Source organism: Phyllopteryx taeniolatus, chromosome 11, assembly GCF_024500385.1.
Source record: "Phyllopteryx taeniolatus isolate TA_2022b chromosome 11, UOR_Ptae_1.2, whole genome shotgun sequence".
NCBI lineage: Eukaryota > Metazoa > Chordata > Actinopteri > Syngnathiformes > Syngnathidae > Phyllopteryx > Phyllopteryx taeniolatus.
The window spans coordinates 12,982,944-13,234,971 of record NC_084512.1 but is presented as its reverse complement, the minus strand read 5'-3'; the positions used below and the strand labels follow the sequence as shown (position 1 = coordinate 13,234,971).

At 41.5% G+C, this 252,028-nt stretch overlaps 11 protein-coding genes and 2 long non-coding RNA genes across 25 annotated transcripts in view; 8 read left to right on the top strand and 5 right to left on the bottom strand.

Moving 5' to 3' along the window:
* The first annotated feature begins 19,473 nt into the window (after positions 1–19,473).
* Positions 19,474–60,665, top strand: golga4 (golgin A4). Its single transcript, XM_061788900.1, has 25 exons — positions 19,474–19,694; positions 20,447–20,524; positions 25,774–25,875; positions 33,100–33,168; positions 33,279–33,605; positions 33,681–33,728; positions 33,806–33,862; positions 33,980–34,078; positions 37,688–37,832; positions 37,928–38,118; positions 41,381–41,464; positions 42,105–42,252; positions 42,340–42,518; positions 42,658–42,756; positions 42,843–42,998; positions 43,723–47,411; positions 47,590–47,711; positions 48,046–48,176; positions 48,469–48,555; positions 53,977–53,997; positions 54,691–54,759; positions 55,092–55,167; positions 57,635–57,732; positions 58,989–59,075; positions 60,066–60,665. Exons 1-25 carry the CDS (start codon positions 19,617–19,619, stop codon positions 60,081–60,083), a joined length of 6,258 nt encoding a protein of 2,085 aa, XP_061644884.1. The 5' UTR covers positions 19,474–19,616; the 3' UTR covers positions 60,084–60,665.
* An 837-nt stretch (positions 60,666–61,502) lies between these two features.
* Positions 61,503–123,950, top strand: itga9 (integrin, alpha 9). Its single transcript, XM_061789995.1, has 28 exons — positions 61,503–61,955; positions 62,120–62,247; positions 63,923–64,029; positions 69,889–70,012; positions 75,292–75,359; positions 77,948–78,077; positions 78,158–78,243; positions 78,329–78,391; positions 78,774–78,911; positions 79,221–79,326; positions 80,535–80,629; positions 81,782–81,872; positions 82,200–82,245; positions 82,335–82,486; positions 84,484–84,644; positions 106,832–106,984; positions 108,080–108,156; positions 109,139–109,286; positions 113,907–113,993; positions 115,058–115,137; positions 115,541–115,624; positions 115,990–116,098; positions 116,188–116,295; positions 117,621–117,746; positions 117,840–117,959; positions 118,051–118,146; positions 120,716–120,835; positions 121,695–123,950. Exons 1-28 carry the CDS (start codon positions 61,768–61,770, stop codon positions 121,791–121,793), a joined length of 3,090 nt encoding a protein of 1,029 aa, XP_061645979.1. The 5' UTR covers positions 61,503–61,767; the 3' UTR covers positions 121,794–123,950.
* On the bottom strand, positions 72,425–75,790 carry LOC133485757 (uncharacterized). The gene is made up of 3 exons (XR_009790796.1): positions 75,652–75,790; positions 75,051–75,198; positions 72,425–72,740 (listed from the first exon to the last, which is right to left on the bottom strand). It is a non-coding gene; the product is annotated as an uncharacterized LOC133485757 (long non-coding RNA).
* A 1,816-nt stretch (positions 123,951–125,766) lies between the features above and the next one.
* Positions 125,767–134,096, top strand: LOC133485695 (catenin alpha). Of its 4 annotated transcripts, XM_061789854.1 has the most exons (8): positions 125,767–126,378; positions 126,816–126,999; positions 128,456–128,785; positions 131,627–131,698; positions 132,973–133,143; positions 133,267–133,439; positions 133,515–133,632; positions 133,713–134,096. In XM_061789854.1, exons 1-8 carry the CDS (start codon positions 126,185–126,187, stop codon positions 133,890–133,892), a joined length of 1,422 nt encoding a protein of 473 aa, XP_061645838.1. In that variant the 5' UTR covers positions 125,767–126,184; the 3' UTR covers positions 133,893–134,096. The 4 variants fall into 4 exon arrangements, with proteins under 4 accessions (XP_061645838.1, XP_061645839.1, XP_061645836.1 ...); XM_061789855.1 differs by lacking the exon at positions 131,627–131,698; XM_061789852.1 differs by lacking the exons at positions 125,767–126,378; positions 126,816–126,999; positions 128,456–128,785 and having other exon boundaries at positions 129,995–131,698.
* A 51-nt stretch (positions 134,097–134,147) lies between these two features.
* On the bottom strand, positions 134,148–147,738 carry LOC133485694 (zinc finger CCCH domain-containing protein 6). 2 transcript variants are annotated; one of them, XM_061789851.1, is made up of 12 exons: positions 147,426–147,729; positions 142,723–142,948; positions 142,520–142,642; positions 142,221–142,455; positions 141,995–142,140; positions 141,798–141,923; positions 139,466–139,579; positions 139,272–139,382; positions 138,959–139,185; positions 138,485–138,888; positions 138,223–138,411; positions 134,148–138,142 (listed from the first exon to the last, which is right to left on the bottom strand). In XM_061789851.1, exons 1-12 carry the CDS (start codon positions 147,473–147,475, stop codon positions 136,707–136,709), a joined length of 3,387 nt encoding a protein of 1,128 aa, XP_061645835.1. In that variant the 5' UTR covers positions 147,476–147,729; the 3' UTR covers positions 134,148–136,706. The 2 variants fall into 2 exon arrangements, with proteins under 2 accessions (XP_061645835.1, XP_061645834.1); XM_061789850.1 differs by having other exon boundaries at positions 134,529–138,142; positions 147,216–147,738.
* LOC133485696 (fibulin-7) lies at positions 145,354–162,737 on the top strand. 2 transcript variants are annotated; one of them, XM_061789857.1, is made up of 8 exons: positions 145,354–145,471; positions 149,484–149,646; positions 151,388–151,564; positions 154,559–154,684; positions 154,762–154,899; positions 158,551–158,688; positions 159,041–159,179; positions 161,326–162,737. In XM_061789857.1, the coding sequence occupies exons 2-8, from the start codon at positions 149,526–149,528 to the stop codon at positions 161,696–161,698; spliced, it is 1,212 nt and encodes a 403-aa protein (XP_061645841.1). In that variant the 5' UTR covers positions 145,354–145,471; positions 149,484–149,525; the 3' UTR covers positions 161,699–162,737. The 2 variants fall into 2 exon arrangements, with proteins under 2 accessions (XP_061645841.1, XP_061645840.1); XM_061789856.1 differs by lacking the exon at positions 145,354–145,471 and adding an exon at positions 148,139–148,677.
* LOC133485697 (uncharacterized) lies at positions 157,228–161,230 on the bottom strand. 2 transcript variants are annotated; one of them, XR_009790761.1, is made up of 6 exons: positions 160,271–161,230; positions 160,126–160,189; positions 159,847–159,923; positions 159,016–159,071; positions 158,781–158,898; positions 157,228–158,680 (listed from the first exon to the last, which is right to left on the bottom strand). It is a non-coding gene; the product is annotated as an uncharacterized LOC133485697 (long non-coding RNA). The 2 variants fall into 2 exon arrangements; XR_009790760.1 differs by having other exon boundaries at positions 160,126–161,230.
* Positions 162,738–169,671: 6,934 nt separating the features above from the next.
* On the bottom strand, positions 169,672–183,539 carry tmem87b (transmembrane protein 87B). Of its 3 annotated transcripts, none has more exons than XM_061790249.1 (19): positions 183,360–183,539; positions 178,606–178,669; positions 178,426–178,517; positions 177,968–178,102; positions 177,821–177,874; positions 177,566–177,734; positions 177,186–177,247; positions 176,904–177,087; positions 176,721–176,820; positions 176,525–176,618; positions 176,013–176,084; positions 172,648–172,756; positions 172,509–172,567; positions 172,323–172,426; positions 172,171–172,244; positions 172,018–172,088; positions 171,645–171,697; positions 171,509–171,539; positions 169,672–171,413 (listed from the first exon to the last, which is right to left on the bottom strand). In XM_061790249.1, exons 1-19 carry the CDS (start codon positions 183,504–183,506, stop codon positions 171,372–171,374), a joined length of 1,716 nt encoding a protein of 571 aa, XP_061646233.1. In that variant the 5' UTR covers positions 183,507–183,539; the 3' UTR covers positions 169,672–171,371. The 3 variants fall into 3 exon arrangements, with proteins under 3 accessions (XP_061646233.1, XP_061646234.1, XP_061646235.1); XM_061790250.1 differs by having other exon boundaries at positions 178,606–178,666; XM_061790251.1 differs by lacking the exon at positions 178,606–178,669 and having other exon boundaries at positions 183,360–183,514.
* Positions 183,540–185,707: 2,168 nt separating this feature from the next.
* On the bottom strand, positions 185,708–203,913 carry mertka (c-mer proto-oncogene tyrosine kinase a). Of its 2 annotated transcripts, XM_061790187.1 has the most exons (20): positions 203,646–203,913; positions 202,145–202,457; positions 201,087–201,187; positions 200,843–201,013; positions 195,950–196,036; positions 195,332–195,447; positions 195,067–195,256; positions 193,159–193,304; positions 191,741–191,876; positions 190,610–190,760; positions 189,984–190,072; positions 189,650–189,745; positions 189,482–189,562; positions 189,314–189,406; positions 189,098–189,216; positions 188,901–189,010; positions 187,431–187,590; positions 186,575–186,711; positions 186,254–186,485; positions 185,708–186,177 (listed from the first exon to the last, which is right to left on the bottom strand). In XM_061790187.1, the coding sequence occupies exons 1-20, from the start codon at positions 203,731–203,733 to the stop codon at positions 186,166–186,168; spliced, it is 2,628 nt and encodes an 875-aa protein (XP_061646171.1). In that variant the 5' UTR covers positions 203,734–203,913; the 3' UTR covers positions 185,708–186,165. The 2 variants fall into 2 exon arrangements, with proteins under 2 accessions (XP_061646171.1, XP_061646170.1); XM_061790186.1 differs by having other exon boundaries at positions 185,708–186,485; positions 203,646–203,912.
* A 2,002-nt stretch (positions 203,914–205,915) lies between these two features.
* On the top strand, positions 205,916–223,660 carry sft2d1 (SFT2 domain containing 1). 2 transcript variants are annotated; one of them, XM_061789749.1, is made up of 9 exons: positions 205,916–206,176; positions 207,082–207,168; positions 209,708–209,790; positions 210,831–210,912; positions 213,169–213,204; positions 213,289–213,347; positions 220,510–220,539; positions 222,482–222,568; positions 223,263–223,660. In XM_061789749.1, exons 1-8 carry the CDS (start codon positions 206,111–206,113, stop codon positions 222,519–222,521), a joined length of 483 nt encoding a protein of 160 aa, XP_061645733.1. In that variant the 5' UTR covers positions 205,916–206,110; the 3' UTR covers positions 222,522–222,568; positions 223,263–223,660. The 2 variants fall into 2 exon arrangements, with proteins under 2 accessions (XP_061645733.1, XP_061645732.1); XM_061789748.1 differs by having other exon boundaries at positions 205,917–206,176; positions 222,482–223,660.
* Positions 223,661–225,006: 1,346 nt separating this feature from the next.
* prr18 (proline rich 18) lies at positions 225,007–227,026 on the top strand. Its single transcript, XM_061789747.1, has one exon. It carries the CDS (start codon positions 225,375–225,377, stop codon positions 226,098–226,100), a length of 726 nt encoding a protein of 241 aa, XP_061645731.1. The 5' UTR covers positions 225,007–225,374; the 3' UTR covers positions 226,101–227,026.
* A 13,054-nt stretch (positions 227,027–240,080) lies between these two features.
* tbxtb (T-box transcription factor Tb) lies at positions 240,081–248,180 on the top strand. Of its 2 annotated transcripts, XM_061789089.1 has the most exons (9): positions 240,081–241,000; positions 242,761–243,246; positions 243,309–243,573; positions 243,647–243,781; positions 243,914–243,975; positions 245,237–245,298; positions 245,382–245,567; positions 245,874–246,006; positions 246,934–248,180. In XM_061789089.1, exons 2-9 carry the CDS (start codon positions 243,035–243,037, stop codon positions 247,211–247,213), a joined length of 1,335 nt encoding a protein of 444 aa, XP_061645073.1. In that variant the 5' UTR covers positions 240,081–241,000; positions 242,761–243,034; the 3' UTR covers positions 247,214–248,180. The 2 variants fall into 2 exon arrangements, with proteins under 2 accessions (XP_061645073.1, XP_061645072.1); XM_061789088.1 differs by lacking the exon at positions 240,081–241,000 and having other exon boundaries at positions 242,049–243,246.
* A 3,626-nt stretch (positions 248,181–251,806) lies between these two features.
* The window catches only part of pde10a (phosphodiesterase 10A), a 96,990-nt gene continuing 96,768 nt past the window's right edge, over positions 251,807–252,028 (top strand). Inside the window, exon 1 of one of the 2 annotated variants that reach the window (XM_061789076.1) lies at positions 251,807–252,028. This exon is cut by the window's right edge and continues 185 nt beyond it. The gene's annotated coding sequence lies outside the window, so the exon portion shown is untranslated. The other variant, XM_061789077.1, reaches the window with a different exon arrangement.

Genomic DNA, 252,028 nt, shown 5'->3' with positions numbered 1-252,028 from the left:
GTGGGGCTTTATGTGCCCGGGTACAATACAATAAACAATATGATCAAGTATGTAGTATGTTTTGTGTGACTGGGGAGAATTTAGGGAGAAAATCAGAGCCAATTCAAGTACAAAGTCTACTTTTGATGTTACAGGAGTCTCTTTCATAAGGAGAGGACGAGTGCTCAGTCGGGTTGCATATTAGGTGGCTGGATTGATTTAAGTTAATGAATTGGTTTAGAAAAATCAAAACAGATTGTAAAGCAAGAGTGACATACTTGTTTTGGCAGTGCGCGGCCACTTTCTCTATCAATTCAAATCATTGACTTAAAGTACTGATGCTGATGTAGTGAGCCATTTGGTTAGAAAGATATTCCATATCAGCAGAACATTTATCTACTCATTTAAATGCTGCATGACTGTTTATGGATTAACGGAAACACCAAACATTCACAACACAACATTAATGAAAATCGCTTCCCCCTTCATATAAAACGTGAATCTATAAACCCCCAATCCCTACCCTCTCTACCCTCTGTAATTTCTTTTCAGGGTTATGTGGAGGGTCAAACGTGCACTGAGAGGAAGGTCATTCCAGGATTTAATAAATCAACTCAACCCACTCCTTCTAAAATTCAGAAGATGAGCGACAATATAAGTGAGAGAAAAATCAATTACATTTTAAAGTTAAATTGTTCCCTGCGATCACTGACCACTGAAGGGTGTAGCCTGCTTCTCTCCCAAAGTTAGCTGGGATAGGCTCCAGCTCACCCTAGTGAGGATAAGCGGCATCAACTATAGAGGTTAAATTGTTTTAAACCAAACTTGTGAAGTATACTGTACATGTGCACTTTGACACATTATAAGAAACTTTATTGTAATTGCACAACTAATTGACCATTTTTAAAACTCATCTTATTTGTTGCAGCTGTAGTTGTGTTTTTTTAAAGTGCTTTATTTAAAAAAGTTGAGTTAAGAGTTGAGTTGATAAAAAAAATTGTGTAATACCTAAATGTTTTTTTTCCAGTTGTTAAGGTTATGAAGATAAGTTGGCATACTGAGTGTCCCAAAAGTAACTTTTTTTTGTATTGAAAGAGGCTCTAAGCAGATATCCGTGTTTTGTTTCTAAATACATTAAATATGTTTGAAGTGGGCGGCACGGTGGCCGACTGGTTAGAGCGTCAGCCTCACAGTTCTGAGGTGCGGGGTTCAATCCCCGTCCCCGCCTGTGTGGAGTTTGCATGTTCTCCCCGTGCCTGCGTGGGTTTTCTCCGGGCACTCCGGTTTCCTCCCACATCCCAAAAACATGCATTAATTGGAGACTCTAAATTGCCCGTAGGCATGACTGTGAGTGCGAATGGTTGTTGGTTTCTATGTGCCCTGCGATTGGCTGGCAACCAGTTCAGGGTGTACCCCGCCTCCTGCCCGATGACAGCTGGGATAGGCTCCAGCACGCCCGCGACCCTAGTGAGGAGAAGCGGCTCAGAAAATGGATGGATGGATGGATGTTTGAAGTGCTGAAAATATATACAAAGACCTATAAGGTTAGCATTGATGAACTGGAGCTTTCAAACTTATAGTTTACTTTTCTACTAAAACTGTCCCCAAATGCTTGTGACAAAAGGAATTAAAATCTAATAATTTTCAAGTGTCTTTTGACAGGGGCTGCCCTTTCCAAACAGCTCTAAACATTGTCTCTTTTCTACATGATTTTGATGGATCTGGTTATTCGGGTGTTATGTGAAAAAACTATTACTTACGTATTGCTGTTTATTTTTCCAACATATCATAATGTAATCACAGACACCAGAGTGTCTATCAAAGTAACCTGGTATCGAATTAGAATTTTCTTAGCTCAGTAGTTGACTAGTCTCTGCGTCGGGTTTTGACACGTATCAATACTTGCCGAGATGGACCCACTTGCAAGTCGCATCGTTCAGCGAGTGCCGAACACGACAGCTGTTTCAGTGATGTAAGCAGAACCATCACTGCACGCCGTAACCGTCCGATTACAGGAGATACAGAGGACATGTGGGCTAGACAGAGGAGAGGCTCTCCTTCAAAATGCAGCAGCTAGAGCAGCCCCTCCACTGAATAATGATGAGGAGAAAAGGGAGGACACATAATGCTCTTACACTGAGAAATGAAGCAGCCGAATGAGTGAGTGAGTGAGGGATTTCCTTCCACCCTGCTGAGCGAGAGCAGCCTCGCCGTCATTTAGGACATACGCAAGGTGGCACCGATCCTTTGTCATGCTCGAAACACTCGGGGGAGACAGCAACGTTCAATGGTGGAATGGGATCTGGAGAGTTCCATGAAGTTCTCCAATGGAAACGTAGGACAAAACGCTTGCGTCGTCACATTAAACTGAATTAGGGTTTATTGATTTAGATCTGCCTTGACACAGCCAATTTAACCAGAACAGTCCTCTGAGTCTTAGGTAGAACCCTACAAGAAGTAATTTGTCACAGAGGTTTTGAAGTCACTTATGTTAAATAGCGGCGAGTAAAAAGGTTAGAAAATCATGTGCATCGTTATTTTGCTTCATGTGAATTTTCTAACCTGCTAAAAAACATAAAAGTTGCTCTGTAAAAAACTACGTTAAGAAAAGTGGATCTGGTCCAGTGCACATTTGTTACCCCTTCAAAATGCTTTATGACAATAGCTGCAGTTTTAATGTATTCCGGAGGTAATTTATTCAGCTTATATGGGGAACATCTATCTCACAAATCTCAGGTTTGGGTTAAAATCTTGGCTCCAGCCTCCCCGTGCTTGCATGCTTGGTTTTTGTCCGTATAATTCTCCCACATTCCATAAACATGCATCAGAACTGTGGGGCACATTTGTTAACCAGTCGTCCACCGTACCGCTGCAAACAAGGTTGTTATAGTAAACAACAACGGATGAAAAAACAAACTAGAATTGAAAAACATTTTCCTCACCAAAATATAATAAAAAACAGAATGTTTTTAAAAAAATGTTAACTAACTAAAACGACAGTTTATGTTTTCAAAACTAACTATAATTAACTATATTTAAAACGAAAATGTCCTTCATTTACATCTATGTCAGTTCATTTAATACTTTCTGTGTTAGTTTTAAATGTATTTATTTCAGATAAATAAATTGTTACAGAACGGATACAGAAGGAAAGTCGTGCAGTCCTTTGGGAACCGTAGTTCATTTACTGTGTCGCCATCGGGCAGTGCCGTCGTCGTATTGACGGCTCGCCAGACCAAGCACAAGTTTTGCCGCAAAGCTAACTTTTACATCAAAGCTGTTTTTGTTACTACGTGTTGCTAAGATGCACCGATCTGCATGGCGATCTCCCGTTCCATTCTTCCTTCAATTGAGAAAAAGACCCCGAGATACTGGAACTCCTCCTCTTGGGGCAGGATCTCATCTCCGACCTGGAGAGGGCACGCTGCCCATTTTTTGGATGTGGGAGGAAACTGAAGTACCCGGAGAAAAGCCACGCAGGCATGGGAAGAACAACCAAACTCCACACAGGTGATGCCGGACTTGAACCCAGGTCCTCAGAACTATGAGGCAGATGTGCTAACCAGTCGACTACCGTGCCGCCTTGCTTTGGATCTAATGCAGCTAAATTAAGTTGCAGCTCACAGAAGTTCAGCAAAAACTATAACCCATCCATTCATTCTCCTCAATAAGGTCTCGGGCGTGCCGCCTGGTGGAAACCAGATGTCAGTAAATCAAACAAGTTTTTAACATGACAAAAAGATAATTGATCAAGTACATCTTTTGGAATGTGTGAAAAACCTGGGCAGGTAATATGATTTTGGTAAGGAAACCACCCCAGATGGGACTTGAACCCATAATCCCTGGTTAGGGAGACCACTGCCACTGGGGGTTGTTAACCTCTTTTGTCATGAAAGTGTCCGCTTCTAATGCTAAAAGTAACGTGAACCAATCTGCCATGATTGTGATTTGGTACATTTTGAACCAAAGCTACAAATAATTAAGGCACTTTTGATAAATTAGCAAGTGGGTGTCTGTCAAGCATTTTGATTCTCATTGACTGAAGCAAACAACAGTTTTATCGTACAAATTTCCCAATTCTCATGTTTTTTTCTTTTCAGATGGCATATCTGTGAGGAATGACACTTGATCAAAATCCTAATGTTTTGCCTTTTATTTTAATTCTGTCGTTGGAAAAGTGTAGCCATGTTGAGTACTTTTCTAGCTGTTGACCAAATGCAAAGGAACAACAGTATTTTGCATAAGAAAAACACTATTTTTCACTATCACCTCTGTCTCACTTAAAATAAGTGGTGGCACATGCTGCACATTATACTGTAATAATTTCGCCACAGTGATCACTCATAAGCTTGAAGGCCACCAACACACAATATACCTATTCTTTCCACTAAACTTTAAATGTAGAGCTTTTAATGGCAAAAGGAAAAAAGGCCAACAATCTAAGAATCCTGTCCTGTTTTGTGGTGTAGTAACACTTTGTTCCTCAAGTAGCAACAGTGATTCATCAGCGTGAAGGAGCTAAGAATGTGTGACTGCATCACTCATGGTTTGTCATCTCTTCCTGGAGCTTCTCACCTATCAGCGAAAATGAAAGGAATGTTCCACGTGAGCAAAATTTTGCATTTATATAGATTTACTCACTAATCTATGCCTTAATCCAATGTGTATTTTACAGTTTTGTATTAAGCGTTAATGACACACTGTGTGACCACAGTCCAGTGAAAACATGGAGGTGGACATTGGACAGTTTGCTGCAGTGTTACATCTTTCAACCACCCACCTTTTCCACAGCTCCCAAGGGTAGCCAGTGGAGCGGAATTATAGAACTAAACATTTCTTAACTTTCCAGGAAGTGAAGAGAGAAGCATACATAGGTATACAGTATATGTCTAAGGGGAAGTTCAGCATCACTTTCAAAAGTCAGACTGACAAGTGGAGTTGTTGACAATGGATAAGCATAATTTAGAACCTTCTCTATTCAACATACATTTAATTATGTTTCTAGTTTGTATATGCGACACAAAGTCACTTTGATGAGGCAGAGCACTCGAGGTACTCTGCAAATTTAAATAAATGCACAGAAAAGAGGTAAAGAAAGCTTAATATGTACCCTGAGATTCTTTTAATTTTGGGAAAAAAGCTGATGGGACAAGTTTACAATCCCCTGGCTGCAGCAGTGGATGCTATGATTTGCATGAAGCAGCAAAAGTCTCAGTCAAGTGGTTTTAAGTGGCACTTTGCGCAGCCACAACAGTGCAGATCTCCACTGGGTCTTTATTTGCCTACAAATTTAATACTAAGCATCTGTATTATCAACCATTATTGGATGAAGCAGTGGTGTACTGGAAACTGACTGGGTACACCCGCACATCTAGTGGGATCCATTACAAGAGGCATGTAAAAAAAAAATAAAAAAAATAATGCTGAGTTTTGATTGAAACTCTTACAGAGGTCTTAATTTAACTATGTTTATATTTGCACTTGTGGCGGTGTAGAAGTGCATGGCATACTGAAAGCTCTTTCTAATATTTGAGTTACCTTATTTAGCATATGAGCAATATTTCATTGTTAGTTTTCTTATTAATAATATTCCATAGAGTTTTTTAGTAGGTAGATGTAGACTTTTAATAGAGCTCTTATATTGGATCTAATGGTGCTATTGTATCTAGTTGTGAGTTTTGTTTCCCTCTCACTTCTTTTACACAACGGGGAATCGCCCCCGGGAAAACAAAAATCAATAGTGGAACCTATAGATTCTTCATGTTGTGCAAATAGCTCCTATAAGCTTCGACTCACTTAGCCCACTGAGGTTTTCAGTGGTACAGTGAAGGAAAACTACCTTGCTCCGACGCATCCATCATGCTGACAGACTCCAATAGGTTTCCTCCCTTTTCCTTCCATTGGCTCTTATGTCTCTGTGCAAGTTTTCTCATTTAGATTTGCACACGCTGGTATCAGCTATACTCTATTTCATGTATAAAACACATAATTCACTGTATAAAAAGGCAGAATTTATAACAGCAAGTCTCAAACTTGGTACTATACGCATACTATATTTTATCAAGAAATACTATTTTTTTATCTGCTTTGTTTTCTTGCTGTCAATAGAAGATAAGGTTGAAGGGGGTGAATATATATATCTAAGTTGTAAAATATAATAGGATAGAACAGAATAGAATAGAATACTCTATAGCAGTCTTTGTTGCAGATACAATATTGTTGTTTGCAGCATATTATAAACTACAAGTACAGTATATAAAGTTGTAAAAATTCCATACAATTACAAAACAGCAAACATATTTAGGGCAAGGTGTATGAGTTAGCGCTAATGTCAGAGACCTGCTCTGAGCAAGGGATTTTAAATGCAAAATTCCATGTAAGCAGTGAATAATGGTGCAGTGTATACCTGATAAGAAGAAGAAGAATCACTTTTATTGTTATGAGCATGCATGCATGCACACGAAATTTGTTCTCTGCATTTTACCCATCACAGTGAACACATACAGATGTCAGTGGAACACACTGGAGCAGGTGGCAGCTGAAGCAGCCGGGGGGGGATTGGGGGGTATCAGTGTTTTGCTCAAGGACACCCCAGCCGTGAGTCCGGGGGATGTTGGTGGATGGTCCAGTCGGGGTCTTGAACCTAGGTCCCCCACAGTGGCAGGCGATGATCTTAATCATTGGGCAATAGCTGCCCAATGTGTAGCCATAGTGTGAAAGTAATGTTCAAACTATACAGTACCTATTTTGAGCAGCAAATGGGAAACTTTTAACAGTAGTGTACATTGTACACTGTACTGTGAAATACTGGCGTGTTGTTCAGTGTTACAGCGCAGTGATGTTAATGGGTAAAATACAGTATATACTGTATAGTCTGATATGATACAATAATATGACTATAAATATTGAAAAGGCACAGTGGTATGGCCTGGAATGTATCTGATCTCTTATAAGGTAAATATGAATCTGCAAAAATAGCATGACTATCGAAATAGCAGTATTTACATTTTCATTGCAGATTGTGAGTTTCACGGGAGAATGTTGGAAATGTCGTAAAAGCGGATATTGTCATCTAAATTTGGAAAATGACTGCCAGTCAGCGGCCAGAATGGCTCAGAATCACAAAGTGGATGTTCAGCAGATGTGCAGGGTCCTGAGGAAGTTGAACAGTATGTCGTTGTCATGGCATGGACACTGTGTCTTCATCAGGCGGTTGTGAAAGCTCCCTGCCCATGGGAGGAAAAAAGGTTTTGACAAAACCGACAGTGGGATCGATTCACTAAGCAATGAGTTGGCATTTTACACGGATGCTGTGTAACCTGAAAACTCCAAGAGCTCTATTAAGAATTCAGCTTTCACAAAGGTAATAATGTCGGTTGTCTGGTGTCGGAGGCAAGAAGTTGGACGGCTAAATTGCAGAGCAGCAGGGAGGCAAGGCAAGAGTGCAGGAATTGCAAACTTGTATTCAATTTAAAAAAAAAATAAGGCAAACAAGGTGGATGGAATACTCAAAAAACAATTAACAGTTAAACAAACCACGATTCAAAGCAACAAACAAACACTGGGAACACCTCCCCACAAAAGGAAATGAGACATGACCAGGAAACTGACTGAAAACATCAAATGACATATGACAATGAAGCAACAAGGACTGAAAGAAACCAGGGAACTAAATACAAGCAAACCGATAACGAGGAACACGTGGACAAGACATGAGTGGCTGGAGGGAGCTGATAGGTTGACACAAGGTAGAGGGCTGAGGGCTGACGAGAACAGGTGGAGACAATAACCAAATGAGGACACAAGACATGAACAACATGGGACAGAAAAACAAGAAACTACACTAAATATAATCTAAAGTAAAACACAGACCACAACAGTAGGTATTAATTTCACAATGTGTTTATTAGTGTAACTGTAGTTTGCAAAGGCGTAGAACTGTATTTTAGACCGACGGTTTCTTTGTCATCTCATGTAGTGTATAAGGTAACCAAAACAGAAACATATCTCAGATTTGGGCTACACCACTGTAAACTAACATGATGATGACGGTGTCCATCAAAATTGATAATTTCCTTTTGCAGCTTTTTTTTTTTTTTGGATTGGATGTCGTTTGATTGTGCAGGAGTATCTGTTGTCATTGTCAGCAAAAACTGTATGGTCAAAATTCGTGCTATATTAGGTTCCAGTGATGAAACTGTAATAGGAACATGTGTATGAAGAGTTTTACAAAATTTTTATGTTGATGTAATGTAAATAACAGCAAGAAAACTTCCCATAATAATCTCCAAAAATGCCAACTAACAATAACTTGTATTAGTATTGAATTATACACCTCCAGAGAGTTTGTCATTTAATATTAATTTTAACATAGCATCTTCATTTGCACAACTTCTAGAAGGCCATTTACCGTATAAGCTTTTCTGGGACAAAACAAAACAACCCGTTTGTAAACAGACAGGGGAACAATACAGACAAAAAAAAAAACCCCACCAGAAAGAAGTATAGTGGGGTCTTGTGATATGAGTTTAATTCTTTTCGTGACCACGCTAGTAACTTAAAGCATTGTATATCAAACCTTCTCTCCCTATTGAAATGAATGGAAATAACATTAATCGTTTCAGCCTTCCAAAATAGCAAACACTTGTAATGTGATTTTTAATAAGAAAAATAGCATTCAGTAATAGTGTACATAAAAATGTGATCGGACTGGTGCCCCTCTTCCTCTTCAATAGACCCGCTGTCAGTAGAGGGGAGGGGTGGTGATGGTGGTGGTGTGTGGGTGGGTGGGGGGTAGATTCACAATTATCAGCGGTTTTGCTTTTATCCTCCCCCATAAAGAATGACTTTATTACAACTGACATGACAATGAGGGCATAGATAACAACTCTGCACTTCCATTACAAGGCCACATGTGCAGATGTTCTTTCTTTGTTGAAGGTTGTACTGTCACCAACAGACAGAAAAATAGACAGACAGAAAAACAGTAAAGGCATGGAGGAGGTCAGAGTGATGTCTGGCCAACAGACAAGCCTGTATGTTTGGTGGCAGATGCCTTGTCATATCCCCGAACATTGGTGTAAATCTGTTTGGAGATGTGTTCATGTCCTTGTACAAGCTAATTGGAACTCTCATCCTGGGAAATAAGTACAAGCCTGAGGCCAGCAGTCATTGTACTAAGTTTCTCCCTCCTGTCACACAGTCATTACATATTATATCTATGTTGTAAAGCTCTGATGACCCAATCTTTACTTATGGCATCTTTACTTATTTAAGACAACAACTCGCATAGGGGAACTTGGTGTTTTGCGGATCATTAAGTATCATGACACTGTGAACATATCAGCACACTCTTGTTTGCAGACCTGTCACTGACAATTTAAAGACAAATATTGCATCATTCTTCCTGGCCATCCCACAGAGAATTCAATAGTTTCACGACCACAACCATTTACACAGCTGCCCACAGAAAACGAAGTCCAAAAAAAAAAAACTTTCATATTTTGTTTTATAATCTTAAATGTATTTTCTCCTATACTTATTACAAATGGTTTCTCTCCAAGCCTCATAGATCTTATCAAATGATTCAAAATTATCGAAGCAAAATGGTCAAAAAATGCATAGTACTTTGAATCTGTTATGTGAATTGATTGTGACACCTTCCCTTTCAAATGTGTTTGTGGTATTTTTTCTCAATTTCAGCGGAACCACTGAAGACAAATACACTTGAAGTACTACAATTTGCAATTCAAACTAAATTTCAGGAATAATATGCCTCTAATGTCTTACAAAACCTCAAAATGCATGTCATTCAATGCCAATTTTTAATATTCTTCAGAATTAAGTTAATTCCTCTTAAACAGGATGTACTTCAATTATTATGTTCTAATATTATTATTATATCAGCGGCATTAAAAAACAACAACATCAATGATACTTTTGTTTATTGTGATAGTTTCTGGGAAAATATATCGTCCTACAAAATGTGTTATTGTGACAGGCCTTGATGAGTGGGCCGTCAGATATAGTGGAAATAGCCACATATGATAACATGAAAAGAACAATGGACAACTTCTTTGTGAAGATTATTGAGTTAAGCCCTGATTCGTCCTAAAGTCCTAACTAACGGTTTGACACAGAGCACTTTAAGCAGTGATACTTTTCAGTAAATTACCTTCCAACTGTCTTGTAGAATTGTGCTTCAAATAAAGAACTTTATGTTGACCAGATTGTTAGTTAATCATTTACCAGTCAGACGTCGCCTTGACATCTGTGGTCATGAAGTCATTTGAACGTCTCATACTGGACCACCTCAATAGCGTCACAGGTCCCATGCTGGACCCCCTGCAGTTTGTCTACCGAGCAAACAGGTCTGCGGATGATGCAGTCAACATGGGACTGCACTTCGTCCTAGAACACCTCGACAGTGCAGGGACCTATGCGAGGATCCTGTTCGTGGACTTCAGTTCAGCGTTCAACAGCATCATCCCTGAACTCCTTTCCTCCAAGCTTCTCCAGCTCAGCGTCTCACCTGCCATCTGCCAGTGGATTTACAGCTTCCTGACGGGCAGGACACAGCAGGTGAGGCTCGGGGAGGCCACCTCATCCACACGCAGCATCAACACTGGGGCGCCCCAAGGTTGTGTCCTCTCTCCGCTGCTCTTCTCTCTCTACACGAACGACTGCACCTCAACGCACCCGGCTGTCAAACTCCTGAAGTTTGCAGATGACACCACTGTCATCGGCCTCATCAAGGACGGTGACGAGTCTGCATATCGACAGGAAGTGAAGCGACTGGAGCTGTGGAAAGGCCGACACAACCTGGAGCTGAACACGCTCAAGACTGTAGAGATGATCGTGGACTTCAGGCATCCTTCGCCACAGCTGCCCCTCACGCTGTCCAGCTGCCTTGTGTCAACTGTCGAGACCTTCAAGTTCCTGGGAATTACAGTCTCTCAGGACCTGAAGTGGACGATCAACATCAACTCCGTCTTCAAAAAGGCCCAGCAGAGGATATACTTCCTGCGGCTTCTGAGAAAGCATCGAATCAGTCCTGTGTTCTTCCATCACAGTCTGGTTTGGTGCTGCTACAAAAAAAGACAAACTCCGACTGCAACAGACAATAAAAACTACTGAAAGGATTGCTGGTGCCCCCCTACCCACCCTTGAGGACTTGCACGCTCCCAGAACTAAGACAAGAGCGTGCAAAATCCTCTCGGACCCTCCGCATCCCGGTCACTGGGTCTTCCAGCTCCTTCCCTCAGGTAGGCGCTACCGATCAATGCAAACTAGAACTAGCAGACATTCCAACATCTTCTTCCCTTTTGCAATCAACTTCTTCAACACCTAACCTACATTTGCATTGCAACATGCTAGCAATTTTTACAATTTCTTGAGTTTGCTGTCACATTTCTGTCGGGCCAATTATATATTACTCGTGCACTCACTGTAGTAGTCTCGCCACGCCGCACTATTTGCATATCTGTTGTTGACCAATACTGGTCACTCATGCCAGAGTAGCACCTGGTCCATTTGCACACTGACTGAGGAGTATCTGCAACATTTGCACATTCAACAGATTATCGTACTACTCGCTTGAAGTCTCAGCGCCCTTTGCACAATGGCCATTGCACCGGACTATTGCAATATTAGTCATTCAAACTGCTCTAAGTGCTGGAGGACTCTGCATCTTTTTGCACAATTGTCCAAAAAATAATAATAATAATGTACCGGCTTTACCAGATAACTAGCAAACCTTTATTGCTCAGTGACTGTTTTTTAAAAAAAAAAATTCTCAATGTCTTTATGTCTCAAAAGTGTTCTCTGTCAATTGACTGTCTGTTGTCGTACTAGAGCGGCTCCAACTACCAGAGACAAAATCCTTGTGTGTTTTTTGGACATACTTGGCAAATAAAGATGATTCTGATATTCACTAAAAAGAAGGGCAGCTATCTTTTTTTTTAAGAGTGAACCTGTAAAACTGTGGCGTTGAATGCGATGTAGTCGAAAATTTGCGTGCACCTAACATTTGTACTGGTGCACCCAAGAAAAAAAAACTGGGCGCACCAGTGCAAAACATTAGTCTATGGCCCTGCTCCATGAGGGTACTGTATCGTGGTGCAGAATCTAGTGCTATGCCCCTGCGTGTAACCTCACTCTACTTTCCTTATGGTCAATCCAAGTCCCCATAAAACATTTTCCTGCCCTTCTGAGATCCCCTCTCTTTAATTTGGACACTGATTTTCTCAAATGCTCCCCAGAGCTCAAAAGAGGGGAGTAACAATTTATGATAGCGGGATGCAACCAGCAGAATGTGTGATCTCAGTCTATTTTCCTTATGGTCAATGCCAACACCCAAGAAACTTTATCCTGCCAATCCTACATCCCCTAATCTTCATCTGGACACAAATACTCTCAGATTTTCAGACATGGGCCTTCCATGAAGATGCTGTATGGGGGCCCAGAATCTGGTGCTACGCCCCTGAGTGCATATGTACTATGCTAATGAGTTTGATGGCTGAGAGAGGCGGGGATGAATATGCAGCTTTTATGCACCATGGTTTTCATGCCATCTGGAAATGCCACTGACTCTGTCCACTGAGGAGGATGGCAATCCAACTGCTAGAAATGAGTGTATTACTGTGACTAGTGCAGCCTTGTGAGAAATTGATTCCTTCTTTATAAAACATCTTCATTTACCCTTTTCTTACCAAGAAGCTGAATGTGGTAGGTTCGCAATGCATATGCACTCATTCGCCATCACTCAGAAGCCCAAACAATCACCAGAAAAACTGCATCCTCATATTTTTTCTTTTCTCTTTATAACCCTTTTCTTGCTTTTTTTTCTTTTTATTTTGCCATCCAGTGCAATGCACCGAGACAGCAAATTGCAGCAGCAAAGTCAGCACTGCCTATGGGTTAGAGGCATCCTTTCTAGCTTCCCGCTGGAATTATAAAGAAAGTCATGCTCCTGATTGATGACACAAAAGGTAGAATCTTAAAGGTAATTATTTCCTAAGGGAGAAAGAAACTGAATATTGTGTGAATCCCCACTGTGCAAAATTTGCTATTCCATTCCTGGTAAAAGACTTTGATTTATCAGTTCACCATCATATGCTCCTGATTAGTTTTCATGAGCACTTGAGACTGGCAAGTTATCAAGATCAGCAACCATGTGAAGTATTACCTCATAGTGAATGTTGTTTCTTCCCATACTTTCTCTCCAGAGGGAGATCTGCCTGTGAACATTCATTTGAGTTGTCATCAGATGGTGTTAAAGGAACATTAAAGTGTCCCAGTGGCACATGAAGCATGCTCAACAGGACAGCACCCTGAAGCCCAAACAGTGGAAGTCATTATGGGATATAAGACATATAGTTGTCCATCCATCCATTTTCTGAGCCGCTTCTCCTCACTAGGGTCGCGGGCGTGCTGGAGCCTATCCCAGCTGTCATCGGGCAGGAGGCGGGGTACACCCTGAACTGGTTGCCAGCCAATCGCAGGGCACATAGGAACAAACAACCATTCGCACTCACAGTCATGCCTACGGGCAATTTAGAGTCTCCAATTCATGCATGTTTTTGGGATGTGGGAGGAAACCGGAGTGCCCGGAGAAAACCCACGCAGGCACGGGGAGAACATGCAAACTCCACACAGGTGGGGCCAGGGATTGAACCCGGGTCCTCAGAACTGTGAGGCTGACGCTCTAACCAGTCGGCCACCGTGCCGCCGACATATAGTTGTGTTACTGCAAAATAAAAAAAAATGTTTAAAACATCCATTAATGGAAATTTAAAAACTGAATCATACAGAGTAATTGTTGCCTCCTCATACTTTTAACACTACGGGTGTGTTAGAAAAAAGCTTTTAATATCAGTACAAACTGTTAAGTCTGACCTGGTTTTCTGTTTCACTTCAGGAAAGTTCACATTTCAATTCAGTTAACAGTTCTGATTATGCTTCTTTCTCCCCCTCCTCTCTTCACCTCTATCTCACAGTGGGCATGACATTTTTAGAAAACATGTTTACATGGTGGCGGCACGGTGGATGACTGGTTAGAGCGTCAGCCTCACAGTTCTGAGGTGCGGGGTTCAATCCCCGTCCCCGCCTGTGTGGAGTTTGCATGTTCTCCCCGTGCCTGCATGGGTTTTCTCCGGGCACTACGGTTTCCTCCCACATCCCAAAAACATGCATTAATTGGAGACTCTAAATTGCCCGTAGGCATGACTGTGAGTGCGAATGGTTGTTTGTTTCTATGTGCCCTGCGATTGGCTGGCAACCTATTCAGGGTGTACCCCGCCTCCTGCCCGATGACAGCTGGGATAGGCTCCAGCATGCCCGCGACCCTAGTGAGGAGAAGCGGCTCAGAAAATGGATGGATGGATGGATGTTTACATGGTCTTCGAGACCAGATGCTATTTAGTCCTATAGTTTCAGGACCTGTCTTGTACACCTTAGCTTTTCTACTGTGACTATTGCAAAATGTGCAATCTGCTTCTCTTCCAAACTTCATGGTTTCATGGTGTTGTAAAGGAGCTTTGTTGTTGGTAACATCTGTGATGTCCCAAAATGACAAATTAAAAATAGTTGCAGACGCAGTGGAATTGAGCATGTGTTTTTTGCTGGATAACAATGTTTTTGTGTTTATTTTACAAAACAACAATGGGAGCCAGAACAGTTGTTACACAAATTCCGCTTTACAATGATAATCGTGCCCAATTTTTTTTTATTGTGACAGTGGTTTACAGTGGCATTAAACTGTACTGGATCACACTGAGAGCTGTCTTTGAGTCTATGCTTTGAATCTATCCATCCATCCATCCTCTTTCCTTACCACTTTGCCTCACTAGGGTCGCGCGCATGCTGGATCCGATCCCAGCTATCTACGGACAGGAGGCGGGGTACACCCTGAACTGGTTGCCAGCCAATCGCAGGGCACATATAAACAAACAACCATTCACATTCACACCTCCGGGCAATTTAGAGTCTTCAATTAACCTACCACACATGTTTTTGGGATGTGGAAAACAGAGTACCCGGAGAAAGCCCACGCAGGGACAGGATAACATACAGGCGAGGCCAGATTTGAACCCGGGTCCTCAGAACTGTGAGGCAGCTGTGCTAACCAGTTGACCATGGTGCCGCCTTGCTCTGAATCTAATGCAGCTAAATTAAGTTGCAACTCACAGACGTTCATCAGCAAAAACTATAACCCATCCATCCATTTTCTGTACTGCTTCTCCTCACTAGGGTCGGGGGCGTGCTGGATCCTATCCCAGCTGATTTCAGGTGAGAGCAGAGTACACCCTGAACTGATCGCCAGCCAATCTCAGCCACACAACAAAAAACAATGTTCAGATAATATACCTCTTTGACAGTAACTATCACAACATTATTACATTTGTAAGGGCAGAATATTTAATTTGGCTATTGGTATTGCATAGCATATACATTTTTGAATCTATTTTTATTTGTCAGCTGTGGACATACACTGTAATGGTCTAGCTTTGTACAACCCCAATTCCAATGAAGTTGGGACTTTGTGTTAAACATAAATAAAAACAGAATACAATAATTTGCAAATCATGTTCAACCGATATTTAAATGAATAGACTACAAAGACAAGATATGTAATGTTCAAACTGATAAACTTTATTGTTTTTAGCAAATAATCATTTGCTTAGAATTTTATGGCTGCAACACGTTCCAAAAAAGCTGTGAGTGGTGGCAAAAAAGAATGAGAAAGTTGAGGAATGCTCATCAAACACCTGTTTGGAACATCCCACAGGTGAACAGGCTAATTGGGAATAGGTGGGTTCCATGTTTGGGTATAATAGGAGCTTCCCTGAATTGCTCAAGTCATTCACAAGCAAAGATGGGGCGAGGTTCACCTCTTTGTGAACAAGTGAGTGAGAAAATAGTCAAACAGTTTAAGGGCAATGTTCCTCAACGTACAATTGCAAGGAATTTAGGGATTTCATCATCTACGGTCCATAATATCATCAAAAGGTTCAGAGAATCTGTAGAAATCACTGCATGTAAGCGCCAAGGCCGAAAACCAACATCGAATGCCCGTGACCTTCGATCCCTCAGGCGGCACTGCATCAAAAACCGACATCAATGTGTAAAGGATATCACCACATGGGCTCAGGAACACTTCAGAAAACCAATGTCAGCACTACATCCATAAGTGCAACTGGAAACTCTACTATGCAAAGCAAAAGCCATTTATCAACAACACCCAGAAACGCCATCGGCTTCTCTGGGCCCGAGCTCATCTAAGATGGACTGATACAAAGTGGAAAAGTGTTCTGTGGTCCGACGAGTACACATTTCGAATTGTTTTGGGAAATTGTGGCGGTTGTGTCTTCCGGGCCAGAGGAAAAGAACCATCCGGACTGTTATGGACGCAAAGTTCAAAAGCCAGCATGTGTGATGGTATGGGGCTGTGTTAGTGCCAATGGCATGGGTAACTTACACATCTGTGAAGGCACCATTAATGCTGAAAGGTACAATATGGTAAAATATGATGCCGTCAAAGCAAAGTCTTTTTCATGGACGCCCCTGTTTATTTCAGCAAGACAATGCCAATCTTCAAGCAGAAGATAAACGAGGAGCAGTCGCCGCAGAGAAACGCGCAGACTCCCCAACAGGGCCAGGTTAGTTGTTGTGCCATTGGGAGCTAACTAGTTACAACAGCGTGGCTTCATAATAAAAGAGTATGGGTACTAGACTGACCTGCCTGCAGTCCAGACCCGTGTCCCATTGAAAATGTGTGGCGCATTATGGAGCGTAAAATACGACAACGGAGACCCCGGACTGTTGAACAGCTGAAGCTGTACATCAAGCAAGAATGGGAAAGAATTCCACCTACAAAGCTTCAACAATTAGTGTCCTCAGTTCCCAAGCGTTTATTGAATGTTGTTGAAAGAAAAGGTGATGTAACACAGTGGTAAACATGACCCTGTCCCAGCTTTTTTGGAACGTGTTGCAGCCATAAAATTCTAAGTTAATGATTATTTGCTAAAAACAATAAAGTTTTTCAGTTTGAACATTAAATATCTTGTCTTTGTAGTGTATTCAATTAAATATAGGCTGAACATGATTTGCAAATCATTGTATTCTGTTTTTATTTATGTATAACACAACGTCCCCACTTCATTGGAATTGGGGTTGTAGTTAAAATAACAAATACAAAATCATATGCTCATTATAAAGAAAACTAGAAATAGTCCTTGGATTTAGATTAGCTGGCTAAATGATTCGTCCAGCGGAAAGACTTGGCATCACCCTGGTAACATTTGGCCTCCATCAGTGATTTCCACTTGACAAAGGCCACATGAACGTTTATGCTACCTATCATAATTAGTGTGTGTCCCCATTTTTTTCAACTTCCTTGGCAATGAGGAGCTAATAAGCTGCCTTGTTTTTACAAGTCGGAGAATAACGTCCTTTTGTTGTCACTACATACTGTTGATTTTTAAAAATACTGTACACACAAATAAGTTTTTTTTTCTCACATCCAGCAGGTATGACACATTCAACCTGCCTTTTCTAGAGGTTATGATTTACATGAGGTCATCCATTTATCCATTCTATAGTTCTTTCTATTATCCTCATTAGGGTTGCCGGTGAACTGGAGCCTATCCCAGCTAACTTTGGGTGACAGGCAGGGTGCACCCAGACTGGTCGCTTGCCAATCACAGAGCACATATAGACAAAACAAACAAACAAACAAACAAAATACATTAATAAAAATACAACAACAACAACAAAAAACATTCTTAAGCCTGGATTCTAATGCCCGTCCTCAGACGTATGAGGCAGATGTGATAACCAAAAGGTCACAGTGCTGCCTTACATGAGGTCATAATTTATGACAATGAACCCCAAAAGATGGTCCAAAAGGCACTGTCTTTATTTGTACTAAATATTGTTGAAGCCCATAGAAATATTGCGCATAAAACAATCAATCACTCTGTGTATGTTGGGCATGCTAAATGTAATTTTACCCAACACCCTGTACATCATACAGTTCCTTAAATTTCTTTAAGATAAAATAATAAGAAATGCTATAGCGTATTAGCCAAGCATGATACCGCCATCTAGTGGACAGCACCCCCCACCCCTCAACAACCAAGTTGCAATATATTTATTGTTGTGATTAAAAACTTGTTGATACAGCTCTTGTATTGGATCTCATCCAGATGTTGTTTTCATGCTAGAAACTAACATATGGGACGAATGAACAATTGATGAAACCCTCAGCGTTGGCCTGGATCACAGTAAACAGAAGGCGTTGGCACTTACCGATGATGACGCCATATGAGATATTAAAGAGTTGGTCAGTGTATCAGCCCTTAATCACTAAAATAACTTCCAAAACAGTTGGTGTGTAAACCTGAGCAACAGATGTTTGCAATTTATTCCAACCACAAAGAAAAGCATAACACTCCCATAAATCTCTGACTAGCCTTCTGGCTAATTCTGGCTTTTTTAACCATGTGTACTTCATGTGTTTTATGAAATTGCATTGTCCCCTTTCAAAAATAAACTGAAACTGAAACTGCCACATTTGAAAAAAAAAGGAGTTGTTTGTATTTTAACTGCTTGATTGTGTTTTGAGTACACAGATGTTTTGAAATTATATATTTATATATCGATCTCAGCTCAGGCGTTCCTGTGTGAATCAGTTTGCATGTTCTCTCCGAGCTTGCTTGGGTTTTCTCCAGCTACTCCAGATTCCTCCCACATTTAAAAAAAAAACATGCATATTAGGCTAATTGAAAACTCTAAATTGTCCATCGATTGACTGGTGTAGCTGGGATAGGCTCTAGCACCGTGACCCTAATAAGGACAACAGGCATAAATGGATGGATATAAAATTTTACACAATAATCAACATTACATCTTGATAAAACACTCCAACTGCTTATCATTCGGCAAAAGTAGAAAACAAAAGTCATAAATCAGACATGAAGCAGATGCATTTTGTATACTTGAGCACGGCACATTAACTGCAGCATGGTGCAGGAGAGCTCATTCACTCAGCCATTAACCACCCATTGTTCATACCCACTGTGCCAAGATCTCATACATCAAAGTCTTATGTATAGGCACAATGTAAGAGTTAAAGGCTTAATGTAATTCCTATAGGGGCCCAAAAATGACTTGGAGTGTCATGTTTTTTCAACACAAAGAAGTCAGACAGGGACACAAAGAAGTCAGACAGGGACATGTTCAAATAAAATCATTTTCTTTTGCACTAACATCTTGGGCCGATTTATTAATATCCAAGGACATGATGACTCAGATGAAGAGGAAAAGTACAAACGTTGTTAAATCTCCGCCCAGGGCGTTTTCTTTTCTTTTCTTTTTTTTCTTTTCTTTTTTTTTCCAGTTTTGCTGGGTGGCGCTGTGGCTCACAAGACAGCCGGGACTTGTCCTTTAAATCTCTGACGTAACAGTTTTCCTCCACGTTGGCCGCGCATGCGCAGAATGCCTTGTCACCTGCGCGAACAGGGAAGTCAACAAGAAGCACTGGATGTGACATCAAAACACTTCTCCGAACAATATTCGTCCTCTACTCGTCAACTTTTTTTTTTTTTTTTTTTTTATAGCAACCACGACGAGACAAGATGTTCAAAAAACTCAAGCAGAAGATAAACGAGGAGCAGTCGCCGCAGAGAAACGCGCAGACTCCTCAACAGGGCCAGGTTAGTTGTTGTGCCGTTGGGAGCTAACTAGCTAGGCTAACATCTGTTCACTGTGTGGACTTCCGGCCTTTGCTAGCTATCGAAGGGCAAAGTGTTCGTGGCAGAGGGATTTTTATTTTGGTTATCTCCCTTACTAAGCTCATTAAGACGTAAATGTTTCATCACAAGCAGCATTTTTAGATGCCCTGCTGCTCGTAAGCGTTAGCAGCATGCTAACAACTCTCAAGCTGACTTAGAAGCAGCTCTGAAAGTTATTTTCTAGTTTGGATTGCACCAGGAAAAACCTGCAACTGTTCAGTTTTGCTGTTTTTAAGTCCCTGGCAGTGACTGACGATCGAGAGGATACGGGGCTGGGGATTATGCGTACATGGGCGTGACTGTGCTGCTGTCAGTGAGCTGCAAGTGGATTTCAGATGGCAGCTTTATTTGGCACATTCAAATCCAGTCGGTGCACGACAGATGTCTGCATAAAAGTATGCAATAAGACAAGCGCAAAAACCTCAGTGCATAATATTGACACTATCAAGGGCGTTGGCAGATGATAATATAAAGTGATATGTAAACACAGCTACAGAGCTTCTGTTCGTCGTAGGAAACAGGTTTCTTCCAATTGGTTGAACTGTTCATATGTTTCTTCAATTAGTTTGAAAAAGAACAAATCAATTAATTGATTATTAAGTGCAAAGCTGAAGAGACGGAACAACCTGTTTTTTTTTTCTTTCATTATTATTATTATTATTTTTTAATACCAGATGGGCTCCAGAGAACGTCGGAGCAGCGAAACCCACCCATTTTACCATGACGGTGTTCCCTCTCCCGGTGACAGAGAGGTGAGCATGATGATGATATCTGATAGATGGAAAAAGCTATTTATAATATCTCTCCCGTTTTCTGTGTAAGATCCAATCTGTGTAATGCTCCAATCCCCCTTAATGACAAACCCCCCAGCTAATAAATGTAACCCGGCGCCTCTGCAGTGCTTAAACCTTTCACTGATGCAGCCATTGAATCGTTTCACTACTTATCCTCAATCATTGAAATAGCGCCACAGTATGTTCCAAATGTATCACATTTTGCTCAGTTAACAGCTTTCATTATTTTATGTATCACGGCTCTTCATTATTTTAACCTTGATGACAATATTCATAATGACTTCCCGCTGCTGCAGAGCAGGATTTATTGTAATCAAAAGCCAAATGGTTAATAGAGACTCTTATGTTTGACTTTATAAAATGAGACCAATCATAAAAAATATTATTTAACAAAGCTTGCTAATATCAGTGGATGTGCAACATTTTTTTCATTTGTACCATAACCACCCAGAAGGTTTCTGAATTGGCAGCAGTGCAAAGGATGGTTAAATGATGCAGAACAGACCACCTTTTAGTGTATATTTTTATATTAATAATTAATGCAACCTCAAGTGATTTCTTTCCCTGTTGAGTTGTTGTATTTTCTTTTCTTCCTAGCAGTCTCAGTTTGAGGATACGGACAAGACTGAGGTAGATGATGGTAGAATGTTGCAGCTTCCAGCTAATAAGACCTTTAGCTGTAGAACGTTTGCATTAGTCCTGTTTTCATAATAGGTAATCTACACCAAACATTAGATAAGCAACAGTCCCCCTAATAATGATCCGATTCTATTTTCATATATCCTGGGGAAGACAATTGTAGTTTAGGTCCTCCAGCCATCCATTTTAAAGTGTCTCATAATGGCAGCTTAATTTTCACCTTACAAATCTCAAAGTTTGACTTCTTTGTGAGTGTGTTTTCATCTTTATCTCTGAAGGAAGAATTGGTTGATTCTTGTACTTTTCCTAGAATATTTGCCTATTTGCAGCTCAAGTATGACAACGATCAATATTGTCTTTCCTGCGGCATGGTAGACGACTGGTTAGAGGGTCTGCCTCACAGTTCTGCGGACCGGGGTTCAAATCCCGGCCACGCCTGTGTGGAGTTTGCATGTTCTCCCCGTGCCTGCGTGGGTTTTCTCCGGGCACTCCGGTTTCCTCCCACATCCGAAAAACATGCATGGAAGGTTAATTGAAGACTCTAAATTGCCCGTAGGTGTGAATGGGTGTCCGAATGGTTGTTTGTTTATATGCGATTGGCTGGCAACCAGTTCAGGGTGTACCCCGCCTCCTGCCCGTAGATAGCTGGGATAGGCTCCAACACTCCCGCAATCCTTGTGAGGATAAGCGGCTCAGAAAATGGATGGATGGAATATTGTCTTTCCTGCCCAGACTTCAAATGTTTTACTCTAGGCCAAATTAAATAAGGAATTTAAGCAGCTGATTTTTATCCATCTTGAAGACCACACACTTGGATGTTAAACTGTTACTCGTTGCATTAACATTTACAAGTTCATATTCCTGCTTCAGTTTTTTTTTCTTGCTCTTTCATTCTTGCTTACCGTCCCCTCCAAAAGTATTTGAACGGCGATGTCAATTCCTTTGGTTTTTTTTTTCTATACTGAAGACATTTGAGTTTCAGATAAAAAAAATGAATATGAGACAAAAGTTCAGCATTCTAGCTTTCACTTCATGGTATATACATCTAGATGTGTTAAACAACTCAGGACAGAGCACCTTTTGTTTGAAGCCACCCACTTTTCAAGTGAGCAAAAGTATTGGAACAGACTATTAAATTAACTTAAACATTTAATATTTGGTGACATAACCCTTACTTGCAATAACTGCATCAAGCCTCTTTTACCCCTGATGAAGTCCTTTGGTGTGTTGGCAGTGTGTTTTGGGTCTTTGCCTTGTTGCATGATGAAGCTTCTCACGATTATTTTGGATGCATTTTCTGTAAACTGCCAGAGAAAATTGTTTTGTAGACTTCAGAATTCATTCTCCTGCTACCATCATGAGTTACATAATCAATAAAGACTAGTGAACCCGTTCCAGAAGCATCCATGCAAGCCATGACATTACCTCCAGCATCCTTCACAGATGAGCTTGTGTGTTTTGGATCATAAGCAGATCCTTTCTTTCTCCATACTTTGGCCTTTCCATCACTTTGGTAGAGGTTAACCTTGGTCTCATCAGTCCAGAAAACCTTGTGTACTTCTTTGCAAAATCCAATCTGCCCTTCTGATTCTTTTTTCTTATGAGTGGTTTGCATCTTGTGGTATTGCCTCTATATTTCTTCTCTTCTTCGAACAGTGGATTGTGATACCTTCACCTCTGCCCAGTGGGGGTTGGCAAACCATTTTGTCTGGCAATTTAAAGAAAAATGCATCCAAACTAATCATCATGCAACAAGACAATGACTCAAAACACACTGCTAACACAACAAAGGACTTCATCAAGGGTCAAAAGGGGATGGTCTTAGACTGGCCAAGTCCATCACCTGACCTTAACCCAATAGAGCATGTATTTTACCTCGTGAAGAGGAGACTGAAGGGAGAAACCCCCAGAAACAAACAAGAAATGAAAGAGGCTGCACTGAAGTCCTGGAAAGGCATTTCAAATGAAGAATGCAACAGTCTGGTGAAGTCAGTTGGTCGCAAGCTTGATGCAGTTCTTGAAAGTAAGGGTTATGCAACCAAATATTAAATGTTATTCACTTTGTTAATTTAATCATGTCTGTTCCAATACTTTTGCTCATTTGAAAAGTGGGTGGCTTCAAACAAAAGGTGCTCTGTCCTGAGTTGTTAAACACATCTCTATGTAAATACCATGAAATAAAAGCTGGAATTCTGAACGTTTGTCTCATATTCATCTTTTGATCTGAAACCCAAATGTCTTCAGTATATAACAAAAACAAAGGAATTCACCTTGCCGTTCCAATACTTTTGGAGCGGAATGTATATAGTGGAGCTTCTACGGTCGAACACTGTCCTTTACAAAATGCTGGATGGCTTCCAATTAGTTTCTTTCAAAACAGTTTTTTCTCAGAGGAATAAACAAAACAGAAAATAAATCGGTTCCAGTGTCAAACTGTGACCATCACTATCAGTGTAAAATTAACCATACCATAGGCAAGTTCTAAGTGACAATGTGTGTGTGTGTGTGTGTGGGGGGGGGGGTTAAGCCTTAAAGGTCCCATGCCATCCGATTTTTAAAATTATTTTTGATACATTTTGATCTCTTTTTATCGGGTTTGCAACATACACTATATTGCCAAACGTATTCACTCACCTGCCTTGACTCACATGATTTTAAGTGATAACCCATTCTTAAGCCACATGTGATCGAATACTTTTGACAATATCGTGTTAATTTAGGTTGGAAATGCCCAAATTCCCTTTTTCAGCTATTCAAGTTGGTCTTCTCTGCCTGGCTGTTGAAACAGCTGGATTTCTCATTAATATGCGACATGTAAATGAGCTGTGCTCTGATTGGATCTTCCCTAATTTAAATAGGGAAAATAGCTTGGCTCTGATTGGTCCATATCACGGCGTCTGCTATTGTCGAGAAGACACCTTGGGGCGGCCATACATTTATAGTGATCTCGCATCCTTCGATGCAGCCTCGCGTCCCTCACAAGATGTTTGATCGCGGGGTTATTTATACATACTGAACGTGCATTCGCTTCATTTGCGCCACATTGATATGCTCCTCCCACCTCGGTCCTTTTCAGCAGGTTGAAGGTGTGCTGCGAGCGGGCAGCACGACAAAGTCACCCTGGCTGGTTCCTTTTGATGTTTTTTTTTTTTTTTTTTTTCCATTTCTACTCTCCATTCCAGCCCCCCTGCCTCGCAACCCTCGCAGTCAGAGACGAGCCACCACAGCAGCCAGCGGGACGCCCGTCCCCGTTACTATCATTGTGAAGCACAATTCACCATGCGTTGGATTGTTGGCCCACTAATAAGGGATGTGACGTGAAAGGGGACCTGGATGAAAATAAAAAGGTGGGGGGGGATATTTTGAGGTTATGCTTGTCACAACATTCATTGGAATTGAACTTGCCGTGATGATCATCACTGATGACAATGAATGCAAGCTTCGCTGTTTCATATGAGTGGGTGGGTACCAACCACGAAGTGGGCAAGTACTTGAATAACGAGTTAACTTTTAACGTCACAAATACATGAAAATCTGTTCTGGTCATTTCCCAAGCCTTATGTGTTTATCATCTTTGGCATTCTATCGACAAACCGCGTAGATGGCAAACTTAAACCATGTCACAGACTAATTTTGACCTATATTATGCATAAAACAGGATTGGATGGGTTCTGATGGCATGATACCTTTAAAAAGAATAAAATGGTCTTAATTTTATAAATAAAAAAAATAATTAAATTATAAAAAAACGAATAATTTTTTCAAGAATGCTTAGCACATTTGCCTTTGTTACAGTCACACAAGTTTAAAAGTAAATTTCTGTAAAATGTAAACTGAATAAGAAAAGCAATTTTCTCAGGCTATTCCATCATTTGAAATAAAGAAAGGCAAAGAAGAATTAAATCCCACGCTTGATAATTGCTCAACTGACATCTCATGAGGTTCACTGATGCGCAATATGCTGACATTTCACATGATGGCTGTTTACGCTAAGGCTTGGGTGGGCAAACGATGCAGTCCGCTCAGTTCTTTAATCTAGCCCACCAAGCAAGCATTTACATGATCAAGAGTCCTGTAGTATGTGTATTATGTAATTTAGCTATTTTTTTCTGAAAATGTGTTAATCTGTATTTATGAATTTATTTTTTATCATTAAATAAAGGGTTAATTGATTTATTATAAACAATTAACGGAAATAAATTTGGAAAATAAATTACTAATTTATTTTTCAAAACCTTGGATAATTAATTATGATTACAAAATTTAGATATTATTCCAATTGAGCCCTGGCCCTTCTATCTGTTTTCAAAATCAAATTTGAGCAAGAATGCTTCTGCACCCCTCCTGTAAAGACAAAAAAAAGTAAAATTATTAATTGCACAACTTCAGAGGCATTCGACTGTCGAGGTTTCGCTGTAGCTGTAACCAAATTCCCACTCTCTATCGCTGTCTTTCTCTCACACTCCGCTCAGCGCTGTTCCACTCTCATGGTGTTGTTTTCTCTCATTGCTCTCTGTGTTCCTCTCCTCCCCCCACCTTTCGGCCCATAACCGCACTGACGGAGTCAGGTGCTGGCCGGGATGATAGCAGAGCCCGCTTTTCTCTCTGAGTATACTATCTTTGCTCTGGACCATTCAAAACGACCCAAAACGGCCCAGGTAGCCAGTGTGGTGAGTTTGTCCTCACGTCCTGCCTCTTCTTCCTCCGCATCGCTCCTCCTCCTCCTCCTCCTCCTCCTGCTCTGGTCCTTCCTCCTGATTCTGTCCCTGTTGGGGAAACTGGTACTGGGTTACCGGCCCATTTAGGGAGGTCTTGTTCCTTGCTGTTCTTTTACCCGTTTCCTTTTGGATTTAGCAACAAGAAGGCATCTCCTGTCAATGCTACCTCTGCATCTGATGAAAGTTATGGTTTATATTGTGGTATAGAAGCCTGTCTGCTTTCTGTTTTATGCCCTTCTGTTACTACCTGTCACAAAATGTGCCCTTTGTCTTTTACACTTTGTTGCCTGCCTTCTTTAGACCCCATTACAGCATCCTCTTTGGTTGCCTGATAGACCTTGACCCCTTCTCATTGCAACTCTGTTTATTGAGAATGGAGAGTTTATATATCATGAGCTTTGCTGTCTGGCTTTTTAAGCAGTTAAATTCTTATTTTCTGTCCATTTTGAAAGTAAATTTTTAGAAGTTAATAAATACAGCAGAGCTTTCTAAATTTTGTTTGTTATTGTTGTTTTACTTTGCTGGAGGTGTTTGTAATATTTTGCCCCTCTCTAGTGGCTAAACAGGCCAACCAAAATAATAAGTCATTACTTAAATTACAAAGTATTCGTGTCTCTAGAAGGTCATTCTGTTGAAATTATGTTCAGACACTGCGGCATTCATAACATTTGTAAGCTATTTTCTTTGCAAACTATTTTCGGATTATAAATATCCAATTAATTTAAAGTTGCTTACCCATTGTCAGGTGTGAATGACTATTTGGAAACTTAACTATTGTTTATCCTACAAACAGCAACCACAATCAGTTACCTGGCCCTGTGTGAAAAAGTAATTATCCCCCTTGTTAAATGGTGAATTAATTGTCGCTAATCACAATTTTTGGTTAATTTTCACTTATCACACCAAGCCTGATTACCTCCAGACCTGTTCAATCAAGAAATCACTGAAACATAATCTGTCCTGACAAAATCAAGTCGGACAAAAGATCCTTAAAAAGCTGCAACAAAATGACACAGTCGAGAAATAAAATAATTGACATCTATCCGTGTGGAAAGGGTTACAAAAGCCATTTTCAAAGCTTTAGGATTCCAATGAACCATAGGGAGAGACATTATCCTCACATGGAGAAAACATAGAACGGTGGCGAACCTTCCAAGGAGTGACCAGCCTACAAAGATTAACCCAAGAGAACAGCAGTGACTCATCCAGGAGGTCACATAGGAACGCAGGACAGCTTCTTAAGAGCTGCAGGCCTCCCTTGCCTCAGTTTAGGCCAGTGTTCTTGACACAACAATAAGGAAGAGACTGGGCAAAATTTGGATCCATGGCACCATTCCAAAGCAAAAACCACTACTGACCAAAAGGAACATAAAGGCTCGTCTTACTTTTGCAAAAAAAAAACAACAACAAAAAAACCTGAATGATTCCCAAGACTTTTGAGAGAATATTATATGGACTGACGACATGAAAGTTGAGCTTCTTTGAAGGTGTGTGTCTCATTACGTCTGGCGTAAATGTAGCACAGCATTTCAGAAAAAGAACATCATACCAACAGTCAAACATGGTGGTGGTAGTGTCATAGTCTTGGGTTTCTTTGCTCCTTCAAGACCTGGACAACTTGCTGTGATTAATGGAACCATGAATTCTGCTCTTTATCAGAAAATCTTGAAGGAGAATGTTCAGCCATCAGTTTGTGACCTCAGGCTGAAGCACACTTGGGTTCTGCAGCTGGATAATGATCCAAAATACACCAGCAAGTCAACTTCTGAATAGCTTAAAAAAAAACAATGAACGTTTTGGAGTGGCCTGGTCAAAGTCCAGACTTGAATCCAATTGAAATGCTGTGGCATAAACTTGAAAATGCCGTTCATGCTCAGAAACCCTTAACTTTTGCTGAATTCAAACAATTCTGCACGGCAGAGTGTGCCATAATATCTCCACAGAGATGTGAAAGACTCATTTCCAGTTATAGGAAACCCTTGATTTCAGTTGCTGCTCAGCATGGCCCAACCAGTTATCAGGTTTAGGGGGCCATTATTTTTGCACACAGGGTTAGGTAACTTTGGATCATTTTTTTTCCTTAATAAATGAACTCACCATTTAAAAAAAATAATAATAATAAAAAAAAATAAAATAAAAGCATTTTAAGTTCACCTGGGTTTTATTCGTCTTATTTATAAAAATATAAGAATTTGAGAAGGGGGGCCAATACTTTTCACGGCACTATATACAAACCCCAATTGCAATGAAGTTGGGATGTTGTGTAAAACGTAAATACAAATAGAATACAATCGTTTGCAAATTATTTTCAACTTATCTTCAGTTGAATACAAGATATTTAATGTTCAAACTTTGTTTTTTTTTGCAAATATTCACTCATTTTGAATTTGATGCCTGCACATTCCCAAAAAGTTGGGACAGAGGCATGTTTACAGTTGTGTTCCATCGCCTTTCCTTTTCACAACAATCAGTAAGCATTTGGGAACTGAGGACACTAATTGTTGATTTGTCGGTGGAGGTCTTTCTCATTCTTTGTTTGATGTACAACTTTAGATGCTCAACAGTCTGGGGTCTCCATTGTCATATATTGCACTTCATAATGTGCAACACATTTTTTAATGGGAGACAGGTCTGGACTGCTGGCTGGCCAGTCTATTACTCAAACTCTTTTACCACAAAGCCACATGTTTATAACACGTGCAAAATGTGGCTTGGCATTGTCTTGCTGAAATAAGCAGGGTCATCCCTGAAAAGTATGTTGCTTGGCAGGCAGCATACAGGTATGTTGCTCCAAAACTTGTATGTACCTTTCAGCATTAATGTTGCCTTCACAGGTTTGCAATTTACCTATGCCATGGTCGCTAACACACCTCCATACCATCACAGATGTTGGCTTTTGAACTTTGCACTGATAATTCAGATTATCCTTTTCGTCTTTGGCCCAAAGTCAAAGATTTCCAGAAACAATTTGAAATGTAGTCTCGTCAGACTGAGTTAGAGCCCAGAGAAACCCGCGGTGTTTCTGGGCTTTATTGATATATGGCTTTGCTTCACATGGTAGATTTTTAACTTGCATTTGTAGATGTAGCGATGAACTGTGTTAATTAACAATGACTGAAGTATTCCTGGCAATTTCCTTTACACAATGATGCCGGTTTTTAATGCAGTGCTGCCTGAGGAATTGAAGGTCACGAGCGTTCACCGTTGTTTTTTGGCCGTGCCGCTTACCTGCAGAGATTTCACCAGATTGTTTGAAGCCTTTGAAGAGCTCATGGACCATAGATGATGAAATCCCTAAATCCCTTGCAATTGTACGCTCCTAAATGTTGAGACATAATTGTGGCAAGGCACAGATCTGGCCAAGGTTACAAAAAAGATTCTGCTGCACTTAAGGTTCCTAAGAGCACAATGGAAGACATTTGGGACGACCAGAACCCTCCCTCGAGCTGGCCGTCCCGCCACACTGAGGAATCGGGGGAGAAGAGCCTTGGTGAGAGAGGTATAGAAGAACCCAAATATCTCTGTGGCTGAGCTCCAGAGATGCAGTCGGGAGATGGGAGAAAGTTGTAGAAAGTTAACCATCACTGCTGCCCTCCACCAGTCGGGGCTTTATGGCAGAGTGGCCCGACGGAAGTCTCTCCTCAGTGCAAGACACAGGAAAGCCCGCATGGAGTTTGCTAAAAAACACCTGAAGGACTCCAAGATTGTGATAAATAAGATTCTCTGGTCTAATGAGACCAAGATAGAACTTTTTGGCCTTAATTCTAACTGGTATGTGTGGAGAAAACCAGGCACTGCTCTTCACCTGTCCAATACAGTCCCAACAGTGACAGTGAATGGTGTTGGCAGCATCATGCTCTGGGGGTGTTTTTCAGCTGTAGGGACAGGACGACTGGTTACAATCGAAGGAACGGTGAATGCGGCCAAGTACAGGGATATCCTGGACGAAAACCTTCTCCAGAGTGCTCAGGACATCAGACTGGGCCGAAGGTTCACCTTCCAACAAGACAATGACCCTAAGCACACAGGTAAAATAACGGCGTGGCTTCAGAACAACTCCATACCTGTTCTTGAATGGCCCGGCCAGAGCCCTGACTTAAACCCACTTGAGCATCTCGGGAGAGACCTGAAAATGGCAGGTCCAGCAACGTTCACCATCCAACCTGGCAGAACTGCACAGGATCTGCAAGAAGGAATTGCAGAGGATTCCCAAATCCAGGTGATAAACTTGTTGCATCATTCCCAAAAAGACTCATGGCTGTATTAGCCCAAAAGGGTGCTTCTACTAAATACTGAGCAAAGGGTCTGAATACTTACAGCTGTGATATTTCAGTTTTTCTTTTTTTTAAATCTGCAAAAATGTCAACAATTCAGTTTTTTTCTGTCCATACGGGGTGCTGTGTGTACATTAATGAGGGGGGAAAAAAGAACTTAAATGATTTTAGCAAATGGCTGAGATATAACAAAGAGTGAAAAATTTAAGGGGGTCTGAATATTTTCCGTGCCCACTGTATAAATACACTCAGGCTCTGTTCCAAAAATTGCACTTCTACAAATATTAAAATTTGGCACAGAGGTATAAACAGCCATTAATGCCTTAACAGGCAATATACTGCCAATCAAGTTTTCAGTTGGTTAAGAAAAAGTGCCACGTAGCAGCATTAATGACAACATAAGTACGGTAGATCAAGGCAACCTGTTTTGAATCAAGATGTGTACTGCTTTTTAAAAGTCTACAGCCTTTCTTTCAATGAGGCATGCTGAATGCTGCTTTGTCAACATGTTCAGTAGCAACATCGCTTTACAATAGTAATGCTATACTGTAAGTTGTGTGAGCATATGTGCACCATATTCATGTTTGTATTTGCATTGATGGGCAAAGGGCTCCACAATTGCAAGCTGACAGGAAACGAGATGTCTCACTGTGGTTTTTATTCCAGCTGAAGCAATTCGGTCAGATGGTTGTGTTTAAAATTGATTTTGTCACTTTGAGGTTTTAAGTTGTGTTCTCTTTGTTGCGACTTCAAACAAATTCGACATACCGGCTCGTTGGCAATAGTGTGATACCCGTTTTCATCTGGCTTGAATCAAAAATGTTCCCAGATCGTCACAGCGGCGTTGTTAGGCTTTGGAACTAATTCCCTTAATTCCATTAACTTTGCAGCTACTGGCTCGCTGTCAGAAAAATGTACTGAGCGCCCGCATTGTCAAATGGACGCAGACACGCACACGGCCAATCAAACGGAAGGTCCCCACTCTTTACTATCTCTGATTGGTTTAGAGACCATGATAAAACCCATCGGGTCTGCTTTCAAGCTTTTATTTTTTTTGTTGCTGCACCATTCAGTAATTTGGGCACATATGTGACCAAATTAGTCGTACTCCAGAGTCCTGTCTCGTCCCCCCAAAAACTTCAACATCATCATCATCAAAACATCATACATCAACATCATCGTACTTTAACATCAACATCATCGTACTTTGGGCGTCCCTGGAAATTTTTGTGCGTCTGAGATGCGGGACGCACATCAAACGAGATCCCTGGGACTATTTGCTCACGAAGTGGTGTGAACAACTGAGCCTTTCAGGGATGCTGCTTCTATCCCCAGTCATGACACTCACCTGTTTTCAATTAACCTGTTCACCAGTGTAACGTTTAAACTTATTTTTTGACCATTCCTCAAATTTCCCAGTCTTTTGTTGTCCCTGTCCCAGCTTTTTTGGAACGTGTTGCAGGCATCAAATTCAAAATGAAAGAATATTTGGGGAAAAAAACAATAACCTTCATCAATTTGAACATTTTAATATGTTGTTGTATTCAATTGAATATATGTTGAAAATAATTTGAAAATCATTGTATTCTCTTTTGTTTTACACAACCTCACAACTTCATTGGAATTTGGGTTTGTATATGTTTATGATTTAGTTTTTTATTGGGAGAATGGTTTTGCTTGCATTGTGGGTAAGTGGGAATTTTATTAGGAAGGCTATTGTAGCAGTGGCGTTCAGTGTTTGGCAGGTAATGATAAACCTATTCCCTACAGAGATCCTGCAAAATTGACACACCAAAGCCATAACATCCTCCTGTGCCATTCATACAGGACAGTGAAGTGGAATATTTCCACAACTGTGTGCTCTTTTTACACAGCGAGACAGAGAAAGGTGGAAAAATGCCGACTTTTCCAGGTGGTGTTAAAGGGGCTAAAGGTTGCAATGGTCGTGGCAATGCTGTGACTTGTTTCTTCATCCATCCATATCTATCGTGTTCCATCGCCATCTTATCAAAATGTTTTCATTAGCACCACTCAAACTCTGCAACTGTGTTTGTATTTTTTTTTTTATTACCTGATCAAAATGTTCTGGATTATGAATACCAATAGGTTTGAATTCCAAAACATAGAGAGGGCCACTCAGATGGAGACTGTAGTTGTTGACACGTTAGAACACACACAGTGAAGTAGTGAGTGCAGCTATACATATTGAATAAATTAAGTTTCTTTGTTCAGTTTATTATTGTAAAAATAGCAAAACTTGCGTTGCAAATTAAATTCACAAAACTTCCTGTTAGCAAATCATCTATTCAAGTTAAAAACCTTTGCACATCGTCAGAAAATTGCTGTTCTTGCAGACCTCTGTATCTAGCACAAAAATATCTACTGCACCAAATATGTGAAATAGGATTCTAAAATGTGTCCTGAGGCAAGGAAAGCTTGGAGCTGGACAAGTGAGGAGAGATTAGTTTCCTTTGCTAAATCTGCTTCTAACCAGTTGACTAAACCTGTTTAGCTGCTTAATGTTTAACTTGGCCCAGTTATTATCTTGTGCTCTTTTAATACAATTTCGCTCACAACTACCAAGCATCATTAATTCAAAGGCTGACTCTCCGACTTGAATGTAACGTGTCTGTCTGTTCTTACCTCGTGGCTGTTCAGTTGAGTTTTAACCCTTTTGTTTTGTAGAGATGCCTTCGTTTTGTATCTTTAAACTCCTCAATTCCCCCTGCCCGAGTTGCATGAGGGTGCCCAATGCCCCTGCATTGCTCCTAGCAATACTAATATTGCTCCTTCCAGAGTAATCAGGGAGTCATGCGGGATGTGGATGACTAACTGACCCAGGACACCAGTTCACCCGATATACGCTTACCCACCCTCTTTCTAATACACTTTATCTCTGCAGAGTGCATCTAAAGGGCCAACAAGGTCTTCCAGAGGAGGTATCAATGGGGATGAAAGTGTCTCTCCTCATGTGCGTTAACACACTCTTGCCTATCTTCATATACATATTTCCTTTGAATACACTTGCTTGTGTCTTCTTGTCTTTAAAAATATTTGTAATTTGGACCAACTGTCCTACAGAGAGAAGAACCACAGTCCTTTGCCCAAAAACTACAGCTAAAAGTTCCCTCAATGGAGTCCATAATTCGGGGTGGTGCCAGTCGGGCTGAACATCTCTTCCGCTCTCCCTCTAAAGAAAGCTTGGTCCAGAGCTCATCGCATGAGTCCTTGACACATTTAGGGGAAAACGAAGTCGCTGGTGCCCCTACATACGACCCACCTTCAGATATTGAGAGCGAGGCTGAGGAGGCACCAGGGAATGCTGAGTCTCTCCCCAAAGAGCAGCTGCTGCACCGTTTGGTCAGAGTGGAGGCAAGTCTGGGGAAGTATCGTGGGAAATACTCAGAGGTGAGGCACCTTAAGGTAATTCCATTGTCAACCAGTTGACTGGTTTATTTTTTAACTCCATTATTTACCCTGCAGCTCGTTACTGCATATCGTACAGTGCAACGAGATAAAGATAAAACACAGGTAACATCTTGTAAAATCTGTTATGTTTTTCCTTGAGTAAACCTATGATATATACGTGTCTGTTTTCCTTGCCCAAGGCCATCCTCAGCCAGTGTCAAGATAAATCTCTGCGCAGAATAGGAGAACTACGAGAGGTTAGGCTGTATTAAAACATTGTCCATATGAGCAATAGGTTTTTTTATTTTACATTTGGTTGTTTTGTGATGAGTTTTGTCTGGTTCTGTGAAGTTAAACCATAGAATGATTTTTAGGAGTTACAAATGGACCAGCAGGCAAAGAAACACCTTCAGGAGGAGTTTGATGCAGCACTGGAGGAGAAAGACCAGATGATTACTGTCCTGCAAACTCAGGTAACTGCCTAACCATGTGGGTTGTTGGTCTATTAAAAGGGTAAGGGCAGGGGCACAATTAGTTGTTAAATGTCCTTCTTATGCCAAAGTGGGTCTACATTTCCTTGTTTTGTATTTTGTTAATGGTAGTTAGGGATGTCCCAATCCAACTTGTTCATTTCCAATCCGATACCGATATTGCAGCCTTGAGTTTTGGCCGATACTGATAATCGGTCCGATCCGATTTCAGCAATAATCATACATAATTATTTTGTAGTATGGAGTGTTAGAAAAGGCTTGGTCAAGTAATATTACTCAAACAGAGAACAATAATCAGCAACAGTAGGTATGAGGAAAAACTGACCCTTTTTATTATTAACCAATGGCTTATATGAAGTAACTGCTTGACCTCTGAGGGGCAGTGTGGTGCACGCAATGAGATAACACACTTGCAGTGACAAAGAAAGTAGACGTCACAATCGAATGTTGTTATTACAAGTCGTTTTTCACAGTTTGAAGAATATATGCCAGAGAGTATTGTGTGACTTGTGTGATTTATTATGACTGTTTGATTGTGTTTATACAGCGTTTGTGTACCAATATTCATTATTTTGATAAATATAAGTGCAGTGAGTTCGATGCTAATTTTTGTTAGCCCGTTGTGTTTTTTATTCATTGTGTGTTAGCTTTGAGCCAGCGATTTTTGTGAACAAAAATGAAGGAAGAAACTAAATCTGTGATTTATTTGAACAGTCAATAGGTGTAATTATTTCGTTATGTCTGTTTAGTTGTACAATGAACTTCAACTGGAGTGTCATTAAATGATTTTAAGCAAGCAATATTCACTCTTACTTACTCCTAAGTTGGCACCCTAGCAACTTGTTGTGATCATGTGGGCTCTGCATGCCATCCAGACACTGCTTTATCGAAGTGCTGGAGTGGCGCATGGAATGGACTGCTTGCTGTTAGTAAATACCTGGAGTCACTCTCTTTAAAAACCAAAGACCAAGTCCGAAACCTCGGTGTTCTGATAGATTCCGACCTGACTTTCAACAGTCATATCAAATCAATTACTAAAACAGCCTTCTACCATCTGTAGAACATATCCAGAGTGAATGATTGCATGTGTCAAGCAGACCAGGAGAAGCTCATCCATGCTTTTTTACCTCAAGTAGACTTGACTATTGTAAAGGTCTTCTGACTGGACTCTCTAAAAAGAGCATTAAACAGCTGCAGCTCATTCAGAATGCTGCAACTCGGGTTCTGACCAGAACAAAGAGGTCAGAGCATATTACTCCAATTCTAAAGTCTTTACACTGGCTTCCAGTCAGCTTTAGAATAGATTTTAAAGTTCTCCTACTGGTCTATAAATCACTAAATGGTTTAGGTCCTGAATACATGAAAGAAATGCTAATGGCATATAAACCCAGTAGGGCTCTGAGATCGACAGACTCAGGTCAAATAGTGGAGCACAGAGTCCAAAGTAAACATGGTGAAGCAGCATTTAGCTATTATGCTGCACACAAATGGAATAAGTTGCCAACAGAAGTGACGTCAGCCCCAAGTGTGCATGTTTTTAAGTCCAGGTTAAAAACTCTTCTTTTTTCCCATGCTTTTTAGAGCATTTCCACTTTTAAATGATACTTGTTGCACTGTATGCTGTTTTAATTGTATTTTAATTTTTTCCTTTTTTTTAAAAAATGTTTATAAGCTGTTTTTTTCTTTCTTTTGAAATGTTTTTTTTTTTAAACAAATTTATTGAATCAATGTTAATTTGAGTTTACATATTCCAGAACATGTAATAGAATAAAAACAAAACAAAAATGGCAACTTGGCAGTACTCACAAATACCGTATAAATTATACATATACATACTTTATATACTTTTTTCATTTTTTTGTCTTTCCTTTTTTTCCTTTTCTTTTTTTCCTTTTCCTTTTTTTTAGTCAGCTAATATTGATGTTAAAATTATTATTTTTTTTCCTTTTCCTTTTTTTTTTTAGTCGGCTAATATCGATGTTAAAATTTTCATGACGCAACACAATAAACATATCGGTCTGTATGAGGAACAATTTACAGAATCTTTGCCCTCTTTGTGGATCACAGATATGATCGCTTGGGACCAAGATTTAGGTGGATCATTTTCAGAGAGAGCATGATTAAATACTGTTAGTAATAAAGGGGTGATTTCGTCTTTGAAGTATTCATAAAACTCACCCGGATAGCCATCCACCCCCGGGGGACTTATTTTTTAAATTTTTAATAGACTCCTCAATTTCCTTTTTTGAAATTGGTTTTATTAATGCTTTTATGGTGTTCCTTGTCATCAAGGTGGGTCTCTTGGAGTAAAGCAATTGAACAATTAAGTTTTTTCAATTGGGACAAACATTTTTTCCTTTTTATGGGATGATTAAGACCATTTATATTATAACTAACCACCTTGAGTACCGTAAACTTAAGTTCACCAAAAACAGACAAGACACATATTCCGAGAGCTACACAACACTAAAAATTAACAAGAGTGCATACAACACTATAGAACCTAACATGTCCTTATGAGCTTCCATTTAACCAGTGGTTAGCCCTTGCAACAAGAACGATTGAAAACAAGTTAAGTGCGTTCCACCCCCGATGTCTTTTGGGCAAAGTGGAAATGCTCTCCGGGTGAGGTGCACTTTGTGCAGTGGAGACGATCTCGCAGTAAGACCTGTGGTTGTGTTCAGATCGTCCAAAACCGAGCTCTTGTTAAACAAACAGTGGTACATTCCACACTCCCCGACAGACTTCAGGTAATAAATCTTAATATTTTACTTGTAAGCCTCAAACCAAAATGTACAAATCGTATCTTCTGATAAACAGAAGGCCTTCCTGTGTGGAGTTTTCATGTTCTCCCCTTGCTTTTCTCCAGGTACTCTGGCTTCCTCCCACATTCAGAAAACATGCATGTTAGATTTATTTAAGATTAAATTGCCCATAGGTTTGAATGTGAGTGTGAATGGTTGTTTATCTGTGCTCTGGGCTGTGTGATTGACTGGAAACCAGTCCAGGGTGTATCGCGACTCTCACCCCAAATTCATATAGGCACCACCTCTTCCGCGACCCTAATGAGGACACGTGATAGAGAAAACGGGTGGATGGTTGGCATGATAACTGATTGTTGTGATCAACAAATTAATCCTCCATCCAACTTCCGAACTGCTTATCCTCACTAAGGTTGCAGGCATGGTGAAGCCTATCCTAGCTATCTTTGGTCGAGAGGCAGAGTACACCCTGAACTGGTTGCCAGCCAATCGCAGAGCGCATATAAACAAGCAACCATTCACACTCACATGCATACCTACGAGCAATTTAGTCTTCAATTAACCTAGCATGGATTGTTTTGGGATGTGGGAGGAAACCAGAGTACCCGGAGAAAACCCACCCAGGCACAGGGAGAACATGCAAACTCCACACAGGGGAGGCCAAATCTGAACCGGATCCTTAGAACTGTGAGGCAGATGTGCTAACCAGTCCTCCACCCTCAACAAATTAATATTTTAAACCATCCATCCAGAGACAACATTGGGCCAACTTAATTTATTAAAACAAGTACAACTTTTAGTAACAAATTAATGAGTCTCTTTGAAACAGGTTGCTCTGCTAAGGAAACGAGTTCAAGGAGTTTCTGACGGTGCTTTGCTCGCTGAGGGTGAGCTGCCCATTTCTTCAAATGCAGCACAGACCGAATCCACAAGCCCTTCAAAGGACCATGAAGTGGAGCCTGAAATACCTGAGGGTGTGCATTCCTTTTATCTTTGTAAAATAAATGAACAGTATTCAGTTTGTGTTTAAATATAAACCTTTTAATTGGGGCATTCTATTTTTTGACAGAAGAGGGGGTCAGTGATCCAGCTAAACTAATGGAGGCTTTGCAGAAGAGAGTGAAGAGGCAAGAAAACTTACTGCACAAGTGCAAAGAAATGATACGTATACACAAGGAGCGCAGCGCCCACATTAGTAGTGAGAACGAAACTCTGCAAGAGCAGCTGCAGGAGAGACTGCAAGAACTGGAAAAGATGAAGGTGGTTTACTTGTTTTCGCTTTTCATGAAACGCAGACACGTGTACAGTGTCGTGAAAAAGTATCTCAAATTCTTATATTTGATCATAAAAAAATATAAATATCAGACAAATATAACCCAAGTGAACTTAAAAGGCTGTTTTTAAATGGTGATTTAATTTATGTGTGTCCCAATGATCCTAGGAGCTAAGTTGTCGAGGGGTTTATGCCCCTGGCACGGTCACCCATAGCAAACAGGTCCTCGGTGAGGGACCAGACAAAGCACAGCTCCAAAGACCCCGATGACGATTGAAAACAGGAAAATGTTGCCCGGACGCGGGTCAACGGGGCAAGGTAGCCTCCCTCCCCCTTCGGGTGGGGGGGATGGGTCCCGACTGTTGTTTGTGCCTATGCACCAAACAGCAGTTCACCTGGTGGTGAGTTGGCTCCGATGGTGGGGGAAGATGCTGGTCCGACCTGGCAGGCCCAAACTTATTGTAACGAACCCGTTGGTGGACACCAATGGTGAGGGATGCCGTCAAGCTGAAGAAGGAGTCCTATGTTTTTGCCTGAAAGAACAAGATCCCGGGATACAAGCGGCCGAAATGAGTTTCCTCCGCAGGGTGTCCGAGCTCTCCCTTAGAGAGAGAGAGTAAGAAGCTCGGTCATCCGCGAGTGACTCAAGAGTAGAGCCGCTGCGCCTCCACATTGAGAGGAGCCAGATGAGGTGGCTAGGGCATCTGATTAGGATGCCTCCTGGACGCCTCCCTGGTGAGATGTTCCGGGCATGTCCCTCCGGGAGGAGACGCCGGGGACGACCCAGGACACGCTGGAGAGACTATGTCTCCCAGCTGGCCCGGGAACGCCTCGGGATCCCCCCCGGAAGAACTGGATGAAGTGGCTAGGGAGAGGGAAGTCTGGGCTTCCCTGCTAAAGCTACTGCCCCCGTGAGACGACCTTGGATAAGCGGAAGAAAATTGATTAATGGATGGATTTCATTTATTAAGGAAAAAAATCAAAATATTCAAAGTTACCTTGCCCTGTGGGAAAAAGTAATAGCCCTAAACCTAATAACGGGTTGGGCCATCCTCAGCAGCAACAACTGAAATAAGCGTTTTCTGTAAATGGCAATGAGGCTTTCATATCTCTGTGGAGATATTTTGCTGCACTCTTCCTTGCAGAATTGTTTGAATTCAGCAAAAATGAAGGGTTTTCGAGCATGAACGGCCTTTTCAAGGTCATGCCACTGCATTTCAATTGGATTCCAGTCTGGATTTTAACCAGACCACTCCAAAACCTTCATTTTGTTGTTTTGTAAGCCATTAAGAAGTTGACTTGCTGGTGTATTTTGGATCGTTATCCTGCTGCAGAACCCAAGTGCACTTCAGCTTGAGGTCACAAACTGATGGCTGAACATTCGCCTTCAGGATTTTCTGTTAAAAAGCAGAATTCCTGGTTCCATCAATCACAGCAAGTTATCCAGGTCCTGAAGGAGCTAAGAAGCCCAAGACCATCACATTACCACCACTATGTCCAACTGTTGGTATGATTTTCTTCTTCTGAAATGCTGTGCTACATTTACATCTGATGTAACGAGACACACACCTTCCAAAAAGCTCAACTTTCGTCTAGTCAGTCCATATAATATTCTCCCAAAGGTCTTGGGAATCATTCAGATGTTTTTTTGCAAAAGTAAGACAATGAGCCTTTATGTTCTTTTTGGTCAGCAGTGGTTTTTGACTTGGAACTCTGCCATGGATGCCATTTTTGGCCAGTCTCTTCCTTATTGTTGTGTCAGGAACACTGACCTCAACTGAGGCAAGGGAGGCCTGCAGTTCTTTAGAAGTTGTCCTGAGTTCCTTTGTGGCCTCCTGGATGAGTCATTGTTATTTTCTTGGGGAAATCTTTGTGAGGATAATGTCTCTCCCTATGGTTCGCTGGAATCCTAAAGCTTTAGAAATGGCTTTTTTAACCCTTTGCAGACTGATAGATATCAATTACTTTATTTCTGGACTGTTCTGGAATTTCTTTGGATTGTGTCATTTTGTTGCAGCATTTTCAGATCTGTTGTCCGACTTGATTTTGTCCGGACAGATTCTGTTTAAGTGATTTCTTGATTGAACAGGTCTGGAGATAATCAGGCTTAGTTATGATCAATGAAAATGAACCAAATATTGTGATTGGCCACAATTAATTCATGATTTAACAAGGACGTAATTACTTTTTTACACAGGTTACGTTGAATATTATTTTTTCTTAATAAATGAAATCACCATTAAAAAACAGCATTTGAAGTTCACTTGGGTTACATTTGTCTGATATTTGTTTGATGATCTTAAACAAGTGGGGTAAATATGCAAAAATATAAGAATTTGAGAAGGGGGCTAATACTTTTTCATGACACTTGTATACATGTACGGTATTTCCATTACCTTTAGTGTATAAAATCAAGCACCTCCTATCCACTCTGGCTTTGCAAACATTTTTGAAAGAATGGGTCACTCTGAATAGCTCATATAGCACATGTCACAGTTACAATTTAGTTTGTGAAATTTGTTCATTAGCATCCAAAAATATTTCCCCACATAATATATCTTTCAGGTTTAAATAAAGCCAATCAATCTAGTAATTTATGGTTTCTTGAAAAGGGATCTCCGAGGTGGGTGCCATTATCTCATTGACACAGTGTGTGTATTGCTGTGTTGCTCAGTCTGAACATCTCTGGGTTCAGCTCCAGGAAGTTTGCTAATAGAATGTCACTGTGACATGTCTGCATCATTGTTTTTCTCAATTTCACAACATTTAGCTTCAGTGGAATGACAGGATTGCTTGGCATTTCTCGGATGTTTCCCAGTGTCTCAAAACAAACAGCAGATGATCTTGCAAGAACTGTGACAAAGGGCAGTTTGACTGTATCATTATAGTATTTTAAAAAAAGATTTCTATCAGTACTCTGCACTATTAGTTTAGGTCTCAATGCTCATAAGCTTGAAGTTAGTATCAGTCCTGTCTGCATGTGTGTAGTAGCCACTGGTTATGCAGCAGTGGTAGAAATACATTGCTTCTACAAGCCACTACCACTAAACTGGACTGTAATTTGGGTCAGCTTGTTGGGTTTAACTGGTCTTTAACGGCGGTTTGGCTTGTGCGATAGGCGTTGTGGATGGTGGAGCAAGTGAGGCATATCAGAACAAAATTTATAGTCCAAAGATCAAATGTGAGTGTGAATAATTTGGGTGGCTTTGACAATTAGACTATTTGTTTTTGTACATGATTTTTTTGTAGGAGCTGCACACAACGGAGAAGTCTAAGCTGATCAATCAGTTGCGTGATGTCAAGAACCAAAATGAACAGCTGGAGCAGGACAAGGTGGGTGTGAAGCTTTTTGATTCTTAAAGGTGCCATATTTTACCAAACTAACTTTTTCTAGTATTTGAGATTGAATATTGGCTCTATGGTGCCTCAATAAATGTGAAATATTAACTAACATCGTCCACGCATTCCTGAGTTCCAGACATTTTTCCGCCAAGAGGCCTGAAATCAGGTCATTAAAATTTCTCGCGCTTATGCACGTCACTAGCGAAGATCTCCGCCTACGTCTCTGCTCCCAAGCCAGCGCTGTCAACAAAACAAAGACGTGGGCTCTTCAGGTAGTGAGGGTTGGGTCTTCTACATGGTCGCAATCAATCAGAGCAAAGGGGGTTGTATTAGCCAAATATAGACAAAGCGGATACAATATTGGGTCAAATAGAAGTAGCTGTCAGAGTGGCCTTTTTTGGATACCAAGGTGTTTTAATTCAAATGAAATTGACACTTTTATACTAAGTCCATGTTAGAGAGTCACTCTATGGGGGTCTAAATGGCCAAAATATGGGACCTTTAAAGATTTAAGTTTAATCTCCAAAGTCCAATACTGTTTATTTAATTCCCGTTTTATTTCATATATTTTTCCAAACACTAAATTTGAGACAACTCTCTTCAAAGCATTACTGATGTCAATGACTTTTAGGGTATGGTGATTGCTGAGACAAAGCGGCAGATGCATGAGACTCTGGAAATGAAAGAAGAGGAGATTGCACAGCTCCGGTCCAGGCTCCAGCTGGCTAATACCCAAAATGAAGAGCTACAGGACCAGAAGGAAAAGGCTGAGAAATCAGGTGATACAAATTAGTTCCTGTGTTTGCAAACTGTTGTACTGCACTAATAATCTAATCATGTATTTATTATTCATGCATTTATTGTAGCATTTGAAGAGCTTGAAAGGGCATTGGGTTCAGCACATAGAGCTGAGGAAGCAAGAAAGCAGCTGCAGATTCAGATGGAGGAGCAAATGAGTGAAGCGGAAAGAGTCAATGAAGAAGAGAGGAAGAGTTTGCAGCAGGAGCTCACACGGGTCAAACTGGAGGTTGTCACAATCATGAAGGTCAGAGCATGATATCTGCACAATATTGTTCTATACAGTTCCATTCACCCTTCCAATTTCACCTGACTGCACCTCCCTCCACATTTTGATCAAAGCAATTGTAAAAAATGTGAACAGGCTCTATTTTTCTTAACATTAGAAATCATCTGAAGAAAGGGTGGCCACCATGCAACAATCCCATAGTGAAGCCCTGGCTGCCAAAGAAGAGAAGATAAGTGGCAGAATCAGCAAAGCTGTGGTGGGTGCCAATGTTTGTCATTTGCGCAAAATAAATTCCAATGATAGCATGTCAACATGCCATTGGATTGCTGCTTTGGTTTTCAGGAGCAGTGTAAAGAGGAGTTTGTTCAGCTAATCAAGGAAAAAGAGCAGCAGGCATCTCTGGCTCTGGAGGATGCAGAGTTACAGAAGACAGCTCTTATTGCAGAGGGCGAGAATAGCGTTAAAGAGATGCAGCAAGAGCTGGAAGTCGCAAAAACTGTGAGTTCTGTTTTTTTGATAGCCTATTTTAAATATTGTGACATGTTAACACTGACCCTTTTAAGCGTGACAATGCTCAAGTACTCTATTTGGATTAAAGCACAGAGGCTCAACTTTTGATTCAGATTAAAATTCTTCGGCCCTCTGTATGTTGCACATATATTGAGGACTGACAATAAAATGCTACCATGCCACGCTACCATACCATACATTTTGGTCGTTCTATGCTTCCAATTTTACAGGAACACCAGCACCAGCATGACTGTTCCCAACGGTTCGAAGTGACGTCCATTTCAGTATGGTTAGATGATTTCGGGTGGAGGAACTTGACGGGCCCACAAAGAGCCCTAACCTCAACCAGACATGACCTTTTCTATCTGACTATTAAATGTTTTTTGTGATGAATGTAAAACAATTGCACAGAGATACTACAGAACCTAGCCCAAAGTCTTTCCAGAAGATTGGAATGTGTAGAGTGTAATAGTGAGATGCCCTAATACATTTGTCCACATAGTGCACATATAGCAGCAGATGCATCTTTAGAGATGCAATAGATGAGACTCACACCAGTCTTTTTTTTGTTCTTCCTCATAAGCCTTTGAGGTATAATAAACACAACATGTTGTAAAGCACAGTGATGTCAGCACAATTATGTGTATATTCAGTGTTGTGATTGATTACCTATAATTGTATTGCATTAAATGAAACACCCATATGCTTTCAGAGAATAATGGAGTTAGAGAGTTCCCTGGTGATGATGTCCCAAGAGGAATCAGTGCCGTCCCATGAACAGTCAAGTCTGTTGGACCACCTGAAGAATAACCACAAAGAGCAAATGTTGGCATTACAGAAAGAGCACCAGGCACAGCTGGAAAAGCACAAGGACACCCTATCCCAGCAGCACAGTACTGCTCTGGAAGAGCTCAAGGAAAAACAGAGGGTTGAATCAGAGACACTTCTGAAAGAGAGAAACCTGCAAATTCATATGCACACAGAGGAGATGAATCAGAAATTGGATGCAAAGCAGGCTGAGCATCAAGCACTTGAAGCTGAACTTTCTGAAGTTTTGAAGAGTAAACAGCTTTTGGAACAGAAGTTGGTTGAAGTAAAAGATGCACATTGTTTAGCTCTGCAGGATCAGGTGGCAAAACACAGTGCAGAGATGGAAAATGTTAAGCAAGAGCATGAACAGTCTCTTGGAGGAATGGAGAAAATTCTGAAGGAGGAACTTAATGCTTTGAAAATAATTTTAAGGGAAAAGGAAAATGAAATTAAAGACCTCATTCAAGGAGAAAAAACGCTAAAAGAAAAATCACATTCCGCTCTAGAAGAGCTTGACGTCAGAGCAAAGCAACTGGAGGATTTGAAGCAATCTTTATCACATCTCCAGCTGGAAAATTCCAACTTAAAAGAAGGTAAAGAAGCATCAAATAAAATCTCGAACGATCTTGCTCAGTCTAAGAACAACTTGACAGATTTGCAGCATCTGCTTGAAGTAGCAAAAAATGACTGTCAACACAAAGAGTTATTACTCCAAGAATTACAGCAGCAATTACAGCAGAGCCAAAAGCAACTCTCTGAGCAGGTGAAGTCACACAGTGAAGAGCTTAACACTAAAAAGGAAGAGGAAACACATCTTCAGAAACAGTTGGAGGATGAAAAAGCTGCTTGTGAGAAGAAGCTGTACAACACTATAACTGAGATGGAAGCTAAAATTAAAACACAGGAAACAAAGATGGAAAAGTTCAAACAGAAGGCCAAAGAAATGCAAGATCACTTTAAGAAAAAGATCCAGCAGAAAGAAGAATCCATGAAAATTGCACTTGTAAAGAAAGATGCAGAGCTTCAACAAAAAGAGCAGCAAATTCAAGAGAAAATTTTAGAGATGGCCCAAAAAAATTCCCAAGGCTTGAGTAATACAATGTCAGAGCTGCAGGCTAACCATTTGGGGGAAGTGGAGAAACTACGTGATATCCACAGACATGAAATCTTGGAGCTGGAACGCCATTGGCAGGAGAAGTTAGGACAGCAGGAGGAGGAATTAATGGAAAAACACTCCCACATATTGCAGGAAAAGATACAGGAACTGCAAGAATGTTCTTTGAAACTTAACAGGAGCAAAGAGGATAGTGATCAAGTACTTAATGCAATGAAAGACCTAAAGGAGGAGCTTACAATTAAAGAAACAACTGTGCAAAAGCTGAAAGAAGAACTTCAAGAAGCAGGGGTTAAGCTTGAAGGTTTGTCAACAAGTGACACTTTGCTGAGAGAGCAAATGGAGTCAGTGGAGAGGAACCTCAGCCAGGCTATGAATGAGCGAGACTCCCTGCAGGACAAGCTCAACATGACAGAGGAAGAAAGCAGAGAGAAATTAAAAACTTTGTCAGACAAGTTGGAGGACATGGATGAGCAGCTTCAAGCTGTTGAAGGTTCCAGACAAAAGGAATGCGAGGACTTGCAGAATAAATCTGAGGAAGCTGCCATTCAGAGAAAGGCTTTGGAAGCACAGTTCCATCAGCAAGTCAGTATGATCAGCAACCAAATGCAGCATTACTGTAAGGACGTCCAGTGCAAAATGGTGGACGGAGCCTCTGAACTTTGTCAGAAAGTTGACTTTAGAGTCTCTGATTTAAAAGAGAGAATTCTGTGTAGCCAGAAAAATATTTTGCACCTTAAAAATGTTGTCTCTAGAAAAGTAGATAGACTTTGCACTTTAGAGGAGAATCTCCGCCAGAAGAGTGAGGAGAATAACAATCTATGCATTTCATTAGAACAGTTGACTGCTCAGGTAAATGCTCACATGGAGCAAATCAAAGCCTTAACAAATGAAAATGAGAACAATTCTCTTTCTATCAGTGAAAAAGCTCTCAAGATTGAGGAGCTAAATGAATTAAAAAGAGTTATATCAATGAATTTGAAAGAAAATGAGTTGCAAGTGAATAACTTGGAAAGCATCATCAGTGACTTGAAACATCAACTAGAAGGTAAGGAAGAAGCCATATTTAAGCTGAAGCAGCAGTACGAAGAGGAGAGACAAAAGGCTTTAATTCAAACGGACGAAACCATTCAGAGTTCACAGCAGGAGCGAGATTCACTCTCTAAGCAGGTAAATGCCCTCAGAGCCAGTCTTTCTGAGAATGACAACATTGTAGCGTCTCTGAAGACGAGGCTCGAAGAGCTGGAGCGCGTTGTCTCAGAGAAGAATGAATCTTTGCAAAGGCTGACGGTGAGTTTTGACAATCAGTCCATCAGCAAGTCTGAGCTGGACCAAGTTTTGAGCGAAAAGGAACAGAAGGTGAGCGGGCTGACTGCAGAACTTGAATGCTCAAACCATCGTCTCTGCGAGCTACAGGAGCAGTTGGCCTTAAAGATGAAAGAGTGCGAACAACTTGCATGTGACCTCAAACAGCAGCACAGCATCAGGGAGAATGAGATGGTTGAAAAGCTGCAGCAGAACAGCCACTTGGAGCAAGAGATGGAGGAAAAACTGCACCACCTCGAGGAGGATAACCTAAAGTGCAAAAGCCAACTTCAGATTCAGGAAGACGAATTTGAAAGGCTGAAAGAAGAGATTATGAAAAGAAAAGAGGAGTGTGTGAGGGAAACCGAGGAGAGGTTGACAGCAGAAAGCACTCGGAAAGTTTCAGAGCTAAAGAAGAAAGCAGAGCAGAAAATTGCTCAAATTAAGAAGCAGCTAACTTCACAGCTTGATGAAAAAGATGACCTTATCAAGATGCTTGAGGCTAGCTATGAGGAGCTCAAGAAAAATGAGGCCTCCGGTAAAGAATGCATTGACACATTAGAGGAGAAAAACAAATCTCTCGAGGAGGTTCTTGTCAAGCTCAAAGACGAGCAGGCAAGCCAACTGGAACAGACTCAGGCTGATGAGAGGCAAATGATGCAGAAGTCTTTAGACGAACTGAAGAGCATGTATGAAGAGAAGCTGTCTACACTTCAGCGAGATTCATTACACCAAGCAGAGCTCAAACAAGCAGAAGCACTTGAAATTGAATCTAAGCTTAAAGAGGTAGAGAAGCAGAACGAAGCATTCCTTGAAGAAGTTAGGACTCTGAAAGAAGAAATTAGAAAGAAGATTGTTCAGTGTGATCAACATCAAGTTGCCTTAATGCAGGCTCAAATCTCATTTGAACCTGACAAGAAGATGGAGTGTAGTAGTTTTAAACAAACAAAGAGCATGTTGGAAAATGAGATGAAAAATCACTCTGCCGAACTGGATGAGGATTCTCTTGATTCTCTTAAGAGCAAACTAAATCAGATGAAGAATGAGAAGGAGAAAATCCACAAAGATTTTACCAGGTTACAAAAAGACATCAGACTAATGAGGAAAGAGCATGATCAGGAACTTGAATATGCAAAGAAACAGTTATTGGAGGAGAGTGAAAACAAACTCAAGTAAGTTATGGCTTCAAAATGTCTGTGTGCATTGTAAAACATTTTGTTTTGTGTATATGCATCCACCTTCCATAACATTGTTTTTTTTACACAGTTTATATTGGATCTCAATAGGTTGTGCAGGTGTTCCATGAGTATCTACATTATGTACTCTCTCTGTTCCTTTTTGATCCAACAGATTGGAATTAGAAGACATCGAAATGAAGCACAACTCAGCAATCAAGCAGTTAATGAGGGAGTTCCACACACAAATGGCCGTAAAAGAGAAGGAGATAGACACAGCAGTGAAAGAAACCATTGGTAGGATAATGTTCTTTAATTGCGTTTTACTTTTTTCTTACGACATGTCTTAACTAAAGAACCAATAGAAGAACTTAATTTTATTGACAACTCTCTGAAACGGGGCTCAAACTTGCACTCAAATGTGAATAGAGCAGTTCTTTAATTAAATAATGTATGTACCAAACATGACTGGTGACGTCTGAAAGAATCATGCATTGTTAGTTAATTGTCTAAACTATATTTGCAGTTTTTTGTTGATGTTAATTTCCCCTCCACTGCTAAATAGTGTTGCATAGGGGCTTTAGAGGATGAATGTGGTTGTGACGTGCTGACTCTCCTTTACACATTGCAGGGAAGGCTCAGATTGTGGAGGCAGAGCTTCTCAGTAGTAATCGAGAGGAAACCTTCCAGCTGAAGAAGGTGATTGCCCAGAGGGAAGATGAATTGAACAGAACTGTTGAGAAATATGAGCAGGTCATACAGGTACTGAACCAAATTATTCAGTCAGCCCCTGTGTCCATCAATCACAGCCATCATGTAGAAGCTATCCAAGAATGTCTTTCTAATCAGATTTGTACCCTGCGTAAACTCTTGGTTCACCCCCATCGCGTTCCAAATGTGTTCATTTGAACGGATTTTATGCCAGGCAATATTCATGATCAGACTGTCTTAGAGGGTGGAGTTTTGAAATAAGGCAGTGACATGACCAACATTCTTGACTTATGATGCGCTATTGATATATAGGAAATGACGCAGCCATTGTTGTTTTCTTCAGAGTCGAGAGGAGGAGATGGGGACTCGAGTGTGGCAGGTCCAGAAAGAACTGGAGGAACTCCAAGCTAGGAGCCGCAGCACTACTGAGGTACTAAATGTTTGTGACATACTGCAGCTCTTCCGGGGTTGTAAAACATGCAAACAAAAGGCCATTTAAGTGCTGCGCGTCTGTCTTCAAAACTCTCAAAATGCATTTACTGTATGCTAAAAGTTACCAAATAGTTATGATACATTTTCCCTCAAGTTCAGGGACAATTTGCTCTCATAATTCAGTCCGACCAGTCGAGTGGCTGCTCTCCAAAGTGTACCGGAAGATGTGGAGTTAATTTGAATTGCTCAGGAATGTTCTTTTTGGAAAGCAAGAGATTGCGAGGTCGAGGCCAGCCTCTGTCCCTGCTCTTAATTATTATTCTGTGAGGTGACTCAAGGCCTCATTCAGCAACACTATCATGCAAGAAAATGCACACTGGAAAGCAGCCAGGTAGGACAAAAGCACCCCAGGGAGATGGTTGAACCAGGTGATGTTATAATGTGAGCCAAGTGCTGATTCCTCTATCTTTACCACACATGCTAAAATACACAAGATTTATTCTCTCTATGGCATATTTCCCCAGTGAAGTAATAGCTTTTATAGATGCATTGCATGGGTTTTTGCTCAGGGAGGCCTTCCTCTGCAAAGGGCCTCAAAAACCATTCGTCATCTAAAGAGTTGACTTTACACCGATCTGATCGGTATCGGCCGATAATTAGCATTTTATGCTGATCGCCTTTAATGTCATAATTCGCCGATCCGATCAATGACGTCATTCATTGGCTCCCCAAAAGATATGTACTCCACGTCCCCGTTGTGTACAGTACATTCGAATCCAAAAGCTAGTTTATTTTTAGCCTTGACACATGGCTTTTGACGTGGTACTGTAAATATCTGACAACCAATAAAGTTATTTAAAAAAAAAACATGTCGGCAGTGTGGGAGAGACAACACGTCTGAGACAGACGTGTAATGCCCGGATCAGACTACAAGACAAATTTGGTCTTTCACGATTGCACCGTCAGACTACTGCAATAAAATCTTGTATTCCGATACCACCGCGTCCCGTTTTTTTTACGATCACCGGGCTTCATCTTGTCAACTCAAACGCGACCGGATACACTCGTTACCATGGTGATGACAACAATAATGGATCACGCCGTGTTTATAAGAACAAAATAGGGAAAAACATGTTGGTGGTCACCGTTGCTCGGGAGAGGACGTTCGTTTAAGGCTTGCTTGAGGAATGTTCACATTCCTTGAACGCTGGCAACTCGATCTATTCCACACATCCACCATCCACACACACATGTAATTGGGAATATTACTCCGTGGCGGACTAATATGTGAGCGCATTGACCTGAGTTTCCGCCTGTGCACTCGGGACATGTTTTGGATAAGTCACAGGAGTTGACGAGACCAGAAAAAACACTTCCGCTGCTTCTGCTGTTAAGAAGTAACGGTACTTTTATTCCGTTACAATGATCTAAATGTTGCTCGCTACTTTTATTTATTTATTATTGCTTACTAATGAACTATTTCGTGCATGAGACTACAACTTCCGCATCGGGCCCCGTTTGCGCTAATCCAGTTTAAGCGGTAGTGACGTTTAAGTCTAGCTCACCAATCAAATGGGACAAGAAAGTCACATGATCTCACACATCATCTATTGGGCTTTCCGGGCATAGGTATTAACACCAGATAAGGCAGCCCGTCTGATTGTCGTGCCAACGTGGCCACCATTTTGTGAAGGTCGTCGTTACCATGAAGGCAACGGCGAGCTACTCTTGTTTACATTTTGACAAACAAAAACAACAGCTTTCATGTATTGTAGTATTTGTCTGGGACTGTGCCCAAACGTGGATATATCAGCTCACTTATAACTTTAGAAAACACTGTGCAGTAAATTGCAGTTGTAGTTTTGATTGTGCATACACACACACAGCAATATCAGAATTTGCACATTCACATTTTATTTTTGAATTTTTTTATTGATGTTCATGCTGTGGTTAAAAATAAATAAATCTGACGTTACTATTTACTCAGTACTTGAATAATTATGTCACTGTGTAATTTTTACTCTTAACTACATTTTTGGAGGACTACTTTTTACTTATTGTCACATTATTGTCAAGTAACAGTACCATTACTTAAGTACAATATTTGGCTACTATACCCACCTCTGGAGCATGTTTAAACAACATTTTTGCTCAACAGATCAGCCCGTGTCGTATTTGTTGCACTGGTCTTTTGTATTTTCCTGTTGCGGTGCTGCGGGTCGTGGCCCAACATCGGCGACGAGTTGATCCGCTAGTACATTTTGTATTAATTAGGAAACGCGCGTCCCTAGAGCCAGCTTATGCAGCCGGGAATCGGATCGCCAAGGTCCCTGCCTTCGGCCACCGCCCGGCACACACTGCACCTGACCCCTATGGCCCCTACCACAGGTGGTGGGCGAATGGGAAGGGGGACCCACGTTACCCTTTCAGGCTGTGCCCGGCCACGTGCCCCCCACATGCCCCATGGGTGCAGGCGACCAGGCGCTCGCTTTCGAGCCCCACCTCCATGCCTGGCTCCAGAGGGGGGCCCCTGGTGACCCGCGTCCGGGAAAGGGAAACCTACATCCATTTGTTTTCTTCATCATAGGGATCCTTTAGCAGCGTTTTGTCTGGTCCCTCACCTAGGACCTGGGTGACCCTACCAGGAACGTGAAGCTCCAGACAACTTAGCTCCTAGGATCGGACAGCTTCGAGGAAATTCTGGTGCCCCATCCGGCGTCTCAGGAGGGGGTAGCAGTGCACCATCAACACTGTGTATCGTGGGGATGGGGCGCTGTTGACTTCAACTCGGTGGAGAGAATACTTCGAAGACCTTCTTAATTCCACCGACACGCCTTCTCATGAGGAAGCAGAGCTGGGGTCTATGAGGCGGAATCTCCTATCTCTGGGGTTGAGGTCACCGAGGTGGTTAAAAAGCTCCTCCGTGGCAAGGCCCCAGGGGTGGATGAGATTTGCCCGGAGTTCCTAAAGGCTCTGGATGTTGTGGGGCTGTCCTGATTGACACGCCTCTGGATTGGCAAACTGGGGTGGTGGTCCCTCTTTTTAAGAAGTGGGACCGGAGGGTGAGTTCCAACTACAGGGGGATTACACTCCTCAGCCTCCTCGGTAAGGTCTATTGAGGGGTGCTGGAGAGGAGGGTCCATTGGGAAGTCGAATCTCAGGTTCAGGAGGAGCAGTGTGGTTTTCGTCCTGGCCGTGAAACAGTGGACCAGCTCTACACCCTCAGCAGGGTCCTCGAGGGTGCATGGGAGTTCGCCCAACCAGTCTATATGTGTTTTGTGGACTGAGAGAAGGTGTTCGACCGTGTCCCTTGGGGAGTCCTGTGGGGGTTGCTTCGGGAGCATGGGGTACCGAACCCCCTGATACGGGCTGTTCGGTCCCTGTACGACCGGTGTCAGAGTTTGGTCCGCATTGCTGGCAGTAAGTTGGACTCGTTTCCGGTGAGAGTTGGACTCCGCCAAAGCTGCCCTTTGTCACCAATTCTGTTCATTACTTTTATGGACAGAATTTCTAGGCGCAGCCGAGGTGTAGAGGGAGTCTGGTTTGGTGGTCTCAGTATTGCATCTCTGGTTTTTGCAGATGATGTGGTTCTGTTGGCTTCATCAAGCTGTGTTCTCCAACACTCACTGGAGGGGTTCGCAGCCAAGTGTGAAGCGACTGGGATGAAAATCAGCACCTCCAAATCTGAGACCATGGTTCCCAGTCAGAAAAGGGTGGCGTGCTCTCTTCAGGTCGGGGATGAGATCCTGCCCCAAGTGGAGAAGTTCAGGTATCTTGGGGTCTTGTTCACGAGTGAAGGAAGAATGGAATGGGAGATCGACAGGCAGATGGGTGCAACGTCTGCAGTGATGCAGACTTTATATCGGTCCGTTGTGGTGAAGAAGGAGCTAAGCCGAAGGGCGAAGCTCTCAATTTACCGGTCGATCTATGTTCCTACCCTCACCTATGGTCGGTCACAAGTTGTGGGTCGTGACCAAAGAACAAGATCCCGGATACAAGCGGCTGAAATGAGTTTCCTCCGCAGGGTGTCCGGGCTCTCCCTTAGAGATAGGGTGAGAAGCTCGGTCATCCGGGAGGGCCTCAGAGTAGAGCCGCTGCTCCTCCGCATTGAGAGGAGCCAGATGAGGTGGCTTGGGCATTTGATTAGGATGCCTCCTGGACGCCTCCCCGGTGAGGTGTTCCGGGCACATACCACCGGGAGGAGACCCCGGGGATGTACCAGGACACGCTGGAAAGACTATTATCTCGGCTGGCCTGGGAACGCCTCTGGATCCCCCCGGAAGAGCTGGATGAAGTGGCTGGGGAGAGGGAAGTCTGGGCGTCCCTGCTAATGCTGCTGGCCCTGTGACCCAACCTTGGATAAGCGGTAGAAAATGGATGGATGGATGAATAAGAAACGCGCCTACAATTATCTCCTTAGTTTACGTATGTTAATGTTAAATGTATTACGCGACGGAGCGATGTTAATGATTATGTTACAACACAGAATGAACTAACTTCGAATTCAGAAATGGACAATAAAAACAGTGAAATATTGCACTTTATATTTTCCTGGAGGATGCATTTGGGGCGGCATGGTGGACGACTGGTTAGCACATCTGCCTCACAGTTCTGAGGACCGGGGTTCAAATCCCGTCCCCGCCTGTGTGGAGTTTGCATGTTCTCCCCGTGCCTGCTTGGGTTTTCTCCGGGTACTCCAGTTTCCTCCCACATCCCAAAAACATGCATGGTAGGGTTAATTGACAACTCTAAATTGCCCGTAAGTGTGAATGGTTGTTTGTTTGTATGTGCCCTGCGATTGGCTGGCAACCAGTTCAGGTTGTACACCGCCTCTCGCCCGAAGATAGCTGGGATAGGCTCCAGCACGCCCGCGACCCTAGTGAGGTTAAGCGGAACGGAAGATGAATAAATGAATGATGCATTTGGGATTAGCCTTTGAAGTTGGTAATGGTGAAAAATAAAGTGAAACCAGCAATGATTTGTCAATTATTTTCCAGAATGAGAGTACTTAAAGAGGAGGATGCCATTCATGTGGCACAGGCATCAGGTGCAGGTGGAGATGGGCTGGGCTCAAGTTGGAGGCCAGAACAAAAAAGCAAAGAAATGAGGCAAATTTAAAGCGGTGTCAAGTTTTTCTGCATGAAGAAAATTAGTTTTTTTTTGCCATATTGTACTCTTCAGTCTTCCAGATTGCTTAATTTATGTTAAAATAAAATTTAAAAAAACATTCTCTGCGGTGGTCCAGGGGATCCCCCCCAGACCCCACTTACAATGTTTTCTTTTTGTTTTTGTTTTTTTTTTGGTCACCTTTTTCATGCCTTTGGTGTTTGCATGTCTGAAATATATCTTACAATCAACTTTAGTGTTATCACATACATTGAACAAGCTCAATATTTGCTTTCTTTTGTCTTTGACACAGATGAGCCCTGAGGAACTACAGGTAAGTGTGTGTGTGTGTGTGTGTGTGTGTGTGTGTGTGTGTGTGTGTGTGTGTGCGTGCGTGCGTGCGTGTGTGTGTGCGTGCGTGTGCGCAAGCTTGAGTGTTTCACGGTGTTCACTAACTTTTTAGACCTCAATTACTATTTTACTTATTGCCCAAAAATAAGGAATATCATTATGCCATTCATTGGACACACATTGTAAATGGCAGCTCTATTTGCATCATCAATAAATGATCTTGGTGGTTCCTAATATCTTTTTTTCTTATTTCAACTATTTAACAGATATATTTTTTCCAATTTCCAACTTCATTGGATTTGATGCTAATTGATATTATTTACAGTTTTATATGCATATAAAATATATTGAACTTCTTAACTCCAGCCATTTTAGCAATCTCATTAGTTGTTTTCTTAGCTTAATGCAGGCCCCTAATTGGACCCTTCTGCATTATTTAATATTACCACACGTTGACAGGATTTTTGTCTTGACATGTTTGCTAAGAAAGTGAGAAGCCACTCACTATATTAGTTAGGGTTAAATAGTTTGTTTCCAGGTAGTAGGAGTCTTTTGGCCTTGTAGTGGTTTCCATTGATGAATAAGCATGATTGTAAGAACACACAGTATTGTTTCCTGTTCCAATGTTTCCTTGTAGGTCTCACTGCTTCCCTCCTCTCATTCCTCTGCTCTGCAGGCGCAGCTTGCTGAGAAGACAACATTGCTGAGTGAAGCTCGACTGAAGGAGCAAGGCTTTGTTGAGAGGGTGACTATCTGGTCTGGAGTGTGCACTTTTAGCAGGGACAAGTGAACGGCAAATCTCGTGTAGTGTGTTCCAATGCTTTAGTGGCTTCCAGCAAGCGCTACTGCTCTCCAACTTAATTACTGCACATCTGTTTACATTTGCTGTTAGCCCTATAAACAATCAGAGCAACGCCTCCCACAGTTTTGCTCCCATACGTCATCTTTCTCACAAACATCCCGAGGGATGGTCTACAAAGTGCTTCTCATCTGTACCACATATCAATTAAACTAATGGAGAGACTTAACCTGCTGGGGTCAAATGACTTTTATGATGATTTCTGTGCATGTTTCTAGATTCACTCGCTTGAGGACAAGATTAAATGCTTCCACCGGAACACAGTCATAACTCATCTGGGGAGCACATACAAAGGTAACACTGTGAATCGCTTAGTTCTGCTTCTGGAGTTCATTTCCCCCTTTTTTTGCTCAGTAACACAAAGCTTTCAAAATTGAACTGCCGCACCTAGGCGAGAGCATATGCATATAAGCTTATCTGTTACTGGCCATGTCTCCTCACGCAGCAGCGAGGACAGGATGTTGAAGAGGCAGGATGTGGGGGTGTTGTGGCATATGGCCGTGTGTTCTGGTATAGGTATGCTTTAGAGAACAATATGGCTAAGTCTGATTGAGGCCTCAGATGAGCTCTGTGGTTTCATCTGGCCTTTGGTCAAGGTTAACGTTAGGTATTAGGATTTTACATAAAAAGATCTGTGGCTTAACCCTCTGGTATTGTAAATCAGTGCCACATCTTCATGTATACAGTATTATAAACCTATCATGGGCTCAAGTGAATTATCCTCCCCTTTTTAAACTATTTCTGTTTCTGTAATAAAGTGAAGCCGCTGTTAGAAGGTGAAATGTGGAGGGGGTGTCTGTGAAGCAGCTATACTCAGATATAATGACTTTTGCAGGTTGGGATTGTAAATTATTATACACAGCACTCTGACTCCATTCTGCCAACCGTTATTTCCTCGACACATATTTTATCTTCTCTGTGTTACCTTTTTGATCACATTGTTATTCTCTCACAAGACAATTTTTTTTAGGTACACAAATGTAATTTAATGGCATTTTGATTATTGTATTGTAGTCCTTCCACTACCACAGCTGTTATGAATGCATTTTTGTCGTACATTCAATATAAAGTGCTTAATGTGTAATGTAATATTTTATGTAATGTGTGACAGTAATGCATGTTACGTAACGATGGAACTCTTTGCATATAGAGATCTGCACCAAAACATAATGGTTTCATTACTGACCCATTCAAGAAAAAATGTTTGCATTAGGTAAGGAGTGTGGAACTTTTACACCATTGAAATTTACATTAACTTATTAACATATGTGTAATTGGTACCACTCTGACAATGACCTTATTGTGCAGGTTATCCTAATGTTATGGTCATTGTGTCTGAATACGCCACCAAGTCAGCTGTGTTTTCGGATAGGTTGATAACAAAGTATCGTCTGTTTGGGGCATCGTGGGGTCAGAAGGACAGAGGCAATATGGAATTTATTGGTCAGCCATGACTTCATGCCAGCAGATCAAAGAATTATTTGTTTTATGTTTTCAGTAACATTACTACCAGGTACCATCATTTAGTTTTTCTTCAATAGATTCTGGAACAGTGAATAGTTGCAGATGGAATTTTCATCATATGTGGAGTTGAATATTGTCAGGCTTAACATGTCCATTCTGCCATAGTGAAATATCGGTTGATATAAAAACTTAAGAGACGATCTAAATATATTTGTGAAACAGTGCAGTCAGCTTACTAACTGAATCATGTTGCTACGTGAAGTCCACCTTGTGCTCATTAAATGATAACGTTAGTCAAGAATGTCCGCCCTGTTATCGTCCACCTTGCCAGCAAGCTTACATATTTTACTGCTTGCATGTACATTGTTTGTTTGCAGTGACTTGATTAAAAAAAAGTGTGGGAGCTTGACCAATGCTTTTCTAAGATCATATCTACTTGATACCATAAATATGAAGTGGAAAATCTCAGCTTTTTTCGGGTAAAATGGGGGAGTCCCAAAGGCACATTATGGTGATATTGGCTCCTAAAAGGGCACCATTAGTTACGCAAAGCACACAAGCCTTTATCCAACTCTCCGTCCTTGTCTCCATAAATTTCCTGTGCCGGTGGATGTCTTACATATTTGTAGTTTCACTGAGTCTTCCTATCCAGTTTTTCTTCTTTTTGTTTTCTTTTAGGAGTACTATTTTAGGGGGGTCTACTGAAAGCATTGAACATGTTTCATCAACAGGGCACCTGCAATAGACAAATCCAATGTGGATAAAAACTTTGATAACCACTATTGGCTTAATGGAACAAATCTCACCAACATATTTCATCAATTGCTTTTGTAGTATTTTTTTCCCCCTCCCCCTAATTGTAAAAGAGCCTTTGTGGACACCCTGCATGTTACCGTCTCAGTTATTATTTCAGACGGGCACAGAGAAGCGAGTGGCAACTGAAATGTGCTAATGGTTAAATAGTAGTAAAATCTGTGTATGCCAGTAGTAAGTGTTAGCAGCCCTCGCCAACAATGGGCATTCATTGATTTTGAAAGTGTAATGTTATATACCTTTAGGCAAAGAATTAAAATACTCATTCAGCTTCTTCACGCTGAGCCTGGACTCACTAGCCTGCACTTTTATTTAGTGTTTAATTTGCAGCCATGCCACTGTGCAAAGTGGCCCCATTAATTTGCTAGTACCGGGAGGAAGGGGCAGCTCTAACAAGTAAATTTGTAACAGTTTGGGGCATGTCATTGGATTATTAGTCTTAGTCACGTACTGTATTATTATTCACTTGACTTTCTCTTGACAGATGCTGCACTGAACAAACCCGAGCCCCTCTCAGAAGCCACTGAGATGGAGTACCTGAAGAAAGTGCTGTTTGAGTACATGATGGGGCGAGAAACAAAAGTACAATTTTCTTTTTTCTTACATAATTGTGCACAAACAATGCAAATTAATGCCTTTTTCCATCTCTGGAAATTGTTGTTGGACTGAGCTGTTGGCACTGAGTTATTTCCTTGTTTTCTTATTGCTGAAGTATGGTTTGTTATATTTTATTGATCTATTAAAATATTTCAAATAAACCAAAGCGTTCACAACTGTGGAAGCTATAACATGTGGAGGTTTAAAAAAAAAAAAAAAATGAATGAATGCAAACCCCCTCTTCTGGTTCCAGTATTTTTTTTATTTTTATTTATTGCAGTAAGGAAAACTCACATCTTGGTGAAAACGGGTAATTCAGCTATTAAACATAAACTTAAGATATTTGTCCTTTTACAGGTTTTTTTTATTGACTCAAGCACAAACAAATACATGTATATATTATTATCAAGCAAACAGTTTAAACATTAAACAGCCAAAACATTAGAAGACCAATCAGTCTGCCTTTACAAATCTATACACAACAGCAAAGTAATAGACATAATATATAATACCAAAAACTGAGCATTTGTATCATTGTAAAGAGACAGCTGCTGTACCTTACATAGTGGCCAGTGACCGTAAGTGTTGACCAATCTGTCCTGTTTAGCTAGTTTTGGCTTAATGGGAACATTACCCAATGACACAAGGGTGCCCGATGATGGCCATCTGCAGCATAGAATATGTGTCCACTTCTAATTGACATTGATCTCTCTAATTACCAGTGCTGTTGATAAGGTCCTAAAGTCAGCGGGATTTTCGCAGCAGCTTCCTGAGAGTCCATCTTAACAGCAGCATGGGAGCGTTCCTTGTGCGCAGGATGTCCTGCAGGCAGACTGCGAGCGCATATGTGTGGCATGACGCACACATTTAAAGACACGCTGGTCCTGTTTATTGTTAGCGGAGCCGTTGGGTTTCTCTGTGTAGCAGCCGTGTTCCTGATTATCCCCGTGTTTATGGCTTAGTGCATGCACCCTGGCAGATAGGCCTGGTGTTGATTATGCACATAAGGATTTTTCTCTTATTTAATGCAAATTTTTTTTCTCTTATGTGATCATCTCTGAAATTTCTTTTTTTTTGTTTTTTGATTGGATGAGTGCATCACGTGTGCATTTTAATAATGTGCGTGTGATCTTAAACTACTATTCTACGCTTGATATAAAACAGTTTGATTTGCTGATGACGTCAAACTAAAAATCAATTAAGTTTCAACTTTTATTTTTCTGTTTTGATGTCACTCACAGACGATGGCCAAAGTGATAACGTCCATGCTCAAGTTTCCTCCAGACGAGGCTCAAAAGGTTTTGGACAAAGAGGAGTCCAAAGCAACGGTAGGGCTGTTCTTTTATTTTATGTACTTTATGACCGGTAATCTGTCTAATTTACGTAAAATATAAAAGTCAGCTAGAATGGAAATCAGTAGTGCACAGACTTAAGACTAAAATGTATACTACGTCTTACACGTTTGTATACTTCACCTTGTTGTTGTAGATCTGACGGTGGTGGGAAGTACAAATACTGTACTATATTTCACATATGTGTACTCCCTCATTTAAAAACATATCTATACTTTCTACTCCTTGTTAAAATAGGCTTGTTACTTTTTTCCAACCTCTGTGGGTGAAGACACTGTAAAAAACATGTAAATAGAGAGAGGTAAAGTCAACCACGGTTAGATCTTGATTTATTGTGGTCTTGGAGTCCTATTAGGTGGGAAAAAAACAGGGACAACAGCGAAATTGGGGTTGTTGAACCAAGGAGCATTAGCGACGGTGATGCAACAGATTCAGTGTAGCAAAATATTCCAAATCCCTGGCCTTATTTGAGAGAATTTTGATATTTTCAGCTACAACAATGATTCGTGGGGAATGTGTTGTCTTGTACCAGCCTAAAAATAAAAACCACAAGCTTCTGACATCAAACATTCTCTAATCTCTCTCTAGTCTAATCTGATAGAACACACAGGAGTAATCTGTATTTTTCCAATTATCATTAGCTCATTGAGATTTTTTTTGTTTTTTTGTTACTCAGTTCACAACTTTACCCAAGCTACGAGAAAACGTTTTGATAACAAAGCAGAACCAACGCAAGCTACCTCTTAAACAAGATGTGACACGTAACTTGGGTTTTGTTTGTGTACTTACTCTTTAGGTTACTTTAATTACATATATACACTTAATACTTGAAGTACAGTCTGAGTATCTGATGTGAATTGTGAATGCCCATACATGGCTGTCGACAGAGTATAGCAGATTTAAAGTGCTTTGTTACAGAATACGATACAAACACTGTACAGACGATTTATGTTTGTCTTTCTGCAGCACTGGTTGAGCGTCTGATGCTTTGCGATGAAAATCATGCAGCCGCTGCTGAAGGGGAAGACTGCCAAGGATTTGATCAAACCCTTCTCTGCATTATCTATTTGTGTATGTATGCGTGTATGAATGGCTACTTGGATTTTATTGTGCTCTGTATAGTTTGGAGTGTGTGTGTAACACTACAAGTATGAGGGAATTCAGACACATATCTTCCATAAATCTGCATTTTGTTTGAGATTAATTTATGTTTTCGAAGGTATACTTTTCAATTCTCTAATGTGTCTATACTGATCGGTGTGCAATAAATGGTACTCTTATCACATATCAAGGCCGACGGTCAGTTGATTTATAGGTTTTCTTGTTGTGTTGTTGTCTGGTTCACGTCTTCTGCAAACCTGTAAATGCCCTTAAACTCTGGCCTCACTGCACATTTAAATTAGCCGTCTGTTGACCCTTCCCCCCCATCCCCAAGCTTTATTTTCCAACTCTGACCCCAGAAGACACTGTAATTTGTATTAATAATGGAAACTGTACTAGAGGGCTCTATAGTTATATCTTGCTATACATTTTCTGTATAACAAATTAAATCATATTTACAAAGTATCTTTAATGCCTGGCTCGTTTCTTTTGTTTGGCACTTTTGGAGCAAACTCACAAGAAGCGCCATGTTTTCATGCCGTTAAAAAGGTCACAGATCATCGTTTTCCATCTTAATAGACCTGAATTGAGAGAATTTGGTGCTTATTCTCAGCTGCCTTCAATATACGTACAATATATGTAGTCGCACCAGATTTACAGCACAATATAAATATACCCATTATACCCAAAGCTTTTATAGCAAGTATGCACTGAAAATAATTAGACCCCAAACACCTGTATATAATGCAGGCCTGATTTGACCTTTATGAAACAGGAATGCATGTTTTCCCATGCTTTTTTTGCGCATGTACGCATTCCATAATATTCCGAACGTAAGTTATAATTGTGGCTTATGTAAAAACAATTAAATAAATAAATTGTAGAAATGCATCTATTGTAGTGTCGTTATTGCTCTGTTACATGTAATAGGAGTTAAGGCATAGGTGGGTAAAAGCTACACCTGAGTCAATAAAACTCGAACGTTTTTTTTCCTCAATTGAAGCTTCAATTAGTGAATGTATTAAATTATTCCACCTTCAGTGTATCACCGTTAGAGGGAGGCAGTGTGTTCTCATTGCAGTGCCAAAAAATGTCGCCCCTCCAAAGCTCACGTGTGAGGCTATATGCTTTTGTGCTCGACAAAGTCCAACTTCCTCGCGTTTTTCTTTCACAGTAAAATCTCAGACCGCGACGAGCTACTATCGTCCTTTTCACCAAACGCTTTTGCTTTTACTTTGTTAAAGACTATCACTACTTCCTGTTCCGCCTCTGCTACTGCACGTGAGTTTGATGTTGGCTGACCGCATTAAACTGCGCGTCTTGCTGCCAGAATGCAGCAACTTGATCAGATGGACTGATAATGGAGAGAAGCTGACGCACCGTTATTCTGTCGCCCGTTCACTTTCCTCAGCGAAGCTTTTCCTAATGCCATTACATTTTACATGCTACGATAGAGCGGCAAAAACGCTCTACATTATTTGGGGAACTTTTTGACCGGCGTACAACAGCCTTATCCTTCTTGTTTTCCCCCTCATTTGGACACTTTTACTGCGTAATTACGCACGACATGCAAAAAGGAATGGCTCCTCGTCGAAGACAAAAAGCGGGAGTACAAACTATTTTACACGTGTGCCTCTCTATTTCTGTGGTTTTCTCATACAATATAGACTTGGAACATCCGTTGGTGTTCCGTGGACCTAATTCAAGTTTTTTTGGCTACTCTGTGCTGGAGCATTATCATGACAACACGCGCTGGTAAGTCCCAGTTGATGCCAATGCTGCTGTGACATTAAATTCAATACACCGCCAATGTGAAGACACTTGATTGAAGTGGAAGGGATGCTGAACGAAACATAGATTGTAATGGCAGTGTAATGACCACTCTTCATCCTCTTTCCTCTCTTGATGTGTCCTCTCAGGGTCATAGTAGGGGCGCCCAGGGCCGACTCAATCTACAGTAGTTCTGTGCAAGCTCCTGGTGCTGTGTTCAAGTGCAGAGTCCACAGCAACCCGGAGCGCCGCTGCACAGAGATGGACTTGGGAAGAGGTCAGTAGAGCTTGCAGCATCCACACCGCAGCCATGTGTTCAGTTGAGACAACAAGCTCCCACACAAGAAAAGTGCTAGACACACAGTCTCACCTTCCAAAACCTACATAAACTCTCCAAAACATCTGTTTTGTTTTATCAGACTAATACGGCCTTTTACTAGTCTTTTGTTTTTGGTACATAACCTGCAACATTCACATGAGACAAGAGGCTTCTGTGGGCAGAGGTTTTTCCCGCTAGTTTCTTGGATAAATATGATTTATTCCCTGGCTAATATTTTCAATGTGTACAAGCCAAAATAGCTGAGCTTCCACAACACACCACCCACTGTGCACCCTCATGCTCTGTTCTTGTGGTGAAGAACACCGGGGTGCGTGCATGGCTTTGATATAATCAGTGTGCCACCAAAAACACATGCTGAGTTACAGAAAGTATCTTCTTGATCATTTCAGACACGAAAGTGTTGAAAATTGACTAACCTACGTCCTGAAGTGTAACATTACTCTAACCAAATTTTCAATATCCTGTATTTAAGAGAAAACATGTTGGACAGACAGTAGAACATTGCAATGATGTAGCTTTGTCACTAATTCTGATTTCCATAAACATCCTGTAAGCTATTTTAAAACAAACCTTATACAAACACACATGCCATCATGCTTGAAAAATATCGACTGTCATGCATTCATCTTATCACAACACAATCAAATCTACAAAGTCCAACAGAAGCCGTTCCTGTGATACGGCTTGACTTTCAAGTTGTTCTAATTTCAAAACAATTGTACCCCTCGAAAACCATTACATTCAATTAATTTGCTCGATGCTTAAACTGCTGCCATCATAAAAGCTTAATTAATGCTACAGGAGCTCTTTTAAGTAACATTTTCACATTCTAAACTATCATATAAATGTAAAAAGAAGTTCGCCACTGCGTAAAAAAACTAAAAGTCAAACTTTTTAAAAACTTTCTTTGAAGATGCTTGCAAGACATATGAAGAGTAAAAATGTGTAATTTTTTTGTTCAGCTTCTCTGGTATTGGTAGTCAGTATAAGGCATTATGCTTATCTTGATGCCATTTACTGTATCTTAGCATCTGTTTGTTAAAATTAGCTTGTGAATGTGATATTTAATTAATTGCATTGCTCATATTATACTGAGCAGCCAGACCCTTTCATATATATATATATATATATATATATATATATATATATATATATATATAGACCATCGCACATTTTTTAATCACTGTTAGCCTTCTGTATGATCACAAAAAAAAGAAAGAAAAAGCAAACCACACTCACGGAGTTGAATGCTTTTGAAGATTTGCTGATGTCTTGTGTGACGTCAGACATCACAAGGGTTTGGAATCCTGAGTTTTGAGGCCTATTTGTCTTTAAATCTTTCTTTGAACTCCAAATTGTACCATTTTTGGAGGATTTGCCGTGAGAAATTCCACTGTACATGTAGAGTATGCTCTTGGCTTATGGCTGTGCAGCTACCTAGCGACCACATTTAAACAAACAACGTTCCTGTTTATAAAGCGTCAGGATATTGTTTGCCAAACTGACAGGACAGGACCCAGAAGTATGACAATAGCCGACAAGTTTTTTTTCTGTTAGGGATCCTTTGTCCTGTTGTTGTGACGTCTGCAAACTGCTCTCATTGTCCCATCAGGAAACAAGCCCCGAGAGTCTTGTGGGAAGACATGCCAAGGGGACAGAGCCGATGAGTGGATGGGAGTAAGCCTGGCCCGTCAGAACACAGCCGACGGCAGAGTACTGGTGAGTTGATTAACGAGAACTGGCTTGATTACAACGACATCATTGTTTCAAAAAATAGTCCCAGTATGTGGTTTAACATCACTTCTTGGTATTTTCTCTTTAAGACAACAGTTGCCTTCTGTAAGTTTCTTATGACATGCCTGGGGCAGTTTCATGTCATTTCAGTTTTATTTTACAGCACCGTTATTCCCAGGGACTTTTTATCATATGTTTTAGGATGCTGTTCCTTAGGCACGGAAGAAACCAAACAACACTTTGACATGAGAAAAAAAGAGAATTTTGGTTTAGTCAGTACTTGGTTTCCAAACAGAAGGTGGCAGAAAGTACTGACTAAAAATTGTGGAAATTGGTACTGTGTGTTGAAGAGTTCACTTTTGAGGGGCTCGTGAACAAATCGCTGTGTACAGTCCCTACCACAAGTCCCCCAGTCTGACGTCCCTCAATTTGTGTCATGGCCGTTGCATGCTAAATGTACATTGGCGTTTTCCCCCCCTAATGTTTATGGTGGAGTCTTAGAAGGAGAGTGTTATTTAACATAACGGTCTTTATTTATTCTTTCTTCTTTTGGAGAGAAAAAGCCAAAGAAAAAATAAAACACTATGCCCTCCGAGGTAATCCTATGATGCTCCCTGAGCGCAAGTCAAGTCAAGATGCATTGACATCTTGCATTGTATGACCTCAGTGGCATTCAGCATTTGATTCTACTGTATTTCTTCTCAACATCAAGCCTTTCTAATACACACACTGAAATACATGAAACTTCTAAATTTCAGTCATTGAGTTTATTATGAGATTTTTTCATTACAATTTTACTTATGTAACTTTTAATTTGCATTAGCACAGTGTTATGTACATCTGCCTCATACTCGTGGTTCAAATCTCCATTGGAAAATCTCTGCGTGGAATATAAACATTACACACAATATAGCTGAAAAAGTGTTTGCCCCCTTCCTGATTTCTTTTTTTTTTTTTTTTTTTTTTTTAATGTTTGTCACTTAAATGTTTCCCATCATCAAACAAATTAAAATATTAGTCAAAGACAACACAAGTAAACACAAAATGCACGTTTTAAATGAAGGTTTTTATTGTTAAGGGAGAAAACAAGTCCAAACCTAAATGGTACTGTGTGAAAAAGTGATTGCCCCCTAAACCTAATAACTGGTTGGGCCACCCTTAGCAGCAACAACAGCAATCAAGCGTTTGCGATAACTTGCAATGAGTGTCTTGCAGTTCTGTGGGAGAATTTTGGCCCACTTATCTTTACAGAAGTGTTGTAATTCAGCCACATTGGAGGGGTTTCCAGTATGAGCCGTCATTTTAAGCATCTCAATAGGATTCATGTCAGGAGTTTGACGTGGCCACGCCAGTATCTTCATTTTGCTTTTCTTCAGCCATTCAGAGGTGGACTTGCTGGTGTGTTTTGGATCATTGTCCTGCTGCAGAAGCAAAGTTCTTTTCAGCTTGAGGTCACGAACAGATGGCCGGACATTCTCTTTCAGGATTTTTTTTAGTAGACAGCAAAATTCATGGTTCCATTTGTCACAGCAAGGCTTCCAGGTCCTGAAGGAGCAAAACAGCCCCGGACCATCACACTAAAACCACCATATTTTACTGTTGCTATGATGTTCTTTTTCTGAAATGCGGTGTTATTTTTACGCCAAATGTAATCGGACACACACCTTCCAAAAAGTTCAAACAGTTCACACAGAGCCATGTAGGTTTTGATTTTTTTCCCTCCCTTAATAATAAAAACCTTCATTTAAAAAGTGCATTTTGTGTTTACTTGTGTTGTCTTTGACTAATATTTACATTTATTTGATGATGGAAAACATTTAAGTGAGACAAACGTGCAAAATAATAGGAAATCAGGAAGGGGGCAAACACTTTCACACCACTGGATTTGCTTCATTATTTTTCTACACTCGTTGGCTGGGACAAATTACGCAGTTCAGTTACTAAATGAGCCACTGAGAACTAAAGTGGGCTCACTACCTTTTTTGTCATTTTGCAGGAGAGTGATTTAAAGTGTTGGAAAGCGTTTTCAAATTGGACAGTGCGTGGTCTTGTCTAATGTGCACTGGGAGGTCATCCCATAGTTTGGGACCAGAAATAGAAAAAGCTCTTTTCTCTCGGAGCTTCTGCTTATCTGGAAGATCTGAATATAAATCTGTGAGATTTATACCTTGGTGATTTATATGACAAGGTTACTTCTTCTGGATCCATGTTTTTACTGAAATTATGGTTTTCCTCAGATTGTAGTTTATTTCAAACATAATCAACTACCGTATTTTCACGACCATAAGGCGCACCGCATTAAAAGGCGCAGTCTCAGTTACGGGGTCTATTTCTGTATTTAACACATACATAAGGTATTATTGTGTAAAACATACGCTAGCTTAAAACATGCATGCACGCTAAAACAATGTTTTTAAAAAGGCAGCGGGAGCAAAACTGAGTTTGGTTGTACTTTATTGAAGTATTTAACAATGTACTCATGTTATTTTTTTTATGAATCCTCATTCATAAATCCATCAAAGTCCTCATCTTCTGTATCCGAAATGAACAGCTGGGCAAGTTCTCAATCAAACACGCCAGGTTCCCTCTCGTACTCGTCGGAGTCAGTCTCGTTGCCGTGCGGCTCCTCAGAAATGATGCACGGCTTTTACGAAAGCTCGAACAACAGTGCAAGCAGACACGTTAGCCCAAGCATCCACAATCCATTCACAAATTGTGGCGTAACTCGCACGGCGCTGCCTCCTAGTCTTGGTAAAGCTGTGTTCGCCATCTGTCATCCATCACTCCCACGCCGCTCTCAACTTCACTTTGAACGCCCTGTTTACACCGATGTCCAGCGGTTGGAGTTCCTTCGTCAAGCCTCCCGGAATGATGGCAAGCTCCGAGTTATTGCACTCAGTCGAATGGTGACTCTAGAGACGCTTCTCCCGGCTGTTCTTTGCTCATTAATCCATTTCTTGAGTTGGTCTTCCAACTCGGGCCACCTCGCCTCGTTTCCGCGGAAACTCAGCTTCGTCTTCTTGACTTGGCGAAGCTCGTTTTCCTGCTTCCTCCACTTGCGAACCATGGATTCGTTGATCTTGAATTCTCTCGCAGCTGCTCGATTCCCATGTTCCTCCACGTAACTGATAGCTTGCAGTTTAAACTGTGCTACGTGAGCGTGTCTCTTCGTAGGTACCATTTTCGGGGGTCCTTAGCCAAACCAATGCCCATACCGGAACTATATACCTACTGGGGGCGTGTCTTTAGCCTCCTCTGTCATGCGCACCCTTCCCCCTTTAACGTCCGCATGCTGTCCTCAGTCACGTCCGCCTTTCCTCTATATAAGCAGCGTGTCGGCAGGAAATGTCAGTCAAGCAGAGCGCTCATTAAAGTCACACAACAACATTTACAGATTTTGGAACTTGGTGCACACACACAAGGCGTGCTGCATTATAAGGCACGCCACATTATAAGGCGCCCCGTCCATTTTGGCGAGAATTTAAGACTTTTAAGTGCGCCTTATGGTCGTGCAAATACGGTACTTACTTTCTGAGTGTTCCATCCATTTCTGAATCTCACTTTTTGGGATGTTTTTGCAGAAGGCAAAGCTTGGCTTCATGGGTGCAGCTGTCTTGAAAATGGGAGTCGGTCGAGTTGTAGCACTGATGAATCAGGAAAAGTCCTGGGTGCAATAGTGTACTGCAAGTATATATCAAAATTGGAATGAAACCTTGATTTGGACCAATGTGTTATTTGAAACATATGCATTTCCTCTAAATATTTCTACACTTAACTAAAGCTAAACTAAAGCTTAAAAAGCCTCATCAGCTTGCATGTACAGTTTGTGTCTTACCAGTTGTATAACTACTAAACATTGTGAGGTTTTAATATTCAAAGTAGTTGAGAGAGGACTGTCAAAAGAAAAATAATTTTGCATCTACAACAGGTATGTTCACATGATAGATTAGCAGGTTTGTCTAGGCTTCAACCCCTCTGAGGTGGATCTTTATTAATCTCGAGACACCTCTTACAATGGGTTTGCAAGTCAGTCATGCAAGTTTCAAAATCATTGTGAGTGACTCAGATTTACTGTAAATACTCATTGGCTTGAACACCCTTCCGGCTGACTTCCAGCTCAGGGAGGAAAAATTGGAGGAATCTTTCTCTCTCAGACGATGTCCAGGTCCTTCTTAGGCCTGTTCAACCTGTATGAATATATTTTTGTATACACACTGGTGGAATCTGTTGGAATGACTTTGTATCAAGCTATTACCCCTGGCTCCAGTGTCAGGAATGTGAGTGAGAAGTTACACAACCTTTGGCTGCGATGTGTTGCGGCTGTCTCGATAGGTATATGATAAAAGAGAGGTGTTGACTTTCCATAGCCCATGTGTTGCTAAACTGCTGTAAAGCCCTTTTTAACATTTTTTTTTTCCTCGTCATCTGAATGAGCTCATATTACAACACATCAGGGGAGAACTGGCTGCTTGGCACATCTTTCTTCCAAGCCTCTCACTGAACAAGAACATGACAATAGCTGTGGCGCCACTTAAGATTCTTTCTTTCAGGTCATTCTAGTGCCACTTAAGTTTATGATGGAGTAGTTACAGGTGAGGTGAATTAAGTCTGAATATGAGCGCAAATGGTTATTTCCCTGTATGTGTAAAGCGATTTACTGGGGAACAGTCAGGATTTGCCTAACTTAATCCACCTCTTAAAGGTGCCATATTTTACCATCCCAACTTTTTCTAGTATTTGGGATGTAATATTGGCTCTATGGTGCCTCAGTAAACAGCCATTCATCCATCCATCCATTTTCTATTCCGCTTACCCTCACTAGAGTCCGCTTATCCTCACGAGGGTCGCGGGCGTGCTGGAGCCTAATCCAGCTATCTTCGGGCGAGAGGCGGGATACACCCTGAACTGGTCGCCAGCCAATCGCAGGTCTCTCAGTAAACGTGAAATATCAATTAAAATCGTCCAGGCATTCCTGAATTTCATACGTTTTTCTGCCGAGAGGCCTGAAATCAGGTCATTGGAATTTCTCGAGCTTATCTACGTCACTAGCGAATATCTCTGCCTTCCCTTTCCGCTCCCGAGCCAGTGCTGTCAACATAACAAACACGTGTGCTCTCACAATTGGGTCTTCTACACGGAGGCAACCAATCAGAGGAAAGGGGGCGGTTTTAGCCAAATATGGACAAAGCAGATACAAAATGGGGTCAAACAGAAGTAGCTATCAGAGGGGCCTTTTCTTGACACTGAACACTTGTGAACCCGGGTCCTCAGAACGGTAAGGCAGACATCTTACCGGTGCCGCGAGACTAGAATAAATCAATCCAATTTCATGGACCATATATTACAATCTAGATGGTAAACGTAGGTCCGTGCTTCTGATGGTGTTCAGGCCAGCAGAAAAGGCCTCGCTGGATCTGACTTTCTGCCATTGGCACTAACATGAGTGGTGTCCTGGCGGGTCCACCAATATTATAGACCACTAAAGATGATCCAGGGTCATCATAGCAGTGAACGAGACACTATTCTCCCGATTACAAGCCAGTGTACCATACAAATGATTTCAATGTTATTTTAAGGTCAAATGTTTGTTGCTTTAGGCTTTTGTATTCCTTAAATTAGATACAATTCCTCCTCACTGCATGTTGCATGCTGTGAGGGCTGCATCTGAGCTATGCACCCTGCAGAGTGGAACTTCCGCCTCCATTGAAGATGGTTCCACATCCTCCGAGACCCACTGACTCCAGCCCAGCGCGAGAGTGTCTTGAGCAAATACAATGCGGTCGAGGTCAATCTGCTTTCTGTACCCAGATTAAAAAAGTAAAAGTTGTATTTTATTTCCCGCAGGCCTGCGCCCATCGCTGGAAAAACGTCTACTATGACTCGGAGCATATCCTTCCGCATGGATACTGCTCCATCATCCCATCAAATCTCCAGGGCAGGACGCAGCCGCTCATCCCATGTTATGAAGGTATCGTGGACCACATGACATGTTATAATTTCAGATGTTGTCTCTTTTACATGGCAGAGGCAGCCCACCTCGTTTTATTTAAAACAACAATTCTTCTCATCTTGCAACATGGAAGCGAGCCCATAACATTGCACCATTATTTTACTCATTAAAAGTAAAAGGCATAGCGTTAAATAAAGTGGACCCTCCAAATGCAAACACAATTCTTCCAAGTTGTTCCAATTTAAAAACAGTGTTTACTGCATTAATTCTTCCCAGGTCAAACCGTTGCCATGACCTACACACACAAATGCTGCCCTAAATTAATCCCCTAAACTTAGCCTCACACGAGCCAGCCAATATTTTACAATATGCATAAACATATATATTGATATATAATTATACATAGTGTACAGAACATCAAGACACAAGATAGAGCATTGTTGGAATGTCAGTCCTAAGTAAATATTTTAACATAATTGATTTATTCTTTCAAGAGTTATTATTAATATGTGCAGTTGCAATGCCTTGATTTTAGTGAGGTTAGTACAGAGCCATTGAATGAAATTGTACTAATAATTCCTTAAATTAAAAGGTCTTAAATAATACAGTATAAGATGCTCAATATGAAATAATCACTAAAACTTAACGTATTCTAGCGTGAATATATGGGGCCAGTGCAGGTTCTGACAGGGCCACCGTAACTTGGCTCATGGTGGTCCGATAGGCTTAACGTTGGACCTTGAGCACCGTGATTTTATTGATCACCACAAACACACACACGTTACAACATGTTACATCAAATTAGAATAGTAAAGTCCAGCAGGCCATATCAAATGCTGGGACTATGACAGGAAAAGCTAAGGAGTTGGTTAACATGATAATTAAAAGAAAGTTAGAAATGTTGTGTGTCCTGGAGAGCAGGTGGAAAGGCAGTAAGGCTAGTAGAAGCTTAGGGACAGGGTTCAAATTATGTTACTAATGGGAAGAGAAATTTAGTAGGGGTTATTTTAAAGGAAGAATTAACAAAGAATGTCTTAGAGGTGAAAAGCGTGTCAGATCGAGTGATGAGTCTGAAACTTGAAATTAAGGGTGTTATGTATAATGTAATTAGTGGCTATGCCCCATGTATGTTAGACTCGTACAGGACATGTACGAGGGCAGCAGAACAGTGGTGAGGTGTGCTGTAGGTGTGACAGATGAGTTTAGGGGGGAGGTGGGACTGCATCAGGGATCAACCCTGAGCCCCTTGCTGTTTACAGTGGTGATGGATAGACTGACAGAGGAGGTTAGACTGGAGTCCCCATGGACCATGATGTTCGCAGATGACATTGTGATCTGCAGTAAAAGCAGATAGCAGGTGGAGGAACATTTAGAAAGGTGGATGCATGCACTGGAAAGGAGAGGAATGAAGATTAGCCAAAGTACAGTAAAAGAGAATACAGTATATGTGCATGGATGAGAGGGGTGGAGGGGGAAGAGTGAGGCTACTGGGTAAGCGATAGCGAGGGTGGAGGACTTTAAATACTTGGGGTCAACTGTCCAGAGCAATGGTGAGTGTGGTAAGGAAGTGAAGAAATGTGTCCAACGGGTGGAGGAAGGTATCAAGTGTGTTATGTGACAGAAGAGTCTCTGCTACGATGAAGGGCACTTTTTAAAAGACAGTGGGGAGGCCAGCCATGATGTACGGATTAGAAACAGTTACCCTGAAAAGACAACAGGAAGCAGAGCTGGAAGTGGCAGAAATGAAGATGTTCAGGTCCTCTCTAGGAGTGACCAGGTGGGATAAAATTAGAAATTAGGTCATCAGAGGGACAGCCAAGGTTAGATGTTTTGTAGACAAAGTTAGGGAAAGCAGACTTCGATGGTTTGGCTACGTCCAGATGTGCCATTTGTAAAGCTGCTCACGCCAAAAATAACATCAACATTTAGTCACATTTAGCTTCAAAACATGTTTAAAAAATTGGTGTGAATTTTCCAGAGTTACTTTTCAGCACATTTAGAACAATATTTGTCAATTTATAGTTGAATCCAAATATTAAATGGCACACCGAAATCTCCAATTTAAATGTTAAATATATATCTAAATATAAATCTTCAATCAAAATGTCAAATATATATATATATATATATATATATATATGTAAATGTTAAATATATAGAAAATATTTATATGTAAATTTAAACAATTGTTAAATATATATATATATATATATATATATATATATATATATATATATATATATATATATATATATATATATATAATGTTAAAATCTATTTCTAAATATAAATCTTAAATTTATATATAATTATTAAAACTAAATGTTAAAATATATTTAAATGTTAAATGCTAAATCTAAATGTTTTCCGTCGAACTAAATATTAGGTAATATACAAGTCTACACTGCCAAGAAATGGAAATACCAAAATAAAAGCTGTGTGTTTGTAGTGTCAAATAACAACATAAAAAAATATATATATAAAAAACCCATCTTACACATGGAAAATAGAGAATTGGAAATATATTATCACTCCCTGAAATAACAAACCAGTTATGGAAACTTTATTTGACGAGTACTTTGAGTATTTAGTGTCACTTTTATGAAGAAGTGTCGCGTGGAAGTTGCGGGGCGGGAGCCTGGGAAGCAAAGGGAAGAAAAGAGAACCAGCCAGAGACCGGTGCTTCCCACTGGCCTGCCCGCCTCAGAGTGCTTACTCGCTGTCCGCAAGAGAGCGGACGTCTGCCCTGCAGGTGGATTTGGAAAAGCGGGTGAGGGCAGAAAAAAAGACCTGTTGCTGCTGCTGTGGTTCTTTATATATATATATATATATATATATGTTTTTTTTTAACATTTAAATATACAGTGGGTACGGAAAGTATTCAGACTCCCTTAAAAGTTTCACTTTGTTATATTGCAGCAATTTGCTAAAATCATTTAAGTTAATTTTTTTCCCTCATTAATGTACACACAGCACCCCATATTGACAGGAAAAAAAATTTATTGTTGAAATTTGGGAGATTTATTAAAAAAGAAAAACTGAAATATTACACAGCCATAAGTATTCAGACCCTTTGCTGTGACACTCATATATTTAACTCAGGTGCTGTCCATTTCTTTTGATCATCCTTAAGATGGTTCTGTACCTTCATTGGAGTCTAGCTGTGTTTGATTATACTGATTGGTCTTGATTAGAAAAGCCACACACCTGTCTATATAAGACATTACAGCTCACAGTGTGTGTCAGAGCAAATGAGAATCATGAGGTCAAAGGAACTGCCCGTAAGATCTTAGAGACAGAATTGTGGCAAGGCACAGATCTAGCCAAGGTTACAAAAAAAATTCTGCTCCACTTAAGGTTCCTAAGAGCACAGTGGCTTCCATAATCCTTCAATGGAAGACATTTGGGACGACCAGAACCCTTCCCAGAGCTGGCCGTCCGGCCAAACTGAGCAATCGAGGGAGAAGAGCCTTGGGGAGAGAGGTAAAGAAGAACCCAAAGATCACTGTGGCTCAGCTCCGGAGATGCAGTCGGGAGATGGGAGAAAGTTCTAGAAAGTCAACCATCACTGCAGCCCTCCACCAGTCGGGGCTTTACGGCAGAGTTGCCCGACGGAAGCCTCTACTCAGTGCAAGACACATGAAAGCCCGCATGGAGTTTGCTAAAAAACATCTGAAGGACCCCAATATGGTGAGAAATAAGATTCTCTAGTCTGATGAGACCAAGATAGAACTTTTTGGCCTTAATTCTAAGCGGTATGGGTGGAAAAAAAACAGGAAATGGTCATCTGTCCAATACAGTCCCAACAGTGAAGCATGGTGGTGACAGCATCGTGCTGTGGGGGTGTTTTTCAGCTGCAGGGACAGGGAGACTGGTTGCAATCGAAGAAAAGATGAATGCGGCCAAGTACAGGGATATCCTGGACAAAACCTTCTCCAGAGTGCTCAGGACCTCAGACTGGGCCGAAGGTTCACCTTCCAACATGACAATGACTCGAAGCACTCAGCTAAAACAACAAAGGAGTGGCTTCAGAACAACTCCGTGACTGTTCTTGAGTGGCCCAGCCACAGCCCTGACTTAAACCCAATTGAGCATCTCTGGAGGGACCTGAAAATTGCTGTCTACCAATGTTCACCATCCAACCTGACAGAACTGGAGAGGATCTGCAAGGAGGAATGGCAGAGAATCCAGGTGTGAAAAACTTGTTGCATCATTCCCAAAAAGACTCATGGCTGCATTAGCTCAAAAGGGTGCTTCTACTAAATACTGAACAAAGGGTCTGAATACTTATGGCTGTGTGAAGATGTAGTAGATAGGCTTACATGGAAAAAGATGACACGCTGTGGCGACCCCAAATGGGACAAGCCGAAAGGAAAAGAAGTACTTATTTTATTATTGTTCACTAACTGTTGGTTTATATATTTAAGCACAGTAAGTGAGTTTTGTGTTCTGATTTATGACCTGCCTCATTGTCGCAAAATTGTGAAATCTAGTGCGTAATGCATGTCATTGCTCTTTGAAGTAAAGAATATCATATAAAAGCCACAATGCCTCATCATCGTCGTCTGCCCAAAACATTTTGCCACAATTGACTAAAAACTCAACCTGGCAAAGCGACTAGTGGGAGAGGCAATGTGACTAGCCACTGCTGAAATCCACCAGCGTGCACTAGTGGCCGGTGTTTACGTAAACCCTGATAAGGACCCAAGGGCATTTAGGTTGTGTTTTTTTCTTAAACCCTCAATCGTGTTGGGGACCAGCTTCTTTACGACTTATGAGTGTGCGATAACATTTTTGTCATGTGATCTGCGTGCATTGAGCTGTCACAGAGCCACACGTCTCCTTTTGAGCCTCTGAAAACAGGTAGAGTGAAGTGTGATCTCCCTTCTGCAAGTCCAACAAAAGTACACTTTAATTTGATCCATGCCCGCTATTCCAAAAAGATAGAATGCATTTGTACTGCCAGTGTCGTTTACTGAGTCTCACGTCCTTCCTTAACTTACGATTTGCAGCAGTGGCAAAGCAAGACTTGTGATTTGTGTTATATTCAACTTACTGTGCACTTTCAGCTGATCCATGTTGAGCTTTTTTTGTAACCTGAGAGCGTCCCCCTCAAAGTGAGTGGTCTGGTTGGATGTTGCACTTCTCCTTTCTGCCTACGCTCTGCTCCCCCAGATTCCTCTTGGATGTGACTAGCTCCTTGACTAGCTCCATATGGAATGGCGAGAGAGAAAACTCCAGTAAATGTTGGATCACGCACACAGTGAAATAATTTGTGGTTTGTTTATTGTGTCCAGATTATAAGCAGAAGTATGGGGAAGAGCACGGCTCCTGCCAAGCTGGGATAGCGGGAGTTTTTAGAGAGGTCAGTAACAGTACTTGTTCATCTTCTTAATCTCCCTAACACATACAATGGACAAATGATGTGTATTTAATGTTTTCATAGTGTATACTTAAAATGACTCCTTGCCTAATTGCTCTCCTCAAAGTGTTTTATTTGAACACTGCGAAAGTCAATTTTTGCTCCTTGACTCTTTGGGATCTTGAGAATATTTTTCATGTTTGCTGACTAGGTCTTTTAAGATGTGAAATGAAATGTGGAAATCGAACTTGTAAGATAATAAGGCATTCATGTTGCCTGATCACTGCCAACTTACAGTATCCAGTTTCCATTGGCTGCAGCAGCCTCTATTCACCTATGGGGTACTTCCAGGCGATAAAACGATGAAGAAAACACACGTTTCCCTTTTCCCAATATAGCGGGGTTGCAATACCGACCGATGACATCATCCACTGTCGCACAATAGCTTTTTGTACAGCACTCCATCCTTAAACAGCCGCAGTGAAGCCCAAGTGAGCAGAACAGATGAGGTCAAACTGCTTCTATCTGTGAAATGTACTGTAGTGTGCATATAAGGTATACATTAAAATGTGACCAACAGAGTGACCAACATTAAGTTTTCTATACATTGACAATATAATTCTTTCCTGGTACTTAGAAGCAGTCAGTCTCGAATTGCAATCACATTCAATTTAGGCAGAGGCGATCATTGACGTCTTCGTTTGAAATAAATGTTACTCCCATCGATGATAAAATGTGATGTTTTAAATCATCTTAATTACTGTACATACTTGTTACTGGTTGAAGCGCGGTACTGTTACTTTACAATTCTTAACAGTCATACACGTGTAAAAATAAGTTCACCAGTTAATATTAAGACGCTATGATGAAAACGTAATGCATTGTATGTCATTTAAAAAAATAAAATGGTCAAACAAGTGTAAAAAGAAGCTAACCACTAAAATGTAAACAACAATAATACACTCTGCCTTAGCATTGCTAATTGGCAAAGCATTTTCCCCAAAACTGACGAGATCCAACAATAAATTCGGGAAAGGCTGATTCAGTTCCATAGAACACAATATACAGATTAATCAGTGTACATGCAGCATATAGATCGAAATATTTACTGTAGAATATTACACGCATTTCAATAGAAATAGAAATAGATAGATTTTGGATGTAGATGTTGGTATGCCTGAGCCAGTTGTTCGGAAGATGGGTCAAAATTGTTAATATTAACTTCATGCACACATTTATAAGAAAAGCGTGTTTTTCCAATGAGAAATCTGGAAGCAGTAAAAACACAGCTGCCAGTGGAAAGCTGCTTGAGCATTTTTTCGATATCTCTGATATCCAGCTCAAGGTCTGTATACTAGTATGCTGTTTGTCTTCACTTGTAAGACAATTCAGCGCATTAGTAGAACGACTGTGTCTTAAGAGTAAAGTTTTTTCCATTACTGTATGTCATTTCTGCATACTAGTATGACAACCTCGGCATACTAGTAGGACAACTACATGTTACTACATGAGGCAAAACTACTAGTGGGTATTTTGGTCCTACTCGTAAAGTCCAGGAGGCTACTAATGTGTGACACATGCCTACTAATTGGACGAATAGAATAATAGAAGTGTTACAAATGCAGCACAGTAGTTGACTAGTAAGGTTTTATTGCGTACTCGTAAGCCAAAAGTGGCAGGAATAGTGGGAAAAAAAGTTACTAGTATGTTCGATTAGTGCGCCCTATTCTTTCTACTAGTGTGCTGAATTGTCTTACTTATGAGGTCAAAGAGTGTACTAGTACATGGACCTTTAAGCTGTAAATCAACTAAACGCTCAAACGGCTTTCCATAGCTATCAAATGTTTTGGCCTCAACTGTACAATTTTTGTTTTTATTTTGGGAATGAGTATAGAAAGTGTGGTTTTAAATTATAAAAGCGACATCATCAAACACTTCTATCAACAAAGGATCACTGTTGAGCTGTTAAGGCATTTGAATGACACTCCACCCCCCACCAACAAGCCTTCACTCCTGAAAGAATGTATGGAATTCTTTGAAAAGATGTCCAACTGTTAAATGTTAACCTTGTCTCCACCAAGATCCAGGGGCTCACCGGTCGCCAGATGTTTGGCATCTGTGAATGATTGCTAAGACTGTGTGTGCCTGTGACTGGGCTACCATAACCTGGTGTCATTGGTGACACAATAGAGGAGGATGTTTTTTTTTCTTGTACCTTGTTGAAAGTTTGCGTGGAGCCTAATTTGATAAAAGAAGAGAGACTGTAGAAGCATTTGAAATAAATAATGTGGCCTCTCTTAATTGTCATTTGCCGGTCCCTGCTAGAATGGCATCAAACTATTACAGCGCAAAGCCGTGACTAAAGAAGTCATCCTTACAGCTGTCAATTTTGCACGGGCTCCGCATTCCTAGTCACGCTTCTTGGCCTCTGACTGGGTGGTTTTGCAGCAGATAGCGTACAACCGGCTGTGGCCTTCGGTTAACCAAAATTCCACCCTGCAGGACTTTTCAACTTTCGCTGTGCAGATGGAAGGTAATTCACGGCCACAAACAGAAGTATCTGAATGAACGTGGTGGGGGTTCATTTTCAGGAGCTGGTGGTGATGGGTGCCCCTGGGTCGTACTACTGGACCGGAACAATTAAGGTTTACAACCTGACGTCTGACACCTTCTACAGTCCAAACAAAGATGATGTTGACTCCCACAGATACAGCTACCTTGGTGAGAGGCTGTTAATAAGAATTAGTGTGAATGTAAAAGCCCAACAAACCGAAGACAGCTGACTCTACCTGTGTCTGCAGGCTACGCTGTGACTGCAGGACACTTCTCCTCTCCTAATGTGATTGACATAGCTGCGGGGGCCCCTCAGCACAACGGCAGTGGGAAGGTAGTGACCTCATCTTTCTGCTTTATTTTCAAGCAGGTGCTGTTTGCAACACTGATCATGTTTTTTTTATTTTATTTTTGCTCAGGTTTACATTTTCAAAATTGACGGTGTATCTTTGGTGAAGAGTTTTCAAGCTTCAGGGAAAATGGTATGACTTTAAATGTGGTTTAAATGCACTCACTGGTGTTTTAAATTACTATGCAGAGTCTGCCTTAAGGGACTATGATGCTGTTTAGACAATCTAATACTGCTATGTTTAGATCTAAGTGAACGATAACCATTCACCAAATAACTATTCAGTCAAAATTTGGGGATGAATCATTTTGGGCTCAACTGACGTGACATTTTTAAGGAGTCTTTACCTGGATAGTTTTTTTTTTATACATGTTGAGCTATTCCTTTGATATTGATGCACCTTTACAAGGCAACATATTGTACCATCAGTCAGACTGTCTGCATATGTCAGTGATGAAATAGAAAAGAAATGTCTGTGATCTGACCCAATGCTCTGTGGCTCGGCTTGGTTCCAGATGGGCTCTTACTTTGGCTCCTCATTGTGTGCAGTTGATCTGAATAAGGACGGCCTGTCAGACCTGCTGGTGGGGGCACCCATGCACAGCCAGCTACGGGATGAGGGCCGCGTATCTGTGTACCTCAGCAAGGGCAATGTAAGTGGGGATCTCGTGGGTCAGCACAGTTATAGCATGTACAGTATGAGCTCCAGAGTTATGAAACATTATAAAAAAGTCAAAAGAAATTGGTTCCACATTAGCGGGACTCTTTCTCAGTATTCACATGCAATTTCTGAAGCTATTAATTTCGAGTTATACTGCTGTTATGCGTGCAGGAGTTTTCTTTCACCGCATACAAGTTATTTTGTTTCGGAGCTCTGCATGATTCCATCATGAGCTTCCGTTCAACATCATGCGTTCTGTGTGTCTTTATTCCTCATCACCTGCCTGCTTTTGTTGTTTCAGGGGGTGATGGAGGAGCAGGCTTTTTTGACCGGGGACAATGCTTACAACGCACACTTTGGAGAGTGCATTTCCTCGATTGGAGACATCGATGACGATGGCTATCAAGGTCAGTGTAAAGTAATAGCATCACGCTCCACTTACTCCGTGGCTTTAGGGCCACCATAGGGCAGCACGGCTCAGGTGGTATAGTGGCCATGAAGTAATTGGTACTTGGTACATAGTCCTATTTCTGACTGTGCAGTTAACTATGCTCATTGGACAATAGCAATGTATGCTCAAGATAATGAAGTTATTTTGTAAACAATTATTGCATTCACAAATTGTGCAGCTGGAAAGTACACAGCCCTATCAACGAAAAGTAATCACTTTACAGTGACTAGTCATTTTTTTCGAGTCTCTTGAGTCAGAAGTAAAATATTAAGTGATCTTGTGTGTACTTATATGTGGAATCAAGGAAGTAATTTCATTAACTGTAAATAACTACCATTCTTGGTCACGCTCATGGCACGTGTAGCATTTTTGAAAGAGGAGCAACCGGTAAGAGGTCAGAAAGTTAATAAAATGGTCCTGTTTTGTTGACTTAAAGGCAATGGGAGGCCATAACTGCAGCTCAAACTGTCATTCTGACATTCCATTAAGATGTACAAACTGTGTATTTTTCTGGCTCTTACCTGGCTTTGCTCCCCGGGTTCGACCTGGCACCCTTCTCACGCAACACCATTTCCCTGTTTTGTCCGTCTCTCGGCCTGCAGCCTGGCACAGTGTTTGTGTGTGTGTGAGGGGGAGGGGGAAATGAACGCTAGCAGTTATAAATCATGTTAGAACCTATCATCATTATAAGCCTCATAAATAGAAAAAAAAAAGAGCCAGACTGACTGACTGACAGGGTTACCATTTAATTTCAAGGAACATCTGTAAAAATGAGATTTTTTTTTAATAAATGCCTTGTCTAGTCATAATTAGTTAATTATTGTGTTAGTTACTTAAACGCGCCATCCCCTTTTATGATTTCTGCTTTGGTGCATTTCGCTGCATTGACGCTTATGTGGCTTTTTCTGTGGAAATGAGATACAGTATGGTAATGTTCTTTCACTGCTCTTGCCGAAGCTTTATAGTTTTGTTTCCACTCTCTCAGAGGTCGCACAACGTTTTACAGCCACTAACAACACTTAATTGTCTATTAGGAGTCTATAGCTATCTGTTTTTGGGTCTAGTGTGTACTGTCCAGCAGAAAGTAAACACACACTAAAGCCTCCATGCTTCCCAAACACAGCCTGCCGTTGTTGCACTGCATTGGCATATGTTTCCCTGCAGACGTAGCCATAGGAGCACCGAAAGAGGACGACTATGGAGGAGCTGTTTATATCTATCACGGAGATGCCACGGGAATCATCAGCAAATATTCCATGGTAAGACATTGCCATTAATGTGCACAAATGCATGTATAATGTAGGCTGCATGCTCAAATTTTAGATAAAAAACATATGGTCACCAACCATGCACGTGTGTCGAATAACAACTCGAGGTAATAAAGAATTGAGAGGAGGATGCGGTCTTGGGAATTAATGCGAGTCCTCCAAAGCTTTTAACTGAGCTATGACTATTTTGACCCACAATGTGTTTCCATGCTGAAAATGACGAGCGTAATGTCCAATTTTAGACCATAATGCTTTAATTGTGACTGCTGAATGGTTACAACAATATCTTCACCCACAGATGAGAGTGGTGTAATGTATTACAGTAATCATATTCCATCTGTGGATTAGACTGACATTTTTCATTTTGGTGACAGGAACGTTATGATTTCCTGTTTTGGGGGCTAGCATCCTGACCACGATTAGCTTAGCCTAGTGTTATACTAAAAGCGTAGGCTCGTGATATTGCTTTTGTTAGCATCTGCATTGCACCGAAGGCCTGCTCATTAGGACACATTTGTATTTGTAATTTTCTTTGGACAAGTAACACACTGGAGTGATAGGTTTTGGGATTGTCAAGATGTAGCGAACTGGCATGAAAGGTCAAATTTGTTTCATTGCTAATAGGCCAGACCATGGAAAACAAAAATTCTGATTCAAATGATATTTTAAGAGGATCGTGCAATATGAATAAGCAATAGATGCATGCAGCTGTGATGATCATGTGTTAGCTATCATTACCTGCAACAGTTACATTAGCTATTTAGCCTGTGCCTTGCAAGAATATGAAGCTTTATGTTGAGATTACAGTCAGGAACTAAAATCTATTTGTGTATTATATTGTGTATGTGTGTGTTCTAAGATATGTGTTTAGCTTTCTTTCTTCTCAAAAACACATGTTTACAATAATAGTGGAGCTGAATTTGATCTACCACTTTTTTATGTAAAAGGCAACGTTGGGACCCTCCATTCCATATTTTGACATGTTTTGATAATTACTCTTTATTAATAACTGCTCTTTGACTTGACCTCAAGTGCTTTTAAATCTGTTACTGTGGAAAAACAAACACAAAGCAAAGTGGAAGTCACTCAGTGTTCATGTTAGCTTGAACTGTGTGTTTTATCGGGTGCTATCTTGTGTTACAGAAAATAACTGGGCGCAGTGTCAATCCTGGTCTCCAGATGTTTGGACAGGCAATATCTGGCAGTGTGGACATGGACGGCAATGGATACACAGGTAGGGTCATATCGGTTGGGATTGAGGTTTGATAGATTTTCCCAACCACATCATAAAATTGAAATGAAAACCTCAACAAGCAAAGAAAAAGAACATTAAATATTTGTCTTTTCAAAGTCACAAGTTTTGACTCTCATTCTCCTGCAAGCGCCTCACTATAGACTCGTGACAGATGCATTTTGTTGAGAGCATTCCTCAGACATCATTCAATTTGAACCAGAATGACTCAATGACTCTTTGTTTATCAGTTGCAGGTGTCGCAAATGATGGCATATGTAAATGTCATATGTTGCTATGATCAATTTCTGTGGCGTGTTCTTGTTGCAGATGTCACAATTGGAGCGTTCATGACGGATAGTGTGGTGCTACTGAGGTGAGGAACTGTTACACTTGAGTTTGTCATAGTCAAAGTGGCAATGTCTTTCTTTGACTTACACTTATTGATGATCCATGTGGTGCAAGGTCCCGGCCTGTCATTACAGTGGACGTCTCCATCTTCTTGCCTGTGTCCATCAACATTTCTGTACCTCATTGCCACGAGGGCCAGCACATGAATTGCTTCAATATCACAGTCTGCATGCACTTCCATGGAAGACAACTTCCTGGACAAATAGGTGAGGATGAGAGAACACATCAGTAGGTTTCACGCACATAGTCCATCTCCATCATATTTCCACAAGTGCCTTAACATTTAAAGAAAACTAACTAACTAACTCAGCTACTTGAAACACTTTAGAGTTGTGGCAGCTTGAGATCAACATTTTTGCACCCTGCCCCCTCTCAATTCAGCATGTAATGTGAAAATAATGTTGAAAGCCAAAAATCCCATTGGCGTTTACTGGTGCTGTTGCTCAAGTAAAATTCTTGCTTCTTGACCTTTTGCTGGTAATTTAAACAGAAGGAACCTTTTAAACAAGGATCATGTTGAGCAATTCTGCCTGGACAGGAAGAGAGTCTGTGTGTTTAGCCTTTGCTGAGCGCGTATGGTGGCGTAGAGCGCTGAGGTACTGTCCTGTTTCAGTGTTTGGGTGTGGTCTCTCCCAGTTCCCACCCCAGGGGAGTAAGAGCCGTGTTGCATAATGGCTGCGTCCTAGCTTGCCGGAATAAAGCTTTTCTGTTTGGCCTTCTGGCAAAGCGCATGGAAAGTGCTGCGCCATGTGTATGGTGACGTCCACAATGAAAGTGAGCTAATGGCTCTGCCTCGACTAGATGGAGGAAACAGAGGGGTTCGGTCCTACCTGGGTGTGTTTGCCACCCCTCCCAGTGTTTTACCAGTGTAACACCCTGTGAAGCAATTACTATAGACTGAGGCTGATTCATTCACGGTACTGGAATTTGAATGAGAAGAGGCGTGTATATAGTTTTCTCAGAAACACCAGTAACACTTGACCTTACACTTATGATTCTTCTTCAAAGTACAGTAGTTGTTCATTTTCTCCATCACTAAAGGGGTGGAACCAGCAGGGGTGTAATAAAACATACAGTACACTGCTTGACCAGCTGGAGGATTGGTTTCCTTTTTACAATGTTTTTCATCATCTTCTCACCTTAAGCTCCATTATTACACAAAGTTCTGCTTAAGTCATCTCAGAATCAAAATAACTCCTTTTATAAGCCACCTAGGATTTAGCTCCAGTCTGTGGAGATGAGTAACGATCTCAAATCACCACTACTCCGCCAAGGACTGTTGGTTCTTATTGCTCCGCTTTGTCATTGAGCTAACTTAATTAACTAATTTCCACAAAACATTCTGGAGGGGTGGGCCATGGACCAAGGACGACTCCATCAAATTTGGATAAATTATTTGGTGAATGTTATTTCACATTTGTTCATCTTTACCAGCAAATTTTCAGAATGGTCCTAAATACTATAAGTGCAAAGGCAGATAACATCTGCATTACTCAAATCCTCTCATAATTGTATTCCCTTTTCCCTTTAATGGTCTATGTGCCATCAAGCTATCTTTCTTTTTATTTTCAGATTGTAATCCATCTCTGCTTTACACTGTGGTCAAATTGGTAGATCTTCAACTAATATCTGAATTCTCCATCAAATTTGGATAAATTATTTGGTGAATGTTATTTCACATTTGTTCATCTTTACCAGCAAATTTTCAGAATGGTCCTAAATACTATAAGTGCAAAGGCAGATAACATCTGCATTACTCAAATCCTCTCATAATTGTATTCCCTTTTCCCTTTAATGGTCTATGTGCCATCAAGCTATCTTTCTTTTTATTTTCAGATTGTAATCCATCTCTGCTTTACACTGTGGTCAAATTGGTAGATCTTCAACTAATATCTGAATTCTATTCACATTTGATCATCTAATTGGGATTTGAGGATATCTGATTCTGGTAGGTTTTTAGGGCCAAATGGGAGAAAAATGGAATTGGGTACCTTGAAGTGTAAATACAGCCTTAATGGCAGATTTCAAGTGCAGTATGTACAGAAGGAATCTTTGGTCAGATTTTTCAGCCATCGCAGGGCCCTAGAGATCTGCGCTCTACCGATTGCCATTAAGTTTCCCAAATGGCATTCAAAAGTAAACTAAACCATTCAAAGTGTTGCCCATTGGCATTAATTGACACTGTACATGTGATCTGGTTTAGAGCTGCTCTACAACCTGACGGCTGATGTGGATAAGAGACAAAAGAGCCTGCCTTCACGGGTATACTTCATTCAAAGCGGCTCTCAGATCAGTCAGAAGAGCCAGAAACTCAGCCTGGACGTCAACAAGAACGAGTGCCAGCGCTACACTGCCTATGTCAAAGTAAGTTTGGACGTGTCTGGTCTTCATGTTGGCTTGTTTTCTTTGCTGCTAACTCCCTCAAATAGTCGCTCATTTTGTTTCCCACGACGGAAACACTCATCATGCAATGTGACATTGAAACTGTTTCCCTCAGAAGTTTGTTTTTATCTTCATCTGTTTATTTGAGAGGTCAAGTGCACACTTTTCCAGTTAAAATGTTTACACTGTTTAATACAAACAAGAAAAACTCACAATCAAGTAAGCAACATCACAAAATGTGGAGGCTATGAGAATATCGCCAGCCTCTCCACCACCAGTTGCTGAGGTTAATGTTACAGTCATGCGCTTGATGGCTGGTGAAATCATGCTGTCATAGGGCTGTGTTTTCCTAGCTTCAAATGTACATGTCTCAGAAAGAGACAGAAACAAAGTCCCCTTTGTCATCACAGTCCCTCTATTGTGTTCCGCTGTGATTAAGCTTTGCAACCACAGGGAGGGTCCACGTCCTGAGGGCACTGGCCATGCTACCCTTCCTTAAACACGGAAGCCCATAGTGCATGCTTGTAAATTTCATGACCATTTTTACAGAGCACTTTCTCAGTGGGACGCTTGGCGACCTACCTCTCCTTGGTGACTTACGCTCACAATAATGAGCATCACATGATGGAGCAAACAGGATTTAAATCCATGTTATCGTCACATCTCTTTTATTTTATTAAAAAGTGTATTAAAGGGTCAAATTGTGATAACATTGGAAGTTGGACAGCTATAATATCAATATAAAAAAATAAATATATACAAATTAAAAAGTGTATTAAAGGGTCAAATTGTGATAACATTGGAAGTTGGACAGCTATAATATCAATATAAAAAAATAAATACAAATTAAAAAGTGTATTAAAGGGTCAAATTGTGATAACATTGGAAGTTGGACAGCTATAATATCGATATTTTTAAAAAAGAAGAAAAAAAAGTGGCACATATAATTCCTGGCTATGGTTTTCTGTGGGCAACCACATCAAAAGGAAAAGCAGATATGATTCATAGGTACGTAACATATGATTCAAGGTGATCACAAAAAGGGTGAAAGGTGAAAATCTTCATTGAGGCCTGGATGGCTAGTTTCCTTCAACGAGTGAATCCAAAACGTATCACAATATTGATATTTTGTTCTCCTGCAGTTCTACTAAGTTTTGTATTATTATTATTATTATTTTTTTTATTTTTTTACTAGGATTACGATATATTGATATGTCGAATAGTAAAAGTGAAAAAGTCAACTACAGTATGTGTATCTTGTGTAGACTCGGCTCTCCCAGCTGACATTTGACATTCCACAACATCTCCAACTGGCAAGCACACCCATTGTATGTAATGTGAAAATTAGAAAATCTCTGAAAACTTATTGGTTTGTCACATGTCACTGAGGCTCAAGGATAGGAGACATAGTTGGCTGAAATATAATGTGGTGAAGTGTACAATTTGAAATGACACAGTCTTACCTATAGGTCATCCTGCACGGACAATGCCACCTTTGGTGGTGTCTAATCCAGTGTGTGTTGGCGGTATCGAAAATTACAGCACTAGCACATGCTCAATGTCTTAGAGAAAGGTGAAGGGGGGCACACATCATTACCTGCCATGACTCTTTACTCTTTTCCAGCATGTGTTTGTCCTAAACGTTAAAGAATCAGTATTATCAGAGCGGATCTAGTTGCCCTTTCAAGGAGTCTTCCTGACCATTGGCATCATTTATCTTTCTCAAGTTTTCCCACATCCACCAGCCAGTCCTCCCATTCCCCAGAAGAGGTATGCTAATGGAAAGCATCTGGGTTCCCAGTTGCATCTTTATGGGTAGGTTGTAAGCCTCAGTAGGGAGTCATATTGTATACACTACAGTAGAAACAAAGAATAGGGGTGAGTGCCTCCGTAGGGTGTAAGACTTGTGTTTTTCATATGTCAGCTTCACGTCGAAGTTGATTTCTTGAGCCATGATGTGTGAGAGTTGTTGGACATTGACTTTGAGCTATCAAAAGTAAAAAACACATAATTGCAGCTCCTCAGATTGTCTGTCAGCCCTATTTGTTGACCGAATAGATTGGTTTTAAACGCTATTTAAGCGAAACATAATAATACACTGTTTAAGTTGAATTTGTTTTGGAAATTGCACAGGACTGGAACAGACATGCTCAATTTCTACCGTCTGAGTTCAACTGAAAGTCTAGACCGGCAGCTCAGAAAATCACCAAAGTTTGAGAAAACATATAACATAACAGCAGGTATGCAGAGGCTTATACTTCAGCACATATTCAGTATTACCTCCTGAAATTATGCAAGTCTTTCATGTTGACCATTTTCAACATGTTTTCGTTGGCATAGACTTGCAGCATACCAGCCGTCCAGATGGTCCATGTTTGGTTATTTTTGACTAAATAAACCGCACACTTGCTTTTGCCCCTGTTGGAGAAAAAAATAGTTTTGAACAATTATGAGTAATTAGGATTTAAATGACCAGAGGTGCTGTGTGCCAATGAGCCATGGCAAACCAAATTCTACAGTGTGATTTGGAATAATTGATATCCTTTTATGGTGTAGTGAGGTTTGAGTGTATTGTGCCATTATAAACACTTCTTGAAGTTTCAGCATATCAGGATATACATTTTTAATTAAAGATACCTGACTTTTTAGGTGACAACATACTGAAGTCCAACATGTTCTTGTCGGAACATTTAGTAGGAAACCCCATGGAAAGCTAAACACTATATTTGTTCAAACTGGACTATTTTCCACTGAAACAGCTTTGTTATGCTTAGTTCCGCGTGCATGCACAAAATGTAAATAACAAAAGCCTTCAATTCCAATAACACCTTGGAAACAAATATGATTCCTAATATAAACTGAAAAAAATGTAATTGATTGTAGAATGATTTGCAGGAATTGGCTAGTAGCTGATCAGAGGTATTTCTGTGCAAGCTGGATGAATGGCACTATCACCACAATGATGTGTTGGTTGTACAGTGGTTCACATAGCTGTCTTTAATACAGCTGGCGTGGAATCGATTCCAACTCTATGCGCTCTTCACAATTGCAGAATGTTCAATGGAACAACAGGTGCGGTGTTGCATTACTTTGTGATAAACAGGCTGTCTCACTATAGCATAGTTATTATTCACTATGTCTATGCATAGAGGCTACATGGTTTGCATTGCTTTGATTCAGTTGAGTCATAGCTCGTCCTAGTAAACAAACCCTTTTAACTAATCCCTTTTAAAGGTGCTCTGCACTTCTCCTGAACTTTGCCTCTGGTCATATGTCATGCTTATGACTTATTTACATCTTTTGCAAAATGTCCATCGTCATACGTGTCTTTTTTTTCCCATCAGGCCGTCATCAGGCTTGTGCACGTGTGCCTTGAACTCACAGAAAGAGCGTTTGTGGGCATTGGCTGGTGTTTTGTAGCTCAGTTGAAGCATCTCTGTCTCCAAGGAGGAGCTAAAATAGGCCCCTAAAGCCCTGCCTCCAACAGTTGTCCGTTTAATTTAGCTTGTAAAGTGTCCTGCTTGCTACATCCCAAACATGTGTACTATACTCTGGCCTATATTCCACTGCCCCACTAACATTTGCTTGGCAACAACACAGTAGTTAGAAGAACATCGTCTTTCGCTGCTGGTCACGGGGAGGATACCTCACCACTTCTCATTTTATTTCATAATCAGCTTTTGAGCAGCTGTTTTCAGGGAAAAAAAGCACTGAAAGACATTTCTGCTCAGCACCACTCAACATAAAATTAGCCAGTAACATCTATTATAAATTACCTAACGAAAAAAGTAAAGGTACATGTAGCAGCTAAAGAACTATATTCAGGATCTAGTTATGGCAAAACAGCTAAATGGGAAGTGGCTTTGAACTCGCATTGACCAAGAGAGTTATGATTCTTAACATTGTTTAAATAACTTTTTCATTTAATTGCTCCTACATTCTTTAAAAACGTTTTTTGTTTGTTTAATCTCCCCACCCCCACCGTCCAAAAGGTGAATGCAGGTTTGATTCCTTTTGTAAACAGACTAATGTCTCTCATTTCATTCTCCAAACCAGTAGGCAGCATCATATACTCTAATGTGGTATGAGGTAGTTACTCTTTCTAATGATCTGTGGTCTCCACTACATTTTCTTTCCACAAGCAAGAACATGCTAATTTTCTTCTCCCCCAATCCACTAGTAGATCATATTGCAACAGTCACGTGACAGTGCTGATAAATGAGTTGTCTCCGTAAGGTGACTGGTCTGGTTTACTTCCCATCATGTCCGGCATCTATGGTATGTGACGCACTGGGACTCTCGTATCGTTCAATTTTCCGCACTGCTGATGAATGAGGGCCTTTGGGAACAGGCGAATGATAAACTCCATTAATAAGGACCTAGCCACTTCTTATTCTCATCGCCTTGACTTATTCTTACTTTGTGATTAACAATGCTACATCACAAAAAAAAGACAGGCCATCTTTAGTAAATGATCTCTCAGGTTGAACACAAATCTGCCTCTCATTTGTTTGACTTTTAAACCATTTTCACAAAGGAAAAAGTAAATAATCAATTACCGCGTCAAACTTTTGCCATAATATTAATTAATATTAACTGTAAAAGTTATTTACTGTTAATAGTAGAATGTAACGTAACGTACATATGAGGACGCTGGAGTCGTTGGCCCTTAGTTTAGTTAATTTGTGTATATTTGTCTTTATTTTTATGTTCGTCTTCACTTAAAACTTATTGAGACTGGTCTTGGGAATAGCTGTTATAGAAAAGTCACAAAAATCAAAAGCAATCTCTAGCGGTTTGAACTTCTGTATTCTGAATTGTTTGAGTTTAGGGGTCTACTTCCACTGTATGTGCTTTTAGGGCTTGGTCTTTGTTTAACAAAAGCCCAGTCCAGAAGGCTTTTTATTTTATTTTATTTTTTTATATAAAGTCCAAAGTAATAGAATCAGTGTCACTAACCTAAAGATTTACCAGCTACCTGACTGTATGTGGTTATGTGTGTTATATGTGTTTCTTTTGTTTCTGTTTCTTTCTTGGCCCTTTTTTGTAGTGTGCATTTTTCGTTCAAATCAATCAAATATATTGATGCTTTGAAATCCTCTAATCCACTCCTTTGAGCGAGTTAAAACAAATGTTCCATGTCATTGGCACCTGGCAGCTTTCTCTTGACAGACAAACAGGAAACCCTAGTGAGAGAAAAGCAAACCAGACGTTTCTGTAACAACCTCCCAAAGAGTCCCCCTTGCGGATAAAGTCCCAGAGACGATTGTGTGGCACGTGGAAGCCCAGAGTCGGGGCCGCTGTCACACTGCCTGCTTTGTTTGCTGCTTTACAGACAAAGTACAGACTCGCCCAAAATGTGCAGTTCCCTTGATGCCGCCCCCCTGGTTTCATTTACCAAGAGAGCTGATACAGTTAATGTACATAGCGGGAAGGTAATCATATCCAGCTTTCTTTTGTCACACACGGCTGCACGTCAAGCATCATGTCTAAAGAATATAATTAAAATGTGCTGTAACAATATCTAGAGTGGAAAACGTCAATGGCTAATAGTGCTTTGTCCTGAAATGTCTGCTGTTTATATCACAAGGTAGTAAAGATGAATTATTCCAGTTAAATTTAGCCCGGACGAATATTTTCGTCAGGATTTCCCTACATGGTCGTGCCAGAGCGAAAGTGAGACAGTACTTCTTCAGCCTTGGGAGTACACAGCCAGCACATTCTCTTACATTAAAACAAGTAAAACATTTGAAGTTCTCATAAATGTGCAATCAAGTGATTAGTAGTAAGGTGTTGTTTCTACCATGGATCATTATACCAACTCTGTTCTTGCCATCGTAAATCTATCGTTATGTCTGACTGACCAAAAGTTGCGCTGATTGGATGATTTGTTGACTTTGGCCGCTCAGCACACTGGGCAAAATGGTTCTACAAGATTTTGGCAGTGTCCTTACCACACGATGCCACCACAAGGTATCATTATGGGTGGCCAAGTCTGACCACAATGATGAGAATTCTCTAGCCATGTTTCCCCAGCCTTCACTGTAGAGGAAACACAATTGAGGAAAGGGAGCACAGTGTTGTTATCGTGTAGAGGGGGAAGACAAAAAGCTGCCATTACTTCATCACTTGGCGTCTCCAGGGCACTTCCCTGAGAGACATGGCCGTGACCGTGTTGTCATTTCCCACTTGTCTTTGTTAATGGTTGTTATATTAGATGTCAACATCATCCTCTGCTTCCTGCATTAATAGCCAACGTCTTCAGCAAAGCGAACATAAAAATGTATACGCTAGATATCTGTTTATGTCCAACAGAGAGAGCTCTTGAAGGATGAATTTAGCGCAATTGGGTTTGTGTGTTGCAGCTTTATCGGGGTTGGGCCCATAAATACTGTAATGTCTCCAATGACAACTGTATAGCAGAAGTGGCCAAAGGCGTTTGCGTTGAGTGACGAAATCAGCTGCAGGAAGCATCTGGAGCCTTCTTCCATCACCAGGATGGAACCGTCTCAAACACAAACACTGCACTTTTTAAGCCGCCCCTCCCTGCTGATTTATCTTGCATTTGAGAGCTCTTAGCTGTTATATTAGCGCTTTAAAGCAATTTTCAAATACATTTAACAATTGCAACTGAGTCAGTTTAACAGTATTATGGAACCATCCACATCCGGGCAGCTTTAACTGGTTGCGCGAGTGTGGAGATAATATGCTTCCTGTTTATGGGTGAAAGTTAATCACCATGTTGGAGGAAGTAAATTTCTCAGTCTTCAGAGGGCTCCTTTTGTAAACAACAACAGAATTTTGCCTCACTGAGTGAATTATTTTACAATGAAAGTGCCTGCTTGCATGCAAATGAAAATGTTTATTTGGATAAAATTGTTTAGTTTCCTTTTTTATGAGCTCTATGAGATACTTGCTGCACTGGTGACCTGACTCTGTTTGATTACCCGTCGTTAAGAACACACACTGCTTCCTTAAAAGGATCCCATCTGGACTCTGCTTTTTTTTTTTTTTTTTTTTTTTTTTTTAGTTCAATATGAGGTTTTGTTTAGTTTCTTGCACATGACTCCGCACTCATCAGCCAGGTTACTGTAAAAATAACTGAAGGGCTAAAGGTAGTAAACTGATGATGATAATGATGATTACAATGAAGAAGGGTAAAATGGGTTAAGAATTTAGGGAATTTAGAAGCAGTAAACGTAAATCTTTTGACCAGCCCACCTCTTGGTTCTGCCGCTGTGCTGCGTCATCATTTCCAGAATTAAATCCCGTGATCCTGATTGTTCAATCATAAGGGTGTCCACACATGCACTTGGCACCAGGACACCCTAGGTCGCAGTTCGATGATCGACTTTATGGTCGTGTCATCGGACTTGCGGCCGCATGTCTTGGACACTCGGGTGAAGAGAGGGGCGGGGCTATCAACTGATCACCACCTGGTGGTGAGTTGGCTCCGATGGTGGGGGAAGATGCCGGTCCGACGTGGCAGGCCTAAACGTATTGTGAGGGTCTGCTGGGGACGTCCGGTGGAATCTCCTGTCAGAAGGAGTTTCAACTCCCACCTCCGACAGAACTTTGCTCATGTTTCGGGGGAGGACCGGGGACATCAATTCCGAGTGGACCATGTTCCGCGCCTCCATTGCTGAGGCGGCCGACTGGAGCTGTGGCCATAAGGTGGTTGGTGCTTGTTGTGGCGGCAATCCCCGAACCCGTTGGTGGACACCAACGGTGAGGGATGCCGTCAAGCTGAAGAAGGAGTCCTATCGGGCCTTTTTGCCCTGTGGGACTCCTGAGGCAGCTGATGGGTACCGGCTGGCCAAGCGGAATGCAGCTTTGGTGGTCGCTGAAGCTAAACCTCGGGCATGGGAGGAGTTCGGTGAGGCCATGGAGAAAGACTTCCGGACGGCTTTGAGGAAATCCTGGTCCACCATCTGTTGTCTCAGGAGGGGGAAGCAGTGCACCATCAATAATGTGTATAGTGGGGATGGGGCGCTGCTGACCTCAACTCGGGACATTGTGAGCCGGTGGGCAGAATATTTCGAAGACCTTCTCAATTCCACCGACACGCCTCCCCATGAGGGAGCAGAGTCTGGGTTCTCTGAGGCGGGCTCTCCTATCTCTGGGGTTGCGGTCACCGAGGTCGTTAAAAAGCTCCTCGGTGGCAAGGCCCCGGGGGTGGATGAGATTCGCCCGGAGTTCCTCAAGGCTCTGGATGTTGTAGGGCTGTCCTGGTTAACACGCCTCTGCAACATCGCGTGAACATCGGGGACAGTGCCTCTGGATTAGCAGACTGGGGTGGTGGTCCCCCTTTTTAAGAAGAGGGACCGGAGGGTGTGTTCCAACTTCAGGGGGATCACACTCCTCAGCCTCCCTGGTAAGGTCTATTCAGGGGTGCTGGAGAGGAGGAGCAGTGTGGTTTTCGTCCTGGCCGTGGAACAGTGGACCAGATCTACACCCTTGGCAGGGTCCTCGAGGGTGCATGGGAATTCGCCCAACCAGTCTACATGTCTTTTGTGGACTTGGAGAAGGCGTTCGACCGTGTCCCTCGGGGGGGAAGGGGGGGTCCTGTGAGGGGTGCTCCGGGAGTATGGGGTACCGAACCCCCTGATACGGGCTGTTCGGTCCCTGTACGACCGGAGTCAGAGTTTGGTCCACATATCCGGCAGTAAGTCGGACTCATTTCCGGTGAGGGTTGGAGTCCGCCAAGGCTGCCCTTTGTCACCGATTCTGTTCATAACTTTTATGGACAGAATTTCTAAGCGCAGCCGAGGCGTAGAGGGGGTCCGGTTTGGTGGGCTCAGTATTGCATCTCTGCTTTTTGCAGACGATGTGATTCTGTTGTCTTCATCAAGCCGTGACCTTCAACTCTCACTGGAGCAGTTTGCAGTGACGCGGCTGGGATGAGAATCAGCACCTCCAAATCTGAGACCATGGTCCTCAGTTGGAAAAGGGTGGCGTGCCCTCTCCAGGTCGGGGATGAGATCCTGCCCCAAGTGGAGGAGTTCAAGTAACTTGTTCACGAGTGAGGGAAGAATGGAACGGGAGATCGACAGGCGGATCGGTGCAGCGTCTGCAGTGACTTTGTATCGATCCGTTGTGGTAAAGAAGGAGCTAAGCCGAAAGGCGAAGCTCTCGATTTACCGGTCGATCTACATTCCTACCCTCACCTATGGTCACGAGCTGTGGGACGTGACCGAAAGAACAAGATCCCGGATAGAAGTGGCCGAAATGAGTTTCCTCCGCAGGGTGTCCGGGCTCTACATTAGAGATAGCGTGAGAAGCTCGGTCATCCGGGAGGATCTCAGAGTAGAGCCGCTGCTCCTCCACATCGAGTGGAGCCAGATGAGGTGGCTGGGGCATCTGATTCGGATGCCTCCCGGACGCCTCCCTGGTGAGGTGTTCCAGGCACGTACCACCGGGAGGAGACCCCGGGGACAACCCAGGACACGCTGGAGAGACTACATCCTTCGGCTAGCCTGGGAACGCCTCAGGATCCCCCCGCAAGAGCTGGATGAAGTGGCTGGGGAGAGGGAATCCTGGGTGTCCCTGCTAAAGCTACTACCCCGGCGACCTGTCCTCGGATAAGCAGTAGAAAATGGATTGATGGATGGATGGATGGATGGATGGATGGATGATCCTGAAAATAGAACAGAAGCAAATGCCTGATAAGAAATAAAACAGGCGGCACGGTGGCCGACTGATTAGAGCGTCAGCCTCACAGTTCTGAGGACCCGGGTTCAATCCCCGGCACCGCCTGTGTGGAGTTTGCATGTTCTCCCCGTGCCTGCGTGGGTTTTCTCCGGGTACTCCGGTTTCCTCCCACATCCCAAAAACATGCATGAATTGGAGACTCTAAATTGCCCGTAGGCATGACTGTGAGTGCGAATGGTTGTTTGTTCCTATGTGCCCTGCGATTGGCTGGCAACCAGTTCAGGGTGAACCCCGCCTCCTGCCCGATGACAGCTGGGATAGGCTCCAGCACGCCCGCGACCCTAGTGAGGAGAAGCGGCTCAGAAAATGGATGGATGGATGGAAATAAAACAATGTGGGACGGTTGAGTGAGTGAGAAAGCTGTGTGCTAGCATTTCACATTCAGATACTACAGAACACAACTGTGGTAAGCACTGGCATCGAATCAAGTAGCTGTTGATAGAATGTCGTAAAAATAACAACGCTGATGATTTTGGTATGTTTGAGCATTAAGCCTATTCCATCTGCCTATTTCCAGCAGGCACCTATCTCTCCTCTTTTATGAAACCCAGCTGTGGTTTTCACTATCCAAGGGTCAAATGTTGAATGTCGTCTTGATGCATATGAGGCTATAAAAGTTGAACGTAATTTTTGTTTACGTGAGTGATCTCTTAAGATGTACATTTAATACATTTTGTGTAGATGTATATCTCCTTATCTATACCCCGGGGGACTCTGTTGGCTCAGCTTTGCCAAAACATTGTATGCAAAAGGTGTGTTTCAGTGGTTGCTTGGAAGGTGAAACACTGACATTAAATTGAAAATTGCAAGTACTTTTGTAAATGTAATACTAATGTAATAATGTGCATGCCTGGTATTTCACTTGTAGGTCAGCTTCTTGCATGACAGTGCAGATGGTCTGTTTCCTGTCTGTTAAGTGATGATTGTCTGCTGTGCTAGCTAGGAGGAAATATGTGTTTGCTCGTGGGATGTATTTCAACACAGCCATACAGTATCTACCAGCGCTCTATTTCGCAAAAAGGTTCATTTTTAATTTGCGTTTTCATGGAAAATGGCAGCCAAATAAAGTGCTAAAATTGTTTTGTTCTGTCTAAAATGAACAAAAGCGCAGCTGAACCTTTTTTCTGTTATGTGGTTAGTGCCAAGGAAGCACATATCCACATATCAAACCTTATTTACATGAGACACTAATTATTTAGATCACTGTAATTTAACTGCACAAACATTTCAACTCAAAACAAGACCATTCCGAGAGAATATACCTCCGCTCAGACTTAAACATTTGTCACAGCGATGACTGTGAACTGTCGTAATTTGCGGTTGATACTGTTCCACTACAGTAGTATGAGGCGGTAATTTGCAAACTTCCAACTGCTAAAAGAAAAAGACAGGTCCGTCATATTCAAGGAAATAGAGTTTCTGTTGTAACAAATAACTATAATAACAAAACTAAACAGGAGGAAGTCCATCCATCCATCCATTCTCTACCGCTTATCCGGGTCGGGTCGCGGGGGCAGTAGCTTCAGCAGGGACGCCCAGACTACCCTCTCCCCAGCCACTTCATCCAGCTCTTCCGGGGGGATCCCGAGGCGTTCCCAGGCCAGCCGAAGGATGTAGTCTCTCCAGCGCGTCCTGGGTTGTCCCCGGGGTCTCCTCCCGGTGGGACATGCCCGGAACACCTCACCAGGGAGGCGTCCGGGAGGCATCCGAATCAGATGCCCCAGCCACCTCATCTGGCTCCTCTCAATGCGGAGAAGTAGCGGCTCTACTCTGAGATCCTCCCGGATGACCGAGCTTCTCACCCTATCTCTAAGGGAGAGCCCGGACACCCTGCGGAGGAAACTCATTTCGGCCGCTTGTATCCGGGATCTTGTTCTTTCGGTCACGACCCACAGCTCATGACCATAGGTGAGGGTAGGAACGAAGATCGACCGGTAAATTGAGAGCTTCGCCTTTCGGCTTAGCTCTTTCTTTACCACAACGGACCGATACAAAGTCCGCATCACTGCAGACGCTGCACCGATCCGCCTGTCGATCTCCCGTTCCATTCTTCCCTCACTTGTGAACAAGACCCCAAGATACTTGAATTCCTCCACTTGGGGCAGGATCTCATCCCCGACCTGGAGATGGCATGCCACCCTTTCCCGACTGAGGACCATGGTCTCAGATTTGGAGGCGCTGATTCTCATCCCAGCCGCTTCACACTCGGCTGCGAACTGCTCCAATGAGAGTTGGAGGTCACGGCTTGATGAAGCCAACAGAACCACATCATCTGCAAAAAGCAGAGATGCAATACTGAGGCCACCAAACCGGACCCCCTCTACGCCTCGGCTGCGCCTAGAAATTCTGTCCATAAAAGTTATGAACAGAATCGGCGACAAAGGGCAGCCTTGGCGGAGTCCAACCCTCACCGGGAACGAGTCCGACTTACTGCCGGATATGCGGACCAAACTCTGACTCCGGTCGTACAGGGACCGAACAGCCCGTATCAGGGGGTTCGGTACCCCATACTCCCGAAGCACTCTCCACAGGACTCCCCGAGGGACACGGTCGAACGCCTTCTCCAAGTCCACAAAACACATGTAGACTGGTTGGGCGAACTCCCATGCACCCTCGAGGACCCTGCCGAGGGTGTAGAGCTGGTCCACTGTTCCACGGCCAGGACGAAAACCACACTGCTCCTCCTGAATCTGAGATTCGACTTCCCGACGGACCCTCCTCTCCAGCACCCCTGAATAGACCTTACCAGGGAGGCTGAGCAGTGTGATCCCCCTGTAGTTGGAACACACCCTCCGGTCCCCCTTCTTAAAAAGGGGGACCACCACCCCAGTCTGCCAATCCAGAGGCACTGTCCCCGATGTCCACGCGATGTTGCAGAGGCGTGTCAACCAGGACAGCCCCACAACATCCAGAGCCTTTAGGAACTCCGGGCGAATCTCATCCACCCCCGGGGCCCTGCCACCGAGGAGCTTTTTAACTACCTCGGTGACCTCAAACCCAGAGATAGGAGAGCCCGCCTCAGAGAACCCACACTCTGCTTCCCCATGGGAAGGCGTGTCGGTGGAATTGAGGAGGTCTTCGAAGTATTCTCCCCACCGACTCACAACGTCCCGAGTCGAGGTCAGCAGCGCCCCATCCCCACTATACACAGTGTTGGTGGTGCACTGCTTTCCTCTCCTGAGACGTCGGATGGTGGACCAGAATTTCCTCGAAGCCGTCCGGAAGTCTTTCTCCATGGCCTCACCGAACTCCTCCCATGCCCGGGTTTTTGCTTCAGCGACCACCAGAGCTGCATTCCGCTTGGCCAGCCGGTACCCATCAGCTGCCTCAGGAGTCCCACAGGCCAAAAAGGCCCGATAGGACTCCTTCTTCAGCTTGACGGCATCCCTCACCGTTGGTGTCCACCAACGGGTTCGGGGATTGCCGCCACGACAGGCACCGACCACCTTACGGCCACAGCTCCGGTCGGCCGCCTCAGCAATGGAGGCGCGGAACATGGTCCACTCGGACTCGATGTCCCCCGCCTACCCCGGAACATGAGCAAAGTTCTGTCGGAGGTGGGAGTTGAAACTCCTTCTGACAGGGGATTCTGCCAGACGTTCCCAGCAGACCCTCACAATACGTTTGGGCCTGCCACGTCGGACCGGCATCTTCCCCCACCATCGGAGCCAACTCACCACCAGGTGGTGATCAGTTGACAGCTCCGCCCCTCTCTTCACCCGAGTGTCCAAGACATGCGGCCGCAAGTCCGATGACACGACCACAAAGTCGATCATCGAACTGCGACCTAGGGTGTCCTGGTGCCAAGTGCACGTGTGGACACCCTTATGCTTGAACATGGTGTTCGTTATGGACAATCCGTGACGAGCACAGAAGTCCAATAACAGAACACCGCTTGGGTTCTGATCGGGGGGGCCGTTCCTCCCAATCGCGCCCTTCCAGGTCTCACTGTCATTGCCCACGTGAGCATTGAAGTCCCCCAACAGAAAAATTGAGTCCCCAGCGGGAGCGCTCTCCAGCACCCCCTCCAAGGACTCCAAAAAGGGTGGGTACTCTGAACTGCTGTTTGGTGCATAGGCACAAACAACAGTCAGGACCCGTCCCCCCACCCGAAGGCGGAGGGAGGCTACCCTCTCGTCCACCGGGGTGAACCCCAACGTACAGGTGCCGAGCCGGGGGGCAATAAGTATACCCACACCTGCTCGGCGCCTCTCACCATGGGCAACTCCAGAGTGGAAGAGAGTCCAACCCCTCTCGAGAGGACTGGTACCAGAGCCCCAGGTGTGTGTGGAGGCGAGTCCGACTATATCGAGTCGGAACTTCTCGACCTCACACACCAGCTCGGGCTCCTTCCCTGCCAGAGAGGTGACATTCCACGTCCCTAGAGCCAGCTTCTGTAGCCGGGGATCGGATCGCCAAGGTCCCCGCCTTCGGCCACCGCCCAGCTCACACTGCACCCGACCCCTATGGCCCCTCGAGGCCACAGGTGGTGAGCCCATGGGAAGGGGGACCCACGTTACCCTTTCGGGCTGTGCCCGGCCGGGCCCCATGGGTGCAGGCCCGGCCACCAGGCGCTCGCCTTCGAGCCCCACCACCAGGCCTGGCTCCAGTGGGGGGCCCCGGTGGCCCGCGTCCGGGCAAGGGAAAACGAAGTCCATTGTTTGTCGTCATCATTAGGGGTCTTTGAGCCGTGCTTTGTCTGGTCCCTCACCTAGGACCTGTTTGTCATGGGTGACCCTGCCAGGGGCATAAAGCCCCAGACAACTTAGCTCCTAGGATCACTGGGACACACAAACCCCTCCACCACGACAAGGTGACGGCTCAAGGTGGGGACAGGAGGAAGTTTAAGGCCAATTCATACTTTTCACATTGCGAGTCTGCAGACCTCTTTGAACTGAACGCGGACCACAGTTGCGCACGCAGTTCTATTCATACTACATTTCGGGGTTCACGTCAGTTCGCGGTCCACGCATGCGCGTTGGTTCACGCATCCTCGCTGTCCACATGCACATGAATAATCCAAATGATGGCCTGCAAAAGGCGAAAAGAAACCAACCGCTCATGTGTTTCTTGTAATGTTTGGGAGAGTTCATGTCAGGAGTTTGGAGCCATCTGTCTATCTTTATATTCCTTTAAATTTGAATTTTAAATATGGTGATAACGGCTGATCTCTTCACACAAGCGTGAGGGGAAGCAGGTGCCATTGTTGCTGTTGTTCGTAGCGCTGGGGGGTGCGTGGTCAGTGCACTTCATATGCGTCCAGTCCATGCTGTCACAAAAATTGGGGTGCGGGCGGTCGACCATAGAGGGATCCACGTGGACCCTCGGACAAAGGGGCGGATGACGATATTTATGGACGTCACATTGACCAGGTATGAATTGGTCTTTATGACTATCGCCCACTTAATCACTCACTTACTGTCCTTTCATCTCTTCAAAAGATGCTAAAAATTCAGCCTCCAACAAATACCTGACAAACACAGCCTAATTTGCCCCCGAGGTCGCTCAACAACCATTTTTTACAATTGAATAGAAAATTGACGAGGGAGATTCCACGCTCTGACCACTGTTTGTGGGCAGAGGCCTCTCTGCAAGACATCTTAACGGCTTTCGTTTTGCATCCCAAAACAGTAATACCATTCGGGGTTTGGGGCTTCCCTGTAACTTGGAGGATAAAAACACCCAGGCTAGTGCTGTTCTACCTAGCCTTGTGCACGAATTGAGGAAACCTGCTAGGATGAGAAGCGAAGCGTCTTCTTTAAGACGACCAGAACAGTCCAGTTGCAATCGATTCAATGGCCTGAGAACATAGTAACGAATGTTCTTGGTAATTGTTGCATGAGCTTGCAAACAAATGCAATCAAAACCAACCACTGTGGTTTGTTTTGCCTTTTCAAATTCAGAACTGACCCACGTTAATAAAGCTTGTCCTCTCAAAATAAATTGCCTTGATTAGTTGATTTAATAATACATTGCAGAAGCTCCAACTACTAACAAATTGACTTTTGCAAAAAGGACAATGTGCATTAACCTCTTACATGCTCTGTTTGTTTGGATTGTGTTAGGTTGACTGTGTTGTGATGGACAGCAGGTTGTGGAGGTTATCAGGTCAATGCCTGAAGCTGGACAAACATCTCTGCCTACTTCAGCCGCTAACATCAGACAGACCGAATGTTTGATCGCGTGTTGGATGTTTGTTGAAGTTTTTCAGAGCATACATCTGGTGTGAGCTGTACTTTCAAGCTTTCAAAGTCCAAGTGCATGTTATGCTGGCTTTTAAGCTTTTTTTTTGTAATCAGACTTGCAATTACAAACGAAGTTGTGCGGTTTTGCAGGCATGATTCTTACCCTTGAACCTTGCAAGATGTCATGTGAAAATCGTCTGCATTGTGTTAACAGCTTTTTTGTAGATTAGTGTCACTTTATAAAGCGCTTTTAAAAAGCAAATGCACTGACCAGACAAAATTTTCACACAGAGGAAGTGGGAAGCTGATGTGGTCACAAACTCATACCTATGTTCTGTACATGTAGAATTGGAGCAATAAAGTGACAAACAATAAGCGGAAAAAGGTCATAAACAGCTTACATTAAACATGTACCCACCCAATCGCTCTGTCCTTGACTCTGACAGAACAGGTCAACTGTTGCATGCAGGTGGCTGCTATTTACTTTGAATGTCAATTCATACATACTGTAGTAATGAAACAAAATGAAACAGATCAGCATGAACGTCTGACTTTACTTGCAGGAGATCGATTCTACTCAATGCCCCATTCAGAATTGCCTTGTGATTAACTAGTGACCAGTGCAGGGTGTAGTCTGGCCATTGTCTTAAGTTAGCCCTTGCTCTGACCCTGAACAGGATGGTGTAGATGGATATCGGACATGTTTGTGGAGTGTCTTGGTGCAAGACTCACCACTTTAGAAAGTGCGTCATTCTAGTGTGACACTTGTATTGCTGTAAAATAGTTAACTTTGATCATACATTAGTGCATGACTGTTCGATCCAACCCTTTTCCGTACCGCTTTATCCTCACTAGGGTCGTAGGCTTGCTGAAGCCTCTCCCAGCTATCTTCGGGCGAGAGGCGGGGACACCCCAAACTGGTTGCCAGCAAATCGCATGGCACATACAAACAAACAACCATTCGCACCCACATTCACACCTACGGGCAATTTAAAGTCTTCAATTAACCTACCATGCATGTTTTTTGGGCTGTGGGAGGAAACCGGAGTACCCAGAAAAAACCCGCGCAGGCACGGGGAGAACATGCAAACTCCACACAGGTTGAACCCGAGTCCTCAGAACTGTGAGGCAGATGTGCTAACCAGATCGCCCACCGTGCCATCTGCTCGACTGTTTTCTACTGAATTCGCATAAGAACAACTTGGCCAGTTAGAAACACAGAGCTTCATACGATGAGAATCATTTTCCTAAGACTACTTCCCATTCTTACTTCACTCCAGTCCATATTTCTCACGTCTTCAAACAGGATTGTGGTTCTTGTGGGACACACCACTTCTCTTCACATTTCTGGACATTGTGCCATTGTACAGTATAAGATGGAAGCATTCTTGCAAGTAATACATGTCTCATCATACACACGTCTCACGCTAACGTTCGACAGGCTGGATTCATTCATCACTTAACTCAAAAGGTTTTTCCATTCGGGCTAAGATTCCCTGGCATTCAGCCCTCCAATGAAAGGGCCTCAAGCTGCAAGTCATCCAAACGTCTATTGACCTAATAAGGAGTAGTGTGTGTGTTTCCCTTGCAAGTTAATAAAGACTTCCCATGAACAGACTCCAACCATATGCTTTTGAGGGTTTGGCTGAGAGAGAGGAGCTCTTGTGCATTTCAGGCAAGCATGAGGCGTTTAAAGATCAGAGCCTCTTGCAGCCTGACGTCACTCCCCCCATAGACTCACTGCGGTGGCGCTACACTATTAACCAAAGGGGTCCCGGGTTATGGGGGTCGGGGGGAACGCTTGGGTTGTCACCATTATGTTGATCAGATGAACATGTATCAGAACCTCTAGAGAAATACGAAGGCGGCGTTTTGCAATGATCTTATAAGCCTCATTCAGTGAACTCTTTTGAGTGTAAACATAGATTATGTTTATGCATGGATGTAGAGGGAGCACATACCAAATGCGTTGGCTCTTAGTGTGAACATAAACAATAAGCGTTGGCTTAAATTTTGTTCCATAGTGAGGTGGTGTTGTCGATAAAACTTTGTGCACGAGCTGTTTTCTTTCATAACACATCGGATGGCAGGCATCCCGTGATTTCACGACATGAATACATATATGGAAAGGAAGAGTACTAAAAAGAAAAACACAACTGTAGTAACATGTGCATTTGTCATGTTATATTTGACAATTTACAGTTTCCAAAGGATAGTGTGAAAGAAAATACTTCACGCTGGGCTGCAGTGTGACTGGAAGCATTAATACGTCATTGGTGAGATGGTGACAGGGGATTAAAGTCATCATGCAATAATTTTGCCTTTTTAATGATCTTCTTTTTTTTTTTTATCTCTGTGGCCTGTTTTGGCCTGTTAAAGCCAGGTGTCGATTTTTTTTAGAAACCCCTGGTGATAATATCCACACAGAGACTACACCAGGCGAGAAAATAGTTAAATGCATAACCTTTTTTATTTTATTACAACAGTGAATCAAACAGGATAACATGTCATGATGTCAAGATAAAAGCTGTATAAAAACAGAAAATACAAGGTTAACTTAAGACTAAACTCTATTAAAGAAACAAGTGATATACTATTTGAAACTTTGAATTTCTGATTGACCTAATCGTCAAAATCAGTAAGCATAATGACAGACCAATTAAAATTTGTCTTTAAATAAACAATACAACAATGTAGGGAAGAATGAATTTTCAAATTAATGTTCTTAAAATTCCTCCACATTTGGAGTAATTTATCTCCTTTTTATTTTGTTGTGGTACTCCCTTGAGCAAATGTCAAAAAGTCACCAGTGTTGTGTCACTGCTTCTGCTCAACAAGCAATTCTTCCTCAAGCAATGGCAGTATCTTGCTTCCTCTCTGTTACGTTTGCATGCTGCTGTGTCAGCCAGGGTTAAAATGGTCATCCTATCGACTGAGGTCAAGTACCTTGTCAAAGGAGATGTCAGACGATCCAGCAACAAAATACTCCCTTAAAAATTCCGACACACTACACTTCCTGTGCTAAGATGTTTGAAAATATGTCACATATATTTGTGTCACTACTGAAGCCACAGTAACAGACATTATTAGTAACTGAAGCTCATTTAATTCCCTTTAGATTTGCAAACAAATGCAGTACAATAATCATGTGGAGAGTATTGCTGTGACTTAACATTTAATGGCCAGCAGTAGCTCATCTGTAAGGACTTCGGCTTTGGAACTGGAGAGTCATAGTTAGCGTCCCAAAAAATGAAATGACAACTAATTGCTGAAGAGATGCTGGTCTGCTTCTTAACTACTGCTGAGGTGCCCTTGAGCAAGGCACTAAACCCTCCAGCGAGTTCAGGAGGTGTAGCATTGTTATTAACTCTTACATCTCTTCTTGTTTGCCTTCATGTGTAAGATCTAGTTCTCTGTGTGGTATATAACAAAATAAAATATATTAATTGAATTTCCCCTGGAGGCATTATAATCACTATGATGATAACAATAATAATAATAATAATTTTCAAAAACTACCGTAATAAGTCATGTCAGACCAAGAAGAGTAGCCTTTCAGTCTGTTTTTTTACATAAAACTGACTTGTTTTTTTCCTTCTACATAAATATATTTCATTAATGTAATTTTAAAAGAAGCACATTCCCAGCAATGTTGTCATTTGACCCTTATGGAAGCCTTTGATGCAAGAACCGCCTCTCACAAGCTTTCCCGTTGTCAACTGTTTAGTGTCAAACAGTTGTTCAGTTTATTTCCCTAAACTTAACACTATGCGGGTTGCCTTTTCAGTTGGTGCGCAGGAATTCTTGTGTGTGATGTATTAGGGGGGTGTTGGCGTCAGAGGTGTGGTGGCAATTGGGAGCACTGATCAAGGGATAAGTGAAATACAGAAGACCAGCAGAGTATTAATGAACAGCCTCCAGCACATATGATGTAAGCTTCCTGTAAGCACTGCAAGTTAAGTCAGCCAGCTTGTGTTCCTTATGTCAAAATTTCTCTTTTTGCAAAATAGTGGATGTTCTGTTAAACAGAGATGTGTAAATCCCTACAGAGCACAGGCATTTCATGAAACGATTATGCCTATTTAGTGGTACAACAAAAGTCACTCTTTCAGCATGCAATTTTGCAAAAACACAAGTCATTATGCCCCATTCCCCCCTAAACCCTCAGTTCGCATGTGGCTTGTGAAAACGTGAGCTAAGCAGTGGGACTTTAGGGGCTACAGACCAGAGTAATGAACACCCAGGGGTTTCAGTTCACACAGGGGCCAATGGACAGGGGCCATTTAAAGCATGCCGGTTTAATGGCTACTGAGGTGGAGACTTTTGCCGGCAAGTCCACCGCCACTTCTCATGTGCTGACTCCAACACTGGTCATGTTACCATCCTCCAGCTGAGCAGCAGCACAGCCTGAACAACAACCTCTGTGTGTCCAATGGGGCATGAATCTCAGTCCATTGATGGATAGGAGTCTGACCTCTGTCTCTGACCAGCTGCTTTATTGTTATTGATCAGTACTACTGCGTTAGCGGGCACTGGATAAGTGACATAAAATTAATCGACTTTTGGTCTTTGACTGTCCATCCAAGTAACCAAATGGGACCAAAGCAAATACTGGCAGAAGACAAAAAAAGGCAAAATCCCCTAAGAAAGGTCGGAGCCAGGATTGAAAAACATAACCTTAACCTAATCAACATCAGAGACAACCACGCAAGTTGTTACTTGTATACGTATAAATGTAAGTTAACCACTGTATAATACAAAATAATTCTCACTTTGATGTAGACACATCAAACAGAGGAAGAGGGTAACTTGCTGAAGGCAGTCGACCTCATGAATCCCACTTTTTATTTATTTTTTTACATTCTTAACTGCCATTGTTAGTTGCTGTACGGCAAAACTTCACAAATCGGAATCAGAATCAGCAAATCATGCACCGGTACTCACCTTTAACTTTTTGTGGACACAGAGGGAGATTACTGCATGTGCATGGAAGGTGAGTCCCTTCACATTTGCTGTGTATATTCCATTCCATATTTTTTAATGATGTCAATTTATTGTGCTTTTGCGTTTCCGTGTTACTTTTAAAGGGTAGTTTCACTAAATTGTATGACGATAGAAGCATTTGACTTTGGAGTTTTCCCTGTACATACAGTACCGTATCATAATAATCAAGCATCGATTATTTTATGCAGCCTCTTTTTTTGCACTAGCAACTCAGTGTTGTCGGCAACCAAATAATAAAGTGATATCTCCAAGGCCAGCTCTTTATCTGCGTGCTACACTGCTTCCCTAAGCCAGACCCAAATCTTCTGGTTCTGTCTGTTCATGTCCTGCTCTAATGAGCGCTGTTTCCTGCTATTACGCTCTCACTGGTGATGAGCTGGGTGGGTTCGCCACTCGTGATGCTCAGTGTGTTCAAAGCCCAGACTGGCTGTGTGCCTGTCTGAGTAAAGGGGATGGGTGGGTGGTCAATGGAAAATGTTGTGAAAGTGGTCAAAAGTGAGTATGTGATGCCCGGAAACAAGGAGTGTTTTCATTGTGGATTTTGGCTCACTGTTGTTAGATTACTGATGAAGCTGTGGGTGGTTATACTGTTGACTTTGAGACAGTGTGACCTGACCTACTCTTTATATATAACGGACAAAGGAGATGAAAAAGTGTTTTTTCCGTATCATTCTGTCATCTAATGAAGATGTCAGAGTTGATCAAATGGAGCTCTATTTTCTTTCTCTCAGCATGTTTCCAAAGCCGATGCCAAATCAAACTGTTCTCCCGTGGTCTTTGATTAAGCTGCTGGATACACAAGGATAGTTCTCCGAGGCACCAGCCATCAGGTTAAAAAAATGTTGCAGGTGTTCGGATTACTCAGAACTTCATCATCGGTGGACCCTGCTTGCATTACTTTCAGTAAATGAAGTGTCTTGATGAGTTGTGTAAATCAGACAATACAATCAGTTGAGATGATCTTGTTTTGCAAGAATTCAGTGCAAGCATTGATATGGATTATAATCCAGATTGCATTTTATTCTACTGCCATCAATCTGTTTGTCAGCAAAATTTTTCTTTGCATCTCCTTGTTGTCATAATGTGTTGTAATTGTATGTTTTTATATAACTTGTAAAAATCCAGAACTTTTGGGGAATCCCTTTAACAGTAAACAACACAATTACTCCTTACTCTGCCTTATATTGTATAGGCACACGTGTTTTACGGTTGGGCAGAAGTACACAGCAACTGCCATTGATGCTTTTTTGTTGTTGTTGTTTTTTACAGAAGGATGTGAAAGAGGTGTTCACAGCCATCACGTTTGAGGTGTCGTACAGCCTTGGGAAGCATGTACTAAGTGGAGACCAGGAGCGAGACCTGCCTGCCCTCACCCCAGTGCTACGCTGGAGGAAAGGAAAAAAGATTGCAGTGAGGAATGAGGTATAAGACAAAGAAGAACGTAGGCATTCTGAGTCAAACCTTGTTGTGGGGTGTCCTATCTGATTTACAGTCACGCTAGTGAATTCTCCTTGTAGCTGAAGCTAATTATTATGGTTTCAACTTTAAACTGAATTACAAACAGTTCAAACGTCAAACTTAAACTAATTTAACATCCATTCTAATTTCATGAAGGTGTCAGCAGGTAGCTCATCATTGTCCTATTTTTTCAGTAAGTAAACTGTGTACTCATTATATGGCCCATATGTTTTACATTTTAATTATAGTTGTTTTAAAAAAAGTTTTGAGTGTGTGAAATGGATTAGTGCACTACTTGACTGCAACCAGTAGAGGCATTGTTGCTTCAGCCTCTAAGGAACATCGTGACGCCAGCTCTGAGAAGTAGAGCTAAATCGATGCAGACCTCCACTCTTGCACCTCCTCCGGGCAGCAAAAATCTGATCAATACAACAATGGTATCGGAACAGGTGTTCACAACATTCAGACAGATATGCAACTCGGTCAAAATTAATTTAATTTCTCCGGTAGTCGATCTGGAAAAGTGACAAAGGAAACCCATCCTTCAATTGGGCATATGAGTGTAGCGTAAATACATTGAGTTTGTCGTCATAAAATTGAATTCCACTCTACAAATTGTAAATCTCAGAAGGAATTAAGGAAGGAGCACAAATTAAAATCCCAATGATGTGGTCGTTACCAGTTTATTATTTTCCTTGTTAGATTTCCTTGAGTGGAATCCAAGAGAGAGATTCATTTATTTTCACTGTCACCACCTCTAACCTGGCCCACATGTTTCCAAGATGGGCTGCACTTCTTGCAAAATGGAGGGATTGAAATCTTTCGACAACCACAAATTCCATTTATCTTAAATTCATCAAAAACATCTAGCACAGACTTCTGATCTGCTTGGCTTGAAGCTTCACTGTATAGATTAGCCTGACCATAAAAAGAGTGATGAAAAGGTTTAAGATATGCAGGAAAACCCGTGACCTTCCTATTGATGACAATTCAACATCAACACAACACTGCCCCCTAGACTGAGTAGAAAGTCATTGTGAACTTGTGTTTCTTCCTCAGACTTGGTTTGAGAAGAACTGCCTGTCAGACGACTGTGCTGCGGACCTGCGGCTCCATGGAAAGCTGTTGCTTTCTGGGTAAAAACAAAGTTACTACCTCATTGTTCAGACTCAGTCTCTGTTTTGGACCTTTTCACAGTGAGAAGACATCAGCCCTGTGGGTGTGGGGCCATGACGCATGCTTGGAGGATATCCATATTTTTTTCCATGCACAGGGAGTGCCCTCTCTTTTTATGGATTATTTCTCTTTGAACACTCACTGTAAGGTCTTTTTGGTAGATTTTTTTTTTTTTTTAGTATATTCTACTGCAGTTTAATGAAACAATGCTGCATTAATAGCATACTCTTGTAGATGATTCTGCCTGTCTTCGAGCTCATGCTAACTTCTCTTCAGATGTTCTTTTTTTTTTGGTCATTTATATTATTTATGGAGCTGTGGAAATTGTATTCCAATGCTCAGACAGATGTTTTCTTACTTTCATCCTCCCTCGTTTACATAAGTGGAAACCACCTGTTGGCATGCAAGAAAAAAAAGATTTGACACCTCTGCAAACGTCTTAGTGTTGTGTGATATAGTTCAAGCAACGTGTGTATTATATTTGGTGGTCCAAAACCTGGCATTGTATTTACTCTATTATAATACGACAAACTCTCAATGGACACAACATTAGGTACACATGTACAGTTTAATGATATCCAACACAAAAGGTTCATCAAAAATTCCTTAGAATTGCCTAAAACTGCCTCTCAAAGAGTTTGTTTATTGTAGCGGTGGCATTATTGCAGCATACTGAGCGGTGTTTCCAATATTTCTCAATTACCACAATAAATTAATGTTGAATTATACATAAAACTATTATACCCCTCTGACAGTGCAAATCAGAACTCTTGTACACTCTCACTCTTGTATTGGCTGTCAGTATAGTGCAGGTGTACCTAAAACTGTGGCTTTTGAAGAGTGAAGATCCTTTCACAAATCTTCTCCTGTGACATCGTTCAGAGTGGTTTCAGACAATAGTTTATTCGCTAAGATATATTGTTTACTTATTGTTGCAATCAGGGCACATAGCAAGCCCCATTTGGCCCTGGGAGGAGTAAGGAACGTCTCGTTGAACTTGACCATCTCTAACGCTGGCGACGACGCCTACGACACCAACGTCTATCTCAACTTCTCCCGAGAGGTTTTCTATATCAACTTCTGGCAGAAGGTCAGTTCCTCGCCTGGCACTTATCTGTATCAGTCATATATTGTATGATGTTTCCCCTTATTCCATTTTCCTCAAAGGTAAAAATTAATACAATAAAGGTAGGTTAAGCAGGAGCAGACAAAAGACAGACCTGATGTATGGCAGATGGCTTTACATGTAGAAGATCCCCCATGTGGGGGCACATGCTTCAAACATCTTTAAAACTCATAGCAATATACTGTATCATTGTGTAATATTGATTAGAGCTATTTCTCATTCATCATGATGTCACCTTTACAACAAAATTCAACCCACTGCCCATCTCCTATAATGCCTGGGAGAGAGATTTTCTTAAATGCAAATAGATTTCACAGTGGAAACGTCTGCCTCTGCACACGTCAGTTGGAAGAGGAGCCAAGCAGGTCTACTCCCAGCTCAGAGACGCCCCATCAGTTTGCTTTGTAGATGCTACGCAGGACCACATCCGGTCGGCAGGCTCACATCAGATTCAAGTGATGGATGAAAGCTCACATCCAATGGTGCAAAATAACAATCAAGATGAAATTAAATTGAAATACAACCTGAAGTAAGGGCGGGTTTAATTAGAAAAGCAGATTTGGAGTGCCCTAGTTAATTTGATGTCGCCTGTTGATGTCATTTAACGGGTTGCCAGCACTCACAGAGCCTCATTTGGTGCAGGAACCTGATAGTCCGGGTGAACTGCTGCAGAGAGGAAATAGGAAGCCAACTTCAGTGACAATCAATCCATTCACCAGATTTAATGCTCTTAGAGACATTTCTAATTACTACTGGAGAAGACCAAAGTGATGATATTTGCTCTATTTTTGCTAAGCTAAGGCCAACTTTCAGTCCTCCCCAGAGGCAATTTCCTCCAGTAAACCCAGCATGAACTTTCAGATTTAAGAGTGAGGGGTCTTAGCTGGCTGTTGTTCTTGCAAAGAAAGCTGTCAGAAAGCTGTGGAAGCCAATTGCTTGGACAACGCTGCCGGGACTCCTGTGGGGCTGCAGCAGCTTCAGTATTTCTTTTTTATTAATTCTTATCAGCTGATTATATACAATAAGAAGATTTGGTTTATTGCACCAATAACTCAACGTATTTTTAATCCCTCATCTGCCTTTTTTTTAATGATTACAGGCTTCCATGGTTCACCGTCTATGGTGGATAGGTACATGACGTGACGTCAACTGGAAGAGATGCATTTAAGATTTAAAACTGCCTAGGGAAATGTAGCTTCTGTCGATGCGACCACGTTATGTGATCGCGACAGTAGCTTCTCTACTGAAAAGAGATTGAAGACAGCGGCGTAACAACCACGCGACTGAGAAATGTAGTTTAACTAGTCACACTGATTCCTTCTAACGTTTCTACTGCCCAATACTGGTATATACGTACTTAGAACACTTTTAGACACCTCTGAATTGCTGTGAAGGAGCAAAATATATAATAACTATATCATTAATTGCTTGCAACCCTCTCCAGGTTCTCTGACTTTCTCCCACATTCTAAAAACAAGCATGTTTGGTTCATTGAGGAATTGTCAAAATTGCCCATAGGTGTGAATGATTGTGAATAGTTGTTTGTATGGCATATGCCCTGCGAATGGCTGACGACCAGTCCAGGGTGTACCCTGCCTTTTCCCCAGTCACTGGGATAGGCTGTAGCTCACTGTGTCACTAATGAGGATGAGCAACATTCCATAAAAATGGATGGGTGAAATAATAATTACATTATTGCCTTTTTTCTACTCTTAAATTGAAATAAAAATGAAATCATTATTAATAATTATATTTATGAGTTAACAGAACACAGTCCTGTCTCAACGACTGATACCAGTACATTTTTCTGATTAAGAAACAAGACTCACTCAATTTGGAGGTGCATTTTTTGTTGTGCAGCGTTTTAAAAGCGGCATGTGCTCTTTCATTCAAACATTTCTGCAACTTCTGAATCTGACCTAGTTTTTAAAACAAAAAAATAATATGGCTCAAAAATAATAATAAAACTGACTCCATGCTGGGAACATGAAACAAGTTTAGAAATACAGGAAGAAAGTAAAACCAAATGTATACACATACTGAGGCTGAGGCAATGCCCAAAAAGTTAGCAATGTTACCTTTCTATTGTCATCCTGATGTGCTTCCTCCATTAAGAAGGTTGGGATGACATGTCATTAGTGCACTAAATAACACTAAACAGTTCCAATGACACTTAATGGGCCTGACATTTGTGAGAATCCCTGTCTGTGCATGTGTATGTTTTCATGTGAGACCAGAGAAAGTAAGCGACAGAACGTGGAGAAGTGCTAAACTAACACGCTTGTCGTTGTTTTCCCCATGGAGGCACCCCACGCCATATGTCTGTGCTCTGCTCTTGCTCAAGGCTGGCCAGGTGGGTGATGAGTAAATAGGCTTCCTTCCCCAGCGCATTGCATGCGCAGCCCCACGGGAGAGGCGGTGTTTGCACAGAGGAATACAGGAAATAGAGGAAATTCCATCACTGCCAGTTGTGCTCGGGTCCCCCACCCCCCATGAAGACAGAAGTAGTGCTAGTTTAATTAAGTTGAGTTAATGACGAGGAGGTACACTGCCACACCTTGCTGAATCAGCAGAACCAAAGCAAGATCACACAAATTTGTCACCAGTGTCTGTCCTTGCACCTCATTGCCTTATCATTTTTGGAAGTGTGTGCTACAGGCTTGTTAAAACTTGGCAGTAACCCTTGTATTCACACATTCTCCAAGGCTGACCCCCTGCAGTATGTTCCGGGAGGGCCAGTCTTTTTCAGTTGTGTCTCTCTGCCCTCGTCCATGCTCCCACAACACAGGTTCGGCCAAAATCCTCCCACCGAACCTTTTTTCTAAAAGAATCCTTACTGCCCGCATGGTCAGGGCCTGAATGTTTACACAGTGCAGCCGGTGGAGCTCCATGTTGTTTAGACAAGCTTCCAAACACACAGTCTGGAGCTTGGCCAATTTACCCACCCACCAAGATTATATTGTATGTGTGAGCGTGTGCGCGCCATCACTGCTTTGTACATTCTTTGTACACTATAGAGCTTGTATAAAATAAAACAATCCATAAGACTATACACCCACCAGCCACAACATTATGATCACTTGTTCTACATCTCCAATCTCTCAATCAAAACTGAGCATATTATTTTGTAAAGATAAAATATTCCACACAGCTTTTGTATTGAATATCATTATGCTGTGGAAGAGGTCATACTGTTGTGGTTAGTTGGTAGAGACGGGGGGACTTGAGTCAATTGACTTGACTCGAGTCGACCAGTTTAATGACTTGCGACTGACTTGCCAAATACTTAAAAGAACTGACTTTAGACTTAATTGTCAAGAGACTTGACTTGACTTTGACTTGAACTACATGACTTGACAAGTCATCTCGTTTAGAATAGGAAATCTGCATTTTAAGAAAGACAGTTAGTGTGGCTTTTTTTTCTCGCGCGCCAACCTGGCAACACAGTCTGCATTGTTGTGTACTTGTCAGTGTGAAGTAGCCACCTGCATGAACAATGATGGAAAAAGCTCCAAAGATAATAAAATTTGGATTCAATGATTATGTTGTCGATTAATTTTGCAAAAAGAGGATGGCAACATGCATGGCTTGCAAGTCGCGCATTAAAGACACAACAACAAAGACGTCCAACTTCATCCGTCACTACAAATATCACAACAGGTAGGCTAATTCACCAGTTTAGCTAGCTGGTCAAACATTAAGTTTCATAGACTGGTTTGGGATTAAAAATAAAAATGTGATCGTGAACGTTTTAGTACAGCTAAGTAACCTAACTAGGTGTTTGGAACAGTTTATGATAATTATCCGAACCTTTCGTTTTGGTTCATAGGCACCCAAAAGTATCTGATCTTTTTCTTCGCCTCTCTCTCTCTCCCTCTCATTTACTAATGAGGCGAGAGCAGAGCCGAAAGTAGCGTCTACAATATAATGCATAAGAAGTGAAGCGCCGTTGCTAGCGTTGTGGAGATTTAAAAAAAAATAATAAATAAAGGTGCGGAGACGTTTGTGGTTATGACGAAGGAGTCGGCGCTTACAAGATGCCAGGTGCATTGTAGGTCTGCTGTATAGATTCACTTTGCATTACGATCACGGCGATAACGTTGATGAAAGTGTGTTCCACTATTAGTGAGTGCAGTGCAAATTGTGAGTAGCTATGTGTGAATATGATTTTCGTACTACTGAACGTGTTTATTGAAGTCCATCCATTTTCCGTACCGCTTATCCTCACTAGGGTCGTCACCATTAAAATGTCATCTGTTGTGTCGGTTCTATGATGACGCTGTCTGCATTGTTTTTAAAACGGAGATCACAGCATATGAAACATAACCTTGAATCTAATGACAATTGTCCAGAGTCAGTGCTTCGAAATGAGATGTGGGTGCAATGAGCAGGTGTCCCAACACTATTGTCTTTATAGTGTACACATGCTGCCACTGGCAAACTTCACCAGTCATCAGAAGTGATTGTTCTTTTGATTAAAGTCTTGTCTTTGCAGTGGCTTCCTTTTTACAATTCCCATGTCACCTACTCCGTCTCCACTCCGTCTGGCTCGCCTCCTTACTCCGTCTATCTCTCTTTTTGCAGGAAGAGAAGGGTATTTCCTGTGAACTTGTGGACTTGGACTTCCTCCGATGCAGTGTGGGATTTCCGTTCATGAGAGCACAGACTAAGGTAGCGCTAAGCAAGCTGTGATGAAGTTCTCAGTGTCAGTGATAAAGTTATCAGTGTCAGTCAGAGGTGGGTAGAGAAGCCAAATATTGTACTCAAGTAAGAGTACTGTTACTTTAGAATAATATGAAAGTAATATAAAAGTAAAAAGTAGTCATCCAAATATTTACTTAAGAGAGTAAGAAGTACACAATGAAAAAACTACTCAAGTAAAGAGTAACTTGTAACTTCTGATTTTTAAAAAATAAATAATAATGTGCAAAAAAAATTTATATATGGGAGTCGACACACACCGGCCACCTTTTCCATTTTTAAATGCCCAAAAACCAACCAACCAACATATGCATTGGGCCCTTCAGAAACATTTGCTTTATTCATTTAAATGACTTCATGAAGAAGCTATTTGCTGACCAGACTTAGTGATTGTGTGTGTGACACCATAGGATAGGGCTCATGTTGCCATATCCACTACCAAAACAACAATAGAAACATCTGCAACTTACCGCAAGGTGTTTTGTCAAGTTAGAAGTGGGCTGAAATGTCCAAGTTTGGGCAGTCACAATTTAAGAGCTGCATGACAAAGCTGTTGTTTTTTGGAGTCTGTATAGTATACACTTGCGCGGTTGTTGTTTTTCTTCCCCAAATTGAATCATTTTGATTGGCTCGCGAAGGCTGCGTGCGCGGTCATGTGACTGCCTTGTGCCGTCTGATTGGTGAATTGGAGTCAAATGACATTAGTACTCACGTTTGATTGGCGCAACGGGCATCCTATGTGGAAGTCGAAGGTGGAGTCTAAAAATAGACGCGCACACGCATGTATGGATAAATAAAAGTAATGAACGGCATGTCGATCATTGTAGTGGAGTAAAAGTATTGATCCTTCATCACATAAAATACTCAAGTAAAAGTAGAAAGTATGTTGGATTTAAAGTACTCTGACAAGTACAGTTTATCGAAAATGTTACTTGAGTAAATGTAACAGAGTAACTGTAGCGGGTTACTACCCACTTCTGGTGTCAGTCATTTTAATGGTCTACCACTGTATTTTCTATGCTTGTCTTCTTCAGTATCATTTTGCAGTCCTTTTTGACACAAGTCAGATATCTGGGGAAAATGACACATTGCAGTTCTTGGTGCAAGCAAAGAGGTATGTTCTTCTCAGACATTTCATTTGGTACACCTACACAATCAACCTAATATAAGAGCTATATCAGAATTGTTGCCATTTCAAAGCTAAAAATGATCAGTGTTGAGAGGTATTTATTTAACAATATCTTTATTATAATCATTGCACAGTATCACACTGAAAATAATTTTTGATATAATCCCTTATTTAGCTGCATGAGAGGGTCAAACTAATAGAAACGCCTCTTAGTATGACACAGTGCAGTTCTAAACCACAGCAAACTACACCTCAGATAGAAATGCGCTCCAAATTACACATTTGTTAGATTGTGTTGTTGTGATTGTATCTAATGTTGTGGCTTGTATGCATGTTAGAATGTTTTTTAAAATTATTTAACTGGATAACTCGTTTTTTGTTGTTGTAGCGCCAATCCGGAGCACAAACTCTCCGACAATGTTGTGGATCTGTCCATCCCGCTGATTCATGAGACTGACACAACAATTACTGGGTAAGAACTATAAAACACACACATACTAATACCGTAACCATGCGCGGATTGGACATGTGGCTTGAGTGCCTGCTTGCTGGCTCTCAGGAAATGAGGGAGTACTGTTGTCACACATCAACATGAAAGGCCTTATCTGAGAATGTTTTATCACCGTGCGAATGGGAGAGAGATGTAAAACAGCTCAAATCCACCAGAACTTTGACATCTGATAACGCTGCTGTCTGTAACGCGAAGGGAGGCGTCAGAGCGCATCTGGCTCCTGTCTCAACTAGTACAGTATACAGGGATGCTCATACAGAGCTAATACCGCTATAAATCACAAAAAATAAATAAAATGTTAACATAACTTCTCCTGTGTTCTACAGTGTGGTGACACCGAGCTCCTTTGTGTATGGAAACTCCATCGACGCCTCACGCTTCGTCCACCTCGAAGACATGGAGTGCAACTTCCAGCCTCTCAATGTCACTTTCCAGGTAACACCAGCACAGTGTACACATGCAGTCGTCTGTATTTAGTTAGCTTTGCGTGTGTCTTCATGTCTTTTCTTCTCTATCTGTTCCAGGTGATAAATAACGGGCCCAGCCGGCTGCCAGGCTCCACTGTTGATATCAGGATACCCAACCGGCTGGCTGGCAATGGAGCTGATATGTTCCACATTGTTGAGACACAGGTGGATGGCGACAGTGATTGAATTTCCAGACCAAACCATTGTTTGTTTATTCACCTACAGGCAGCCACATCTTTAGTTCATTCATCCAGCTCATTCTCTGTCTGACTTCTTCTGGTGCCGCAGCTGGGTGTGAGGCGAAAAGTCAAACTGTTAATGTTGCTACTGAAGCTAGCCAATCATTTGGTTTCACAACATTTTGCATTTAGATAAAGGAACACAATATTCCCAGATGGTTTGGATATTTTCTTAACCCTTACATTGGCCCTTTCATTGAGGTAGATCATGGGGAGCTCAAGCTGTTAATTGTATTTACTATGAATGTGTGGGCGGGGTGACTATATCCCACCCTCCTTGAGCCCATCTGGAATCACTTTTAAGGGATCAGACAGCTTGCACGGAATGGGAAAGGGACACCTGTGGGGCAGGCTCCTGTGCTATAGAATCCCGAGCCTGGGACCACATATCAGAATGCCCTGAAATAGTCACCTGAAGGACACCAGACAGTTGCGCACTTGTATTTTATAGCAATATATTCTTTAATTTTATGTCTTCATTCATTTGTTTTGATTACGACATCCACTTCCTTGGCTGCTGCCACATGTGTTCCTAGTTTTCTGTGCAAAATCCCTCAATCTTGCCCATTTGACGTGTGAATACAGTTTTCCGGTGGGAGAATCGAGCAGGTTTAGGGCCGGTGAATCATCACAGCAGCAATGGCAGGATGAAGCCAGCGCATGAGAAAGCCCTGTAGTAAAGTGTGCGGTCAGGCGAACTGGGTGGCAGCAGAGCGCACAGGATGTTTGAAAAACGGCTCATTCATATATGGCTAATTTTCAGTATCCGCTTACAACACACAGTACATTTATTGTGGTGGGGTTTTACCTAATTTAGATATTATTTGAAAGTTGGATTGCGTAAAGCCTTGAGTGTCTGCTAAATTTATTATTAAGTCGCCTTGAGTTTTCTTGATAAATCATTGAATTGTAGCTGTATGACCCCTGATAATGGGAGCATTTCACCTCCACAGAGCTTCAGGTCAGACTGAAGAGGGGGGAAAAGGGGAAGTATTCCCTTGAGGGGGGCTGAGCTGTAAACCAGCTACCTCTAAATCACTCCATATGAGAAACCTTGTGTTTGGGAAAGCTTTCTACCTTCTCCATGGAAACTCATTTATGGGGTCAGATCATTTTAGGTCACAGAAACCTTTGTTGAGTAATTTTTGCACCTATATCATTCATTCTAACTTGTTTCTCTCTAAAATGACGTCAATTTGATGTTCTGATGCTCAATAAGGAAACTTTATCCCCATTAATGTCTTTTTCCAGGTGGCTGACAACCGAGGAAACTGTACCCCACATAGGAACCCGACACCTTGCACGATCCCCCAGGACCGAGAGAGCATCTTCCACACTATATTTGCCTTTTTCACTAAATCAGGCCGCAAAGTCTTGGTAACTATGCACCATGCTCACGTATCCCTGACAGCCAACTGGTTTTTTTCTTCTTCTGTATGTTCAACATGTTTCCTCTGCTATCTGTATCAGGACTGTGACCGGCCGGGAAGAGCTTGTATGACAATCTCCTGCAGTCTGGGGCCGCAGCTAAAAGAAGAAGCTTTGAATATAGATATACAAATTTTACTCAACACTGAAATTCTGAAGAGGGTAAGAGATGTTTGACCACCTGAATAGACAGTCGCTTGCAAGTTTTTGTGACCTTCACCATTGACAAAATGCCATTTTGGATTTTCTTCAGGATACTTCCTCTGTGATTCAATTTGTGACACGTGGCCATGTGCAAGTAAATGACAGGACAGTTGAGGTGTCCAAAGGCCTGCCAGAAGACATCTCTGTGAGTGCATATTTAACAATATAATACACCAATCACTTAGGTCTTCTACAAAGACGTAAATAAAACACTCCAAATGGTTATACAGTATAGCAGTTTTGTTAACTTAATAAGGCTCCTGGATGTAAGATTTTCAGTGTATACATGCACAGTAACATGAGATCCAAAAGATGATTTCTGTAGATTTGAATAATAAAAATGAATAACACTGCCAAAGTAGTTGGTTCTGTGTAAAAGGCAAGTCAGGATATTTTTTGGTGTGCAGTTGTATATCACTGAAATCGACAACCCAAAATAATAAACAATTGTTAAATGAACACCCCTCTGACAATTTTAATCAAAATTGTCATTATTATACTCGGTAACATTTTCATTTAATGAGATTTTTTTTCTGCATAGCCTGCAAAAGAGGCTGCTGTGACAATGTGTTTGTTTGAACTCTAATAAGAAGTGTTCACAGTGAGGTTTGTGGCTTGGCTTTGTACCTCTCGGGAGATGCATGCCTTAAAACCTTCCCGAGAATAAAAATCACTTCATGTTTTGAGTGAATTGTCCTGTTAACTAGCGACCAGTCCAGGGTGCACCCAGCTCACCTGTGACCCCAATGAGGATGAGCGCTATAGAAAATGAATGGCTGGATAGACCTTTTGAATTAATAGCCTTCATATTGTTTGTAATTTGTAAATTAAGAGTTAAAGGGGAGGCTGCTTTATGAGATATTTTTTTTCTTTTTCTGCTGATAAAATCGTCCAAATCTGCATCAAAATGTGAGCTTGCTATCAGCCGATAATGTGTTGAGCCCTGCGGGGAACAGCTGAGGCCCTTGGGTATGCGGTGGCACTTCTACTGTGCCCCTGAGCTGCCTACAAGGGCAGACGCTCCCCCCGCTTGCTGACTAACTGAACGGCTCAGAGGATCAGTCATGATGATTAAATTGAGCACCTAGGATCCTCTAGGTAGCATCTCTCAAATGATTACGTTAGTGACCAAAGAGCAGGCTTTGCTGACCCTGAGCTCCAGACATGCCAACCACCCCCATCCACCACCATTAAGTAGTAAACACGCGCTACAAAGTCTGATTTGTGGTCCCATACTGCATTACTTGCAGCTGACCAACAAGCTGGGTTTCTAATTACTCATTCCATGTAAACACACCAACATAAATCCATGATGTGTGAACTTTACGTTCAACCTCACATTCCCACAATGAGCAGATTGCATGTTGCAAGAAGAGCAATAACCAGGCTATGCTCACCAGTTGCTGAATTCTAGCACAATGAGTGGGGCCAAGGTGTTAATGTGGGGAAACTATCCAACAGGGAGATTATCTTCATTTTGTGTTCTCTCGCCATCTGACGTGTGGGGAAACTATCCAACAGGGAGATTATCTTCATTTTGTGTTCTCTCGCCATCTGACGCCGCATTTGACTTTCAAAGACCAGGCGGCACTTCATAGCCAGGCAGCTGCTCTATGACGTCGGGCCTCTTGTGTAATTGTAGAGCGTCCGTTCATGTCTGGCAAAATTGACGTATTTTGCATTTGTCCAAGATCATTTTTGCATCGATAAATAAATACATCTCATGATTTTCCATTTGATGCCTACATGCCAACATAAACACTGGCTGAGAGCTGCGTTAGAAGAATGCTATTTTTCACTCACACTAATGTAAATACATTAAAGCAATCAAAGTAATTATGTTGCTATGTTTTAGCACAGAAATATCAAAATGACTTCATTCCCAAAGCAAAAATGCTCATCTCATTGTGGTGGAAACGAAAGTAATCTTGAGAAAATCTAACAAAAATCCAAGCATTGGTAAGTGGTAAATACTGCACATGCTAAGAGAAGCTTTTGTAGTGAAGCGTTGCAGTTTGCATTTATTTAAGAAAACTGGACTTGCTGACAAAGATGGATGATCCAGGAGGTCAATGTCGTGGAAAGCAGCCTAAATCTATGAGCTGTAAAGACAAATTTGTTCTGATATATGGAGACTCCATATTTAAAAAGGGAGTGGATGATTTAGAGATATGCTGACCTAATAAGATGAACATTCACTGCCCCTTAACATGTTTGAGCATTATAGATGAAACACAGATAATATGAAGTTACATATTGGAAAACGGTGACCAAAAACATCTTAATTTATCCCCCCAAAAAATGTTATGCAATAGAGCAGCATTTCTAAATGTTTTTCAGCTCAAGACCTGAATTAGAAATATTGTTCCTCCCCAGGACCCAAAGTAATGAAAATACAGCAGCATACTGATGTAATATCAATATTGTACATTAGCTCGTGCACCATTTCCCTTGTCTTCGGCTTCACTTTTAGTACTTTGGTTCAAACTCAAACAATTGAGTGATTCATTCCGTACTGTGTAACGCAATGCAATATTTTGAATGAATTTTCATGTGAATTAGCAACGCTCTGATGTCATATCACTGGTGTTTGAGAAATCTGAAATGAAATGAAATTCCGAGTATTTCACTGAATATCCTAAATGTTATTTAAACGTCGCATCATTGACACACATGACCTTATACAGTACGTACCGTATGCATTTCTGTTACAGCTGACCTTCGAGGCACTGCACAGTCAGGAGCCCCGAGGCTATGTGGTGGGCTGGATCATCGCCATCAGTCTGCTGGTGGGGATCCTCATCTTTTTGCTCCTAGCTGTGCTGCTATGGAAGGTAAAACTACTCCTGACTGTACGTTTCGTCAAAGACTGTTATGTGTGTGTGTGTGTGTTTTGTCACTGGAGTTGTAATTCCAAGTAAGTAAAATCTCAGTCTTGAAAAAAGAAGACATGAAGCTATGAATGGGTGGGATGGGTGTGGTTCGCATGTCTGCCTCACAGTCAAAGGTTTGTGTTTGAATCTCTGCTTGGGCCTTTCTCTGTGGAGTATGCATGTTCTAGCCATGTTTGCGTAGGTTTTATTTGTTTTTTTTTTGTGTTACTCTGGGTTCCGGAGGTATGAATGTGTGAATGGTTGTTTGTCTCTATGCGCCCTGCAATTGACTGGGGATCAGTTCAGTTCAAAGCTCCAGCTCACCCTGCGACTCTGAACAAGGATATAAGCGGTACAAAAAATTAATTGATAGAATCTCTCGTGCTCTATAAATTATATGCACTAGTTTATGATATAAAACGGACCAATATACCTAAGCTAGATGGAGAAAAAAATCCAACTTGTATTTTCTGCTATAGCACAACAGAATTTCGTTTATTTATAGCATCATACTATAATTATTGTCATAAGCTAAATTAATGGTTTTGAGTTGGTATTTATTATAAACCGCGTCCACTGCAAACTACAGTATAACCACTTAAATCACGCCTGAATTTTACCATCTGCTTTTAGAACCACTTATTACAAAGCTTCAAAAGGTCACCTTGTCTATTTAATGCAATGTATTGCATTACTGCATTGTAATGCTCCTTAAAGCTTATTAAGTCAAATATTTTGCTAATGTATTTTGTTAATACGTACTGTATATGTACTGAGAACACTGCAGCAGTCCAAGATTAACAATTGTTATTTTTGACAGATGGGCTTCTTCCGTCGGCGGTACCGCGAGATCATCGAGGCCGAGCGGAACAGGAAGGACAGCGACGATAGTTGGGATTGGATGGAAAAGAACCACTGAGACTTACGGTGGTGGCGGTGGGGGTCCCTGTGGAACCAAAGACCTTTAGGAATTGGTTCGGGACGAATACAATGGCACGGGGCTCCTTTATAGCCTTGCCACCCTGGTGGCACCAGGCCCATCAAGCCTTCCATATGTGGAAGAAGAAGAATATTCTCCATATTTTCTGGAGACTTGATATGTTTCAAGGGTGGGGGTCCGGGAACTTGCGAGGTGACAGCGTGGCCTGCCAGAGGACGAAGAATTCTAATAACTTCCAGCTGCCGGCGTGGAGCTGCCGCTGTAAGGTCCGAATGTGGATACTGGTGGGCAACAAAAACCTCAGGGCTGTGTTACATAGCAACTTTATTTTTATACAATTTAAGCCATATTGTGCAAAATGTGGTCTTGGAGAGGCGTTAGGGCCATTCTAAACATACTGTCTCGAGTATGTTTTCCTAAAAGCACTGATGTCTGATACACCTGAACGCCTCAGTTACAGAAATCCTGCCCAGAACAGATTGAACATGTTCCGTATTTTGAGAATGGACAATTCTATCTTCTCATTGATCTTCCTTGAACGCTAATGTTGTCTTTGAGACACACACACACAGTTTTAAACACTGTAGCCTCTGCTGCTGTTGTAGAGTTGGCCCACAAGTGCAGTGAATGTGCTGGCAGAGGTCATTAGCAATATTAACACATTATGGGTCATGCTTTCTTATCATCTATATCAGTGTTTTCCAACATTTATTGAGCCAAGGCACATTTTTTACATATACATACAAACATACATCACCAATCAAAAAAGTCACAGAAATTGGATATGCAGGTTAATTGCCCTCTAGTGGAAGTGCTTGTAATTGCTCTGCCTGTCACTATATGTCACTGTCATAGCTAGATGAACAAAGATACATTATTTGTAGTAAATACATTTTTTTTACAGACCAATTAAGTGAAAATTGATTATTTCCCTGGAATTGGCTGGCAACCGGTTCAAGCTGTACCCCGCCTCTCGCACCGAGATAGCTGGGATAGACTTCAGCACGCCCGCAACCCTAGTGAGAATAAGCGGTACGGAAAATGGATGGATTATTTCCCGCGGCATATCGGATCTCTCACGGCACACTGGTTGGGAATCACTGATCTATATTAAATGTGAATGTTGAGTCATAAATCTTCCTGCCAGAATCTTGAGATGTGTGGCTTTCCTTACTATTCCTTTACTTGTAGTTTGCCTATTCAGTTTATAATTTCCAAGGGAAAAAACTTCCTGAAATGGCATCAGTGTTGATGACCAAGTAGTTCACGTTCATTTTCTGTGATGTTTCAAAGGAAGGACTATTTTTAAAGCGAAATGTGCTAATTATTCTCAAAATCATTGCTCAATATGTAAATTACTGACCCTGAAAATTTGTAAATAACCTCACCTAACACAACATTAGGTACACCTTTACATTCTCATTTCAGCTACTGCAGTGGAACCTCCAAAGTGGAACACAATGTGTTCCGTGATACTGGTTGTTCTAATTTTAAAACAAAGAAACAAAAATAAAATAAAGTAAATGAATTCTCTCCATGCTCAAACTAGCATCATTATAAAATCTCAATTTACTGTACAAGCGATGTTTTAATTGGGGATGTTCATGAATATTAACTCTTGAGTACTCACTGATACCGAGTACCACTAGTACTTTTGATACATAAAACTTCAATGAACACAATGAAAGATTATTGTGACCAAAGACCTTTCTTTCTTTCTGACACACATGATGATTCGGCGATTGGTCAAACCGCCGCAGTGTAGCACAAACTACTGGTGAGGAGGACGTATCCTCAATGTCAGATTTTTTTTTTTACCTAAGTATTGGTGGCTGGTATCGGCAGCTTTCATGAGTACCCGATACATTGAAATAAGGCTGGTATCAGCCCGAGACTGATCGGTACTCACCCGTCCCTTGTTTTAACACACATTTTAACATTCTTGACTGTCATAAAAATGTAACAAGAAGTTAACCACAAATAAATAAATACAAATGAAATAGTAAAGCTACTCACCTATTGAAGACGCCTGACAGATGGAACGGAGTTGGAACAGGAAGGTGCTGTTCATAGAGCAATACTGTCACCTTGGCTGTTTATAAGGATTGCTGGAATTAATAAATATGTTAATCAGTGCATTATTGTCTGCTACCTTGTGTATGTAAATAATATTTATGGAATAAAATTGCACATACAGTAGTAATTAGCCGCCAAACCCTTTTGCTCTATTTCTGGTCTATGGCTATTATTACACTTTTCCTCTTTTACGATCAGTGGTACCCTGTGTGGTGACATTATAAAAAACACAAATAAAAAGAAAAACACTTTTCAAATTATTAAAATTCTCATTAATTTGAAGTGTTGTGAGATTTGCAAGATCTGTAATTTTTCACAAACTCCAAATTGCATTCAACTTTGAGGGTTCCGCTGTATTAGAAATTCTTGCCTAATACTTGTAAAAATAAAACGTTCCACAGTGATATACTAAGAGGTGTTTCTAATATTATGGATACTTAATTTAGTTAAATAAGGGCCAAAACATCAACAAACAGCTGTCAGTATGATTAAGCGCAAATTGAACCACAATTTATAAACACAGTTCATTTTGTAAAGGCAGCATTTTTTTTTTTAGATGGATAAAATTAAGCTGGTGTGCCTAATGTTGTGTCCTGCACATTCTAATGTCTCATGTTCTAAATTCTCAATATTTTTTGACTGGATGTGATTTACAGTATGTGCGAGCTGATCCTGAATTGACGACAGCTGAGCGTATTAAGTTTCACTATGATGTTGTAGATTACTACTATATACTTCTAGTACAGTGTAGCCTGGAGTAGGAAACCTGAGCTGCATGCATGGGCCTCTCCAGCCAGATGCAAGAGTGTGATTGGACCCCCTCAACGGGTCTGTAGTGTGAGTCATGCAATAATAATAGACGCAAATAGACTACACTCCAATCATTACACATAAACAAGCTTTTCGGGGCCCATTGTAAGCCAATAGCCACGTCAGGGTAATTGCAGAATACAGTGAAAGGAAATGTATTTACATTGTTGCCCAAAATAGAACATTTTAAAGAATTTTAACATTTTAAGAGCTCCAAAGCAAACCTAAAGGTGTTACTTTTTTCCCCCCCCGAATCAATTATGCTATTTTTCATGTTAATCACTCCGTTTTTAATACCAAATCAGTCTAATTTGAATTAAATGATTTAGGGAAATGAAAGTTGCAATGCCAAAGATAAATGTATTATTAAGCTGTAACTCAGACTTTCTCCAACTGCTGTGTTGAGGCTCACTATTGTTTTGTTTTTTTTTAAACTTCCTGTTGTGTTGTATTGATTGGACTTTTCTAGGTTACCAATGAATTCCACTGGCATGACTGCATATACTGTGTACAACTTCCCATCTTCAGTCCACTTCATTGATCGTTTAAACCTGAATGCAGACACAAGCGACACTTGACGTTTTATTGGGGGCTCAATTTGAACTGTGATGGAAATGGAGAGTTTTAGTGGTTTGCTATCACCATTAGTCACAATTTTGGTGGGGTTGATCTGAATATACTACTGTCACTGAATATCGTTTCCATTATAGAATGTTTTTTTAATGGTGTTAAAGTTGTATATTTATCGAATGATAAATCATTTTAGAGTGAAAAAGCTTGGTGCTGAATGTTGTTTATAATGAAGTTGATTGGTGTTTGGCGTCCCCTACTGGTTGTTGTACTCTAAACAACCACGTTGGTCACTCTTGGAAAAAGAACCACTGTGGACCATATCATTTAATATTTTCTGAAAAACTAACTGAGGCTTATTTAAAGAGGAAGTTCCAAACATTTTTTTTTTTCATTAACAGAAAATAGTCTTTGTTGAATTGCTTACTTTTAAAGTTAGGGATTAAAACAACAATATTAAATTGATGAAAAATAGAATATTAACAATATTAACATTATAAAGTGACTTAAATATATACAGTATTTTTTAAAGTAATAAAATGTAAAAAGTAAAGATGTATGTAATAGGCTTTTTTATTATACTACTAAATTGTATATTTAAAAAAAATGGATCAAAAGAAAAAAAAATATCCAGCCAGCTTTGTAAATGAACTTAAAGATCACAAATAGTGTATAGATTTTTGGTACCCCTAAAAAACGAATTGTATCAAAAAAATATTATTTTGCTCAAGAAGCTCACTTTTCAATGAAAATTATAATTATAAAAATATTTTGCGTGTCTGTTTGGTCATGTGACACCCGTTGCTTAGAAACACTGTCATCGAGCACATGTTGCACTAGGCTCCGCTGAATTATTGACAAACTGCAAAGAACATTCCTCTTTGGTTGGACCAGCTCGAAGCACTCTGTAAGCTATGTCTTCATTACTGGACCGCGGCCTAATGAGGACAGCGGTGGCGGAGCAGGTGGTCGCCCCATTTGCATGTCACCTGTGTCACCTGGTGCTGCTGTGTGACAGCGAGGAAGATCCCGAACACTTCGACAAGCTTGAAGAGACAGCTCGGTCTGTGGCTAAAGCTACTAGCAACATGGCGGCAGTGGCCTCCAGGTGTGCATGTACATTATTTACAGCTGAGGGTTGTTCCTAATATTTTGGGTGCATTAATAGGCTTCCAGAGAAGGACAATGTTTCCGAAACAGCTCTCAGTGTGATTCAGCGCAGTCCTAGACCAATACAATAACATTGTTAAATTACTACTTGTTACACTGTCACTCAATACTAAGCATTGTTAACTTTGCGTCCATCAGCCTTTCACAACCTTTATTGAGCCAAGGCACATACAGTATTTGACATCTAAATGTCATGGCACACCACACAAGAAAAATCACAAAAAGTGCATATTGTATGCTGAAATAATGATGATCTTGTTGCAATTTATTCATGTAGCATGTACCACTACACTACCAGTGTGTTGGGAATCACTGGTGGACAGTGTATATTATTACCAATCACCTTAAAATTAACACCTATTTGTCTATTTCCAGGCAAGTCAGTGACACCGATGATGATGTGCTACGTAAGGAGATGGTCTGCCTACTCGAGCCCATCACAGTGTCAGGCCAACATGTGCTGCTGGCGGCCCAGAAGCTCAGCATCCAGCCTGGCTTGACGGCGCACAAAGATGAACTTATCACTGCTGCACAAACCGTTTTCCTGGGAGTAGTCAAAGTAAGAATGAATTTACCAAAGTGTAAAGTACACTCGTATAGAAATGCTACCTTTACAAAGACAATAATAGGAGTTATAATAGTAGTAGTAACGCAGTGGTATAGAACTGCATCGCTGGGAAGACTCAAACAAAACAAAATCAAAAAACGCATGGGAAAATGTGTTCTGGTCCATTAAAACCAAGGTCGAACTTTGTGGCCATAATTCCAAAAGGTTTGTTTGGTGCAACCATAACACTACTCATCACCATAAGAATACCACACATAGTGAAGCATAGCGGTGGCAGCATCATGCTTTGCGGCTATTTTTCTGCAGCTGGAACTGAGACCTCAGACAAAGTGGCAGGAATTCTGAACAGTTTGCAAATAGCAGCAGGTGTTAGGTAGGTGGGGGGATTGGGCGTGGGGGCGGTCGTCCGGCGCCCGTGCCCATCCTTGCGGGACTGGTCGGGGCGCTTTGGTTGGGCTGGAGACTGCCTTGGGTCCTGGGGAGTGGGTGGCATCCCCGAGGTTGGGTCCCCCACTGGCCCACCCATCCTCAATGTGCCGGCTCAGCAACTCCGTACACCAGTTGACTAACATGCATGTGATATGATGTTCATACACTAATAAGTTCAATAGACACGCTATAGGCTTTAATTGCTTGTGCTGGGCCCACTAATAACAACACAGCTTATATTAACATATCAACTCACAGGTTCTTATAGGTGTTTAGACACTAAAAAGAATCCCACCGGACCACCCGTCAGTAGCACTGCCTTGCTCATTTCCCACATCCTGTCATGCCCTTTTCTGTCCTCTCTCTTCTTGTTCTCTTGGCAAGTTATTGCATGTCCTCACCGGGTGCCCATACCCTTCCCCCAGCCCCCTCATCCTCAAATAAGAACACGATTTGACTGTTGTAGTGTTACTTATGGTCAAATATCTAGATTGTCTAACTATTCTTCTACTGTGGTTTGCATCTCTACTCCCCTTGTCCACTCTGTCCCTCTGTTTATCCCCTAAATCCCTTTTCTGTCCGGCTGCATTATCAATACACTTCAGAATAATTAAAACATTTAAAAATATGCAGAGGGAGTCTTTCAAACTTCCCCGTTACACAGCAAAACTGTTCCAGCACAAAGGCATACAGATCCACCATTCTGCAAGGCCATACAGCTGAACAGAACAGGTTAAAAGAAAAAGAAAAGAAAAAATAGATTCAAACTATGCATCCATCCATTTTCTAAACTACATATCCTGCCCAGGGTCACAGGGAGCTGTAGCCTGAAAGCCCTCTCACACTGCATTTCGCGAAGCACAACGTGCCATCAGCCAACCCATTCACCCATTGTGTAAGTGGTACTGTGGCGAAATGCTACCAAGGATATTGGCGGCGTGCGGGACTGGCACATGCTGCAGAGACTTTCTTGTGCATCTATTTTTCTTAGTGACTTATTTTGCTTTTCCTCCCTCAGGTTCTGTTAGTGCATGACAACTCTATGGTGAGAGAAGTCCTTGCAGCTGCTGCTCAAGTGTCCGAGCATCTCTCTGAGCTTGCCTCCTGCTCAGACATCCGGTCCCTGCTCAACGTCTTTCTGGTGTTCTCCGACGCCTTGCTTCTCCTCAGCCGTCTAACTGCAGAGAGAGCTGACTCCTTAAAGGATCCCCGGCAGGCCAAAGAGCTTCGAGACTCTCTGGAGACCCTAAGGATGTGCATCCCCATGATGCACACTGCTACCTGTACCACCATCAAGCATCCGACGAGCAAGGAGGCCCAAGCTGCCAAGAGCTACGTACTTGACAAGGTGAGGAGCACGGTGGAGGACATTATTAGCACCCTGAAAAGTGACTGTCAGAGAGGACCTCTGGGAGCTTGTGGTTTTTATAAAAAGAAGAGGAAAAGTTTGTCACAACTACTTGAAGGTTGGTCCAACTCGTCCGTGCTGCCAGGTAGTGACTTGGACAGCCTGATTCGAGATCTTGTCTTTCATTGTATGGCCGTGGCCAACTGCTCTCGTAGAGAGTTCCAGCAAAGACTGGTGCTCCACTGTCGACACATTCTTCACTTGTGGTCTGATATAAAACTGATCTTAAAGTCCCCAGAGGATCATGAGAGGCATCTTCAGAACATCTGCGCTTCGTTAGAGGGGCTCCTAGAAGGTCTTGACAGAGCATTGATGGCCGCCATTCTTCATCAACTTTTAGACATATTTCTGCTTACAACATCTGCATTTGAGGAACTTTCTAGAGTGGTGAGGCAAACTCTGATTGCAGATTCTTCCACAGAGAATGATCTGAGCTTTCTTCAGTCACCACTGGAAGAGTTCATATCCTACTTGGATAGAACGATCCAAGTTGCCAACTTTTTCTCTGCCGCAGCCGATAATGCAAAGAGCCTGGAGAATGTGGAGAACTCCAGAGTGTGTCTTACCAGGCTCCAAGCCCGGATTTCTCCTCTGTCTCTGGAGCTGGCTGACAACTCCATAAAAACACTTCAAAAGCTTCATGAAATGTTTCCCAAATGGGAAGAAGGGATGAGACAGCTTCAGGATGCACTCAGCGACGTGATGGACATCAGGGAGTTTACGAGTTTAGCCATTAAAGAGATAACGAATGACCGCACTGGTTGTGATGCCGCATACAGACACCAAAGCTACGAGCTCTTTAGTGAACACACGACCAACCTAATGTGTCACATGAGGCTGGTGACGCACACCCTCAGGAGGCACTTGGACTGCAGCGAGGACCCCATCTACAGGAATGGCCTCCTGGTCCTGCTGAAACAAGCCCACCTTTGTCAAAGCGAAATGGACCAATCGGTCAGTGACATGCTTTTAGGTCGTACACTGAATGTGGAGCACTATTCAACCTTTTCCGACAACGCTTCTGCTACTATTCACCATTTTAAGGTCCTCAGGGAGGGACTGGATGGCCACCAGCACCCACATCTACTCAGTCCTCTGCAGCACGGTGCCCATCAGCCTGAATTCTCAGAAGGTAAGTCCAGTGACCTGAATGAGGATCGTGGGCTAAGAAGTTTGGATTCCTCGGTTCTGGAGATGATTGAGACAGACAGAAAATGTGCGGAGGAGGAGTTAGATGGAGAATGTGTGGAATTGGAGCTGTCTCCTAAATATGACGATGATTTAGAAATAAACAATGTCTTAAAGGGGTCTAAAATGATCCAGATGCCTTTTGAATTTGAACTTTTACCCCTCCTACAAGAAGTTGTGACCGTGACTAAAGAAAAAGATGTTGCAGTCCTCAGTCGGTTGTGCACTGGTGTTCTGGAGCTATCAAACTGCTACTCCCAAGCAACGAGGCAAGCTTTAGCCATTGTGCTTGATGTCGACTGTAAGACTTTGGAACGCTTTCGGGCTGAACTGGTGTCACTGGCTCCTCTGCTGGTCCAGACAGCTCAAGAGATGGCCATGAGCTCCTTGCTGGGCACGGAGAACGTCTACAGACTATGTATACAGTTTTCTGACCTCATCAACAACATTCGCAAGGTTCTGCTGCCAGGAAGCGAACCCTGGTTTCACGTCATTTGCGCCGAGCTGCGGCGAGCTCAGTTGACTAAGGCAGATTTGAAACACCAGCTTGGTGAAATGATGAACTGCTGTGCTGACACTGTGCAACTTCTCACGTCATCACATGTGACACCTCAAAGTGACACTCAGGAGACGCTGACTCTTTTGCACAACAAACTGAACAAAGCCCAGAACAACACAAGATATCTGATAGAGTTTAGGGCCTCATCTGATGGTCAGATAGATCAGCTCGAGGGGCTGTGCATCCTTTGGGGTCTATCCATTCAGATTTTGTTCAATTCTCTGGACAGAATTTTGGGAACGTCAGGCACCATGGGCCAAAACTCTCCTCAAAAGCAACTTTCCGCTTTATCTGAGAGCTCGCTGAGAATCCAGGAGGCTGCGAGCCTCACCAGTCTAACTTGTAAAAGTGCTTTTAAATCAAAAGAGTTGACGGCTTACCAGGGGGAACTGAAGACTCTGACTGAGCGCTACCTTCAAGCTGCAGAGGACCTCGATGTAACGCCTAGTATCATGCACCTCGCAAAGCCAGAGCTCCTTCAAAGGAACCTTATAATTAAAATGAAAGAGCTCTCTGGGCTTTTGAGCAAAGCAAATACAAATTATGACACTCCACTCCACAGTATGGTCAACATTGCTCATTTGGCAGCAGCGCAAACTAAGGAGAACAAATCAGAAGAAGCACAGCAAAGACTTGAACATTCCGCTAGTTTATTTCTTGAAAATGTAAACGATGCCACCAAAAAAGCTGAGGAGAGCTTCAACTACATGCGGGATCCCCGTGAACGTGCCGACCTGCGCTCCATCAACACCCATCTGTCTTTTCTGATGTCTGATATAATCAGCCAGGTACGTCTCATGGCACAGACCTGCTCGATTAGTGACACATTCAACCTGGAGGTGAAGATTCAGTGCTGGTCAGCCAAAGCTCACTATGTGGTGGAGGAGATTAGTAAGCAAGATAGGATCCACCAGGAGGTAAAGGAGAACATCAGAGCAGGTCTTCAGGGCACGACAACAGGCGGGTGTATCCAGAATGTCTACATGACATCCAATGAAAAGAGATATAAAGATACAAATAATGCTTCTTGGCAGACACACGAAGATGCTGCAGAATCAAAGATGTCAGCGCGGATTAAACATGGATCCACAAGGACAGCGAAGGATGTAAGTATTTAGTTTTCAGGTTAAATTTGATCTAAACTGTCAATTACCTAACAGCACGGTGGATGGCTCGTTAGGACATCTGCCTCACAGTTCTGAGGACCGGGGTTCAAATCCCGGCCCCGTGTGTCTGGAGTTTGCATGTTCTCCCTGTGCCTGCGTGGGTTTTCTCCAGGTTTCCTCCCACATCCCAAAAACATGCATGGTGGGTTGATTGAAGACTCTAAATTCCCCGTAGGTGTGAATGTGTGCGCGAATGGTTGTTTGTTTCTATGTGCCCTGCGATTGGCTGGCGACCAGTTCAGGGTCTACTCCGTCTCTCGCCCGAAGATAGCTGGGATAGGCTCCAGTACTCCCGCGACCCTAGTGAGGAGAAGCGGCTCGGATAATGGACGGACGGATGGATGGATGTAAATTACCTCAAAAAAGATTGTATTAGTGTTGCACTGTAGCCTAGTGGTTAGCACATCTGCCTCCGACAGTTCTGAGCTTTGAGATTCGAATCTCCGCTCTGGCCTTCTGTGTGACGTTTGCATAGTCTCCCTGTGTCGGCATTGATTTTCTCCGGGTACTCCAGCTTCCACCCGCAGTCCCAAAATTGAACCCCGGTCCTCAGAACTGTGAGGCAGACGCTATAACCAGTTGTCCACCGTGCCGCCCCTGTACAACTCAATTGGAAAAACTAAATATTTAATATAGTAAAAATAAGCAACTGAAATAATGTGGTTGCGCAAGTGTGCATACCCTCTGATAACTGTGGATGTGGCTATATTCAGAATTAACCAATCATATTCAAACTTATGGGCGTAAAATGCCTATGATTAACCCCAAGTAAAGTATAGCTGTTCTAGTAGTATAATTCTCCTTTTTAAGTCACATCTCATACTATGGTCTGTAGAGCGCATCCACCGCATCAGAGGGATCTCATTGTTTAAAGGTATTAGTCAGGAGAAGAATCCAAAAGAATTTCCACAGCATTAAATATACCATGGAACATAGTGAAGACAGTCAACATCAAGTGTAGAATGTATGACACAACAGTGACATTACCAAGAACATCCAAAATGGATGAGAAGAAAAGATTCTGGCCAGAATATAGATGTAACGTGAACATACTTTTTTTTTTCCCATGACATAATAATTTGCGTTGTTGTTGATGGAAATGTTAATAAACCCAGAAATGTTTATTCTGTAGGCATGTTATACCTATTTCATATTTTTCCCATGTCAGGTCAGGGGCTCTGTTCAAGATTCATATCCACATCATTTCTCTGCAGGTTGTTTCTGGTTCCAATGAAGCATCTTCACTGACCTCCGGCTCCTTTTTTCTGAAGCAAGAAACTGCAAGCTGGGATCCCACAGACAACAAGATAGTCCAGGAGACCAGGAAGATGGCAGACACACTGTACAACATGACCCAGTACCTGAGGAACAGAGGCCCATTACTGGTAAGCACCACTAGACTGGGTAAGTTTATTAATTTTGCTTTTAACTATCCATCCATTTCTGTACCGCTTATCCTCACTCATGTGTGTTAAATAATCTTTAAGCTTTATTGTGCTTTTCATTAGAACAAAGAGGCGTTTGTGTGTGCAGCCAAAGATGTGATGTCAAACTGCCAGTCGGTGACCAACTTTATTCAAGTCATAGCCAACCACTGCCTGGATGCACAGTGCGCACTAGAACTGTCCCTCATAGTGGAGCAGATTCTCACCATCACAAACCAGCTCAGCATCCTTTCCAGGTCAGAATAAGTGAACACAGGTTGAAAAAAACTTAAGAGGAAAAAAGTGTAACGAGATAATCTTCTGTACTGTAGTGTCAGTTCTGTAACACTTGGCTGTAAAGCATCGGATGAGATCCTGGTGAAGAACACACAGAATCTACTCCACACAGTCCTGAAAGGTGTCCATGCCGTAGAGACTGCCTGCATCACAGTAAATAGGACAGACCTGCATTTATGTAATATGGAATTACATTAAAGGTCTATTAAAGATGTATCATTTCTGTCTTTCAGGGTTTAAAACAGCCTGAGCCAAACTCGGATGGAGCCGAAGCGACCACCTTGTGTTTCCAGTGGAAGAGGAACTTGGAGATCCATAGAGCCCAGCAAACCTCCAACCCAAAAACAGATGAGCTGGGTCTGAGGAAGATTTCATTGCACTCCGTCGCACCGAGTCTTGCTTCACCAGTATAAGATGGCTCCAACTTGATGCTTCAAAGGAAAGGTCACAATAGAGTTGTACCAGAATTTCTATCTTGAGGGGATAATCCTTCACTTTGACACTTTCAGAGAGGGAAATCATGTTTACTATTATTAATTGCGGTTGTAGTTTTGAGTCCTGTAGAAATACATAGCTTCATAGTAACAAGGTGTCTTTACACGGCCCTCTTGTGTAGCTATATAACCAACGTATTAACTGAAAGAGACTTGCACATGTATGTACTGACGAACATTTTATGTTGCAGGGTAGTGGTTCACATATCCAACTGTCAAGCAGCTGGAGTGAAATCAACTCCCACTCAATGCTATTTTGTCTGTTGTGGTGTAAACATTTAATTCATATTAAGATACAGTATATACAGTGCACTGTATTTAAAAGCTGATCAAATGTGCACAGAAAACAAAGGTCATCCAGAAATACAAATACAATGAACATGTAATTTCAATGGTTGTCAAAACAATACAAAAAATTTCCAATATGGCTTAAGTTTCAAATATGAACTCATTTTGAGGCAACGCGTCTGATATAAAAACATATGTAAAACGAGTGTTAATTACAAATGCATCTAAATACATTTAGCAGTTTAATTTAATAAGGCAAACTCACAGATTCATTAGACATGGGAAAATATCCTTAAGAAGGCCAATTCCTATGTAATTTCTATATTAAAAATAATTTTGTTTGTTTCTTAAGTAATATTCCAATTTCTTGAAGGTTAATTTTGGGTTTTAGCTGGAAGCTATAATCATCACAATTATAAAACTTTTGGATCTGAACTACAGAACAATATTCTAATTTATTGACATACACCTATTATGTGTAGTGTTAATTACAAGCTTGTTACTAGAAAATATTTTATGAAATGTTTAATGGGCATTAAAACCTGAACACGTAGACCATATAAACAGAACAATCAGTTTTAACACATTTAAAGACAGTAAATGTAGTAAAAGGACCATCTCACTTTGCAAGTATAACTATACTGTCGGGAAATACAACCCCAATTCCAATAAAGTTGGGACATTGTGTTAAACATAAATAAAAACAGAATACAATGATTTGCAAATCATGTTCAACCTGTATTTAATTGAACACACTACAAAGACATGCTATTTAATGTTCAAACTGGTCAACGTTATTGCTTTTAGCAAATAATCATTAACTTAGAATTTTATGGCTGCAACACGTTTCAAAAAAGCTGGGACAGATGGCAAAAAAGACTGAGAAAGTTGAAGAATGCTCATCAAACACCTGTTTGGAACATCCCACAGGTGAACAGGCTAATTGGGAATTGGTGGGTTCCATGATTGGGTATAAAAGGAGCTTCCCTGAATTGCTCAAGTCATTCACAAGCAGAGATGGGGCGAGGTTAACCTCTTTGCGAACAAGTGTGTGAGAAAATAGTCGAACAGTTTAAGGACAATGTTCCTCAACGTACAGTTGCAAGGAATTTAGGGATTTCATCATCTACGGTTCATAATATCATCAAAAGGTTCAGAGAATCTGGAGAAATCACTGCATGTAAGCGGCAAGGCCGAAAACCAACATCGAATGCCCGTGACCTTCGATCCCTCAGGCGGCACTGCATCAAAAACCAACATTAAGGTGTAAAGGATATCACCACATGGGCTCAGGAACACTTTAGAAAACCAATGTCAGTAAATACAGTTCAACGCTACATCCATAAGTGCAACTTGAAACTCTACTATGCAAAGCAGAAGCCATTTATCAACAACACCCAGAAATGCCGCCGGCTTCTCTGGGCCCGAGCTCATCTATGATGGACTGATGAAAAGTGGAAAAGTGTTCTGTGGTCCGACGAGTCCACATTTCAAATTGTTTTTGGAAATTGTGGACGTCGTGTCCTCCGGGCGAAAGAGGAAAAGAACCATCCGAACTGTTATGGACGCAAAGTTCAAAAGCCAGCATCTGTAATGGTATGGGGCTGTGTTAGTGCCAATGGCTTGGGTAACTTACACATCTGTGAAGGCACCATTAATGTTGAAAGGTACAAACAGGTTTTGGAGAAACATATGCTGCCATCCAAGCAATGTCTTTTTCATAGACGCCCCTGCTTATTTTAGCAAGACAATGCCAAACCACATTCTGCACGTGTTACAACAGCGTGGCTTCGTAGTAAAAGAGTGCGGGTACTAGACTGGCTTGCCTGCAGTCCAGACCTGTCTCCCATTGAAAAGAGACCCCGGACTGTTGAACAGCTGAAGCTGTACTTCAAGCAAGAATGGGAAAGAATTCCACCTACAAAGCTTCAACAATTAGTGTTCCTCGGTTCCCAAATGTTTATTGAATGTTAAATGAAAAGGTGATGTAACACAGTGGTAAATATGACCCTGTCCCAACTTTTTTGGAACGTGTTGCAGCCATAAAATTCCAAGTTAATGATTATTTGCTAAAAGCAATAAAGTTGATCAGTTTGAACATTAAATATCTTGTCTTTGTAGTGTGTTCAATTAAATACAGGTTGAACATGATTTTCAAATTGTATTAAAATTGTATTCTGTTTTTATTTATGTTTAACGTCCCAACTTCATTGGAATTGGGGTTGTAGAAAGACAAAAGGGATAAGAATTGTTGGAATTTGTGTTTCTATCAGCTCATATCTTTCTGACAAATCCACAATCAATCAACTAAACTAAATAACCACAGATGCTAACATCCTCACATCTATACCATTTTAGTGTGTATAAAGTGAATGTACATAAATAAATAGATTTAAAGCTAAATAGTGATTGGCATGTGCCACCAATATAAAAATTAAATGCAGTTTACTGGGAGAAAGGAGAAGCTGTGGGGTCAAAGGTCTTGAAGACATCTTTGAGCGTCCTGTCTTCGAGCTCCTCCTCATTCGTCTGCATAGGTTCCTCCACCGGAACTTCTTTCTGTTCTTCCGCATCCTCTTGTACCCCTGCAGAAACTAGTCCTGCCAGTTTGGCCTGCCTGGCGTCAGCATACTGCGGTCTGATCAAGCCTGCCAGAGCCTGGACAGGCAGATTATGCACTGCGTGGGGGGTGAGGATCGGGTCCTGGGGAAGTGGGGATGAACTATCGTGTGCGGTCTGATAGTGATCAGAGGCACCATCTGTGTGTTTTGTCTCCTCCAAAGAGACACGACGTTGACTTGGTGAGGTGGGTAGTGTTGAAGGAGTGTCTTTCTTCACTGGATGTTTGAGAATGCCCACTTTTTTATGTGGGTCTACCTGATCCTTCTGAATTGGCTCGGTCTGATTACGGGGATCATACAGACTGATGCCTCCCAGGATTGTCGTGGGGCTTTCCAGGATCCCCCCAGAAGACGACAGCCGAGGGGCATAGGGTGGCAGCCTCTCGGAAAGGGAGGCGCTAGTGCTGGTCTTTTGCAACCTGGGTTCCGCAACTCTTGTCTCTGCACAGGCTTCCTTCTGACCAAGCATCTTGGAGTCCAGACTCACTGTACGCTTGAGTCTGGGGTCTAAATTCTTTTGCTGACGTGGATCAACAGGTCTCTCTGTTGAGGATCCAGACGGCAGACGAGTGAGGCGCTCCTTTAAACGAGCAGCCGCCAATCTGGGGTCAGTCGGTGGAGGGCTGGAGGTGGGGGGGTGCTCCGGCACACTTGTTCTGTTCATCTGAGCATCAGCGATTAGAGGTGGCAGGGGTAAATTGATGGAGTGCTCCTGTTTGGGTATTAGAGATGGGATCAGGTCTTCAGGAGCCCAGACCACCGTTTGGGCGAAGGCCGGCCGTTGAAGCAGAATGTCCACCCGAATATGGCTGAACTGCTTCAGCTGGCAGCGGGGGTCCTGCAGCACCACACCCGGACTGGCCTCCAACGGGATGAGGGCCGCTCTCTCTCTCAGTTCCCTCTCCCTTTCATCATCCTCATCTCCAGTGGGCTTTTTTAGGCCAGTTGACTGATTCTGCTGACGGTCCAAGCTGGACTCCATAGGTCTCGGTTTCCTAGGGTCTCTGGAGAGTCGTGGATCCAAACCTGCATCAGACACCTTGTTCATATCAGGAGGTCTCTGCCGAGGGTCTGCCTTCACACGTGGGTCACTTGGGTGTGTTCTGTCCTTGACAAGTCGAGGGTCACCCAGGGGTGCTGCAGGGGCTAGTGTTGGGGTCTTGGATTGCTGCATCTCATTATGCCTCTTCAGAGATTTTAGAATGGAAGCAACACTACTCCCACCGTCTTCGTCGCTGGAATACCAGTTTGTTGTTTCATCTGAAGGAAAAAAATAAAACGAGTTGTACCGAACTCTGTGCTTTTCAAGGACCATCTTTTGGATCAGAACGGACACTTGCCTCTGTTAGTATTCTTGTCACTTTGACTATCTGCCCTCTGTGGATTGCTCTCATGTGGCTTTGACTCTGGTTGGTGCTGAGTCAGGTGTAGAATGATGGCTTTCTGCACCGCTGAAGGTAAAGACTGCAACTGGACATCTGGACCTATCTGCTGCTGGAGGTTCTGTACCTGGTTCATCCCAGGTTCCACTAACACAGAACAAAAAGATCCATTGTACTTGAAGTAACTCTAAATTAATACTGGTGGTAACGTGACACAAACCTTGATGGCCCACTGGCTGGTTCTGGAGTAAGTTGCTGAGGAGCTCAAGTGGGTTCTGGCCCAACGATGGAAAAGGGAAGAGGCTCTGCAGCATCTGTAGTTCTGGTACTGCGGGGAATGGAGGCCTCTGCATATTCATCTGACGGTTTATATTACCGTGAAACACTGGCGGCTGACCAGGTGGAATTGGCTGCTGCATTGGGTATCCATGTGGCAGCTGCTGTCCAGGAGGGCTCTGGTCACTTGTGGGTGGTCCTGTTGGGTAACCCACGGTACCTGGTGACCCTAACGAAGGCACTGTGGTAGCATCAGAGCCTGAAGACACCAAAGCTCCACTTTGTGTTTCCTCTGGTCTGCCACTGAACTGGTCAGTGCCTTCATTGGGATCCTGGTAGTTGGACTCACTGGTAATGAGATAAAATGGACAATTAATTTGAGGCTGACTAAAAAACACCTACCTTTGATTTGCCTTACTTTAACCCAATCTTCTGTGCCAGGTTGACTGTAGGTTGAACCTTAATTTCGAAGAGGGAGGGTATCTTCCCTGCCTGAGAAGATTCATCTGTCGGGCTGCTCTGACCCGGCGTGGGGAGCAAGCCCACACCTGGAGGCGGCTTTGGAAGTGGAGCAATGCCCTGTTTTCTCAGGTCCTCCAGCTCCAATTCATCCTCACGGGCAATTTCCTCCTCTGTATTAATGATCTTAGCATGTGTCCAAGAGAAGAAACTCTTAATTAGTTTTGGATTTTTATGAGTTGTGATTTTGTTATGTTTTAAATATATCTCACCTTATCGAGCAACTCTTTCGTCACATCAGTCAGAGCATCATGGGAAAATTTGCAGTTGTCCCCTTGATAGCATTTGGCTCCAGTGTGAAAGAACTTGCATGGATATTCACGTTGAGTCACAAATTAAGGAGCCTCACCACTGAATCGGCAGGTTGCTTTTACAAGGTCATGCATGATTGTCACTGAAGGATATGGTGCATGTAAATGCAATGGTCTCCTTTGCTGCAGTATCCCTGGAGGTAGAACTTACAAAGCTCCTTCTTCTTATCTGGGATGACCAGCTCGTGCTCAAACTTACACTGCTCCCCCTACAGGAAGAGATGATGACTTACCTTTTCATTTTGTGTATTTTTTTAAAACCGGACTATTAAAGTGAACGCCAGCATACAGGAAGTCCTCGATTTACGAACGAGTTCCGTTCCTACGCTGGCGACATAACCCAAATTTCCGCGTAAGTCGGATTTCACCGTTAAAGTAGAAATTTATGTCGAAATACTTCTGTGGGTATTGTCCCACGTGATTGTGACAGCAAGCTCAGTGTGTGTGGGCGTGTGCGTCGATGTGTGACTGAGATGGACGGGACTGTGAAGGAGGAAGGAGTGCACGCAGGTGCGACTGTGTACAGTGTCAAGTGTAGTGACGGCGACCGGGGAAGAGTAGCGATTAGCGGAGGACCTGTTGACGTTGAATTTGCAGAGGAGCTAATAAAGCCATTAAAGCAGCAAATCGGTGCTTCGTGCCTTTATTGTTGCCGCCACCCAGCTCAGCTGTGCAACGAGAGAGGGGAGTTAACCCCGAGGAGGACAACCTCGGCCCTGGAGAAGGCGTCTCCCGACCACGGTCAGGTGTCCATAGCAGGAAAGGTTAACACTTCGTATAAAGAAACTAAAATACATTAAAATAAAAAAATAAGATGCTGTACTTACCATTACTGCTGAGAGTGTGAAAAAAGGAGGGCGAAAAAGGCAAAGATACTCCCAGCGCACAAACACAGACAAGCACTATGCACTAGCTAAGGAGAAACACTATGATGCTGGGGACAAAATGGCGGCCGAGGCACGGGCGTCGTAAAGTCGAAACGTCGTAGGTCGAGTACGTCGTAACTCGAGGACTTCCTGTATTCAGTTTGGCATGTTCAGACTATTTTGGGGACCTATCCTCCACTATTATACTATTGAGGAGTTTCACTTAGACATAAGTAGTGCTTTCCCACCATCATGTACAATTTATTGGCAATTACAAACCTAATAAGGGGGCACGGCAATTACTCACAGATTTTTGGCATTTGCGGCAAGGCTCAGTCCATATCCCTACGAGTAGCGGGGGTTCACTGTACATAATGACACTCAGTAGAGAAGACTCACTGCCTGAATTGTGTCATTGAGATTCATGCCTTATGACCTCTGCTAAACTCAAAAGCACAATCTGTATTTTTTGATCGTTGATGTTTGTTGGCTTGCAAAATGATGCAAAAACTACACAACAAATTTCCATGACAATTTGAGGAAGAAATGTCGTGACCAAGAAACCATTAGCTTTAGGTGAAGATTTACAAACAATTAATTTTCACTGTCCGCCATTACAGTCTACTTGCATTGGGGCCAAGTGGGAGAGTGCCCAAGTTTATTCAGCAGATAATGCACATAGAGAGCTGGAGTGGAACAAATTGACATCTTGAGGAATGTTTGGCCATAGCAATCCATCCATCCATTTTCTTTATGGCTTGTACTCATTATTCACACATGCTAAACTGTCAAATGAGAGGGAATAAGACTCTGGACCTCCTGCATGCCAAATGCTGATGTGAAAGGAGCTTTTCTTGTATATTTTAATTCGAAAATCATCCATCCATCCATTTTCTATACCGCTTATCCTCACTAGGGTTGCGGGCGTGCTGGAGCCTATCCCAGCTATCGTCGGGCGAGAGGCGGGATACACCCTGAACTAATCGCCAGCCAATCGCAGAGCACATATAAACAAACAACCATTCACATTCACACCTATGGGCAATTTAGAGTCTTCAATTAACCTACTATGCATGTTTTTGGGATGTGGGAGGAAACCGGAGTACCCGGCGAAAACCCACACAGGCACAGGGAAAACATGCCAACTCCACACAGGCAGGGTCGGGATTTGAACCCCGGTCCTCAGAACTGTCAGGCAGATGTGCTAACCAGTTGTCCACCGTGCTGCCATTAGAAAATAATATTTTATTCGATTATAATAATAATACTCATTATTTCTGTTATGTTCACACTTTGTTACAGCTACAGTTGTTATAACAGTGCTCTATATATAAAGTTTAAATTAATTAATTCACTTTGAAATTAGGAATCCCATTGAAATATGCTCAAAAAGGGTACTTAAGTTACAACTTGTATTTGCACCAAATTGCAGTTCTTGGTTGGCCCATGTCTCATCCTTTTACAAAGTTTGTCAGAAAACAGCTAACGAAGCAAACAGAGAAATGGCAATGAAAAGTCCTTTTTGGAGTTAATTAAAACATGCTTATTAGAAGTAGTTTACCTTAATGCATCGACCCTCCAGGAAGTACTTGCAAATGTATTTTCCATTGTGTTCTACTGTGTGTTGACTGATGAATTCTTTGCTCATAATCAGGCGCTTCTTCTGAAAACCAGAATTTTTTACTTCCTGTCAAATAAAAGGGAACATGTTAGCCCTCCACAACAATTTGTTGCAGATAAAAGATTTCACGATCATACAGGAGCAATGTCTTCCATGTCCTGGTCACCCCCTCTGCCTCGCCCGCCGCGTCCCATCCAGGGTTTCCCCCCCTTCATCTTCTTGTTCTTGAGCATCACTCGTCCTCTTCCAGGTCCACTCCCTCTGCCTCTTCCTCTCTGCCCAACTGCAGAGAAAAGAAATCTGTTTTTTTTTGCCAAATTTTTGCCTTTGGGATAAAATATTATTTCATAAGTGCTCTCTCACATTGTTGTTTCATACCCCTCGTGTTTCCCCTCTTCCCCATATGCTCCTTCGCATAGCGGCCTTTTCCCATGCCGGATGTTGTATCTTTAGACTGGAGGTACTGGGACTCATCCTCATAATGATCCTCCTCGTCTTCATAGTCATAGTTGTCATCACTGTATTTTTCAAAATTGATGCTTTTGCGAGGCGGGGACTTGTGCAAGTTGCCACGCGACCCTTTCTGGTCTCTTCCATGCTGGAAAATCAACAGGGACAAGTGACAATCATACCCCGTCTGCATGAATACAGTCTAAGCTCACCTGAGGGTTCTGGAGGTCACAATCGCGTCCAGATCCATGACTCTGCCGGTTTTTAGGTTTCTCTGGACGGTCGTAGTCGGAGCCATAGCTGTCAGAGGTGGAACTGCTCGAAGATGAGTGATGCTAAACAAAGCGACAAAAACAGCCAATTAAAAATAACAGAACCAATCAAACTCAAATTGTAAGGTCAAGCAGTGACTTACTTTCTGTCTTTCCCGTCTCCTCCTTTTCGACCTTCTCTTCTCTCTGGTCTTTTTGTAGCGTTTCCGTGAGTACCTGTGAGACTTTTCTTCTTTTTCTTTTGTTTTGTCGCGTTCCTTCTCCTTTTGCTTTTCTTTGTCATCAGTCACCTCTGAAGCCTCTTTGTTTTCCTCCTCTATCCCGATTCCCTCATCGTCAATTTCTCCATCTTCCAACTCGCCATCCTCTCTGAAACATTTTATTTAAAATCATTAAAAATCATAGGTGAGTGCCATGGTCGCTTATGTCTGAATAAATTAAAATCTGTTGTTTTTAAACATTTGCAGCATTTCAGCTTCTTAATTTCAAGCCCTTTCCATATTTAAATCAGTAAATATTTATAGATATTTGATTCATCATTTTAATCACCCTTAAAGTGGTTCCAAGCAACAATCGTATTTCTTTTTTTTTTTTTTTTTTTTACTTTCCCGACAGTCGATATGGATCATTTTAGCCTTTGAGAAAAATACAAATACATTTCGCAAAAATTCACAAAATTTCGATAGCATGCTGTTTTTTTATAGCAGTTTTTATTTACAAATGCTGGAAAAGCCAAGCTAATGTATATGCCAAATCAACATCCATCCCTCTCCTTTTCTATAGCGCTCATCTTCCTTAAAGTCATGTCAGCCAATCACAGGGCACATATAGACGAACAACCCTTCATACTCACATTCACTCACATGTACAATTTTGAGTCTTCAATGATGCTATCATGTTTTTGGAATGTGGGAGGAAGCCACACTACACAGAGAAACCCACGCAAGCACAGGTAGAACATCTACACAGGAAGGCCAGAGCAGAGATTCTAACACTGTGCTGCCTGTGCGTGATTATTTTACTACGGGTGGAATGGTTACAAGGAGGGGATGGTTGGTCACGCCTTATAACAAATCAGCATACCATCAAATAAATGTGAAATCGAAGTTACAATATTGCTGCTTTAATGCCAACATTGTTTGCATATTTGGCATAGTTTTTGTTGAGAACCACCAGAGCGAGCCAAATTTGATTTTAAATCATTAAGGCTTTTCCTTTTGTCCAGAATAAAACTAATATATTTTCACTATCAAGTAGATTTCTGATTAGTTGTTTAAATATAGCACTTTTTGTCAGTTATAACAATGATTGTGCTTGTCTAATAATTAAATAAATTAGACGTTAAATGGATCTACCATTTCATTAAACATAACTTCATTCTTTAGCCTATCAGGAAACTTAACATCCAGTCTCAAGCTGTTTGAGTATTTATTTGATACCCTTGATGTACTAGTACTCTCTTTGAACTCACTGGAATGACAATTCAGTACACTTGTAGAACGACTAGGGTGCACTAGAAGAACATCATCTACAGTATGACATTTCTGCACACTGACTGAAAAACCTTGGAAATGTACAACCCCAATTCCAATGAAGTTGGGACATTGTGTTAAACATAAATAAAAACAGAATACAATGATTTGCAAATCATGTTCAACCTAGAATTTTATGGCTGCAACACGTTCCAAAAAAGTTGGGACAGGGTCATGTTTACCACTTTGTTACATCACCTTTTCTTTTAACAACATTCAATAAACGTTTGGGAGCTGACGAAGTTTTGTATGTGGAATTCTTTCCCATTCTTGCTTGATGTACAGCTTCAGCTGTTCAACAGTCCGGGGTCTCCGTTGTCGTATTTTACGCTTCATAATGCGACACGGGTCTGGACTGCAGGCAGGCCAGTCCAGTACCTGCACTCTTTGACTACGAAGCCACGCTGATGTAACACATGCAGAATGTGGTTTGGCGTTGTCTTTCTGAAATAAGCAGGGGCGTCCGTGAAAAAGATGTTGCTTGGATGGCAGCATATGTTTCTTCAAAACCTGTATGTACCTTTCAGCATTAGGGGTGCCTTCACAGATGTGTAAGTTAGCCATGCCATTGGCACTAACACACCCCCATACTTCACAGATGCTGGCTTTTGAACTTTGCCTCCATAACAGTCCGGATGGTTCTTTTCCTCTTTGGCCCGGAGGACACGACGTCCACAATTTCCAAAAACAATTTGAAATGTGGACTCGTCGGACCACAGAACACTTTTTCAGTTTTCATCAGTCCATCTTAGATGAGCTTGGGCCCAGAGAAACCGGTGGCGTTTCTGGGTGTTGTTGATGAATGGCTTTTGCTTTGCATAGTAGAGTTTCAAGTTGCACTTACGAATGTAGCGCCGAACTGCATTTACTGACATCGGTTTACTGAAGTGTTCCTGAGCCCACGTGGTGATATCCTTTACACATTGATGTTGGTTTTTGATACAGTGCCGCCTGAGGGATCAAAGGTCACGGGCATTCAATGTTGGTTTTCGGCCTTGCCGCTTACATGTAGTGATTTCTCCAGATTCTCTGAACTTTTGATGATATTATGGACCGTAGATGATGAAATCCCTAAATTCCTTGCAATTGTACATTGAGGAACATTGTCCTTAAACTGTTCGACTGTTTTCTCACGCACTTGTTCACAAAGAGGTGAACCTCCCCTCATAGTTGCTTGTGAATGACTGAGCAATTCAGGGAAGCTCCTTTTATATCCAATCATGCCTCCCACCTGTTGCCAATTAGCCTGTTCACCTGTGGGATGATTCAAACAGGTGTTTGATGAGCATTCCTCAACTTTCTCAGTCTTTTTTGCCACCTGTCCCAGCTTTTTTGGAACGTGTTGCAGCCATAAAATTCGGTAAGTTTCATAATTATTTGCTAAAAACAATGAAGTTTATCAGTTTAACATTAAATATCTTGTCTTTGTAGTGTATTAAATTAAATATAGGTTGAACATGATTTGCAAATCATTGTATTCTGTTTTATTAGTTTAACACAATGTCCCAACTTCATTGGAATTGGGGTTGTAGTAGGACATTAATAGTGAAGCAAAAGTTTGCACTAGTTGACATTGGCACGCTACTAATATGACTAAGTGCTAGATGTTAACTAGTAGAATTGTATAATTTCAGTGGTGGTACTTAAAGCTAAGTAGCACCCAGTTGTCAACTAGTGTTCTAAAAAGCCGTTTGAGTAGCAATGTGACAAGTGGCTGCCATTGTTGTGAAATTTTAATTTTTTTTTTTCAAAAACATGGATTGAGAACTTCAACCGAATCTAAAATTCTCCATAACAAAATCAGGGGAAAAAAACAACTGATTGATAAAGTACACACCTATTCTACTGCCCACACTGCTGTTCTCACCAATAATATTCCATTTGCGCTAGTTCAGTCACCTTTTTAGGGCATGTGACGCCGTTTGAAATGTCACGGTCATTTTGATGCGTCGACATCTTGGAATTTCGGCCCGTTTGAGCAATTGGTGGATATTTTTAACAGAAACTTGACAGCCAATTGGATAAGGGGTTCGCAAAGTAGCAGATAAAACTAAACGTTCAAAGAAATAATGTTTTACTGTGTTTTTCTCTGATTTGAAGGCGTTTTGCGATCATATATTACACAAAAACATTCCCCCAAAAGGCCTTTTTTCCTTCTGACACAAAAAAATCTATTTCTCCAGAACCCATCATCTGATTTTCAAAATTCTTGCTGCGTTGTACTCGGGTTGAAGTGCCCGTTCCAACCAGACTCCACACTTCGACGGACTGTTATTTTTTGGCAAATCTTGTCACTTTGCTCGATATCCTTGAAACCCAGCTTCAGACTCATGTACTAGTTGTATACTATTTGTCCTTAGGACAACTACACAGTATTAGTAAGGTAAATCTTGGAGTGGGCATTTTAGTACTACTAGTTGGGTCCAGGGGGGCTACTAGTGTGTGACACATGCCTGCTAGTAGTATTACGAGTGTAGAACAGTAGTTTACGAGAAAGTTTATCGTACTAGCAGGCCAAACGTGCCACTCAGTGGAAGAATCATTAATAGTAGTAAGACACAGTCGTTCTACTGGTGTGCTGAAATGTCTCACTAGTGAGAAGAAAAAGCGTACTAGTACATGGACCGTGGGCTGGATATCAACGACATTAAATAGGTGATCTAATGGCTTTTCATACGCATGGCCATCATCATCATCTCAACTCTGAGTGAACTGTCTCTCCTGCAGTACCGCTTAGCGGCCAGCAGAGTAAGGCACGTTCCAAAGATGGGCGTGTCGTTACGTCATAGGTCCCTGCAAACGGCAACAATGCAGCCATGGCTTCATCCCACCAACACTACACAAATTCTGATGACGATGTCTGCCATCGCATAGAAATGACCATGGATGAGTCGTTTCGACAGACAGGAAGGCAGAAAAGCTAGAGGCTATACTTCAATGCACCAAAAAGGCATGCAAGGATCGTCAAGGGCCAGGAAATGTAAAACTGCCAAATGTATGATGAGAAGGGTGGGGGGCAGGGGGGAGAAAACAAGCATGTTGAGGCACAGCACTGAAACGCACAAATGATTGTGTTAAGAATTACATTAAGATTGTTACTCGACCTTTCGTCCCCTGCCAGCTCAGAGTCTGTCATGTTTTTGTCAAAAACGGGGGCTGGGGGACTGGAAACAAGGCTCACAGAGGCCATTGAAATCAAATCTGCTTCACTTCTCTGTCCAGTACAACAGTGAATTAACTCAAGCAGTTAATGAGACGTTGTGTTGTGACAGATGCTGGAAGATGTTCAGACTGCAGGAAAAAAATAAACTCACGGTGTTTCATGTCTCGACAGAGACAGTGTACAGACACTCTCCTCTTTCATACCAATGACGTTTTAACTCTGTGAGCACAGCTCGATACCCCGCTTTGCTAATGTCCCGTCGGTTGACAGCTGCCATGGTGAAAGAAGAGAGGAGACGGAGGGAGAAACAATCTGTGTTGTAACCATGTTCGTTGATTTCAGCATCTTCACAGGATTTCTCAACAGCGATATCATCTCAAAATGGCTACTCAACCCCGCCGCACACACCCCCAAATAGTGTATTCCTCCGCACGTTTATAGCCCAGCGCGGATCTAGTTTAACTGGAGCCGTTTGTGATTGGTCAGATTTCGCTAGCGTCATTACAACGGCGTTTGTCGTTGGTTCAGATTGCTGCCAGTTATTCCCCCGTCACATTTCCAAGTGTCTGCGACGCTACATTTCACTTGCAATTGTAGGATTCGTTTATGGAAAAAGTGTGTATTTCGGTCAGCTCATTCTCCAACTGACGCTTGCCTTTAATTTTCTTTTTTAATTCACATTCACGAAAGTGTGGAACGCGCTCGACATTTAGATGGGTTCGTTTTCAGGTGCTCGTGCTTTTCACTATTCGACCACTAAGTGTCGCTGTTACCCTCCAAACAGGATGAAAAGCATATACAGAAGTCATTTGAAATTTCAAAACCACAGGCAAAAATAAGAATTAATTAGAAACTAATACAACACTTTTTGTTAGTTTAATTCTTTTTTGAAAAAAATTTATTGGGCCTGCAGGGGGTAACACTGTATACCAACTAATTTGTTGGGCTATAATAACAGATATAATTCGCCATTTCACACCCAAAACAAACAAACAAACTTAACGTTACATTTCCAAAATATATATTATTTACGGACCACTTATAGCGTTATTAACTGATCACAGGAAGCTATTTCCCTGCTGTAAGAATGCCAGAAAGTGGCGATTGTAGCCTACATTGGTGGGAGGGGTTCTTGCAGCAGGAGCCGACGTGTAAAACCCAGAGACCAAACTTTCCTGGAGCACCGAGCCATCTGAGACACCTGATGAGCATCCCACTAAAAACATTCCGAACCCACCTGAAGGACACTTGTTAAAATTATTATTAACTTAATTGTTAGGTGGCACAGGGTTTTTCTAAAAGGGGGGAAAAAACTGCTTACTGGAGATATGGGGCTGTCTTTTTGGTGCAGGTGTTTGCTTTTACTGTGTTTGACAGCTGTTCATGGCCGCGCCGCAGTTCAGGTAAGAATATGTTCATTATTATGTATATTTGTAGTCTTACATAATGTTTAGAAGTATTGGTTTAGAGCATCTTTTCTCAAGTTTTTGTGCGACAGTCCATTTCTATTCAAGAAACCATCCTAGTGACAGAGGCGAGGAGAAACAAAATTAGTCTTGCTGCAGCATCTGGAAGGAAAATTGGGAGTCCTTGTGTGTTGTCAGCTGGAGGAATTTCCCCTTAGCCTTGGACATGTAGAAAAGCTCTAGCAACTGCACAGGTCAAAACTATGTGCATTTTGAGTTTTAATGTCTTGAAGCTAGTTGCAGTTGTAGCAATCCCCCCTCCTTACAAATAGCAGTACAGGAATTCAAGGTATGCCGCCCCTGAGAAATTGCTCCAATGAGCATGTGATTAATAAACCTTGCAGGAAGGATTAAATGCAACTCTGTACTGACTTGGCATCAACATTTGCTCAAGTAACTGATTGTGCCATCCATTCAACTTTGATTTTGGTCATTCAGGTTCATCCAATAACCTTTGACTGTCCTGCTGCCATGCAAAATATACAAAGGAACAGCATTTGGACTCATGTCCTCCAAACATCTGCCAGACAGATTTTGTCTTGCTGTGTGTGGGTTGCACTTAGAAAAGTAATAGGTTGGAGTTGTATATTTTCTATCTGAAAGTAGTGGATCATGTTGAACACAAGACATTTTAGTGTCAATTACAAACATAATGCACATTTCCTCCAATAACATGGAGCCCCCAAACCCCACCCCACCCCACCCCAACACCACCACCACCAATATCATTGCTTGTTCTACAGACCTGCTTGGATAAACATCAAGTGGTTGGGGTGCTGCGACAGATGGAGAAGTTTCTAAAAGGCCAGGAGCTTCGATTCACCGAGGGCTTCCGGATCATGAAGTCAAAACTAGCAACGCTTCAGAATTCGGTCTCCAAGTTGCCTCAAGCGGACCAGTCAGCTGGTGAGTGATAAATGGTCACATAATCATCAAATCATCTATGATTGTAGTTTACAAAGGTGTAGACCTGTACTGTAGAATACTGATATTTTGGTTACCTTATCTACATGAAAAAGGCAAAATATGAACAAATATAGGGGTACCACAATGCATTTAGGGTCCCTGTTAAACGTTCATAAACATAATGGAAAACATTGACCTGAGTTATGTGCATCCAAGCCACAAAAAACTTTGCAAATATTTTGCCAAGACTGTCTTGCCTCATATGTCCAACTCCACATGAGAAAAGAGCGTGAGAGCTACAATTGCAGTAATGTCAGACTTATGTGATACATCGCAATCATATCAGAGCTTCTAATTGAACAGGTCCAGTTTGGTGACCTCAGTATTACGTCTCTGCTTTTGCAGATGATGTGGTTCTGTTGGCTTCATCAAGTCACAATATTCAACTCTCGCTGGAGCGGTTCACAGCAGAGTGTGAAGCAGTTGTGATGAGCATCAGTACCTCCAAATATAAGGCCATGGTCCTCAGGCGGAAAAGGGTGGAGTCCCCTCTACAGGTCGAGGAAGAGCTCCTGCCCCATGTGGAGGAGTTTAAGTATCTTGGGGTCTTGTTCACGAGTGAGGGAAGAATGGAGCGGGATATGGACAGGTGGATTGGTGCAGCGTGCAACTCTGTATTGGTCTGTCCTGGAGAACGAGCTGAGCTGAAGACCCAGACCCAGACTATGTCTCCCAGCTGGTTTGGGAACGTCAGGGCTTCTCTGCTTATTTTGCTGCCCCTGTGAGCCGACCTCAGATAAACAGAAGAAAATGGATGGAAGGATTTTATTGCAGACCCCCAAGCTTCAGCTCGATGACCCTCAGGGATCCGGGGACCCCTGTTAAGAAACATTATAAGTGTTTGTTGTGTATAAATAAATACAAATGTAGCTATTAACTTGTTTATCAACAATTTGTAAACGCTTTATCAGGGATCCTTATAACAAAGTGGCTATTCGGTTCGCGTAATCGGATTGTAAATAGGTTAGTAAGCATGCTGTATTATTATATGAAAAAGTGCCTAATTATACAGAATACACACAATATACTGTATATATTATTCATTCATCAATCTTTAAAATATGCCTGCTATTGTGGGATTATTTTCACCCAAGAAATTCAAGGTCATCTGTCACTATGGTGACCATTCAAAAGAGGAAGTAGAATTGTGGGATAATTGTGTTATTTGGCTGGTTTGTTAGTGAAAGTACAATCCAAAACTCTTTCTCTTTAACAGAATGCCAAAATATAAAAAGGCAAATAGGTGAATTAAGATGTTTGGATTAATTCATTCTGAATTTAAAAAAAGCTTCACGCCTTCCATTGTTTATGTGCACACATCTTTCTCATGTGGCGTGATTCCGTCATGAAGTTTATCCTGTTCATCTGGAAAAGATTGAACTGCAAAATTGGTCTCAACCCACAGAAGAACAGAACTCTGTTGTTATTAAACACTTTCTCGCAATCTTCGTAGGTTGAGGAAGCATAAATGTTTCATAAAAGTCAAACTTGGAGTCCATTTATAATGTTCTGTAATGTTAATACTGTATATTACGCAGGCAATCAACTTTCCAGTCTCCTGCTAATGGTGCGTTTTGGATTGCCTAGTGACACGTGTACAGTATATCCCCAGGCAGAGAATGCCAGAGGATGTTAGGAGGCTGGTGTTTTCCACGTGTGATCAGTCTTCTTCTCCCCGTAGCCTCCGCTACTTGCCGGCCCCTGGAAGAACCAGATCACGGGACCAAGTTTGGATCTAAACACCTGGCCGGACATGAGGTGCATTTCTCTTGCTCGCAGGGCTACCACCTTGTGGGATCGGCCACACGTGTGTGCCAGGACAATGGCACCTGGAGCGGAGTGGACGCCGTCTGTAAAGGTGAGCCCGACCTGCACTTATCATGCTTCTGCTACTATAGCTACAGGTATGTGAGTCAATTGGGAGCTGGCTCACGTGATGCCCAAGGAGACTGGAATGCAATTCCAAATATTGCAAGTCCCGTTCAGTTCCAATTCCAGTCCAAATTCAATTCAGTCAATTAATTTAATTTATCTATCCATCCATTTTCTTCATTTGAGTACTGCACACACGCAATCTGCATTGAAGTCATGCAAGTGACCCTCAATTCAGTTCATTGCTCAGTTCAGTTTAATTTAGTTTAATTTAGCTGAGTTTAGTTTAGCCGGCAAACATGCATCCACCCAAAAATCCAGAATGCAGAGAAAGGAAGCCTTGGACCATTTGACAGTCTGATAGAAGGCCTAGTTAAATGTGGCATTCAATGTCTGAGACCACTACAAACCACCTGTATTTCATTCTGCTGTGCAATGGATGCCCCAGCCAGCTTTGTACCTCTCCTGAACATCAGTAGCCTATGTTGGGTGACTGTAAGAGACCCTCTCCTCCCACTATTTCTCCTCCTCTCACTATCTTTTTTGACAGCAGTGTCCTGTTAGATGGGTATGCTAAGCATGCTGTTCATAGCACCATCAGCCGACAGTCACAGCATATTTCATCCTCAAAAATCCCACATTTTTGAACGGATTTATTTCCACTCACGCCTAGGGCAACATGAGAAGGCACAACTGCAACAGTATTATCTCTGTTTGTGTTTTTTTTATACCTGGCATCAGCATTCTAATTTTAGCCATGCTTAACAAACAATATTGACACAGAGTGGAAAAAAACCTTAGTTTAAAAATATCCAGCAGAGTGAAGTGGACTGTTTAATGTTTAGGCAATATGGAGGCCCCCTGACAAGCCAAACAAAATATTAAATGAGATGGTTGTCATCCACTATACAGTGACTTCATTGCTCAGTTTTGAACACTCTCAGAATTCGCAGGGCTGCTGACAGTGATAAATACAGTATCTTGTTTTGCTACTGGCACGTTAAACTTTAGGCAGGAAGATTTTCATCAAAATTCCCCATCAAAATTGAGTTTTTTTTCAGCTCGCCAGGTATGTTTATCACCTTTTTGATTTTTAACTGATTGTACATTCCAAAATAAAACTTGCAGGTGAGACGGTGGGCGGGCTGCGCCACTGTGGGAGTGTTTACAGTCGACTTCAGTTGCCACCAATCAACATGGCGCCATTCTCTGTTTAGAAGAGGGCGATGCGTAATCGTAGCAATCCATGTGTGCGTGGAGCATTGTCACTTCTCTAGCCATAGTGTGGTAAACAGACGGTGTGCACGATTACCCTTGTTAAATACAGAATTAGCTGGTGATCACAGCTGGCAACTTAAATATGTCCACGGAGCTCAGTATCAGTCTGCCTGCGCCCCGGTCATTCATTTATCTATCTTCCATACTGCTTATCCTCACTAGGGACTTTCTGGCATCAACTGGTCACTCCGCCAAGTGCATCTCCAAGGACACTCCCTAGCTCTGCAGGGATGCCCAGGTTGGCGCAGACCGGTCTGCCAAATTGGCAAACATGAGCAGTGAGCCTTGCTCTTGCATGAAAATCAGGATACTCCAGCATTTTTGCCCTGCCGTAGATGTGCTGTCTACGAAAATAGACCCTTTAGTGTTATAGTAACACTCCAATCATAATAAGTCATGCGACCGATGTAGCATTTGTGGCTAACGTCACAGTGTACATTATACACAGTGAGGGGTGTGGCTTTGGTCAGTGAAGCAAGGGTAGATTCAAATCTTGCTAACAGATTTAAAACTGCAAGCTCCCTGTTTAAGCGTGAAAAAAATCTTGGATTCACAGCATTTCTGCTACTGTTATTTCACTGCTTGTATTTAAATTCTTATTTTTTAATTGTATGCAGTGCTATTTTTTATTTTGTGCAGGTCTCCACACTGCAAAGATAATAGATAATGAAGTACATAAAATTAATTATGAAAAAATGATTGCTGGTGATGCTTCATAAAGGGTAAAATACAAATAAGTCCACATAGAAACAGACTGCCCACAAATATGCTTGATGAGGATATTTGTAATTTGGTTCTTTGTAGTTCATGTCTGTATCTGTATGTATGTACCTATGTGTATTTATTCCCCCTTGATACAACCTTATTATTATTGAGTAATTTTATTGTCTGCGGTGCTCTAGCAGATGTAGTTTGTGCACATTTAAGGGGAAAGAATCATGTGTAAGGAGAATTCACTACTATGGACGAGTCCATTTGCAGACAGTGATGTGGATATACAATGTTATTATCAATGCCCAAAGAACTTTCACTTTTAGTGTAACAGTGTAACAACTTAGTCAATATTTCCATATCAAACGTTCACATTTGCTGTTTTCAAGATTCGATTTTGGAATCTTGGACTCACCAATAATAGTTATGGAATTTAAAGACTTTCTGTTTTCTTTTTGTTGCTGGAGAATAGCTGTGCATCCAATTTTTTTTTTACATTCTATTTCCAGATGACTTACAATCACACCATACTTTACTTTTTACTTTTAGGTTCAGGTGCCCATATTCAAAACCCATAGTATTTATAACTGATGTACTGTATATTTGTAATTAAAATATTGCAAGTGGAGTCACTAATGGTGTAATGGTTCACGTTGTGACTTCAGTGCAGGCAGCGTGGGTTCAGTTCTCACTCTGTGAAGGTATGAATGTGAGTGTAAAATCTTTATACTGTATGTACTCTGTAATTGACGGGTGACCAGTCCAGGGTGTAGTGCCCCTTTCGCCCGAAGTCAGCTGGGAGAGGCTCCAGCGCCCCACGACCCTGAACAGGATAAGCAGTGTTGAGAATGGATGGATGGATTGATGTGTCGTTTTTTTTAATTTTGCAACATGACTCACTGTAATTTTCCCTGTTGGGACATTGTTGGTTATCCATCAAGATGGAAAAATACTTTATATTTGTGTTATCTTCTGTCTCCTGTGGCTTCAGACATCAGTGAATGTGCAAGTAACCCCTGTCAAAATGGAGGTACCTGTGTGGAAGGTATTAATCAGTACAAATGCACCTGCTCACAGAGCTGGAGTGGCTCCCGCTGCCAGCACCACACTCAGACCGGTAGGTTGCACTCAATAAATCACACAACTCTTTCTTCGCTTAGCATAGGCCAATGCATATTGTTTTCTTAAATGCAGCTCCTCCTGAGTGGAGCGTAATGAATGACCCAGCATTCAGCCGAAAACCTCGCTGTGCCCAAGTGAACCGGGCCCAACACTGCAGCTGTGATGCGGGCTTTCACATGAGTGGCACTTCTGACAACAGCATCTGCCAGGGTGAGTGACTGTTGACTGTAATGTGTTACTTCATTACTGTCACGACTGTGTTGATAAGACAAGGCCAGCAAAGCAATTATGTCCCAGCTTGAAATTTTTAGCCATTCATTTCCCTTGCTGATCTGAAACTGCACAAGAAAACATCCACTAAATACCTGAATCTTCCACTAGTAATCAGCGGAGGGCAGTCTGTAACAAACAAAATAATCCTCTCGAGAGGTCACGAGCTGATTAGCATCAATGTAGGTCACAGTTCAGGTGCTTTTAGGATGTCATTAAGAGACAAGCATTCACAGTAGCATTGACAAGAATGTTGTTGTAAACAATGCTAAAGGATTTAACAGTGCATTGTACTATCAACATATTAGGACTTATTGAAATTCTCGTGGGCGAGACAGTGGACGACTGGTTAGCACATCTGCCTCACAGTTCTGAGGACGCAGGTTCAAATCCGGCCTCGCCTGTGTGGAGTTTGCATGTTCTCCCCGTGCCTGTGCGGGTTTTCTCCGGGTACTCTGGTTTCCTCCCACATCCCAAAAACATGCACGGTAGATTAATTGAAGAGACTAAATTGGCCGTAGGTGTGAATGTGAGTGTGAATGGTTGTTTGTTTATACTATATGTGCCCTGCAATTGGCTGGCGACCAATTGCGGGTGTACCCCGCCTCTCGCCCAGAGTCACCTGGGATAGGCTCCAGGACGCCCACGACCCTAGTGAGGATAAGCGGTATGGGAAATTAATGAATGAATGAACTTCTTGTTCATTGCTCTGAAGTAATCCCTGTGCTGCCCGTAGTCGCTGTAGGGACATACATTATTGGCATATTATCTGGGAGTTGCTATGATATGATGTGGCATGCCCGCGACCCTAGTGAGGAGAAGCGGCTCAGAAAATGGATGGATGGATGATGTGGCATATTAACAGGAATTGGTGTCCCTTATTTTAGTTCCTAGTCACTGATGGTATACTCGCCTGACTTTGATGTGGGCAGCGTGAGTTCAGTTCCCACTCAGTGACGGTGTGAATGTGAGTGCGAATGGTTGTCCATGTCTATATGTGCCCTGCGACTGACTGGCGACCGGTTCAGGGTGCCTTACACCCAAAGTAAGCTGGGATAGGCTCCAGCGCCCCGCGACACTAACCAGGATAAGCGGTGTTGAAAATGGATGGATTTTAGGTCCTATGATTCTGAACGAGGAGGAGGAACAAGTAGTGGTTAGCATGTTTGCCTCCCAGTCCGATCCATCCCACATTCTACAGAACAGGTTAAGTTAGGTTAAAAGAAGACTAAATTGTCCTTAGATAGGTTCTACCTCACCCATTGTCCTAATGAGAAGAAGTGCTGTAGAAAATGGCTGGATAGACAGTAATAGAGAACACTTTTATAGTATTTGAACAGCTGAAACAAATGGTAAACAGGATTGAATTGGCTGTATACAGTTGTATGTTTACAGTATGTATTAGGGGTGGGACGATGCAGCTAACCCATGATAGCCTACAGTCCATACTCTGGTTTTTGGGCCATGGTTCGGTACTTTTTTTGGTACATGTTTTGTGCATACCAAGAACAACTTTTTTTTTTCACTCTCAAAATGATGTCTTTGATTTTGCTTGCCATCAAAAACTGCATTTTGTAGTGTAGTCAATAATATCCATCCATCCATCCATTTTCTGAGCCGCTTCTCCTCACTAGGGTCGCGGGCGTGCTGGAGCCTATCCCAGCTGTCATCGGGCAGGAGGCGGGGTACACCCTGAACTGGTTGCCAGCCAATCGCAGGGCACATACAAACAAACAACCATTCGCACTCACAGTCATGCCTACGGGCAATTTAGAGTCTCCAATTAATGCATGTTTTTGGGATGTGGGAGGAAACCGGAGTGCCCGGAGAAAACCCACGCAGGCACGGGGAGAACATGCAAACTCCACACAGGCGGGGCCGGGGATTGAACCCGGGTCCTCAGAACTGTGAGGCTGACGCTCTAACCAGTCGTCCACCGTGCCGCCAGTGAATAATATAACTTATTTAAAAACAATTTCAAAGGATAAACTCTTATTCCTTGCCTAACTTAATACATGTGGCAATACAGCAGTATAAAATATGTATCACAAATTTAAACATACACAATTGTAAACAAAAACTACTTACTCTGCAGGCACGACCACTGGACCCAAGCTTAATCCAAGGGGTACACTTGCATAGTCATAGCAGTTGAGAATTAAAATTAAAGATGAAATGCGTACCACAGGCAGCGCACAACATAACGTAGGTCGAGCGTTTTCGTTACGTGACCAAATCACACATCTTCATTCACAGAAAAGGGCTGCAAATCTTTAGCATTAAATTCTCCCACTGCACGGGTTATTTTCTTGTGTTTATCTTAAGTGGCATGATATGGCTGCTCAAAAGTATTCTATAGTCACTTTCTGTTTTGCTGGTGTTTTGTTACCTTTTCGAGTCGCTCAACTGTCGTGTGTACACCAAGCGTTATGCCAGAATATGAACACAGGAGAAGCTTGGTCATATTGCTCGTGTTTCCTTAAAAAGTATGGGACATGTTTCAAACAATGTTTTCAGACAGTAAAATGTCTGTTTACAGTGTTTATTCCCTTGTTACTGTATTCAACGGTCAAACCGAAATTAATCCACACAGGAGATTCACATTTTCGTCTCAAATCCTGTGCTCGTGCTAGTGGTTTTACGTCCGTGACCTGGACTTGTTCACAAGGTGAACACGTCAACGCAAAGTGAAGTCCAAAACCGAAAGCCACGCGCCATAATGTTGCATTGTCCTGTGCAGAGCATACCATATGGTATGCGCTTTTATCAGATACCGACCCATCCCCAGTATGTATATGGTTAAAGCACTTAAAACAGGATTGTGATAAGTGTAGCATGTTGCACATGCATTCAGTGATGCAGTAATGATGTTTTATTTGGAACATCCGAGCACTTACTAATTATCCAATCAGAATGCTCATACGCCATCCTTATACCACTGATTTCCAACCTTTATGGAGCCAAGGCGCATATTTTACAATTTAAAAAATCTCACGGCACACCAACAAACAAAAATGTGTATACATTAATTACTGTATGTACTTCCTGCCATCTAATAGAAGAGCATTTATTTGTTCTGTCTGTCACTATGACTCCATGACATAAATAGATGAACAAAGATACATTATTCCTTGTAAATAAATAATTTTTTGAGCAATTAAGTAACATTTAATAATTTCCCACAGCACACCTGAAGAGCGCTCACAGCACACTAATGTGCCCGCCGGCACACTGGTTGAGAATCACTGCTCTATATTGCTCACATGCTATGATACGCTGTCCCGTATTTACATGCATTATTCCTCAACTGAATTTGGCATTTAAGATTGATTACAGCAATCTGTTATATTATCACATAATGTAAAAGTATTTGGGAGATCATAGCCCTTCATCACCATTTCAACGAAATACAATTTCTACACATAATACCCAGGCAACCCAGGTTGTCAGAAACAGTCTCATTTTATGTTTGTTCCAGAATGTGATTTTAATATGGCGAATTTCCTCCATCCTAAATATTATATTCCTGTGGTCCTGTGTACAGCAGCCCTGCATGGTCCTGAGATGCCTGCCTTTTCCTGTTTTTCACAGATGTCAACGAGTGTGAAGTCTACCGTCTGGACCAGGGAGGGACGTTATGCATCCATGAATGTGTCAACGTCCCAGGCTCATACCACTGCTCCTGCCCCAGTGGCTACAAGTTGCTCCCAGATGGGCGGAGCTGCGAGGGTGAGTGACAGGAGGGCACAGGAGACAAAGGCGCATTCACAAGGCCTTAACAGCTGCAGATATGACTTGTGTGTTAGACCTAAGGGGGTTACCTGTGATTTACAACAGTGCAAAGCTTCCAAACGCTTAGATTCTCCTCGTGACCAATTCTTTTGAGCAAAAGGTTTGGCTTTGGAATGAATGACCTCACCATTTCCCAGCAGAAAGGATCTGTACGACATGAAGCATTTATGTGAGACTGAACCAAAAAACCAAATAAACAACTGGAGCTCAGCACCGACGCTAAGACTGCGGACGGTCTGGCTGCTGGCCCCTCACTCTACTTACATGCCTCTTCTGTTTTGTCTTCCAGATGTGGACGAATGTTTAAACCAGCAGCACAACTGTAGCCGAGGAACAACATGTATCAACACCGGGGGAGGCTTTCAGTGCGTCAACCCAGACTGTCCCCGTTCCCATGGCAATATCACCTACGTCAAAACATCTCCCCTGTACGAGTACTGTTTTAACTTTTTTGCTACTGTTTTATCATGTTTCATCTTACGGCAGCATTCAATGGGCCCTTCATGTAAGGGACGTTTTGACTAATAGCAGGAAAAAAGGAAAGTAAAATGTAAAAGTTCTATTCAGATTATTTATAACCCTCAAATCATGTCCAAATTCCCGAGAAGACGACAATGCTTATGTCAAAGAGAACTATACATATCATTAATGTTGGCTTCAATTTTGTTTGTTTTGGTCAACATAACCTTTACTAGAAATCACAAAACTTGATGCTGTATGTGTTTTGCATTTGCAAGTGCTACTTTTCAACTCAACATGACAGTTTGCACCATCTGAAAGCTAAGCAAATCACTGGAATGCAAACAGCCCCAATTAACAATGAAAACACCTTTTTTTTTTTTACCCCCTCACCCCTTCGTCAGGTTAGGGATAAATGTTAATCAGAATATTACAAACGCTATGGAATGAACACTTTGTAACCAGTACAAACTTCAACAACAATGTATAAACATTTTGTTCAATCAACACTAAAGCATTGAACAGTATCATTTTGGTACAGGCAGAATATTTGATAAACTTCTAGAAAGGAATATCATTAGTTTGTGCACGTGTACTGAATGTTGTGACTGGTGAGTGTATTTCATCATTACTAACCTTGGAGTGCAGCTCAAAGGAGGAGGACGAGATGATTGTGCAAGCACACACACAGAAGCCACATGAGAAGCCCAAAACTACAAAAATGAGATTTGTGGTTAAAGCTGTAAAAGAGTGAAGCAAACCATATGTGACAAGAGCATGCATGCTCAGCAGAACTGGATTGCCAAACATTATTTTCTCTTTAATGCTCTCCAATTGCTAAGAAACATTACAACGTCTCAGTCAAGCCAAGCTGCCTGGTCTGAAGGACTGAAACATAGCACTGTGTGCTCTTACTTAAGCAGCAGTGTGGTTGAACGCTGATGCCAGCGGAGGAGATGACTGAAACCTTTGGCAGACACTAACACGGACAACGAAAAGCATGGCTTAGCACTGTAGCTTAGCCCAATCAGATACTACATTCCAAAACATATGGCCTCACCAGTATCAGAGAGGTATTGATTCAAACATATCTTATAATTATAATTATATCATTGTATTATAATTGTAGTTTGCAGTTTTGTACAGCTGCATTGCATAGAAATGTCTCAGTAAGATGCAGGTTTTTGAGACAGCTCTCATAATGGAGCTCATCAGATGCAGCTGTAGCGAATGAAGCGTCCAGGGAGCGTATAATTTAGGTTGGATGTCATTGTTGATTCTTCATAACCGCATGTTCATTTTCCACACATTCCAAGTGATACTGACTGAAGGAAAATATCCTCTTAAAAGGAAATTGCAGATGACACACATTTCCCATCATTTGTTATATTTTGTTCTATTCTGCAAATATTTATAACCACAATATAATTTTTAAAAAAATGCAGATCTTCATATGTGTGAAACACAAAGAAATGTGAATTCTGTTGTCTTAAAAACACAACCCCCCAAAACAAATCCTGAATAGTGATGTAATGGAACTGATTTCTGATCTTGATCTTATTTTAAGAATATTAGTTTATCAGTTTATACTTGTTCCACTGGCAGATTTAAAAAAAAAAAAAAAACTTAAAACAAGACATTCTGTCACTAAAATAAGTACAGTATGAGTTTTCATTAAAAATGAGGTAAGTTCAGTAGGTAATATTTAGCGTTTTTGCAGTGTTAGGACACTGAAAGAAAAGTTTGTACACATTAATACACCTTTACACTTTTATATTAAAAGTGTGCTGAAAAATTATACTAAGAAATGTTTCATAGCTTATGAAAGTCTTAGGCTTTCATGATCTTGTAAATAAATGCTGCATGTACTGTACGCATCGCCTCTCCTTAAGGCTTAAAATGTACTCTCCTACATGATTATATTGTGTATGAAACATTCATAAAGTACATAATTGTACCTTGAAGGGAACAGTGGCTTTTCACTGAGGTGATAACCTAGGCTTATGTTCCATGTAAAGGGCCTTCACATATGAAACACCACCACACATGGACTGGAAATCAAACAGTGTTTATCTTCCCTGTCCCTCTAACTTGATGTGTTTCTGTCTTGTGCAGTCAGTGTGAGAGGAATCCCTGCCCCATGGAAAGCCGCTCCTGCCACTTTGCGCCAAAGACCGTCTCTTTCCACTACCTCTCCCTCCCCTCCAACATTCAGACGCCTGCCACTCTTTTCCGTATGGCCACCGCGGGGGCCCCTGGGCGCTCAGGGCCCGACAGCCTGCGCTTTGGCATCGTGGGAGGAAACTCACGGGGTATTTTTGTCATGCAGCGCTCAGACAGACAAACCGGCGAGCTGATACTGGTCCAGCAGCTGCGCGGGCCACAGGAGATCAACGTGGAAGTGGACATGTCGGAATACGCCGACCGCACCTTTCAAGCAAAGCATGTGGCCAGAGTCCACGTTCTGGTGTCACCTTATAACTTCTGAAGAAGTTGAGGAGGAGTAACTGATTGTACTGATCATCGTCATCCCATTGCAGCCGGTCACAGGCCAGAGTGTGCTTCGGTTATAGATTTTAGAGTGAAAGTAAGAAAATGAGTGCAAATATACAATTCATATGATAAATCACAGTACAAATATGAATGCATTATATGTCACTCAGTGGAGCACAGACCTCCACAAGGGCCAAATAACCCTAAATTGAATCAACATCAAATTGTACACCATCAAAGATCCCCATTGTCTTGCCTATTCTGCTCTCTCAAGACGGACGGAAAATTGAAGAACATGTCCTGAATTGGAATGCATCAAATGTAGCGATAAGGTTACAAAGAGCCCTCAATTTTCCAGTTCATTTCTAAAAACTTTCTGAACACTTTCCATGGGAAGATAGATTATTAAAAATATTCAGTTGGACGAGAACAACACTTTCCATGGCACTCAATGTGAATTATTGGGTATTAACTGGAAAATTGGGGAATTAACACATGCATGAATATGTATTTGATGAACATTTTGTTCAATCATAAGCAGACATACAGTACATGCAGACTAATAACTACATCAAGAATTTTGATTTCTACACAGTAGTTCATCATCAGTACAGTAGGTTTTTTTTTTCAAATTCCCAAATTTGGACTTTATTACCATTAATACCTATTTAATTTCAATGGAAAATATCCAATTTCCTCATCAGAGAACATGACTGTTGAGAATAACTGTTGTGTTACTCCACAAAACCACCACAGTAGCCCTGCCCCCGTGTTCTAACACGTGGGTACCTATAGTATTATATGTTGGATATATTATTGCTGGTTTTTGCATCTTTTATCTTCCATCATATACTGTATATAAGCACACTATTCATTCGTACTAAGGGTATTTTGCTCTTTTAAAGAGTGAATGATCTACAGTAGCGGGACTTTTCATATACTCACACTTCATACATGTATTTTGAGGATGGTAATAACTGCACAATCTGAAATATTGTCTCTACATAAATGAAATAAACTCGTGTAACATCTCAGCTTTTGTTAGTTACCTCACTTGATGCTGCACAGTGTGCCAGCGCTTCTTTTCAAGAGTTAGGCAGTAAAACCAAAGCACAGGCGATTAATAAATCCTGGATAGTGATAAAATCTTCTCAGAATGAATGACAAGGGATGTTTCAGCACACTTTCAAAGCAGTTTGGATCTCATCAGAGATACGGAAACTGTCAAATATGTAAAAACACATCTCACTTTTTTTTTAATAAGACACTAAAGTTCAACACGTGTGTCGTCTTACTTCCCTCTGTCCTCTCCCATCTCTAACCAGGGCTTTACATTTGCACTCAAATCAAATGGTAACAGTATATTTTTCCAAAGGGGATCGGGGGTGACCATCAAAAATACACAGCACAGAACATCGCAACGTGGCTTATTTATCATATTGGAAGTGCATTTCAGGAAAAATATGTTCTGTGCAAAATCACACGAAAGATCAGCATTTGACCTGGTGTCAAGTATAATGTCACAGGAGAACTCAGAGCGTGTTTTGCTCTTTGTTTGGTTATTTTACACTTAATTATTCTAAAAGATGGGCTGCTGTCTTGGATGCTGTCATGCAAGACATCAGCAAATCTTGCTTGCCATTGGCGTATACCTCAGAAGAGTAAAAGTAAGTTCAGCAAGCATAGCATTAACTGTGGGCTCCAAAAGATCAAACGATCTCAACAAGGGGTGTCAAGAGAAGGAGAGAATCAGGACAAGAGAAATACACACGGGGAGTTAGTGAGCATTTAAGACTGCAACATAACCATACAATTCGCCTCTTGTTGAAGTAAATGCAGTGAAAGTTGCATTATTATTACATCTTTCAATGGTTAACTTCTTTTGATACTTGTGTGACAAATTACGAGAACATTTGAAAACGATGCACAACATACATTTACGACATAAAGTAGTTCGTAGTTTGTCATTAAAGCTGAGCTTTTTTGTCGTGTGACTGAATGGGTATTTATCAGTACATGTAGGAAGTCCACACACCCCTGAATCTTTTCAAGAGGGGAGGTAAAAACAAACAACTGAGATAGTATGGTTGCAGAAGTGTACACATCCTCTTATAACAGGGAATGTGGCTGTTTTCAGAATTAACCAATCACATTCAACTCATATGTTACACACCTGCTACCATTTTTAAGATGCCTCTAATTAAAAAGAAATAAAGTTCAGATGTTCTAGTAAGCTTTTCCTGACATCTTGAAGTCATATCATACACTTAAGCCATGGTCCACAGAGAGCTTCCACGGCATCAGAGGCCTCTCATTGTTGAAAAGTAAGGAGAAGAGGATTCACATAAAATCTACCACAGTGAAGACAATCAACATCAGGTGGAGAGAATTTGGCACAAGAGTTTAGCAAGACATTAGTAAGAACTGGACATCCCTCCAAAATTGATGACCAGACAAGAGCAAAACTGGTCAGGGAGGCTGCAAAGAGGTCAAAGGCAAAATTGAAGGAGCTGCAGGAATTTGTGAAAAGTACAGGCTGTTTAGTACATGCAACAACAATCTCCCGTCTTCTTCATACAGTACAGTATGTCTGGGCTACGGGATACAGTGGCAAGACAGACAGAAGTCCTATCTTACAAAGAAAAACATCCAAGCCCAGCTACATTTTGTGAAAACACACTTGAAATCTCCCAAACGCATAAGGGAAAATGTGTTATGGTCTGATGAAATCAAGGTTGAATTTTTTTTATCCATACTTCAAAAGGTGTTTTTGGCGAAACCACAAGACTGCTGATTACCAAAAGAAGACCATACCTCTACTGTGACGCATGGTGGTGGCAGCATCATCAGCTTTGGGGTGTTTTTCTTCAGCTGGAACTGGGGCCTTATTCAACATGGAGGAAATTATGAACAGTTCCAAATACAGCGTCAATGTTCGCACAAAACGTTCAGGCTTTTGCTAGAAAGCGAAAACTGTCAGGAAAAGCCTACCAGAAAAGCCAAACTTTATTTGGAGTTAATCAGAGGCACTTTAAACGATGGCAGGCTTGTGCTGACTCCCATTTAATAAATTGGAATGTGATTGGTTAATTCTGAGCACAGCCACAACTGTGGCTTACTTCTTCCCCTATTGAAAATATAGATTTTTTTCGTTGAGTTGTACAGGTTATAGGTCACATTACTGGTGCAGAAAGTTGTTAAGTGATTGACCTTGATCTATAGTTTTTTTTATTCCACAAAAGCTGGCATTTGAACAGGGGCGTGTAGACATTTTATACGCAGTGTATGTACCCTGAGCTGTGAGAGGCTCTAGCTCACTGGCGACTCACTGGCTATATTGACAAATGTTTACACTTGTATGACCATTTAGAAAGGTAAAATCTAACTTAAAACCTAGCTTGTGCAGTTTGTAAAGGATATATCATAGCAACCGTTTGACGCTCAAACAGATTATTTCCATTTAGAGGGAGCTCTGGGAAAAATTCTATCCAAATTGGAGGTTGATCAGCATCCCATAACGAATTGTGTTCAACCTCAAAGGTTCTACTCTACTCGCATTTGTTTTCAAGGCTTTTCCTCAGGCACGTTGCATCAATTCCGAGAAGGAAGGATGTTGCCAGAGACAACTGGAGACTGACAGGCTTCCTAATACAAGCCGAGCGAGCGAGCGACCGAGTGAGTGAGCGAGTGAGCGAGCGAGCGAGCGAGCGAGTGAGAGAGAGAGAGAGAGAGAGAGCGAGAGAATGCACAACGAAGGCCTTGAGGCAAAGCCAGGTTCCAGTGTGTTTTGGCCTGTGGGTTCCAAACCCGTGGTGGTTTGAGTGCTTGCAGCAGGCCAAACACGCATGGGAGGACGATAAGTAACAAGCTACTAAAGTCCAAATTGATGCGGTTAACACGTTTGAGGAGCACTGCAACTCACTGACCTTTTTCTCATGTTTAAATATGTTAATTACCCAATTAAATATGTATACTTTTGAAAAGCCAAGTCTTATTTTTGTTGACAAGTGTTTCAACAGATGGAATCTTGGCAAGTTTTTTTTATTTCAGTCCGTAAATCACAAACACGATGAAAGATGTGAACACATCCATCAACATGCTGATGTTAATATTCTGTTACAGGCTGGTCACAGTGGCCAATAGACGGTTTGTCATTTCTCATTGATTTGTCACGCAAAAGGCCCAGTGCTCAGATGTCACTCTTGTAAAACTGTTCAAATCATTAGTTTGAATTAGCTCACCTTTAAGAATCATGTTAAGGAACTCCACCACAAGGTTTTCTAATTTTACTGCAGTGCATTATGCAGGAAAAAGAAGACACCTCCTGTGTACCATCTGTGATGCTGATGCGGCATAAATTATATGAAGCGTGGACTATACTGATACTATACTGTAGACAATATATTATTTTCTTGTCCCATGACTTGGCAATGTACAGATACAGCATAGTGAAATGCATTCGAAGACTACAATATTAAGTACAGTGCACCTGTACACTGTATAATGTGATCCAATGCAAGAGTTTCAAATTGAGAAATATTGCTTTTATAAAGATGAAAATATTCAGTTTTGATTACTAGAGGTACTCATCCCCTCCTTGAGCCATCACCTTAGCGTGCTGGAGGGGTTTGTGTGTCCCAGTGATCCTAGGAGCTAAGTTGTCTGGGGCTCCACACCCCTGGTAGGGTCACCCAGGTGAGGGACCAGACACAGCACGGCTCCAAAAACCCCAATGACAAACAAAATGAATGGACATAGGTTTCCCTTGCCTGGACCCGGGGCACCGGGGTGCCCCTCTGGAGCCAGGCCTGGAGGTGGGGCTCGAAGGTGAGCGCCTGGTGGCCGGGCCTGCACCCATGGGGCTCACAGGTGGTGAGCCCATGGGGCTCGGGTGCAGTGTGAGCTGGGCGGTGACCGAAGGCGGGGACCTTGGCGATCCGATCCCCAGCTACAGAAGCTGGGTCTAGGGACATGGAATGTCACCTCTCTGGCAGGGAGGAGCCCGAGCTTGGTGTGCGAGGTCGAGAAGAGCGCTCCCGCTGGGGACTCCATCGTTCTGCTGGGGACTTCAATGCTCACCTGGGCAATGACAGTGAGGCCTAGAAGGGCGTGATTGGGAGGAACAGCCCCCCGATCAGAACCAGATTGGTGTTCTCTTATTGGACTTCTGTGCTCACCACGGATTGTCCATAACGAACACCATGTTCAAGCAGAAGGGTGTCCCCACGTGCACTTGGCACCAGGACACCCTAGGTCGCAGTTCGCATGATCGACTGATCGATTTTGTGGTCGTGTCATCGGCCTTGCGGCCGCATGTCTTGGCGACTCGGGTGAAGACAGGAGCGGAGCTGTCAACCACTTGGTGGTGAGTTGGCTCCAATGGTGGAGGAAGATACTGGCCCGACCTGGCAGGCCCAAACATATTGTGAGGGTCTGCTGGGAACGTCTGGCAGAAGGAGTTTCAATTCCCACCTCCGGCAGAACTTCACCTACGTCTCAGGGGAGGTGGAGGACACTGAGTCCGAGTGGACCATGTTCCGCTCCTCCATTGTTGAGGCGGCCGACTGGAGCTGTCGCCGTAAGGTAGTCAGTGCCTGTCGTGGTGCCAATACCCGAACCCGTTGGTCGACACCAGCAGTGAGGGATGCCATCAAGCTGAAGGAGTCCTATTGGGCCTTTTTGGCCTGTGGGACTCCTGAGGCAACTGATGGGTACCGGCTGGATAAGCGGAATACAGCTTTGGTGGTCGCTGTGGCAAAAACTCGGACATGGGAGGAGTTCGGTGAGGTCATGGAGAACGACTTTCGGATGGCTTCGAGGAAATTCTGGTCCACCATCCGGGGTCTCAGGAGGGGGAAGCACTACACCATCAACACTGTGTATAGTGGGAATGGGGCGCTGCTGACCTCGACTCGGGACGTTGTGAGTCGATGGGGAGAATACTTCGAAGACCTCAATTCCACCGACACGCCTTCCCATGAGGAAGCAGAGTCTGGGGTCTCTGAGGCGGGCTCTCCTATCTCTGGGGTTGAGGTCACCAAGGTGGTTGAGATTTGCCCGGAGTTCCTAAAGGCTCTGTATGTAGTGGGGCTGTCCTTGTGGACACGCCTCTGCAACATTGCGTGTACATCGGGCACAGTGCCTCTGGATTGGCAGACTGGGGTGGTGGTCCCCCTTCTTAAAAAGGGGGATTACACTCCTCAGCCTCCCCGGTAAAGTCTATTCAGGGGTGCTGGAGAGGAGGGTCCGTCGGGAAGTTGAATCTCAGATTCAGGAGGAGCAGTGTGGTTTTCGTCCTGGCCATGGAACAGTGGACCAGCTCTACACCCTCAGTAGGGTCCTAGAGGGTGCATGGGAGTTCGCCCAACCAGTCTACGTGTCTTGTCGACTTGGAGAAGGTGTTCGACCGTGTCCCTTGGGGAGTCCTGTGTGGGGTGATTCAGGAGTATGGGGTGCCGAACTCCCTGATACGGGCTGTTCGGTCCCTGTACGATCAGTGTCAGAGTTTGGTCCGCATTGCCAGGAGTAAGTCGGACTTGTTTCTGGTGAGGGTTGGACTCCGCCAAGGCTGCACTTTGTCACTGATTCTGTTCATAACTTTTATGGACAGAATTTCTAGGCGCAGCCGAGGCGTAGAGGGGGTCCTGTTTGGTGGCCTCATTATTGCATGTGATGTGGTTCTGTTGGCTTCATCGAGCCATGATCTCCAACTCTCACTGGAGCAGTTCGCAGCAGAGTGTGAAGCGGCTGGAATGAGAATCAGCACCTCCAAATCTGAGACCATGGTCCTCAGTCGGAAAAGGGTGGCGTGCTCTCTCCAGGTCAGGGAAGAGATCCTGCCCCAAGTGGAGGAGTTCAGGTATCTTGGGGTCTTGTTCACGAGTGAGGGAAGAATGTAACGGGAGATCGACAGGCAGAGCGGTGCAGCGTCTGCAGTGAAGCGGACTTTGTATCGGTCCGCTGTGATGAAGAAGGAGCCAAGCCAAAAGGCGAAGCTTTCAATTTGAAAGCTTGTGACCAAAAGAACAAGATCCCGGATACAAGCAGCCGAAATGAGTTTTCTCCGCAGGGTGTCCGGGCTCTCCCTGAGAAATAGGGTGAGAAGCTTGGTTATCTGGGAGTGGCTCAGAGTAGAGCCGCTGCTCCTCCACATTGAGAGGAGCCAGATGAGGTGGCTCGGGCATCTGTTTAGGATGCCTCCAGGACGCCTCCCTGGTGAGGTGTTCCGGCACGTCCCACCGGGAGGAGACCCCAGGGACGACCCAGGACACGCTGGAGAGACTACGTCTCTCTGCTTGCCTGGGAACACCTCGGGATCCCCTCAGAAGACCTGGAGGAAGTGGCTGGGGAAAGGGAAGTCTGAGCTTCGCTGCTAAAGCTACTGCCCCCGCGACCCGAGCTCGGATAAACAGAAGAAAATGGATGGATGGAGGTATTCATCATTTGTTTTATTTTCAGTCTTCTTATATTATTATTACATTTTGACCCTCTCATGACACACTTTTTAAATACCTCTTTGAACTGCAGATGTCTGTAGGTACAGGTGTGCCTAATGTTTTTGCCGGTGAGTATACGAGTGTTTGGGTTTGAATATATACAGTATTACAAATGCATCTTACAAAAAGAGAAAGAAAACAGAAAACACATTGAACTCATAATAACATTATCAACATCAGATCAATATTATGCTTTTCAAATCAGACGAAATTTCAAAGTAACTTCACATTGCTCCACAATTGTTCATGTATTTTAAATAGCCAATAGTATCATTTATATGTCAGAGTATGTAGTCATATGCCAAATAAATTAGATTGAAGTGGCAAGGACTTTTACGGCCCAACTCTTTTCACTGTGATCTTCTTTCAAACCGTTCTTCTGTGTTTCATTAACATTTGTCATAATATTGCAGCATTTGTATCTGATTTCTTTTTGAAGCCACTTTAGACAGACATTATGGGATGATGCAACCACTGTAAAATAATTCCTTTTATTGCAGTAAAAACAGACCAAATTATAGTCCAGGAAACCAACATACTCCTGTACATCTTATTTGAACACTTCCCAACCTGGAAAACTCAAGTATAACCACTTATAACTCAGGCATAATTATGGCAAAGAACAAATCAGGCATCTGTACAAATATTCAAGGTGCAGGTGTCTGTAAATCAATCAAACCAATCAACCAATCAAATGACTGCTGGCCATCATAAACACATTCTCTGTTTCTTACAACGCCTGAAAAGGAAACGATTGTGAACATTGACATTACAATATTATAATCCTCTGGAGGTGATCAGCTTGTGCTTTTGCTAACCAATGAAAGCATCACACACAACATGACAACAGTGCTCTTATACTCCAAACTACAATGACAGCACCACCCAGCAGACATTTTCAAAAAACAGGAAAAAATAAACGAGAATGTTAAGGTGTTTGTGTAAATAAGCACAGAACGCAAACTTGGTCAAGAAAAAAGCAAATTGGCGTTTGCCCAATACAGCTCTGAAGAAGACAGTGTGAACAGAGAAACGGCGAACACGACTTTTAAGTACACTTTCATCATAAATAAATAAGAATGAAGCTACAAAATTCCTTAGACATACAGTATATTGCTCCAAAGACACACAAGTCCACCCGCTCCTTTAATTAACTACTGAACCCGCTTGTGGTTTAATTGTACAAATGATGTAAGTTTTCAGTCTTCCCAATCACACACTAAGTGACACATCAACACTGAGACTATTGGAATATCAGGCTTCATACAAGAACGACATGTAGGCACAGTTTTGATGGTGAAAGTGCATAGACGCAAAATGTTCTCTTCCAATGTTGTCATCTCAACATCATGTCTCACCAGTACATGAAACATGCATGTTTGCTAAATCCCACTTTAAATCATCCATCCATCCATCCATTTTCTGAACCGCTTCTCCTCACTAGGGTCGTGGGCGTGCTGGAGCCTATCCCAGCTGTCATCGGGCAGGAGGCGGGGTACACCCTGAACTGGTTGCCAGCCAATCGCAGGGCACATAGAAACAAACAACCATTCGCACTCACAGTCATGCCTACGGGCAATTTAGAGTCTCCAATTAATGCATGTTTTTGGGATGTGGGAGGAAACCGGAGTGCCCGGAGAAAACCCACGCAGGCACGGGGAGAACATGCAAACTCCACACAGGCGGGGCCAGGGATTGAACCCGGGTCCTCAGAACTGTGAGGCTGACGCTCTAACCAGTCGTCCACCGTGCCGCCACTTTAAATCAATGAGATAAAAGTTTAATTCCTGTTGGCTATCTATCTCTATCTTCATAAATAATCTCATTTGAAACACCTCAAAAACACATTGTGTGTCTTTGAGTATGTTCATGCATGAGGCCCTCTGTTCTTACTTGTAGAAAAACTCCTGTAAAGTAGACATAACGCAAATAAATACAGCACATAATATAAAATCAATTCACCTCTTTGGAAAGAAAGGCTCAAACTGATTCTGTCAGGGCAAAGATGAACCAGTTGTTGAGAGGGGAAAAAACAGTTTCGATGGTGGAAGGTCATTAGTAGAGCTCCACCATTACCTGCCACCAGTAATAAGATGCAACTGTGCACAGAAGACAACTGCAGAGTCGCGAGTAGGCCCCTCATCCTCCGCTGACAGCTTTGAAGGTTTCCCCTCACTCCAGCTTGGACATCTCATACTTGGTCGTCATGCTTTCCTACACAGTAACAGAAGTAGTGTAAACTGTAGGCAACATTTTATGTTTTAACTCTGGAATTAATTCCTGACATAACATATAGCATAAGTGCATACCTCATCAGAGTCAAGTAAAACAGGAAGGGCTCTGAAAAGTCAAAAAGACACAGTTGGAATCTCACTCAACTCATCAAATCTCATTGATTCAAACGATGTTGCTAAACTGAATACATATCAATGCTAAATGACTTACACATCAGTGAGAGAGCTTGGAATGTTTTCCTCAACCCACTTCAAGTCCTCTTCCTGGATGGAGACAAAAAGAGAGTTAACACTGCCGACTGTAGGACAACACTTATAACTGCAGATCTCTTGTAGCACTATTGCAGGATTCCCCTGACTTTTCCCCCTCAAGACCCAAATCAGAAATTTGCTTCCTCCCCAGGAGCCAAACATACTAAATTACACCATACATTGCCATACTATCACCCTATACTGTACATTAACATTATGATACATTTACTAAAACGGTAAAGTCCTTCAACTTGATTGTGTGCGTGCTAGATGATCAATAGCATTTTATTTTCGGGAAACCCTTTTAAAACCGTTGCATTTGCATTACTGACCGGGTTTGTTTCTGGAGATGTCACTGCACTATTTGCCTCATTTTTTGTGCCTCTCAGTTTAATGCCATCAGCTGCATTGAGGAAGAAGATGTTAAAACAGGAGAACAAACTGTGCATAACATGATCAAAGCAAGCTCAGTGACATTAGCGCACCAATGTTTGGAGAGGCAATAAATTCCTCGATTTCCTCATCATCTGAGTCGTCAATGAGAGGTGTGAAAGCGTACCTGTTGGCATTGACATTTGATGAGAAAAAAATAAAGCGGGGGAAACTGGGCACAGAGTGGTATTGTATAAGAATTTGCCTTTGGTTGTTTGCAGACGGTCTCCATAGGAACATTATGACAAGTAGAATGAGAGAGAACAAAAACCTCCAGAAAGCATCTTCCACCCACAGCTCAACCCAATCCTGAGCACAAATTAGGTCCCGGTTAAAATGTAGCTACCATATTATTAAAGACAGCCAGTACAGATATGCCGAGCATACTCACCGACTGGCAATCTGCTAGACGAAATTTCTTTGCTGTCCAACCCATGAAAATGATGGAAGCTGATGTACAGATCATGGATGAAAAACAAGTAATTGTAACATCTGGACATCTGATGACAAGTGTTGTGTATTTTACTCACCAATGACTGCAAATATGAGTGTGTTTGTGAAGTGCCTGTAGAGGGATAACTTGACTGGGTTTTTTCTCAGCTTCAGAGTCTTGATGGTTTGAGCCAGGCTGACAAAAATGTAACTGGCAGTCAAGGCAAACACACAACTCAACTAAAATGAACCTCAATGCTTTGTATTAAATAAACATGATCATAGAGTGGACAATTTCAAATGTTTTAGATAATGACATGGAAATAGTGTGTATTCTGGTGGTTTATGCTTTTAAGTCCTTGGAATGAGGTGTAACTAGGGCTGTATCATTATGGCCAAAATAATAATAATAGTGATTATTTTGATCAATATTGTAATCACAATTATTCCTCGTTACGGAAATGTTTTTATTTTTATTGCACTACTTTTCAACAAACAATATGGAACAGTTTTCAGTGCAAAATGAATCTTTAATAAATAAGAATAAATGATAGATAATAACAATAAATAAATGTACCCCCAAAAAGTATACTTTTACCAAGGGCTACCTGAATGAATATGCTATTACAAAGTGCAATCACAAATTGCAACTTAATGGAATCAAATACAGTTAATGCATAACAACGCAATGCAATAACAGTAGGCTGTAAGCACCGACTTTTCATTTGCAAATCCCTGTCAATATAATGAATTGTCAAGGACTCGACAATTGTGATTTCCCTCTCTATGTACTTCTCCCGTTATTTTAACTGCGGTCAGGCCAGTCGAAAAGAAGAGAAAAAAAAAAGAAAAGAAGGCAGGTGCTACAACGATTATTAATAGTGTCTTACCGTGACACGCCGCCTCTACGCCAACTTCAAAATATATGTTTCATATATTACTACATTGGACATCAGTGCCATTTTAAGCTTTTATGTTAAAGCTGGCCATGGATCGCGGTCCATTCGCGCCCTGGTGGCTGGCTGACTAGGCTGTGGGTACTACTGCAAATTTTCATATGCAGCAGTGCATGCCTTTTAAATGTTTAAAAAAACATTTAACGTGGCAGCCAAAATAGCGATCACGATTAAAATTAAATTGTGCAGCCCTAGGTGTCGGTGTAACCATACCAACATTACTGTAAAATTCAACCTAATGAACACACCGATATATAAGTCGCACCCACCGATTAAAAAAAATAAAATTACCCTTTTTTTAATACATAAGCGGGGCATATTTAAATACAATTATGAGAGAATTTAACTGCCAACCTGACTATGGGAAATTAACACAAGTGGGAACCGCATAGGCGGCACGGTGAGCGACTGGTTAGCACATCTGCCTCACAGTTCTGAGGACCGGGGTTCAAATCCCGACCCCGCATGTGTGGAGTTTGCATGTTCTCCCTGTGCCTGCGTGGGTTTTCTCTGGGCACTCCGGTTTCCTCCCACATCCCAAAAACATGCATGATAAGTTGATTGCAGACTCTAAATTGTCCGTAGGTGTGAATGTGAGTGCGAATGGTTGTTTCTACAGGGTGATTGAAAGTAACTCCCTATTTTAAAATACTTATAATTTATTCATATGTTGTAATATTTTTCTAAATTTTTTTGTGTATGTTCCATAATGAAAGGAGCAAGTCTATTCTACCAAACCAACGACTTTGGAAGAACTTGAAGGGCGAATACAAGAAGTTATGTCTTCCATCCCACAAGAGTTCCTTGTGAAATCAGTTAATGTGGTTCCCAGGCGGTTTGAAAAGCTGGTTGCTAATGCTGGCACCCATATCAAATTTTAAAGAAAAACTCCATGCAATACACTTTCTTCTCATGTTAATTTCTTGTAAGAAGTATAGTTCAGAAATAAATTACAAGTACTTAAAAATAGGGAGTTACTTTTCAATCACTCTGTATGTGCCCTGCGATTGGCTGGCGACCGGTTCAGGGAGTACCCAGCCTCCTGCCCGAAGATAGCTGGGATGGACTCCAGCATCCCGCGACCCTAGTGAGGATAAGTGGTAAAGAAAATGGATGCATGGATGGGAACCGCATAAACAACCACAAGGGAAACAACTGTTAGTGCCACATTGCGTTTTCAGCATGATGAGGGTGTGCTCTTGATCTTAGTAGTGATCCGAATGCTTCAATGTGTACAGCTTCGATTTTAAAACATGACCAATTAGGACTTCAACACAGAGGTCACTGAAAAATTCATGAACATCCATTCATCCATCTATTTTCTGAGCCGCTTCTCCTCACTAGGGTCGCGGGCGTGCTGGAGCCTATCCCAGCTGTCATCGGGCAGGAGGCGGGGTACACCCTGAACTGGTTGCCAGCCAATCGCAGGGCACATTCAAACAAACAACCATTCGCACTCACATTCACACCTACGGACAATTTAGAGTCTCCAATTAATGCATGTTTTTGGGATGTGGGAGGAAACCGGAGTGCCCGGAGAAAACCCACGCAGGCACGGGGGGAGAACATGCAAACTCCACACAGGCGGGACCGGGGATTGAACCCGGGTCCTCAGAACTGTGAGGCTGACGCTCTAACCAGTCGTCCACCATGCCGCAATTCATGAACAGTAAGCATGATTTTGGTGAGTTCAAGAGAAGTTAAGAATAGATGAGAACTTGACGCTCTTAGGGTCATTTATAGAGAGCAGCGATACAGAAAAAGAGGTGGATATATCCTGGTTTGAACAGGCAGTGCTTGGGAATGACATTGGCTCATTAGAACTGTAAAACTGCACTCTTCTCTTCTCTATCGCCATGTTTTAAGAAAGCTACATTGGGATGTTTGTATTTTATGAAGTTATCTCTTGGTGCACTTGTACATGAAAGCCCTCTTGGAACAGTCTGGTGGACGTGGTTTTTAAGTTATGTTATTTTACAACCTCAATCATAAGACATTGTAATTAAAATGTAAAGACCTTGAGGAGGTATTTTACACTGTATAACTAGATTGTATTTCTTTTATTCATGTTAACTGTTCTGCTTTTATTAACCTTGACTTTTAAATAAACAATACAATTCAATTACCATGTCACTGTTTTTTTTCCCCATTTTCCTCAGTATGATGCAGTATAGTTCTACAACGCCGATAATAAACACAAATGAATACCTCTCTTTGACCATTTGAATGGGCTGGTGTGCCTAATGTTGTGGTCAATGAGGGTAGTGGCATGCAGAAGGATTTTAAAGGTTTGAGAAGAATGCATGCTCATCAACTTAGATCAAGAGATGTCATTAGTGGCAACAAGGCAGAAAAAGTGATTTAATTAGAATCCAAGAAAGCGCACTCTGGTTTGTAATATTTGCTGTGATGTCTTATTCAGACATTGCGCATCCACCACTCTTGGTCTAAGCACTCCTAAAGAAAGGGAGCCACAGAAGGAAAGGTATATGTGCATGGAAGGATATCCACCAGCATAGAGAGGAGTCAAGCAGAGCCAGGGGAATGTTGGCCAGCAGGGCCAAGTCAGAGTCTTTTGCCTGGAAAGGACAGGACATGGAGGACACAAGGAGGTGGAATAAATGGAACCGTTCACACAAGTGCATAACGGGAAACAGGTAACCCAACCCATGAGGCCATAGCAATGACAGATTAGCAGAGATGAGTTGACTTTTGAGAATAAAACACTGAAAGGATATGAACCAGATGATGAATGAGTCTAAAACAGCCAAAACAATTGCTGTAATGAGAGCTGGGCCATTGTCTCGACCCTTAAATGCATTAGCACAAAAACAAACATTTAGATTCTTATTTTAACACTGAACATAAGTACACGACAAACCACAGCGCTGCTCTAGTTCTTACTAGGCTTTGTATGTATCAAGTATCAAGTCAGAACACTTAACGTTTACCTGAGGTGGTGGTTGTCATGCACATTGATTAAAATAACTATTTTACATTACAGGGGGCGAAGTCTTACCCCAGTTATCCTCAGTACACCTTCAATTGCAGCAAAGACTAAGTAGAGAACTCCGAGACCAACCACTCTGTGCATTACTGTCCCCAATCGAGGCCTGTGAGGAAGGAGACGCATAGTAAAGTATTCATAATAAATCAGCACCTGTTCACATCGAAATCAGTAGCAATGTGTACACTGTACAGATAGCGTGACATACTTTACAATGCCATAGCCTAGGCTGACAATGATGACAAGCAATCGGGCTATAGTTCTTTTGAGGGCCGAGACCAGCTCAGCAAAAATCAGCAGGCCTGGAGCTGAAAAACCCAAAGAGCAGGACCATTACCAACAATGTTGGGAAACGTTTACCTTTTAATAAAGAATGTCAGTGGACACTCACAAGCAGAGCCTACAGCATTGGTGTTTTCATATTCAGCGCAGAAGACCGCCTTCTCCACCATACCTAGGAATATAACGCCGGCAATCCAAAACTGGATTCTCAGTATGTCTTTCCAGTAGCAGGCAGCCCAAGTGAACCACAACAGAGCGAACAGGATGTACACCACGCACATAACCATGTAAAACTGTGAACAAATCGTAGCCATTTTGGCAAGACACCAAATGGTAGAAAATGTTTTAAAAGCAACAGACAGATCATAATTACAAAACGCTGTCTACTCACAATCATGAGAGGGTATTCTGTGATGGAAATGTAGCCATGCCTGCCTTTCATCACCACATTCACTGGAAAGAGAAATGCAGTGAATGTTTTGTTTTTAATGCAGCTAATATGTGGTGTGGTGGTGTGTTTCAATTAAATGAATATTACAAACGTTTCCAACAGACACATGAAATCATTTGTTTTCATTTTTATGCATCATGTGGAACACCACGGAAAATCCCATAATGGCAGTAGCATTCATGTAAAGCATTATTTTTATACACTCAGTGGCATTACCTTTTCAGCTGCTAAATTTGTTTTGAGTTTTGGATTCATATTAATAAACCTCATAAGGTACTTGACTATTTAATGTAAAACAAATAATATAAAAAAATCCTCACTAGTTAAATTCCAGTTAACATCTTGTTTACTGGGCACAATTTTCACCACGAGTAGGTAAGGCCCATCCGTCCATGTGGAGGCTATGACATTGTCTTTGACCGTTGTACCGCTGCTTGTCACTGTGTCACTGTCATACTCCTCAGTAATCCACCTGATGTCACTTTCATCCTGCCGCATTGCACAGATAAAACACTGATTACAACAAAATGAAACTGCTATCAAACACGTATGGCAGACTTCCCGATTTGACTGACCAACACTTCTCCCTCAACATGTGGACTGACAGGTCGGGGTTCCGCCTTGGCTTTCTGCAGGAAGCAGAGGTGACATGATAAATAAGACCAGGTGACTATGTGACCAACTGTGCTGAGGAAGAGTATGCTAATGATACAAAAACCTACTTTAAATGTTGGAAAGGAGCGCAGTTCACTGTTACACATTATAGGCTTGTGTTTATGCTCGATGTACTCTCCTTGTACAAGGGGATTCGGATCAAGGCTCTGCCCACGACTCAGCGGTGTTCGCTCATACATTTCCTACAGAGAACAAGAACAATTAATTTCACCAAGCAATGTCAAATTTAGGATTTAAATACATTCATACATCCATCCATCCATTTTCTGAGCCGCTTCTCCTCACTAGGGTCGCAGGCGTGCTGGAGCCTATCCCAGCTATCATCGGGCAGGAGACGGGGTACACCCTGAACTGGTTGCCAACCAATCGCAGGACACATACAAACAACCATTCAAACTCACATTCATACCTACAGCAAATTTAGAGTTTTCAATCAACCTACCATGCATGTTTTTGGGATGTGGGAGGCAACCGGAGTGCTCGGAGAAAACCCATGCATACTTACTTCAATGTTATTGAAATCATTGTGGCAGGGGTAGTATTTCAAATACCACTGGATGGTGAATGTCACATCCTCAGGACAGCCAAAAGACACAACTGAAAGTTAAACAAACAAGCGAGGGTAAACATAAAATGAGTGTGCATTACTTGTGAAATCTTCAGACTGCCATTTTTCATGTCTTACCTTTCATTTCAATGTTAGTGTCTTTGAACATGGATTTTCTTAACAGTAGCGGTCTTGAGGTCTGCTGAAGAGCAATTGTTTTATGCATAAGACTACAGCTATTCTTACTATTGTTCAAGTAATTACACTTACAATAATCACAGAATGCTGGGGATACTGGACTTCTAGCTGAAATTTCAGGTTGCAAAAAAACCTTTACAGATGAACATTTGGACGTCTAAACTTTGAACGCACGTCAAACTGATCAGTGTTGCAGTAGGCTACTTTTTGAGGAGTTAATTTGAGCCACAAATATGCCTTATTTTTCCTGGTTCAATTAGAATTTGTATTTAAACAGTCCTCTTCATCATGCTGTTCACATTTTGACATCATGAGACCAAGATGACACCTCACAATTGATCAACAGTACCAAGACGTTCTCAGAGAGAAGAGGTCCCTGAGATTAGTGTGTTACAAGGTGTCATCCGCAGGTTGCAACAGAGAGAGACTGAAAGAGTCATAGAAAGGCATGTGGACGTCTTTGGAAAAGCATTGGTCAAACATCTGTTGTGAATTTTGTCGTTCAGCTCATTGTTAGAGAACAGCAAGTTGTGCAATAAGCAATGAAGCACTGAACAACACAACAAAGGAAATTCACCTGTAGAGGTTAGCGTGCATTTTAGGTTCATCCTGAAATGCTACATGGTTTGAAAGTTTGAATGGTTTGTCTAGTTGTTATATGATATGTGCTCGACAGTTCGCCCTTCCAGGTTCATAAATACAGTATAGTGCAACTAGAGACTTCAAGGCACAACTGAAACGTCTCTGCATTATAATTATTAATTATTGAGCTTCATTTGAAAGGACTCAATGAAAAACCTTTATTTAAAACAGAAAATAAAATAACATAGCGATCAAGGTATCTTTTTCAAGGGTGATCTGGCCAAGAAGGTAGAGCACAATTCATGTCATAACAATAACAATACAATAAATTTTATATGCTGAAATATGTGCCAGCTGGAACTGAATTTGAATCATTTAATCATTTGAATTTCTACACTTGAATAATTGCATTAAAAAAGTGAATTTGAAGAACATAATTTGAATTTGTATTGTTTAATTTGAAACATCCATCCATCCATTTTCTGAGTCACTTCTCCTCAATAGGGTCGCGGGCGTGCTGGAGCCTATCCCAGCTATCATCGGGCAGGAGGCGGGGTACACCCTGAACTAGTTGCCAGCCAATCGCAGGGCATATACAAACAAACAACCATTCGCACTCACATTTCATTTAAAAAACAATCTGATATATATATATATATCCCGAGGCGTTCCCAGGCCATCCGAAGGATGTAGTCTCTCCAGCGTGTCCTGGGCCGTCCCCGGGGTCTCCTCCCAGTGGGACGTGCCCGGAAGACCTCACCAGGGAGGCGTCCGGGAGGCATCCAAATCAGATGCCCCAGCCACCCTATCTGGCTCCTCTCGATGTGAAGGAGCAGCGGCTCTACTCTGAGATCCTCCCGGATGACCGAGCTTCTCACCCAATCTCTAAGGGAGAGCCCGGACACGCTGCGGAGGAAACTCATTTGGAAGTGAAGTACAATAAACTTGAAAGTAAATTAAATAATTTTTTTATCCGCAATGAAAAATCTAATTAGATATTTTCACATTGAGTTTGATAATTTCAGATTCAGTTTGACAAATTCAATTTGATATTAGCTGTGACAGACATCCGGGGACTGCAAGGAATAGCAATCGATTGGCGAGACACAGATCTGGTCTTCAATTTTTTTTTAATCACGTGACCTAGGGACTCTTCGGAAAGTCAAATCTTCTAACCAGCTACAGTATTTTAACCTTTATACCACCTTTCCTTAGCCTTTGTGGAATGCAGCATACAGTCAGAAAGAGAGAAAAAATGTGCTTCCTTTCGAACATAGTAAAGGACATATCACAGGGACGTGACTAAGTAGTCTTTCCGTTTTTTTCCTAACGTAACGTCATCCAGGCATTGATCTCCATGCATTTGCCTTTACTGACATTTAGGGGTAGAAAAAGCACACAACACATCTCAATACAGACAGCAATGTTTCAAATGAATTGACGGGGTTTATGTGAATGAATTGTACTTATGCATCCCTTGTCCATTTTCTTTTGGATATTCGCAGATAAGCAGCTTGGATTTGCAAAAAATAAAAAATAAATAAATAATAATAATAATGTTTTGGTCTCTGGTTCCGGCGGCTGACTGGTTAGAGCGTCTGCCTCACAGTTCTGAGGACCGGGGTTCAATCCCCGGCGCCGCCTGTGTGGACTTTGCATGTTCTCCCGTGCCTGTGTGGGTTTCCTCCCACATCCCAAAAACATGCAAATGTGAGTGCGAATGTTTGTTTGTATGTGCACTGCGATTGGTTGGCAACCAGTTCAGGGTGTACCCCACCTCCTGCCCGATGATAGCTGGGATAGGCTCCAGCACTCCCGTTGGCGACCCTTGTGAGGATAAGCGGTTCAGAAAATGGATGGATGGTCTCTGGTTCCATTTGGTGGTTTAGGGGTTCAAATACACACCGAACACCCCAATGCTTGGATTCATTCAGTATTCATAGGAAAAGCATGATATAACACATCAGGTTTACAGTATATTAAAAAATATATATTTATAATGGGAACCAATGTTGGAATAGAATGGAATAATAGTGTATAGTCAATGTTTATCTCCTATTTCTAATAACTTGGAAATTGGTTTTAAAGTTTAAATTGTTAAAAACTGTGTGGCCAAATTTCAGCTCTCTAACTTGACTAACAGTTTTGTCCTTGGTGGAAAACATCAAAGTCCTAAAAATGTCCAAAAGAAAATGGACAAGGGATGCATAAGGGCTGGACTACAATTCATTCATGTACAGTGGGTAAGGAAAGTATTCAGACCCCCTTAAATTTTGCACTCTTTGTTATATTGCAGTCATTTGCTAAAATCATTTAAGTACATACAGCACCCCATATTGACAGAAAAAACAGAATTGTTGAAATTTTTGCAGATTTATTTAAAAAGAAATATATTAATATATATCACACAGCCATAAGTATTCAGACCCTTTGCTCAGTATTTAGTAGAAGCACCCTTTTTGAGCTAATACAGCCATGAGTCTTTTTGGGAATGATGCAACAAGTTTTTCACACCTGGATTTGGGGATCCTCTGCCATTCCTCCTTGCATATCCTCTCCAGTTCTGTCAGGTTGGATGGTGAACATTGATAGACAGCCATTTTCAGGTCCCCCCAGAGATGCTCAATTGGGTTTATGTCAGGGCTCTGGCTGGGCCATTCAAGAACAGTCACGGAGTTGTTCTGAAACCACTCCTTTGTTATTTTACCTGTGTGCTTAGGGTCATTGTCTTGTTGGAAGAAGAACTTTCGGCCCAGTCTGAGATTCTGAGCACTCTGGAGAATGTTTTCGTCCAGGATATCCCTGTACTGGGCAGCTTTCATCTTTCCTTCTATTGCAACCAGTCGTCCTGTCCCTGGAGTTAAAAAACACCCCCACACCATGATGCTGTCACCACCATGCTTCCCTGTTGGGACTGTATTAGACAGGTGATGAGCAGTGCCTGGTTTTCTCCACACATACCGCTTAGAATTAGGGCCAAAATTTCTATATTGGTCTCATCAGACAAGAGTTAAATATAGGAGTCACAGCAAAGGGTCTGAATACTTATGGCAGTGTGATATTTCAGTTTTTCTTTTTTAATAAATCAGCAAAAAATTCAACAATTACGTTTTTTTTCTGGCAATATGGGGTGCTGTGTGTACATTAATGAGGAAAAATGAACTTAAATTATTCTAACAAATGGCTGCAATATAAGTGAAAAATGAGAGTGAAAAATTTAAGGGGGTCTGAATACTTTCTGTACCCACTGTAAACCCTCTAAATTCATTTGAAACATTGCTGTCTGTATCGGGATGTGGCGTGTGCTGTTTTACCCCTCGGTGTCAGTAAAACCGAAGGCATGGTTGCGGAAAGACGACTTAAGTCATGTCCCTGTGATATGTCCTTTACTATGTTCGAAAGGAAGCACATTTGTATCGTATGATGCATTCCAGAAAGGCTAAGGAAAGGTGGAATGAAGGTTCTTCGTACATTCACTTTCAAGTTTGTTGGACTTCAGTTCCAAAGTAATAAATTCAATTTCAAATTATACTATTCAGATTCAGTTTTTAAATGCAATGTTTCAAATTAAACAATACAAATTCAAATTGTGTTTTTCAAATTGAGTTTTTAAGAGCAATTATTCACGTGTAGAAATTCAAATATTAATGACTCAAATTCCGTTCCTGCTGGTACATATTTCAGCCCATACAATATGTACATAAAAGAACTTAGTATACATAAATGTAAGCATAACGCATAAAACAGCATAAAAAGGCTTCTCTCACATTTCCATGGTGATACAACGCCAAAGGAAATCGATAAAGTAAACATGAAAGCACACAAATCAATTAAGGTTTCTCCCATTGGTTCAAACAAACCAAAATACACTGACATACCAATCTGGAGTAAGGAAGCTAGCCAGCGGCGAAAACAACAGCATTTGTCTTTCACGACATAAACAAAATAAAGTCCAAATGTTTAAGTTATTTTGTTATGACGTACATCTGTGTATACTTGTGGAAGGTTAAACGACGGACACAATCCTTAAAATGACAGCACGCTAGCATCACACGGCTAACACAGCTAGCCGTGTCATTATGGAGCCGCTAACTTCAGATTTTTTTACTTACACTTAAAGCAGTAATTTTCCATAATCCCGTCTCTGGAGCAGCAGCGGCTGTTTCTATAGTAACGAATAAGAGCAAATAAAGAAATATCCAGGAATAGAAACTCTCCGTGGTCAAATATCTCCACGTTCTCATTGGAACAGCTGCCATGTTGTCTAAACGCGTGAAAATTGCCTTTACGAGGTGTCCTGAACGCACCAGATGAGATAGCCCCTGTGTGTGTTAATGCTACGTTCCATTTACCTCGGAAGCTTCACCAAGACTGTATATGTTCGTCTTTTACAGCTGTATCCAATAACACTGGAGAACACCTTTTTTGTTGAGTTTGGTCTGACAGCTGTTTTTAACAAATTTTTGGGTGTGGAATCCAAAACTGATCTCAGTTTTTCTCTATCACGTCAAGTTTTTGAACTATAGATCCACGTTTTCTTAAAAAAAATATGAAAAATACTGTACTTAACAGATATGTGCTTGCTTTACAAAACTTTTCAAATATTGACATACAATGAAATATGAAAGCAACAGGCATTACTCCAATTTTTATTTAACACGATTATGTTTTACAAAGGATATAGCACAAATCCTCTTAACTATGCTAGCTTCCTGTTTGCAGATATTGATAGTACTACTATTGGGAGCTGCACACACCTCTCACCGCACTGTCCAAATTGTGACGACACAAACAAGTTGTCACACACACAAGACAAAGAATAGAGGAGAACCTGACCGTGCCTGCGTGGGGTCTCCCCGGATACTCCGGTTTCCTCCCACATCCCAAAAACATGCATGGTAGGTTGATTGAAGACTCGAAATTGCCCTTTGGTGTGACTGTGAGTGCAAATGGTTGTTTGTTTATATGTGCCCTGCGATTGGCTAGCGACCAGTTCAGGGTGTACCCGAAGATAGCTGGGATAGGCTCCAGCACGCCCGCAACCCTAGTGAGGATAAGCGCTACGGAAAATGAATGAATGATACTCAGTGAATATGATACAACACCAGTGATATTACCAAAAACTGGACATCCCTCCAAAATTGATGAAATGACAAGATGAACATTGTTCATGGAGTCTGCCAGAAACAGTCAAAGAGCTGCAGAAATTTCTAGCAAGTACTAGCTATTTAGTACATGTGACAACAATCTCCCATCTTCATATGTCAGACCTGGGGTGGCAAGACACCAGAAGACACTCCTTGTCTGGCTTCATTTTGCATAAACACACTTGAAATCTCCCAAACGCATGTGGGAAAATGTCTAATGGTGCGATAGAACCAACGTTCAACTTTTTAGCCAAAATTTGAAAAAAAGGTATATTTGGCACAAGCATAACACCTCTCATCACCAAAACAGCACCACACCTACAGTGAAGCATGGTCGTGGCAGCATAATTTTTCACCTGGACCTAAGGCCTTAGTCAATGTGGAGGGAATTATGAACAGTTACAAATACCATTCAGCGTTAGCACAAACTCTTCAGGCTTTTATTAGAAAAGCAAAATAAATTCCAGCTAAAACCTACTGGAATATCTAAACTTTATTTGGGGTAAATCAGAGGAACTTTAAATGATGGCAGGTGCATGTTGACTCCCATTTAGATTAGGTTTGAATGTGATTGGTTAGTTCTGAACACAGCCACATCCCCAGTTACGTATATAAAGTTGTGCACACTTGTACAACCAAATTATATCAGCTGTTCATATTTACTCCCCGACTATTTTTTTTTTCCAACTGAGTTGTTGAGGTTGTAGGTCATATTAATGGTGGAAAAAGTTTCGAAATGTTTTGTCTTGGTCTAATTTTTTTTTACACCACAAAAACCTGGCATTTGAACAGGTGTGTCCATCCATCCATCCATTTTCTGAGCCGCTTCTCCACACTAGGGTCGCGGGCGTGCTGGAGCTTATCCCAGCTATCATCGGGCAGGAGGCGGGGTACACCCTGAACTGGTTGCCAGCCAATCGCAGGGCACATAGAAACAAACAACCATTCACACTCACAGTCATGCCTACGGGCAATTTAGAGTCTCCAATTAATGCATGTTTTTGGGATGTGGGAGGAAACCGGAGTGCCCGCAGAAAACCCACGCAGGTACGGGGAGAACATGCAAACTCCACACAGGCGGGACCGGGGATTGAACCCGAGTCCTCAGAACTGTGAGGCTGACGCCCTAACCAGTCGGCCACCGTGCCGCCTAAACAGGTGTGTGTAGACTTTAAATCCACTGTATGAGTTTATTAATAAAACTTGAATTACGCTTATGCATATTTTTAGTACACAGATCCTAGTCCTATTACTATAATAAAATATTTTTAACCACTACAAGGACCATAATGAGTACAAAGGTCAGAGGAAAATTATTCCTGAAAGAGACAAAAATTATTTATTCTTTCAGTATACAATATGCATTTATATAGGTTATTTACATTACAATATTCACATCAACATAAAAAAAAAAAATGTAATACTACAGTAAACCATTTCACAGTCTAGTGAATAATATGCTTATGTGCAAACATGTTTTAGGTTGACATCAACATTGACATATACTGTGAGCTGATCAAACCATCATTTGCTATGAAACTAAATAACACTACAGGTGCTCCCAGTGCAAAAGGGGAACATGTTTAGTACTCAACCACTGCTTGATATTTTATGCAACATAATATATTTAAACTTCTTGGTACCAAACTTTACAGCAGGTGGGAAGGATGACTGGAGTTGCGATCTGTCCATGTACCCTCAGGAACCATGTTGCCATTTGAGCGACTTGAAGATTCACTTGACAAAAGAGGAGTGTCCATTGTTGCAGATCTCAGTGAAGTATCTGGGGAGATAACCACCACGTAACGACCATCGTCATCCTCATCCTCCATGCTCCCGTGAATGTCCACAGTTACTACCGAGTTTTCTGCTTCCTGGCAGCTGCAGGAAGGAGAGTAGCTGAACACTGGATGTTCTGTGGCCTCTCCATCAGGGCTTTCATCCTGGAAGCTGGTGTTAATGTAGATGATATCCTCTTTGCTAAAAGACTCTGGAAACCTTTCAGTGATTTTTTCCAGCATTTCTCGCAGTTGGAAAAAAAGGGGTCTGTCCAGAGGATCGGCCCTCCAACAGCTATACATGATCTCATACCTAGTCACAATGACAGGTGATAGATAGAAAACAACAGAAACACATGTGGTTTCAAATCAAAATTTGTGAATTGAGCAGAAAACACTCACAGGTCATCCAAACAGTCTGTTGGCTGCTTCAGCCTGTGTCCTTCAAGGAGGTAGTCATAAATTTCATGATTCTGAATGCCGGGATATGGCGTCATTCCTCGTGTCGCGATCTCCCACATGGTTACACCGAATGCCCACTGCAAGATGAAACGGAATGTTCAAGTCAGATTTCATCTATATACGCACAATACCAATGTTTACAGAGAGTCCTTAAAACATTGAGACACTTGGTCATCACAATCTCAGGAAGAATAAGAAAATATGTAATTGGTCCCCACGTTACGTCTTAATTTCTCTCCCTTTTGGCTCACAGTCTCTTTTCTAGTTAACCCCACAGGTGTTGGATGGGGTTGTCAACTACTTCAACACCAAACTGATCCAAGCATGTCCTTATGGACCTTGTCTTCGTACACAGGAATGATGGAAAAGAAAAGGAACTTCCAAAAATTGTTCCCACAAAGTTTAAACTAGAATTGTCTAAAATGAAGAAATACAATTCAGTGGTGACCAAAGGGGTCTAGTCAAGCACCTTTTCTTTACAAATATTTGGTGTTGATTAAGAATTAGAACATAATTTCTTGTGATTTCGTGAACATTTTGTGGTGTGCACCAACCCAAAGTGTAATTTAAGTTCCCAAGTGACCATTAAATTATTTTAAAAGCTTTTTAAATGATAAACTTTTTATCATTTAAAAAAACATTTTACTTCCAAAGATGGTTGCATCAACTTCTAACAGGATGAAAAAGAGGGTTTCAAGCATAGAGTAGAGAGAGTGGGTTAATGACTTTGTAATGATAATCTGCAGTCTCTAAGAGTAGGAATTGGTTTGAACAGTTTATTAACTGGGGTGCTTACCACATCACTTTTGACAGTAAATACTCTGTCTGCCAGACTCTCAACTGCTATCCATTTGACAGGCATTTTTGCGATTCTGCCCTGCCTGTAGTAATCTCCACTGTAGATCTTCTTGGATAAGCCAAAGTCGGCGACACATACTGTCATGTCATCTCGCAGCCTGGGGGGGGGCGACACAAAAGTACAACATACTGTATGTAATGATAAATAAGTAAATACAGAGGTGGGTAGAGCCAAATATTGTACTCAAGTAAAAGTAAAATGGAGCCCCACAAATATTTACTAGAGTAAGACTAAGAAAATACTCTAACCTACTCAAGAGTAACTCGTGAGTAACTTCTGAGTTTAAAAAAGAAAGAAAGTGTATGAACATAAAATAGCATTTTAAAAAACAATAATATATGGGGCAGCACGTTGGGCGACTGTTTATCACATCTGCCTCCCAGTTCTGAGGACCCGGATTCAAATCCGGCCTTGCCTGTGTGGCGTTTGCATGTTCGCCTCGTGCCTGCGTGAGTTTTCTCCGGGTGCTCTGATTTCCTCCCACATCTCAAAAACATGCATGGTAGGTTCATTGAGAACTCTAAATTGCCCGTAGGTGTGAATGTGAGTGCAGCTGGTTGTTTGTCTATATGTGCCCTGCGATTGGCTGGCGACCAGTTCACGGTGTACCCCACCTCTCGCCTAAAGATAGCTGGGATAGGCTCCAGCTTGCCCGCAACCCTAGTGAAGATAAGCAGTACGGAAAATTAATGAATGAATAATATATGGGAATGCACACACACCTGCTGCTATTTCAATTTTAAACTACCCAAAAACCAAGAACATTATTTGCTTTATTCACTTAAATGACTTCATGAATATGGGGAGAGATATGTCTCAAAATTATTTGTTTTTCAAACATAGCCGCGATTCACACATTTTTCAAATCCACAAATGTATCCGCGATTCACACATGTTTTGCAAATCAAATGTGTGTGTGTGTGCTCGAGAGAGATCTGCAATTCACCGCAAGGTGTTTTAGAAGTGGGCTTAAATATCCAAGTTTGGGCAGTCACAGTTTAAGAGCTGCACGTTAAAGGTGTTGTTTTTCAGATTCTGTAAGGTAAACACTCGCGCGGCTGTTATTTTTTCCTCTTCTTCCCTAGAATGAGTCACTTTGATCGGGCCACGAAGGTTTTGTGTGCTGTCATGTGACAGCCTTGTCCCATCTGATTGGTAAATTGGTGTCAAATGACACTAGTGATCACATTGGATTGGCTGCAGCGGCGCCCTATGTGGAAGTATCAATTCTTCTTCACATAAATAAAAGTAAAAAGTATGGTTTATTCAAACTACTCTCAAGTACAATTTCTCCAAAATGTTACTTGAGTAAATGTAACTGAGTAAATGTCGCGCGTTGTTACCCACCTCGTGAGTAAATACAGTATTACACATTCTACAAGTGCCACAGCCAAAACAATAACTCACATGCAGTTGCGAGCAGCCAGGTCGCGATGCAAAAAGTTCCGACCGCTGAGATACTCCATACCAGAGGCAATGTCCACCATGAACTTCAAGAGAGTCTGTGTTGGTAAGAACTATGGAATAATAAGTAGGATGGTAGATTTAATATGGTGAGAAGGGCTCACATTATCCAGTATTGCAGTGTTAGTCAGATTCCTTACTACTGGATTCTCTTCGAGGCGTGAGCGCAGCAGGAATGTGTGTAGATCTCCATATTTCATAAAGGGCAGGATGACCATCGGCTTGGGAAAGTGTACGGCCCCCATTTCCAGGCACACGCCTATAGGGGGGGATGATTTCACACACAAGAACACAATAATCAAAATAGTAATGTTTCTTTTTACAATATAAAAAATATGTAATTTGTAAGTCCTCACCAAGCAACCTGATGACATTAGGATGGTAGAAATCTTTCATGCAGGCCGCCTCATTCAGGAACTCCTCTATTTCTCTCTGGGAAAAGCTATCCACTGTTTCAAAAACACTAAATAATTACCAATTAATTTAAATTGTTACAACATGGCTGTAGAAAAAAAAAGACTTGCATTTCATTGTCTTCACTGCAACTTTTTCTGAAGTCCCATCTGGTTGTTTTAAATGCCCCTCCACCACTGAGCCAAATTCACCTGGTAGGGAAAAAAAAATACTGTTAAATTAAAGTCTATAATACAAATTTTTGTTGTGGTGCTTTTTCTCTCTCTTTTTTCATTTACCTTCTCCAAGAACCTTTCCTATGGACAGCAGGTTCCTCATGACCATCACATCCTGCAGTTTGGCGTGGAGTTCATCGCTGACGCCAAGGTTTACAACTGCAGACGAAAGTTATGTATGTTTCGATGGTTGTTTGTGGCAAATTTAAATATCAAAAGTCAATGGAATCACTTAAATATGATTTAACATGCTAAAATGCACATAAAAAAGATTTATTTATCCATGTGTTGTACATATATATATATATATATATATATATATATATATATATATATATAAAATATAGCGGTGCACAAAGATTTATTTTCTAAAATGATACTGTATTTGTGAACATACGTGTTATTCCAACAGCAGACCGGTTGTAGGATCTCTGAGGTTTGTACTGCACGATTGGCTGTTGCTTTTGTCCACTTCCCAACAACGTCCTGCAGGGGGAAACAATAAAGGAAAAGACTGAGTAACAAATCATCATTCCCCACACTTATTTACGTCATTATGTTGTTGTAGCGCTTGAAACACAGCATGAGATTCAGTACAATAGACAGTCAACACAAGGAATCTCTGAGCTGTTTCCGGGGGTCCGCTGCTGTTTTCCTGAATGTGTGTGGTGACACAATCCTATCTGCATCCTGAGAGGCAAGACTGAGTCACTTACTTCTTGAATGCACAGCTACTTGGTGTGAGCCTTTGCAAACCAGCAGCTGCACAGTTACATTCGATTCAGGTGCAAAGAGTAGTGATTAAGAGGAAGCAAAGACAGTTTATGATCAGAAAGAGTCACGTTTCTACATTCAGTCTCCTGAAGCTCACGATTGTAAAATGATGACTCAGCGCACCTTATGAACTACTGAACAGCTTCACATGACAAGATGGGAAAGAAAAGCAGAGCCATTTAAAAAATAAGGTAATCAAATTTACGTTTTTGATTAGACTGACTGAGTGTCAAAATTTCATACACATACCCAAGCCAAGAGTCAGATGTTCTGTTGTGTATACAGATAGCCACCCAGAGGACAAGCATCAAAAGACAGACACCACACACCACACCCAGAACAACACTGACAGAATCTGGAATCTTGGTGCCAGGGCTTGAGGACGGTGATGGACCAGATTCTGGGACAGATAATTAAAAATAATAATAATAATATTAATTTCAAATTCCAGTTTAAATCCATACAATACATCAATCACTCAAGTCATATTTTAGGGAGGGAACTGTTAAAAGCACTGCATGAAAATACAGTGGAACCTCTGAAGCCAAACAGAATCCATTCAGGGACAATGGTCGGCCTCTCATTTGTTCATATTTAGAATCAGATTTTCAAAGGAAATAATGTCAATTTAATGTCACTGATGGTGTAGCGGTACACTTGCCTGACTTTGGTGCAGGCAGCGTGGGTTCAGTTCCCACGGTGTGACGGTGTGAATGTGAACGCAAATGGTTGTCTGTGTCTCTATGTGCCCTGCGACTGACTGGCGACCAGTTCGGGGTGTAGTCCGCCTTTCACCCGAAGTCAGCTGGGATAGGCTCCAGCGCCCCGCGACCCAGGATAAGCGGTGTTGAAAATGGATTGATGGATGGATAATGGCAATTTAATTAATCAGTTCCAGGGTCAAACTGTTGCCATCATATAACATTTAATAACTGCACAGGCAGCAAGTAGCATTTTAACATACATAACATAACATAACATAACATAACATAACATGTCATGCAAGTTTACAAAGAAGTTAATCGCTGTAATCCATCCAACCATTTTCTTCACTGCTTATCTACACTAGGGTCGCGGGCTTGCTGGAGCCTCAACGACGGGGTAAACCCTGAAGCGGTCGCCAGTCAGTCGCCGGGCACATAGAGACACGGACAACCATTCGCGCTCGCATTCACACCGTTGCTGCGGTCACCGTGCTGCCGCTGTATAATAAAACTAAACCTAAATATAAAAAGATTCACCATTTGACGACACGACCTACATGCAGCGTACAACAACCAAGTAGAGACCAAGAGAGTGAAGACTTCATACATCAATTTTTTTAAACATCATTAAGTATCATAAAAGAGTATAAACTGTCAATATGTGACAACAACTTACTGTCCTCTGGCACAAACAGCCAGACACGTGGGCTGACCATACCGCTCCCAGCACGTGTGCATGCAGCCACCTCCACACTGTATGTGGTGTTGAAATCGTGCACTGCTACAAAGGCTGTGTTGGTGTAACTGTGGATCTAAACAACATAATGAGATGGATAATGGTGCCTTAAATCACATCATTATAATTTCTTCTGCACTTATCTTTTAGAGGTTAATGTGAAGAGATAAGAAGCGGAAAAAAATAAGGTCACAGGTTTAATGGTTCAATAAGGCAAGTGGCAAATATAAAAGTGGAACATTTAATGTGACATCTCAAAGCCGTGCTGCTGTAATGCCTTACACCTTCCCCTTTTTTCTCTCTATACATGTTTTTTTAACAAGCAAAAACTACAACCATAAAATCTCCCTTGAGGAAGAGCCTCACTTTAAGGAAGAAACCTCCCCTGCCCAAAAAATTCCCCAAAACAGTGTGTGCTGGCTACAAGTTATAATACCCAGAAAAAAGGAAACGTTTTTGACCTGCTGCAATGGGGGTGATCATGTGACAGACAGTCTTATATTTCACAACAGTGCATTGTGGTAGCATCTCCGCTTCCTTTGTGCTCCCAATATGCTGACTGTCCGACAGGCCATGCAGAACCCATGATTCACACTATCTGTCATATGTGTGGCACCAAGCTGAGCATGTGCTTACGACACTAACAAAGTGTGGTATACATTTATGCACACTCATTTCCAGTCAGTGTTGATATTGAAAAACTTTTGTATGTACTGTTGTGACATCAGCAGCAACGCATAACACAAGGGAGATTGAAGTCTACAATATACATCCTGTTGTATTCATATTCAATTGAACCTGAGATGACTCACAGCTACATTGGAAATGAAGAAAAACACACTGGTTTCCTTAACTTCCACACAGATAGGAAAACCAGGAAATATACCATTGTCTTAGAAAGCACTACTGCAATGCAAACAAACATTTGCATTTACAGACAAACATTGTGGGAAAAAAATGACCATTTTTATAAACAGGTAATAACAGTTTCTCCCCTCTTTACTTAGCTTGTTGATGGCAGAGCTAAATTCGCTGACCTATTGGCTTCATATTAGTCATTATTTTGCCATTTTGTTAATATGAGAAAGTAACTTTTACAGCTATGTAAGATTGGGATATTTGGTGAAAATGCAAAATTTGGCTAATCATTTGGTGCTGGACACACCCATGAATGTAGAAACTGTTTTATGGATGGACGTTTCTTGCATACACAAATACATACATAATGTGTAAAATATGTGTAATTAGTAGGAATGAGATTTGACTACATGCAGTAGAATATGGGGAAAGATAATGGTCAATTAATGTACCTCAACTTACCATATGTCTTCAAAACTCAAACAGACTCAGTTGCTTACCTTATTCACTTGCGTCCCATGTCGGACTATAATGTCATAGCCTTGCAGGATACCGTTGATCTTATCATCCGGCGGAGGCTTCCACCTGATTACCAGCCATGTTTCATTCAGGTGCACAGTGACATTTCGAGGATAAACTGATGGCACTGGGAATATTGGATAAAAGAGGGATAGTACTATTACAGTATTGCACTGCATCAAAAACCGACAATGTGTAAAGGATATCACCACATGGGCTCAGGAACACTTCAGAAAATCAATGTCAGTGAATACAGTTCGGCGCTACATCCGTAAGTGCAACTGGAAACTCTACTATGCAAAGCAAAAGCCATTTATCAACAACACCCAGAAACGCCGCCGGTTTCTCTGGGCCCGAGCTCATCTAAGATGGACTGATGCAAAGTGGAAAAATGTTCTGTGGTCCGACGAGTCCACATTTCAAATTGTTTTTGCAAATTGTGGACGTCGTGTCCTCTGGGCCAAAGAGGAAAAGAACCATCCGGACTGTTATGGACGCAAAGTTCAAAAGCCAGCATCTGTGATGGTATGACGCTGTGTTAGTGCTAATGGCATGGGTAAATTACACATCTGTGAAGGCACCATTAATTCTGAAAGGTACATACAGGTTTTGGAGAAAACCGGACTGTTGAACAGCTAAAGCTGTACATCAAGCAAGAATGGGAAAGAATTCCACCTACAAAGCTTCAACAATTAGTGTCCTCAGTTCCCAAACGTTTATTGAATATCCATCCATCCATTTTCTGAGCCGCTTCTCCTCACTAGGGTCGCGGGCGTGCTGGAGCCTATCCCAGCTATCATCGGGCAGAAGGCGGGGTACACCCTGAACTGGTTGCCAGCCAATCGCAGGGCACATAGGAACAAACAACCATTCGCACTCACAGTCATGCCTACGGGCAATTTAGAGTCTCCAATGAATGCATGTTTTTGGGATGTGGGAGGAAACCGGAGTGCCCGGAGAAAACCCATGCAGGCACGGGGAGAACATGCAAACTCCACACAGGCGGGGCCGGGGATTGAACCCGGGTCCTCAGAACTGTGAGGCTGACGCTCTAATTTATTGAATATTGTTAAAAGAAAAGGTGATGTAACACAGTGGTAAACATGACCCTGTCCTAACATTTTTGGAACGTGTTGCAGCCATAAAAGTTATTGGTTATTTGCTAAAAACAATAAAGGTTATCAGTTTGAACATTAAATATCTTGTCTTTGTAGTGTATTCAATTAAATATAGGTTGAACATGATTTGCAAATCATTGTATTCTGTTTTTATTTATGTTTAACACAACATTCCAACTTCATTGGAATTGGGTTGTAACATGACAGCATAATACTGTACCTTTTATGGGGAAAAAGCCAATTATATAAAGAATGTCCTGTTTAAACTTTGATAACAGTTTGGTATGTGGTCCTTTCCGGGCTAAATATTCCCCACTGTGGCCCTTGCAGGGAAACTCGGCCCTGTTGGAACCCTTTCAGTGAGACCGCTCCTATTTCCTCATAGGAAAACTAGAGGAACTTGCCAAAGGGAAACCAGGTAGTATGTTCCAGTCCCCACATGCAGTGGGGACAGTGATTACATTTAACATACTTTAGGAGAAATTATATTAGCATAAGTACTCATTATTGGCTGCTGTCAACATAATCGAGTCAACGTAAATGGCTGAGTCGAAGAATGTGTGGTCCAAATTGAAAACTTGCTTCATATGAATAGTATTGTCAGGTATCTTTTGCTGTGGATCGAAGCAATACAAATAAAATTATACAATATCGAACACTATGGATGCCATGTTCCTTAAAACAATGGCCGACGACGCAGATAACATTCATCCTGAACTGAAATTATATTTCCTTGTAAATAGATGGATGGTTCCTTAAATAGTCACACACCTCCCTCTGTTGTGTTGCTATGGATCCAAGGGGAGACCGGCGAAGCCCCCACCTCATTGCTACAGGAAACGCTCATGTTGTAAGATGTCATGGCTTGCAGCCCAGGGACTTCACACTGGAACGGCGGCACCGTTACGTTGATGAACCTGGTTATTGTCACCTCCCCTATCCTGCGGCTCACCTCTTTCAACTTGAATGGCACAGAGAACATGCAATGATCTGTCTGAAGGTAATTAAAACATCTACGAGCAGATGTGACACTCACCCTAATGTGGCACTTGACCAACGGCGAGAAGCCGTCATGTCCGGGCACCCAGCTCACCATCAACTTACTGGACTCTCTCGCAATTACAGTCATGTTCGACACGGTACTGGGAAGCACTACAAAACACAAATCTATTTTCAACATTGGCAAAAGCACAATACAGCTCAAGATTAAAACACACACGCACAATACAGGTCAAAATTAACACACACACACACCTTCCAATTAGTAACTAAAAGTGTTTTAATGTGGAGAAATGTCACCAAAACGAGACTGTGACAGTGGTTGTACACGCATCATACATAACATCATTATAGTAAGCTGACGTCTCATTTTTCTCTGATTAGCGGACGCCTTGCGAGATATGTTGGTAAGATTATATAATGAGAGTTTGATATTTAAGTTTTTGTGTAACTCCTGAGGCATATTTTTTTTTCAGAACAGTTCCAGAAAATGTCGGTTTAACTTGCAATTTTATGACTTAAGAGGCATTTCAGGAGGTTCCACTGTGTATAACATAGCATACAGTACAGTAAAATCACTGAACCACTGAATGCCATGTGGACATCACGTGATTGGGCAATTAATATCATTAGCATTCACACACCATATGTTTACCTTTAATGTTGATGTTTCCCTCTCTGGATGTACTGACCCCCTTCGAATTGTAAGCTTCGCAGCTGAACTGAGTATACTTGTTGACACCTGCAGCAGACACATTAGAAAGGATGGGTTATGGTCAGTGTCAAAGTCAGTATGCACTGATTATTTGGGGGAAATATAAATGCCAAATAAAGACAACTATTCTCTCTGTTTCAGAGGACAAAAGGTGTGAAATAATACATTAGAGGAGAGTTCCTTCTTCATTATACTCCAAGGTTAAAAAAAAACTTTTCTGCCGTGTTATGCTGTCTTATTATCTCAAGCTTTGCTCCGTTAGCAAAGGACTGGAACACGTGTCCCTTTTGTGCTCCGTTTCGGAAGCCAAGCTAGCCACAACACAGCCGGAGAGAAATTGACCTTCTCTGGAGCACCAGTGTAAACAGTGCCACACATTTTACCCAAACACTAACTGCACCACATTTCTGCTTTTGACTTTAAATGACAATGATTCTCCAAGTCTGATGTGCAATTAACTGAGGAGTTGCACAATTCAGCAAAGCTTTGGGGAGTAAAGTGCAAATACCTTAGGGAATTTCTAGTCCAGTTGTAAAAATGCCATGACTGCATGCCTCACTTTTAAAGTGCACAGCCAACAGATGTTGGGAGCAAAGTGGGAAGTGAGCAGGTTCGACTCGAGTCGCTACGTGAACAAGTCATTCTTGTTAAATGTGAAAAAAACAAAAAGGGAAACTTCATTCATGACTGATTTTCAGGGACTGATTTTTCTAGCAACCTATAATTATGAGGTTTTTGGAAGCTGCCTGAAACATTACGTTTCCATTTATAAAGTAAAGTACTGACAAATAGAGAGAGACGTTATTTTCCTACAGTGTACCACCCCGTTTCAGTGAACCCAACTTCATCTTGCTTCATGCGAGGTAAACTGCAAGATCAATTTACGATGCATTATGTTGCCATTACGTAGACTCTCTTGTTGATTAAAATTGCAAACTTGGCCATACATTTTAAGTCATTCAATAGGACAAATACAATGTCTCATTAGAAAATTCGTGTCCATGACTACAGTATAGCTCAGTTCAGTGAGCATCAAAGGTTTGACTGAGCATCTGTTTTGGTTTAGTTTTTTTATTTCTTTTTGTGGCTTTTTTGCAGCCCTTACTCCAAAAGAAGGACTAAATACGTATAGGGTTTTAAGAGAATAAGATGATAAGAAGTGATGATAAGAGAAGAATATACTGTACTATGGTATATTGAACATTACATACACTGATACATATTCAAAGATGTAAATAACTCCAGTGTCAGTGACACCGACCTTGGTGGTACAAATCTCTTTGTATCAGCACAGTGGAGATGCTAAGGCAGCGGAGATAAAGCAGAATAGAAACGACTAATGGACCAATGCAGTCAGAGTACACAAAAGCTTGTGATAGCCACTCACGAGTAACCCGCTGAGTGGCCAGCTGCAATATGTGTCATCACTTGTTATCAAAGGCAAAATGTTTTAGCATTATTTTATTTTTTTTACAATTACTGTATGTAACCATTGATGTTAAGAAATGCTGTAAGATGTGTGTGGTGAAGCTGTGACTTTTATCACTCCCTCCTATTTTGTCAATAATCTTTGTGTATAAATCTTGCAATTGACTTTCTTTGCTTACATTTTTATGGCCATTTAGAAAGTGAAATGTTAACACATTATTTGAATCATTTCCGATGAGAAAAATACATTATAGCTTTAAATTCAAAACAAATAGGTCAGCCATCATCCCAAAACTGATTGTGTATGTTCTTTATGGCAGATTAATGACATTTGACATAAATATTTATAGAAGCCTTCAGAGGAAATAGTAGCACTTGTTGCATAAGACAAGTGCAATGTGTGCAATGAAAGTATTGAGCTGTGGTAGCCTGTAGCCCCTAGCCCCTCCCTGCCCGACGAGTAGGCTGTCCTGTGAATGAAGTCTTTGTCTCCGGAGCCAAGCCCCGGACAGAATGCCTGTATAACCCCCACTTCAGCCCCATCCTGCCTCGGCCCTCGCACACACTGGACCAAAGCACAAATCTGAACCTTTAACCCATTCCACTACTGGCTATGTCACCACACAGTGAGAGCGTTTAGTCTGAAGGACACACTGAGCCTTGAGGCTATCCTTCTCATAGCAAATGTTTTTTCAGAAAAGAGGCACCATTTAATACAATATGAAACTCATGTTCCCAAATAGCTGCTTTTTAAACTAAAAATATTAAAATCCATTTGGGTTTTGCCATTTCAGTATGTCCACCTCAGAATTGTTGAAAGCCTTTAGTTTTCCATTTTCTCAAGCCAAATAGCCTTAAAAAAATAAAGGAAATAAGGGCCAAAATAAGAGCCCTCTAACAGATAATTTGTTGGGTCTAGAAAATAACTAACCTTGCAAAAATGGCTGCTGTTAAATGCTCAGGGACACTAATGATAGCCTCAATAACACCAACAGGGGTGGTAAGAATCTCTTTGTATAAGCACAGCAGAGATGCTGAGATAGCAGAATAGAAACCACCAACAGGCCAATGCAACCTAAGTAAACGCAAGCTTACTTTGTCTCCACAAGAAGTACATTTCTGCTGATGATTGCTTCATTCATTAGACCACGAAATTATACTGGTTTAATAATACTGTTGAGTTTCTACAGTGAGCTACTTTTGCAATGTTGCATTGGTCCAAGACTCATAGCAAAGCAAAGCAAATGTATTTATATAGCGCATTTCAAACACAAGGTCACTCAATGTGCTTTACCTGATTAACAGCATTTAAAAACAAAGAAAAAAACAGCTGATAAACATTTAAAACAAAGAGAAAAAAATAAAATAAAAGTACAAATAAAAAAGCATACAGTGCAAGAAATATTTAAAAGTGGAAGTGCTCCAAAAAGCATGAGGAAAAAAAAGAATGGTTTCTAACCTGGAGTTAAAAACATTCACACTTGGGGCTGACGTCACATCTGTTGGCAACTTATTCCATTTGTGTGCAGCATAATGGCTAAATGCTGCTTCACGATGTTTGCTTTGGACTCCGTGCTCCACCATTTGACCTGAGTCTGTCAATCTCTGGGTTTATATAGCATTAGCATTTCTTTCATGTATTCAGGACTTAAACCATTTTGTGATTTATAGACCAGTAGAGGAACTTTAAAATTTATTCTAAAGCTGACTGGCAGCCAGTGTAAAGACTTTAGAATTGGAGTAATATGCTCTGACCTCTTTGTTCTGGTCAGAACCCGAGCTTCAGCATTCTGAATGAGCTGCAGCTGTTTCATGCTCTTTTTGGAGAGTCCAGTCAGAAGACCATTAAAATAGCAGAGTCTACTTGAGATAAAAGCATGGATGAGCTTCTCCTGGTCTGCTTGGCACATGCAAGCCTTCACTCTGGATATGTTCTTGAGATGATAGAAGGCACTTTTAGTAATTGATTTGATATGACTGTTGAAAGTCAGGTCAGAATCTATCAGTACACCAAGGTTTTGGACTTGGACTTTGGTTTTTAAAGAGAGTGACTCCAGGTATATACTAACAGCAATCCTCTTCTTTATTGCCAAAGACAATTATCTGAGTTGAGTTGTGGTTTGTAAGGTTTGTAAAAGTAAGGTTGTGAATTTCAAAATAAGAGCAAGTAAATAAAAAACGTATTACATGTTCAAATAAAGTGCTTAACTTCATAATAATTATTTGAAAAAAATACTTTATGTTTTGATCATATGGGTAGAAGCAAAATCATGCATTGTAAAAATGCATTATACAAAGGTAGAAGGGTTTTCCAGATTTTTTTAGGTCAACTTTGGGGGCGCGCATTATACACGAGAAATTACGGTATTTGCTGCAAATCAGCTAGCACAGACTTCACAATAGCTTTGAGAAAAAAAAAAACAGACAGTATTGAGTCAAGACAGCTCGTTGATGGTTTCAGCTGCTGAACCATTTTCTCTACAGTTTTTTGGTCAACTGTATCAAATTCTGACATGGTAATAGAGTTTTTCCTGGATATCATACAATACAGTATCATACAGTAATATTTACTCAAAAGGCATTATATTGTGTCTCCAATTTCTTCTAAACACAGACTAATTAACAGACAGCCTCTTTGGATTGTGTATTTGCTGTTAAACCTCACAATATATATCTGAAGCCAAAGTGCCTGAGCCTCAAGGACACAGTATATATTCTGAACAATACAGTGATACAAATAAATAGCAGAGATAAATAAGAATCAACACAAACTTTAGTGAAGAGCCACACAACCAATTAAATTAAAGTGCAATACTCAATAATATCCATCCATCCATTTTCTGAGCCGCTTCTCCTCACTCGGGTCGCGGGCGCGTTGGAGCCTATCCCAGCTATCATCGGGTAGGAAGCGGGGTACACCCTGATCTGGTTGCCAGCCAATCGCAGGGCACATATAAACAAACAACTATTCGCACTCACATTAACACCTATGGACAATTTAGAGTCGTCAATCAACCTACCATGCACGTCTTTGGGATGTGGGAGGAAACCGGAGTGCCTGGAGAAAACCCACGCAGCCACGGGGAGAACATGCAAACTACACACAGGCGTGGCCGGGGATTGAACACCAGACCTCAGAACTGTGAGGCAGACGCTTTAACCAGTCGTCCAACGTACCGCCTCATTAATAATATAATATAAGTAAAACACTTGCACCTGGAGAAACTACTTCATCACTAATATTTCTTTAAAATAATATAGTATAAAGTTTAAGTTTTCTATGTGCAGAAATAATGACACCAAAATATTTGATTTGATGTTTAAAAACTGTTTTGCTTTGCATTGTATTGTTTTTTTTTGCCATTATTACCTTCAAATGGCAACAAAATAAAGATTTTGGCTCACCTTCCACATTGTAATTGCTGGGGGATTTATAGTAGGCACCATCAGGTATTCCATCACGCAACCAGCGAATGTTAACGGGGTCTGGAGGTCCTACCGCCTCACATGATAGAGTAAAAGGAGTGTCCTTTGTTATGTTTCTATCCTCAGGTTGCTGGATAAATGTCGGAAGACCTACAAAGATGAAAAAATTCATGATTGTGATAAATGAGGATCTCTAAACAAGTCCCAATGCCTTTGGAATTACCTTCTACTCTGATGCTGATAGGCTGAGACTCCACCATCATGTTGCCGATGCTGAGCCTGCAGCGGTACTCGCCAGCATCAGCCCTCTGCACCTGGGTAATGCTGTAACAGATTTTAAGACATTACTTTCATAAAACTGTTTCATGAAAAAACTGTGATGCCAAAGAAACAACAGCGGATCCTGGAAATTTAAGCAGTTAAATTCAACCTAAAATTTTAAGTAAAATGTAGTCCAAAAGCCATACAAATATCCAGAAAGAAATCCAGATCCCAAACAAGGTCTTCATTCACTCCCTCACTTCCTAGTCTGGATTTACAGTGTTCTTGCCTTTTTTATGTGTATACCCTTTCACAATAGTATCAATGACGATAAGTCAAAGAGGAAAACAACAATGACAACAATAGAACACTTATTCCTAAAGTCAAGCCAGCCTTCTTTTTGAAAAACAAGCCAGCTCCCACTTTGATTTACAGTATGGTTAAAATCACAGCAAAAGCAATATAAAAGCAAAAGCAAGTATACTTGAATCGTCATTTTAAAGAAAGTTATTTTCATGACTTCAGTTTGTACTTTCATAACATTTCACTATCCTTATATGCTACTTAAAACGATATATATAGTGTAGAGTTTTGTTTTTAAGGCAAAACATTTCTTTTTTAACCATTTTTGCAAACTATTCTAAACAAATTTAAGTTGAGCAGCTTCCTGAAATGGACTTTGTTTGAGTTCAGGGGGTCCGTTCTATCACGACACCAAACAAAAAGCAAATATGGCCCAAATAGCCAGTGAGTAGAATAACGATGTTATCAGAATAATCTGATGGGATGTCAGTCAATAATACAATGAAGTGATTCCTCAGTCTTCTTTGCTGTTCTGTCAATGATCTAAACTTTGAGCATGCAGAGAAAAATCCAATATTTCTGAAGAAAAGTGTTTGTAATAAAATATACACCTCCCATCCCAAACTAGCTGTCTTATTTGTTTTGGTCTTTCCTTTCATTTAAGAGAGTGCATCATTAAAGCAGAAGAAGGCCAAAAGGAAATCCTGGGCCACATACCTGACAGTGGAGAGGAGCGTCGTTGCTCTGTCCGTGATGGTCTGCAGTTCATTAATCAGCACCTGCATGTTAGTAGCCAGGTCGTGGCCGTTCTTCATCCACAATATGGTAGGCTCCAGTTGGGTATCAGGAATATCAATGGAGCAGCTGAACTTGGCCTCATGTCCTTCTGACAACTGGATGGACTCTGTGGTCTTGAAATGGAGCTGTCTGAGCTCATCCGGACTGAGGTACACCTTTGAAGCATGGCTTTGCACAACCAGGGGCTCAGAGGTCCTGACAGGCCATTGGAGAGGCTTGCTGGCTTCCTGGGCTATTTACACAGTCACATTAGGTTTTAGATTTTAATTAAACTGGCTATGACTGTATTGTTTCATATATATTCTAAAAACAATCATTCTCTCACTACTCTGGCATTTAGTAAATAGCAATAATTTTGGTCATCCTAATTGACCTAACACAGGAAAAGTTAATCTGATTTCATGTCAGAGAGTCTAGAAAAAAAGCCGCCTTTTTATACAGCAGCCGTGTGTGTATGTATGTATGTGTGTGTGTATATATATATATATATGTATGTGTGTGTGTGTGTGTGTGTGTATATATATGTGTATATATATATGTGTGTGTGTGTATATATATATATATATATATATAGAGAGAGAGAGAGAGAGAGAGAGAGAGAGAGAGAGAGAGAGAGAGAGAGAGAGAAAATATAGACATACAAGGGTTAGAAAAATCAATGAAATAAAAACACAAAATAGGGTTGAAATAAAATGGGGTTGAAATAAAATAGAAAACCATATTTGGATATCAAAAGGCTGTTGAGTTATACTATTTGTTTGATTCAAACACTGGAAAGTAAGGGATACTCTTGATACAGAGTCCAAGATCCAAAAGTATAGTTTGAACAAACAAATGTACCGACACCAATTTCCATCAGTTTACCTGGAGCAGTAATTCCATAAATATATATATTTTTTATGAATCACGTAAAAAAACCAAAAACTAAATACTTAGAAACAAATTAGCCGGTAAGTGTGCAATCTTGCTTTTAAGCGACTGGAACAAGAGAAGTTTAAAATGATCATCAGTACACTACACTAACACATAAAGCTATAATAATATTTGTTATAATTAAGTTCAACAAAAAAACCCGCAATATTTCACTTTAAGTATTTAATCAATATGTTTACGTTCATCCTCACGAGTCAGTCAAAATGAAAACTAATTTTCCAATTATGTTTCACTTTCACACATAAAAAAAAAATTAAAAACGCAGATTTTACGACAATAGGGAGATGTAGCACAGAAAAACAAACAAACATTAAAGTAGGTTTTGCTCGTCAGGTCCTTAAAGTGCTCCACGGATTGGCACTTGCAAAGGCTTTTAAATGTGTCCCTGATGCATTCCTGTCACGTCCAAACACTCTTGGATCGAGTAAAACCTGCTTGTGTGGAGGCGTGAAAAAATTAAAAGAACCCAAGTAAACAAACACATTACCGCTGATGGAATTCCACACAGTCAGTGCCATGGTTGCAGTGGAGAGTATAAATCCAAACCAGCCAGATGGAGTCAACTTCTTTGCCATTTTTCCTCTATAAATTCTGGGTCCAAGCGGGCGAAAAACTACAAATTTGATAATTATACCAAAGTAGACTCGACTGTACGACGACTGACCTACATCACACGAGTAGAGCTTTGACGCAGTTACTTGCGGAGACCTGTTGATACAAAATCACGTTTGCCTCTGGGAAGAAAAAGTTTACCCTAGGCGACGTCATAAGCGGGATACCATGGAGGCGGGACGGATCAAATGGGAGGAACGTATCGAAATACTGAAGAAAAACACCAAAACGCCCATTCGTATTTTAAATATATTGAAGCCAATTTCCATCGAAATAGGCAATTTGCGTAATAATAATAATAATAATAAAACATATTTGAAAAAACACTTCCTCTTGCTTTTCGAGACAAAATTAGGCCTGCGCATGTTACATTAAGTCTGTACGGATTTGAAGTTAATCATCAAGTTTACATTTCTTAATATTTGTTCCTATTTTTTTTTTTTACTATAAAAACAGCTCTTTTTTTTTAAACAAACACATTGAGAGGGGAAAAAACAAAATGTCCTCATGCGCAACTCCGTCACCGTGTGGTCAATTTTAGCTACTGCTGTATTAACTCTAAATTTAATTGGATGGATAATAATAATAATAATAATAATAATAATAATAATAGGGTTACATTTCCTTGCATTTGTGGCAGATGCCTCAAAGTACAATTACAGCATGAAACATTTTGATTTTTTTAATCAACTTTTCAAAATCCAAATTAGTCTCAAAGTGACTGATTTATATATATATATATTTTTAGCAAACTCCAGGTGGGCTTTCATGTGTCTTGCACTGAGGAGAGGCTTCCGTCGGCCACTCTGCCATAAAGTCCCGACTGGTGGAGGGCTGCAGTGATGGTTGACTTTCTATAACCTTCTCCCATCTCCCGACTGCATCTCTGGAGCTCAGCCACAGTGATCTTCAGGATCTTCTTTAGCTCTTCTCCCCCAATTGCTCAGTTTGGCCAGAGGGCCAGTTCTGGGAAGGGTTCTGGTCATCCCAAACGTCTTCCATTTCAGGATTATGGAGGCCACTGTGCTCTTAGGAACCTTAAGTGCAGCAGAAATGTTTTTGTAACCTTGACCAGATCTGTGCCTTGCCAGAATTTTGTCTCTGAGCTCTTCAGGCAGTTCCTTTGACCTCATGATTCTCATTTGCTCTGACATGCACTGTGAGCTGTAAGGTCTTATATACACAGATCTGTAGCTTTCCTAATCAAGTCCAATCAGTATAATCAAACACAGTTGGACTCCAATGAAGGTGTAGAACCATTTTAAGGATGATCAGAAGAAATGGACAGCACCCGACTTAAATATATGAGTGTCACAGCAAAGGGTCTGAATACTTATGGCTGTGTGATATTTCAGTTTTTCTTTTTTAATGAATCAGCAAAAGTTTCAACAATTACGTTTTTTTCCTGTCAATATGGGGTGCTGTGTGTACATTAATGAGGAAAAACATGAACTTAAATGATTTTAACAAATGGCTGCAATATAACAAAGAGTGAAAATTTTAAGGGGGTCTGAAAACTTTCCGTATCCACTGTATGTACGTATGTATGTATGTATGTATGTATGTATGAACGAATTCAAGGGTTTTCACAATAAATAGTTCTGTTGACAAGAAAACCTCAGCAATACTATTTTAAATGTAGATACATGAATCACATGCAGTAATGTGTTCCTTCATGTTGGGTTTTATCAAAAAATAAATTTTGCATATCAGTAAATATGCATGCAATGTGAAATCAGAATAAAGATTCTAATTCTAATTAGTTTTTTTGTTTTTTTTTAAATAATCACTCGACGGTCATGAAATGCCAGTGCATTTTAAATTGTGCCGCCGCCTTTGTACATTAGGGGGAGACAAAACAAAGGCTAACACAAGCAGAAAGCGCTGGACAAGTAATACCTGTCTAGAGCTACAGTGTAACTAAGCCTTAAGTAAATCATTTTATTTAATTCTATATATAAATAAAAACAATGCTACAACCACAAGAACATAAAATCAAGATTGGCATTATCAAAACAACACAAAATACAACGTTACATTTCAAACAATTCGTGTGGACAATTCACAGGAAGTGGAAGAGTGGAGAGGAGGAAGTTGCCTCCATGGGTTGATTTTGGCTGATCTGCAATCAGTTTTTCCGAAATTACACACTCACGAGCAACCTAACTCTCTGCATCGTATTGACCTCAAGTCAGTTTGTAAGAATAGGACGAATCGAGGAAGTCAGGAAGTATCGAGTGCTCTCACTTCTAACAATATTATCCAAATGTACAGAAGTAATTATAGAAATTGGGATTTTATTACACCGACTTCAAATTAATTTGTTATCTTTCTGAGACCATGGATAAGCTTCGTCGTGTGCTAAACGGCCGAGAGGAGAACGAAGAGCTCGGTCTCACGTCGCAGGTAGAACATAATGCTTTTAAACGGTAGCATACGATGCTAAAGCTAACTGCCAACTGTATCAAGTGTTCGACCTAGCTTTGCTTTTACAGTACTAAATAGCGTATAGTGTTCTGCCAGTAATTGATATTATCCATTATATTCTCTATGGTATCAAATGTTGTCATAATGTCAACTGTTGCTTTGGTATGTACAGAAGTGTGTAAGTTCAGCCAATGGCGTTTACCGTTCTCCAAACTTGCCCTAGTTTTTTTTCTTTCCTAAACCGTGTGATGTTGTTAATATTGAAATGTTATAATATGCGTATATTCATACTTGTTACATGCTATTCGAAGGAGGATAAATTAAGGTAAGATTCTGACATTGCACTTTTTTTTACACGACAGTTTCTTGTTGGTGCTTGCAGTAAAAGTCATTTTGGATTATGTGGTTGTGTCCCAATTCAGATGTGGAGTTCAGTTTAAGTCATTGACAATGGTCTTAGAGAGCCAGGGAGGCCAAACTGAGGATAGAACAAATGGTACCTTAATTTGTTCCAGAAAGTCCCCCTCTTGTCAACTAAGCAGTGTATTTGGAACAGTTGTTCATCCTCGAGTTCATCATGTGACAAACAGTTGGTTAATGCAGTTATCTGTTATCTGATTGGGAAGACACAAACGTTCTAATATATCCTGTAAATAACACTGTGTCTAAATTGGGACGTACACATCTCCACACCATTTTGCATACTTCATCTTTTGCAGAGTCTAGTAAATTGTGTTGTATAATATCCTGTGAGTCAGCTGAGCATGGTGTCTTTTATGATATTGGCAAATGGCAACATGTGTAAAACTTCATCAGGAAATGTGCGAGACCCTCTGTGGGTGACTTGAGCTTGTCTTGTGACATCCTCCCATTGTTCTCACTAGGTCCTCGATGCCACCTCGCTCAGCTACAGCACCAGGGTGAAATGGTTCGTCATATGCTTTGCCTCAGGCATCTTGTGCTCAATACTTGTGAGTGCTGCCGCCTTGCTTTCATATTTCATTAGCTGTCTGGTGTATATTCACATTTATCCTGGGGATGCAGTACAAAAGTGTAATGGTATGGAAAGAGGAGGTCTTGTGTGTTTGTAGTTAATGTCCTAGATCTTGGGGTCAAGTCCCAAAATGCATTGTAAGTGAATTTTTATTCTGTAGCCAATTGTCCATGTAAAATGCTCAAAGCCAGTTTATAATCAATTTATGCACAATTTCTTGGCAAATGGCCTATTTTTGTAATAAATGAATTCATAATTGTGCTCTTGTCATTAGGTTACATATGCAGTATATGTCAACATGAAGATGATGTTTGTAGATGACTCTTTTTTTAATTGGTCCCAGGGGGAAGCACATTTCAAGTAAGGGATTAATTTAGAGACCATGATAAATTTTTAGACAGCAGTACCTTTGCAAATTTTAATAATAAATAGAACAGTAGTTGTCTTTCGCCTTCTCCCTAGAAACTTATCCCGCAGCAAATTAAAATGTGAGACCCTGATTTATTTGTATTTTATTCCTCTTTGTAAATTGCAAGGTGTTATGCTGTTTTTTTGTCACTCTATACTGTATACTGATCTCTGCTATACAGTTATGTAGAAACGTGGCAACAGTAAAGTTCTATTTGGGGAGAGGCGCTGAGTTAAGTGGACAACCACCAACCAATTGAGGCACAGCATCTATTATGGTACGATCACACTGCAGGGCATGATACCCAATTTGGATTTTTTGTTAAATCTGATCTTTTTATGTAGTTGTCAGCAGTGGGCGATTATATCATTGCGATTAGAGATCGCAAGAAATTTCCCATCAAGCTCAGTGCAGGGTCCGACATAACGGTGGCCCAGAGCCAGTACGCTGCTGTGTCGGGCCACCACCTACGTATAGACAACAATCTGTCCAAGACAATGATGCGATGATGGATGGAGAAAGTGCAACCAGCACCACCTGCCTGGATAATTGCGCACAAATTTGGGTTAGCCTAAAGACGATAACCAATGCTAACAAAGCTAACGTCGCTACCTTCATACAGCAGCTTGTACGCTGCATGCATCGCATCACACTGCCCCTAAGAGGCCAAGGTATACACAGCAGGAACAGCAGATACAGTCATTGAGTGTATGAAAAGACACTTTTTCCTGACTGTGACATGAAATCATCAATCTTCAGGCGAGAGGCGGGGTACATCCTGAACTGAACCTACCATGCATGTTTTTGGGATGTGGGAGGAAACCGGAGTGGCCGGAGAAAACCCACGCAGGCACGGGGAAAACATGCCAGCTTCACACAGGCGGGGCCGGCATTTGAACCCAGGTCCTCAGAACTGTGAGGCAGATGTGCTAAGCAGTCGACCACCGTGCGCCTGTTTGTTTATATGTGCTCTGCAATTGGCTGGGGACTAGTTCAGGGTGTGCTCCACCTCTCGCCTAGAGTGAGCTGGAATGGGCGCCAGCATAGTGAGGATAAGCTGTACGGAAAATGGATGAATGGGTGGTTAGTGTGCTCATATCATGTTGGGATTACTGTTTTAAGTACTGTGTTTGTGTTGTTAAAAAAAGGCCTTGAAAGAAGGTCGAATTACTCTCTAGCTTCTTTAGTTTTCAGTACAGATTGTTTGTTTAAAACTGGGTATTTAAAAAAAGTTCAGAAACAATGTAAAAAAAAATAATTTGATAATTAAGATTGAACAATATGAAAAAAATAATGGTGCTAATTTTTTTTGGGCCAGCTCTACTGAGTGGCCTAGTAGTCGACTTCTGTGGATGGAACAAGTCAGTGACGTCACGCGCATGCACACAAAACAGGTCACATTGTGCATGCGCACAAACACGAGGCGCCGTGTTTATGCAAGTAAATATGGCCCCTCGTATAGGTCTTGTCATGACATATTTATGGCAGTTTCAAGGATTTCGTGCAACCAGAGCCAACATTTTCTGAATCGAATAATTCTTCTAAGTCTTCTTTTCGCCACTGACTGTTTTGTTATCCTTCGTCCACCGTTGCTTTTGTCACGAGTCTGTTTTGTCAAACAATTGTGAATTTTGTCGTCTTTTGATGACGTACAAGTCGGATGAGCATGACCTGCGCTTCCATAGTGCACTCACAATAGATTCATATCCAATTTACTGTATATCCACATATCAAAGAAGCCTGGGTCGAATTATAAAAAAATCTGGATTGTACTGTTCACATTGACATGAAAAACATTAGATGCATGTCGCAAAAAATCTGAATTGACCTGCAGTGTGAACATAGCCTTTCAGTGCAGTGCAGGCCACTATTTGAGGCTATATGAGCACATAAATACCGTGTGCATGTCATTCCTCTTTGGAACTAGCACTGAAGAACTATAAAATATCCCTTTAATATATAACCAGGGCAGTACAGTAACGATATAGTTGCAAGCTTTAATTTTGGTTTGATCTATGAATGCTTGTGAATGTCAGTGATCACCTCTAAGTTGTGATTTAAATTGTTTTCTATCGCTAACAGAAATTAATTATTGTTTGCAATTTAGGGATCAGCACTGCTGTTCCTTCCAAATGGAATCAAACTCTTTGCTGTTTTCTACACATTGGGCAATATCGCAGCTCTTGCCAGGTAAGGCTTAATCATAGAGAAATAGCGAGACTAACAAATAATATTGCTGCACCTTGTGGCCATTTGGAATTACTTGGACTGTATAGTTTTCCACCACCAACATTGGAAACCAGGGAAATGATATTTGAATTTTTTTCAGTTGTCACTGTTGAAGTGGTCATATTCCACTCTACTATTTTTTTAAGTAGCTCTAACCAATAGATGAGAGAATGCTTTGAGTTCTTCAAACAAGTTAAGTCAGGTTCAAAGCCAAACACGGACAGCAAATGTCATTGTTTTTCGCATCGTATGTTCATGAAATTTACACTTCAGGAAAGTAGGTCATAGCCCATTTTACCAAAGAAGACAGAGCCATACAAATGAATTTGAACTTTCTTCTTATTATACATGACTATTTCATCATGTAACCGTTGGAGTGAAGATTAGGTCATGATGGGGATGCGTTAATGAGGGATATAACAAAATTATGGCATCCATTGCTGTAGCATATGGTGACATTATTTCCATCACAGTATTACTAGATATTACGTTCATAAGTGAGTTTTACCAACAGTATATACTGTACAATATATGCACAATTCAGCTGCTTGATTTTGCTGAGCTCAATGCAGTGTAATGTGTATTTGGGGTGCTTTTCTATTATCAGCCTTCTAAACGTCAACTGAGCTCCTACAGAGTCTAATCTAATAGACGTGACGCTCCACAGGCATCATCCTCCCACTCACAGCTGAGCTGAGTACACAGCTGTGCTTCGTCAGTGAGGGAAGTTTCTGTCAGATTACATTCACTGACGTCATTGAAGCATCAGGAAGAAAGCTTTGAATCTGTTCTCCCGGCATTGGGTTTTAAATATTGATATATTGTCATGGTGGCCAGTGGCCACATTTGGAATCGTCTCTATAAATGCATGAATGATGCTTTCTGAAATTGGCATTTTATACTTAGTTTTTCCTCCATGAAACATCATGAATGAATTTAACCATTAACTTTCAATTGATTCTTTAGGATATGATATAATCAACCTTTCTCGTCCTCTATAGCACCTGCTTCCTTATGGGACCACTCAAGCAGTTAAAGCGCATGTTTGAGCCAACACGACTTATAGCGACCATCGTTATGCTGGTAAGATAATTATTACTGGCACACCTTGCTTAAAGTGCAACCAAACAGATCTAAATAATTCTTGCCAATTTGAGACATCACAGAGAAGAGTCGTGTTAACAAGCTGGACAATGAATGAATAGATAAAAAAATAAGTAAGTGAAATCAGGCTTCAAAATGGTCAAAAATTGAGACATTCAGCTTCCAGATGCTGTGGGCATCACTAAATGCTCTCAAAATCCCACCTCTCTGGAACTTTCAGCTGTCAATCAAAGACATGCCTCCTCTCACGACTCCTCCTAAGCTGGGAGAGATGCTCACACAGACTGCAGAGATGCATTCTGGGGCGGCCACCCCTTTGTCTCTGTTGAAATTCAGTGGGTCGTTAATTGACACACACTTGGTCGGAGCAGTTTGGGGTATCAGTGTCTTGCTCAAGGACACCACAACCGTTACTCCGGGAGATGTTGGTGGATGGTCCGGTTGGGGTCTTCAACCTAGTTACCCGACGGTGGCAGGCGATGATCTTAGCCACAGCCAGATGAATTATTATTATATATTTTTTTTTTTTAAACCCCCCTAACCCCGCACCCCAACGCCTCTTCGCCCTGCAACACGTGTGGATGAGGGTGCTGACGCCGTTGTGCCGGACCCTCGGCTGCTTCTCTAACCTCTGGCAAGGAGTGACGGATACTGTCTGGTTCGCCCCTGCCTCACAATGCAACGCTCATGGGGCCAGAAGGCATAGCGATTATAGCCCAAATAACATAACATTTAAGGGAATATGTGTTTTTTGGGCAATTGCACGTTATACTGGTAGTAATTGGTCAAGTTAAATGAATGAGGAAGTGGCAATTCCGCCGAATGGCCATTGTATGGAATAAGGGCGCTTGGTGTTTATATAGTGGGGGAGGGCCTCATACTATAAGGTATACACCCCGGCCCGCTGACATCACGGGGCTACTTTTAAGTCCCGTCCCAACAATCCGGCCAAAAGAGGAATAAAAAGACTCGAGCTATACCTCAGTACTATCAACCCTAGTGAGGATAAGCAGTGTAGAAAATGGATGGATGGATGTTTGCAGCACTTCAAACTAGGGCTACACAATATTGGAAAAAATTACGCGATTTTTTAATTTATTTTTTTAAATCCTGCGATATATTTGCGATGTGAAATAATACAGGATCAGTGTTGGCAAAATTCATTTTCTACATGAACTACTTCAAAGTTCAGGTCACAATACCAAAAATAAACTAGTTCAAGTCATAGTTCATAATCCAAAATTTTTAACTAAGTTCAGAAGTCCAAAAATTAAGTAGTTCATAGTTCTTTTTTTTTTTTTTTTTTTTTTTTTCTCTCTCAACATTATATGTTGCTGACGGGGTGTTACTCTCAAAATACTGGCATTTAATTTCCCCATTGTTGCCACCCTTTCAGTACACACAAGTAGCAAGCTGCAGCTTTCACCCTACAGTCTCAAAAACATGATGAACTTTAATGGTGTTTTTGTTTTTTAAATTAGCAATTAAAACAAAAATAGGACTGTAGTCCTCAATGTGCGAACAAAAACACACAACACAGTATGACAGGAACGGTGGTGAAAGGACATGGGTAACTTTGCATTCCCCGCAGCTCTGGCTGACTATATTAAAGTAATTTATCTAATATTACAAAACAAAATAAATTCCATATTGACAATGTGATTGTACAGTGTTTTAACTAAACCATTCGGATAGAAAAAAATTTCATAGTAATAAATTTTTACAATTATGTACTGTATTACAAAAGAACATATTCACTCCCATTTACGCAGTGTCCCTGAACGCACCTTGTGCAGCTGCAGGGTGTCTGCCTAAGTAATTTCATTCTGAATCCCTCTGCTGGTCACTTTAATATTACAGTTGATTTACTGTATATTACAGTACACTACACCAACATAGCAGCGGACATTGCGATGCGATGTGACTATTGCGCACATGTACATCACGATGACGATGCTCAAACAAAATATCGTGCAGCCCTATTTAAAACATATTTGTCTTTAGAAACAAAAAAAAAGAATGAGCTTGGTTGCACTTTGTTTTCATGAGGTCTTAATTCATTTAAATACAATATGCGCTCAGTACACATGCATGCTTAAAGGATTAAGGTTAGGCAGTTATTTCTTTTTCAAAGTTTTAAGCCTGTTGAAACATTTTTTGAGAACTAGTAGACTTTATCAAGTTAATGACAGTGTTTAAGATAGACTGATAACATCTCTTTCACTTCCCCAACAGCTCTGCCTCGTCTTAACACTATGTGCAGTGTTTTGGGTAAGTTGACAACATACAAAAAAGGCTTGATTGTTTTTGATGGATCTTGACGGTGTTTAAAATACACATTTACGTTTTTTACAGTGGGAAAAAAAGGGACTGGCCATCATTTTTTGTATTCTCCAGTTTCTAGCGATGACGTGGTAAGTATGGACAACCAGTGGTACTGCCATCAGTGTAGTATTTTTTTTAAAGTTCATCAGATTATAGCATAACTAGGAAAATCTATAGGGTGGGACTTGATTTAAAAATAAATCTAATTACTTAGAAGCTTTGTAATTAATCTTGATTAATCACATTTCAAATTGTATAACAATATTTGTCCTAAAACGCTTTCTTTTTAAAATTCAAATGCATTTTAATGGGTGACTGAATCAAATAATAGACACAGATGTGAATATTGTTAACTCTGGGGGGAGCTTAGAATTGCATTTCAATACAAAACAGTAGAATAACAAATGGAAAATATCCCTGGCCAAAATTAAACAGACCTAATGTTAAATGGCATTTTGGAACCATTCTTTAAATGGCAGTTGAAATGTTCGATTACATTTGCTGTTTTGCATAGAATAGATGCATCTTTGTCATGAACATGCACACGAAATTTGTTCTCTGCATTTTACCCAACACAGTGAACACACACACTTGTTAGTGGAACACACTGGAGCAGGGGGCAACTTAAGCGGCCAAGGAGCAGTTCAAGGTATCAGTGTCTTGTTCAAGGACACTCCGGGAGAAGTTGCTGGATGGTCCGGCCGGAGTCTTGAACCTAGTTCCCCCACAGTGGCAGGCGATGAGCTTAACCATTGGGCCACGGCTCCCCGTATGCACATATTCTAGCCCTTTATCTTCTACCACTAACAAGTGTCTACAGCCTAATTTGTGAATTTGTCCGATGCTGACTTAATAGTTTTGATCCTAAACCCATTCACTTGTTCGAGTTTGGTTTGCCGACAACTCTTGTTCAAACTCGTACCAGGACTGTTGGCGAAAACTGCGCAGGCAGTTTCTGTGATCGCTGCAACATGCTTTGTATTTAAATGGTCCCGGCTGGAGATATAAATTCAATAATGGATACGCCAGCACGCTGTAGCATCCTGGGCTAAGCAACATGCCTATGTGGCTGCAAAGTTGGTGGGGGCAGTGTTCCCATCAAAGGCAATGCAATTGCACTTTTAAAATATATCAAACTTCTTCATTTCTCAATTGATTTTCACAAGGTTTACTTTTTTGTTAGTGTCAAAGCTTGACCTATTATACAGAACGTTTGAAAAAAAGTGCAAGAGCATTGTGTGCAACCATATTGAGCACTATGTGGATGCATTCCTCTTATTTTCATTTTCGTGCTGTCCACAAACATTGCAAACATTTTGCCCCCATTAACTGAGCATCGCCTTTGGCACGCAGCTCAAAAGGGAATGTCATATCTACCTATTCTTAATTTCTATGGTACCGCACGGTTGAAGCGCTTCGGTGGTATGCAAACTCCTTTTTGCATAATTTGCATAAAACCGTACTTTTATCAAGGCCTCCATCAGGTAGTTTAATAATAAATATAACCAATTTTAAGATGGTCTGCTTAACGTTGCAAGCGCGGTCACTAACTGTTGGGCAGCAGTTAGTGGCAGTGCTTGCTTAGCAGCATGACAATCTTTTCCTTTCGGCTTGTACCGTTAAAGCTTCTTTATACTCGTGCGGGCGGCGACTGCGCTGACGTCACTGCGGCTATCCCGCACGCAGTTTGCCTTTATACACGAGCGCAACCCACACGCGCAGTTTTAAAAATGTACTGAAGTTCTCCTCCAAGTCGGGGGTGTCTCTACGGCTGGTATTGGCTAGGACACTACAGGGTGGAGTTTCCTCTGCATTTTTTGGCCATTTCCGGTAGCCGTTTTTACTTTACTTTCCGGAACAAGGAACAAAGCAACAACAATGGCGACCATGGAACAGTGTCTGCTAGAACAAATGGACTTAGATGACCAGATAATAGGTTTAATTATGCTGCAAAATCGATCAAGAAGGCGGCGTCTTAGATGGTATGTAGAACCAAGGGGAACCCTGAGTACGTCATCACAGCATGTGACTAAAATGGACGCGGCCCAATGCGTCGGTCACGTGATGCAATGCGGGCGCGGCGGGATTATAAACAGGCCTTCAGGTGTCGCTACAGCGTGTCATCCTTTTCCATTTAAACCTATCTCCTGCATCCTCCTCTCTAACACCACCAGCCCTCATGTCGTCCCTCACAACATCCATCAACCTTCTCTTTGGTCTTCCTCTCGCTCTCTTGCCTGGCAGCTTCATCCTCATCACCCTTCTACCAATATACTCACTATCTCTCCTCTGGATGTGTCTGCTCTCTCTAACTTTGTCTCCAAAACATCTAACCTTGGCCCGTCCCTCTGATGAGCTCATTTCTAATTTTATTCAACCTGGTCACTCCTAGACCGAACCTCAACATCATTTCCGCCACCTCCAGCTCTGCTTCCTGTTGCCTCTTCAATGCCACTGTCTCTAATCCGTACCTCATGGCTGTCGTATAAACTTTGCCCTTCATCCTAGAAGAGACTCTTCTGTCAAATAACACACCTGACACCTTCCTCCACCCGTTCCAACCTGCTTGGACCCGTTTCTTCACTTGCTCACCATTGCTCGGGACTGTTGACCCCAATTATTTAAAGTCTCCACCCTTGCTATCTCTTCTCCCTGTAGCCTCACTCTTCCCCCTCCGCCCCTCTCATTCATGCACGTAATTCTGTTTTACTTCGCCTAATCTTCAATCCTCTCCTTTCAAGTGCATGCCTCCATCTTTCTAACTGTTCCTCCACCTGCTCCCTGCTTTCACTGCAGATCACAGTCATCTGTAAAGATCATGGTACATGGGGATTCCAGTCTAACCTCATCTGTCAGCCTATCCATCACCACTACAAACAGGAAGGGGCTCAGGGCTAATCCCTGATGCAGTCCCACCTCCACCTTAAATTCCTCTGTCACACCTACAGCACACCTCACCACTGTTCTGCTCGTACATGTCCTGTATTATTCTAACATACTTCTCTGCCACTCCAGATTTCCGTATGCAGTACCACAGTTCCTCTCTGGGTACTCTGTCATAAGCTTTCTCTAGATCCACAAAGACACAATGTAGCTCCTTCTGCCATTCTCTGTACTTATCCATCAACATCCTCAAGGCAAATAATGCATCTGTGGTACTCTTTCTAGGCATGAAACAATCCTGTTGCTCGCAAATACTCACTTCTGTCCTGAGTCTAGCCTCCACTACTCTTTCCCATAACTTCATTGTGTGGCTCCTCAACTTTATTCCTCTATAGTTCCCACAGTTCACTTGTTCTTAAAAATGGGCACCAGCACACTTTTCCTCCATTCCTCAGGCATCTTCTCACCCGCTAGAATTCAGTTGAACAAGCTGGTCAAAAACTCCACAGCCACCTCTCCTCTATGCTTCCATACCTCCACAGGAATGTCATCAGGACCAACTGCCTTTCTGTTTTTCAGCCTCTTTAATGCCTTTCTATGTTCCACCTTACTAATCATTGCCACTTCCTGGTCCACCACACTTGCCTCTTCTTCTCTTCCTTCTCTCATTTTCCTCATTCATCAACTCCTCAAAGTATTCTTTCCATCTGTCCAGCACACTACTGGCACCAGTCAACACATTTCCATCTCTATCCTTAATCACCCTAACCTGCTGCACATCCTTCCCATCTCTGTCCCTCTGTCTACCCAACCTGTATAGATCTTTTTCTCCTTCTTTAGTCTCCAACCTGGCATACATGTCATCATATGCCTCTTGTTTTGCCTTTGCCCTACGTCGCATTTCAATGTATTCCTTTCGCCTCTCCTCGGTCCTCTCAGTGTCCCACTTCTTCTTAGCTAACCTCTTTCCTTGTATGATTTTCTGTACTGTGAGGTTCCACCACCAAGTCTCCTCACCAGAGGATACACCAAGTACTCTCTTGCCTGTCTCTCAGATCACCTTGTCTGTATTAGTCCAGTCTTCTGGAAGCTCCTCCTGGCCACCAAGAGCCTGTCTCACCTCTTCTCGAAAAGCCGTATAACAATTTTCCTTTCTCAGCTTCCACCACATAGTTCTCTGCTCTGCCTTTGTCTTCTTAATCTTTCTCCCCACCACCAGTCATCTTACACATCACCATCCTATGCTGTCTAGCCACACTCTCCCCTACCAGTACCTTACAGTTGGTAACCACCTTCAGATTACATAGTCTACACAAGATGTAATCCACCTGCATGCTTGTACCGCCGCTCTTGTAGGTCACCCTATGTTCCTGCCTCTTCTGGAAAAAAGTGTTCACTACAGCCATTTCCATCCTTTTTGCAAAGTCTACCACCATCTGTCCCTCCAAGTTCCTTTCCTGGATGCCGAACTTACCCATCACTTCTTCATCTCCCCTGTTTCCTTCACCAACATGTCCATTACAATCGACACCAATCACGCCTTTCCACCTGGTCTCCTGGACAATATATATCAACCTTTCTCCTAATCATCATGTCAACCAACTCCCAAGCTTTTCCTGTCATAGTCCCAACATTCAATTCTAGGCTCTGTGCTTTCCTCCTCTCTTTCTGCCTAAGAACCACTTTCCACCTCTCCTTTGTCTTCGACCCACAGTAGCTGAATTTCTACTGGCGGCCTGCAGGTTAACGGTGCCGGGGGCGGATGTTGTTAACCCGGGCCATGACCGATCCGGTATGGAATTCTTTAGATGAATGCTCATATTTGTTTGGCAAAGTTTTAAGCGGATGCCCTTCCTGACGCAACCGTCTATATTTATCCGGGCTTGGGACCGGCCTACAGTTTGCACTGGGTTGTGCCCCCCATAGGGCTGCATTAGCAGCAGGACGATAATTACGCTATGTGTCTAAGAATCAAGTTGAATCTGTTTTGTGTTTTTTTAAATGTATTCTTTTAATTTTTTTTAAAGCAACGTTTGCTGATTCAATCTTACTGCTGATAATTGTGCTTTACATCGATTGTGTGGATATATCAGTAAGTGGGTACTTTGTAAAGTGTCAGTCAATTATCAGTATGGTTATCAAGTAGCTGTTACGTTATCTTATCCAGATATAGCGCAATCTGCAGAGAAACTCAAACTAATTCCCGAAGGTGGAATTCGGAGTCTTGCCTGATGATTTGCCAGGTAGGTCAGCATGGTTTTGGCCATGTGGTACTTGACTCAGCATGGACCTACTTTAAGCTCACTATTTTAGGCTCACTGAGACAGTATGTGGTCCTGGCAGGTGAAAGATGGGCATGTTTTTGTTTACACTATCTGTGCTGTACATACACAGGACAGTCTTTGCCAGCCTCTGTACCGCTGTCATCATCACTGTTAAATATACCTCACCTCAACAGTCAGGGATTTTGTTGCTCCAATGTTTCTGTTTACTTTTAACACTGACTTGCTGGTCTACCTCATATATCACACTTTTTAACATTTTTAACGTTTAAAAGGATATTTAACTGTCAAAAAGTTGTTAACCACAGTTTAATTGAAGTAAACGAAATAAAACCACTCACTGTAATCATGGCGAATTCAAAGTACTGTATAGAGAAATAAATCCTTCGGTTGAAGACTTTTAATTAAACCAATGTACACATTTGGTCAAAACTATCGACCTCTATAAAAAAAATTACAAATCTCACTGCTGTGATCATGATTCTTAGAAATGCCTCAATATAAAATTTGGCTTTAAAGTCCACTTGGACTCTAGGATGAACTGATTATGATTACAATTTGGACACTGAAGCCTTACACAACAGTGTGCTTGAATCCAAAGATGTCTGATCAATTTTCAAATAAATGTGAGTTGTACTGACTGTCTGACTTGCTGTCTGTGAAAAAGCATGCATCTCAAAATTTCAGCAAGTTGTGAGTTTGTAATTTTGTTAGTCTTCTGGTGGTTGGGGCGAACACAACATTTGGAGATAGATAGCAGAAATATGCAGTTATTCTTACTCTGACCATGTACCGTAACACTTGTATTGTTATTATTATACACTCACAAAACAAATAGACCTTTGCATCAGTCTTTAACTCAAACTTACTGAGATAGCACTCAGACTATTCAGGAGTGACCATTCATACTTTTGACTACTTGAGGGTCACTGAGGTGAAGGTCTAGCTTGGCAATACACGTAAAATCCTGTGAGTGATGTGGATAGGAGCATGTATTTGCTTGCATGAGCATTAATGAACATATTTGCACAATGTGGACAAAGGATGTCAGTGAAAGCCCCTGGGCAACTCTGTGGGTGGAAGAAGAAAGCGTTTTGTCAGCATGACTGTCAGCGTCGCAACGACCCGCTATTTTATCTACGTACGGATTATTCACTTCCGCTCTTGCCTGCGTTCTCAAAGGCATCACCAGGGAAACCACCAGTCACACATCACAGGCTGATTCCGAACAGACACTGTGGTAGAGTACACGCCCACGCGGGAGCTGAAGCCATCTGGGTGAAAGCAGTTCTGAAATAAGACATGGCCACTGACCCACACACCGGATTGGGCAAAGTTCAGACACAGGCTGAATGCTGTAAACCTAAGACAGGATCACATGACCCTAAACAGAGTGTGACTGTGTGTATACTAGATACAGTCTTTGCTGGAGGACAAATATGCCACACTTTGGGGAAATGTGTACTTAACCAATTTTGTTACTTGACTGTTATTTTACTGTATTTGCAGACACACTAGTACACAGGTTGTAATTGTTGTAAAACCCTTAATTCTTACACCTAAGTTTTCTGTTAACGGATAGTTCAATGTAATGAGTTAGGTACAGCTATTAATCATTCAACTGCTGCAGATTCCTCTCATATTTCAGATATATTAGCTTGTTAATGATGGAGCTCTTAACTAGACTCTCTTTAGCCAAAGCTATAATGGGTTAATGTCTTTAGTCTTTGTTTTGAAATCTTTTCATCAGCACAAAGATTGGAGTCTTGTTAACTCACGGTAATTATTCTGTTAATCCCTTGTTACATTACAGATTCTCCAATTGAGTTTAAATTACTTTTTTTTTTTTTTTCTCCGTGTGTCCTTTTTATCCTAAGCAAACCCCCCACACACCTAGTTAAATCAAGTACACAATTAAATGTCAAATTCTGCTGAGGGGTAATGTGTGTAAAGGACATTTTTTAATAGAAATTGTCATCTAGATGCAGTAGCAATTTTTAAACATTCGCTTACTATATGATCTCTTTTTTTTTCTTTTTCTTTTCTTTTTTTTTAAACATGCCGTTCGGTGTGTTTTGTCTTTTAGGTATAGCATCTCCTACATTCCATTTGCCAGGTAAGACAATCATGATAAATGTCGGCTTTGAAAGTGTGCTGAAAAAACTGTTGCTGTTGTCACTTGATGATTTTTATCCTTAATCTCTGAGCAAATGACGCAAGAGAGAATTCTCAGTAAGGCCACTGAAAAACATGTTTTTATTTACTTTTAAACATCCCACTGTTTGCTTTTCCCATTTGACACTAATCCTCCTCCCTCCCTCCAACACTCATTCACCCCACTTAGTCAAACAAATTGATGAATGTTATTTCACATGCACTTTGTAGCATTCTGATGTTTGCTTTTGTCGTACTATCAAAATGATTTTTTTTTTCAATACAATAATGCTGTTTCAGCCAGCCTTACCTCAACACCCAACCACCCCCTCCCCAATGTTGTCTGGCGTCCCTGTGATTATTTATCCCTCGAAGGGGAGAGGCTCCAAGGAACATTTTCATTAGATGGACACGAATACTCAAAATGAATATTAATTCTCAATCTCATAATCAGATGAGCCTATCGCCCCCATTTTAGATCATCACAAAGTAGTGAATAATTAAGAGTCTAAATACCTTGAATCCCCGAGTACTGATTGTTAAGACAGACATTACTGCTTAGTTCACCTGTCATATTGCTCCATATTGCCACCCTGCAAGCATAAGCATGAGGTGTGATGTTGTTTTGCCAATCCAGATGTAGCCAGGATTATGTCTAATATGGAGAGAGGACCCCACCTCCCACCAAAGCTTGAGTGCTGCTGTGTGTGTTTTGGTGACCCTATAATCCATCCCAACAGCTGAGACACCTACTATAACCCTCCCGATAGTCCCCCTGCCCCCAACCCAAATGCTGACAACAAAACAAAGACAGTCTTGCATGCTGCCCTTCTACAAACCAAATTCCTGAGGACAAAAGTTTGACTGCCTCTTGTTGACATTGTAATGCTCATTTACTTCTTAATTTTACTCTCTTAAATATTTTGTCATCACATCAATATACTTAATTTACCAGCTTCTTAAACCATTTTCGTGCAGATGTTTAGGAGGTTATCTACATTTATACGACGCTCAAACTGAATTTAGGCCACATTACAAGAGGACTTGATCCTTTAATGTATTTTACTTGACTGCTTGCTTATAAGATCACCTAAAATAGGTGAGGTGCATAAACATGCCCTTATGTGCACTTCCCACAGTGCTTTGAGGCTAACATTGGTCTGCATTTTCATCAGTAATGGGGGCCGGTCTCAGCGGTGTCATATTTATTCATGGAGCTGTCAGGTAATGCAAAAAATAACAGCCAGAGAAACTAAAAACCAACCTGAGGTTGTTTAAAAAAAACACAAAATAACAAACAAACAAAGGATTCTGGTGTCCATAGCCGAGGCTTCAGAAGGAGCTCCTTTCTTGCACACTGACCTCCCCTCCCCCTAAGCCAGGCTATGATTTCCCCACCCACCCCCTATACCTTCTCCTTTTAACCTTGACGGGCACACCTCCTCCACTGAAATGTAACTGTGGCTGCAGGCAAAGTCTGCATAGCAACACTCAAAGCAAGAACAGAATGTGGTGAGGGGAACGGAGATGGTAATGGTTTGTGGTTGCCATGGCAATGACTCCTCTTGCATCATTGCTCAACACGAAGCACCTGGTAAAAGGGGGGCCCTGCCATCACCGGGAACATGTGGAGCTTCCCCGCCATAACACAGTCACTTATTTATGAGAAGCCCCACCCAAATTATAGTAAGAGGGGCTGGAAGTGCTTTTTGTCACTTTTCATTTCATATGCATGATCGCATTTTGTCCCCTGGGATGTCGGTCCATTCATCCCTGGATAATTTTTGGGTTGATATGGTCCATATCCATCAAAGCACATGGGTCTCTCAATATATTGTGTCATTATAAAATGTATTTGTCTGTTTGTTCTAATTAGACCTTTTTCTATTTCCCTCCCACTACAGAGATGCTGTGATGAAATGCTTCACTACCTGTCTGAGTTAGGGTTCTGGAGTCCACACTTTCATGAGAATACTGGTCCTTATATGCAAGTGAGAGAACAGTAACTGTACAATATATAGTTGTCGCTTGTTTCCATTTTTGTTTTGTACTATAGCTTCCTGTGGCCTTTTGATTTAACTGAAGGTCTATTACTTTCGTCAGATTTTTCTTCTGTATTTTATGATATGAGTGCATTTAATGCGTAATATATTTAAAGATTTGACAGATATTTCAGATTGGTTAATGCTGTTTTGAGTGCTCATAAAGTAATTTAACTTTGCTGTGCATTGTAATTTATGACATAAGCGCATTGCAAAATCCATCCTTAAATACTACTATACTATTTATGTCTTAAACAGTCTTTCATAACTATTCAAATAAGCACATTTGCAATGCTGCCAAAATACATTTTCCCTTTTGTCTTTATATGAGCAGCTGCCCGCTATGTTTTAATAGAAATAACATTATTTACCCTTGGGCATTTGATGCACTGCTTCAGTGATTCTGCACTGGCATGTTGATTTCCATAGCTCTTGATCTTTTCCAGTTAAACAGTGTAAAAATAGTAGCAGATGTTGGTAGCCTATGTGTACACAAGCCCCCTCCCCCACCCAGCAAATTACATTAAAATTGAGTGTTTTTAAATTTGATCTTCTGCCAGACACAACAATGACCTAGTTAATTACGCTTTTCTGAGCAATGTGGTTTTGGCATGACCTAATAACCCAATATAACTTCCAACAGGATCCCCGTATGCTTCGGCATGATGGCATCATAGCCTTTGAGAATTGAGTTGTCATGACAACCTGTACCGGAAGATTCATTACCTTAGCTACGCCCCATTTGAGGTACAGAGGTTCACATTATGGTGATGAGAAGGCATGTGCTTTTGTGTAAAACACAGACCTGTGTTTGTCTTGTACTGAATACATGATTTTAAAGCATTTTTTTTGTTTGTTTGCTTTATTTGAACAAGCCACAGTGCCAACATGAACCAAACAACTGCATTGCAATTCCTCATTGTTTCATTAGGCTTCTGCAAAGAAGGATTATGGACAAAGTCTCTCTTCAGTACAACTTGTTCAAGTAATTTGTTAAATAACAAGCAAATCCCTCTGAAGCATACCCTCTTGATGTAATCCGAGGATCTAATAATGCCGTAGAATTAAGGAACGCCCATTTGTTTTTTTGTTTTGTTTGGATTAGTTTTCTTTAACCGCCATGTTTGAATTAAAGGTTTGAGGCTGTGGCAGATTTTTCCTGACCTCTGCAGTCTGACAGTGTCCCAACTGTTTCCCTGCAGAAGTATGTTAAATCCAGAGGTTTAAAAAAAAAAAAGTAGAATCCCAGGCAGTGCCAGCCTCTAACATGAAAGCTTTGTGCTAAATAAAGAGGAATGTGGTATAAAACAGCAATAACTGTTTTTGACATCAAAATCATGAAGTATTATTGCAATTATATATACTTTGTCTTTTCTTAGTCTTATTTGTAATGTGATTATCTGTACACTGAAACAATGTAAATCTGCTTATCTGTTATCTTTTAATGATGATTTAAAAATATGCAGATTGTAAAAATAAATGATCACTGTTTAATAAATGATGTCTGAAATATGAAATTAAATATGTCCTTTTACACTTACACAGATGCATCTAAACTCACTTTGAATCCATTTTAGGATTGTCAGGGTAAAAGTGGTGAAATATGTGAGGAAGCGAAATCAATGTTTATACATTACCTTCTGTGTTTTTCCCCATAGGCTGCACGCTCGATAGTGCCACAATGGACCATCGATTTGTATCAGTAAATTGACATTTCAGCTTGTATTGACTGACTGAAGGGTTCCAATCAAATGTGTGACTGACATGTTTTGTTAGTTCAAGGACAGCCTGGCAGGGGACCTATATAACAGGCCGCAACATAAGGTACACCTTCCAAGGGAAATCAAACAGTAACCCATCAGCCATTCCCAAATTTATAGAGATTTGAAATCTACAAATCGTCGGAAGTCCACCAAAACCTTAAATAACATCTCTGATCAACGCATGGTGAGACCAGGATCAGTAATTCCCAAATATATAGTTTTGAAAACCAGAATAAATGTGTACAAACGTTTGGCCGGTAGTACTATAAGCTCTTTAATGTAATATGATGGCTCGTGACAGCACCAGAAATAAGGCAGACCCCACTCACAAGAGCACTTGAGCTTGTCCATCCATCCATTTTCTGAGCCGCTTCTCCTCACTAGGGTCGCGGGCGTGCTGGAGCCTATCCCAGCTGTCATCGGGCAGGAGGCGGGGTACACCCTGAACTGGTTGCCAGCCAATCGCAGGGCACATAGAAACAAACACCCATTCGCACTCACAGTCATGCCTACGGGCAATTTAGAGTCTCCAATTAATGCATGTTTTTGGGATGTGGGAGGAAACCGGAGTGCCCGGAGAAAACCCACGCAGGCACGGGGAGAACATGCAAACTCCACACAGGCGGGGACGGGGATTGTACCCCGCACCTCAGAACTGTGAGGCTGACGCTCTAACCAGTCGGCCACCGTGCCGCCACTTGAGCTTGTATGATTCATATTTTGTTGCGTGTGGGGTGTCTCTCATCGGAAGTTAATAGCTTTATGACATCAGCGCCTCCTCTCCGTGTCTTTGTTGGCGTTTCTCCTGACCCCGCCTCCTCGCTTCTGCCACCATAAAGGCGTGGGACGTGAGTGTTCACAGCGGAATTCCACGCTCACCCGTGTGGACAGCAGGTGCACTCATTCTGGATGATGCCCGTAGAGTGCCGGTCGTCGCTTTGCACGTTGAAGCACTTTGTGCACATTTTTGAATCGCGTTTTACATCCTGAAGATGCCTTTCCCACCCATCAATCTCCAGCAGAAGATCCCCTCTCCTGCAAGGGATCTATTTAGCAAGAAGAAAGCCAGTGGCGACAAGCGGGAATCCGGGAAGGAGAAGCAGACCTCATCTTGGACGGCAGCGAATTTAAGGAATTTGGGGCGCAGGACACAGCAAGAGAAGAGTAAAACCCCGTCGGCGGAGAAGCAGGAGGTGCAGGGAAAATGCTCGTGGCTGACCTCGACCAAACCTCAGGACTCAACCGCGGCAGTGAGGCGCTCCTGTTCCGCCGACTCCGGTAGGCAGCCTGCGGGCAAAGGGGACGCAACCAAGAAGGAGATCCAGTTCACGCTCAGCCTCACCCCAGAGGCCATCCTTGTCATTCAGAAGAGAAATCTGGAGAAGCAGATGCTGGCGAAGCAGCAGAAATGCTGCGCTTCTGGGGACTTCCGGAACAGGCGCGTGTTCCCGTCCAAAAAAACGGCGCACGGGAGCTCCAAGGGCGCGCAGGGGACCAAAGTGGAGGAGGCGGAGCAGGACATCACGGCCATCGTTAAAATCTCACTTTTGAACGAGCAGCACAAATATGACGATGTGGAATACGAGGAGGAGGACGGAGACGTGGACGAGACTGTGATGAGGAAGTGTAAAGAGTGGCTCAAGGGGGTGGAAAGTGCTGCAGCTTTGGGAAAAGTCGACAAACTTTCGGCACTACCGCACCTTAAGGGCTGCTGCTAATGGTTGGACTCAAGCCATGTAGTCAAATGACTCTTATTAATTAGTGTGAAAGCCGAAGTCTTCAGGTTGTGTTTATGTCCATGTGCAAGGAAATGGTACCTGTGGAAGATGGAATACTTCCCAGAATGACTCGAAAGAGTTGCATTTCAAGCTTATCATGCCTTTTTGAGGAACTGATGGACGTTTGAATTAAGTGACTTTGCACGTGCAGTTTTTTTGGGGTTTTTTTTTCCAGTCAAGCGCCTCCTGTGGATTAATGCAAGCATTTGCGCAAACGAAGCTCTTTGTGTGAGAGAACAATACACGTCAACTATGAGGTTTTATGCTCTGCTAAAACCAAACTCAACTGTCTTCTTTTATTTCCCATCAAATAAGAGGCTTCTATTTTCTGATGTACAGTGTTGAATCCTATTTGTACCTGAACATTGATAAAGCTGTGCCATTTCAAGTGAAGGCTTTGCACTATCCACACAGCTTCTAAATCTGAACTTGATTGTGCCTCTTTATGTTCGATGATGTTGATTTACAGTCACTTTGACTTTTGTCGGATATCAGAGGCTCTTTGTTGCCATCGTAGCTACCTGAGGCCATTTGGGCATTAGCGTACAAAGCCTCTTAGATTTCCTGCTAAGCAGGGTTGACCAGTGTACTGTAGGGGCCAGGTACTGGAGCTCCATCGGAAAATTGCCTCGACTTTTTGTATTACACAAGTAAACAATGCACCTCACCACGAAGCAGTGTCTTGAGATTTCTCTTTTTCTCTATACTGACGTGTATTTCCAGAAAGGTAATGCAAAGGTATTTATTATTCAAGCCCAACTAGGTCGGCTTACCATGAATATAATGGTAGTTCTTTTATTATGGTATAGCTGTGGATAATTTTTCTTTACATTAAAATACATATTTGTGCCGTTTTTAATCATGGACTAACGAGTATGGTCCTTTTTATTTTACTAGTACTAGACTCTTATTGTGGGAAAATAGTTCATTCAATATGAGATTGCAAATACAACACCCTGTGCATTCGATTTATTGCCAATTGTGTAATGACCAATAAGTAAACTGTATGTCACTAGATTTCAGTCAAGGCCAAAATAGGAAGAAAAGTGTCAATTATCTGTATTTGTTTCAGGTGTTACTCTTTGATTCACGGATGAAGGGCAGTGCCATTCTTAATTGAGCGCCCCCAACTTCAGAACTGTTAGCGGGATGTGCTAACCACTAGTCAACCCATATTATTTTTTTCTTCCAGTCCTGTGGATTTACATGCGGCGAACGAACAGAATGATAGATGAATCGTCCAGCTACTGTAGACGTCAGACTGTACAGACACACGCCAGTGCATGCATTTATAGCACGCAGCAGGCTGAGATCATGGCTGAGCACAGTCGTACCAAGACTTATCTGGGCCCTCTGTAATGCCCCTGCTGACGATATTATCATCTGACTCGGTGACCCAAAGTTGTGTAATCCTTTGCTATTGTGCTGTTTCAATTGGCCTTGTTTATAGGCCTCACAGCCTGCCTTTTCTCACAACACCAGTATTCATTGCTGTCTGCATGGGGGCTTGTAGTTGTGCTGTTCGTTGCCTTTGCTGGAGGTGAAAACAGCGTCATTAGCTCTCGAGTGGGCGGATGGATGGATGGATGAAAAAAAACATCACCCTTCCAACTAGTGATGTGTGGATCAATTGTGAAATAGTGATAACTCCACTACTAGCTCTTTATGCGCTAAAATCGATTTTCAATTCAAAATATCAATACTTTTGATACTCCAGTCATTCGAGTGGTAATATTGTACAGTGTATCATCAAAAGGGGAAAAAAGGATCCTAAATGATTTTGATCTTTTCTAAATGAGACGCAGTTGGCGCAAGCTACTTTTTCTTCTGCTTGGTTAAGTGTGTAATGCGTAAGCGTAACAGCACGCCCACGCTACTCAGTCAGTCACTTGTCTCTGTCGGACTATGCAGCAATATGGCAGAGCATAAGGAGGAGTCATGTCATGTGTGGAGCTATTTCAGCTCCAAACAGCCAAGATGCGGTTTGTGACAATGTGGCAATACACCAAACTTTGTGAAACACCTCAGGTTAAACCACAACACAAAATGAGGCTTTTATGATAAGCTGGAGTCGCTGTACCGTAGTGTACACTGTCGTTCCTACGGTGCTGCAGGAAGGCACGACGATCAAGGTACATAGGGAGAAAATGTGGAGCTTCAAGCGGTGCTAAGCACTGGCTGTTGGAGTTATTCAAATGAATAAATCCCGTTATGAATTAAGTAACAAATACATGCTTCAGCCAAAAGCTGCCCGAGGTCAGCTTGGCGTAATAATGTCATTCACTGAGATAATCTCACATAGGCAAAACAGCCTAGATTTATTCAGGTAAGGTTTTCTAAAGATTTGGTGGTTAAAAATGGATTACATAGACTAGGTGTCATTGAATTACACCGAGCAATTGCAATAAAACAGCCATGCATGGTGAACTTAGAAAAATGGTTACGAGTTAAAATGTATTTTATAAAATATATTTACATTCAATTTAATTTGCTTAGACTGTTAAATGAATATTCAAAAATGTTGGTATTTATGTTTTTAATGAACTATTTATTGGCCCAGTATTAAACAGCATGTGTCTCACTGCTACCACAATATACTTGCAAATTTTAAATGAATTACTTAATTCATTACTCTGATGTCTTGTATTCTTGATGACTCGTTGATTTGAAATACAATAACATTTTTATTAGATTTACCAAACACATTAGTTGTATTTGCACAAGGTATTGGTATTGGATTAGGATCGCCGATACCATCTTGAATTTTACACAGCATTGTACCGGAAAGGAAATCGGTGGTATCCAACGTCACTACCCCAACCCCTCACAACAATCTCACATTACTTTTTCAGTCTGGGATTTTTATTTATGTATTTTTTTTAAAATGCCCATCTTAATGCGTTGTCATGATTTGTCAGGATGCCACATTACACCATTATTCCTCAACTGATTGATGCTGGCATTAGAGATTATAGAAAAGTTGCTGCCTCTGGCTCCTCATTGACACCCAGCAGACACTGGTTGCCACTATTACTGTGGCAACCAGTTTGATAAATACTGTGCCTCGGAAAGCTTTTGTGACGGGGGACGAAACACAGCATGACACTTCCTATACAACCGCAGGCCATAAAACCTAATCAGCTCATAAAGGGACATCACAAGTTCAGTTTGGTGATCAAATAAAATCATTCAAAAGCTAATGCATTTCTCATTTGTCTTTCAATATTGTATGAATTGCATCTCCTTGTATTTCTCAGTATTTACAAAGATGGTTATAACGAACACAAGGTCAGGCTGATGCATGGGCGATGTTGGCAGAAGATACTGGAGGGAAAAACAAAAAACACCATTGTCTTTAGACAGGCTGATTGTTCCCTGAACATAATGTCGTAGATTGGGTTTTTGCTGGAGGCAGATTTCATTTCAGAGGAGCCGAGAGCCCTGGAGCAGGAAGGTAGTAGAAGACATTAGCCAAGACATTTATTTATTTATACTTTTGGTCACGCATCAATCCATTCTATCCTAGCCTATTATACCCTACCCCAACTGACTGATGAAAGGCGGGTTACCACCCCCTGATTTGGTCGCCACGCAGTCAATCGCAGGGCAAGTATAGACAAGCAACCATTTACAGTCACGTTGACATCGATGGACAATTTAGAGTCTTCAAATAACCTAAAGTGCAAGATTTGGGGATGTGGGAGAAAGCTACAGTACCAGGAGAAAACCCACGCAAGCACAGGTAGAGCGCCGAGATTCGAACCGTCAAAATCAGAACTGTTTCTTCAGTGGTGAAGTACGTGGGAATGAATGTCCTTGTACTATATCTTCTTTTATCCTGCAGCGCTATCTTGTGGCCTACTGCTGCAGGCGTCCCCTCGGAAATGCTGTCCGTCACCATTTTCTGCTTTGCTCGAACAAAAGCTCACAAATTCACAAATATTCGCTTTGCAGGAGAGACAAACCGAGCAAACCACACAATGACACCAAGCAGATAAAAGACATTGACAATGTGTCACAAATACAGATTTATAAATCCAGATTAAAATTCAGATCTAAGTCACGTTTTAGCAAAAAGTTGATACTATACAGTGCGAAGGTCTTTTTAAACATGCTGTAATGACACAATGGCTATTTAAGTGTCTTGAATTAGAATTAGACTGTAATCAGAAAACACAATCACACAGAATTACATAATACAGATTTGCAAGTTGCATGGTCGCACTTTATATATATATATATATATATATATATATATATATATATATATATATATATATATATATATATATATACACACACACACACACACACACACACACACTCACACATTACCTGCAGCTACGTCTGTATTGGGAGAGTATAAATTATTGTGGGCATTACATTTTTTTGTCAAAATTTAAGATGTGTTTAAAAGGATCTCTCAACTCATCATACAATCTTTTGCAAATTTCTTGTGTCATTTGCAGCTAAAAGATACTCATCCATCCAACTCAAAACACATACACAGAGACACACACACACACGCACACACACACACGCACACACAGTGCATTATGGGTATTTAGGTCACTAAACTTCCTGATGAGCCAGACTTATTGCCTCGCTTCCAGTGACACTTTCACTGGGCTCAAATACACAAAACTCCAAATCAAAGCACGTCTGTTTCGATTGTGATGCCGACACTTTCCCCTTCAAGTCCTCAAGTTGCACGAATATTCATGAACATCATCACAGCAGTACATCTGCAATTTGGTGTCCCTTAGAAAAGAAGAAAAGTAAATGATTCCACAAAGTTGCTTTGATCAAATCTGAACTTTATTTGGGCCAAACATTGGTTTTTGAGTGATATTTGAGCTTCCTCTTAAAAGACTGCTGGGATTGACTTTGATTTTGACTCTCTTGTTGCAGTCCTGACGAGGTGTGAAGACAGCAATAAGCTTTAGCGAGCGCACGTCGGGGGGGTCAAACATGAGAAAGATCCTGTCTTATCTAGCCCTCCTGTAAAAGCAGGACTTTTATACAGGAGGATGTAATTGTCCTCTCTAATGACTTGCACTTGAGGGGAGGAGACAAAGACAATGTCATAAAGAACTTTAGAGGCCTTTCATTTTAAAAACCTTTGCCCTAAACTGCTGAGCAAATGAAACTGGCCGTTGTTTCCTCACCAGACGGAGAGGCTTCGTCACACAGACGGACATTGACCTGAAGCGGGACCAAACGACGAAGGCAAGGACACCTGCGGAGGCCTAATTGGTCCTCGCTGCCGTTAATGGCTTCCTGTGGCTGCGTGTTTACTTCTCATTTGTTCTGTGAGCTCTGTTTCCCAGCCCCTGATACAGGGGAGACTCGCTTTAAATCTCTATTTCCCACCACCGTCTTGACTGTCCGTCTTCTGGCAGTTTGTCTCACAACTGTCTGTCTGTCTGTCTGTCTTTTTGGATAATAACAATAGATGTTGGCATCCACGTTGCGGCACAATGGCTCCTACCTTTTGTTTTTTCAGCTTTATTTAACCAGGTAAGACCAGATGAGATGGAGAGCTCATTGACGGTGACCTGTCCCAGCGGTTAGCAGTATATATCTCATCAAATATTGATCACAAATACAAACAGTATGTGAATGTAGTAACAATTTAAAAACATGGGCATTGTCCAATGGATTTCTGTTGTCAGTGCCTTAAAAGAGAGCAAAAAGTTCCAAATGAAACAAGCTGTAATAGTTTCAGGACTGTTTGCAGAGTGTTTCAAGCGGAAGGAGCAGCATAACTAATCACTCTTTTGCCCAGTTCAGTTAGTCATGATATGAGAAAGAGTAAGGTTGAAGATGTCCCTTGACCGTGGGGTGTAGTGGCTTGTAGACCAGGGTCAGCCAGTGTGAGTGCCTGCGTACACTCAAGAGAGGGCCAACCAGAATTCACATACAGATCACAATGATGTCAGCCAACTGCAGCCAGTTAAGAAACGCAAAGCACAATGGTAAACAGTGTCAGAATCAGAATCATCTTTATTTTGGCAAGTATGTCCAAAAACACACACAAGGAATTTGTCTCCGGTAGTTGGAGTCGCTCTAGTACGACAACAGACAGTCAATTGACAGAGAACACTTTTGAGAAATAAAGCCATTGAAAAAAACAAGTCACTGAGCAATAAAAGGTTGCTAGTTATCTGGTAATGCCGGTACAATTTTTGATTTATTTTTTTACAATTGTGCAAAAAGATGCAGAGTCCTCTCACAAATAAAGCAGTTTGAATGACTAATATAGCAATAATCCGGTGCAATGACCATTGTGCAAAGGGCGCAGAGACTTCAAGGAATGTACGCAGTTTAAAGTGACGAGTAGTGTGATAATCCGGGACAATGTCAATTCTGCAAATGTTGCAGATACTCCTCAGTCAGTGTGCAAGTGGTGCAGCTGCTACTCTGGCATAAGTGGCCAGTATTGGTCAACAACAGATATGCAAATAGTGCAGTGTGGCGAGACTACTACAGTGAGTGCACGAGTAATAAATAATTGGCCCGACAAACTCGAGACAAAAAATTGGCAGCATGTTGCAACGGGATTGTAAGTTAGCTGTTTAAGAAGTTGATGGCAAGAGGGAAGAAGCTGTTGGAATGTCTGCTGGTTTTAGTTTGCATTGTTTAGTGGAAGATAAAGATTATGTAACCATAGTCAATTAGAGACAAGAAGGTTGCAAATGCTAGTAGCTTTTGCACTCTGAGGGAGAACAGGATTTATGGCGATTAAAGAAACCTAGTGTCACTATGAGATTTTAGGTCAGTTTTAAAATGTTTGCTTTGAATGGAACGCTTAGATCAATGTGGAATTCTTAAACACTCGTAGAAATAGCTGCAATCCTTCTCCAAAACGACCTATTACCTCATAGGTCTAATTTGCCCTTTTAGTTTCATATTGCAAATACAACATCTAGGCCCTCAACCTCTAAAATAAATACATTCTGGTCTGAGAAGCTGGTCAACACAGAACCTCAGTGAATTGGAGGACTCTGAAGAAAACATCAGAATCCCTAATAAACGCTTTGACCTTTTCCCTCTAAGTTATTTAACTTCTACATGCTCATTTTCAAATGCATTTGTAACTGACATTCGGTTCCTTTGTTCCTCTCGGACCTTAATGTAACCACATTTTTATGCTACTCTGGCTGGGAAGGACTAATGCATCTCTGTCATTGTGAATCCCCTCACAACTGAGAGGACACTAAAATTGGTGGAGCATCCAGGTCACATCTTCTGCTATGTTTGCGGTAACATCTTAGCTCATGTTACTTTTTGGAGTTGTGGTCAGTCATTTTACGCATTTTGGCGCATGCCAAAATGATCAGAAAATATTTATTTTAATGTAGTCCAATACTAAATGACACTTTGCAGCTGTAAAGAGGTGCCCTTGGCAAAAATATCCCTGATACGTTTTAAAGTATTGTACTTGTAAAGCCACTACAAAGAATTAAAATGTGGTGATGAAGTGAAGTTAAGAATTGATTTGCCTTTTAGTGAAGTTAAGTTTGAAGTTTAATGTTTGGAAGATATAACCAGGGCTAGGGATGAGCATATACTGTAGCATGACTGTAGAAGACAGGTAACCAACAGGCCATAACCACCAGCCGCTCTGGGTCTGTGTTTGCCCTGACTTTAAGAGCAAACAGTCTCTGGTGGATGCTTGTTTGTCCTGAAGGAGAGAGCTGATTACTCACATAGAAGTGAGATGGCCAAACACCATCTCGACCCCCGTCCGCCTCTGGAAATGCACCTCTTTGGAAACTTTTACCAACATTATCCGGGGAGGAAAATGTTGGGATTGTGATATCCACTACAAAATTTCCATGGTTATTGAGCTGGCAGTGTCACATCAGCACTGTGAGCAGATTAACTGTAGATATTAAAAGGTTTATCCTCTTTTTGGCATTCTTATAAACTCTAAAAGAGGTAAATGTAATCTGTTTGGGTTGTATTGGGGTAGCTATTTAAGTAGTACCACTGCTATGAGATATCTTTTGGGGCTAAAAATTAAAATGGAATAGGAGTAATTTGTAATGATTAATTCATTAATGAATGACTATGATCCAGAACAGCATCTATTCGCTAAAAGATGGTAAAGTCGGAAATCATTTTGGATCACAACATACTATTAGAGCCGACATAAGCAAAACTACAGCAAACTACCAGATCTGATGAGATTTGAAAAGAGACAAAGGTATGAACATTTAAAAGAGTATTTTCTGTGTTAAATGTACCATTATTGTACTTACCAATAGAAAATTGTGATCATGTTTTTTTTACGTCATCAGTCTATTAATAGTGGAACATAACGTACAGGGTAAGAAAAGTGAAAATGAGGCGGCATTGTGAACAAATGGCTATCACATCTGCCTCACAGTTCTGAGGGTTGAGGGTTCAAATCTGGGCTAAGGCCTTCTTGTGTGGTGTTTACATGTTCTCCCCCGTGCCTGCGTGGGTTTTCTCTGGGTACTCCGCTTTCCTCCCACATTCCAAAAATATGCTTGTTTGGTTAAGTGAAGACTCGAAATTGTGAATGTGAGTGTGAATGGTTGCTTCTCTATACGTGCCCTGTGATTGGCTGGCGACGAGTTCAGGGTGTAAAGTCAGCTGGCTCCAACTCACCCGGGATCCGAGTGACGATATGCGTGACAGAAAATGGATGGGTGAGTGAAAATTAATTCTGTTAAAAAAATACTAGACACAACTGAAGGAATTCAGGCTGATGTACAGTATATACAGTAAAGTAACAACAGCTAACGCATTAAGTATGGAAACAGCTCTCAATGTGATGCAGTGTAATTTTGCACCATTGTAATTTACAATTATAAATACATTTGGAAATAGGTGCTAAAACTGAGCATTAGTATTTTTGAAAAAGCTGATTTTTTTACACGGCTCTTGTACTGGATCTCATCAGACTGTACAGACGTACTGTACCTAATAATATGATAATATCATTTTGAACCTGTTCACCTGTTTTAAAGAATCAATGTTTGCATAGTGTCAAGAAGATAGAAGGGTATCTCGCCAGTTGTTGACTGTGACAGTGTTGAGTAAAAGCATACCCGCCATCACGTTAGGACGAGGCCCCCTCTGTGGGCACCACATTGGCTCGGAGACACCAGGAGCTTGCTGAGAAGGCGAGTGAGGTCTTGACGCTGACAACTTTTCCAGCGGTGCCAAATCCCATCACTGCACGGACAAACATGGCGAGACAGCAGCTCCCAGTGCGCCACCTCAACCCTCCCATAAAAGTACATTCCGCACATGCTCGAGAAATACCCCAAATAAAAGCAATTAGAGCTCAAGCCAAAACATGTCGACCACTGGCACCTCGGATAATTTTTTCATTCAATTCATCCAAGTAATCTGTCTCAAACTCTATTTATAAACATTATTTGTAGCAAATGATTGATTAGAATCTCGATAGAGTAATTTTCTGTGTGTGTGGCCATCTTGTCATCATCTCTTCAGCATGTTGAATTTCACAAGTATGCATCACTGACCTGCAAAATTAGATTCACCAGAACATGCTCAGTGCATATATGTATATTACTACAGTATAATTACCAATATGCGTGCATAATTTATGTTGAAGAAGTGGGCCTTGTTTTAGAGATGTTTTTCCACTACCAAACTTGTACTATAGCATCTGTCAGCATACATTATCTTTCCTAATAATACGCTAATATTGTTTGTGTACTTGCTTGCAGAAACGTTAGGCACAAACGAGCTCATGAAAGCCAACATACAACCTGTCTCAGAAATCATGATGGCACGAAGCTATTTATGCTCAGAATGCTCAGATGTTTGCATAATATACACTATAAAGTAATAATGATAAACTCATTGAGTTATATTGCGTGGACAACAATAACCATTCATTGTATTCATAGTTCAAATCATCTACTTTGATGCACAATAGCCAGGATTTCCAACCAGGGGTACAAGATGACATGTAATCATTTTATAGTGCTTGTGAATGGGGTATAGAATAGTAATTGATCCCACTCGAGCACGATGGAAGTCAGCTCGACGAACCGCGAAAGTATCAGTGCCCCCTGTTCCAGATGTGCACTTGTGTAAAACACATTTCCCTCACATTCAGTATACGTTTGCTTTCTTGATCCTCAAATGATACGGAGGTGTGGAGTTGCTACTTTTACTCTTGTATTGGCTCGAATCAGATTGTGCAGGTGTACCCAATGAAGTGGCCAGCTGATTGTTTGAGGTTGAGCTCCAGCGCCGTTGGGGTTTGTATAGATCTGTGAGTGCATTCACAGTCCTGTGAGTAAACGCTGCCTTGCTCAGGAGTCTACTTAGTAGCCAGTTTGCACCCATCAGACAAAGTGTGCTGTCACCCGAGTGTGCAGTGTTATCGGGTGTGAGTTGCACCACACTAAGGCTTCTCTTGAGACGTCGCACACCATTAGGAATATATTAACAAGTTGACATTTTGTGTACAGGTCACACATCACAGCAGGAAGCGATAGTCAACCAGGTGATGAGGATGTTTTTACATGTTTTGAAATGTTTTATTGCTTTTCCTCAGTCATTATTATTAGCAATATGGATGAACTCACAGGTGTCTGTTTGCGGTCTGTGAGAAGCAACTTCAAGTGAGAGTTAAGCACACCAGATCTTTGGTGACAGCCAAGAATAGGATGACATTGAGCAATTATTTAAGGTTAATGTCAAAATCACACTGGCAGTACTCCAGAAAGGGTGAGAGAGGCTAAGGCCTGATACACACAGAAAGATTTCTCCACTCTTAAAAGATTTTTTTATTTGCTACAGACCCCACACATGATTGACGTGAGTGACTTTTTTTCCATCAAAAATTGGCCATTGAACAGTTTTGATCGTCGTGTGTGCGCTTGGAGTTCTCTGCACAGCAGACCATAAATATTCGTTGCGCCACCGATCTAGAAGTCTCACGATTATACGTAATCTCACACAAAACGAAAGGAGGAAAGACGGATACTCATCGACGTTTTCCGAGTGTTCCCAAAGTTTGCCCGGCCGAGAGCTTTGTAAAACGGCAATGTTCTCAAAAATCAACTTGCCGTCTGGGTAACCTACTTTTATACATAAAACGACATCAAGGAAGACATTTTTGTTTTCATTTACAGTCGCTTCGGTGTTTGTCATTCTTGGGTGCTTCTTTGATTGGCTACATTTTGTTTTACGTCACCATTCTCAGCGTCATGACTCGGGCGAAGTCGGCGTTCCCCCAAACACATGGGGTGCATCTCAAGTCCCTTAAATGCAACGTTCCTAACTCCTCGCTCCACCAGCTATCTTAAATGGAGGGACGTCTAATGTATCCTCTGCGGAAGTCTCTCAGTCCCATAGCTCCTCGATGGTGATGTGTGAAAATGGGCGGGCACCAGCTGGATTGGGAACGGAGCAGAACTTCAAATTAAATAGCTCATCTTCTGTTTTCGTCATTCGTTGATTACTTTTGTTTGAATATACTGTACATATTTTGCTGAGTGCCTGTTATATTTGGGGAAATATTTAATACTAAAATGACTTAATTACACTGGCTCATGGTTACTACACGACTAAACAGCCACCCTTTTCTTAGGTTTGTGTAGTAATTAGGCTGTCGTTTTGTGAAATGTATTTGGGCAGATAAAGAAAATAATAACATCCTCTTGGTTCTGCACTGTTTCTGCATTCAACACAATAAATAAGCAACATATCAACACTTGATTGACCAATAACGATTGTCTTTGCATCTGCAAAGTTGTAAAGCGTAACAATGTCGATTATATTTGACTTTAATGAAATCCAACCAAATAAATGATAGTGAATGGAAACGTCTATCAGCATAGACATAAATTCTGCTGTGACTCAGGTGGCTTTGTTTGACATTTTCATACGTATAATGTCAGGATCTTGGCGAGAGTGGGGAAAGTGCAAACACTGGAGGTGAGGTGAAGTGATGGTGCTGAGACAAGCACACACACACACACACACACGTACACACACACACACAGGCATGCGGGGCTCATCTTTGTCTCACCTCCATGCCAAAATGGGCCAGGAAAGGATGAGTCTGTCTAGAGGGAGGGAGCACAAACACTGGTCAGACGAAATTTAGGCAAAAGCAACCATGTACTGTCGCTCAGGTCTTTGGTGACAAGGCAGATCCAACATGGCCACAGAAGCCTCTCAACCTCTCCTTAAGAAGCACATCCATTTATGAGCTTTGACCTTAGTTTTGGACATCATTCTCACAAATAAAGCATTTGCAGTGTGAACAGGATTGTTACGTTCTTAACCCTTTTAAAACGACGGGGATCACCGGTGACACCGCGGCGGATGTGTATTTCAAATTACCGTAACTCCTCGCTACTTCGTGCAATTTTAATCATTCAAACTGCCCCTGAAAGCTGTGAAACTAATATATCTCTTATTATGGCGCTAAAAGGGTTAAAAATATAAAATTCAGTTACTCTGAATAAATCCTGCCTTTTATGTTACAAAGAATCAGTGCTTGATCCAGCTACATGGTATTCTTGTAGTATATATTGTGGCGTTTGTCATGTTGTGTTTATAATTTCACATTGCGATATTGTATGTTTATGTTTCCATACTTGAGATGAATGTTGACCAACTGTACTTGCCAGGCAGCACGATGGGCGACTGGGTGGCCGCATCCCCATAAAAGTAATCACGTAAGAACAAAAAGGGCAAATTTACAGAGCCCCTAAACGAATGTGACACTTTCTCATTCGAATGAGAAATGTCTACCTGTGAGCGGTAGCTTTCTGCGTTACGGTAGCCGTGCAGTAGTTTCCTGCGAACGGTAGCTTATTTACTTACTTACTATTAACTGAACTATTTACAACCGAACCAGACTACAATACATCAAAATTCATTTCAAATGTCTCTCAAGACGCAACATAATGGCGACGACTTGCAAGTAAAGCAGAAATGTCCTTGTAATAAAGTCCCAGGTGAAAATCTAATCAAACTAACTCCTTCAATGTCATTTTCACACAGAAATGCAAACCAAAATGTATAAGATTTTTATACATGCACACATGCAATGGACTATACTTTCTCGTTAGGATAAGAAAGTTTATCATTCTAATGAGAAAGTTTATTATTCGAATGAGAAACAAGATTATCTTCCACTCCCTATAAAGGGCGCCGTACAAATTGATGATTGAAGAAAGAAGAAAAACACCACTTAAAATGTTTCTCAGTCTTGTCGTCTAACCTATATCAAATGTTCTGGCTTCTCAAAGATAACAACACTCACTTTTGATTGTCACTGTATAAGTGAATACTGTATGAATAGGATGTAACAAATTGAATTGTAAATAAGTATAAGATACCCGTATAAGAATTATAGAACAATGCCATAATAATAGAGAAAGTATTGAGTGCAGATATTCCATAAGTTGAGAAGCATACATTTTTCTTTGAATGCCATACAGACAATTGTTAGCAAAGCAAATGTATTTATACCGCGCATTTCATACAAAGGGTAACTCAATGTCCTTTACATGATTAAAAGCATTTAAAGACAAAGACAGTGTATAAACATTTAAAACAAAGAAAAAAAATACAATAAAGGTACAATTAAAACAGCGTACAGTGCAATAAATATCATTTAAATGTAGAAATGCTCTAAAAAGCATGAGAAAAAAGAAGAGTTTTTAAACTGGACTTAAAAACATTCACACTAGGGGCTGATGTCACTTCTGTTGGCAACTTGTGAGTTCACCTGAGTCAAATAGTGCAGCTGAGAGATAGATAGATAGATAGACAGATAGACAGACAGACAGACAGAGACAGATAGATAGATAGATAGATAGATAGATAGATAGATAGATAGATAGATAGATAGATAGATAGATAGATAGATAGATAGATAGATAGATAGATAGATAGATAGATAGATAGATCCAGAAAGTAGTGATTTGTATCTAAAACGTCTACCGGTCCTTTAAGATATAAACATGGGGAAGGTTGGATGACTGCAGACTTAAAAAGGTGATTATTATTATTTTTTTAGTTGCACCTGCATTGTCCTGTGTGGGGCCATATATTACCATATACAGACCAGTAACGTTAATTCACACTGTTGGAACCCCACACAGGAAGCGGCCTAGTGTGACACTTAGCGCTGTCTGGGGTGTTGGAGGAGGAGAGCGAGGCGCCAAATGGAACACCGAGGCTGTGGGAAATGACACTGGCTATTACACTTCTGACTTTTAAATCTCACTTTACCTAAGCTCCTGCAGAAAAATAAGGTGGGGGTCCCTTTTTTCAATCACACAATATTCATGGAGAAGGAAATGATAAATATATGTAATGTGCCACCCACGGATGAAAGCGCCCACATTTGCAACCTTAGAGCCAAACTTTATGAGGAACTTTTAAAACAAGATACCAGATTTGGTAGGTCATTTTGTTACTCCTTTAGCGCATGAAAAATGATCCACATTTAATTCTTTGGCCTGAACCAGATTATTCCCCAGATCCAAAGACAAGCAAGAAAGAAAGAAAAAATACCTGAGAGGGTTGAAGAAAATATGCTGTATATGTATGAGCAACATGGTGTTTTCCCAAAGGTTCATGACCTGCACAAAATGCTGAGAGATGGATGATTAGAGCCATTGAAATGGAATCTTGCGTAACATTTACAACAAATGAGGACACACTGAAGAACTCTTTTAACTGTCCCTTAAACTGACTTGGGTTTGTTTTTCTCTGCTTGCTGTGAACTCGGGTCCAGACTTCTGGACATGGAGACAGACTCTCATTGCTGGCTGCAGCAGGAACGAGGCGTCCAAGATTTGGTTAGTAACACAGACCAGCCACAACACAACACCACAGAGTTGCGGAAGCTTGCGTGGAGCTGCTGCACACTATCTGCCTTTAATGTTTATTTTTATTTTCTTTCGGGTAACTGTGGAAACGGGTTACACTCAAGTCACGCCGTTACGCTACACCAACAGTGACCTAGTCACTCATCTGTTTTATTTAAATGCAATGCAGTAGTTCCATGTAACAGCCATAATATTAAGTATAAATCTAACTTGTATTGCTCTCATTAGATTGTGCAATTGTGCCGAATGGAGTGTTGACATGGTGTCTATTGGATTCTGTGTTCTCCTATTCTTAGGGTGACACAGAATAAGGGGGATAAAGGTTAAACTTTCCATCAAACAGCACCATTCTCCATAATTTGGTATGGTGTGCGGACTTAACACACAAAATGTGGTTTGGAACCACAAAACACCTGATGCATTATGAATTTAAGAATAGTGTCAACAAACTCATATTTTCAACAAAATGTTTTCTTTGAATTGCTCTGTAAAATGTTTTACATTGTGCTTTTGGATTCTAGGCAGTAGTTCAAGCTAATTAAATATGTACAGATAAACAGATCATAAACTGTTTTAGTTTGGATATTGGACGCCTGAATATTTATTTTAGTAATACAAGTCCAACATCTTGACAGTCATATCGACTGCTTTGTTTTTATGATCCCTTTTCACAGCTAAAACTCTCAACTAATTTTATACTAATTTGTGAATTGTCTTGATTAAACTATATTTCATTCATTAAAAAAAAAGGATGTATACATTTTCAAATTTCATGTCTTAATTAGCTGTCTCTGCCTTGCAAGCAGCTTTTCTATTTATTTATTAATTTTTTTACAGATTACCGACTGTATGTATTAAATACTCTGTCATTTTAATAATTTGCAGTGATTATCAAATAATAAATGAGTAAAACAAAATTTTTCTTACTGATGATAAGTGAAAGTGTTTATTTTTTATTTTTTTGGGGGGGGGGGGCGGGGGGGGGGGGGGGCGGTTCTAAAGTTGGCCATTCCGAAACATATTCTTAAATATAATGAAATATGGTATGTACTGTATGTATTAGCAAATGCAATATCAATATTACAACATTTTGTGAAGGTTGCTAAATTAAAATGGTACAATTGATTTTCTTTGAATTTCCAAGAATTTCTGTGAAATGATTTTTTTCCCCCCAACTCGTTCCACACAATTATGATAATAATAACTTGATTCATTCCTAACAGAAAGCATAAAGACGCACAGTCGCAAGCATAAAAAACAAACATGACTACTAAATGTCATATAGTTAGAGAATCAGAAAACCAATTGATGAATCCAGACAAGACCAGAACTGAGACTACGAGGGTTGATGTATGGTAAAATAAAATCGTTTTTGGTTACCCGAGTGATGAAATATGTAGTTAAGATAATTTAAGTTATGGACATTGACTTGAGCTAAATTTGGTACAAAAAAAAACCCCTTTCATCTTATTTTGAGATTCATGTTTTCTGTACATTTGACCTGCTTTAAATGAATTAGTTTCACTCCAAATCGTTCAATTCTCCCGAAATAAAATAGTGCGACGAGAGTGATTGAATTTTTCAATTGCAATTTGACGACTAATACTAATAAGTTGAAGGGGAAACAATGGAATCAAATGCAAACGTCAGCAGGCAATCGGTCAGTTTGGCTTATGGCGGTGAGGCTTTGATCACGGAAGTGTCAATATTTACTGGTTCTTGTAATCAAGCGGGCCAAGCTGCTTCATTCACGTCCGTGGGTTCCTGCGGCTTCAATGGACTCCTGAGAGCCAATCGGAGCCCAGCCGCTGAAGATCAAAGTAAGGAAGAGCCAACCAGCTTGGTCTGAAGCAGCTGCCTTCTCCTCTTGTCTATAAATGTGACCTTGTCATCTCCGAGAGATCACCCAGTTGTGCCTCGGTAAAAGAGTGGCTCTTTTGGATTCGTTCGTGCATTTGGTTGTCGTTGGAGCGAGCGGCGTCAAGAACGCAGCACTTGGCGAGGATGTCGTCGATAGCGGGCGTGAGCGAGTGTCCGGGGAAGGCCGGCCAGTACCGGGTGGATCACCTCCTCAGCGCCGTGCAAAGTGAGCTGCAGGCCGGCAGCGAGAAGGGGGACCCCACGGAGAGGGAGCTGAAACTCTCCTTGGACGAGAGCCAACTTTGGGGCAAATTTAAAGAGCTCACCAACGAGATGATCGTGACCAAAAACGGCAGGTGAGCGTCTTGTAATTTCGACTTTCGAGCTTCGGCGTAATCTTCCGCTTGTTCCCCCCAAGGCGCATGTTCCCCGTGATGAAAGTCAACGTGTCCGGACTGGACCCGAACGCCATGTACTCTTTATTGCTGGACTTTGTATCCGCGGACAAGCACAGGTGGAAGTACGTGAGCGGGGAGTGGGTCCCCGGGGGGAAGCCCGAACCGCAGACCCCCAGCTGTGTCTACATCCACCCGGATTCGCCAAACTTCGGCGCGCACTGGATGAAAGCGCCCGTGTCTTTCAGCAAAGTCAAACTCACCAATAAACTCAACGGAGGAGGTCAGGTAAGAGAAAGCTCTCGTCGCCTTGCTCTTTGCGTGCGAACGATTTACGACCGCGATGAACTTCTTTCACTAGATCATGTTGAACTCCTTGCACAAGTACGAGCCACGCATCCACATCGTGCGCGTTGGGGCCCCGCGCAGGATGGTCACCAGCCATTCTTTCCCAGAGACGCAATTCATTGCAGTGACGGCCTACCAAAACGAAGAGGTTGGGCCCAATGACGTTTCACGTGAAAGATAGCGATCCATTGTAGCTAGTAGCAGGTTGTCTCTTCCCCTTTTTGGGGGGATTTAGATACGCTGCATTAACGTACATGTTATTTTCATATTTGTATTTTAGATCACTGCTTTGAAAATAAAGCACAACCCGTTTGCTAAGGCCTTCCTGGATGCAAAGGAAAGGTAAAGGCGTTTTCATCGAAACACGAACGTAGCCTGCACATGACACTTGCAAATCTCAAATTTCTACCCCAGACGATTTTTGTTGCCTTCATTTTTACTCTTGCAAGGTTTGCAAAAATGATTATTGTATTCAGAGTAGTGATATATCAGTATAATGTACTTTACTCGTGTTATATTTATTTGAAGTTACACCTTTCTTATATTACTTTGTTCTTTTGGTATTGTTATTAACTTACTTTGTTGATTAGCTAAGACCTTTGGATCTCAAACGTTTTACACCACGTACCACCGCAAAAAAAATACTTGGCTCGCCACCATAAAGGCAAACGTAAAAATAATAATACAAATATAATAAGTAACGTAGTAGGCCCAAGTTTTCATCAAAAATGAGAGACATTTTATTTTTAAATCTTAAATTCTTAATTGTAAGCCACCATAACATTATGCACAGTCTGAACATTAACACTGCTCTTAAATACTGCATAGGAAAAACAAACAAACAAACAAACAAAAACAGCTAAAATAATGATGCACTTAAAATGAATTGCACATAAAAGTTAAACAAAAACTGCAGACTACTTGAATACATTTGAAATACAAATAATATAAATACAAATACAAATGTATTTGTTTAAAGTTACAACACACAATACAACTGAACTGTACATTTTGAAAAGTAAAAATTGCTCTGTACTGGATTAAAGACGTTTTGAACAGCCTATGTGCAGAGCTACAAGCTGCATTCGAATGTTTGATTGTATTTCATTTTTTAAATGTGGTACATTCATCCATCCATCCATTATCTACACCAATTATCCTCACGAGGGTCACGGGTATGCTGGAGCCCAATCGCAGGGCACATATAAACAATCAAGCAGTCGCACTCACATTCATACCTATGGACTATTTAGGGTCTTCAATTAACCTACCGTGCATGTGTTTGGGATGTGGGAGGTAACCGGAGTACCCGGAGAAAACCCACACAGGCACGGGGAGAACATGCAAACTCCACACAGGCGGGGCCGGGATTTGAACCCCAGTCCTCAGAACTGTGAGGCAGATGTGCTAACCAGTCGTCCACCGTGCCGCCACTAAATGTGGTACATTTTGTCTTTAATTTAGTGCTTATTTTACCTACTAACAGTTGGAGCCTGCATACCACGAGTGGTACTCGTACCACACTTTGAGAATCACTGAGCTAGGTAGGATACATACTAGTTGTTTAACAGACCTTTAAGTCAAGTTATTTTTACTTCTGCAGATGCGATGACAAAGATATCAAAGATGAAACAAGTGAGCACCAGCAGTCAACGTATTCAGCATGTAAGTGTCTGAACGCCTTTAAATGGATGGACATGTCCAATGGCCGTTACTCAACCACCTGTGTCTCCCTTGTTTGGAGCCAGTAGGTGGTTGGTTTCTGCCCGGATCAGGCTCCCTCTGCCCTTCTGCTGCTGCAAGTCCTCACAGTCAGTTCGGAAGCCCCATCTCCCTCTCGCCCTCCCACGGCTGTGAGCGCTACGCCACGCTGAGGACCCACCGCTCGGCGCCCTACAGCACCTCTTCTTACAGCCATCGGACTAACTCTCCCAGTGAGTGTCCTCCTCAGCCAGCCCTCCCCTTCATACAAAACATATCCTCTCCAACTCTTAACAAGCAAGTAAAACAAATGTAACTGGTTGAGGTATGGTCTGCATTCCACTTGCTTTTGTCCGAGTGCAGCCCCAAAGTTGTAAATTTTTGGGCCTCCAGACGAGGAATTTTTACACCTTCATTTGAAGGAGTAAAGGCTGGGTGGGTCATAGCACAGACGCTAATGGAAATGACTGACCGCTTTGTTGCACTAATATCTGCATTAAAACCAGTGTAAAACCGTACTCCTTCTGTTTACGTTGCAGCAAGTTATGCGGATAACTCTTCAGCATGTCTGCCAATGCTGTCAAGTCAAGACAACTGGTGCGGTCTCCAGATGCCAACACACTCCAGCATGATGTCCATGACACACAGTCCAACCTCTGCTTCCAACTCCAGGTCGGTTTTCTTTAGCAAAACAACTTGCGATCACATTTATGAATACATGATATTTACACCCATGTGCAATTTTATTCGGTACACCCGGGCACGCTAGTGAGATCCAATACAAGAGTTGGATCCAATCAATCTTTGCAAAAATAAAAGTGCTCAGTTTTGAGTGACACGGATATTAATTCAACAATATTTATTATTGTGGTTGTTGTTTGTCGTGGTGTACACCTGTATTCCATCGTACTGAGATCTTTTCCTTAAATTTTACCAGGTACCTATAGGTACATCAAAATACAATGTTGGAAACTTTCCACAAGAAGTAACAATATTTTATGGGAATTTAAAGAATTTAACAGAAATGACTGGCTTGTGCATGACCTGTAATTTAAATGTAGGTTAATACATTGGTTAAATCTGATTTAACACAAACTGTGTTGAATTTCTACACCGCATGAAAGACTATTGTTTATTTTGTTCAGCATTCATGTTATTCAGTGAAATAATTTAAAGTAGAATTCACAAATTCGTTATTTTTTCCTAATGTGTATCTGCCTATGAGAAACCAAAACATTCATTAGTATATACTCTATGTAAATTTCGTATTTCAAAAATTTCCCCAAAATTCATCATCTGAACTTTTCTTTTATCGTTAATTTCTTTTTGCAGAACCTTTGCTAAACAGGGTAGCAGAAATATATTGGAAATGCTAATTAATAGCTATACTGTATATTACAGTGGCAGTAAAAAAAAAAAAGTATAACCAGATAAATCAGAACTCATATTGGCTTGCTTTTGATTGTATGCGTGTATCTAATGCTTTGGTTAGTTTAGATGTTACTTGATCTTAACTGCTTAGGCTCACTTATTTCATTAGCAAATTGTTTGGAGGAGAGGCGTAAGCAACCTGTCTTGTGCGTCCATGTCATTCTAAAGTCAGTACACCAGCCTGTGGTCCATGAGCAATGCACCGCTGACACCAGTCACCCCGGTGTCCCACCATTCGGGGGGGATGAACAACAACAACCTGAGCTCCCAGTTCCTTCGAGGGTCCAGCGGTCACTATCCCAACCTGGCTCACTCGGTCCCAGCGCCCTCCTCTGGCTCACCCATGTACGACAGCAGCAGCACAGACGGGCACGACTCAGCTCAGTATGATGCCTCTCTGCAGCGACATTCTCCAGCCTGGACTCCTGTCACGCTCCCTTCCATGTGATGGAGCAAATAGACTGCAGTTCAATGCTTTATACAGGACTCTTTCGAAAGGACATTTCTCAGGCTCAAGGAGATAAATTGGAGATATTTAAATGCTAAAATGTTACATTTTGTATGTATGTACTTATAGAGAAAGCAGCACATGAGGTTCTGTGCTTTTTGAACTGAGAAGAAGATCGCTTGGTTTTCTGCAGTTAATATATTTATGATCATTAGCGCCTTTACTCGGCATGACTGAATCTTTATTCTATTGTTGGGAGTACAATTTCAGTTTTTAATGTGCTTATATTAAGTACAAGTCCATGATAAAGTGATGACTGATACATTTTTTGATAGGTTTAAAAAAATAATTCATACTGTAAATGAGAAATCGACTCTTCACCACCTCACGCAGCTTATGACGTAAATAATAACAACAAATGACAGGGAAATTCCTCAAGCTTTAAAATTCAAGGAAAACTGCATCCAACGTCATCAATGGCTGGTGATGACATTTGATTAGTTTTGTCTTGATTTTTCTAAATAGATTATATTAACGTTACAACACAAAGCACCCGCTTGGGCAACCCACAACTCCCACCTATGAAGAATAAGTTCAAAAGTGTGCCATTCTTTTCAACACTACCAGCTATGTTAACATAAAACCCTTTGTAATAGTATGTTTTCTATCAGATGGTAAATGTGTCAGAAAGTTAATATTTTGGATGGAGCTGTCAAGATGGTAGGCAGGAGTGTCTTCTCAACCATCACTGATTTGGAGAAAATGAACAAACTGTTGCAAAAGTTGGAACAAGGATGAAGCTGCCAAAATCATGCAGGGTTCATGCATGAGCAGAGAACAATATATTCAATTTGTGCTAACTGACAATCTGACTTTTGATTATTTTATTTATAATATGTCCGTGTGATATGCTTTTCAATTTCTATCATTACATTTTCATTACAATTTTTTTCTGTCATTCTAATTACCTCACCGTTCAGTTCTTTGTGCCCTGCGATTAGCTGGCAACTGCACAGGGTGTGCCCCGACTCTTGCCCAGTCAGTTGGCATAGACTCCAGCTCAACTGTGACCCTAATGAAGATAAGCACTACAGAGAATGGATGGATGGATGGATGAACAGATGGATGATTGATTTGGCGCTTCCGCCTTGTAGTGAGATGTGCTGTCCATTTTGACTTAAATTTAAGGTAAATGCTCAGGAAAATCATGATTATTTTGGACACTTCATTAGCTCTGCACAGTTATAGTACATTGCCGTTGAACTGCACTACATCATACTGAGAGGCTATTCCAAAATTTTGACGACACGAGAGCAAAAATACTTTTTAAAATCTGTTTCTATAATGCATTGCAGTTCTACACCACCACAATAATTAACCCCCTCTAAGAGTGTCAGTCAAAACGGAGAATAGTTACTTTTGCAAAGGCAGAACAGTTGACACTGCATTTACGCAGAAGTACCTAATAAAATAATCAACTTGTAGGGCTCTATTTTCGTGACCGCCACGGTGGGCGGCGTAAATCTGCGTGGAGGTGGGTTAGACAGGGTTTTCGTAACTTCGGAGACGCGCGCAAGCTGGCGTATTTAAAAAAGCGTGGTCTGAGCCGTTGTGGGCTGACTTCATTCTCTGCCAATCAAAGTGGCTCCTCTCATTCCCTTTTAATGTGGCGCAATGAGTCTCGCACGGAGACATCTCTGTATGGAAGAGGACGTTGTGGAATCGCAGCGACCCGATCGATCGTGTGATCCGATTTACCAAAATCGTGTTAGACCAGTTGCGCCAAAAGTTAAACGTGGTATCAGCAGGCCTAAGTTTACACCAACTTATTGCCTTCAAAGTGTCACATGCGCCTGGCAAATGTCAAAGGACACACCCTCGTTGCACCTGGATGTCAAATTGGCAAACGTGCAGTGAGCCTTGCACTTGCACTTGCAGCATACAAAGTCAGCATACGGCAGTTTTTGGATTCAGCCTCAGATCCGCTGTCTGCGGAAATAGAGCCCATAGTGCACATGTTGACAGTGATTGTTTCTGGCACGTACATTATGTGTCGCCTTAAAGGGCAGCATTGCTGTGAGGGCAGCGACATGCTAAAAAAAAATGCTACATAAAATGATTTTCTATAGTGTAACGCCTGCATGACATGTCAATCATTGGCGTTTGTATGGGTAATTTGCGCCCTCTTGTGGAGTCGCTCTGTATGAGATTTTTTTTCAACGCTCAAATTTAATTTCACCCACTAACACACATTTTGCACTCTGATGCATTTGTGTTGCATAATGGTAAGCACAGGTAGCAGAAGTGAAACTCAATTAAAGCAGTGGTGTCTTAACATAAACACAGCAACTCCAAACTAATCACAGTTGTGTTTAATGATGCGAGGTGACTAATATAAACCAGTTCAGTGAGCACTGGTTGTTGAACTTTTGATATGGAGAGAGACAATCAGAGAGACAGAGGCAGAATAAGAGGTGGTTAAGGAGGCAGAGGAGAGGAGGTATTAGACAGAGAACACTTACGTATTTCAGATGAGATATGGGCAGCTTTCGTTGACCGTGTTCTTGCCCATGGTTTGACAATGAGGGAAGCGGGAATGCAGCAAGTGCACCCCAACCTATGTATATTCACTGTATCCACCATTGTCCTAAGATTCAGAGATATGAACAGTTATGTACAGTGCATGTTTACAGTATGATTCTATACCATGCTGTACACAAAAAGGTGTTTCAATACATCAATTTTCATTATACCTAAAGGCCTAGTACTTATTTATTTTTGTCATTGCAATTGCTAAACAGGATTTTTTTTTGTTTTGCAAAATCATCATAGCTATTGTGAACAATAAAGATGATTCTGTCGCTTTATGATCCCTTCATGGTGTTATCCTTTTTTCCATGTTGTGTGTAGTGGCTGTTCAGTGGTGATTTTAATTTTGATTGACATAAGGTCCGTTTTGAGGCAATAGTTTGATTTTACAGGAAAATTCAGGGGTTTTGAGAATGTAGCTTGCATTTTTGGATTTGTGTTTAAGGTACTGACAAAATGGGTGGAGATTCCAAGAAATGTGTTTTAGCAATTGTGAAAAACTGTACTACAAGTACTGAACAGGATTTTTGTATTTTTTTATTTTACAAAAGAAATTCCTACTTGTGCAATACAGATTATTCCTATGGCTTTATAATCAGATCATTTTTCTTTTTTCAATGTTGTGTATAATGACTAGTAGTGGTGTTTCTTCCATTTTGATTGACTCCAGGTCTGATTTGAAAACGTTCGGTTTTGAGCACTGAGTCTGAGATTTTGCAAATGTAGAACAAAAATTGGGTTTTGTGTTTACAGTATCAAGAAAATGATGGTTGTTTTCAAGAAATGTGTCTTTTGAGGAAAACTGTCATTAAAAAAAACTTTTAGCTGCCCTGAGCATCGTAAGCATCCTAAAGGGGCTTGCAAAAGGTGCCTTTCAAGTTAGGACCACCACAGTACTGACATTTGGTCCAACCCAAGAGAACATTTGTTTTACCAAGACACATTTGCTTTACCAAGCCACCTATGCTGTGGCATTTATTTCGCAAACGCTGTCAAGAAAAATCGGATTATTGCTGAAGTGGAAAATTTAATACGACACATATTTGAACATGCAGCCAATGACTCAAAGTGTGCAAGTAAGTCGAGGTGAGAGACTGTAGGAGAGCTATGTGAGGTAAAACAAGGCTGACCCACAGGAAGCATTGTCCATTCATTGCAGAAGGTCAGTGCTTATGGACATTGTAACATCCTCCTGAGTCTCACACGTACACACGGACTGACATGAATAGACTGTAAATTGAATTGTGATCATCTGAACACAACCTGAAATGTTTATATATGCATGCTTGCAAATTATGCAGCTGAAGTCTCCTACTGCAACTTCCTTTCTTTGACATTTGTGCAAGTTGTTTGGATTTGTCTTTCATCTATGACAGACAAACAAATACATATGAGTATATCTTGATGCTGAAAATGCTTCTTTGTAAATAATCATGTATAGTGCAAGAAGGAAGGAAAGCAAAAAAAAAAAAAAAAAAGGTTCATCCATCATGTTTTTGAAAAATGCATGTAACAAAACATGAAAGCAGGGTATTTCTCTAAACCTAATAATCCCATTATGATCACAATGAAAAAAGCCTCTCTGCCAAAGCAGGCAGCATTGACGCAAGCATGCGTTGACGTCAGCAGCTGCAGTGGAAGAGGGGGGAGGGAGGATAAGAGAGAGAGAGAGAGAGAGAGAGAGAGTTTGCTTAAAGAAAATACCACCAAAACCCAGCGTCAGGCGTCAGCGAATGCAGCCCTTCACAATTAAAGAATATGTGCAAAGGGACAGCGACAATTGAATTTGTTATTAGAAATAATCACACAAAAAGTCCTCCTGAGATCCAATGTACAGCTATGGGCGTTACAGTGTAAATGTAAACCAGATGTGAGCAAAGGAATATGATCTAGTGACCCTCGTGGTGTGTTCATGAATAAATCAGGATGTGGGAGAATTGAGAGACCGAGATAAAGAGAAGAGAGAGAGGGAGTGTGCGCGCGTGCGTTCGTGCGTCTGTGTGCTCAACTGGTGGCGCCCATCTGTGACTTTTTGGGGAAAAGGAGAGACAATGTGTGATATTTGGTTATCACTGCCTGTGTTTAAACCAATTGGATCAGCCACACACGCACGCAAAGCCTCCTTGGATATGATGTCTTTTTTGAATCATTTGTATTCTCAAGACTTCCAACGCGCATCCTTTTGAAAGACATTTAATTTGGACTTTACGCAACAGCACGACTGAT

What these genes read in the sequence shown, in the direction of transcription:
- LOC133485695 (XM_061789852.1), top strand. Translation starts at nt 130,040, where the DNA reads ATGATTGAGACAGACAGAAAATGTGCGGAGGAGGAGTTAGATGGAGAA. An exon ending in CAGCTCAGCATCCTTTCCAG is followed by an intron (nt 133,440 to 133,514) that starts GTCAGAATAAGT and finishes TCTGTACTGTAG; the next exon opens with TGTCAGTTCTGTAACACTTG. An exon ending in TAGAGACTGCCTGCATCACA is followed by an intron (nt 133,633 to 133,712) that starts GTAAATAGGACA and finishes TCTGTCTTTCAG; the next exon opens with GGTTTAAAACAGCCTGAGCC.
- mertka (XM_061790186.1), bottom strand. Translation starts at nt 203,733, where the DNA reads ATGGCAAAGAAGTTGACTCCATCTGGCTGGTTTGGATTTATACTCTCC. An exon ending in TGGTCAAGTGCCACATTAGG is followed by an intron (nt 195,257 to 195,331) that starts GTGAGTGTCACA and finishes GTGCCATTCAAG; the next exon opens with TTGAAAGAGGTGAGCCGCAG. An exon ending in TAATGTCATCAGGTTGCTTG is followed by an intron (nt 189,217 to 189,313) that starts GTGAGGACTTAC and finishes CCCCCCCTATAG; the next exon opens with GCGTGTGCCTGGAAATGGGG.
- tmem87b (XM_061790249.1), bottom strand. Translation starts at nt 183,506, where the DNA reads ATGGCAGCTGTTCCAATGAGAACGTGGAGATATTTGACCACGGAGAGT. An exon ending in TGTTAACTGGAATTTAACTA is followed by an intron (nt 177,248 to 177,565) that starts GTGAGGATTTTT and finishes TTCTCTTTCCAG; the next exon opens with TGAATGTGGTGATGAAAGGC. An exon ending in CTAGGCTATGGCATTGTAAA is followed by an intron (nt 176,619 to 176,720) that starts GTATGTCACGCT and finishes CCTTCCTCACAG; the next exon opens with GCCTCGATTGGGGACAGTAA.
- LOC133485694 (XM_061789850.1), bottom strand. Translation starts at nt 147,301, where the DNA reads ATGGCCTCTGTGAGCCTTGTTTCCAGTCCCCCAGCCCCCGTTTTTGAC. An exon ending in GTGACCTCCAGAACCCTCAG is followed by an intron (nt 142,456 to 142,519) that starts GTGAGCTTAGAC and finishes TTGATTTTCCAG; the next exon opens with CATGGAAGAGACCAGAAAGG. An exon ending in ACCATTGCATTTACATGCAC is followed by an intron (nt 139,383 to 139,465) that starts CATATCCTTCAG and finishes TTTGTGACTCAA; the next exon opens with CGTGAATATCCATGCAAGTT.
- prr18 (XM_061789747.1), top strand. Translation starts at nt 225,375, where the DNA reads ATGCCTTTCCCACCCATCAATCTCCAGCAGAAGATCCCCTCTCCTGCA.
- tbxtb (XM_061789089.1), top strand. Translation starts at nt 243,035, where the DNA reads ATGTCGTCGATAGCGGGCGTGAGCGAGTGTCCGGGGAAGGCCGGCCAG. An exon ending in AACTCAACGGAGGAGGTCAG is followed by an intron (nt 243,574 to 243,646) that starts GTAAGAGAAAGC and finishes TTCTTTCACTAG; the next exon opens with ATCATGTTGAACTCCTTGCA. An exon ending in ACCTCTGCTTCCAACTCCAG is followed by an intron (nt 246,007 to 246,933) that starts GTCGGTTTTCTT and finishes GTCATTCTAAAG; the next exon opens with TCAGTACACCAGCCTGTGGT.
- LOC133485696 (XM_061789856.1), top strand. Translation starts at nt 148,603, where the DNA reads ATGGGGCTGTCTTTTTGGTGCAGGTGTTTGCTTTTACTGTGTTTGACA. An exon ending in AGATGGGCGGAGCTGCGAGG is followed by an intron (nt 158,689 to 159,040) that starts GTGAGTGACAGG and finishes TTTGTCTTCCAG; the next exon opens with ATGTGGACGAATGTTTAAAC. An exon ending in TACGTCAAAACATCTCCCCT is followed by an intron (nt 159,180 to 161,325) that starts GTACGAGTACTG and finishes TGTCTTGTGCAG; the next exon opens with TCAGTGTGAGAGGAATCCCT.
- sft2d1 (XM_061789749.1), top strand. Translation starts at nt 206,111, where the DNA reads ATGGATAAGCTTCGTCGTGTGCTAAACGGCCGAGAGGAGAACGAAGAG. An exon ending in AGCTCGGTCTCACGTCGCAG is followed by an intron (nt 206,177 to 207,081) that starts GTAGAACATAAT and finishes TGTTCTCACTAG; the next exon opens with GTCCTCGATGCCACCTCGCT. An exon ending in AATATCGCAGCTCTTGCCAG is followed by an intron (nt 209,791 to 210,830) that starts GTAAGGCTTAAT and finishes CGTCCTCTATAG; the next exon opens with CACCTGCTTCCTTATGGGAC.
- itga9 (XM_061789995.1), top strand. Translation starts at nt 61,768, where the DNA reads ATGCAAAAAGGAATGGCTCCTCGTCGAAGACAAAAAGCGGGAGTACAA. An exon ending in AGAGATGGACTTGGGAAGAG is followed by an intron (nt 62,248 to 63,922) that starts GTCAGTAGAGCT and finishes TTGTCCCATCAG; the next exon opens with GAAACAAGCCCCGAGAGTCT. An exon ending in GATAGTGTGGTGCTACTGAG is followed by an intron (nt 82,246 to 82,334) that starts GTGAGGAACTGT and finishes ATGTGGTGCAAG; the next exon opens with GTCCCGGCCTGTCATTACAG.
- golga4 (XM_061788900.1), top strand. Translation starts at nt 19,617, where the DNA reads ATGTTCAAAAAACTCAAGCAGAAGATAAACGAGGAGCAGTCGCCGCAG. An exon ending in ATGAAAGTGTCTCTCCTCAT is followed by an intron (nt 33,169 to 33,278) that starts GTGCGTTAACAC and finishes ACTGTCCTACAG; the next exon opens with AGAGAAGAACCACAGTCCTT. An exon ending in TGATGGGGCGAGAAACAAAA is followed by an intron (nt 57,733 to 58,988) that starts GTACAATTTTCT and finishes TGTCACTCACAG; the next exon opens with ACGATGGCCAAAGTGATAAC.